General features: G+C 53.4%; 7 protein-coding genes, 2 long non-coding RNA genes and 1 pseudogene across 11 annotated transcripts; 7 read left to right on the top strand and 3 right to left on the bottom strand.

Annotated features, from left to right (window-relative positions):
* Positions 1 to 2,183: 2,183 nt before the first annotated feature.
* On the bottom strand, positions 2,184 to 25,081 carry TTC38 (tetratricopeptide repeat domain 38). Of its 2 annotated transcripts, XM_028115606.2 has the most exons (14): positions 24,993 to 25,081; positions 23,975 to 24,052; positions 21,658 to 21,739; positions 20,178 to 20,349; positions 19,125 to 19,298; positions 16,418 to 16,493; positions 13,608 to 13,727; positions 11,320 to 11,379; positions 10,451 to 10,489; positions 8,970 to 9,051; positions 7,032 to 7,197; positions 5,549 to 5,708; positions 5,259 to 5,332; positions 2,184 to 3,299 (listed from the first exon to the last, which is right to left on the bottom strand). In XM_028115606.2, exons 1-14 carry the CDS (start codon positions 25,023 to 25,025, stop codon positions 3,206 to 3,208), a joined length of 1,410 nt encoding a protein of 469 aa, XP_027971407.1. In that variant the 5' UTR covers positions 25,026 to 25,081; the 3' UTR covers positions 2,184 to 3,205. The 2 variants fall into 2 exon arrangements, with proteins under 2 accessions (XP_027971407.1, XP_027971409.1); XM_028115608.2 differs by lacking the exon at positions 5,259 to 5,332.
* A 2,673-nt stretch (positions 25,082 to 27,754) lies between these two features.
* Positions 27,755 to 35,331, top strand: LOC114203870 (polycystin family receptor for egg jelly-like). Its single transcript, XM_028097152.2, has one exon. It carries the CDS (start codon positions 27,755 to 27,757, stop codon positions 34,631 to 34,633), a length of 6,879 nt encoding a protein of 2,292 aa, XP_027952953.2. The 3' UTR covers positions 34,634 to 35,331.
* A 3,613-nt stretch (positions 35,332 to 38,944) lies between these two features.
* On the top strand, positions 38,945 to 46,521 carry LOC148163828 (polycystin family receptor for egg jelly-like). The gene has a single exon (XM_088025408.1). The coding sequence runs from the start codon at positions 38,945 to 38,947 to the stop codon at positions 45,821 to 45,823; it is 6,879 nt and encodes a 2,292-aa protein (XP_087881534.1). The 3' UTR covers positions 45,824 to 46,521.
* Positions 46,522 to 50,134: 3,613 nt separating this feature from the next.
* LOC148163827 (polycystin family receptor for egg jelly-like) lies at positions 50,135 to 57,714 on the top strand. Its single transcript, XM_088025407.1, has one exon. The coding sequence runs from the start codon at positions 50,135 to 50,137 to the stop codon at positions 57,014 to 57,016; it is 6,882 nt and encodes a 2,293-aa protein (XP_087881533.1). The 3' UTR covers positions 57,017 to 57,714.
* A 3,603-nt stretch (positions 57,715 to 61,317) lies between these two features.
* On the top strand, positions 61,318 to 69,120 carry LOC114203868 (polycystin family receptor for egg jelly-like). The gene has a single exon (XM_028097151.2). It carries the CDS (start codon positions 61,318 to 61,320, stop codon positions 68,197 to 68,199), a length of 6,882 nt encoding a protein of 2,293 aa, XP_027952952.2. The 3' UTR covers positions 68,200 to 69,120.
* Positions 69,121 to 71,367: 2,247 nt separating this feature from the next.
* On the top strand, positions 71,368 to 76,074 carry CDPF1 (cysteine rich DPF motif domain containing 1). Of its 2 annotated transcripts, none has more exons than XM_028115687.2 (3): positions 71,368 to 71,682; positions 72,799 to 72,910; positions 75,065 to 76,074. In XM_028115687.2, exons 1-3 carry the CDS (start codon positions 71,570 to 71,572, stop codon positions 75,209 to 75,211), a joined length of 372 nt encoding a protein of 123 aa, XP_027971488.1. In that variant the 5' UTR covers positions 71,368 to 71,569; the 3' UTR covers positions 75,212 to 76,074. The 2 variants fall into 2 exon arrangements, with proteins under 2 accessions (XP_027971488.1, XP_087881532.1); XM_088025406.1 differs by having other exon boundaries at positions 72,799 to 72,914.
* A 785-nt stretch (positions 76,075 to 76,859) lies between these two features.
* PPARA (peroxisome proliferator activated receptor alpha) lies at positions 76,860 to 144,864 on the bottom strand. Its single transcript, XM_028115368.2, has 8 exons — positions 144,769 to 144,864; positions 143,626 to 143,707; positions 103,736 to 103,982; positions 93,627 to 93,787; positions 92,438 to 92,576; positions 91,456 to 91,658; positions 85,850 to 86,297; positions 76,860 to 83,673 (listed from the first exon to the last, which is right to left on the bottom strand). Exons 3-8 carry the CDS (start codon positions 103,941 to 103,943, stop codon positions 83,426 to 83,428), a joined length of 1,407 nt encoding a protein of 468 aa, XP_027971169.1. The 5' UTR covers positions 103,944 to 103,982; positions 143,626 to 143,707; positions 144,769 to 144,864; the 3' UTR covers positions 76,860 to 83,425.
* A 1,298-nt stretch (positions 144,865 to 146,162) lies between these two features.
* LOC148163826 (uncharacterized) lies at positions 146,163 to 153,172 on the bottom strand. Its single transcript, XR_015768742.1, has 3 exons — positions 152,918 to 153,172; positions 152,441 to 152,548; positions 146,163 to 146,518 (listed from the first exon to the last, which is right to left on the bottom strand). It is a non-coding gene; the product is annotated as an uncharacterized LOC148163826 (long non-coding RNA).
* A 210-nt stretch (positions 153,173 to 153,382) lies between these two features.
* Positions 153,383 to 160,357, top strand: LOC114218337 (uncharacterized). Its single transcript, XR_003611185.2, has 7 exons — positions 153,383 to 153,560; positions 154,309 to 154,431; positions 156,480 to 156,626; positions 157,528 to 157,588; positions 158,046 to 158,215; positions 159,362 to 159,476; positions 160,161 to 160,357. It is a non-coding gene; the product is annotated as an uncharacterized LOC114218337 (long non-coding RNA).
* A 75,794-nt stretch (positions 160,358 to 236,151) lies between these two features.
* LOC148163825 (uncharacterized) lies at positions 236,152 to 238,019 on the top strand (annotated as a pseudogene).
* Positions 238,020 to 243,793: the final 5,774 nt, after the last annotated feature.

The raw sequence follows: 243,793 nt of genomic DNA, 5'->3' as shown, positions 1-243,793 counted from the left end.
TGAGCGACACGGAGGACTGACTGGTGAATAGGTCAGTCAGCGGCAGCTTGAGATCGACCTCACTTGAGGCTTGGACTGTGAACCAGGTATAAATAATACCCACCTCATGGCCTGGAGTGTGAAATGAGGGGCTCCGTTCAGGACACAGTGTCATGAAGCCGTTGCCCTAGGTATCTGGGACCGGTGGCTGTAGGAGGATGTGGGAAGGAGGATGCCCCGTAGAGTCTGCTCCGGGAAGGTCAGAACTCCAGAGGGAGAGCACCATTTTCAGGGACAATAATGAGCTATTTATTTGGGGCAGGTTGGGTGGAGAGCTGTCCAGGGGGCAGCCATCCTGGGCCCAGGACCTATGCCAAGAAGCCTTCTATACAGGCTGGCATCTGGACTCCCATGTCTCTGGTTTCACACCATCCACACCAATCACCCCATGTTGTTGTGGTCCCTCTCCACTTATGCTCCTGAGTCCAGCTCCCTGTGAGACTGTGAGCCTCTAAAAGGCAGGGTGGGGTCTCCATTATGTGATGTCCCCTAGCCTCACACCGCCCAGGGATGGGCCCCAGACAAGAGCTGAGAGAGTGGGAGCTGGATATCCAGCTCACATAATGGAGACCCCACCCTGCCTGAGGGTCTGGCGGGGGGAATCTAAGCAGCTCGGAAAGAGCCCAGCCTCCCCCCTGCATCCCCTTTGTCTCCTGGCATCCCCAACGCCTCTTCTCTATCAAAGGGCTCCCTCTGTAGACTTTGGCTTTCCACTGTTCTCAAATGTGCTGGGTCCCTTGGACCCTGCCTTTCCCACCTAAGTCTCCGTACATGGGGTCCCTTCTGAATTCCATTGTCTTTGGGGCTTTTTTTTTAAGATTTATTTATTTGAGAGAGAGAGAGAGAGAGCACAAGCAGGAGGGAGAGAATCTCAAGCAGACTCCACGCTGAGCACAGCCTGACATGGGGCTCCATCTCACAACCCTAAGATCACAACCCGCGCTGAAACCAAGAGTCAAACCCCTAACCAGCTGTGCCACCCAGGTGCCCCATGAGTTGTCTTTTGCTCAGGTTCCTGCTTAACTAGAGAAGGTGGTGCCAGGCAGACCCAGCAGCAGGTATCCGTCAAGAGCCTTTGTGTTGTAAGAAACAGAAAACCAGCTTCAGGCTGGCTTTAGAAAGAGAATTTACTGGCTCCAGGAACCAGGAAGTCCCTGAAAGAGGGGCTCAAAGGAGGGCACTGGGTTAGGTCACCTCCTAGCTGCCTCTCTCGGGTCCTGCTCACCCTTGATCAGGCTGGCTTTACTGGGCCTCCCAGCCCGGGAGCTCCAGGCTTCCCTCCACTTAGCAGGGCCTCCTGAAGACAGCAGCTGGTTTGGTGGTGCCCGTGCCCAGTCGATGGTCCAAAGGCCTACGCTTGCCTGACTTAATCACAGGGCAACTGCAACAGGAGCTGGGGGGAAGGGGCAGGTCTCGGCCCAGGTCCCCACAGCCCCGTGGATGTTGCTGGGGGTGAGGGTCCCCAACACCACTCCCAATGCTCCTCTCCCTCTATCCTGTCAGCACATAGGAGGTCAGTATCTGCATTGATTATGAATAGCTTGTTACTGTTAACTGAACAGTACCTTCATCCAGCTGTCCTATCATGGGCCTGCTCATCAGAGATTCATTTCTTCCTCCCCGCAATTTATGCCACCCTTCATGAGTTCATTCACTAACGTCCTCTGACAAGTCCTCAGTGCAGGCCGTGTGCCGGGTGATGTTGGGACCAGATGCCATTCCTGACCTGAGGTCACAGCAGGAGAGAAGGGGGCAATAGCAAACACAGGTGCCAAGGCCTGGGGGGCAGAGGGGGCACCCTCACCAGCCTGCAGTGGTCAACAGGAGGGCTTCGCAGAGGAGGCCACAGGGTTCCTGCTTCCGTGGCCAAGCTGTGTCTTCCTTGGAACCAGGAGAGGGAAGGGCAGATGGAGTGTGAGCAGGCAGCAGGAGGGGACAGCTCAGGATGGGTGGGCAAGCTCCCCTCCGGCATGTGTCCTTAGCTTCTGGGTAGAGACAACACCTCTCTTGAAATCCTATTGTAATTACCCATTTTCTTGACTCACTGCCCCGCCCCCACTCCCAAGTTCAAGGAGAAGCCTGTCTCCCCAGGACCCAGCCCAGGCCTGGCACGTGGGAGATGATGAAAAATGACACCAGCAACGGTCAAAGGAACCAATTAACTGATTTATTTTAATCTCAGAAATTTGTCTAATCAGTTTGGAGGCCTCCACTGCCCCCTGCCTGAGTCCCTACCTAATTTCAGCTACACTGACAGAACCTGAGAAACATCTAGGGGCTGAGATCGCCCCTCATGAGCGCGTGCCAGGGAAATCAGCAGCTTGCTCAGGACTGGCACTGGGGCCAGGTTAAGAAGATGGGGAAATAGAAAACTGGTGCAGATCTCGGTAAAGCTCCATGCCACAGTACTTTGGTTTTTGCCACAACAGGGCAACCCTGAGCTCAGTCCACACCCCCCCCCCCAGAAAGTGTGCCCGCTTAGTGCATGTGCACTTGTGTGATTAAAGTCAGTTGACAAAGGAAACCACATACCCGAGGTTCCCTTAATCGGCATCACCAAAGCCCCCCAGGGAAGCTTGCAGACCTCTCCAGAGACAGCAGAGGGCCACCCCATATGCCTGTGCTTCTTTGGGGGCGGTGGGTGCAGCAGCTGGGGGACCCAAGGTGAATCTCAGCGGGGCCTCTGCTAGCTGTGACCCTGGGCAAGTCACTTCCTTCCATGGGTGCTCTCACCCAAAAGATGGGACAACATATCTAGAATATGATGGGGAAGACAAAAGGAGAGGGTTTATCCCAGGGGCAGCCTCGGGGGGAGGACTCCCCGAGCCGAGCCGAGCCAGCCCCCAGCCAACCCTGCCTTCTAACTCTTGAACACCAGGAGGTGTAAGAGTCCCCTGGGAAAACAGTTTGCTAGGCAAGTGGTAACAGCACTGACCACATCGGTTCTAACGGCTTGCAACTGTACCTTGACCCTTAATGATTACAAGATTCTGAATCATGTCTAAAATTGATTTGTGTCCCTACTTCCTGTAATGCTGCGGGTTACAGGGCTTTCTGCTTAAAGCTGCAGACTACTCAACAGCCCTAACTAGCAGGCTCTTGCTGCTTCTAACCCTGGTAGTCAGGGGGCAGCTGATCCGACGCTGGGGAGGGGGCCAGGCCCAGCTTACTGCAGGAGGTGGACAGCAGCGGCCTTTCGGATGAGCCGCTGGGTCAGGGGGGAGTTGGGCTTCAAGGCGTCACGTTCCATCAGAAGGCTCCTGTGGAAACAGGGACAGGGTCTGCGGTGGAACTTCCTAGAAGGATGTGGGGCCCTGTGGTCCCTGAGCCCCAAGGTGGACAGGAAACTCGGGCTGGGGCTGAGATAGGCAGAGAGGGGACAGCATCACTGCAGAGACAGGAGGGGCAGAGCCCCACAGCAGGAAAGCGGGGCTCGGCAGGGGGGCCAGGGGGAAGGCAGAGCGCTGCAGGGGGGGGTGGGGGTGGGGGGTGGGGAGTGGTCAACGGGGGAAGGCAGGGACTCCAGTACGTCACCAGGATGTCCAGTGTTTGGAGAACATGTCGACACTGTCCCCAAGACACACAACTGGGTGAGCACATCACTGTGGCCTCATCTGTCCCGGGAAGCTGGGGGCCCACCCACCCACCACACAGGAGGGTAGAGCCTAAGGGGGTCAGGGGAAGCCACGCCTGAGGCCGTCTCGGAAGGTAAGTGGCAGGAGACAAGGTATGGAGAAACCCAAGTTTAAACCAAGCCAGTATTGTTTAAGGCAAAGACCCCAAACAATTGGCAACAGTGATTCTGTGGGGTGAGGGTGGGGTTAATGGGCTATAGGCCGCGCTTGGGGCAGGGACACCGTGGACAGTGGCGCAGGGTTTCCGCCTTGGAGGGGAGGGGAGGGGAGTGAACTGCCTGTCAGCCCCACAGCAGCAGGTTCCCCTCTGGGGTCAGCATCTGCTCCAGGCTGCCCGCAGGGCCTGTTGCCCGCCCCAGCACCCCCACGGGCAGACCGCCCAGCTCGGAAGGTAGCCCCCACCCCCCACGGCACGCCCCCACCCGCACCTGCCCCAGCTCCCCTGCCCCTGCTCTCAGCCAGCCTCCCTGTCCGAAGGGCCCCGCCTTCCCTGCCAGCCTGAGATGCCAACTCACACCCTCCCCGTGGCCTGGGGCTCTCTAAGTGATGCGACCACTAAAGAAAGGTGTGTCGCTTCTGCGTATGGCCATGGAGGGGTGAAGAGTGAGGGGGGTGTGTCCAAGATGCTTCAGAGTTTCAGCCAATTGTAGAGCATCCGGAGCACGCACAACTGTTTCATTCATGCTGACAACACCTGCACTGCTCGGTCTGGAGATGCTTTGGGGACAGCTGAGTCTCCTGTGGCGTGGGCCCCCTGAGCCTGCACTTAGACCCTGGGCCTTTCCACCTGACCTCCAGGGCTCAGCCAAGGGCCACCCCGGACTTCACTGGATCTCCCAACCCCTATTCTACCCACCAGGCACCCCGCAGCCCCTCCCTTCCCCTTTCCCCTTTGGTGTTCCATTGGGGAGCAGGGGACCCATGAGGAGGGGTCGTGTCTCAGCCCCAGAGCACAAGCCAGCACAGAACCCAGCCGCCCCACGCAGGGCAAGCTGAGCCGGGGTGTGGGAGCTCCCCGGCTGCTGGTGAGGCCTGGGCTTTTCAGAGCTTTCTATTTGAGGTGCCCCTCCCCCAACATCCCTTACCCCCCAGGTCCTCCTCCTAACGGACCACTGAGCCTGGTCAAATCTACTGGTTTTAGGCTTCCTCTCAACTGTCTCTTCTTTAGGGCACCCTCCCTCCCTGAATCCCAACCAGTTCAGCCTCCACCACAGCCTCCGGAGCAACGCGCCCTGCCCACCCCCACGGCAGGTTGGGGTGTGTGTGTGTGTGTGTGTGTGTGTGTGTGTGCCTGTTGGGTAACTATAGCTCAGCATGGCGAGACTGCGCGGAGGGCCGGGCTGGGGACCGGGGGACTGGCTTGGAGTGGGGTGGACCCCGGTGGTCAAGTCGAGATGCTAACAGGGAAAAACCAAGCACCCCATAGCCTCACGTCCTCACAACCTCAAAGGTGGGAAGCACCTCAGGCAGAGGGAGGTGGGAGCCTCGGGCAGGCTGGAAGCCCGTGGGGAGACCCCCGCCGGAGAGGGGCAGCTCTGCTAGAGATGTCCCCAAGCCCGGCGTGGGTGTGAGCGGGGAAGTCACCTTGCCACGTTCTTGTGGACACCTGACGTGCAGTTCAAGGCTGCATGGATCAGCAGCTGGTTGAAGACGTCTCTCTGGAAGGTGAGTAGAACAGGTTGGGCCCCTGTAACGTGTGATGAGGAGGGATGGGAGCCCCCATCCCGCTGCGGGCAGGCCTGTTCTCAGGGACAAACTTCCTGGGGGTGCGAAAGATGAGGACGCCCCCACACCTGGGCACCGGCCCCGAGAGAGACTGCCGGGCCCAGGCCTTCACGCTCCGGCCGCGCCATGGCCCAAGGCTGGGGGCCCACCTGCGCTTTGCTGCCTCCGATCTGGACGATCCGGTAGCGGATGGGCAGGAGCAGTTCCAGCACGCGGTCAGGGTTCCCGTTCTCGGCCTCCACCAGGGCCTGGCACAGGGGCAGCCCCACATCACGGGCCAGGAGGTGCTGGTGGTTCTCCCCGGGGGCCCTGCCAGCCGAGAAGACGTCTTCGGTCACCCGCAGGGCCCCTTACACTGCCTGAAGGCATACCTGCCTCCTTGGCAGGACTCGGACTTCCTGAGGGAACAGACTGCTCTTCCCCTGGCTTCCCCCTGGCGCCCCTGGCTCCGTGCCTGACACGGCAGGTGCTTTGGTCAGGTGAGCTGACAGGAGAGAAGCAGCCAGGAAAGGGAGAGAATAGGGTTCTCTCGACCCCTTCAACAGGGTTGAATGGTGCTGTTCCCCTGGCCTCAGGCAGGTCTCTCAACATCTGGTCCCTCAGTTTGCTCATCTGTAAAGGGTGGGTATCAGTGCCAACCTCACAGGGCTGTCAGGATTGCACACAGTGCAGGTAAAGGCCTGGCACTGGAGTTGACCCCCACACTGGGGCAAATGGTTGTCACCACCTGTGTCTGCCTGCTGGCCCGCGAGGGTGGCGGCTGAGCTGGGTCATGGGGACTGCGGGCAACAGCCTGCTCCAGGCCTGTCTTAAAAGAAGAATCAAATACTCAAGTGCTTGGCGGGCTCCCCAGGCCTTCCCTGTGCTGAAATGACCACCGCCGAACCGTGGACCCTTCACCTGAAGCTGCCTCCCCGGCCGAGGCCCACAGATCCTGCAGCACAGCTCTGGGAGGAACGGGCAGGCAGGTGGCTGGGGTGGTGGCCAGCTCAAGCAAGGCCCCCAGGACAGACCACCAGGGGTCATGGCTTCCACAGCTCCAGCCCTCCAGTGGGGAGACGAGGGGCGGCTGCCTCCCTGGTGGCCCATGCTGTGGAGGACCCTGCCTCTCCGGTCTCCCTCCGGCCTCTCCTGTGATTGAAACCGGCTCCCACCAATGCCAGGGAGCTGTGTGACCACGTCACCGCACGTCCCTCTCCTGCCAGCCTGCCTCGGCAGAGACTCTATCCCCAGTTGGCAGATGAGAAGGCTGAGGCTCAGAGCAGAGAAGCACTTTGTCCGGGATCTCAGATGGGAAGCAGCAGGGCTTTCTGGTTCCAGAGCCTCACCGTGCCCCCCGTGGGAGGCTGCACCCACAACACTGAGGCTCCCACCCCCAGCCGGGGGATGGGGAGGCGACTCTGTCTCTTAGGGGAACAACCGTGCCCTTGCAGGATATAACATGGGGGAGCACACCCCGGTGGGGCGCCTGTGTGGCAACAGTTCTCCATGGGTGTCCCCGGGGCTGCGCTCACCAGTGGGGCCTCCACTCCCAGCCTCCCTGGCGGGTCAGCGCAGGGACGGAGCAGACCTCGGCCCACCCCCGGCACCCCGTCGCGGCCCTCCCAGCAGGGCCCTGGCCCCTCCGCGTACTCGCTGGCGTCCTGCAGGGTGGTCAGGAGCTCCTGCGTGGTCTGGGGGTCCCGAGCTCCCAGGGACGCCATCAGGAAGTGTGCGTCGTTGAACAGCAGGATGTGGTCACGGCTGTGCTTCTGGGTCACGGGCAGGATGTTCTGCCACCGCTCACCCACAGACACCCCTGAGGACACGGGGAAGAAACCATAGGCCTGGCGTCCTGTGTGTACGTGTCCTGCACACGGGCCCCCTTAACCCCACGCCCCACAGAGGCCCCTGTGTTCCAGCTGAGGAGGCTGTGCAGGTGAGTGAGGCTGGCAGGTGGCCCCTGGCCTCATGCTGAGGCCTTTGAGCCCAGTTTATGTTAACTTTGTTTAATTATAAACGCAATAGATGCATACGGTAGAAAACAAATTAAAAAAAGAACTATCGAAGGGTATTGAAGTTTCTGGCCCCTTTGACGAACCCCAAAACCATTTTTAAAATTCTTCCCGGAATTACCACTGGCATGGCACCTGATACCTAACAGGTGCTGAATAAAACTCTGTGGAGTTAATAAATAACATTCTCTTACGTTTGTGTCCAGATTTCTCAGCGCTACACAGTCCCTACTTCCGTTCTGCTTCCCACGCCCCCCACCCGCTTCCTGTCCCTCCTGATCCCTCGAAGGAACTACCTTCTTCCTACTTCTCGGGGGCACCCCCTGCAGTAGAGACGTTGCCCTTGACCTCTGTCTCTCAGCGCATCAAATCAGACAGGTCTCTCGAGTCTCCACTCTGGATGGCGAGGGAGCGAGCAGCCTTTCCCTTCCCTCCATGTGCCCCTGGCACCACCACTGTGCCTCCCAGCTTCTGTCCCTCCAAGCCTCCTCCGACGTGCCCGGAGGCTCGAGGCTTCAGGGTCCCTGGAGAGTTCCAGGCAGCTTTACACTCTGCCTCTACAGGTGGAGGGCTCACTGGGTCTCAGGGTCAACAGGATTCCACCTTCCTTCCAGGCCCCTCAACAAACAGCCCGGCTTTCAGTTTTGCAGCCCCGCCCTTTGAACACCATGAGCTGGCCCAGAAAGCGTGGGCCTTGGCCTACCTGAGCTCAGCCCCACGTCTCAGAGGCAGATGGGAGCCTGCCCGGCCCTGCTCTAGGAGGCTCCCCGCAGACCCGGGGAAAAGCCAGACTCTTTACCTGCCTTTCTGGCACGTGGGCTCCAGCTGCCCACCTCTCATCCATCACCACAATGACCCTGTCTTTGGTCACTCGTCCTGTAACAGGCAGCTGGTTTCTGCATCCTGGGGGCACTGGCCAGGCTGCTCTCTGCACATCACATCCCTTCCCACCTCTGCCTGGCAAAACCCTACACATGCTTCCATGGCTCACATTTCACCACCACCACCATTGGGAAGCCTTTCTGGAAACAGCTTGTCCTGCCCAGGCCCTTATCCCTACACTGTCCCGCCGACCCAGGGCCTAGCGTGAATACAGGTTTGGCTCTGTTGGGCCTGAGGGAGGGGGGAGAACCATCTGGCACCTGGGCTGCTGGCCGGAAACACCAGAGCTGTGGTCAACCCTATGCAGGCTACCTGCAGAGCATGGGGTGACAATGTTGAGAAACCTCTCTCTCTGAAATCCCAGGGAGTTGAGAAACGGTCACCTGAGAAAGGAGGCAGCACCCAGAGCGAGGTGGCCAGGTGTCAGCCGTGCCCTGCAGGGCTGGTGGGCAGGTGGTGGGAATGGCACGGAGCCTAAGCTTACCCACCCGGAGATGATGAGAACTGGAAGAAAGGGGAGTGGAGGCTAGAGCCCCTTGGCTTCAGGCTGGCTGGAAGGCGGCTGCAGAGCCGGGACCCAAGGCCACACACAGGCAAGCCGCTCGGGTCTGCAGCAGGACAAAGAGCTCCTTCCCCTCATTCTGTGGGAGGACAGAGGGCAAAGGAGCCCGGGGGAGTGCACAGGTCAGGCTACCTTCCATCTGCAGCCGGTACAGCATGGAGCAGCTGTCCACCACATCCAGCATCGCTCCGCTGTCCTTCAAGCTGGGGAGGACCTGGAAGACAAGGGTGGGCGGGTGCCAGAGGGGCCTCAGGGAGGGGCCGTGTGGGGGGCCTGCACAGAGCCAGCCTCAGCCAGCAGGATCCACAGCCATCGCCCCTCCACCTCCACTTCCAGGACGGGCCCGTCACCCAGGGCTCTGGCCACACCAGACGCCAGACCCGAGGAAAAAGGCCCAGCCCTGAGCACAGGCCAGGCGCTGGCACCTGTCACTGCCCGCCCCCCCCGCCCCAACCGCGGCGTCAGACCACGCTGGGGGGAGGCCGTGGGGCCCGCTCCCGGTTCTGCATTCGGCTGGCCTATCCCTCATCGCACTGGGGAAGCAGTCCTTCTTTGTCACCCCACAATCCTGACATAATTCGAAGTGTTTTCCTGGGGTTTAGAGCCCAGGGCTCCAAGCATTTTTGTGACCCTCGGCCTTCTATTACAAAGCATGCCCGGGGGCTCCCAGGAGCTGTGAGTCAGGCTCCTTTTCTCTTAAAAAGCTGCCTGGGGGCTGGAGGAGGGGGAAAGGGAGTCGTGTTCAGTGGGTGTGGGGCTGTAGTCTGTTCCAGAGACAGACCGTGGGGATGGTGAGGGGCCTCAGTGCCACGGAACCCTCCACTCAAAAATGGTCACAGTGCAAATGTGTGTTTTACTAAAATAAAAAAAAAAATTCCTGTGGGCACATCAGTGGTTCTACCAAAGAAGAACCATCTAAAATGACTAGACAAAGGGCGCCTTTGTGGCTCAGTTGTTAAGCATCTGCCTTTGGCTCAGGTCATGATCCCGGGGTCCTAGGATCGAGCCCCGCATCGGGCTCCCTGCTCCGCGGGAAGCCGGCTTCTCCCTCTCCCACCCCTGCTGCTTGTGTTCCTTCTCTAGCTGTGTCTCTCTGTCAAATAAATAAATAAAATCTTTAAAAATAAATCAATAAATAAAATGACTAGACAAGGGGCGCCTGGGTGGCTCTGTCCTTAAGCGTCCGCCTTCAGCTCAGGTCATGATCCCAAGGCCTTGGGATCGAGCCCCGCGTCTGGCTCCAGGCTCCGCACGAAGCCTGCTTCTCCCTCTCCCTCTCCCCCCTGCTTGTGTTCCCTCTCTCTCTGTCAAATAAATAAATAAAATCGTTAAAAAATAAAATGACTAGACAAAAGTCGGGGATTTCAGAAAGGACCAACATAGATGTGTCATTCTACTAGCACCCACACTGAACAGTCACTGAGTGTCTTCACTCCGTCCCGGTTACACCACCACTTGGGGCAGGAAAGAACCCCTGAGGTCTTACGCAAGAAGGGAGTTCTTGCTCCAGGTGTTGTTTCTGGCTGCGATGATACTGACGGGCTCAGGTATGTGCTAGAGATTAAAAGGCCAACGTTTGCAATCAACCGAATTGGGTGCAAAAGTAGACTTACGTGGTTATCGTAAATGGTCAGGGCGGCCTCGTATTCACCCTGGAAGAATCAAGTTCCCGTGATCAGCATGTGGCAAAGGTCAAAGGTAACACTGAGAAATGAGCTGAAAAGCCAATCCCCAGCCCCAACTCCACCCCCAGCACCCTCCATAGGGGATAGGGAGTGCCACCTGGAGGGTCTGAGGATGGCCCAGCAGAAGCCCCTGTGCTCTGGGAGAGGCAGCGCCGGCCCCTGCTACCCAAGGGACAGTTTCTGTTGAGGCACGAATTTCCCCATCATGCTTGTCAAACAGTTACAAGCTTTCTCATGTATTTACTCTAGTCTTTCTTCCCTCTATTTTCCCTATGGTACATTCAGTGGGGACCACTGCTTCCCTCCAGACCCTGATCACAGTGGGCCCTCACCTTCCAAGCATCTCTCTTTGGACTTTTGGAGAGCTTCTAGATTTTCTCTACAATTAAGCACCATTGCAAGAAGCTCCCTTATAAATGGGACCCAGTGGCAGAATCACTGGGGGCAAGGGTGCGCCCCCCACCCTCGCTGCCACTGGGACAAAGCCTTCGGAGGGTCTCATGGCTCCTTCGGGTACAATCTGGGGGGTGCGGCCTTTCACTCCAGCAGCAGACGACGCTCAGTGTAACCTGTCTCCATAGATGGTATACAAGATATGTGATTTTCACATCCAGACGGTGAAAAATGCCTAATGTAGTTTAAGCCTGAAAAGCTATTTGAAAACATGAACGCTCCATTACATCCAGACACTATTTAAATGTGCAAACACAAAATATTATCCCCGGGATACAGCAAAAGGCAGAAAGAGATTTATTTCACTGGACATCTATACAGGATAAGACAGCAGGCCCTCTCACCTTTTCAATCAGATACAGAGCCCAGTGCCAGTAATTATGACAAGCAAGCATATCACAGTCCTGGGGAAAGAACGAGAGAATTAGAGAAAAATCGGACAACCTGTGGGACAAAACTTACTGACTATGGTTTTTGTGACAGGGCAGAGGCCCCCCCACTCCTCTCTGAGTGCAGGAGACATTGCCCGGGCCAGCTCTGAGGAACGGTGACTGGGGACTTGCCAGCCCTGCAGCTAGAGTGGGAGCAGCAGGGCCGACATCGAGGTCAGCCCCCTCCTCAAGCCTCAAGCCCTCCTTATGCATGGAGTAGAGAAAACGGGTGATAAATCCATCCCACAAATGGGTGCAGAGGCCCACTGGGTGTGCAAATCCCAAGAAAGCCGTGAGGGTCAATGAGCCCAGGGTTGGACTCCCCACAGCTACTGGGGAAGCCCACAAATAAGGGGGCAGGGTTGACATCTGGACAGTTACTACTGGCACCCTTCAGGCCCCATCGTGAATGCTAGCCCTTCCTTCTATGAGGTCACTGCAAATGCTCCCTCCTCTGCCTGGGCACTACCTTCCATTTCTTGGAAAGAGGAACTGACAGTACCTCCTCGCTGACCCATGTCCACCTTGCACCTGTGCTTAAGGACACCCCTCTTCCTCACAGGCCCCAGCAGGCCTTAGTGTCTTTGCTCAATCTGGTCCTTGGCTGGGATACCCTCCATCTCCCTACGCTTCACCCGGGAAACCCTTACCATCCTTCGATACTCAGCTCAGAGGTTGCCTCCTCCAGGAAGGCTTCCCTGACCACTTCCCCTCAAGTCCAGTGGGATTGAATGCCTCCTCGGAGTTTCCACATCCCTGAGAGTGCCCCTATCATGGTGTGGTTCATGGGCTACTGGGAAGCTGCTCACTCCTCTTGACCAGGCCTTTTGAGGACAGAGAAGTCTGGGCTGGACTCTCAGTGGGGTCCGTAGCGTGGGATCTTGACTGAACTTCAGTCTGGGGCAGGAGCAGGAGGAAAGGGAGCCCCAGGGCACACCGTCTACCCTAGGGCTGTCCTGTCAGGCCAGAGGCCGCCCGGAGCCATGGCAGGGGACAGATGCAAACATCAGGGGATTAGTGCCCTTTGGGAGATGAGCTGGCCAGCCTAGGCAGCCTCATTTTGTACATGTCTGGAACCAACACCAATGGGAACTCATTTGGGGCCAAGGACTTCACAGTTATTACAATAGCAGGTGTACCGATGAGGAAACGAGGCTCAGAGGAATCGCTTTCTAGCCCCAGGGTCCAGCCAGGCCTCCAACACCCAGTAAAATCACAGCATCTGGGGGGGGGGGGGACGTGAATGGAACACACTGGAAGGCCCTGGCCAGGCCTTCCTTGGCCTCCCTCGGGTCTGCCTGGGAAGCCCCCGGCCCTCAGCCGGAGGGCAGCCACATGGTTGTGCCCCCAACCCCAGACTCAGTGCTCTCACAAGAGCTGGCCCTGTTCTGCCTGGGGGAGCCCGAGGGCAGGGCTCCACCCCGAGCTCTGGCTCAGGCTGCCCCAGTCCCTCTCCCATCCCCAGTGTTTGTGGATCCTCAGAAAGATCTGGGTGTGAACCTCACGGGATCGCAGTTCTCAAACGCTGTCTCACACCTGTTCACCTGCTCTACCTCATTCCACTCCCACTTCCCACTGGGATGTGCTAGGCCAGGGGGCAGCTCGGAGGGACGCAGGGGCTGTACCATTCCCTGCCTGCTCCCTGCCGGATTCCGGGTCTCTTCATGGTTCCCTCGGGCACTGAGCATCTGCTGCTCAGTACCAGGCAGAGGCTCACCGCCTTGGCCAGCAGGACCTTGGGAAGCCCACCAGGGCACAGAGAAGGGCAGGGCAGCAGACCACACCTGGACGGGTGGCCAGGCTGGGTGCCGGAGATAAGCCTGGAGGCAAGTGATGCACACAGAGGAAGGAGAGCTCCCTGGTGCTGCTGTTCCCCAGGAGTCGGCTGAGCCGGTAGGCAGCTCAGGGCCCTCCAGGTCCTCACCGAGGCCAGGCTCTTGTGCCCCTGGTAATTTTCTGCTCCGTTCCTTTACACCAAATGCCCCAGCCCAAAACCTATTCTAGAATCACCTGCGAAACACTGGCAGGTTTGGGGGAGCCATGTGGCTCCCAGGGGACTCCTGGGCTTGACAGAAACTCCTCTAAGCAGAATTTTCCTTGAGCTAAGCTGCACCCTGGAACTGCTGTCTAAAAGCCTTGGCTTAACTCAAGGGGGATGCACGGGATTTTCCAGGCAGATGACCCGTGGACAAAAATCGTACCTTCCAGTGGGTTTCTGAGTGCTGCATGAACTCCAACCCATCCTTGATTTCTGCCTTCATCTCGTGAATATGGGCAATGGTGTGCACCGACCACGCGTCCGTGGGGTTAATAGATAAAGCCTACACGGGGAGAGAGTGGAAGACTATTGGCGATAATGTGGATTAGTCAGGCCGCCTGGTGGCGAGGCATCTTCAAGTGACGCAGGGACGCGGGGCCTGCGTTGGATGGGCGAGTGTGCGGCTGACACAAGTGTGAGCGTGTGAGCACTGGGACCTGCCTCAAAACAATAACGATCCCCAAGTCCAGCCCCACTGACCATCTACGCGCTGCTCCCAGGGAGGCTATCACTGCCCATTTCAAAGGTGAGGGAGTGAGCTCAGGGAGGCTGGATGACTGGCTCAAGACCACAGGTGGGTCTTTCCAAGGCCAGGACTCATCCTCAGGGCCCTGTGGGCTCCTGCACATGGCTGAGTCACCTGCCATATGCCAACCAGCCTCTCTGGTGAGCAGTAACCCCACCTGGTGAGAAGTAACGCCGCCCTCCTCCCGGGCCGCTGTGGAGGTGAAGTGGACTTGGAGTGTCTGAAGGCTAAGCCGACCGCCCCGGACTCCGCGGGCTCCTGGCAGCCCCTCCCGGATGACCACACGCCGGTGAATGGCCTTCTGGGCTCATTCTGATGTTCTTACTATTCATAAGAACAGGCCCTTACATGACCAGTGAGCTTGGCAGTGACCCCCAAGGCAGGCGGGACACAAGGTGGGAAGTTTTCTTCTTCTCCTGGGTTCAGCTCATGTGTCCTGGGCACCTCTCAAGTGCCAGGCACAGAGCAGTAGGCTGAGGCTCGAAGCGGCCCAGCGGACAATCCACAGGAGCCCAGGTCCCCCACACCAGCTCACGACACCCCCAGCCCCCCCCGCCCCCGCCCCCGCCGCTTGCAGGAGCCTACCCAGGCCACGTGGGGACGCTGTAAGAAAGGGGGCGTCCCGAGAAGGGACCCACTAAGTGTGCTGGTCTGGTGCAGGGCGGAGGCGAGGGGTGCAGCTCAGGGCAGGGAACAGGTGCAGCTAGCAAGACGAGGGCCCCACCTTCTGTGAGGGGCTCCGGACCAGCCTGCTCCCAAGTCTCCCGGGAGTCAGAGTCACGAGGCCCGGCACCACCGCCCAGCGGGTCCCCCAGCCTTTGCCCCCAGGGCCTGCCCCGCCCACCTCCGCCCTAAGCCTCAGCTTATCCAGTGTCTCCAAGCTTCCTGAGCGCGGAAGCGGGGCTAATCCCCGCCCGGGGCCCTTTGCTCTTCCTGCCCCTGGGGTTTGGCTTGCAGATGCTAGGCCCACCCCGCCCACTCCCTCCCCCGCCCCCCCCCCCCCCCCCCGCCCCACGCACCCATCACCACCGCCAAGCCTCTCCAGACTCCAGCGGGGCTGGGTGCAGCGCACCCTCACTCTCCTGGAGGCCTGGTGGTCACTGTCACTGTGGGGCCCTGCTCAGTAATCACCTCTGGTGTCCTGGCATCAGGGATAGAGCGTGGTGCCTGCAGGAGGGGGTGCAGCAGGAGAACGGGCATGGAGGGTGCAAAGAGGGGCTCCCCATGCACCACCTCCTGTTCCCAGTGGGGCGTAAGCCTGCACCCTTTGTCCGCCCTCCGGCTTCTCGAACCATCCTGCCAGCCCTCGGGTGCCCAGACCGACACCATCCAGAAAAAGGGTCCAGCTGCCATGGTCTCTGGGGCATCTTCCTGTGGCTGAGCCCCTGGACGATGTGGCCTGCTCACCGAGGCCATGGAGCCCAGACGCCATGAAGCATGGAACCATCACCCTGCACTCAAATCCGGGCTCCAACTCTATAACCAGAACAGATTTCAGAAACCTCATGGCCCTTGGGCCCCCAGAGGGTGCTGGCTGCCTCCAGGGGAGGGGTACTAGAGGCCAACTAGGGCAGTGTCTCAGGGGAGGAACACTGGCTGGGATGCTGGGAAGCCGGGTCTGGTCCAGGCAGCCTAAAGGATGGTGGTCCAGTCAGGTGGCCTGGCTGAGCACCAGCTCTGCCCTCCCTGAGCTGCGTGGACTTGAACAGGCTCCAGCCTTGGCCTCTCTCTGAGCCGTGACCACCTCATTGGGACAACGACAAGATTAGTGCTCGTGGTAGAGGGAATGAGCAGATCAGAGTGGGTATATATCAAGTGCTGGCACCCGGCCAGGCACAGGAGTGCGTGACAACCCCTCCCCCGGCCTCAGTTTCCACTCCCATGAGGACACCCCATGCCCAAGTCCACCGCCGTGGCCTGCTGCTTGGTCCTGGGCCCCTGGTGAGGGGCGCCCACCATGCACCCGGGTACCAGCCCGCCCACCAGGCGAGCATGGCTGGACGGCCCTGGGCTGACAGGAAGCACTTAGCGAAACCACACTGCTCGGCGGCACCCTTCACCGGGGTTCCCTCCCTCTGGAAGGAGGCAGAGGTCCAGGGAAGGGCTGGCTGGCAGGAGCCCAGCCCCCAGGTAGGGCGCTCCCGGAAGCAGCCTTTGTTTGCAATCATGGGGCAGCTCCCTGAAGCTCTGGACTGAGACAGACAGAGCTGGGGGAACCTGGAGCTGCCTCCCGTGGGGCCCGGAGGGAGAGGTGAACATAGCCTCCCTGGGTCTCATTCACCTTCCCAGCCCGCGGAGGCAGTTTGCGGAGGGAGCCCTGCAGATTGCGGGAGGGGAGGCTGCTTTCGCTGCTAATGCCGGACAGGGAGAGCAGTGGGGGGCCGTGTGCTCTGGCCCCACCCGACGCCCCTCCCTAGGGGTCGGCCCCTGGGCAAGGGCCCTCTCACCTCTTTGGCCAGCTTCTCTGCCTTATCGTAGAAGTTGGTTTCCATCAATCCAAAAGAATAGATGCCTTTCACATAGCTGAAAACAGAGGAAACAAGTCTTCAGGAAAAGTGGGCTGTTCAACCCTCGGTACGGACAAACTGTGTCCCCCCAAATGATGCTTGCACATATGCCCTAATTTGAAATTAGGGTGTTTGCAGATGATGCAGTCCAGATGAAGTCCTACGGGGTGAGGGCGGGCCCGCAATCCAATGACCGGTGTCCTTACAAGAGAAAGGGGAGGTGGGCTTGGACACACACGCACACGCGCGGGCACACGTGCACGCGCGGGCATACACACACACACACACAGGATGGAGCCACATGAACACAGGCAGACGCTAGGGTGGTGCAGCTCCAGGCCAAGGAGCGCCAAGGACTGCCAGCTACCGCCAGGAAGCTAAGGAGAGGCGAGGGAGTGTTCTCCCCTAGAGCTCTCGGGGGGGAGCACAGCCCTGCTGATGCCTTCATTTCTGCCTTGTGGCCTCCAGAACTCTGAGAGTATGAATAGCCATTGTTTGAAGCTGCCCAGTTTGCGGCAGGGTTACAGCAGGTCCGGGAGACTGACCCCCTCCCCCTCACCAGCCGGTGGTGGCCCTGTGCCGGGCACCCCCCCCGAGCACCATGCTTCCTAGCAGCTGGATGCTCGGGCTGGTGAGGAGCACTGTGACCTTCATCGTCGGCACAATCGTCTGACCCCCAAACCCTGTCTCTAGAGTGGGCCCCTCTGTGATTCACACCCTACCCCCATCAACACACGGCCTCCCCTAAGGATGCCGGGGCCCTCTCTCTCCTGTCCGGCTGGGGGCACCCACCTAGAGACACAGCCCAGAACACACCTCCCTAGGAAGCACCAGGGAGTGCAGGCTGGCGGGGCCTTCTCTGCGTGGCAGCCCTGTGCCCACCCCCGGCCCAGCCTGACCTGCACCCCCTGGACAGTTCCTCCCCAGACCCCAGCTCCTAGAGTCCAGGACCCCGTCTGCCCAGCTCCCTCTTAGCCCAGGCCCAGCCCTGGATGAGCCTGAAGACACTTCACTGAATAAATGCACCCTACGATTTCTCGCTGGCATGGAGTACCGGGCTGAAAGAGGCATCCTTTCCTGCGGTTTTGTGGGATTATGGGAAAACATGATAAAGCGATGGAGTTCCTATTTGTGACTCAGATGTTATCTTTACTACCATGCATACAGACAAAGTCTAGCTCTCATTATTCATAGAATCCCTGTCCTAACACACTGGCTTCCAGACTTTTCTTTCAAATATTTATTTCTTTCAAATATTTCTCTTAAATATTCAAATATTTCTCTTGAATATTTAAATGTTTCTTTTAAATATTTATTGAGGTCATTTAACCTTCAACTTTACACATATATGGTTTACCTAGTACCGTTAGGCTCTTGTGATGATATAATCTTACGTACCAACGTGGCTGGGCTATGGTACCCGGTTGTTCGGTCAGACACTATCTAGATGCTTTCGTGAAGGTATTTTTCAGATGCGATTAACATTTAAATTTATAGACTCTGAGTAAAGTACATTACCCTCCGTAATATGGGTGGGCCTCATCCAATCCGTTGAAGACGTAAGAGAAAGGAGTGAGGTCCCCAGAAGAAGGAATTCTGCCTCCAGATTGCAACACAGAAACACTGCCTGACTCCCCAGACTGCTGGCCCGGCCTGTGGATTTCAGACTTCCTTGCCAATCCCTGTAACTTCATGAGCCAATTCCTTAAAATCAATTATCTCCCCCCATATATATCGGTAAATAATACAGCCATAGATTTTCATACTCTCTTGGTTCTGTTTCTACAAAGAACCCTGACTAACACAGCTTTCCAATCCATGAGTCCGTCTGACCTTCACAACCATCCTGTGATTTTTTTTTAAAGATTTTATTTATTTACTTGAGAGAGAGAGAGAGAGATCAGTGGGGAGAGAAGCAGTGGGGAGGGCAGAAGGAGAAGCAGGCTCCCCGCTGAGCAGGGAGCCTGATGCAAGACTCCATCCCAGGACCCTGGGACCATGACCTGCCTGAGCCAAAGGCGGACACTTCACCGACTGAGCCACCCAGGCGCCCCCATCCTGTGATTAGACATGATGGAGGCCATTCTGTGTAGTGGTCATTAGGGCCACTCAGTACTCCAGGCCTCCCTCTCCTCCCAAGCACAGAGCAGAGATGCACTTCCTGGCCTCCCGTGGGTGGGGGACCAGCTCCAACCGATGGCTTGGAAGTGGTAGAGCGTGTCCCTTCCTCTCTGAGTCCTGCCACTGTGAGTCCCCCAGGGGTGCTCTCTTCTCTTCCTCAGTGACCTGCTAGATCCTCTGGGTCCCTGATGTGGGATGGAGACAATAAGAGGGGTGCAGAGCCCTCAGCCCTCCCTTAACAGGTGTGTAGTGTGTGTGAGAAATGAGCCTTTGGAGAATCAGATCTAGAGGATGTTTGTTACCGTGGCAAAAACTACCCTGGGCTGACCGATACACATGGTACCGCCTCACTCACAGGATGGGATGGGATGAAGAGCAAACGGAGAGATCTTTTCACTTGCAAGGACGAGGAGAATAGCCACAGCAGACTCAGTATTTTTAGGGCAGGGCCAGGACAGGTGCCATGTTTTCAGGGCAGAGGAGAGAGAAGAAGAAAGAAACGATGTGATCTCCAACTGGCACCTACCTGCTCAGGGGGATGCTGGGTGTCCAGAAGGGGTAAATTCGAGCCACAGAATCTCGCATCTGTTCCTGGTAGCCCAGGTAAAAATAGGCATCGTGGGAAAATTTTAGGGCTAACATGTCTGTTGGGTGGTCGCAGAGAATCTGTTCCCATAGTTCACAGGCTCTGGAAAAGTTCCTGAAAGCCAAAGAGAGATTTCTCAACCACTGAACATGTAGTTCAACCACATGAGGCATGCCAAAGGCCTCGCTTCTTGCCAGAGTCGGAACTGGTTCAATAGAAATATATATATAATATATAAAGAGGGGAGGGGAGAGGGAGGGAGGGAGAGAACTTATTTTATACACACCCCCACACAAAAGTTTCTGTGTTAGGTTGTGGCTCAGAAAATTGAAAAACCAGGGGGATGCTTTACTCTGGAATTCAAACAAACCAAAAAACTGGTTTAACAGGTTGCCAAAGGCAATTTCCCTGAGCTGGTGAACCCGGCCATGTGAAGTCTGTAGTGGGGGAAGCTCACCCCGGCCTGACCCCGGGCACCGACCCAGCAGGAAGGACCTGGCACAACTCGGTTACTGCGCCATCCGCTCAGGTCACCTAGCCGTGCAGGGGATCTCCCCTGCCTGAGCAGATGTAGGGGCTGTCCCCGAGAGGGGCTCCAGGACCACGACACACTCGGGGGGGCAGCTGTGGGGACCACCTGGAAGGCTATGAGCAGATGCTCACGAGGGTGTGTTAGGGCAACGAGCATCGGGTGAGTGCTTTCTTCTTTTCTTTTATGTATTTCTGTAACGTGGTCCTATTATTTCTGTAACAAACATAATAACTGATTCAGTTAAAGAAATAAAGTAAGTTGCTTTGAACGCTAGACTGGAAATCCTGGCCGACTGTTTCCCAATTTCTGCAGCCAGGTGGAGACAAAGCAGCAGGCAGGGAGACGGCCCTGGGAGGCAGGGCGAGAAGCACCCCGAGTCCCCCTTCCCAAGGGTGTTGGGCAGCCCATGGCACCACCCCGCGTGCTCTCAGGGTGCCAGCCCCAGCCAGGGAGGCCCTCACCCCTTGGCAAAGGTCTCCACTGCAGACACGTGCAGCCGCTCCCGCTGCGTCAGGGGCTGTGTTTGGGAAACCTCCACCATAGTCTTCACGGCCAAGTCCAGCTCTCGGTCCAGCCTCACAGAGCTCCCAGTGCCGATCAGCACGAGGCCATTCGAGATGGCGTGACCCAGCGCTGGTGAAAGGTTGGAGAGCAACTGGTGATTCCGACGGCCCCGCCCAGCCAGCCCAGCCAGAGTGTGAAATAAATGCCCCGCTCCCCCCAACCCCGCGCCAGGAGGGCCAAGCCAGCCGGCTGGTGCGCTGTGCGCTGGGCCCCCGAGGCAGTCCAGGGCTCAGTTGGGACCCCCACCATGCACGTGAAGGAGCAGCAGTCCCCAAAGCATTCTGCACCTCCGCCAATGTTTTTCTAACAAGGACCCTGTGGTGAGTGCCAGTGTCTGGAGCATGTTCCCCCCCACACTGGTTGAACTGTTTAGGGCTTGCCTGTGGGCTCCCATGGCCCTCCACCCCTATTTTCCCTCGTCAGCTGACACTCACTACCACCCACACAGAGACTCCAGGGAAGAGCTCAGCAGATGAGCCAGTGCGGGGGGCTGGTCTCTGGAGCACGGCGGGTCTGAGCCACTCTCCTGCACGGACAGCTTGCGGTGGGGGGGGGAGATGGGAGGGTATGCCTGGGGCCCTTGTAGCAACCTTGCTCGCAGGTCTGCGGAACCCCCAGGCCCTACTTAAGCTTCCTAGCCCCCAGCCTGACAGCGGTAAGGTGTCTGCTGGCATTTAGAGCTCTGTCACTGGCCCAGGCCCGAGACCGAGGACCCAGCTGTAGTGTAGTTTTGGGACCACCCATGTGGCCCCTGCTTCTATCGTGGGGCCTGAGGTCTGCTCAGCGCACCTGAACGCACTCCTGGCTCCTGGTCCCCTATAGGCTGGGCTCAGCTTCCTTCTTCCCCCATTCTGTGCACCCTGTCCTCAGCAGGTTCCAGAATGCACTGGGCTGACCTCCCTATGCCTCCGTGGCTTCTCTGTGACGCCGGCCTGTCACTAGGCCTCTGTGGCTAAGGCCTCACCAGTGTCCTGAAAGGCTGCGGTAGCCACCTCTTGGGTTCCAGAGGCAGGTCCGGGATACAGAAAGCCTTATGTGATCCCAGCCACCCAACTACCGGCTGGGTGATTTTGGATGCATTTCTCATTCCCTCTCCTCCTCTGAGAAATGAGATCAGTGTCTTCCATGCAGAACTGACAAACAATTGAGGGAAAAAATTAGGAAGATGCCTTCTGTGGAACCCAGCATCTCTATGAAAGCAGCTGTTACTCCAAGCCCAACAGCAGCTGTTGCCTTCCCGCCCTCCCTCTGCACAAAGGCCAGCCCGGTCACTGCCACCAGTCTGCCCTCCCCGTACCAGCCTAGTCTCGAAGTCAGGGAACCAGAGAGGTGCTGGACACACAAGATGGGGCTCAACTCAGGGACAGCATCACTCACCGAAGGTTGGATCTGCAGCTTTGAGCTTTGACAGGCAGGACTCAATGCCACCAAGATTTTTGTCGTTGGTCCATTTTACATACTGAAATAGAAAAGGCAAAACAAAGTTGTCCCCAGGGAGTCCTAAGTTTGTGTTGAGGAAGGCGTGTGTCTCAATCTGGATTTTCTCTCTAGAGAATTCAGTATTTCAGTCTGAACTCTGAGGGATCACACCTAGGTTGGTCTCCTGTGAAGAGACTGAACACTCATAACTGAAGGCACGTTTTCTTTTTTTTTTTTTTAATATTTTATTTATTTATTTGACAGAGAGAGACACAGCGAGAGAGGGAACACAAGCAGGGGGCGTGGGAGAGGGAGAAGCAGGCCTCCCACTGAGCCATTGAGCCCGATGCGGGGCTCAATCCCAGGACCCCGGGATCATGGCCTGAGCCGAAGGCAGACGCTTAACGACTGAGCCACCCAGGCGCCCCTGAAGGCACGTTTTCTAGAGCTGATCAGGTCACCATTTTCAGAAAAGAAACATCTAAAGGAAGCTTCTTTCTGACAGATGACCTTCCCAGAACATCGGCTTCTTTAGCCATAAGATGGGCCTTGAAATCAGGCACCACAGTGGGAACCTTCCTACTTTTTATTCATTCCTTCCAAAAAAGAACTTTGCTAAACATTTTTGACAAAAAGTTAGGAGGAGACATGAAAGCCCAATGATCAAACTCTATCTCACCCCATTGCCATTTTTGACAATTTGGTAGATCTGTTTCTAATCCTTTTTTCAAAAATGCTTATTTTGGGGGACACCTGGGTAGCTCAGTCGGTGAAGCATCTGACCTTTGATCTCAGCTCAGGTGTTGATCTTAGGGTCATGAGTTCAGGCCCCGTGTTCAACAATAGAAAATAAATAAAATAAAAATAAATAAAAATGCTCATTTAAAAAAAATCCTAAAACCATAATAATGCACTGGATTTTAAAATGTGTCTTATCAGATGTCTAACCTACATCTACAAAGAACTAGCGGAGTGTGTTTTACTAAGACAGAGGGGAGGCGGTACAGAGATTCAGAGGTCCCACGCTCTAACACAGAGCAGCACAGAGACGCTGATCCATGGGATAGGCCGCGCAGGGGTGGGGGTGGACCATGCTACATTGAGGAACTGGGCTGTGTAAAAAATCAAGGGCTCTACCAAGGCCAAAATGTGCAGGAAGAGCACGAACAGAGCTCACGTGCACACAGTGGAGTCCTTTGGCAAGCTAACAGAATTTCACTGGCTGTTTCTTCTACTTAGGTTTCTAGAAGCCTTTTTGGTCCTTACGTTGTGTGGATGGAGTTAGCCAGCAATGTTCTCATTGCTCATGATAAAGAACAGCTCTAGGGTTTTCCATCGGCATATACAGACCCAGGTGCATCCTGCTCCTGCTCTACCTGAGTGCATGAGCCAGCTCAGCTCCCTGGGCCTCAGTTTCCCCACCTGTCAAACAGAGTTGTTGGACTCCACCTCTGAGACCCTCCTAGTTCTAAAACTATAGGCTCCTTCAGTGGTGTTAGAAATTGCTGGTAACATGGTGGAGGGTCGTGGAACAGCCAAGGTGAGAGCAATATATTCAAAGATTAGCTCCAGCACAGGGCCTCAGGCCCGCAGTGGAGGGGGCCCATATCAAACCCTCAGCAGGCCACAGGGGGATGCCTAGGGAGGAGGGTCAGCATCCTCATAAACATCCCATGGCTGTCGGCCGGCCACTGGGGGCGCCTCTCAGCTGTGCCATGGGTTGGCAAAAATGCTTCCAACACCAGGGCCCAGAGTACATAAATCCCACTGTAACCGGTTGCTAAATTCATCGTGAAATTGAAAACAGCATCCACCACTTTCCAAGCTGTTGGCTGTGGGGCTTCAAAACATGATGAAGCATGTTTGTGTCCCCAAGATGCCCTACTGTACCCAAGTCGACCAGGAGATTTGGTAGCCACAGGGCTGATGGGCTTCACTGCTTATAAAACCGGAGTGCTGATAAAGGTGTAAAGCTTTAGAAGCTTCAAGTATTGTGCCTGCTTGTGGTCATCATTCAGCAACTTTGCGTGGAGAGTACGTCAGATGATACATGCGTCTGGCTAGAAATGGAAGCCAGCCGTGTTAGATGGGAGTTCGGAGCACAGCTGCATGCTTGCATAAGTACTGTTTATTTTGTGGCATAAATAAATGTAGCTGCTGGATAGGCCGGAATATTTAAACATGAAAAATATATTACCTAAAAGCCTTCAGTAATTTTAAACACCGCACCATGGGCCTTCAGATCAGAGACCACCACATTGCTCGGTAGGCGTACCTGGGTCAGGGTAGCATCAAACAGCTTGCAGGCCTCATTGCTTGTGGTTGAGAGTGGGAGCCCTGCATCCTTCCAGGCCTACACACAGCGAGAAAAGAAGATTCATGTAATCCTCCAAATGTAAACATAAACCCCAACCCCGGAAGATCTCCAAATGCGGATTATCACCCGGTTTGGGTTTCCATAAGCCCCAGCCTTGAGGGCATGGACTCTCAGATTTCATAGATCCGTGAGATCGGTGCAGAGCACATGAAGCTGAGCCCTGGGTGGGAGAGCCTCATGTAAATCCCAGGGGTCTCTAAGTAGCTGTGTGCCTCCCGGCAACATCCTCCATCAGACCCTTAGCTGGCCCCACATGGGGCTCCAGAGGATGTATGGGGCAACTGTGAAGTGTCTGCCAGGGGAGCAAACACACAGTACTCGAAGTCCCTGAGAAGGCTTAACAGAGGTCTGGGAGGGCAGAAAAGGGGTATAGCGTTAGCACTCATGGTGGGCAAGGTGGTGTTTCCATCTAGCTGGCAAGGCTATCTGCCAACCACCAAAACAACTCCTCTCCTCTCTCAGCTTCATCAGACGACTCAGACCTGTTAACCCTTAGGGCTGCCTTTGGTGTCCTACCAGGGCCTGTGACTCCCCTGGGAGGGGAAATGTCCTCTACTCCCCCAGCACCAATTGCCTATTGCATGACTGGGGGGCAAGTCCCCTGAACTCCAACTTCCTCATCTGCAAAATGGGTTCGGGCTTCCCACCCTGGCGGGTCCCAAGCAAGCAGACGTCCCCGCTGTGCCATGCCAGGGCTAATGCTTTTTAGGTCCCGGGGTCTCCGCGGGGCCGAGAAACGCGGCCGGGGTCCCACGGGAGGGTGCTCTGGTCCCTTCCTGCACCCAGGACGCACGCCAGGACCTCACGGCCGGTTCCCCGGCTGACCTCGGGTCCCGCGCAGGTCGGTCCTTGCCCCGCCGCGGGCGCCAGGCCATCCCGGGGCCGTGGGGGCCGGCCGGCTTCTGCCTCCACGTACCTGACAGTCGCGCAGCGGAGCGGGAGCGGCCATGGTGCCTTGAGGATGGCGGGGCGGGTATGGGGTCCGGGCACCTCCCCAGCCTTCCCGTGTGGGGGCGGGGGACGGACACCGCGGGGCGGAGCGGCCGCGCTTCCCCGCTCGCTCACTGGTCAGCCGCGCCGGCCCCGCCCCGGGGCGCTCCGAGGGGGTCTGCGCCTGCCGTGCCCGGGTTGGGATGGAAGGGGTACGCCGCGGTGGGAGCTTTGGGGGGCGCACCTGCCTCCCCCATCAGACACGGATGCTGGGCGACAGGGCCGGAGGGCGGTCCGGGATTCGCTGACCGTCACAACTCCTTCCCCACCCCCGCCAGGGGCTCTTCCCTGCTGGGGACTCTGTTGGGGACACAACTGCAGAGTCCCTTGGGAGGCAGGGGACCCCTAGGGCAGCGGTCACTTTCAAGCTCTTCGGAGTCCCATATTAAGCCTTGCGCGGGCGCATGCCTAGAGGTCATTTTTTGAATAGAATCAAACCGAAAGGTGCTCACAACTACAGTCTGTAAAGAAAATCTGAAATATGATCCCATTTGATAACATTTAGTAATATACAAAACAACGTGTTGCTAACGGTCTGGTTCCTATGTAAACGCTAAAAGAAAACGAAATAATAGCAAAACTGAATTCAGATCCATGGGTGCCACCAGTGGTGCTGAGGATTCTCTCTTGAAGGGTACACTGAGGCGTTGGACTGCATAGGATGGTTCTACATCCGTAGTAGGGATGTGGGCACATGGTGGATCTTTGTTATTTTTTCTGTCTTTTCACAGATCTTAGATCTTTTATAATACTCCCATTCCCCTCTGCTTACCGTCCCACTTCCCTATTCTACCATGTCTGCAAAACTTGCCCAGAGTTTTCTGTGGTTGTCCACACCAGACACCAAAGACCCTGACCTTATCAAGAACAGTAAAGGTCTTCCTCCTCCAAACCCAGCAGCTACCTTGGCGACCTCTAGCACCTCCTCTTCCTGATCTTGAGCCGCTCTGACCCAGCAGGCCACGCTGCTCCTTTCTTGAATCCCCTCTTCCCCTGGCTTCCAGGACAGCACATCCTCCTGGTTTCCCTCCTGCCACCACCACTTCTCCGACTCTCTGTCCGCCTCACCTCTAAATACTGGAGGGGACCAGAGTCTGTCTCCTTCTCCACCTGTGCCTCCTCCCTACATGCCTCCGATGACCCCAATCTGAGTTTTCAGCCCTGACCCTTCTTGTTGTCTTGGTCAGCTCAGACTGCTAGAACAAAATGCCATAGATCCGGGTGGAGTAGGGGTGGTGTCTGGCCGGCAAGCATTTATTTCTCACAGCTCTGGAGCCCAAAGTCCAGGGTCAGGGCGCCAGCACGATCCGGTTTTCGGTAAGGGCCATCTCCCTTGTTTGCAGATGCCTGCCTTCTTCTGTCCTTACACGGCCTGTCCTTGGTGTGTGGGGCACTCAGAGAGAAGGAGAGAGAGAGTGGAGAAGAAAATAAAATCCTATTAAATGTTGCCTACGAAAGACCACTTTAAACATAAAGACATAAATAAGTTGAAAAGAAGTGAATGAAGACAAAAGATATGCCATAGAGACAGTGAGCATAAGAAGGCTCGTATGGCTATTTTATTTCCCAGTTTTATTGAGATACAATCAACATATCATCCAGCATTGGAATATCAGGTAAAATAGACTTCACAACAAAGATCATTACTAGAGATAAACAGAGACATTTCATCATGAGAAAAGGACCAGTTCATGTGGACATAACCACAAATGTGTATCCATCTAACAGAGCCTCAAAATACATGAAGCTAAAATGGACAGAATTAAAGGGGAAAAGAGACAATTTCCCAGTCACCATAGGAGAGATTAACAGCCTCTCTCAGCAGTGACAGAAAAACTAGAGAAAAATCCGGAAAAGACACGGAAGAAGGGACGGGTGGGTACCAACTATCTTGATGGAGTCGGCATTTGTAGGACGACCCACCCAACGACGATAGGATACCCGTAGTCTTCAAGTGCACGACTTGTACTGTGCACGACATGTGTTGTGCAGGACAATGCACAATACAAGGCAGACCACACTGCCGTGTGAGCTTTCAAACAGTCTCAATCAATGTAAAGAGTTCAAAATCATACCGAATGTATTCTCTGATCGCGACAGACTTAAGTTCGAAATCACTATACCCGGTAAGATTTCACACAAACTCCAAATACCTGGAAATTAAACAACGCATTTCAATGGATGGGTCAAAACCCAAACAGGGGAAAGTAGAACTATTTTTAATTGAATAACAACACTACCACAAATATGCAGGAGGCAGTTAAGCAGTGTTGGGTGGGACGTTTACAGCATTAAATGCTTCAATGAGAAACGAAGAAAGATCTAAAAGCAAGGACTCGGGGTTTCAACCTAAGAAAGTAGGAAAAGCAAAGCAAAGAACGAAACCCAGAGTCAGACGTCCCTGGGCTCTCAGGGAGCTCACAGTCCCTCTGGTTTTTGCCCAGGGGAGGGGGATTCCAGCTAAGGGGCCTTTGCAGGCTCTTGGGAACCTGGGCCGCCTTAATTCCATTAGCAGTCCTGGTCGGGGGCTACAAGGGCGTGGGACCCCGGAAGCCCACCCCATTCGCCGCATCAGGGTCGTGACCCCGCGGCCCGCGCCCTCCCCCCGCTTCCGCGCCCCCCCGCGGCGGTTGGCTGGAGCCCCGCGGCCTGCGGCAGCAGCTCCCAGGTTCCCGGGCAGGCGGCGCCATGGGGCCCGGGCCCGCGCTCCTCCTCTTCCTGAGTCTGGGCCCGGGCCTGGGCCTGGGCCCGGGCCTGGGCCTGGATCGCGGCCTCCTCCCGCAGCCGCCGGCCCCTCGCAGGGCCCGGGCTGCCGTCCTCGTCTCCTGGGCGCCCGGCGCGCCCGCGTCCGGACCCCGCAGCTCGGATCTCGCCTCGGCCCGCCGCCCCCCGCCTGCCGCCCGGCCCGGGGGCCCGGCGCAGGGAGACGCGGCCGCGCCGCGCGGCTGGAGGGGCGGCCCGGGCGTCGGGGAGCCGGCCGGCAGCGCCCGCCTCCAACTGCGGCCCCGCGCGGCCCCTGGCGGCGGCGTGGTCCTGCGCGGCGGCGGCCGCCTCTGCCTGCCCCGCGGCCCCGCGCGCCCGTTCTGCGTCCTGCTGCGCGTCGTGCTGCGCGCCCGCCTGGCCGCCGCGCCCACGCCCGTGGACCTGCGGCTGTCCGCGCGCCACGGCCGCCTGTCCCTGCTGTGGCGCACCCCGCTGCAGCGCGCGCTCGGGCGCCCGGAGTGGACCTTCCGGCTCGTGCGGGTCCCGCCCGCCAACCTGCGGCGCCCCCGCCGCGCCGCCTCCGACCTGCCCGCGGATGGCCCTCGCCCCTACGCGGGCTTCGTGGCCCAAACCAAGTGTCCCACGGACGGGCCCACGCCTGTGGTTTTGGAAGCTGTCAACTCGGACGGTCCTCAAGCCATCGAGTCTTCGGTGTCCTGCCAAGTATCCGATGAGGCGACCTGTGAGGTGACCATGGTAAAGATCAATAGGAACAAAGATGGTGTTCCCGTGGTGTTGACCAGGAAGATGGAGGATACCTTCAATGCAACATTTAACCACGAATGTCCGCACTCCACGTTAATTGTTCCACAGTGGCAAGTCTTTTCCGTGCCCTCCGTAAATGATGTGCCAAAGTGGTATAGACCTTTGGATGTACCAACCATCAAATCAGGGCATATTCCAACTATTTTACATATTCCCCCAAATTCTCTATCTTGGGGGGTGTATGTGTTTAGATTCACAGTCAACATCTACACTAAACGAAATTGGCCTCGGGTCTCAAAGTCGGATTTCATCTACGTCACCATCGTTAGAGGTGACCTAAAGGCAGTTATTCCTGGGGGTCCCAACATAACAGTTAATTTCACAAGTAGGCTGGTTCTGGATGGAACGAATTCCTCGGATCCAGAGTCAGACAACCCTTCAGAGGGACTCCTTTTCTCCTGGTACTGTACCACAGATCCAAAAAACTACCAGGGAGCTAAGATTACAGTGATGAGCAACAGCGTCTGTCACCCGAAGCAAACTGATCTGAGCTGGAGATGGGCCCCTGGCCCTGTCCTAACACTTTCACCAGGAATACTTAAAGGTGGAGGTGTGTATTTTTTCAGAATGGTGATCCGGAAGGGAGGTAGGACAGCATATATTGATAAAATGGTACACGTGCTCAAAGGACCACCCCCCGCAGCAAACATTTCCTGTATTGAAAATTGTGGTGCCGTTTTGGTCATTTCAGACAGATTTTCTTTGTTTCTAAATTGCACAAACTGTTCAGCGAGGCAGGATGTCTATAAATGGTCGATTCTGTCCTCTTCAGGTGATGAGATAACATTTGATTGGGTGAAACACACCACAACAGGGAGGAATGGTGCTTCTTTGTCTATAAAAGCTTTTGCTTTTAAGGATTTTCCTGAAGCTGAGTTTTGGATGTCTGTGCATCTAGCAACTTGGAGTGGGGAGACCTTGGACTTGAGGCACCCCTTGATTATTAACTATGTCCCTCAAAGCGGAGAGTGCACCATTAATCCAGATAAGGGAGTTGCATTTTTTACCAGGTTTGTCATCCGGTGTAATAATTTTAAGGACAAGAACATCCCTCTTACATACAAAATGGTAGTCTCTGATTTGTATGGTTTTGGTCAGATCAGTTCTGTAAAAGAGAACGCCTTGGGGGCCATCCTGTATTTGGGGAGTGAGTCCACATCGCCCCCTTCCTTTCTCCCTGTCGGCGTGTTGGCCAGTCGTTACGCCGTGAAGATCCACGTTCAGGTGTATGACGCTCTAGGCACTTTTTCTCAGGTGACTTTGTACGCGACTGTACATGCTCCAACGGACAAAATCTCAGGGAAGGATGTGCTCGATCGCTTATTCAACTTCACCATGGGACCAAATTCATCGCTCTCTACTTTGCTTGACAACCAGGAATTTCTACCTGCAGGTTATTTAATATATATAGCAGCTTCTGTTTTGAATAACATGAAACCTGAATTAACTTTGCACGCTGAGAGAACCAGACTCCGGGAATACCTTGTCAACCAGACTTTCGTTCTTCCCAATAGCACTTTGGTGGAAGTCAGCCAGGTAGTCATGAGTGTTACTAAATTAACCCAGACGACCTCTGGATTCACTCGAATGGCTCAGAAACTCGCCACAGTGAGGATCTGGCAAGCAAATCGAGCCCTCCAACAGTCTCGACAGAAAGATCCACAGTTTTACTCTGAACAAATAGAAATCGTGAGCACTGGGATATTAACAACTTTGTCTAATATCTTTAAACTGACCGTTAGCTACGAAGTGGTTGATGAGCCTTTCTACGAGTTGGAATTACTAGCAGACACAATACTGGAGGGTAAAGTGCCAGGGAATGAGACCACTGCAATGACATCCTCCAGCTTTAACGTGTACGTCAGGAAAGCTGAAAAGTGGGACGTGACTGACGTCTTCAGCAATGAGAAAAGCAGTCGAAATTATTTTCGTCTGACGCTAAACGTGAGCAGTGTTCCAAGTTTGCCCCCGAATGCCCCGATTTCCACCATGTTTTGTGAATTTGCAGATGATCCCTTTCCTTGGATGAATGATCAGGAAAGCTGTTCTGCAGAGGTGGTTGGATTCAGAATGACAGGAAGCACACCTAACGGCGATGTGATCGAGATCCTGCCTGATGTAGCCGAAGTGTACATCGCCAGAAAAAACTTGAGCTTTGCGGCTTTTAATCTCACAGTGGGACCCGAGAATGAGCCCGAGGGAGCTGAGGAGTCTTTCTCAATGACGACAGGGGAGTTTAGGTTTGAGGTGGACAGCAGTGTAGTGAAGGAGTTGCTGGTCCACATTGTGACCGAAGTGACCGTGTTGTTCACGGTTTTGGTATACGCCGGCAGTGAAATGACCCCCACTGCTCTGGTCGCCACCTTCCTCGTGCCCCATGACATCCCTCCCATGGCCAACCAGAGTGACCTGTTTGACTCGGCCTGTACAGTTAGGGAGGCCCGCGTGGTTTGCCTTCCAGCATCCCTGCTGCAAGTCATAGCTCAGCGAAGTGGCTCGTCTGAGTGCACCTTGATCATAGTTCTGCAGGCACCCCATTTTGTCAAGAAAGCCAGTGAAAAGCTGGTGAGAATAGCTCTTTTCAGCGCTCACTGCCTAGACATGTATGGGATCCAGAGCGATTGGAGAGAAGATACCTGTGTTCTCGGAGAGAAGACCACCTGGCGTAGAGTGCACTGTATCTGCGCAAACACGAGGAGGGCCCGGCGGCAGCTGGACCTAATAAAACAAGCCAGCACCCACCTGCAAACCCATTTTCTGACGGCCAAGGTGATTGTGGTCCCTAATCCTGTAGATCTACGGTTGGAGGTCATCAAGAACGTTACCCAAAACCCTGTGACGCTCTTCACCGTACTTTTCATTATGCTCACGTACATAATCCTAGCTTTCTGGGCCTTGCTGAGAGATGACGTGGATCAGTATCTTCGGCTACATGTGGTAATTCTACTTGATAACGATCCTTATGATAAGGTGTGTTACCTCGTCACTATTTTTACAGGAAGCCGTGGTGGGGCTGGGACCAGGGCCGATGTCTTCATCCAACTTAGGGGGACAGACGGTGCCAGTGATGTGCATTGTCTGAGCCATCCTTATTTTAAAACCCTCTACCGGGGAAGCATCTACACTTTTCTCCTAACGACGAAAAGTGACTTGGGGGACATCCATTCCATTCGTGTGTGGCACAACAATGAGGGCAAAGCCCCCAGTTGGTATTTAAGCAGAATCAAAGTGGAAAATCTGTTCAGCAGACGCATCTGGCTGTTTTTATGCCGGGAATGGCTTTCTATTGACACTTCTTTGGACAGAACGTTTCATGTTACGGACCCAGACAAGCCTATAAACAGAAGGGACTTTTTCCTGACAGAATCGAGTTACAAGATGGGGAGAGATCACACGTGGTTTTCTATTTTCTCCAGCGTTAATTCTAGTTCATTCACTAGGCTTCAGAGACTGTCCTGCTGTTTGGCAATGCTGATGGCCTCCCTTCTGTGTAATATTATGTTCTTTAATCTCGACAGACCAGAAGAAACAGAGTCAGAAGAGGGGAGGTACATCAGGTTAATGATGATAGGACTGGAAAGTGTCTTATTTACACTCCCTCTGCAACTATTGATCACTTTTCTGTTCACCTACTCCCAGAGGGAGCCTCGTGTAACTCTAGAAAAGGTATCTCCCCGGAAGGATTCCTTGGAGCTAGAAAATATATACTGGGAAGAATTTCTGAAAAAGTGGCATGCTCATGAAACTGTGCATGCACCCACCAAGGAGCCTTCGAATCTTCCATCTGGGAAAGGTCCTAGACTTCAAAAGACAGCCAAGGTGCTCTCTGTGACTCCGCGCCAGCGAAAGAAAGGAGAGAACAAGGTCTCACGCACCCAGGGAAAAAATATAAATGCCAGTAAAGCAAAGACAAATAACAATCAAGATGTTGCTTCTGGAGAGCTGCCTTCCCAAACGGGTCCTGTAGAACTCAAGGAGAAGAGCAGTATCACTCTGTCCTCATGTTGCATTTATATAGCGTGGTTCTTGGTTTTCGCCATTTCCATTATATCTTCGTTCTTCATCATATTTTACGGGCTGACCTATGGCTATGAAAAGTCAATGGAATGGCTCATTGCATCGTTTTGTTCATTCTGTCTGTCCATTTTTCTGGTGCAGACATGTAAAATTATACTCCTGTCATGCTTCAGAACAAGTAGGCCCAAGTTTTGTAAAAACCTTCCATGGGCAAGCGGGTACCAGTATACCGAGATCGAGCTGCGAAGCAAATTGAGCCCAGAAGAAATGCAAGAGCGACACGAGCTGATCGTGCAGCTCCGAAGATCGAGGATGTACCAGCCCCTCACCGAAGATGAAATCCTAATATTCAAAAGAAAGAAGACAATCAAGAGAAGGGCTTTGCTGTTCCTGTGTTACATTCTGACCCACTTCATCTTTCTAGCCCTCCTGTTGAGCCTCGTCGCCCTCCTGCGCCACACGGACAGCTTTTACTATAATCAGTTTATTCGCAGTCAGTTCTCTGTGGATCTCGGCTCGGTGACCAAGCTGGCGGACATCTACAGGTGGCTGAACAGTGTGCTGGTGCCTCTGCTCCACAATGACCCGAATCCAACGTTTCTTCCCGACAGCTCCTCTAAAATCCTGGGTCTTCCCCTGCTGAGGCAGGTGAGGGCAAAACCTGGCGATAAAGCCTGCCTGCCTGCCAACAACTTTGCGCAAACTGGCATGGAAGGAGAAGTCCGTTGTCATCCCAACTATGGCACTGACCCGGAAGACACGAGAAACTACTCTAGCCTTTGGACCAAACTTGCGAAGAGGTCCGAGGACAAGCATGCCAACGGGTTTACTTACAAGCCTCCGGAGAAGACATGGGGCTATTTCTCCCACGGACTCTTACACACCTACGGGTCAGGAGGCTATGCATTCTATTTTTTCCCAGAACAGCAGCAGTTTAATTCCACCGTGAGGCTCAGGGAACTCCAGAGCAGCGGCTGGCTTGACGAGAAGACGTGGGCCGTGATTCTGGAGCTGACCACCTTCAATCCAGACGTCAGTCTGTTCTGTAGCGTTTCTGTCATTTTCGAGGCGTCTCAGTTGGGAGTTGTGAACACGAGTATATCTGTGCACTCCTTCTCGGTTGCTGATTTCGACAGGGAAACTTCAGCGGAAGTCTACTTGTATGTGGCCATTCTCATTTTTGTTTTAGCCTACATCGTCGATGAGGGCTATATCATCACGCAAGAAAGGGCCTCCTACGTGAGAAGTGTGTATAATCTGCTCAACTTTGCTTTAAAATGCATATTTACTGTGCTGATTGTGCTCTTCTTCAGGAGGCACTTCTTGGCCACGGGCATAATTCGGTTTTACCTGTCGAACCCTGCAGATTTCATTCCCTTTCACGCAGTTTCTCAAGTAGATCACGTCATGAGGATCATTTTGGGTTTCCTGTTATTTCTGACCATTTTGAAGACGCTCAGGTATTCCAGATTCTTTTATGATGTGCGCCTGGCTCAGAGGGCCATTCAGGCCGCCCTTCCCGGCATCTGCCACATGGCGCTGGTGGTGTCCGTGTACTTCTTTGTGTACGTGGCCTTCGGCTACCTGGTGTTCGGTCAACACGAGTGGAACTATAGTAACCTGATTCACGCCACGCAGACGATATTCTCCTATTGCGTTTCAGCCTTTCAGAACACCGAGTTCTCCAACAACAGGGTTCTGGGGGTCCTATTCCTCTCATCGTTCATGCTGGTGATGATCTGCATATTGATCAACTTATTTCAGGCAGTGATTTTGTCTGCCTATGAGGAAATGAAGCAGCCCGTGTATGAGGAACCATCAGAGGAAGCGGAAGCAGTGACCTATCTGTGTCGCAAGCTAAGAGCTATGTTTAGGTTTCTGACCTTCCAACCCAGGGACAAAGATGAACCAGAGTTCTTTGTCAACATGCTGTATGGGCAGCCGGAGAAGAACAGCCGCCGGTATCTGGGGCTGAAGACCAGAAACGTCAATGGGAAGAAGATGGTTTATCTTGTTGTGTGATCAGTAACAGGGTCAAGAACCATAGGCAAGAGTCCCCCCAGATGCTCATTCTGTGGGTATAAGGAATGTTCAATGGCTCAGTAGTGCTCTCTACCCGTGTCCTGGAACACGCACACCCCACATTCGGAGGTATCTCCACCTTTGGCCTCTACTCTTGAGTGTTGGGGTAAAGGGCAGGTCTGCAGAATGGAACCCAGGGCTGATTTCCCTCTAGAGGGAACTTAGTGTCTTTGGAGCCCACAGCAGTTTAGAGACCCAGATTTGGGGGAGAGAGAGCTAAAGAGCCCCCACTCCACCTCTGCAGGGCAGAGCATTCTCCTGTTGGGACTGTGTCCCTGGGGCTGGGAGCCAAGAGCCTGTGGCTCCCTCAGTCCCTCTGAGAGTTCCCTTTGCAGACCAGGGCTGGGGCACACCCCTAGCCGCCCCCTCCCCAGCCCCAGACCCCACAATCCAGCTGGGCCAGGGCTTGTAGGGACAGTGGTGAGTTTGGGATCTGTCCTCCTGCTTTTGAATTCAGGGATGGGACCTGAGGGTCAGAAGTCTGAGCTTCCCATCTACTCCTTTGGGCTACTGCCAGTTAAAGTTAAATGTGAAATTTAATAACATTTTCCGGCCATTAGACATGAATTTTGTTCAACAACAAAAAGGTGTGTGTGTGTGTGTGTGTGTGTGTGTGTGTGTGTGTGTGTATGTTTTAGGGGGGGAGTGGATTCACACTGAAAGATAGTGAATGTTCTATATATTGACTGTAACAATATATCCATCCAGGGCTTGGGCTTTGGGTTATTCACAGCATGGTGGATTATTTGTAATAATAAAGAAAATGTGGTTTATTGTTAAAGAGCCATATGGGCTCGTAACTCTTATAGTTCTGCTCAGAAGCATGTTCATTTACGTAGATGCCACTTTAAGCTTTATCAGAATTAAATGTGAGATTTCTCCTGCGAGACCTGCTGTTATTTCTGGGCGAGGGGCATATATACAGACGGCTCCTGCCTTCCACATCGAGAGCCAGTGAAGGGGGACAACGCAATCCGGTGGGTGACAAAGTTGTCCCAAGGCCTTGCTACTCACTCGGTGCCCCTGTGGTCCTGACTGTGCTGAAATGGCTTACACGCACACACACGGGAGTTCCGTGCCGCTCACCCAATAGCGTCTGAAGGTCCGATTTGGATTTTCTTTTTTTTTCTTTTTTAAAATTTTATTGATTTATTTGAAAAAGAGATAGAGAGGAGGGCAGAGGGCCAAGCCAACTCTCCGCTGAGCAGGGAGCAGGGAGCAGGAAGCGGGACTGGATTGCAGGATCCTGAGTTCATGACCTGAGGGGATCATAGAAGCTCACTGATTGAGCCACCCAGGCGTCCCTCTCTTTTTACCTGTAAATATGTGGTTTCTTTTGGGAAAAATATTTTCTTTTATTTATTTTTTTTTAAAGATTTTTATTTATTCATTTGCGGGAGAGACAGAGAGAGAAGAAGCAGGGGGAAAGGCAGAGGGAGAGGGAGAAGCAGACTCCCCGCTTAACAAGGAGCCCGATGTGGGACTCGATCCCAGGACCCCGGGATCATGACCTGAGTCGAAGGCAGACGCTTAACCATCGAGCCACCCAGGCACCCGTTGGGAAAAATATTTTAAAAAATATTTGAGATATTGTTAATCCTTTTGGATTTTTTCTTATATTTTCTTATATTCTCAACTGTGGACAGCTCAAATTCAAAATTAACTCTATTTTCTGACAACACCATGTTTGCTCTTTGAAGATTTCCCTTAGCTCTTCTAGTCCATCTCCTAACTTGTCTATCCTGTCGAACAGCTTTAACACTATTCAAGAGCCAAGGTCATATATCTGGGTGGTTATAGGTCATATATGAAATGCTTCATCCAGATGGCCCAGTTTTGGCCAGACCCAGAAGAAAAAGTCAAAACAGTATATAATCCTGGCATTGATCCAAAGGATGCCTTTGCTGGAAGCACCCAGAGGTCCTAGCCGCTAGGAAGAAAGTCAGAGCACTTGTTCAACTCCCCGGAGTCCAGGTCCAGGAGTAGTTGCTATTGCCAGGATTACTAAAATGCCTTGTATATTCCTTCTTTCTCAGTTTCCCAAAGGAAAAAGGCCCAGGCCCCAGGCCTGCTGGCTTCAGGGGCAGCACAGTGCTTGGCTTACGTAGGTGCAGAGGGGCCTGGAGAGGGGCAAGGTGGGGAGGCAAGAGGGAAGAGCAGGTCTGAGACAGGGGACCCGGCACCCCGCGGGCCAGAGGGCTCTCTGGAAGCTGGAGCAGGGCAGGCTCGGGGCAGGACGGTGGGACTCGGATCCCAAAGGGCGTCGCAGGCCACGTTGCGAGCAGCACAGCGACGTGTCCGGAGTGCACAGCGCTTTATAAAGGCCTTGGGGAAGGACAGGGCTCCATTGGAACCCATCTTGTCTGCTGCCTAGGTTGGACACAGCCACTCCGGCCTGCGTCGCTGGCCCAGGCCCAAAGGATTCATGTCCCAAAAGGGTGACGGGGGGAGACAGGGAGTCAGCAAGCTAGGACCAGGGCGCCCCAGCTTCCTCCTCATCTTGAGCTGCTCTGACCCAGCAGGCCACACTGCCCCTTTCTTGAATCCCCTCTTCCCCTGGCTTCCAGGACAGCACACCCTCCTGGTTTCCCTCCTGCCACCACCACTTCTCCGACTCTCTGTCCGCCTCACCTCTAAATACTGGAGGGGACCAGAGTCTGTCTCCTTCTCCACCTGTGCCTCCTCCCTACATGCCTCCGATGACCCCAATCTGAGTTTTCAGCCCTGACCCTTCTTGTTGTCTTGGTCAGCTCAGACTGCTAGAACAAAATGCCATAGATCCGGGTGGAGTAGGGGTGGTGTCTGGCCGGCAAGCATTTATTTCTCACAGCTCTGGAGCCCAAAGTCCAGGGTCAGGGCGCCAGCACGATCCGGTTTTCGGTAAGGGCCATCTCCCTTGTTTGCAGATGCCTGCCTTCTTCTGTCCTTACACGGCCTGTCCTTGGTGTGTGGGGCACTCAGAGAGAAGGAGAGAGAGAGTGGAGAAGAAAATAAAATCCTATTAAATGTTGCCTACGAAAGACCACTTTAAACATAAAGACATAAATAAGTTGAAAAGAAGTGAATGAAGACAAAAGATATGCCATAGAGACAGTGAGCATAAGAAGGCTCGTATGGCTATTTTATTTCCCAGTTTTATTGAGATACAATCAACATATCATCCAGCATTGGAATATCAGGTAAAATAGACTTCACAACAAAGATCATTACTAGAGATAAACAGAGACATTTCATCATGAGAAAAGGACCAGTTCATGTGGACATAACCACAAATGTGTATCCATCTAACAGAGCCTCAAAATACATGAAGCTAAAATGGACAGAATTAAAGGGGAAAAGAGACAATTTCCCAGTCACCATAGGAGAGATTAACAGCCTCTCTCAGCAGTGACAGAAAAACTAGAGAAAAATCCGGAAAAGACACGGAAGAAGGGACGGGTGGGTACCAACTATCTTGATGGAGTCGGCATTTGTAGGACGACCCACCCAACGACGATAGGATACCCGTAGTCTTCAAGTGCACGACTTGTACTGTGCACGACATGTGTTGTGCAGGACAATGCACAATACAAGGCAGACCACACTGCCGTGTGAGCTTTCAAACAGTCTCAATCAATGTAAAGAGTTCAAAATCATACCGAATGTATTCTCTGATCGCGACAGACTTAAGTTCGAAATCACTATACCCGGTAAGATTTCACACAAACTCCAAATACCTGGAAATTAAACAACGCATTTCAATGGATGGGTCAAAACCCAAACAGGGGAAAGTAGAACTATTTTTAATTGAATAACAACACTACCACAAATATGCAGGAGGCAGTTAAGCAGTGTTGGGTGGGACGTTTACAGCATTAAATGCTTCAATGAGAAACGAAGAAAGATCTAAAAGCAAGGACTCGGGGTTTCAACCTAAGAAAGTAGGAAAAGCAAAGCAAAGAACGAAACCCAGAGTCAGACGTCCCTGGGCTCTCAGGGAGCTCACAGTCCCTCTGGTTTTTGCCCAGGGGAGGGGGATTCCAGCTAAGGGGCCTTTGCAGGCTCTTGGGAACCTGGGCCGCCTTAATTCCATTAGCAGTCCTGGTCGGGGGCTACAAGGGCGTGGGACCCCGGAAGCCCACCCCATTCGCCGCATCAGGGTCGTGACCCCGCGGCCCGCGCCCTCCCCCCGCTTCCGCGCCCCCCCGCGGCGGTTGGCTGGAGCCCCGCGGCCTGCGGCAGCAGCTCCCAGGTTCCCGGGCAGGCGGCGCCATGGGGCCCGGGCCCGCGCTCCTCCTCTTCCTGAGTCTGGGCCCGGGCCTGGGCCTGGGCCCGGGCCTGGGCCTGGATCGCGGCCTCCTCCCGCAGCCGCCGGCCCCTCGCAGGGCCCGGGCTGCCGTCCTCGTCTCCTGGGCGCCCGGCGCGCCCGCGTCCGGACCCCGCAGCTCGGATCTCGCCTCGGCCCGCCGCCCCCCGCCTGCCGCCCGGCCCGGGGGCCCGGCGCAGGGAGACGCGGCCGCGCCGCGCGGCTGGAGGGGCGGCCCGGGCGTCGGGGAGCCGGCCGGCAGCGCCCGCCTCCAACTGCGGCCCCGCGCGGCCCCTGGCGGCGGCGTGGTCCTGCGCGGCGGCGGCCGCCTCTGCCTGCCCCGCGGCCCCGCGCGCCCGTTCTGCGTCCTGCTGCGCGTCGTGCTGCGCGCCCGCCTGGCCGCCGCGCCCACGCCCGTGGACCTGCGGCTGTCCGCGCGCCACGGCCGCCTGTCCCTGCTGTGGCGCACCCCGCTGCAGCGCGCGCTCGGGCGCCCGGAGTGGACCTTCCGGCTCGTGCGGGTCCCGCCCGCCAACCTGCGGCGCCCCCGCCGCGCCGCCTCCGACCTGCCCGCGGATGGCCCTCGCCCCTACGCGGGCTTCGTGGCCCAAACCAAGTGTCCCACGGACGGGCCCACGCCTGTGGTTTTGGAAGCTGTCAACTCGGACGGTCCTCAAGCCATCGAGTCTTCGGTGTCCTGCCAAGTATCCGATGAGGCGACCTGTGAGGTGACCATGGTAAAGATCAATAGGAACAAAGATGGTGTTCCCGTGGTGTTGACCAGGAAGATGGAGGATACCTTCAATGCAACATTTAACCACGAATGTCCGCACTCCACGTTAATTGTTCCACAGTGGCAAGTCTTTTCCGTGCCCTCCGTAAATGATGTGCCAAAGTGGTATAGACCTTTGGATGTACCAACCATCAAATCAGGGCATATTCCAACTATTTTACATATTCCCCCAAATTCTCTATCTTGGGGGGTGTATGTGTTTAGATTCACAGTCAACATCTACACTAAACGAAATTGGCCTCGGGTCTCAAAGTCGGATTTCATCTACGTCACCATCGTTAGAGGTGACCTAAAGGCAGTTATTCCTGGGGGTCCCAACATAACAGTTAATTTCACAAGTAGGCTGGTTCTGGATGGAACGAATTCCTCGGATCCAGAGTCAGACAACCCTTCAGAGGGACTCCTTTTCTCCTGGTACTGTACCACAGATCCAAAAAACTACCAGGGAGCTAAGATTACAGTGATGAGCAACAGCGTCTGTCACCCGAAGCAAACTGATCTGAGCTGGAGATGGGCCCCTGGCCCTGTCCTAACACTTTCACCAGGAATACTTAAAGGTGGAGGTGTGTATTTTTTCAGAATGGTGATCCGGAAGGGAGGTAGGACAGCATATATTGATAAAATGGTACACGTGCTCAAAGGACCACCCCCCGCAGCAAACATTTCCTGTATTGAAAATTGTGGTGCCGTTTTGGTCATTTCAGACAGATTTTCTTTGTTTCTAAATTGCACAAACTGTTCAGCGAGGCAGGATGTCTATAAATGGTCGATTCTGTCCTCTTCAGGTGATGAGATAACATTTGATTGGGTGAAACACACCACAACAGGGAGGAATGGTGCTTCTTTGTCTATAAAAGCTTTTGCTTTTAAGGATTTTCCTGAAGCTGAGTTTTGGATGTCTGTGCATCTAGCAACTTGGAGTGGGGAGACCTTGGACTTGAGGCACCCCTTGATTATTAACTATGTCCCTCAAAGCGGAGAGTGCACCATTAATCCAGATAAGGGAGTTGCATTTTTTACCAGGTTTGTCATCCGGTGTAATAATTTTAAGGACAAGAACATCCCTCTTACATACAAAATGGTAGTCTCTGATTTGTATGGTTTTGGTCAGATCAGTTCTGTAAAAGAGAACGCCTTGGGGGCCATCCTGTATTTGGGGAGTGAGTCCACATCGCCCCCTTCCTTTCTCCCTGTCGGCGTGTTGGCCAGTCGTTACGCCGTGAAGATCCACGTTCAGGTGTATGACGCTCTAGGCACTTTTTCTCAGGTGACTTTGTACGCGACTGTACATGCTCCAACGGACAAAATCTCAGGGAAGGATGTGCTCGATCGCTTATTCAACTTCACCATGGGACCAAATTCATCGCTCTCTACTTTGCTTGACAACCAGGAATTTCTACCTGCAGGTTATTTAATATATATAGCAGCTTCTGTTTTGAATAACATGAAACCTGAATTAACTTTGCACGCTGAGAGAACCAGACTCCGGGAATACCTTGTCAACCAGACTTTCGTTCTTCCCAATAGCACTTTGGTGGAAGTCAGCCAGGTAGTCATGAGTGTTACTAAATTAACCCAGACGACCTCTGGATTCACTCGAATGGCTCAGAAACTCGCCACAGTGAGGATCTGGCAAGCAAATCGAGCCCTCCAACAGTCTCGACAGAAAGATCCACAGTTTTACTCTGAACAAATAGAAATCGTGAGCACTGGGATATTAACAACTTTGTCTAATATCTTTAAACTGACCGTTAGCTACGAAGTGGTTGATGAGCCTTTCTACGAGTTGGAATTACTAGCAGACACAATACTGGAGGGTAAAGTGCCAGGGAATGAGACCACTGCAATGACATCCTCCAGCTTTAACGTGTACGTCAGGAAAGCTGAAAAGTGGGACGTGACTGACGTCTTCAGCAATGAGAAAAGCAGTCGAAATTATTTTCGTCTGACGCTAAACGTGAGCAGTGTTCCAAGTTTGCCCCCGAATGCCCCGATTTCCACCATGTTTTGTGAATTTGCAGATGATCCCTTTCCTTGGATGAATGATCAGGAAAGCTGTTCTGCAGAGGTGGTTGGATTCAGAATGACAGGAAGCACACCTAACGGCGATGTGATCGAGATCCTGCCTGATGTAGCCGAAGTGTACATCGCCAGAAAAAACTTGAGCTTTGCGGCTTTTAATCTCACAGTGGGACCCGAGAATGAGCCCGAGGGAGCTGAGGAGTCTTTCTCAATGACGACAGGGGAGTTTAGGTTTGAGGTGGACAGCAGTGTAGTGAAGGAGTTGCTGGTCCACATTGTGACCGAAGTGACCGTGTTGTTCACGGTTTTGGTATACGCCGGCAGTGAAATGACCCCCACTGCTCTGGTCGCCACCTTCCTCGTGCCCCATGACATCCCTCCCATGGCCAACCAGAGTGACCTGTTTGACTCGGCCTGTACAGTTAGGGAGGCCCGCGTGGTTTGCCTTCCAGCATCCCTGCTGCAAGTCATAGCTCAGCGAAGTGGCTCGTCTGAGTGCACCTTGATCATAGTTCTGCAGGCACCCCATTTTGTCAAGAAAGCCAGTGAAAAGCTGGTGAGAATAGCTCTTTTCAGCGCTCACTGCCTAGACATGTATGGGATCCAGAGCGATTGGAGAGAAGATACCTGTGTTCTCGGAGAGAAGACCACCTGGCGTAGAGTGCACTGTATCTGCGCAAACACGAGGAGGGCCCGGCGGCAGCTGGACCTAATAAAACAAGCCAGCACCCACCTGCAAACCCATTTTCTGACGGCCAAGGTGATTGTGGTCCCTAATCCTGTAGATCTACGGTTGGAGGTCATCAAGAACGTTACCCAAAACCCTGTGACGCTCTTCACCGTACTTTTCATTATGCTCACGTACATAATCCTAGCTTTCTGGGCCTTGCTGAGAGATGACGTGGATCAGTATCTTCGGCTACATGTGGTAATTCTACTTGATAACGATCCTTATGATAAGGTGTGTTACCTCGTCACTATTTTTACAGGAAGCCGTGGTGGGGCTGGGACCAGGGCCGATGTCTTCATCCAACTTAGGGGGACAGACGGTGCCAGTGATGTGCATTGTCTGAGCCATCCTTATTTTAAAACCCTCTACCGGGGAAGCATCTACACTTTTCTCCTAACGACGAAAAGTGACTTGGGGGACATCCATTCCATTCGTGTGTGGCACAACAATGAGGGCAAAGCCCCCAGTTGGTATTTAAGCAGAATCAAAGTGGAAAATCTGTTCAGCAGACGCATCTGGCTGTTTTTATGCCGGGAATGGCTTTCTATTGACACTTCTTTGGACAGAACGTTTCATGTTACGGACCCAGACAAGCCTATAAACAGAAGGGACTTTTTCCTGACAGAATCGAGTTACAAGATGGGGAGAGATCACACGTGGTTTTCTATTTTCTCCAGCGTTAATTCTAGTTCATTCACTAGGCTTCAGAGACTGTCCTGCTGTTTGGCAATGCTGATGGCCTCCCTTCTGTGTAATATTATGTTCTTTAATCTCGACAGACCAGAAGAAACAGAGTCAGAAGAGGGGAGGTACATCAGGTTAATGATGATAGGACTGGAAAGTGTCTTATTTACACTCCCTCTGCAACTATTGATCACTTTTCTGTTCACCTACTCCCAGAGGGAGCCTCGTGTAACTCTAGAAAAGGTATCTCCCCGGAAGGATTCCTTGGAGCTAGAAAATATATACTGGGAAGAATTTCTGAAAAAGTGGCATGCTCATGAAACTGTGCATGCACCCACCAAGGAGCCTTCGAATCTTCCATCTGGGAAAGGTCCTAGACTTCAAAAGACAGCCAAGGTGCTCTCTGTGACTCCGCGCCAGCGAAAGAAAGGAGAGAACAAGGTCTCACGCACCCAGGGAAAAAATATAAATGCCAGTAAAGCAAAGACAAATAACAATCAAGATGTTGCTTCTGGAGAGCTGCCTTCCCAAACGGGTCCTGTAGAACTCAAGGAGAAGAGCAGTATCACTCTGTCCTCATGTTGCATTTATATAGCGTGGTTCTTGGTTTTCGCCATTTCCATTATATCTTCGTTCTTCATCATATTTTACGGGCTGACCTATGGCTATGAAAAGTCAATGGAATGGCTCATTGCATCGTTTTGTTCATTCTGTCTGTCCATTTTTCTGGTGCAGACATGTAAAATTATACTCCTGTCATGCTTCAGAACAAGTAGGCCCAAGTTTTGTAAAAACCTTCCATGGGCAAGCGGGTACCAGTATACCGAGATCGAGCTGCGAAGCAAATTGAGCCCAGAAGAAATGCAAGAGCGACACGAGCTGATCGTGCAGCTCCGAAGATCGAGGATGTACCAGCCCCTCACCGAAGATGAAATCCTAATATTCAAAAGAAAGAAGACAATCAAGAGAAGGGCTTTGCTGTTCCTGTGTTACATTCTGACCCACTTCATCTTTCTAGCCCTCCTGTTGAGCCTCGTCGCCCTCCTGCGCCACACGGACAGCTTTTACTATAATCAGTTTATTCGCAGTCAGTTCTCTGTGGATCTCGGCTCGGTGACCAAGCTGGCGGACATCTACAGGTGGCTGAACAGTGTGCTGGTGCCTCTGCTCCACAATGACCCGAATCCAACGTTTCTTCCCGACAGCTCCTCTAAAATCCTGGGTCTTCCCCTGCTGAGGCAGGTGAGGGCAAAACCTGGCGATAAAGCCTGCCTGCCTGCCAACAACTTTGCGCAAACTGGCATGGAAGGAGAAGTCCGTTGTCATCCCAACTATGGCACTGACCCGGAAGACACGAGAAACTACTCTAGCCTTTGGACCAAACTTGCGAAGAGGTCCGAGGACAAGCATGCCAACGGGTTTACTTACAAGCCTCCGGAGAAGACATGGGGCTATTTCTCCCACGGACTCTTACACACCTACGGGTCAGGAGGCTATGCATTCTATTTTTTCCCAGAACAGCAGCAGTTTAATTCCACCGTGAGGCTCAGGGAACTCCAGAGCAGCGGCTGGCTTGACGAGAAGACGTGGGCCGTGATTCTGGAGCTGACCACCTTCAATCCAGACGTCAGTCTGTTCTGTAGCGTTTCTGTCATTTTCGAGGCGTCTCAGTTGGGAGTTGTGAACACGAGTATATCTGTGCACTCCTTCTCGGTTGCTGATTTCGACAGGGAAACTTCAGCGGAAGTCTACTTGTATGTGGCCATTCTCATTTTTGTTTTAGCCTACATCGTCGATGAGGGCTATATCATCACGCAAGAAAGGGCCTCCTACGTGAGAAGTGTGTATAATCTGCTCAACTTTGCTTTAAAATGCATATTTACTGTGCTGATTGTGCTCTTCTTCAGGAGGCACTTCTTGGCCACGGGCATAATTCGGTTTTACCTGTCGAACCCTGCAGATTTCATTCCCTTTCACGCAGTTTCTCAAGTAGATCACGTCATGAGGATCATTTTGGGTTTCCTGTTATTTCTGACCATTTTGAAGACGCTCAGGTATTCCAGATTCTTTTATGATGTGCGCCTGGCTCAGAGGGCCATTCAGGCCGCCCTTCCCGGCATCTGCCACATGGCGCTGGTGGTGTCCGTGTACTTCTTTGTGTACGTGGCCTTCGGCTACCTGGTGTTCGGTCAACACGAGTGGAACTATAGTAACCTGATTCACGCCACGCAGACGATATTCTCCTATTGCGTTTCAGCCTTTCAGAACACCGAGTTCTCCAACAACAGGGTTCTGGGGGTCCTATTCCTCTCATCGTTCATGCTGGTGATGATCTGCATATTGATCAACTTATTTCAGGCAGTGATTTTGTCTGCCTATGAGGAAATGAAGCAGCCCGTGTATGAGGAACCATCAGAGGAAGCGGAAGCAGTGACCTATCTGTGTCGCAAGCTAAGAGCTATGTTTAGGTTTCTGACCTTCCAACCCAGGGACAAAGATGAACCAGAGTTCTTTGTCAACATGCTGTATGGGCAGCCGGAGAAGAACAGCCGCCGGTATCTGGGGCTGAAGACCAGAAACGTCAATGGGAAGAAGATGGTTTATCTTGTTGTGTGATCAGTAACAGGGTCAAGAACCATAGGCAAGAGTCCCCCCAGATGCTCATTCTGTGGGTATAAGGAATGTTCAATGGCTCAGTAGTGCTCTCTACCCGTGTCCTGGAACACGCACACCCCACATTCGGAGGTATCTCCACCTTTGGCCTCTACTCTTGAGTGTTGGGGTAAAGGGCAGGTCTGCAGAATGGAACCCAGGGCTGATTTCCCTCTAGAGGGAACTTAGTGTCTTTGGAGCCCACAGCAGTTTAGAGACCCAGATTTGGGGGAGAGAGAGCTAAAGAGCCCCCACTCCACCTCTGCAGGGCAGAGCATTCTCCTGTTGGGACTGTGTCCCTGGGGCTGGGAGCCAAGAGCCTGTGGCTCCCTCAGTCCCTCTGAGAGTTCCCTTTGCAGACCAGGGCTGGGGCACACCCCTAGCCGCCCCCTCCCCAGCCCCAGACCCCACAATCCAGCTGGGCCAGGGCTTGTAGGGACAGTGGTGAGTTTGGGATCTGTCCTCCTGCTTTTGAATTCAGGGATGGGACCTGAGGGTCAGAAGTCTGAGCTTCCCATCTACTCCTTTGGGCTACTGCCAGTTAAAGTTAAATGTGAAATTTAATAACATTTTCCGGCCATTAGACATGAATTTTGTTCAACAACAAAAAGGTGTGTGTGTGTGTGTGTGTGTGTGTGTGTGTGTGTGTGTGTATGTTTTAGGGGGGGAGTGGATTCACACTGAAAGATAGTGAATGTTCTATATATTGACTGTAACAATATATCCATCCAGGGCTTGGGCTTTGGGTTATTCACAGCATGGTGGATTATTTGTAATAATAAAGAAAATGTGGTTTATTGTTAAAGAGCCATATGGGCTCGTAACTCTTATAGTTCTGCTCAGAAGCATGTTCATTTACGTAGATGCCACTTTAAGCTTTATCAGAATTAAATGTGAGATTTCTCCTGCGAGACCTGCTGTTATTTCTGGGCGAGGGGCATATATACAGACGGCTCCTGCCTTCCACATCGAGAGCCAGTGAAGGGGGACAACGCAATCCGGTGGGTGACAAAGTTGTCCCAAGGCCTTGCTACTCACTCGGTGCCCCTGTGGTCCTGACTGTGCTGAAATGGCTTACACGCACACACACGGGAGTTCCGTGCCGCTCACCCAATAGCGTCTGAAGGTCCGATTTGGATTTTCTTTTTTTTTCTTTTTTAAAATTTTATTGATTTATTTGAAAAAGAGATAGAGAGGAGGGCAGAGGGCCAAGCCAACTCTCCGCTGAGCAGGGAGCAGGGAGCAGGAAGCGGGACTGGATTGCAGGATCCTGAGTTCATGACCTGAGGGGATCATAGAAGCTCACTGATTGAGCCACCCAGGCGTCCCTCTCTTTTTACCTGTAAATATGTGGTTTCTTTTGGGAAAAATATTTTCTTTTATTTATTTTTTTTTAAAGATTTTTATTTATTCATTTGCGGGAGAGACAGAGAGAGAAGAAGCAGGGGGAAAGGCAGAGGGAGAGGGAGAAGCAGACTCCCCGCTTAACAAGGAGCCCGATGTGGGACTCGATCCCAGGACCCCGGGATCATGACCTGAGTCGAAGGCAGACGCTTAACCATCGAGCCACCCAGGCACCCGTTGGGAAAAATATTTTAAAAAATATTTGAGATATTGTTAATCCTTTTGGATTTTTTCTTATATTTTCTTATATTCTCAACTGTGGACAGCTCAAATTCAAAATTAACTCTATTTTCTGACAACACCATGTTTGCTCTTTGAAGATTTCCCTTAGCTCTTCTAGTCCATCTCCTAACTTGTCTATCCTGTCGAACAGCTTTAACACTATTCAAGAGCCAAGGTCATATATCTGGGTGGTTATAGGTCATATATGAAATGCTTCATCCAGATGGCCCAGTTTTGGCCAGACCCAGAAGAAAAAGTCAAAACAGTATATAATCCTGGCATTGATCCAAAGGATGCCTTTGCTGGAAGCACCCAGAGGTCCTAGCCGCTAGGAAGAAAGTCAGAGCACTTGTTCAACTCCCCGGAGTCCAGGTCCAGGAGTAGTTGCTATTGCCAGGATTACTAAAATGCCTTGTATATTCCTTCTTTCTCAGTTTCCCAAAGGAAAAAGGCCCAGGCCCCAGGCCTGCTGGCTTCAGGGGCAGCACAGTGCTTGGCTTACGTAGGTGCAGAGGGGCCTGGAGAGGGGCAAGGTGGGGAGGCAAGAGGGAAGAGCAGGTCTGAGACAGGGGACCCGGCACCCCGCGGGCCAGAGGGCTCTCTGGAAGCTGGAGCAGGGCAGGCTCGGGGCAGGACGGTGGGACTCGGATCCCAAAGGGCGTCGCAGGCCACGTTGCGAGCAGCACAGCGACGTGTCCGGAGTGCACAGCGCTTTATAAAGGCCTTGGGGAAGGACAGGGCTCCATTGGAACCCATCTTGTCTGCTGCCTAGGTTGGACACAGCCACTCCGGCCTGCGTCGCTGGCCCAGGCCCAAAGGATTCATGTCCCAAAAGGGTGACGGGGGGAGACAGGGAGTCAGCAAGCTAGGACCAGGGCGCCCCAGCTTCCTCCTCATCTTGAGCTGCTCTGACCCAGCAGGCCACACTGCCCCTTTCTTGAATCCCCTCTTCCCCTGGCTTCCAGGACAGCACACCCTCCTGGTTTCCCTCCTGCCACCACCACTTCTCCGACTCTCTGTCCGCCTCACCTCTAAATACTGGAGGGGACCAGAGTCTGTCTCCTTCTCCACCTGTGCCTCCTCCCTACATGCCTCCGATGACCCCAATCTGAGTTTTCAGCCCTGACCCTTCTTGTTGTCTTGGTCAGCTCAGACTGCTAGAACAAAATGCCATAGATCCGGGTGGAGTAGGGGTGGTGTCTGGCCGGCAAGCATTTATTTCTCACAGCTCTGGAGCCCAAAGTCCAGGGTCAGGGCGCCAGCACGATCCGGTTTTCGGTAAGGGCCATCTCCCTTGTTTGCAGATGCCTGCCTTCTTCTGTCCTTACACGGCCTGTCCTTGGTGTGTGGGGCACTCAGAGAGAAGGAGAGAGAGAGTGGAGAAGAAAATAAAATCCTATTAAATGTTGCCTACGAAAGACCACTTTAAACATAAAGACATAAATAAGTTGAAAAGAAGTGAATGAAGACAAAAGATATGCCATAGAGACAGTGAGCATAAGAAGGCTCGTATGGCTATTTTATTTCCCAGTTTTATTGAGATACAATCAACATATCATCCAGCATTGGAATATCAGGTAAAATAGACTTCACAACAAAGATCATTACTAGAGATAAACAGAGACATTTCATCATGAGAAAAGGACCAGTTCATGTGGACATAACCACAAATGTGTATCCATCTAACAGAGCCTCAAAATACATGAAGCTAAAATGGACAGAATTAAAGGGGAAAAGAGACAATTTCCCAGTCACCATAGGAGAGATTAACAGCCTCTCTCAGCAGTGACAGAAAAACTAGAGAAAAATCCGGAAAAGACACGGAAGAAGGGACGGGTGGGTACCAACTATCTTGATGGAGTCGGCATTTGTAGGACGACCCACCCAACGACGATAGGATACCCGTAGTCTTCAAGTGCACGACTTGTACTGTGCACGACATGTGTTGTGCAGGACAATGCACAATACAAGGCAGACCACACTGCCGTGTGAGCTTTCAAACAGTCTCAATCAATGTAAAGAGTTCAAAATCATACCGAATGTATTCTCTGATCGCGACAGACTTAAGTTCGAAATCACTATACCCGGTAAGATTTCACACAAACTCCAAATACCTGGAAATTAAACAACGCATTTCAATGGATGGGTCAAAACCCAAACAGGGGAAAGTAGAACTATTTTTAATTGAATAACAACACTACCACAAATATGCAGGAGGCAGTTAAGCAGTGTTGGGTGGGACGTTTACAGCATTAAATGCTTCAATGAGAAACGAAGAAAGATCTAAAAGCAAGGACTCGGGGTTTCAACCTAAGAAAGTAGGAAAAGCAAAGCAAAGAACGAAACCCAGAGTCAGACGTCCCTGGGCTCTCAGGGAGCTCACAGTCCCTCTGGTTTTTGCCCAGGGGAGGGGGATTCCAGCTAAGGGGCCTTTGCAGGCTCTTGGGAACCTGGGCCGCCTTAATTCCATTAGCAGTCCTGGTCGGGGGCTACAAGGGCGTGGGACCCCGGAAGCCCACCCCATTCGCCGCATCAGGGTCGTGACCCCGCGGCCCGCGCCCTCCCCCCGCTTCCGCGCCCCCCCGCGGCGGTTGGCTGGAGCCCCGCGGCCTGCGGCAGCAGCTCCCAGGTTCCCGGGCAGGCGGCGCCATGGGGCCCGGGCCCGCGCTCCTCCTCTTCCTGAGTCTGGGCCCGGGCCTGGGCCTGGGCCCGGGCCTGGGCCTGGATCGCGGCCTCCTCCCGCAGCCGCCGGCCCCTCGCAGGGCCCGGGCTGCCGTCCTCGTCTCCTGGGCGCCCGGCGCGCCCGCGTCCGGACCCCGCAGCTCGGATCTCGCCTCGGCCCGCCGCCCCCCGCCTGCCGCCCGGCCCGGGGGCCCGGCGCAGGGAGACGCGGCCGCGCCGCGCGGCTGGAGGGGCGGCCCGGGCGTCGGGGAGCCGGCCGGCAGCGCCCGCCTCCAACTGCGGCCCCGCGCGGCCCCTGGCGGCGGCGTGGTCCTGCGCGGCGGCGGCCGCCTCTGCCTGCCCCGCGGCCCCGCGCGCCCGTTCTGCGTCCTGCTGCGCGTCGTGCTGCGCGCCCGCCTGGCCGCCGCGCCCACGCCCGTGGACCTGCGGCTGTCCGCGCGCCACGGCCGCCTGTCCCTGCTGTGGCGCACCCCGCTGCAGCGCGCGCTCGGGCGCCCGGAGTGGACCTTCCGGCTCGTGCGGGTCCCGCCCGCCAACCTGCGGCGCCCCCGCCGCGCCGCCTCCGACCTGCCCGCGGATGGCCCTCGCCCCTACGCGGGCTTCGTGGCCCAAACCAAGTGTCCCACGGACGGGCCCACGCCTGTGGTTTTGGAAGCTGTCAACTCGGACGGTCCTCAAGCCATCGAGTCTTCGGTGTCCTGCCAGGTATCCGAAGATGTGCCCTGTGTCTTAAACACGGTAAAGATCAATAGGAACAAAGATGGTGTTCCCGTGGTGTTGACCAGGAAGATGGAGGATACCTTCAATGCAAGCTTTTCGTTTAACTGCGAGAACGCATCCTTAGTTGTTCCACAGTGGCAAGTCTTTTCCGTGCCCTCCATAAATGCTGTGCCGGACTGGAATGCACCTTTGGATAGACCAAATGTCCATTTAGGGGAAACTCCAGCAATTGTGTATATCCCCCCAAATTCTTTATCTTGGGGCGTGTATGTGTTCAGATTTACAGTCAAAATCTTCAAAGGAAAAAAAAAGACACTTAAGGCACGAGGCTCAGATGTCATCTACGTCACCATCGTTAGAAGTGACCTAAAGGCAGTTATTCCTGGGGGTCCCAACATAACAGTTAATTTCACAGGTAGGCTGGTTCTGGATGGAACGAATTCCTCGGATCCAGAGTCAGACAACCCTTCAGAGGGACTCCTTTTCTCCTGGTACTGTACCACAGATCCAAAAAACTACCAGGGAGCTAAGATTACAGTGATGAGCAACAGCGTCTGTCACCCGAAGCAAACTGATCTGAGCTGGAGATGGGCCCCTGGCCCTGTCCTAACACTTTCACCAGGAATACTTAAAGGTGGAGGTGTGTATTTTTTCAGAATGGTGATCCGGAAGGGAGGTAGGACAGCATATATTGATAAAATGGTACACGTGCTCAGAGGACCACCCCCCGCAGCAAACATTTCCTGTATTGAAAATTGTGGTGCCGTTTTGGTCATTTCAGACAGATTTTCTTTGTTTCTAAATTGCACAAACTGTTCAGCGAGGCAGGATGTCTATAAATGGTCGATTCTGTCCTCTTCAGGTGATGAGATAACATTTGATTGGGTGAAACACACCACAACAGGGAGGAATGGTGCTTCTTTGTCTATAAAAGCTTTTGCTTTTAAGGATTTTCCTGAAGCTGAGTTTTGGATGTCTGTGCATCTAGCAACTTGGAGTGGGGAGACCTTGGACTTGAGGCACCCCTTGATTATTAACTATGTCCCTCAAAGCGGAGAGTGCACCATTAATCCAGATAAGGGAGTTGCATTTTTTACCAGGTTTGTCATCCGGTGTAATAATTTTAAGGACAAGAACATCCCTCTTACATACAAAATGGTAGTCTCTGATTTGTATGGTTTTGGTCAGATCAGTTCTGTAAAAGAGAACGCCTTGGGGGCCATCCTGTATTTGGGGAGTGAGTCCACATCGCCCCCTTCCTTTCTCCCTGTCGGCGTGTTGGCCAATCGTTACGCCGTGAAGATCCACGTTCAGGTGTATGACGCTTTAGGCGCTTTTTCTCAGTTGACTTTGCACGCGACTGTACATGCTCCAACGGACAAAATCTCAGGGAAGGATGTGCTCGATCGCTTATTCAACTTCACCATGGGACCAAATTCATCGCTCTCTACTTTGCTTGACAACCAGGAATTTCTACCTGCAGGTTATTTAATATATATAGCAGCTTCTGTTCTGAATATCATGAAACCTGAATTAACTTTGCACGCTGAGAGAACCAGACTCCGGGAATACCTTGTCAACCAGACTTTCGTTCTTCCCAACAGCACTTTGGTGGAAGTCAGCCAGGTAGTCATGAGTGTTACTAAATTAACCCAGACGACCTCTGGATTCACTCGAATGGCTCAGAAACTCGCCACAGTGAGGATCTGGCAAGCAAATCGAGCCCTCCAACAGTCTCGACAGAAAGATCCACAGTTTTACTCTGAACAAATAGAAATCGTGAGCACTGGGATATTAACAACTTTGTCTAATATCTTTAAACTGACCGTTAGCTACGAAGTGGTTGATGAGCCTTTCTACGAGTTGGAATTACTAGCAGACACAATACTGGAGGGTAAAGTGCCAGGGAATGAGACCACTGCAATGACATCCTCCAGCTTTAACGTGTACGTCAGGAAAGCTGAAAAGTGGGACGTGACTGACGTCTTCAGCAATGAGAAAAGCAGTCGAAATTATTTTCGTCTGACGCTAAACGTGAGCAGTGTTCCAAGTTTGCCCCCGAATGCCCCGATTTCCACCATGTTTTGTGAATTTGCAGATGATCCCTTTCCTTGGATGAATGATCAGGAAAGCTGTTCTGCAGAGGTGGTTGGATTCAGAATGACAGGAAGCACACCTAACGGCGATGTGATCGAGATCCTGCCTGATGTAGCCGAAGTGTACATCGCCAGAAAAAACTTGAGCTTTGCGGCTTTTAATCTCACAGTGGGACCCGAGAATGAGCCCGAGGGAGCTGAGGAGTCTTTCTCAATGACGACAGGGGAGTTTAGGTTTGAGGTGGACAGCAGTGTAGTGAAGGAGTTGCTGGTCCACATTGTGACCGAAGTGACCGTGTTGTTCACGGTTTTGGTATACGCCGGCAGTGAAATGACCCCCACTGCTCTGGTCGCCACCTTCCTCGTGCCCCATGACATCCCTCCCATGGCCAACCAGAGTGACCTGTTTGACTCGGCCTGTACAGTTAGGGAGGCCCGCGTGGTTTGCCTTCCAGCATCCCTGCTGCAAGTCATAGCTCAGCGAAGTGGCTCGTCTGAGTGCACCTTGATCATAGTTCTGCAGGCACCCCGTTTTGTCAAGAAAGCCAGTGAAAAGCTGGTGAGAATAGCTCTTTTCAGCGCTCACTGCCTAGACATGTATGGGATCCAGAGCGATTGGAGAGAAGATACCTGTGTTCTCGGAGAGAAGACCACCTGGCGTAGAGTGCACTGTATCTGCGCAAACACGAGGAGGGCCCGGCGGCAGCTGGACCTAATAAAACAAGCCAGCACCCACCTGCAAACCCATTTTCTGACGGCCAAGGTGATTGTGGTCCCTAATCCTGTAGATCTACGGTTGGAGGTCATCAAGAACGTTACCCAAAACCCTGTGACGCTCTTCACCGTACTTTTCATTATGCTCACGTACATAATCCTAGCTTTCTGGGCCTTGCTGAGAGATGACGTGGATCAGTATCTTCGGCTACATGTGGTAATTCTACTTGATAACGATCCTTATGATAAGGTGTGTTACCTCGTCACTATTTTTACAGGAAGCCGTGGTGGGGCTGGGACCAGGGCCGATGTCTTCATCCAACTTAGGGGGACAGACGGTGCCAGTGATGTGCATTGTCTGAGCCATCCTTATTTTAAAACCCTCTACCGGGGAAGCATCTACACTTTTCTCCTAACGGCGAAAAGTGTCTTGGGGGACATCCATTCCATTCGTGTGTGGCACAACAATGAGGGCAAAGCCCCCAGTTGGTATTTAAGCAGAATCAAAGTGGAAAATCTGTTCAGCAGACACATCTGGCTGTTTTTATGCCGGAAATGGCTTTCTGTTGGCACCTCTTTGGACAGAACATTTCATGTTACGGACCCAGACAAGCCTATAAACAGAATGGACTATTTCCTGATAGATTCGACTTACAAGCTGGGGAGAAATCACATGTGGTTCTCTATTTTCTCCGGTGTCATTGGTAGGCCCTTCAATAGGCTTCAGAGACTGTCCTGCTGTTTGGCAATGCTGATGGCCTCCCTTCTGTGTAATATTATGTTCCTTAATCTCGACAGACCAGACGAAACAGAGTCAGAAGAGAGAAGGTACATCAGGTCAATGATGATAGGACTGGAAAGTGTCTTAATTACAATCCCTGTGCAATTATTGATCACTTTTCTGTTCACCTACTCCCAGAAGGAACCTCGTGTGACTCTAGAAAAGGTATCTCCCCAGAAGCATTCCTTGGTGCCAGAAAATGGACACTGGGAGGAATATGTTGAAAAGTGGCATGCTCGTGAAACTGTGCATGCATCCACCAAGAAGGCTTCGAAGCTTCCATCTGTGAAAAGCACTAGACTTCACAAGGCTTCTGCCAAGATACCCTCCATGGCACAGCCTATGCGGAAGAAAGGAGAGCGCAAGCTCTCACACACCCAGGGAAAAAATATAAATGCCAGTAACACAAACACAAATAACAATCAAGATGTTGCTTCTAGAGAGCCACCTTCCCAAGTGGCTCCTGTAGAACTCAAGAAGAGCAGGATCGTTTTGCCTTCATGTTGCATTTATATAGCGTGGTTCTTGGTTTTCGTCACGTCCAGTATATCTTCATTCTTCATTGTATTTTACGGGCTGACCTATGGTTATGAAAAGTCACTAGAATGGCTCTTTGCTTCATTTTGTTCGTTCTGTCTGTCCATTTTTCTGGTGCAGCCATCTAAAATTATACTCCTGTCAGGCCTCAGAACAAGTAGGCCCAAATATTGTAAAAACCTTTCATGGGCAGGCAGGTACTGCTATACCGAGATCGAGCTGCGAAGCAAGTTGAGCCCAGAAGAAATGCAAGAGCGACACGAGCAGATCCTGCAGCTCCGAAGATCGAGGATGTACCAGCCCCTCACTGAAGATGAAATCCTAATATTCAAAAGAAAGAAGACAATCAAGAGAAGGGCTTTGCTGTTCCTGTGTTACATTCTGACCCACTTCATCTTTCTAGCCCTCCTGTTGAGCCTCGTCGCCCTCCTGCGCCACACGGACAGCTTTTACTATAATCAGTTTATTCGCAGTCAGTTCTCTGTGGATCTCGGCTCGGTGACCAAGCTGGCGGACATCTACAGGTGGCTGAACAGCGTGCTGGTGCCTCTGCTCCACAATGACCCGAATCCAACGTTTCTTCCCGACAGCTCCTCTAAAATCCTGGGTCTTCCCCTGCTGAGGCAGGTGAGGGCAAAACCTGGCGATAAAGCCTGCCTGCCTGCCAACAACTTTGCGCAAACCGGCATGGAAGGAGAAGTCCGTTGTCATCCCAACTATGGCACTGACCCGGAAGACACGAGAAACTACTCTAGCCTTTGGACCAAACTTGCGAAGAGGTCCGAGGACAAGCATGCCAACGGGTTTACTTACAAGCCTCCGGAGAAGACATGGGGCTATTTCTCCCACGGACTCTTACACACCTACGGGTCAGGAGGCTATGCATTCTATTTTTTCCCAGAACAGCAGCAGTTTAATTCCACCGTGAGGCTCAGGGAACTCCAGAGCAGCGGCTGGCTTGACGAGAAGACGTGGGCCGTGATTCTGGAGCTGACCACCTTCAATCCAGACGTCAGTCTGTTCTGTAGCGTTTCTGTCATTTTCGAGGCGTCTCAGTTGGGAGTTGTGAACACGAGTATATCTGTGCACTCCTTCTCGGTTGCTGATTTCGACAGGGAAACTTCAGCGGAAGTCTACTTGTATGTGGCCATTCTCATTTTTGTTTTAGCCTACATCGTCGATGAGGGCTATATCATCACGCAAGAAAGGGCCTCCTACGTGAGAAGTGTGTATAATCTGCTCAACTTTGCTTTAAAATGCATATTTACTGTGCTGATTGTGCTCTTCTTCAGGAGGCACTTCTTGGCCACGGGCATAATTCGGTTTTACCTGTCGAACCCTGCAGATTTCATTCCCTTTCACGCAGTTTCTCAAGTAGATCACGTCATGAGGATCATTTTGGGTTTCCTGTTATTTCTGACCATTTTGAAGACGCTCAGGTATTCCAGATTCTTTTATGATGTGCGCCTGGCTCAGAGGGCCATTCAGGCCGCCCTTCCCGGCATCTGCCACATGGCGCTGGTGGTGTCCGTGTACTTCTTTGTGTACGTGGCCTTCGGCTACCTGGTGTTCGGTCAACACGAGTGGAACTATAGTAACCTGATTCACGCCACGCAGACGATATTCTCCTATTGCGTTTCAGCCTTTCAGAACACCGAGTTCTCCAACAACAGGGTTCTGGGGGTCCTATTCCTCTCATCGTTCATGCTGGTGATGATCTGCATATTGATCAACTTATTTCAGGCAGTGATTTTGTCTGCCTATGAGGAAATGAAGCAGCCCGTGTATGAGGAACCATCAGAGGAAGCGGAAGCAGTGACCTATCTGTGTCGCAAGCTAAGAGCTATGTTTAGGTTTCTGACCTTCCAACCCAGGGACAAAGATGAACCAGAGTTCTTTGTCAACATGCTGTATGGGCAGCCGGAGAAGAACAGCCGCCGGTATCTGGGGCTGAAGACCAGAAACGTCAATGGGAAGAAGATGGTTTATCTTGTTGTGTGATCAGTAACAGGGTCAAGAACCATAGGCAAGAGTCCCCCCAGATGCTCATTCTGTGGGTATAAGGAATGTTCAATGGCTCAGTAGTGCTCTCTACCCGTGTCCTGGAACACGCACACCCCACATTCGGAGGTATCTCCACCTTTGGCCTCTACTCTTGAGTGTTGGGGTAAAGGGCAGGTCTGCAGAATGGAACCCAGGGCTGATTTCCCTCTAGAGGGAACTTAGTGTCTTTGGAGCCCACAGCAGTTTAGAGACCCAGATTTGGGGGAGAGAGAGCTAAAGAGCCCCCACTCCACCTCTGCAGGGCAGAGCATTCTCCTGTTGGGACTGTGTCCCTGGGGCTGGGAGCCAAGAGCCTGTGGCTCCCTCAGTCCCTCTGAGAGTTCCCTTTGCAGACCAGGGCTGGGGCACACCCCTAGCCGCCCCCTCCCCAGCCCCAGACCCCACAATCCAGCTGGGCCAGGGCTTGTAGGGACAGTGGTGAGTTTGGGATCTGTCCTCCTGCTTTTGAATTCAGGGATGGGACCTGAGGGTCAGAAGTCTGAGCTTCCCATCTACTCCTTTGGGCTACTGCCAGTTAAAGTTAAATGTGAAATTTAATAACATTTTCCGGCCATTAGACATGAATTTTGTTCAACAACAAAAAGGTGTGTGTGTGTGTGTGTGTGTGTGTGTGTGTGTGTGTGTGTATGTTTTAGGGGGGGAGTGGATTCACACTGAAAGATAGTGAATGTTCTATATATTGACTGTAACAATATATCCATCCAGGGCTTGGGCTTTGGGTTATTCACAGCATGGTGGATTATTTGTAATAATAAAGAAAATGTGGTTTATTGTTAAAGAGCCATATGGGCTCGTAACTCTTATAGTTCTGCTCAGAAGCATGTTCATTTACGTAGATGCCACTTTAAGCTTTATCAGAATTAAATGTGAGATTTCTCCTGCGAGACCTGCTGTTATTTCTGGGCGAGGGGCATATATACAGACGGCTCCTGCCTTCCACATCGAGAGCCAGTGAAGGGGGACAACGCAATCCGGTGGGTGACAAAGTTGTCCCAAGGCCTTGCTACTCACTCGGTGCCCCTGTGGTCCTGACTGTGCTGAAATGGCTTACACGCACACACACGGGAGTTCCGTGCCGCTCACCCAATAGCGTCTGAAGGTCCGATTTGGATTTTCTTTTTTAAAATTTTATTGATTTATTTGAAAAAGAGATAGAGAGGAGGGCAGAGGGCCAAGCCAACTCTCCGCTGAGCAGGGAGCAGGGAGCAGGAAGCGGGACTGGATTGCAGGATCCTGAGTTCATGACCTGAGGGGATCATAGAAGCTCACTGATTGAGCCACCCAGGCGTCCCTCTCTTTTTACCTGTAAATATGTGGTTTCTTTTGGGAAAAATATTTTCTTTTATTTATTTTTTTTTAAAGATTTTTATTTATTCATTTGCGGGAGAGACAGAGAGAGAAGAAGCAGGGGGAAAGGCAGAGGGAGAGGGAGAAGCAGACTCCCCGCTTAACAAGGAGCCCGATGTGGGACTCGATCCCAGGACCCCGGGATCATGACCTGAGTCGAAGGCAGACGCTTAACCATCGAGCCACCCAGGCACCCGTTGGGAAAAATATTTTAAAAAATATTTGAGATATTGTTAATCCTTTTGGATTTTTTCTTATATTTTCTTATATTCTCAACTGTGGACAGCTCAAATTCAAAATTAACTCTATTTTCTGACAACACCATGTTTGCTCTTTGAAGATTTCCCTTAGCTCTTCTAGTCCATCTCCTAACTTGTCTATCCTGTCGAACAGCTTTAACACTATTCAAGAGCCAAGGTCATATATCTGGGTGGTTATAGGTCATATATGAAATGCTTCATCCAGATGGCCCAGTTTTGGCCAGACCCAGAAGAAAAAGTCAAAACAGTATATAATCCTGGCATTGATCCAAAGGATGCCTTTGCTGGAAGCACCCAGAGGTCCTAGCCGCTAGGAAGAAAGTCAGAGCACTTGTTCAACTCCCCGGAGTCCAGGTCCAGGAGTAGTTGCTATTGCCAGGATTACTAAAATGCCTTGTATATTCCTTCTTTCTCAGTTTCCCAAAGGAAAAAGGCCCAGGCCCCAGGCCTGCTGGCTTCAGGGGCAGCACAGTGCTTGGCTTACGTAGGTGCAGAGGGGCCTGGAGAGGGGCAAGGTGGGGAGGCAAGAGGGAAGAGCAGGTCTGAGACAGGGGACCCGGCACCCCGCGGGCCAGAGGGCTCTCTGGAAGCTGGAGCAGGGCAGGCTCGGGGCAGGACGGTGGGACTCGGATCCCAAAGGGCGTCGCAGGCCACGTTGCGAGCAGCACAGCGACGTGTCCGGAGTGCACAGCGCTTTATAAAGGCCTTGGGGAAGGACAGGGCTCCATTGGAACCCATCTTGTCTGCTGCCTAGGTTGGACACAGCCACTCCGGCCTGCGTCGCTGGCCCAGGCCCAAAGGATTCATGTCCCAAAAGGGTGACGGGGGGAGACAGGGAGTCAGCAAGCTAGGACCAGGGCGCCCCAGCTTCCTCCTCATCTTGAGCTGCTCTGACCCAGCAGGCCACACTGCCCCTTTCTTGAATCCCCTCTTCCCCTGGCTTCCAGGACAGCACACCCTCCTGGTTTCCCTCCTGCCACCACCACTTCTCCGACTCTCTGTCCGCCTCACCTCTAAATACTGGAGGGGACCAGAGTCTGTCTCCTTCTCCACCTGTGCCTCCTCCCTACATGCCTCCGATGACCCCAATCTGAGTTTTCAGCCCTGACCCTTCTTGTTGTCTTGGTCAGCTCAGACTGCTAGAACAAAATGCCATAGATCCGGGTGGAGTAGGGGTGGTGTCTGGCCGGCAAGCATTTATTTCTCACAGCTCTGGAGCCCAAAGTCCAGGGTCAGGGCGCCAGCACGATCCGGTTTTCGGTAAGGGCCATCTCCCTTGTTTGCAGATGCCTGCCTTCTTCTGTCCTTACACGGCCTGTCCTTGGTGTGTGGGGCACTCAGAGAGAAGGAGAGAGAGAGTGGAGAAGAAAATAAAATCCTATTAAATGTTGCCTACGAAAGACCACTTTAAACATAAAGACATAAATAAGTTGAAAAGAAGTGAATGAAGACAAAAGATATGCCATAGAGACAGTGAGCATAAGAAGGCTCGTATGGCTATTTTATTTCCCAGTTTTATTGAGATACAATCAACATATCATCCAGCATTGGAATATCAGGTAAAATAGACTTCACAACAAAGATCATTACTAGAGATAAACAGAGACATTTCATCATGAGAAAAGGACCAGTTCATGTGGACATAACCACAAATGTGTATCCATCTAACAGAGCCTCAAAATACATGAAGCTAAAATGGACAGAATTAAAGGGGAAAAGAGACAATTTCCCAGTCACCATAGGAGAGATTAACAGCCTCTCTCAGCAGTGACAGAAAAACTAGAGAAAAATCCGGAAAAGACACGGAAGAAGGGACGGGTGGGTACCAACTATCTTGATGGAGTCGGCATTTGTAGGACGACCCACCCAACGACGATAGGATACCCGTAGTCTTCAAGTGCACGACTTGTACTGTGCACGACATGTGTTGTGCAGGACAATGCACAATACAAGGCAGACCACACTGCCGTGTGAGCTTTCAAACAGTCTCAATCAATGTAAAGAGTTCAAAATCATACCGAATGTATTCTCTGATCGCGACAGACTTAAGTTCGAAATCACTATACCCGGTAAGATTTCACACAAACTCCAAATACCTGGAAATTAAACAACGCATTTCAATGGATGGGTCAAAACCCAAACAGGGGAAAGTAGAACTATTTTTAATTGAATAACAACACTACCACAAATATGCAGGAGGCAGTTAAGCAGTGTTGGGTGGGACGTTTACAGCATTAAATGCTTCAATGAGAAACGAAGAAAGATCTAAAAGCAAGGACTCGGGGTTTCAACCTAAGAAAGTAGGAAAAGCAAAGCAAAGAACGAAACCCAGAGTCAGACGTCCCTGGGCTCTCAGGGAGCTCACAGTCCCTCTGGTTTTTGCCCAGGGGAGGGGGATTCCAGCTAAGGGGCCTTTGCAGGCTCTTGGGAACCTGGGCCGCCTTAATTCCATTAGCAGTCCTGGTCGGGGGCTACAAGGGCGTGGGACCCCGGAAGCCCACCCCATTCGCCGCATCAGGGTCGTGACCCCGCGGCCCGCGCCCTCCCCCCGCTTCCGCGCCCCCCCGCGGCGGTTGGCTGGAGCCCCGCGGCCTGCGGCAGCAGCTCCCAGGTTCCCGGGCAGGCGGCGCCATGGGGCCCGGGCCCGCGCTCCTCCTCTTCCTGAGTCTGGGCCCGGGCCTGGGCCTGGGCCCGGGCCTGGGCCTGGATCGCGGCCTCCTCCCGCAGCCGCCGGCCCCTCGCAGGGCCCGGGCTGCCGTCCTCGTCTCCTGGGCGCCCGGCGCGCCCGCGTCCGGACCCCGCAGCTCGGATCTCGCCTCGGCCCGCCGCCCCCCGCCTGCCGCCCGGCCCGGGGGCCCGGCGCAGGGAGACGCGGCCGCGCCGCGCGGCTGGAGGGGCGGCCCGGGCGTCGGGGAGCCGGCCGGCAGCGCCCGCCTCCAACTGCGGCCCCGCGCGGCCCCTGGCGGCGGCGTGGTCCTGCGCGGCGGCGGCCGCCTCTGCCTGCCCCGCGGCCCCGCGCGCCCGTTCTGCGTCCTGCTGCGCGTCGTGCTGCGCGCCCGCCTGGCCGCCGCGCCCACGCCCGTGGACCTGCGGCTGTCCGCGCGCCACGGCCGCCTGTCCCTGCTGTGGCGCACCCCGCTGCAGCGCGCGCTCGGGCGCCCGGAGTGGACCTTCCGGCTCGTGCGGGTCCCGCCCGCCAACCTGCGGCGCCCCCGCCGCGCCGCCTCCGACCTGCCCGCGGATGGCCCTCGCCCCTACGCGGGCTTCGTGGCCCAAACCAAGTGTCCCACGGACGGGCCCACGCCTGTGGTTTTGGAAGCTGTCAACTCGGACGGTCCTCAAGCCATCGAGTCTTCGGTGTCCTGCCAGGTATCCGAAGATGTGCCCTGTGTCTTAAACACGGTAAAGATCAATAGGAACAAAGATGGTGTTCCCGTGGTGTTGACCAGGAAGATGGAGGATACCTTCAATGCAAGCTTTTCGTTTAACTGCGAGAACGCATCCTTAGTTGTTCCACAGTGGCAAGTCTTTTCCGTGCCCTCCATAAATGCTGTGCCGGACTGGAATGCACCTTTGGATAGACCAAATGTCCATTTAGGGGAAACTCCAGCAATTGTGTATATCCCCCCAAATTCTTTATCTTGGGGCGTGTATGTGTTCAGATTTACAGTCAAAATCTTCAAAGGAAAAAAAAAGACACTTAAGGCACGAGGCTCAGATGTCATCTACGTCACCATCGTTAGAAGTGACCTAAAGGCAGTTATTCCTGGGGGTCCCAACATAACAGTTAATTTCACAGGTAGGCTGGTTCTGGATGGAACGAATTCCTCGGATCCAGAGTCAGACAACCCTTCAGAGGGACTCCTTTTCTCCTGGTACTGTACCACAGATCCAAAAAACTACCAGGGAGCTAAGATTACAGTGATGAGCAACAGCGTCTGTCACCCGAAGCAAACTGATCTGAGCTGGAGATGGGCCCCTGGCCCTCTCCTAACACTTTCACCAGGAATACTTAAAGGTGGAGGTGTGTATTTTTTCAGAATGGTGATCCGGAAGGGAGGTAGGACAGCATATATTGATAAAATGGTACACGTGCTCAGAGGACCACCCCCCGCAGCAAACATTTCCTGTATTGAAAATTGTGGTGCCGTTTTGGTCATTTCAGACAGATTTTCTTTGTTTCTAAATTGCACAAACTGTTCAGCGAGGCAGGATGTCTATAAATGGTCGATTCTGTCCTCTTCAGGTGATGAGATAACATTTGATTGGGTGAAACACACCACAACAGGGAGGAATGGTGCTTCTTTGTCTATAAAAGCTTTTGCTTTTAAGGATTTTCCTGAAGCTGAGTTTTGGATGTCTGTGCATCTAGCAACTTGGAGTGGGGAGACCTTGGACTTGAGGCACCCCTTGATTATTAACTATGTCCCTCAAAGCGGAGAGTGCACCATTAATCCAGATAAGGGAGTTGCATTTTTTACCAGGTTTGTCATCCGGTGTAATAATTTTAAGGACAAGAACATCCCTCTTACATACAAAATGGTAGTCTCTGATTTGTATGGTTTTGGTCAGATCAGTTCTGTAAAAGAGAACGCCTTGGGGGCCATCCTGTATTTGGGGAGTGAGTCCACATCGCCCCCTTCCTTTCTCCCTGTCGGCGTGTTGGCCAATCGTTACGCCGTGAAGATCCACGTTCAGGTGTATGACGCTTTAGGCGCTTTTTCTCAGTTGACTTTGCACGCGACTGTACATGCTCCAACGGACAAAATCTCAGGGAAGGATGTGCTCGATCGCTTATTCAACTTCACCATGGGACCAAATTCATCGCTCTCTACTTTGCTTGACAACCAGGAATTTCTACCTGCAGGTTATTTAATATATATAGCAGCTTCTGTTCTGAATATCATGAAACCTGAATTAACTTTGCACGCTGAGAGAACCAGACTCCGGGAATACCTTGTCAACCAGACTTTCGTTCTTCCCAACAGCACTTTGGTGGAAGTCAGCCAGGTAGTCATGAGTGTTACTAAATTAACCCAGACGACCTCTGGATTCACTCGAATGGCTCAGAAACTCGCCACAGTGAGGATCTGGCAAGCAAATCGAGCCCTCCAACAGTCTCGACAGAAAGATCCACAGTTTTACTCTGAACAAATAGAAATCGTGAGCACTGGGATATTAACAACTTTGTCTAATATCTTTAAACTGACCGTTAGCTACGAAGTGGTTGATGAGCCTTTCTACGAGTTGGAATTACTAGCAGACACAATACTGGAGGGTAAAGTGCCAGGGAATGAGACCACTGCAATGACATCCTCCAGCTTTAACGTGTACGTCAGGAAAGCTGAAAAGTGGGACGTGACTGACGTCTTCAGCAATGAGAAAAGCAGTCGAAATTATTTTCGTCTGACGCTAAACGTGAGCAGTGTTCCAAGTTTGCCCCCGAATGCCCCGATTTCCACCATGTTTTGTGAATTTGCAGATGATCCCTTTCCTTGGATGAATGATCAGGAAAGCTGTTCTGCAGAGGTGGTTGGATTCAGAATGACAGGAAGCACACCTAACGGCGATGTGATCGAGATCCTGCCTGATGTAGCCGAAGTGTACATCGCCAGAAAAAACTTGAGCTTTGCGGCTTTTAATCTCACAGTGGGACCCGAGAATGAGCCCGAGGGAGCTGAGGAGTCTTTCTCAATGACGACAGGGGAGTTTAGGTTTGAGGTGGACAGCAGTGTAGTGAAGGAGTTGCTGGTCCACATTGTGACCGAAGTGACCGTGTTGTTCACGGTTTTGGTATACGCCGGCAGTGAAATGACCCCCACTGCTCTGGTCGCCACCTTCCTCGTGCCCCATGACATCCCTCCCATGGCCAACCAGAGTGACCTGTTTGACTCGGCCTGTACAGTTAGGGAGGCCCGCGTGGTTTGCCTTCCAGCATCCCTGCTGCAAGTCATAGCTCAGCGAAGTGGCTCGTCTGAGTGCACCTTGATCATAGTTCTGCAGGCACCCCGTTTTGTCAAGAAAGCCAGTGAAAAGCTGGTGAGAATAGCTCTTTTCAGCGCTCACTGCCTAGACATGTATGGGATCCAGAGCGATTGGAGAGAAGATACCTGTGTTCTCGGAGAGAAGACCACCTGGCGTAGAGTGCACTGTATCTGCGCAAACACGAGGAGGGCCCGGCGGCAGCTGGACCTAATAAAACAAGCCAGCACCCACCTGCAAACCCATTTTCTGACGGCCAAGGTGATTGTGGTCCCTAATCCTGTAGATCTACGGTTGGAGGTCATCAAGAACGTTACCCAAAACCCTGTGACGCTCTTCACCGTACTTTTCATTATGCTCACGTACATAATCCTAGCTTTCTGGGCCTTGCTGAGAGATGACGTGGATCAGTATCTTCGGCTACATGTGGTAATTCTACTTGATAACGATCCTTATGATAAGGTGTGTTACCTCGTCACTATTTTTACAGGAAGCCGTGGTGGGGCTGGGACCAGGGCCGATGTCTTCATCCAACTTAGGGGGACAGACGGTGCCAGTGATGTGCATTGTCTGAGCCATCCTTATTTTAAAACCCTCTACCGGGGAAGCATCTACACTTTTCTCCTAACGGCGAAAAGTGTCTTGGGGGACATCCATTCCATTCGTGTGTGGCACAACAATGAGGGCAAAGCCCCCAGTTGGTATTTAAGCAGAATCAAAGTGGAAAATCTGTTCAGCAGACACATCTGGCTGTTTTTATGCCGGAAATGGCTTTCTGTTGGCACCTCTTTGGACAGAACATTTCATGTTACGGACCCAGACAAGCCTATAAACAGAATGGACTATTTCCTGATAGATTCGACTTACAAGCTGGGGAGAAATCACATGTGGTTCTCTATTTTCTCCGGTGTCATTGGTAGGCCCTTCAATAGGCTTCAGAGACTGTCCTGCTGTTTGGCAATGCTGATGGCCTCCCTTCTGTGTAATATTATGTTCCTTAATCTCGACAGACCAGACGAAACAGAGTCAGAAGAGAGAAGGTACATCAGGTCAATGATGATAGGACTGGAAAGTGTCTTAATTACAATCCCTGTGCAATTATTGATCACTTTTCTGTTCACCTACTCCCAGAAGGAACCTCGTGTGACTCTAGAAAAGGTATCTCCCCAGAAGCATTCCTTGGTGCCAGAAAATGGACACTGGGAGGAATATGTTGAAAAGTGGCATGCTCGTGAAACTGTGCATGCATCCACCAAGAAGGCTTCGAAGCTTCCATCTGTGAAAAGCACTAGACTTCACAAGGCTTCTGCCAAGATACCCTCCATGGCACAGCCTATGCGGAAGAAAGGAGAGCGCAAGCTCTCACACACCCAGGGAAAAAATATAAATGCCAGTAACACAAACACAAATAACAATCAAGATGTTGCTTCTAGAGAGCCACCTTCCCAAGTGGCTCCTGTAGAACTCAAGAAGAGCAGGATCGTTTTGCCTTCATGTTGCATTTATATAGCGTGGTTCTTGGTTTTCGTCACGTCCAGTATATCTTCATTCTTCATTGTATTTTACGGGCTGACCTATGGTTATGAAAAGTCACTAGAATGGCTCTTTGCTTCATTTTGTTCGTTCTGTCTGTCCATTTTTCTGGTGCAGCCATCTAAAATTATACTCCTGTCAGGCCTCAGAACAAGTAGGCCCAAATATTGTAAAAACCTTTCATGGGCAGGCAGGTACTGCTATACCGAGATCGAGCTGCGAAGCAAGTTGAGCCCAGAAGAAATGCAAGAGCGACACGAGCAGATCCTGCAGCTCCGAAGATCGAGGATGTACCAGCCCCTCACTGAAGATGAAATCCTAATATTCAAAAGAAAGAAGACAATCAAGAGAAGGGCTTTGCTGTTCCTGTGTTACATTCTGACCCACTTCATCTTTCTAGCCCTCCTGTTGAGCCTCGTCGCCCTCCTGCGCCACACGGACAGCTTTTACTATAATCAGTTTATTCGCAGTCAGTTCTCTGTGGATCTCGGCTCGGTGACCAAGCTGGCGGACATCTACAGGTGGCTGAACAGCGTGCTGGTGCCTCTGCTCCACAATGACCCGAATCCAACGTTTCTTCCCGACAGCTCCTCTAAAATCCTGGGTCTTCCCCTGCTGAGGCAGGTGAGGGCAAAACCTGGCGATAAAGCCTGCCTGCCTGCCAACAACTTTGCGCAAACCGGCATGGAAGGAGAAGTCCGTTGTCATCCCAACTATGGCACTGACCCGGAAGACACGAGAAACTACTCTAGCCTTTGGACCAAACTTGCGAAGAGGTCCGAGGACAAGCATGCCAACGGGTTTACTTACAAGCCTCCGGAGAAGACATGGGGCTATTTCTCCCACGGACTCTTACACACCTACGGGTCAGGAGGCTATGCATTCTATTTTTTCCCAGAACAGCAGCAGTTTAATTCCACCGTGAGGCTCAGGGAACTCCAGAGCAGCGGCTGGCTTGACGAGAAGACGTGGGCCGTGATTCTGGAGCTGACCACCTTCAATCCAGACGTCAGTCTGTTCTGTAGCGTTTCTGTCATTTTCGAGGCGTCTCAGTTGGGAGTTGTGAACACGAGTATATCTGTGCACTCCTTCTCGGTTGCTGATTTCGACAGGGAAACTTCAGCGGAAGTCTACTTGTATGTGGCCATTCTCATTTTTGTTTTAGCCTACATCGTCGATGAGGGCTATATCATCACGCAAGAAAGGGCCTCCTACGTGAGAAGTGTGTATAATCTGCTCAACTTTGCTTTAAAATGCATATTTACCGTGCTGATTGTGCTCTTCTTCAGGAGGCACTTCTTGGCCACGGGCATAATTCGGTTTTACCTGTCGAACCCTGCAGATTTCATTCCCTTTCACGCAGTTTCTCAAGTAGATCACGTCATGAGGATCATTTTGGGTTTCCTGTTATTTCTGACCATTTTGAAGACGCTCAGGTATTCCAGATTCTTTTATGATGTGCGCCTGGCTCAGAGGGCCATTCAGGCCGCCCTTCCCGGCATCTGCCACATGGCGCTGGTGGTGTCCGTGTACTTCTTTGTGTACGTGGCCTTCGGCTACCTGGTGTTCAGTCAACACGAGTGGAACTATAGTAACCTGATTCACGCCACGCAGACGATATTCTCCTATTGCATTTCAGCCTTTCAGAACACCGAGTTCTCCAACAACAGGGTTCTGGGGGTCCTATTCCTCTCATCGTTCATGCTGGTGATGATCTGCATATTGATCAACTTATTTCAGGCAGTGATTTTGTCTGCCTATGAGGAAATGAAGCAGCCCGTGTATGAGGAACCATCAGAGGAAGCGGAAGCAGTGACCTATCTGTGTCGCAAGCTAAGAGCTATGTTTAGGTTTCTGACCTTCCAACCCAGGGACAAAGATGAACCAGAGTTCTTTGTCAACATGCTGTATGGGCAGCCGGAGAAGAACAGCCGCCGGTATCTGGGGCTGAAGACCAGAAACATCAATGGGAAGAAGATGGTTTATCTTGTTGTGTGATCAGTAACAGGGTCAAGAACCATAGGCAAGAGTCCCCCCAGATGCTCATTCTGTGGGTACAAGGAATGTTCAATGGCTCAGTAGTGCTCTCTACCCGTGTCCTGGAACACGCACACCCCATATTCGGAGGTATCTCCACCTTTGGCCTCTACTCTTTAGTGTTGGGTTAAAGGGAGGTCTGCAGCATGGGAACCCAGGGCTGATTTCCCTCTAGAGGGAACTTAGTGTCTTTGAAGCCCACAGCTGTTTAGAGTGTTAGAGACCCAGATTTGGTGGAGAGAGAGCTAAAGAGCCCCCACTCCACCTCTGCAGGGCAGAGCATTCTCCTGTTGGGACTGTGTCCCTGGGGCTGGGAGCCAGGAGCCTATGACTCCCTCAGTCCCTCTGGGAGTTCCCTTTGCAGACCAGGGCTGGGGCACACCCCTAGCCGCCCCCTCCCCAGCCCCAGACCCCACAATCCAGCTGGGCCAGGGTTGTAGGGACCTTGTGGTGAGTTTGGGATCTGTCCTCCTGCTTTTGAATTCAGGGATGGGACCTGAGGGTCAGAAGTCTGAGCTTCCCATCTACTCCTTTGGGCTACTGCCAGTTAAAGATATGAAATTTAATAACACTTTCCGGCCATTAGACATGAATTTTATTCAACAACCAAAAGGTGTGTGTGTGTGTTTATGTTTGGGGGGGAGTGGGTTCACACTGAAAGATAGTGAATGTTCTATATATTGACTGTAACAATATATCCATCCAGGACTTGGGCTTTGGGTTATTCACAGCATGGTGGATTATTTGTAATAATAAAGAAAATGTGGTTTATTGTTAAAGAGCAGTATGAGCTCGTAACTCTTATAGTTCTGCTCAGAAGCATGTTCATTTACGTAGATGCCACTTTAAGCTTTATCAGAATTAAATGTGAGATTTCTCCTGCGAGACTTGCTGTGATTTCTGGGCGAGGGGCATATATACAGACGGCTCCTGCCTTCCACATCGAGAGCCAGTGAAGGGGGACAACGCAATCCGGTGGGTGACAAAGTTGTCCCAAGGCCTTGCTACTCACTCGGTGCCCCTGTGGTCCTGACTGTGCTGAAATGGCTTACACGCACACACACGGGAGTTCCGTGCCGCTCACCCAATAGCGTCTGAAGGTCCGATTTGGATTTTCTTTTTTAAAATTTTATTGATTTATTTGAAAAAGAGATAGAGAGGAGGGCAGAGGTCGAAGCCAACTCTCCGCTGAGCAGGGAGCAGGGAGCGGGAAGCGGGACTGGATCGCAGGATCCTGGGTTCATGACCTGAGGGGAATGTAGAAGCTCACTGATTGAGCCACCCAGGCGTCCCTCTCTTTTTACCTGTAAATATGTGGTTTCTTTTGGGAAAAATATTTTAAAAAATATTTGAGATATTGTTAATCCTTTTGGATTTTTTTCTTATATTTTCTTATATTATCAACTGTGGACAGCTCAAATTCAAAATTAACTCTATTTTCTGACAACACCATGTTTGCTCTTTGAAGATTTCCCTTAGCTCTTCTAGTCCATCTCCTAACTTGTCTATCCTGTCGAACAGCTTTAACACTAATCAGGAGCCAAGGTCATATATCTGGGTGGTTATAGGTCATATATGAAATGCTTCATCCAGATGGCCCAGTTTTGGCCAGACCCAGAAGAAAAAGTCAAAACAGTATATAATCCTGGCATTGATCCAAAGGATGCCTTTGCTGGAAGCACCCAGAGGTCCTAGCCGCTAGGAAGAAAGTCAGAGCACTTGTTCAACTCCCCGGAGTCCAGGTCCAGGAGTAGTTGCTATTGCCAGGATTACTAAAATGCCTTGTATATTCCTTCTTTCTCAGTTTCCCAAAGGAAAAAGGCCCAGGCCCCAGGCCTGCTGGCTTCAGGGGCAGCACAGTGCTTGGCTTACGTAGGTGCAGAGGGGCCTGGAGAGGGGCAAGGTGGGGAGGCAAGAGGGAAGAGCAGGTCTGAGACAGGGGACCCGGCACCCCGCGGGCCAGAGGGCTCTCTGGAAGCTGGAGCAGGGCAGGCTCGGGGCAGGACGGTGGGGCTCAGATCCCAAAGGGCGTCGCAGGCCACGTTGCGGGCAGCACAGCGACATGTCCGGAGTGCACAGCGCTTTATAAAGGCCTCGGGGAAGGACAGGGCTCCTTTGGAACCCATCTCGTCTGCCGCCTAGGTCGGACACAGCCGCTCCTGCGTGCGTCGCTGGCCCAGGCCAGGGGACTCGCGTTTCAGGTGGGGCGGGGGGGAGCGGGGCTTTGGGTGGAGGGTGTCAGCGACTCAGGACCGTGACGCTCCAGCCCAGGCGCGCTGAGAGCGAGGCGATGCGGGACGGCGCCACAGCCGCCTGGACTCTGCGAAGCCCGGTGGAAAACCAAGAAATCAACGGCGAGGTTTGGAGTAGCCATTACAGAAGGCCCAGCGGGACTGCTCTGCCCGAGGAAGGCCCGCTCTTCCCCTTCCGCTGCCGGGCCCCAAAGGCGGAAGTGCACCGTGCAGTCTTGCCCAGGGCTTCCGGTGTGGGGCCAGGGCCGGTCCGGGACCACGGCGGGTCCGCGCACGCGCCGCGGTTCGTCGCTGCAGGGAGGCGGGCCCGCGCACGCGCTCCGGTTTGTTGTTGTCGGGAGGCGGGGTCGCGCACGCGTCGCGGGCTGCGGGCCGTGAGGAGGCGAGTGGCGCACCCTGGCGGCGTGGCGGTTCCCTGCTGCCCGCGGCTTTGGCGGCAGGCGCCTGAGGGGCTGGAGCGGCGAAGTCGGGGCGGGGGCGTGGGGGGCAGGCCCGCAGGTGCGCGGCCCTCCAGGGAACTGAGGCCGTCCGGCGTAGGGGCGCGGGTAGAACAGCGGCGGAAGAAGCCTGTCGGGCGCGCGTCCGTCGGCTGTCACCCGGGACCGGAGCGCAAGGGGAGGGAGAAGGAAGCCCAGCCGGAGTCTGCGGCCGGCACCGGCAGGCCAGCGTGGGGGTCGCGCGGGCTCGCGGCCGGAACCCCCGCAGCTCGGGGGAGAGGGCCCGAGAGCTGTCTGAAGTGGTGCCGGTCGGGAATTGTTCGGAGTCAGTGGAAGGCGCCAGACCACAGGTCCAGGGCTTTGGTTAAGGAAGGCCAGGCCGGTGACAGAGAAAGGGAAACCTGTGGTTGGGTAGGTGGGTGGGTGGGTGGGTGGGTACAGTAGATCCTCCGACTCCTGAGAGCCCCACGTAAGGGAGAACCGTGGAGGCAGCCGGCGGGACGCTCCGGAAGTGGCGCCTGGGGAACGCAGCGGGGGCCACGCCAGGCGGCGCGCGGCCAGGCAGCGTGTGCGATGGGGCCTTGGAGACGTGCGTGGTTCTTGGTGCTGAAGGTGCCGTGCCGCGTCTCTTGAGCTTTGCAGATGGAGGGGGCGGCAGAGCGCCGTCCCCTGGGTGTGTTTACGTGCCAGCTCTGTGCCCTGACAGCGCCATACAGCTATGTGGGACAGAAGCCCCCTGACACCCACGCTGTCATGTGAGTACCCCGCACTTTTTGGGCTCCTGGCCCAAGAGGCCGCTGGCTGAGCTGCTTGGCTCGTGCCAAGCCTGAGTCTGACATGGGGCCTGGGCGTCGTCTTTTAGGCCCATCCCTCCCCAGGCTCTGGACGCTGCAGGAGTGACCTGCGGAGGCACAGGGCAAGGCTCAAGGGCCTTCTGGCTCCTCCAGGACCTCCAAGCCCCTTCCTCCCCACTCAACCCAGAGACCAACACCTGCTCCAGCTGTGAGGCAGAAGCCCTGTGGCTGTGGCTGGAGCAGCTCAACATCTGGAAATAAAAGGCCCCGTGGCAGCCTCCTCATTTGGGGCTGCGCCTTGTTGCCGTTCCTCCTGGTTCCTGTGGATGTACTTTCTTAGTGGGAAGCCTGCCTGCCCTCTTGCGCTGAGGGAAGTGGGTCCTAAGGACCGACTGCTCATGAATCTGCCCGGAACCGACCTTGAGTAGAGCCAGTGGGTTCTGGAGCTTGACTCTTGACCTTTAACTTGTTCTCCGTTGAATGCCATATCGTGGGGAACCTGACCAGTACATTGCTCACCCAGCATGTTACTCACATGGGATATAGGTGGCAGGGGCCAGGGCTTTCTCGTGGTTGGGTTCCTCTGCTGACCAGGAACACCATCATCACGGACCCCTGTTGGTCTCCTTTGATGTGCAGGGTGAGGCCAGCACCTTACGCAGGGTGTAAGGCGCCCTGGTTCTCCCTGCATGGTGGGAGCACGGCTTGGGAGTGGGTGTCACCGTGCTAGGACTGTAGGGAAGGGCTTGGAGAGCGCGGACGAACCTTGTGCTCCCTGCCCCCATCCCAGCGGGGCAGGTGGTGGTCTGGGGCCTTGCATCGCAGCAGTTGGGGAGGAGTGGTTCTCCCCACCACGCTGTTAGAGCTGAGAGCAGCTCTGATTTCAGTTCCAGCCTCTCCCCGATTGCTTGCCTTTCTGTTACTACTCGGTGGCACAAGGAGGACCAGCCCCTCCTCCCATGAACCCACCCAGGTGTGCGGGAGGGCCCGGGGGAGGTCCTTTCCATGCAGCTTCCGGACTTCCGTTAGTAGAAGTTCAGGCCGTTCTGACCTCTGGTGTCACTTACTGTCCTGCAGCCTCCTGGAGGAGAGTTACGTCATGAAGGATCCGTTCACCTCACACAAGGACAGATTCCTGGTCCTCGGCTCAAAGTGCAGTTTATGCAGCCGGCTGGTGTGCGTGGGCCCGGTGGGTAAGCTGCGTGGGCTGGGGCCGCCTCCCCGCCCTCTCTCCCTCCCTCCCTGTGGCTGGGACCCCACACATGATCGTGGGAAAGGTGACCTGTGAGCCTTCCCCGAGGATGGCATGAGCGTCAGCCTCTCTTTGTGGCAGTGATCCTAGGAGCCCTCTCAGTCACATGGTGGGGGGCCCGGGGATTCTTGGAGGCCAGCTGGTCCACCTCATTATGGATGGGTGGGCCAGCCAACAGAGGTGAGCAGACAGGCAGAGGGGCGAGCTGGGGTCAGTTAGAGGGTCTCAGTGTTGGCTGCGGAGTGGGTGCTGACAGTTCTCCCCCTCCCAGCCATGCCGATGGCCATTGTGCTTCTCTCCATGGGACGGTGACCTTCTTCCTGTTGTTCTTGGAGGGACCTTCCGGAGGAAGGAACTGTGCTTTCTTGAGCATTAGCTGTGGGTCAGGCCCTGTGCTCGGGGCCTGTTTTCCCAGTGTAGTTTCCTTCAATCCTGCCCCAAGCCTCGCTGTGCAAAGCAGTATTGCCCCCATCTGATAGGTGAGGACACAGGGTTGAGGAGGCTGAGCGGGTCCAGGCCACCAGGTTAGTGAGCCTCTTGTTGGACAGCCCAGGGGTGAGTGGAGGTGGGGCTGCGTGGCTGAAGCGCGGCCCCTGTAACCCGAGCCCTGCAGCAGGACAGTGGTCCCTGGGCATTCTGCTCGGGGGCAGAGTACAGGCCAGAGTGCTGCATCACAGACTGGGTTTAAACGTCAGCCTCTGTCCCTGAACGGTCAGGGTGATGAGATTTGACGGGGTGTGACGAAGCCTTAGCAAGGCAGAGGCCTGCGTGTTCGAGGACATGGGACGGCTGGTGAGGACTCAGCAGGAGAGAAGCAGTTGGGAAATGAAGACTGGAAAGGGGGGTTGGGCACGGGGGAGGGGAGAAGCCTTAAATGCCACACGTACACATTTGGGCTGCACTTGGTGAGCAGGGGAGAGGGTGCTCCATATGGTATCCGAGAGCTCCAGTGTTCTTGGAGGAAGTGCTCGGTTGGTGGCGAGTCCCCTCTCTTACACGGGAACAGATCCCTTCCGACAGCTGCAGGAAGGACAGCCTTGTCTTAGCTGAGGCACACTCTGAGCTGCTGGAACAGAGACCCCCTAAATACAGTGGCCTGATCACGACAGTCTTCACTTACTTTTTGTATGTGTAAAGAGTCCAGAGCAGGTGGTGCCACTGCCATTCTCAAAACACAGCATCCCCTGGGTCCGCAGTAGCTGCCTCAGCTCCCACCACCATACCTACGCTCCTGTCCGCCGGAAGAGACAGGGAGCACATGCCTGTTCCTTCAAAGGGCACAACCAGGAGGCGGCACAGAGCTGCCGGTGACACAGACCCAGTCCTGTGGCCACACCCAGTTGCAGCAGGGGCTGGGAAAGTAGTCTTTGGACAGGCCCCTGGGCAGCGAGTCTCAGGAGTTGAGTGGCAAAGGATGGGCACAGGGGAGAATGGCCGCGGTTGGACAGATCTGACCTCCCACGCAGACCGGCCACTCACCAGTGGCCTTTTTGGTCTGTGGGGCTGTGCCCAGCACCGGTGGTCACCAAGCCCCTGTCACACTGCTGTGATAACCAGCAGGGGGAGGGATCTAGAATCTCTGACAGTTGAGGTGTGGCCCCGGCTCTAGCTTTTCATTGTTTCCATGTCCCCCGTGATGGAGCATGGCAGTCCCCGGAGTCTTTCCACGCCATCCGGGCTCTCTCACCCGGGTTGACCCAGGCCTGCATTGCCTTGTTCTCTCTGACACCTTCGCCAATCTCACGGGGTGATTCCCACATGCTCAGAATCCCCCGATACCCCACTGCCTGCAGGGGCTGACACGGGTCTCTTGCCTACCTGCTCTCTCCTCCCTGGCGGCCCTCCATTGTGTCTTTTTCTCTTAGGTGATGACCGCATTCTTGGAGGTGGCTGGCCAGCCCTGGGCCCTGCCCTCCCTCGTGCTGTTCTGGCCCTGGCCAGCCCCTGCCAACACGACCGCCCAGCTGCCTCTGCCTAGCACCCTCCCCTCCCCACTGCCGCCCCGTACGGGGTGAAGGACTGGCCTCTGGGAGAAGCTGCACCCCCCGCTCTGTGGTACTTAGCCCCCATCTTTCCCCCATTCTCTTTCAGGAATGCAGTTTATTCTACTCCAAGAGGTTTTGCCTCCCCTGTGTCCAGGAAAACATGGATGCCTTCCCTCAGGAAATCCGGCAAGACTTGGAGAAAAGGAAAGCTCCATCAAAGAGGCCAGCCAGCCAGCCTGGCTCTCGGACATGAGTGCGGCCAGGCGCCAGGTTGGCATCAGCACCTAGCACAGAGCTTCTGGGCTGGCAGAGCGCCTGCAGCCTGGGTCAGGGATGGGGCTGAGCTGGGACCTGTCGTGCCCTGCCTTGTTCCGGGGCAGGTGGGAGCAGCGTGTGCAGCTGGAACGGGCTGGGGCCCAGCCTGCAGCAGGAAGGTGATAGGGAGTCAGGCAGAGAAAGCACTCAAAAGGCAGACCTCGGACCAGATATCCTGCAGACGTAACCCTGTCCAGAGCCTCCTTGATGCTGAAACTGCAGGGCAGGAACTGAGAAATGGCTCAGAACTGGCACAAAGGGAAGCTGAGGCTGGGCCTGCGGGCCCTTTTGCTCTACTCCTGGACCTGGGGCTCTAGGCCTTCCTGCAGGGTCATCCCCTGGCTCCTGCTTACACACGGCCAGACGTGGAAGGCTCTTTGTGCCCTTTGCACGATTCATCGGATCCAGGAATTGCCTCCAGGTGACATGCTACTCTGCCTGGCCCTGAGGACACAGGAGTGAAGGGACAAAGCCCACTGTCCTGGTCTAGTGTGAGGAGGCCCTCTGGTCACGCTGGGGGGTCATGCTGTCCGTGCTTATGCGGAGGCAGGACGGCTAGGGTGGGGACTCCTGTCTTCCCCGTCCTAGGGAGTGAGTGCTCATGTGGTGAAGATGTCACTTGTTGGGACGGTTCATAGGGAGGTGACCTGTGGGAACGTGCCTGAGGTGTGTGGGGAGCTGCAGGCGTGATTGGGGGGCCTGGGGGCAGTGGAATTTTACTTCACATCCTTGTGCTTGGAAAATGTTTTAAATCTTGACCATGTGTTAGATCCATAATTAAATACCCAAAGAACCAGTTAATTTTTTGAAAAGTAATCCTTCCTGGAAACATTTGCGAGGCAGATGTTCTCCTTGGCATCCTGGATCTGGCTTGGGTTGGGGGCTGGGGTGTTGCCACGTGCAGCCTCTTCCATCCTATCCGGCCTGCGGACTCCAGCTCTGGCCGCTATAGGCCTGGTCCCATTCCAAGGTAGAGCAGTGCCCTTCCCATGCCTTCCCTCTCCTCACGCAGGGGCCCACAGCTTGAGGTGCTGTCTTGCCCCTCTCCACGGGGGACCCCGCACCAGCCCTGCAGGCTACTGTAGGCGGCCCTGGGGCACTCCTCCCCCACGGACACCCCTCCCGCGGGCTCCCCTGCCCCCATGGCCCCCACCTTCGCCGTGGGGGACACACTGAACGGCTCGTTGGCCTCTGTCTGCTGGCTCTCAGGGCCGGAGCGGCTCTGTCTTCACCTGTAACTACTGGGAGGCCAGCTGACGCTGCCCCCGGGGCCGGGGCTGGGGTCGGCGGGGGGGGGGGGGGGCAGACATGCATTTGAGGAAAGAATGAAGAAAGAGCTTTTATTGGCTGATGGGCGCACTGGGTTTTATTTTCAGATGCTTCCCCTGCATCACATTACTTTAGACGAAGGGCTGTCATCTGGGGGCCACATTGTCCTAGGTCCATTCGAACCGAAGGACAGAAGGACCAGAGGTGAAGACCCCTGGGGAGTGGGGCGGGGGCTGCCCTGGGCTGAGGGCAGACGCTCTAGCCGGGGATTTTCAAGCCAAAAGTTCATCTCACGGCATCACTCAGAACTCACCAACCAATTTTAAAAAATAGTTTTATTTTTTAAAACCATTAAGGCAACACTGTACCCTGAAATTAACTCCTGACATTCATCAGTCTTACAGTAGGACATTCCAAACCTGTACATTCCCATAAATTCAGAATATTAAAATATGTGATCAATTCAATCTCCTAGCAGGAAACAGAATAAGACCGAAGATTTTTTTTTAAAAATTAAAGTTATAGTCATTTTTTAATTGCTTGGAACCACTATCGGTTAATGTGACTCGGAAGATTCCATTTGCTCTTCTGTGCACACCCCTGCTCCCTGAGGCCCTGGATGGATGCCCCCTCCCAGACCCAGAGAGAGAACCCCAGAACCTGCTTGCTCTAAAAGATCTGCTTTGGAACTGCTCCTGTTTAGTATGAAGACCAGGGGTCTGTCAGCCCCTGAATACTTGGAGAGTATAAGGCACCAGAGTGGTAACAAACACACCAAGAAACCAAGCTCAGTCTTGCTTTGGAAATCTGCATCCATCTGATGTTCTGACATGTGTCAGTCAGACACTCTCAGTGCCATGGCCCTGTGGACATCAAGAAGTTCTGAGATACTGCGAACGACCCACGGGAGCCTCACGGGGTCTGTGGTTCCTGTTGTATGCTTCGGGCTGGGCCATCTGGGGGCTGCCAGAGAACCACCGGTGCAAAATATGCCACCCGAAGATTTTGGATTGCCTGAGTGCTTTGGTAATAACCCACAGGTAATAACTCCGTGAAGAACAGACTGTGACCCACAACCCAGGAATAGTTCAGGTCTTCAGCAGGTCACTGCTGGGAGCAGTTAGTGACTCCGGACCTGGGTCTCTGGCCCCCTTGCCAGAAGAAAGGGTGAAGACAGACTTGCTTGTGCTCGCATGTGACTCATGACGAAGGTAACAAAAAGCTGTGTGTGTGTGCACATGTATGTGCAACTGTACGTCACTTATATTCCAGCATCCTTTGTGTTTCCAGTAGGTTCCATGAGCCAGGCTACTAAGAGTATATGTCAACTAATACTGATTTCAAAAGATTCCAAATCTTTGTTATTAGATGCACGATTGTAAGTTAGTAAAATACACTAAAATTTTTCTTAAACTTGAATCACAGTATTTAAAATATAGATATTAACATAGTTCATTTTACCATACAGTGTAGGAAAAATGACAAACACAATGACTGTGACCTTACTGGAAAGGGTACTGAGTGGTATTCATCTATTGTGAGGTACTCTTTTTTTTTTCCTTTGTTTTTTTTTAGGCCTGAAAAAAGGAACAGATATCTGTGCTTTTAAAAAGAAAAGATAGTTTCCAAAAGTGAATGATTTTACTTTGGAAAGATTGGTCACTCACTTGTCTTCAGGGCCCGAACCTTGACCTTCCTGCCCTGAGGAGGCCATGCTGAGGCCGGAGGACCCCCTGGGGCCAAGAGCCCTCACCTCGGGGCTCATGGTGGAGGGCGGGTCCCTGCACTGGTCTCCACGGTGCCCCAGTTTGTAGGATTAGCAAAGTTTATATGTTGGGTGTGGGGAGAAGGGTTAGGGAGGAGGAGCCTGGTATATTCCCTTCTCCGGAGAAGCACTGGGGGAAGTACTTCACATTTGACCCAAACTAGCAAACATATTTTAAATAAAAAAAAAAACCTGATCCAGGTGTTAACCCTATCTCTGATGTTAAAAAAAAAAAAGTTTCTTAGTTTTTTTGTTTTGTTTTGTTTTGGCAAATAATGAACAGCTTGGGGGGGCCACAGGAGTCCTTGACGTTCTCCATTGCTTCAATCAAGATGTGACATTGAACATGGGTGCAGTTTGGTCTGTTCTGTTTGGCAAGGAATTCCAAAAGGATGTGGCTGTATGTATTTCAGCTGGGCCACGTTATATGGTCCCCGTCCCCCCCACCCCCGTTTTCCCGAGGTGGGGCAGTACACGGTGACACTTGTCTTTGTCTCAGAGTGAAATGTCCAGAAGCAAATGGTCTGCTGAGAGCCCCATGCTAGACCTGAGAAGGTGTCCCAGGCCTCAGGCTGCTAGCCTCTCAGTTGCTGTCTGGATATGTGGGCCACACCCACAGCCTTTATGAGTCTCACTCCACAAAAACAGCATAATGGAAAGAATTCTGCAGTTCTTTAAACTAATGCATGAGGATTCATTGTCTTTTCCACTTTCAATATCACCTCTAATTTGCATTGTGGTTTCCAGAGAAATGTAATGGATCTCCTCTATCCTGAGTCAGAGGAAGGTTCACTGCCTTTATTCTTAACTCTGGTGTGTGTCACAGGCTGGGGGTCAATGACCATTTTCCTGAATTCTATTAAAATGGCATATATATATCCCAGCAAAAAATGTAGACTCAACCTTTGGAGCCTGGCAAGAATCCTTAATCCCAGGGGGAACCCTATAAATCAGCTTGGACCAAGAGTTAAGAGAAGCTGGGCCACTTTTTTTTAAAAGGAGAAGAACAAGTACAGAGAGCCTGGCTTTGGAGTCACCCGGTGCCAGGCTGTGCCAGTGCTATAAAGACTGGGTACGTGGGAAAAAAATTCCACGGACACTTGTTAATAAGCCGTAAGCCCTCGGTGGCTGGCACCGATCGTAGTTGGTGACTTCCACAGAGTGGGATGTCCTCGCTGTCCTGAATGGACACACTGCTGTGGACTTAAAAGACAGGCTTTAAGTGACACCCCAAGGAACACCTGCAGTGCAGGTTGGTCAAAACAGTGTACCCCTCTTGAAACAGGCATTTGTAAGACATTCCAGAGATGGGTGTGGACACTGGGTCGAGACAAAAACAACCAAACAAAAGACCACCCTCCATCATGTATGCAGTGGCTAGGTATCAAATGTGCTTGGTGCTGCTGTGGCTTGAAGAAGGAAGTGCGAGGAAGGAAGTGCCCAGAGGCAGCAAGGAGGCCCAGATGCGCCCCGCTAAGTCGGCCTGGAGGCATCTGCTTCCAGCTTCATCTGGCAGGGTCTCTCCCTGAGCAGGCTGCCTCGGCCAGCAGGTGCAGCGGAGGAGCAGGGGAGGCCCTCCACAGGGCGGGTCACCGGGGCCGGTGACTGTTCCCACTTCCAGACCTGGGTCATGCTCCAACTCACCCAAACTGGGGGCAGCAACTTCTGCACATGTGTGTCTTGGAGGCTCAACCAAAGTGCCTTTAAGAAGTCACATGACCTTCTGCCTCTCAGTGTGCAAAGGTGTTTTAACTTCTGAATCTTATTCATAAATGATCTGACTATAGATGCTCCAAAAGGACCCCTAGTGTTTCGTGTACCTTAATTTTAACTGTGCCTTTTGATGTATCATATTGAGGTAGCTGTTATGCTGTAGATTTGGGGAAACAGTAGTTGCTAAATTAATAGTTTACTTATCGCACATTAAACAAAGGATTTTACTTGTGCCTTGAGCTTCTGCTCAGATCTTAGGATGCTGCCCTGTCTCTGGAACCCCCACATGATCCTTGAGGTTGTTCGTTCCCTTAGAGTTTCAGATGGCCCAGTGTAAGAAATGCATCCAAAATGCAGAAGGATACATGCTTGCTCTTAAAAAATGAAGAGTCCCTTTAAAACAAGGATAGCTCTCACAAGCATTCCTGAATGCACCATGCACCAAGGTTCTTCTCCTGGACTTCACATTCTTATTGACATATGTACACCTACTCTTCAGGGAGATGCTTGGAGTGCATCTCATCCGAGAGTTATAGGAAGGCCACGGAAACTCGAGAGCAAGGCGGGAAGAAAGGAGCGGCTCACTGGCGCTTTGATGATTCCCAAACTGTCCCTGCCTCTCACTCGTGCTGATGCAGTTGCCAGCATACTGGTTTTGATGATGCTGGGCTTCCCCAAGATGGCCACTGGTGTGTGCAGCCCTCAAGGTGGCAGGGGCAGGATTCTGCGTGTGGGACACCCAGCTGGAAATGCCCGGGAGGACGAAGGGGAGGGACCCTGTGGGACTGGGGAGAGAGGGCCAGGCTGGCCCCTGAGCTGGAGCTGCCTGCTGGGTTCAGGACTCGTTCCTTGTCAGTCCTGCAGACAAAGGCTGTTTGTAATTTTGTGGTCTCTGAGGCATTTGGGACTTGTGGCTACAAACAGTGACTTGCTGAAGGGCATCAAGGTGGTGGTGAGGGGAGCTGCACCACCTGCCGAGTTCCCCAGCAGAGGAGGGGCTCCGTGCTCTGGTCTGAGGCTTCTCGAACCTGTTCTGTCATACCTACCCCACTTCATGCTGACGTCTGCTGAAGTGCAGCAGGCAATAAATGCGCTTTAACAAGCCTCTACTGGAAACGCGACAGTATTCTGAACTGGTGAATAATCTGTCCGTATCTGACTATCGGTGGTCTGAGAAATCTTTGATTAGATGGCCCAAACATTCTGCTTGGCAATCAGTGACTGTTACTTAAAATGAACGGGAATCTGTGATTTTCTTCCCATCCGTACCAGTGAACGAATTCGAGTGACTTTCGAGCTGTGCTCTCTGCAGCCTCCTTCGTGGCCTCACCGGGAACGTCGCTGGGAGTCTAGCCGGGCCCCAAGAGAGCCAAAGGCTAACGCTAGCACTACAGAACCCGTGACTTTGGTGGCAGAATGCATGAAACAAGGAGCTTTTAAAAATAAGTTTTATGAAAACAGAACCAGAGTGAGCGACTTTTCTGAAAGCCTGGGTCTTGAGGGTCCCTTTCTGAGGCCACATCCACGAATGGCATCTGCCTGGGACACCTGAGAAGAGAGGCCAGTGGTTGCCAGCGGCAGCAAAGACGTGGCAGCGGCCCGAGGGGGCCTTGTCTTAGGGAAGAACGCCACGTGGACGTGCGTGCCCTCTGACTCTGGACGACCTCTGGACTGGTATCATTCATACGTGGAAATACTTTTATTTGCTTCCAACAGAGCCTTTGATTGGATCTCTCAACAAAATAAAAATGAAAACTACCACTAAGGTCTGATTTTGAGGAGGATGTGCCCGTTTTCACGTTCGCCTTCTCTAGTTGAAGCCTCACAGTTTTATCGTTCTCTCTCCTGTCGAATTTCCATGATGCTGACCTTGGGAACTTTACCAATTTCAATCCTGATCATTCTTCCAGAGCAAGTAGTAGCGACCTTCTAGAGCCCTGTTTTCTAGAGATGGGGGCGGGGCGCCAAAGGCACAGCCAGGTGCTACGAGCTGCCATGAGGCAGGGGGTCAGGCAGGGGCACATGGCCAGCGACCGCCCTGCGGAGGTGTCAGCTCTGGCAGGCTCAGGCCGGGGTGGCCTTGAGGGCGGGGCTGCTGTAAATCCCCTGATGGGACATTTACGTACCACGGTGGACAGACAGAGAGAATCTTTCCAGGTCCATATGCTCTGGACGAAAACCACTATCAACACCGCTTTCATAACCAGACCGGGGTTGAGAAATGATCTTTGAGGCTGAAACAAATATATCAGATGTTGGGAAAGCCGCCTTCCCTATGTAATTGGAAAACTGCCCCACGAAGGACTCTGTGCCTGTCCCGCTCATTCTCTACGTGGTCCCCTTGGGGCCCATGCTCCAAAGTCCTGTTCGCCTCACCTTCTACACCCTTGGGAGCAGCTACTACCACCGATAGTTAAAAAAATAAAGCTGCGTATTTTAAAAAGCAACACAGGAAAAGGCCAGGGAGCTGCCTTGACACATGGGGCCCAGAGGAACACTGACAAACAACTTGTCAGTTTGCCCCCGAAAACGCTATCATGGCCCCCAAACAATCTGACTCGGTTGGTTCCGATTTGATAGGAAACAGGTCAGAGGGATGGACAGCTGACATACATTCCGTTTGTCTTGCTCCTGCTGACTCCAGATGCCAGCTCGAAACAGGCAGAGCATCGAGTCCAGGGGGAGTCTTGAGATGCGGCTTTCTGGGATCTTCTACACAAACCTGGAAACAGGCCCTTCCGCCCTATTAAGTCACAACCACGAACACAATGAAAACCAACCGACTGCTGCGTTCGGATAGCTTATCAAAGAATCCTCTGAAATTTTAAATCCTATGATTAAGAAACAGCATGTTGTCTGTCTTCAAATTCAAGAAACAGAATTAGAGTCTTCCCAATAAATATTTTGCTGCTTTTTAAAATACCTAACCTTTGGATTCATCTAGATTTACAGGATTATAAAAGTTAAAAAGTGCTGATTAGTTTTTAAAACGATAAGGGAGCGCAACAGTCAAAAGGCAGCAAAAGGCAAAGACAGACCACGTATTTCGAGGTCACCAGTTAATTCAGCGCTATGTTACTCGTGTGATATCAAGAAATCTGCATTGATTAACATCAGGTGAGTTAAAATCAGACCGCTGGGCATCATTCCCCTTAATTTTCTAAGAACTGCCTATCAGCTACCTGTCACCAGCATTTTAATACTTCGCACGTTCTCAGAAGTACTGGTGTGAAAAAGAAGGAAATGTGGTCTAGGGTTCCGGTTACCTAGGGCTCATCCGTCCCATTCTCTGAGGTGAAAATGGTGGAATTTGTGCAAAGCCGACGTTGCTCCCGTTTCCCATCTGTAGTGCTGTTGACTTTAGAAGTCCTTGGCACGTGGCTTGTGTGTCTCACTTTCAAGCCCTCAGTACATGTCCCTGTAGATTTCTTGCAGCAGCGGGTGCAGGGCGGCGTCAGACTCCGTCTTTTTGATGACCTGCACGAGCTGCGCGTGCTCTGTGACGAGCTGCCGGAGGTCTGCCATTTTTTGAAGGAGTTTTGGGAAGAGGAAGGTGTTGTCTGGGTGGTTGGTCTGCAAGTGAAGTTTGAGCACGTGCACAATGCCCTCCTGCATTTTTTCAATGTGTCCCACGTTTAGAAGGCCGGGACGATCTATTCTCAAAAGAAAGAAGAGATGTTTGTGATAATCACTCCACTGACGCCTCGTAACTGTTTATCGGTTGGGGAAACCAAACATTCTTATTTTATGTGGCCTTTCTTTCTTATTCCGCCTTTGACTCGGCTGGAAGACAGAACTCCATTCTTCCAAAGTCACTGGGCCTACTGGGCAGACAGGACAAATACTCGGTCCTAAATATTTGTGTACTACCTTAAATCGACCAGCTGCCCTGCCTGCAGCATGGCCCTTTCATTTTGGGTTTATCTGATTACCACCGGTCAGGGGAAAAACCCCAAAACATTAGGAGTAACCATATATTCCAATGATGATTCAAACAACCAGTTTTGCATGATATGAAATGAAATACTTCTTCTTGAGTGAAAACCAGATATTTGGTTTCAAGTTTTCCATCACCATGTGAAGGAGTGTGATTGTGTTAGACTTGGTTTTGTGGTATAAAGCGCTGTGAGGGGTAGGAATGCTACAGTCTTCTGATACGAGCCGGCTGCATAGACTGGGGAACGGGACGTGCGTGGCAGGTGCTAGCTGCACAGGGTGCTGCCGAGCCCTAGGGAGGCCTGAGACCTGGTGCCGGCAGGTCAGCGAGCACACCACATGCCCTCCCTGGGGTAGCTCATCCGCAGGCACCGGCCCTCCCAGGACAGCCTGAGACCACGTGTCCTGCCTTGGGTCCAGAACACACCCTGTCCCTGTCCCTGTCCAATAGGCAGTGCTCTCTTTTAAGCCCCGTCCTTACTAGGATTGTTAAAAGTGTTGCTAAGGGTGTGGATTTTTTCATTGCTTTTTTTGGTTGTAAAATGAATATAATTACTCACTTTTTAAACAGATTAAAAAAAAACAGAAAGTGAATCCCCCTCATGAGGTTTAATGTGTATCACACCAGACCCTTTTCTATATATAGGATTGATACATGATTTTTTTTGAGAGAGAGAAAGAGCCAGCATGGGGGGGGAGGGGCAGAGGGAGAGAGAGAGAATCTGAAGCAGCTCCCCACTCGGTGTGGGGCCTGATACTGGGCTCGATCTCACAACCCTGAGTTCATGACCCGAGCCAACACCAAGAGTCAGAGGCTTAACTGACTGAGCCACCCAGGTGCCCCAGGATTGATATATGATTATAATTTCTTTTAGAAAACTGTGCTCCTACCACTCATAAGGGTGGTGCAATTGCTTTTTACCCACAACACTACATCTTGAGCATACAAAGGACAAGGGTGGCTTACGTACAACTGTTCTGCATTCTACATTTTTTGCCAGAGCATAAGGACTCCCTCCACCTGACCGTGCGCAGCTGGATAGTTACAGGCACAGGCCTTGTGGGCCTTCCGGAGTCTGGGCGGCTGTGGCCAGCCTCAGCTCCACAAGTCAGCCAACTGTGGGGCATAGCACAGCTTCTAGCAGTTTGTGGTGGCGGTCGGTGGTCGCCCCATCGGTCTCCCCCAGGCTGGGTAAGGTCAGCTGAGTTTACAGTATACGGATGACCTTCTTCTACCAGGACAGGGTTATTTAAAGGAACAGGACACTGAGCCAAAATTCTGGGAGCTGCAGAGCCAGCTTCCCTGCAGAGAGGCCCAGATTTTCCTTCACTGGGATCCATTTCCTTTGGCAAAGCGAACTGCAAACACTGCCAGTTAGCTACTGATATTTTTCATTATGAAATAGAATAAATATACCAATAGTGAGATAAACTCTACTAACATCTGTATGGCATTTCATAGAATACTGTCTATGATATGGATATAATACTATAATAATAGAATTATATAACAATAATAATACACACCATATATTATGATTCTAATATGTATTAGATATTAGATATGCTAGATAAAATTATATTACCATTGCACCTAAAATATTTGATAGTTATACTTAGAAATAGAATATTATGTATGTAACATAATTATGAATGGAACATTTATATAATGTACAAACGTGTATTTATATATAATAACGTATGCTATACTATGATACAATATGATATAATTCTCACTTAATTCCCAGTGGTGGTGACGCAGGGGCTCAGACGCCCTCCCGCCTGCCAGTGTGCACTCCACTGTGCACCACTCACGCACAGACCAGATTTACTGCTGTCCTGCGGGATAGGAGGCTGCAGGTGACGTGGCACCAGATTCGGCCAATGACTTACCTCCACAGCAAATTATAGCAGCCACAAAAAGGGAGATATCACTGTCGTCCAGCTCTAGCGCGTTGAACTTCATTGCAAAATCAAACTTAGGTTCCATGATATCACAAAATGGTTTCCTTAGGCTCTTTAGGAATTCACGAGTTATAAAACCATTTCCATATGCTACCAGCATCCCGTCTTTATTCATCACAGAAGACAGCATGGCAAATATGGCCTCATAAACTCCATATTTCAGCAAAGTGACCTGATCATTCAAGTCCAAGTTGGCGAAGCCAGGGATGGACTTGGCGAACTCAGTGAGCTCAGTGACGGTCTCCACGGACGTGCACTGGCAGCAGTGGAAGATGCGGACTTCTGCCTCCTTGTTCTGGATGCCATTGGCCACCAACTTGGCCACCAGAGTCTTCTCAGCCATACACAATGTCTCCATGTCGTGTATGACAAAGGGCTGCAAAGAAAGACATGGAAATGAGCCAGGTCACTGGTGACAGGCTGTCCTCTTAATTATCAATGAACTGATGAGCAGCCACTGTCTGTAGGTCACCTGCGGAGAAGTGCAACATGAACAAAATGCAGTCTTCGTCCTTAAATAACCTCAGAATTGGTTGGGGACACAAAGACATTCATAGGGAACTAGCAATACAAATCAGTAAGATAATAATCATCAGTGCCTGACACTGGGTGGGGATTTCATTGTTACGAAAGGTAAGTCCTGATTTCGGCAATAAAGCTAACAAGAGAATATTCGCAAAGCACTTTTAATACTTTATGACATTCTCTGAACTCCTAAATACCTCTGCAATGGCCCTAACTACAATAACTTTGACATTTTTATCACTGAAGAACAGTTGACACACAATGTTACATGAGTTTCAGGGGCACAGCATAGCGTGACTCGTGATTCGACACGTCTGCACATTAGGCGGTGCCCGCCCCTCGAGCGGAGTCGTGACAACGTAACTACAACATTACTGACCGTAGTCCTCCTTTTCATCCTCAGGGCTTATTAATTTTATAACTAAAAATGTGTGCCTTCACCTCTTTCCCTCATCCCTACAGTAATTCTTAATTTTACCATTTTATGAACTTTGGAGATAACCATTGTTACCTGACACTGCCGCATGAGTAAATTTGGCACGTAAATAGAACTTGGAAAGTTGGTGTTCATGTTTGCGTAGCAATAAGCAAACAAGCATTGTTAAGCCCTTGCTCTCTGGGGGTAACCTGGGCAAATCTTGAAGGACCCTCACCTCCTTGAGTGTAGGACTGAGATCTGCACTTCGGTGCTCTGTGTTCTGGAACAAGTGCAAACCCGTGGACCAGCAGCCTACATGTGGCCATATACCATTTGCTTCTAAGCCCACGGGTCCTGCCATTTTCTAAGTACCTAGTGGAGGAAAGAAGAGACGGTTGGCCCTATTATTTGAAGCCAGCATGGCCAGAAGGGATCATATATCTGGTGGGGCACAGGGGAACAACATGAATGTTTTGTGCTGCTGGCCAAAATGTACACCGGATCTGTGCGTGGAGCAGAAGAAATGACAGTCTCTCGGCTATCTCTCTGATTTATAATGTGTTCTATAGATCAGTAATGAGGTGGGCCGAAGCATTATTTTCAACTCCTACCAGGATACACAAAATGTAGAATGCCTAAGCAGCTCATGATTTTAAGACTCACTCTGCCAATGGGCAAAACATGTCACTGACACTCTATCTGGCCCCACGGCACGATGTGTCCCCTATTCCTGGGCTCCCAAGAGCACCTAGAGGAACCACAGCAAAAAAACATCTTCAGGGCACCTGGAGGGTGTCCTTGTCTCAGAAGCAAGGCAAGCGTGTTGGAACAATGCAAGGGATTGTCTTAGAAATGTTTAAGCAAAATCAGAATTTGCAATGCAGCGTTGGACAAAAAAAAAATAATTTGATTCTAAGTCTGAAGAAAGGGGATACTCGAAAAATTACCTGTGCGTGAGTGAAAACAATCTGAATACAAAATTCAAAGCCAAAGTCCTGACTATCTCAAGTCTGGTTAAGGAAGACTAAAACCATCTCCTTCCAAACACTGTAAAAGCAGGCCGGATTACTGTTGTTTGGGGAAAGTTTGGGGGCAGTTCTGTTTTCTGGGAAGTTGCTCACATTGAAGGAATTAACATTCTAGGGATACGCAGCAGTATCCCTTCAATTCCAGAAAATACACTAGTAGGCCACCTTGGCTGTATCCCTGGCTTTGTAACCTTCGGCAGAAACAAAGGCATTAAAAACAAAAGTTGTGTGGCCCAAAGAAATTTGGGAAACGCTGAGTTAAATGATGTTAGCGCCTTCCAGACTCTCTACCGCAGCAGGTGTGTGCTGGGGAAGCTTCAGGAACAGGGACAGGCTGGGCATGGGTTCCCCAAATGTGTGATCCCAGAGCACTTGCGTCCTTTGCTGAAGATTCTCATGACCGGCGCGGGACCGGCCATGGAATTTGCAGGGCTTGGGGCAAAATGAAAACGTGGGCCCCCTTGTTCAAAAATGATGAAGAATTTCAAGACAGCAACAGCAGGGAATGAAATCCCAATGCGGGGCCCTTCCAGGCAAAGGGCCTTGTGAAACAGGACACACGCCCGTGAAACCCGCCTGGGACTAGTTTTATGTGAAACATATTCTCGTAAATGGGGATGTATCTGGTACAAATACTTCATTTCATTTTTATAAAATTATCACTTGGATTTTAAGAAGGCAGGCCCTCATTAACAGACAAAATTAGAAACCATCTCAATTCAAAACCAGTGCTAACATTTAGAAACCAATGTTTATGGAAACTCAAGAGAAAATGCATATACTAACACGCTTGATAAACACTGTTGATAGGACTATTTAAAAAAATCCATGCTGCTTATATTTAATTATGGAATGCGCCTTTTATACTTAAGTTTGAATATGAATGTATCTGACATCACAGGTGGTCATTTCAGATAAATAAAGCATGTTGTCAGGAGTTTAAATAGCACGAGGCAGAAAGCTGCCCAGCCCCCACCCCCAAATCACTCCCCACCAAGACCAGAAGGTTCTCCTAACTGACATCTATCACTCGTGCTCACGCCTGATGGTGTTCTGTGTGTGTTAATGATGCTACTGACAAGAACTCATCTTTACATACATCTAAATAGCATTTTCTACATAAAATCAGGCAGCACCATCTTTTAGGAAAAAATTGTGATTTATTGGTAGAATTGCTTTGGATGAAACCATTTAATAAGCTTTTGGTTAGATTTTACTACACATTTCAAGAAACGGTATAAAATATTAAGTATGTTTTTTAATCTTAAGGCAACTTAAGTTGTCGGTGTAATATTTCAGCATAACACCGCGGGCAAAACCCCACCACGTGGTGCATCATCCCCCCAAAGCCATTTCAGGATGGTGCCCAGGGGGCCCCTTGTCCCAAAGATCTTGAAACGCTGAGAATAATGTTGAAGGCCCTTCCAAAACGCATGTTAGAATCTATTCTCGGCCACGTGCCAAAATCTCATCCCCTTGCTTCATTCATTCTTCTCAGACAAGACACTTGACTGTTAACTGACTGGCTACAAAGCACTCATGATTTTGTCTAAAATTCAATTATCTTCTTAGAGGACACAGATTCTCCATGACTGAAGACATTCAAAGACTCTAAAGATGATTCCCGACGATTTTGAGCAACATGGGAACCTTTGAGATAAACATGTGCCGTCCCCTTCATTTGAATGAAGGAAGTTATGACGGTCTGTGACATTACAGAATGAGAGTACTCGTGCATTCTTGCATTCCCGTGGACTTCAGCGCTCCTCACCCTCTCACTGCGTGTGGCCTCCTGGAGAGGCTTCTTGTATTTTTAACACCTCAAGCGTCAACACACCAACTTCTTAAGATGCTGTTGAAAAGCACGTCTTTTGGAAGCCAAGTTCAGATGGGACCGATGTACCCCCGTGCCTCCGCTCTGCTTCTGTTTCTGCTACCCTCAAGTCACAGGGCAGCCGGGGCCCTGACGAGCTCCGACCGGGTCACTAAGGGCCCTGGTGGTTGTCTGGCCTCCGGTTCTGAAATCTCCGCAGCTCAGACCGGCCCCAGGCCCAGACAGAAACGTTCAGTACCTCTCCCACCACCCTCAGCCCTCAGCTAACACCCATCTTTTCCCAAAACAATGGGATCTACAGGCTTCCGGCAGCTTCCTTCCTCCTCCCAAGACCCTCTGTCCACCGTCTCCCGGCCACCTTCCCACAGCATCCCCCTTCTGGCCCACCCAGCCCCTAACCGGTTCTAGGTGAGCTGTAGGTCTTCGTGTTATATGATCTACAGGCCACGGAAAAGAGAAAAGCAGAGGCTGTGTCCCACACTGTGAGCTCCGAGCTTGGGCCAAGGGGGACAGGGCTCCTTCCAAGAGTGTGCAGATCTCAGTGGGGTATGCAGAAGGGTACTCCGTGGGAATGAGACTGATACTAAACAAGAGTGTTTGGTTACGAGTAAAGTTGACTTTTAAGTTTCCTTTAAATTCTAAAACCCCAAGAGAGAAATGGAAGGAAGATCTCTCCTAACCATTTCCAGGAGAGAAACTCAAAATTAAAAGGTTACTTTGCTTTCACCCTTATGATCCAGAAAGGGTCTAATTTATAAAAGCCCCTGGGGCCTCCCAGCATGGGTGTGGTTTTACCAATTTAATAGAGTTTGCTTGAGCCCTTCTGAAATGTCTCAGCCTATTTAATTGGAGAATTTTACTGAAGAATTAAAGACTCAGTAAAAGAGGTTTGGTTTGTTCATGAAAGTAAATAGCTTGTGAAATACTTCATTTTCCTGTGACTAAAAATTCCAGCTTGTAATTCCCAATCAGGATCGCTTTAAGCTACTCATTAGTACGAATTAAACCTGTTTTGCCATGCTCGTAGGAAAAAGGTAAAAATATCTTCATTAGCCAACCCTGGGCTGGCCCCTCTTTGAAGTAGCTCTGAGATCAGTTCTGCAATGAACACAGGGACTGAGCCGACCGCGGGGCTGGGGGCGGGTGGCAGAGTGCACTACAGAAAAGGCCCAGAACGGTCCAGAAAAGACAACAGAGTTTCTGTGAACAAACAGCCCTTTCTAAACCCAGAGATGTCCTTGCCTTTTCACTGAAGAAACAGGGGTGGGATGGGTGGGGGGCTGCAGGGCAGGGGGGTTGGAGAGGACGGAGGAGATTTAGGGGAAGGAGCCGGAACACTGTTGAGGGAAAGAAAATGCTTTCATTTTCTGGCATTAAAATAGAAATTTAAGAAAAAAAATAGAGGTGTTTAAAAAATGCACTTAAGAGATGACCCTAAGCTATTAACCAGATTTTTTTCTTTTCTTTTCTTTCTTTCTTTCTTTCTTTTTTTTTTTTTTTTGGTTTATTAATTACACAGTCATTGTAATGACCTCGTTGCTAGGAGCTCTGAGGTGGAGGAACCTGAAGATCGGGGTTGCTGATAAGCTGCCTCGGCCTGCTGCCTCGGGGCCCACAAAGCCGTCCTGCCTTCCTGCCTTCCCGCCATCCAACGGCTGTTTCCTTAGCCCCTCCCTGCGGCCAGGGGGGCACCTCAGGCAGGAGCCCAAGCAGCAGCGAGGTCACCTACCGGGTTATTGCTGGCCTTCCCCGCGAGGATGACCCGGGCCTTGACCTTGTTCATGTTGAAGTTCTTGAGGTAGGCCTCATAAATTCTCTTGGCGAGGGACTTCAGATCTGCCGTTTCTGCATCTTCTGGGTCATGTTCACAGGTGAGAATTTCCGCTTTCAGTTTTGCTTTTTCAGATCTTGGCATTCGTCCAAAGCGAATTGCTGGGGGCGGGGAGGGGGGGACATGGGAGAGAATGGGAAGGGGGCAGAGGTGAGCACTGGGGCGCATGGCAGGGGACCGGCCGCTGGGCGGAGAGTGCGCACCGAGAACTCGACCACCAGCGAGCGCAAAGCTGCCCCTCGGGACTAGTCAACGTTCTATTCCGGAGAGAGGAAAATAAAACTCAACCCTCCATCAATTTTGGACTCTTTCAAAAGGTTAAAAGGAAAGGCAATCCCTCATTTCGTCAACAGGATCGGTTGAAGGTTGTTTACTGTCATGAGGTCCCAAATTGACCCTTAGTTCAAGGAGATGGCAGTTTCCCCCAGGGCGAGTTCATGTGACACCTTTTTCTTTGTCCAGAAGGTGGACATGCAACTGCTAGGAATTAGTCATTTTAGATTTACCCTCGCGTCATCATTGGCACGTTCTAAAAGGACAGTAGGTTTCAGAATAATGACATTCGCCATGTGGGATGGTGTTTGCAATGGCACATGCTTCGTGCAGACTCTGGGACCATTCTGGCGTCCTGGGGGCGTTTCCAATCGGGCTGAAAAGCTTCCATCAAAGTCTTACCGTGAGAAGTGTCTAAGTGGAATTCCAGGAGCTCTGCTGCGTCTCAGCTATGTGACACTGCTCCCTTTCTGGGCTATTCTGGTTGCAAAATGATCTGGGCACTAAGTGTTGCCACACATTCATTCAAAACACAGTCTGTGGCGGCCAGACAAGGGAGGTAAGCTGAGGCACGGGCTGGGGAAGTACACTAGACAACCTTACCTACCGTTATGGGACATCCCGACCGAAAGGCACTTGTGGAAACGACAGTATTGGCACTTATTCCGGTTCTTTTTCTGAATCTTGCAGCTGCGGTCACATTTGTCATAGGCCAGCTTCAGCCGGATGGTCCTCCGGAAGAAACCCTGTGGGACGGACGCACGGTTGGGGAGGGGCTGCGGTGGGCCGCTAAGTCAGCATCGCGGCTTTACTCACATTTCTGGTCGTTCACTTACTGTACTTCCCAAGTGGACTGAAATTAGCGAAATCGTTCTAAGAAGTCTTACTTAATTGGGACAAATTGAAAAATTTAAATTTCATTACGTGTAAGATGAAAAACTAACAAAATGAGGCAAAATTCAAAGTCGTTTCAAGACGTCCTCATCTGGCTTGGGAAGACCCGGTTATGGTCTCCCAGAGTCACTCAGTCCTGTCCCCATTCATACAAGTGTCACTTTCCCTCCCCAACTCACGTCCAGATTTGTGACTACACAAATCTCTACGTAAGAGAATACTAACTCCCTGAAAGACAAAAATTATAATAAACCAATAAAAGGAAGCCACCTGTTTGTAAACAACGCTCGTGCTTTACAAAAGCACTAAACTCTACCCAGTAAGAAACTTCAGGACTTAGTCCATGAGAAACAAAATGTAACAACAGGAACTCAGGCACAGCCAGGTAGGAAAGGCTACTTTACAGGTTCATGGTCAGAAGGCTTGTGAAGGCGTCTGTATTTGCTCTGGTTCTTTTTCTGTTTGCTTCCCACTCATTCCTGCATATTTCAGATGGGCAGGTCCGGTGGGCCTGCGGGAGCGGGGACAGCAATTTCTTGGGGCCCTGGCCTCCAAGGCCAGCCCGGGCTCAGGCGCGGCATTGCTGTGTCAAGGACGCGGGTCGTGCCTGCACCAGGAGAGGCTGTGGTATCTTCCAAAAGTCAGTAAACTGTCTCAGCACGCACAGGGGAAGGAGATTTCTGATTTTAACCGAACACTGAGATAATGCGATTCCCCCACATATCAGGTACATGAAGTACCAGAGCTGGAGAGTGTACACAAAGTCCTAAAAGCATGATGTGGGGGCCTGACACCTCTGATGGCCAGATCTTTTTAGTGATGATGAAAATCTGTGTTTAAAATAAAAGGAAGCACCCGTCGTCCCGAGCAGGGACTCTCCTCCCTGCCGGGGTCCACCGTACCTTGCAGCCTTCACACGCATGAACGCCGTAATGGTAGCCTGAGGCTTTGTCCCCACAGATTCTGCATTCAATGTTCAAGGCTATGCTGGAAGGTTCATCAGCACTACCGGGAGCCACTGGGTAAGTGACCGACGAGGGACTTGAAGCTGGTGAGAGGGTGTCTGAGAACAGAGGAGAAAGACTGATGAGCATTCCAGACACCATCATCGATTCTATACCAGGTTTACGAGGACATGATTGCGTTGTGGGGAGGCGCCGGCTAGTGGGCAGAGTTCCCAGCCTGGGCTGGCCCCTGTCCTGGGCTGTCCCACCCCTGCCTGGGTGCCTCCAGTTACCATCGTGGCATCCCCAAACCTGCCGCTGGGCCGCCCCCGGGTTCTGGACCCACACACCCAGCTGTCTCCCCTCCCCCACCCCGGCTCGGCCTACACACAATTTGTACTCTGCTTCCCTCCAGCTCTTCTGCAAATGTTAACTCAGTAAATCACACCAGAACACAGGATAAAAATCCGTGTGGGCAACACTAAAGGCAACAATCCATGAAAGATTACCAAAAAAATTAGGTTGGACTTTCTTAAAATTAAAAAACTTCTTTCTGCTCTGCAAAAGACACTGCCAAGAGAATGAAAAAGACAAGCCACAGGCAGGGAGGAAATATTCGCAAAACACACATCTCATAAGAGACTTGTATCCAAAATACACAGAGAGGTCTTAAAACTCAACGATAAAACAAACAACTCAATTAAAAAATGGGCAGAAGATCTGAACAGATACCTCACTGAAGAATGGTAGCAAATCAGTATCACTTGTCATTAGGAAATTGTGACTTAAAACGAGACATCACTAGGCACCTATTAGACTGGCTAAAACAAACATGAGCGCCTGGGTGGCTCAGTCGGTTAAGCGTCTGCCTTCGGCTCAGGTCATGATCCCGGGGTCCTGGGATCGAGCCCCGCATGGGGCTCCCTGCTCCACGGGAACCCTGCTTCTCCTCTGCCTCTGCCCTTCTCCCTGCTTGTGCATGCCCTCTCTCTCCTGTCTCTCTCTCAAATAAATAAATAAATAAATAAATAAATAAATAAATAAATAAAATCTTTAAAAAAAATTAAAGAGACCCCTGACGACACTGCATGCTGGCGAGAATGTGCAGCGACAGGAATGCTCGCTCGTGGCTCCTGGGACGGTAGAATGGTGCAGCCGCGTTGGACGACAGTTTGGCAAAACAGTCTTAAAGGGATTGCACTCCTAGGTATTTACCCAAGTGATCTGAGGACTGAGTTCACACAAAAACCTACACACGGATGTCTATACAAGCTTTAGTGTTAATCTCCCCAAATCAGAAGTAACCAAGACGCCCTTCGATAGGTGGAGGGATAAAAAGAAAGGCCGGCCTGAAAAGGCAACTTTAAACTATACAATTTAAATACCTGACGTTTTGGGGAGGCTGAATTATAGGTTTGGTACAAAGGTGAGTTGCTGGGGGCAGGGTGGGAGGGATGCTGAACAGGTGAAACAGAGGTTTTTTTTGGAGATGGTGAAACAATTCATATGAGAACGTAATGGTGAAGACACAACATGATGCGTTTGTCAAAACCCACAGAACTTTACAGCACAGAGCGAGGCTTCAATGTGTGCAAACAAAAATCATTTAGGAGGTTGGGGGTCCCCCGGGGGAGTACAGAGTATGACGAAGCAAGCTCACCGTGTCACACAGGTATGGAACGGCCTCCCTGAAGGAGGCGTGGAGAAGACGCCACCCGAGGAAACTTGGAAACGAGTGGCCTCTGTGGGACCAAAGGCGTGTCAGCATGGGGTGTCTGCGGATAAAGCGGCCCCCACAGGGATACGGGTTAGCCACCCTGACGCCACCATTGTGTGGACCGGAGACAGACCATGAATGGAAGGAATGGTGGCGTGGGAGCTTGCAGATCAGCTGGGAGAGGTGAGAATGGCCCACGTGGTGGCCGGTTGGCACCGCAGGCATCGGGGCAACAGACAGAGATACCGAGGGCTACATACAGAAATATTCATGGACCTGTGTATGTACGTGGATTAGTACAGGCCCGTATCTTTTTGATCCATCAGCTAAAAGAGCCTAAAAGAAAAGACACTGCAGCAGCGGCCAGGACTCTGACAAGGCTGGACAGAGCTCTGGGACCACCACTCACAGTGAAAGCCTCGGAATCCACCAGCCGTCAGGTAAAGGGACTCAAAAGGGTTTTGCCTCAGTACTGGGGCACACTTAAACTGTAGGATCAACACTGTTATGGTTCCATCTAACACAAGACCTGAAAGGTCAAACATTTTCCAAGTAACTTCACTGTGTCTCAGGACAAAACTCAGAAGTATTTATGGGAATACAAAAATATCCATCATGAACAAAGTTCATAATGCATGGCATCCAATAAAAAAAATTACAGGGGCGCCTGGGTGGCTCAGTCGGTTAAGCGTCTGACTCTTGATTTCGGCTCAGGTCATGATCTCAGGGTCAGGCTGCACCTGAACTAACACAGATGATTAAAGTTATGACTGTATCCTAAGTGTTCAAGGATCTGGATGAAAGACTGGAGACTGGGCGGAAAAGAACCGTGTCACACTTCTAGTGAGTTAGACTACACCACCTGGTGTGAGAAGTACACTGGATGGGATCAGAGCCAGCTTAGACACTGCAGAAGAAAAGATTAGTAGACTTGAAGACACAGCAAAAAAACTATCCAAAATGAAACACTGAGAGAAATAAGATGGAAAAAAATAGCTTCATAAGTGAAATCTACCAACCAGTTAAGGAAGAAACAGTATCAATTCCACAGAAATACTTACAGAAAACTGAAGAAGAGGGCGCACTTCCTAACTCATTCCATGAGGCCAGCATTAATCTGATACCAAAACCAGATAAAGATTTTACAGGGAAACTAGAACCAATACTCTTCACGAACACAGACTCAAAAATTCTTTTTTTTTTTTTAAGACTTTATTTATTCATTTGACAGAGAGAGACACAGCGAGAGAGGGAACACAAGCAGGGGGAGTGGAAGAGGAACAAGCAGGCTTCCCGCCGAGCAGGGAGCCTGATGCGGGGCTCGATCCCAGGACCCTGGGATCATGACCTGAACCGAAGGCAGACGCTTAATGCCTGAGCCACCCAGGCGCTCCCAGACACAAAAATTCTTTTTTCTTTTTTTTAAGATTTTATTTATTTATTTGACAGAGAGAGACACAGCGAGAGCGGGAACGCAAGCAGGGGGAGTGGGAGAGGGAGAAGCAGGCTTCCCGCCGAGCAGGGAGCCCGATGCGGGGCTCGATCCCAGGACCCCGGGATCATGACCTGAGCTGAAGGCAGACGCTTAACGCCTGAGCCACCCAGGTGCCTCCAGATGCAAAAATTCTTAACAAAATTTTAACAAGTCCACCATGTACAAAAAGGACAACACATTACGACAAAGTAGGATTTATTCTGGGAATGAAAAGTTGACTTAATCTTTGAAAATCAAATAGTGTAATTTGCTGTATCAACCAACTAAAAAAGAAAAGCCATTTGATCATCCTACTGGATGAGGGAATAGTATTTGACAAAATCCAACATCACTTTCTGATAAAAACTCACAGAAAACTTAGGATTAGGAGGAGAACTTCCTCAACCTAGGAAAGGGAATCTATGAAAAACAGTTATTGTCATACTTAGAGGTGAAAGACTGAGGTCAGGAATAAGGCAAGGGTGTCTCCCCTTATTCAACACTGTGCTGGAGGTTCTAACCAGTGTAATAAGGCAAGAAAAAGAAATAAAGGCATCCAGCTTAAAAAGGAAGAAGTAAAACTGTCTTTATGGACAGATGACATAATCCTCTGTGTAGAAAATGCTAAAAATCTATAAAATATGAAACACTCAGCAATAAACCTGACCAAAATATATGAAATATCTGTACATTAAAAACTGGAAAACATTGCAGAGAGAAAATTTTTAAGATTTTATTTATTTGAGAGAGTGAGCAAGAGAGAGAGCACACAAGCTGGTGGGGGGCAGAGGCAGAGGGAGAAGCAGACTCCCCGCTGAGCAGGGAGCCCGACGCGGGGCCCCACCCCAGGACCCTGGGTCAGGACCCAAGCTTCAGGCAAACACTTAGCTGACTGGGCCACCCGGGCGCCCCTGCAGAGAGAAATTAACGAAGAGCTATCTAACAGGGGAACTAAGTTCACGGCTCGGAAGGCTCAGTGTTGGCAAGATGTCAGTTCTCCCCACGTTGACCTTTTGATTTAAGGCAAATCCCGGTCAGAATCTTAGCAGGCTTTTTTGGTGGAAATTAAAAAACCGATTCTAAAACTAATCGAATACCCAAAACATCTTCAGAAAAGAAGAATAAAGTAGGAGAATTTAATGCTACGTGACTTCAGGCGTTATTATAAAGCTACAGTACACAGAAATTAGTGGCATTGGTGTCAAATGAGACAGGCAAATGGAACCAATACAGGCCCAGGCAGGCAAAGCCAATTGATTTTTGACAAAAATACAAAGGCCGTATAGTGGAGATAGCAGTCTTTTTAATAAAGTATGTGAGAACAGTTACAAATGCAAAAGAGAGAGCGAGAAAAGAAATAAGTTTTGATCCATTTATGAAAACCAATTCAATAGATCTGGGACAAAAATGTAAAACCTAAAAAATGTAAAACTTATTGAATAAAGTGACTTCGGGTCAGGCAAATATTTCTTAAATATAACACAGAAAAAGCAGGATCCACGAAAGAAAAACACTGACAAATTGCACTTCCTCAAAATTAAGGACTTCTGTGTTTTGAGAAACACTGCTAAGGGAAAGAAAAGACAAGCCACAGATTAGGAGAAGCTACCAGAAATCACACATCTGATGAAATACTTGTATCCAGAATATATGAATCCCTCTCAACAGTCAAGAGCAAGGAAACCACTCACTTTAAAATGGGCAAAAGGTTTGAACAGAAATGTCACCCAAGAAGATGTGTACATATGAGGTACAAGCTTGGAGTTATCACATAAGCAAGTCATGCGGAAGACACATACAGCATTGGAGGTATAGTCTGAACTATCATAGTAACATTGTGCGGCGACAGATGGTGACAGCGTATAGTGGTGAGCGCTGGGTCATGCACGGAATTGGGAAGTCACCGTGTTGTACACCTGAAGCTAATGTAACACTGTGTGTCAACTATACTTCATTAAAAACATTTTAAAAAAGAAGATATCTGGCAAAAGAGCCTCAGCATCATCAGGCCTTGGGTAAATGCAAATGAAAACCACCACCGTGACATCCCATTACACACCTGTTAGGGTGGCTACAACCCAGAAGACTGACCGTATCTGATGTTGATAGAGGGTGTGCATGAGCTGGAGCTCTCACACTCACTGGTGGGAACCTAAAATGATATAAAGCTCAGGGGCGTCTAGGTGGCTCGGTCGGCTCAGGTCATGATCCTGGGGTCCTGGAATCGAGCCCTGCATTGGGTTCCCTGCTCAGCGGGGAGCCTGCTTCTCCTTCTCCCCCTCCTGCTGCCCCTCGCTTGTGCTCTCTCTCTCTCTCTCTGTCAAGTAAATAAATAAAATCTTTTAAAAAAGTGATATACCACTCTGGAAAAGATTTTGGCAGTTTCTTAAAAGTCAAACATACATCTACCTTAGGTCCCAGCCATTTGCTCCTAGGTATTTAGCGGAGAGAAGCTAAAGCACATGTCCACACAGAGACTTGTACGTGAATGTTGCCAGCAGCATTATTTGTAACAGCTGATACCTGGAAGCAACTCAAATGTTCTTCGACAGGTGTATGGGTAAATAAACAGTGGCGTATCCATACGACACATAAAAAAACCTGAGCTATTGATATGTGCTTCGATGCAAATGAATCTCAAAAGAATTTTGCTGAGTGAAAGAAGTCAGCTGAAAAAAATACCTACTGCATTATTCTTTCTATATAAAATTCTAGGAGCTACAGACAGATCTATAATGATAGAAAGATCGGTGTTGCTCAAGAGGGAGAGGGAGACCCAGGGGTGGGGAAGAGGGTTTATAAAAGGGCAAGTGGGGCGCCTGGGTGGCTCAGTCGTTAAACGTCTGCCTTCGGCTCAGGTCATGGTCCCAGGGTCCTGGAATCGAGCCCCGCATTGGGCTCCCTGCTCGGCGGGAAGCCTGCTTCTCCCTCTCCCACTCCCCCTGATTGTGTTCCCTCTCTCGCTGTCTCTCTCTCTGTCAAATAAATAAATGAAAGCTTTATTTAAAAAAAAAAAAAGGGCACAAGTAAATTTGGAGGTGACGAGTTCGGTCACTATTTTCATTGTGGTGATGGTTACATACTCAAAATGTGTGTGTACACATCAAATTGTACACTTTAGCTATGTGCAGTTTACTGTATGCCAATAAAGTCGCTAAGAAAAATCAGGGGCGAAAGAGATTGGCCGTGCAAGCAGCCTCGCCCATCTGTTCTCCTGGGTGTAAAGTTTAAAGTGAATACATTTTATAGACGGCCCTTCCATAGGAGCCATTTACATAATGCAGAAATACCCCCTGAAGGATGGAAAATCTAATTTACAAATAAGCGATAATCTTATCTCAAATTAGCTAGTCACACGAGCACTGGAGAACCTGGAAAGGAAACAAAGCAAGATTTTAAGAAGCAAGAGATGATGCCAAATGACCCAAAGGATCAACAACAACAGTGAGGAGAAGCTGGAGAAGCTATGGACAGCTGACCGCATGCCCAGGGCCCGGAAGGCCAGGGGCCCAGAGTCGGGGGTGTGCGTCGAGTGCATTTCAATGTGATCACGTTTTGTAAGTTCCCCCTCTTTTGTTTTTGCCACGAAGTCCCTTTGAAGGAACAAGAACTACTCTTGTGAAGACCAGGGTGGTACTCTCTCCCCCAAAACCCTTGCCCTTACTTTATTTAGATGCGAAGCACATGGCAGCCCGTGGACTTGGGTCCAGTGTGGCTTTTGATGAAGCATATGGACCATGAGGCTAGTTTATATGACATTTCCAAGTCTTATGTGTCAGAGCTTTCAGATGGCTTAGGAATACATTTTAGATCATAGTTCTTGGCAATGACCTAAAAGACAACCTTGAGACAAACTGGAAGAACGTAATTTCGGATTCCTCCTGTTTGAGGGTGAGGACTTGGGAGAAAGAAAATCCAGGCAGAGTGGCCACTGTGGACTCTACCTTCCTGGAGAAAGTGGGTGTCTGAACACTATTCCTGTCCATGGCTAGAACAGAACGTTCCAGAGGTTTTACAACTGAACGCCCACCCTGCTCACGCAAGTTCCTTATTTGAGAACGACCTCGAGAGTGTGTGTGACCTGTAGGAAAAGTGTATCCTTGAATCTTTCATCATAAAATGAACAATATGTTTTCCAAAGAAGGGTGGGGGGGGGAACTGCCTTCTTTAAAAAAAAAAAAAAGAAAGAAATGGACAGAGATAAATCTTCTCAAATCCAGAAGAAAAGAAATTTCTGGTAGTCAGTATGACCACAAATAGTACATGAAAACAACTGGACAGCATGTGGTGTGTCTGCAATGTGCTGAATCAAAGACCCATGTGGAGGGGTTGAGAGCTGGGTTTGACCCTGGGTTTTCTCCTACTCTGAGCTTGTCATCTCCAGCATGTCCCAGCTGTCTGTCTCCCTACCTCTTAACTCAAAGAAACAGAATAACGAGCTCAAACGTTGCTCTTGGGGTTCAGGGAGACAAGGCGTGCGCAGTGGCTACCATGGTGCCCAGCAGCCTGGGCTGTCACTGTCCCGGACAGTAGCACAGGTCAGCCAAGAGGCGACCTACCGAGGCTCTGCAAGGTGATCCCACACCCCAGAGGCTTTTCCTCGTCTCCCCTTCCTCGCTGTTTCTGGAAGCTCCCATCACCCTGGACGTCTGCTCCTTTCCCTCAAAGCTCACTCCCTCAAAAACACATCATGAGAAAGGCAGTCAAAACGCAAACCACTGGGGCGCCTGGGTGGCTCAGATGGTTAAGCATCTGCCTTCAGCTCAGGTCGTGATCTCCAGGTCCCGGGATCAAGCCCCACGTTGGGTTCCCAGCTCAGCTGGGGAGTCTGCTTCTCCCTCTCCTTCTGCTTGTGCTCTCTCTGTCTCTCTCTGTCTCTCTCTCTCAAATAAATAAATAAATAAATAAATAAATCATTTTAAAAAATCTTAAAACAAAAACCGCAAACCATTTATAAAGGTCTGTTCGGGTCACTACAAAGGCTGTTCAGACAGGAAGGCCACAGAGTCCATTAACTCGTCATCTCAGGGTCTCGCTTGGATCGTGCAATGCCTGATTTTCTGGGTCAAGGACACTGCTGCCAAAACGGATGTTCGTACGAAGAACATGGCTTCAGAGCCAGCTGAGGGGCATGGGCTCAGGTCTTGGCACGGTCTCTTTCTAGCTGTGTGACCAGGCCACGTTACCTGATATCTGTGAGTTTATTTCCACTTGTAAAACGACAACAGTCTTCTCACTGAGTTTTTACAAGGATTATGTGAGGCTTTGCGCAAGATGCTCTTTCCTTCTGCCAGGAATGCTCCTTTCTGCTGCTTTTATTTTTCTTTAAAGTATCTCAAACATACAGAAAAATATACAGTAGGACCCCTGCCGCCCAGATTTACAAAGGTAATGTTTTATCACATTGCCTCATGCCTTCTGTCTAAAGTGCAACCTACGGGAGCTAAGGTCCGGGTGGGACCCTCTGCCCAATCCCACCTTCCGCTCTGCAGGGGACCAGCATCATAAAACTGGCACGAGCTTTCCCAGATGTGTGCCCATACCCACCGACCACATTCAGCGCTGTCTGGTGTTGGAGATCTTACACGAATGGAATCATACAGAATGTATTGTCAAGCTTGTTTATTTTCATTCATTGTTGCTTCTTACGTGGATTCAAGTTGATACAGGTGGAGCAAATTCTTTCTCTTAAGTTATGATAAAGAACTCTGCTGCAGGAAGCTTTCTCAATCTATCTGCTTCCCTTGCTTCTCATTCGTCCCCAACGTGAAGGTCACCATGGCGCACGGCAACAACATATGTCACGCACCGCATGCACAATCCCAAATACGGCTGCCATGTGTCTCCTTTTAAAACGATGTCTGTCCCCAGCGGGCCTGCTGGGTTGAGAGTGCATGCACCTTCCACTACTCTTGCTACAGAGGTTTCGTCAGCGTACAGTGGTTTCGTCAGCGTACACCGTTCCCAGCAGAGCGTGAACCTCCCCTTTCCCACTGTCACTAAAGTCAGCGCTCCATCATGAGAATCATCTTCCTGGAGCAGGAATAAGCGAGGAGATGGTGGGCGGAAATGTGCTCCAGGGTAAGGACTTGCCACACAGGGAGCCTTGTCCAATTGAGGGCACAGTTGACACCCCATTATCCCGGGCTAGCTTCAGTGTTGCCTGGAAGGATTGTGCGTTCTGCCGTTTCTCCTCAGTGATAGCAGAGGTTACCTGAGTGGACCCCATGTTTTATTTCTTTGCATCCGCCCTGCTGATACTTGTTGCAGTTCTTTTTTTTTTTTTTAAGATTTTATTTATTTATTTTAGAGAGAGTGCGCATGAGCAGAGGGAGGAGCAGAGGGAGAGAGAATCTTTAGCAGACTCCGCACTGAGCACGGAGCCCAACATGGGACTCACTCTCAGGACCCTGATATCATGACCTGAGCCGAAACCAAGAGTCGGATGCTTAACCGACTGAGCCACCCAGGCGCCCCTTTCCTGCAGTTCTTAATGCAGTGTAGAAAATAGGGAGGTTTCCAGATTTAAAAAAAAAATCGTCCTTTTTATTATACTAGGAGCCTCTGCTTTAAAGAAATAGAAACTCAGAATTTTTTTTTAGAAATGGAGCTGACTGCCTTAACTGAATTTCAAGCATTATTTGATTTGTGTATAGCTTTTAAAAGGGGGCATACTGTGTATCTCACAATGTCTCCTGAAAGCCCTCCAGGCCCAGTGGACTGGGTGTTATGCTTTATCATGTCTAAAGAGTTTATTGCACAAAGATGTGACTTCTTTGTCAGCTAAAGAGAACAGTTTTCTCTGCAGGAAAAAACAAAACAAAACAACACAAGAACTTTTCTAAATACAGCTTTTTGGGATAACAGCACACTTACCTGTAATAACAGATCCATCAGATCCTGGGCCGCTTCCTAAATACTGGTATTCTGTGAAACTAAAGCTTCCAGAACTGTCCTCACCAATGGATTGAGAAATCTCTTGGATGTTTCCCATTTCTTGTAGAAATTCTTCAGATAATGGGCTTTCCAGATCATCAGCCTCGAGTGGGGAGAGGGGGCAAATCGGACTTTCTGTGTCTACCATCTTGACTAGATGGTTCTGGAAATGTAGCTGAGCCCCAACCTAGGAGGAGAGAGCAGTAACCAGTGAGACAAACACAGAAGAACACTTTTCCTTCAGTGAAAACATCCTTTACCCATGACAACCCACTGAATTCATAATCTAAGAAGGAACAGTGTTGACCACCTTTTCTCAGCATGCCTCTTGATAAGCATGCTCAGAAAATGAAAATCTTTCAACACAAGCTGTTTAAGGAGACAAAGCCGATCCTGTGAGAATCATTCACCTGCTACTGAGTGCACAGGGTGTGTTCAGCTCAACCCAGCGGATCTGAGCTGGAGAGAAACAGCAGTGGGACACAAAGTCCCCGCTTGCTTAGAACACCTGTTTCGGTGGGGACATAGACAGTTAGCAAGTAAACAAACACACGTGTGGACTGAATGGTGATCCGACGGCACAGTAGGAGCAGATGGAGAGCGGACACTGCCTTACAGGGGGACACTGCCCGGCCGATCCGGGGACAGCAGGCCCTGAGAGGGTGAGCTGCGCAGAGGTCTCTGGGGAGAATGTTCCAGCAAACGAATAGCGAGCACAAAAGCCCCACAATGAAAGCCTTCTAGGAAAAAGCAGGCCAGTGTGGCTCAGCAGAGGGGCACAGAGAGAGCAGGAGGAACAAGTCATCAGCATATACCCTGGTGCGATATTCTAGGTTCTCCTTGTACCCCAGGGGTAACTCACGCAGGTTTTCCTTAAAAAATGATTGCGCACTTGCAGATACATCATAGAGTTTAAAAAACCCAACTAGGTGAGTCCTTGACAAAGCTAGACTGTTTCAGCCAGCAAACAACAGAATACTCCCTGGGTGGGTACTGTTATGAGCTGAACTGTATCCTGCCAACATTCCTGTGTTGGAATCCTGACCCTCCAGACCTCAGAATGTGGCTATATTTGGAGAGAGGGTCTTGAAAAGGCACTTATGTTAAGATGCGGTCTTTTAAAGCGGGCCCTGATCCGATCTGATTGGTGGCCTTATAAGAAGGGGAACCTGGGACACATAAAAAGAGACACCAGGGGCGTGCGTGCACAGGTGCGTGGCAGGTCCAGTTGCCTGAACTGCCCTCCCATCTCTGCCCTCCTGAGGTCCTGCCTCAGGTCCATCCCTGGGCCTGGCGGTCATGCATCGCTCAGTGACATTTAGCTTTTGGGAACTGCTTTCCCATCTGAAGTGGTCCCAGTGAAGCCCACGGCTAGTGGCCCCAAGAGGCCCTGAGAAAGTGCATGCCATCAACAGCCAGGGCTGACCGCGAGGGGCTGACTGCGAAGCGCTGCCCTCACATGGTGACCACAGGACGCCAGGCTCGCCCGGCCGAGTGAGAACACTATTCCAAGGCAAATCCGCGGAACATACTCTTCTAAAACATTTTCACAGTGCAGCCCTGCTTCAAGTAAATATCTTTAAGTGCAAAGATGAAGGGATGTTTTGACTTCCTTTAGGAATGAAAAATGGGTACAATTCACACATTTTTGTGAAAGTCACATCTCATGCTTAGAATTCGGAGAATAAGTTCTCATGGTTGACAATAACACACAGGAAAAATAAAAGAGAACCATCAGCCTTTCATAAGATTTAAAGGACTTTCTATGTAATCTGTATTTTTAATCAGGCTGTGAATCTGTGCATTTTTTTCTATCATATTTCATTCTGCATTATATCTGAAGGCAGGTTTCTTCAAAAGGCAAGCAAGACAGTGGGGTATTACTTAAAATATTTTTCACCATGAACAAAAGATTAAAAACTGCATTCACTAGAGTACAATATTAACCATAAAGTTGAGCCCAGTACGTATCAGCTAGCCGGGCAGAAGCCGTGCGGTCAGTGGGGCTATGACCACCTCCTCATCAGACCCCCAGTGCTGCAAGGGAACCCGTGTGTAGACAGCAGCCTTTTTCCCCCTGCAAATATTCTGTCTTCCAACCAGGAGTGTCAAAGCTGGAAGAACTGATCTTTGATTTTAAAATGATGTTCGTTTCCTTGTCATTACACTCAGGGAGTTAGAACACTCTTAGCGTTTTACTATTTAGTTGCTTTTAAAGCATACCTGAGACTTACTTAGGGGAACGTCGGTCTTGCTGTTAATGAAGAGCTAACAAGATAAAATCCCTCTGCAGAGTGAGGCAACACTGTCCTGAACTCTGGCCAGAGGACTGGTGTTTGCACAGATCACTGAACACACTGGCCCTTTCTTGCTTCTGGCTGGAGCAGATAAGGCAGGGCTCCCTTTGACGGCATCCCCAGGTTGAGAGCCCAGGCAGCTGGGGACACACCCCAGCCCACCTGCCCTGTGGCTCCCGGCGTGCCCCGGCTCCGGGCCCTACCCCCATCACTGTGGGTTCTGCTCAAGCAGCAGAAATATCACAGGAAGTCTGGCTCTAAAGTCCACATGGCACGGCCACTGCCCAGTTCCTCGAGGAGAGCAAACCAGATGCCAGTTATGGTGTCCTCCACCCCGGGTGCTCTGGAGGGACAGACAGGCACATCAGGTGATCTCTTTTCTCAGCCGCTCCCAGGCTGGCCAAGGAGGTGAGACAAACGGCTGGAGGAAAAGCCGAGAAGGCCAGCAGAACTCCAGTGGGTCTTCGGTTTCCTCACGCAGAGAGGCTTCCACGGGGGGCCGAGAGTCTGGGGAAAGGATGGCGGAGCTCCCCGCCCGGCTCCCACCAAGATGCATGTTCCGTGTAATCCTGACAGTCCTTCCCGAACCCGAGGCCTACCGGCGCGCTCTCTCAACACATCTTTTCTTTCTCACCCAACTTAAGTGTTAGAGCTGCATCTTGTTATTTCAGAAACTCGAATGTAAACTGCTGAAATTCTCCTTTTAGGTCTCAGTAGAGCATTTACCAATCAGAATATTCCTTTGAGCAGAGTATGCAAAAATTATAGAACATTAAAAAAAAAAAAAGAAAGAAAGAAATGACAAGAAAGAAGGAAAGAAGGGAAAGAGAGGCAGCAAGAAGGAGACGTAGAAACTATTACCATTTTGTGTCACTGAGGGCAGGTGAAGCACTGGAAGGATTTCAACAGTGACCCACAACCTTCACCATATAGTACTTTCAAATCACCAACTCTTAGATGGCATGACTTTTTAAAAGATTAGGCTAAAATGAGTTGCTAATGGCATGATGAGCTCTTACTCTGTGAAGCCAAGCAGGGCCCAATATACCCTCCTCTGGGTTCCCGCAGCACCTGGGCTGGATTCTGACAGAGCCCCAATTATATGTAGCATGAGAACGTTTCACATCTGCCTTGAGGGCAGAGAATGTATTTTGCTAATCCCTGTATCCATAGTTCTTGCACAATCCTTATGGTGCAGGAGGTGTCCAGTTTCTGTTTCCAGCGCTTAGCTAAGGTGGGCATAGCATGTGCCCCCGCAGGTTACCCCAGCAGTAACTCGGTGAAAGTCTGTGAAGACTCCCCGGGCTCTGTGTTAGCAAGTGCGGCCTGCCATCACCCAGATGGCACAGACGAACCCAGCGTGTCCAAAGACAACAGCACGTAAGGATATCTAGATCAGAAGTCGGCATGGTTCTGCGTTGGGAAAGTGATCAAAAATTTGCACATCGGAACTTAAATACAAAGCATATAAGAGGGAAACGTAAGTCTAAGCCCCATAGTGAACAACAAAGTTCCAAGTCGGCAGGAAAGAGCTTGTGTCAAACAGGGATGGAGGGAGCGGGGCTGCCAGCCGTCAGCCCCTTTACCCCGAGGGAGAGGCCTTGGGGTTAGGGCATGAATGGATGATCAACTGACTTTCCACCTTAGAAGCAACAGAGAACGTGGGAGCAGTTCTGTGCTGACATAAAGTAGGGTGCTTTGACTTTCACTTCATCAAATGCTTGGAATCAAAGGCCAAGGAAGAATCACGTCCTTGTCGGCTCCTGGGGCTGTGACAGGGTCTGACCCATCTCTGCACCCCTACATTACTAATGGAGTTTCTTGGACCTGCCAGGCCCTTCGTAAGTATTTTCTGAAATTAAATACTAAATAACAGCTCGATATTGGCCCAACTGTCAAAATAGTTTTACATGCTGTGGTATCAGATACTCAAGAGAAAGAGCAGATGGAGCTGGGCTTGAATTTCCCCGACCCAGCGCTTGTATTTGACACAAAAGTGTCCGAATACCTAATACCAAACCTAGGACTTCTACTTTGCTACTACCTCTCTTTCTGTAAGCAACCCTAACTTATTACACTGTAAAACCCCCTCGAATTATACTTAATGTGCTTACTGATGCCACCTTATAGAAACCTATTTACATTTTCTGTTGGCGAAATTGTCTGATAAGACTTCACTTAGTGGTCCTAAGGCAAAGGATGGGATTTTTGTCAGAGCAGTACCATTTCCATGAGCTATCAGGCAAGGAATTTTTCCATTTTCCACCAACTGTAATTCAACACCTTGTCAGATTCTTTATACTTCTCTGTATACCTTTTAGATCTTTAATATTTAGAGCTTTCAGCTGAATTTGTTGGGCTAGCATTTAAAATAACATTTCAAAATAAACAGAGAAGCACTACAAAGCCCTCTGTACCTTCACCCAGCACCAAAAGTTCATAGACATTGATTAACCACTGCCACCTGCCTAATGATTAACGCGCTTCCAAAACCAGTGCAGAAAATGCCTCCGATAGAATCTGAAGCAGAGCACCGGAGTGTGGCAGTGGGTGTTTTAATGAGTTAAGCCAAAGGCGGGGTAATTAGGAGTAGTTTGCACACCACACAGATTTATCTGGGGACATCTAAGATCTTCCCCAACGACACCTAATGCATCAGCATTTTGTAATCAAAAGAATTTGGTGTGTGAAAATGGCTATGAGTCTCTGCACCTTCACCTTTAAAGGTCCAAGAAGAGGGGCGCCTGGGTGGATGGGCCTGAGCGTCTGGCTCTTGGTGTTGGCTCAGGCCATCATCTCGGGGTTGTGGGATCGAGCCCCGCGTCAGGCTCCCTGCTCAGCACAGAGTCTGCCTGAGATTCCCTCTCCCTCTGCCCCTCCCGCTCATGCTCTCTCTCTCTCCCCCTAAAATAAATAAATAAATCTTTAAACAAAGAAAAAGGTGCAAGAAGAATGTTCCCAAACACTTTCAAGGAAACTGCCAGTTTCCCACAAAGCTCACACTGGATGATAGTATCTACCTTCACTTCAAACCCAGCAAACTTCCCATTTTCCTGAAACCGGGGCTCTTGTTTTTAAATCTCATCTTACTTTTGGTGGTGGTGAAATTAAAATAATTACCGGGAAAGCTGTAACTTCACACACATCGTGTGCCTGTTGCAAAATGAAATCTGAGCTGAAAAGCTTGTCGAAAGAATTGGTAGTCACTGGAGATGAGACTCGTGTTTGCCACACAAAAGCTCTGCTCTGATGCAGACAGAAGCCCAGCACTGATGCATGTACCCAGCAGGGGGCAGAGAAGCGAGAGGACCCTGGGCCTCCCCTGGGACAACACCAAATGATGACATTTGGGAACAAGGGAGGCCCTGCCTGGTGAGGGCAGAACGACATCAGACATCCAACAGCCGACTCTGTGAGGCTGAGCCTTCATTTTTTGGGCTCAACCGATGCTGGTCACCTTTGGGTGGGGAGACCATGTTTTATGAACTTCCGGAAACACGTGAGGGTCCACCTGAGCTGGTGACTGGCTTAACCCTGGACAAGACACTGGAAGAGGCAGTCTCAGCCCAGGAGGGACCCCCAGCCCCAGGGCAGAGAGGGAGCCGGAAGCACTGGCTGAGCATCGCCCCAGTAACAGCCAGATGTGCTGTGCTAAGTTCCCCAGGACCCGGGCAGGGCAGGTGGTATCCGCCCCATTTCCAGAAGAGAAACCCAGCAGTTCAGAGAGGTAAAGAACTCATCCCGCTCACAGGGGAGGAGACACGAACAAACACGCCTGCAGAGGCTGAAATGTGGGGAATCCTGGGGGGGCAGGGCGAAGGGGGGTCCAGAAAGGCTCCTTGAAGGAGGGGATGCCCGCGTTGAATCCTGAAAGATGACGAGAAAGCAATGCAGAAAACAGTGACAGGAACGAGGCTAAGGGAGCAGCCATGTGCACGGTGACCTAAAGCATCATCAGTAAACAGCTGAGAAGGGCCACACCATCCGCTCTGAGACTTGTCAGTTCCATGCTGCTGCGTAACAAACAACCTGCAACATAGTGGCTTGAAACACAACCAGTACACGTGCTTCCCAAGTTTGCGGGTCAGCATTTTGGGCCCCGTCTTCAGAGTCTTCAGATGCGCAGTACTCCACGGTGAGTGTGGGGACTGCATAACCACACGTGTAAGCCCTGCAGTGTTACTTCTGTGTCACTTCTGCCACGTGCTGTGGCTCAGGGCACGTCACAAGGCAAGCTCGGATCCCAGTGACGGGGGAATGCATCCTACCCCTGAGGCAGGGGGACACAGAGATTTTGTGACCGTTGCCGATGCAGCACAGGGGGATGTGGCGAGGGATGATCAGCAGAAGCAGGAGAGGCGGGTGGTGGCGGTGCATCACAGCTCATCGCGGGCAGGGATGTGGTCCTCGGCCTCTGAGCCGTGGGAGTCAGGGCAGGGTGCTGAGCAGCCGTGGGGCATGGCAACACCTGCATTACAACGTCCTGGCCACAGGGTGGTACCTGCTTTTAAGGGGGACGGGACGAGAAGCAGCCAGAGTCCTTACGAGACCAACCATCCCCAGGAGGGGTGTTGGGAGGGAGGACCGGCAGAACACATGGGGCTAACATGGTGGCTCCCCGCAGCTGGATGCGGGACAGAGTCAACGATAAACCTATGCTCTGGCTCAGGCACCTGGGAGCATGAGGTCACATCCATGGAATCCAGGACAGCAGGAGGAGGGTAGGTTTCCCAAGCGGAGGGAGCTGTGACCGGTGGAAAGACAGAGAGGGCCATGGTAAAGCAGCCGCAGGGTTTCTGAGGGACACCCAGGCTCGACCCCTCTAGTCTCCCTGCCACCTCTGGGAAGTCACCAGGCAGCCAGCAGCGTTCTCCTCTACGGTTCTTGGCAGCGGCTAGGGAGGATGCAAGTCCCACCCTCAGGGGACAGGGCAGTACAGTGTGTGACCTGGGATACATGACCACACTTCTTAGAGTCACGGTTTCAGTACCCGTGGTCAGCGTCAATTCTATCTGTGCAGCAGGTTGTTCTGAATGTTTGCAGAATGACGGGCACGTGGCCCTCCCCCAAACAATACCATCCCCAGGGGCAAGACCAGGCCTCATTCAAGTGTATGCACAGAACACACCCTTGAATGCACTGAGCTGAACACAAAAGTAAGGGGGGAAATCCCTACCAGTACCTAAAAACAGAGGCCTGAGACCCACAAGGATTCACGTCCATCACTTAAACCAATGACTCAGACTGGAGCAGATCACACAGGGTGACCAGCAGCGTCCAGCCTACGGATGTATTTCTGTCCTGCCAACCCTGTAGCCTCTAGAGTCTCAGCCAGACATGCAAGACTAGCTTTAAAGAAAAAAGCCCTTTTATCTTTAACTCCTAGGGGACAACTCAATGGAAGTCCAATTCGCTCAAGATCAAGAGTAACTGAGTAGAAAGACAATTACTTCTGGGGTAGTGCTATGTCCTGGAGGTTAACTTTGGTTTTATGATTTCAGGAAGTTGATAAAAAAAGATGTGCCCATTTTTAAACCTTTCTCCTTGGACTTCCTCCTTCAGTTTTCAGATTAAGGCCATGGTGTTGTGTTTTGCCAGAGCAGACAAGTTCTGTATGCATTTCCACTTCTTCCAAGTCTGGCAAAAAGCAGCTTGGGAAGAGGAGAACGGGGTCAACAGTAGAGTTCTGAACTAAGGGAACTCCAAGGAAAAACACTTCTCACTCTATTTATAAAGTTACAGGAAATGGTCAATGCCAGGAGTCTCTGATGAGGGCATAGCCTCTGCAGCAATGCTCTGAGCACCCAGCACCCACTCGCCCGTGGAACCATTTCCAACATCCCTGGAAAGAAGAATGACTTTTCCAATATGGGTCAACTTTCTGCCAGGTGAGAACTGCTTTCATGACAACTTTGTAAATAACGCTACGTAACAAAGACAGTAAATGTGTCTTCAGAGTTTTCTGCTTTCAGCTTTTTTTTTTAAAAAAAGATTTTATTTATGTATTTGAGAAAGAGAACGAGAGAGAGAGAGAGCATGAGAGGGGGGAGGGCCAGAGGGAGAAGCAGACTCCCCGCCGAGCAGGGAGCCCGATGTGGGGCTCGGTCCCGGGACTCCAGGATCATGACCCGAGCCGAAGGCAGTCGCCTAATCAGCTGAGCCACCCAGGCGCCCTGCTTTCAGCTTTTCTGACTAAACTGAACGACGGGTGTCTGCTCGTTCTCATTCTGTGTTCCGCTCTATGGCAAAGTAGACCAAAGTAAGAAAAAAGCCCCAATATGGGGTAGTTCATATAATGTTTTCGCTGGTTTCATCCTTCTCCATAAGCATAGAGGGAAAGGAAACACTTCCTCTCTGCACTGGTTCTATTTACATAATAGACATATGATACTAGAATTGTATTTCTTCTGACACCAAGATGTTGTGTCTCTCTGCTTTATCAGTCTGTGCGTGGCCTGTAATGGGCATTTAAGACACAGCTGACGAGGACGTCGCTCTTACACTTGAGAAGTTCCTCGTAACTGGGGAGGGGTAGAAGGGGCAGCCGGACCACAGCCCCGCCCCCATTCTGCTGGGCGCCTCCCACCCTCCACCTGCCCCCATGGCGGGGGCCTGAAACATCTCACCTGGGAAGGTCTTCCCTTAAGGGGGAACGCCTGCAGACGCCAGCCATGGGCACAGCGGGGGCTGTCCCCTCCCAGGCTGACCTCTGCAGCAAGCTGGCTGTGACCCTCCCTACCCTCTGCCCACGACCCCAGCCAACTTTTAAGCTCCTCACTTTCACATGGAGGTAGACAAGCCCAAAATACCAGACTTTTTCCGAGGAAGGCCTCAGACAGGAAAGCAAGAGCCAACCAACCAACAAATCCGGAAAGATCGACTTGGAGAAACAGAATACAGGAGGAAGAAAAGAACAAAACCAGGGGAACTGGTATTAATATCCCTGGAAAGATAAGACACCGCCTTCGTGGGAAGAGAAGAATATGCCATAAAAAGGAACAGTCAGAGAACTGAAAGCTCTCCTGGGAATTAAAGAAGCACCATCACAAACTTAATCAAGAGTGCTCAGATGGAGGCTTCTGAGATGAGGGAGAAAGCCAGGGGGCAGCCAGCAGGCCAGGCGAACAGCAGGAGGCCCGGGTGAGGGAGGTGAGCACAGGAAAGCAGTGGCAGATGAGCTCAAGAACGTTTCTCAGAAATGAAGGCAGTGGGAGAGTCCACCAGGTCCACCACAGCGTGAGTGAACACAGACCCACCCCAAGCTCATCGCAGAGGGCTCCAGCACACACTGGCGACAAAGAGAAGCTCCTACAAGATCCCACAGGCTTTCCAAAGAGGGAAGACATGTCTCGTGCAAAAGATCAAATACCAGATGCTTTTGGGTTTCTCAAGAGTGCTAGAGACGAAAGAACAGGTCAAACCTTCTAGAATGCCGAAGGAAAATTGCTTCCAACTCATTACTAAATCTTCAGATAAGCCATCCATCAGGTGGGCGGGTAGAAAAGATCCTATGCATTCTTTTCATGTGGTGGCTGTGTCTCTGGGACTCTGGACTCTCTCCCTCCGTAATGCTTGGCACTTGCCTTGTTCTGGGGGGAATTCTTGGTGGACATGGTTTTTTGTACAGGTCTGGAGTTCAACTCTGGAATGACACATTTTCCAGCCGTCTAACTTGTCGAGCAGCAAATGTTGCTTGTACGCTTCAGGTCAGCATAGTTTTACAGACCCCTTTGGGCCAGCTTTAGGACCTGGTCATCGTTGGCCATTATCCGGACACAACACCACTATCCAGTAGAGATTCTGATGACGTTGACGATGGCAGGAGCACTTCTGGGACCCTTATTGCGTGCCGAGACTGTATGAACGCACTTCAGTCTCCAAACAACCCCATAAGGTGGACACTCCTAATATGCTTACTCTACTGACAAGAAAACTGCAGGACAGAGTGGTGACAATAACATGCCCAGGGTCACATAACCAGTGAAGCTGCGGTTCGAACCCAGACAGGCTGCCTTGGTTTCTGCTCCAAAGCACCATGCAACTGTCCTCTGCGTTACGTGTCCCAGAGCTAATGTTTGTGGCTTCAGATCCTACTACCAGTGATTTCGAGATGTGATAATCTGGTTCCTGACTACCTGCAAGGGCTCCCCTTCCCAGTTCACCTATGCTGAGCGCACGCTCCACTGTGCCAATGTAATCCTTTGCTAGAGTCCTTGTAAAGTTTAGAGGTGAGAAAAAAACAAGCCAGCATTGCTCTAATTTGTTTTTAAAATAAAGACTGGAGGAGTCCCTGAGTGGCTCAGTTGGTTGAAGCGTCTGACTCTTGATTTTGGCTCAGGTCATGATCTCAGAGTCCTGGGACTGAGCCCCATGAAGGGCTTCGTGCTCAGCGTGGAGTCTGCTTGGGATTCTCTCTCTCTCTCCCTCTGCCCCTCCCCCTCCTCTCTCACTCTCTAAAATAAATAAATCTTTAAAACATAAAATAAAGAGTAGAGGTTTCAACTGAAGGCAAAATGAAATGTGGGGCTTACTGGAATCCCCAGTACTTAGGCTGCTAAATGTTTGCATAACTAGTGGAGAACCATCCTGTCAGCCAGCAGATGGAGTCTCGTCTGTAAGTATCTTCATGTGGGGCCACTTGAGGCTCAAAGGAAGACCTCAGAACTGACGCTTCAGGGCTAGTGCTGACCAGGAGCCAGTTGCTTTGTTCTGTTTCTAAAATCAGCTTTATGAATGTCATGTAAGGGGCATACAACAACCTGTACATATTTAAAGTATTCAGTTCGGTAAGTTTTGACATATGTATTACACCTGTGAAACCACCACCATCTTCCAGATAATGAACGTATCCATTACCCCAAACGTTTCCTTGTGCCCTTCGGTCATGCCTCCCTTTTGTCCTCCATACTCTGGTCCCCACTGACCTGCTTTCTGTCACTGCATCTTCCTGAGTTTTATATAAATAGAATCATACAGTATATGCCCATTTTGCCTGGCTTCTTTCACTCAGCATAATTATTTTGAGATTCATCCACGTCGTCATGCATTATCAATTGCTCATTTTTCTTTATTGCAAAATAATATTCCAATATACAGCTAGCCACAGTTTGATCACCCATTTACCAGTGATGGATGTTTGAATCGTTTCCAAGTTTGGGCTGTTATAAATAAAGCAGCTATAAACACCCACACACAGTCTCTGGGTGGACATATGCTTTCTTTCCATTGGCTAAATATCTGGTCATGGAATTGTTGCATCATACAGCAGGTGTTTGTTTCATCTTTTAAGAAACTGCCAACGTCTTTTCCAAAGTGTGTGTGTCATTTTACATTCCCACCAGCAGTGTTCGAGAGCTTCAGTCCCTCCACACCATAGCCAACAGTTGACGGTCTTTCTCTCTGAGTCGTTCTAATGGGTAGATCGTGGTATTATACCATCACCGTGAAAGTCGTAAACGAATGATGTGGAGCATTTTCACACTGCTATCCATACACCTTCTTTGGTGAAGTGTCTGTTCCAATCTCTTCTCCATTTAAAAAACTGGGTTGTTTATTTTCTTGTAGGTGAATTTTCAGAGGTTGTTTCCCCCCCCCCCCCCCCCCGTATTCTGGATATAAGTCCCTTATCAGGTTTATGCTTTACAAAGATTTTTTTTCTCAGTCTATAATTTGTGTTTTCATTCTCCTAAAACTGTCCTCTGAAGAGCAAAAGGTTCATTCCAATGAAGTCCAATTTATCAATTTTTCTTTTACAGATTGTGTTATTGGTGTCATATTTACAAAATCTTTGCCTAACCCACGGTTATGAAGGTTTTCTCCTGTGCTTATTTTAGAAATTTTAGAGTTTTAGATTTTACATTTAGAACTATAATCTACTTTGGGTTCATATACAAAAATGGTATGGATCAAAGTTCATTTGGGTCATATGGATAGCCAATTATGCTGGCACAATTTGTTGAAAAGATAGTCTCAACATAAGATTTCTTGACAGTATTGCCTTTGTACCTTTGTAAAAAAAATCAGTTGTTTTATTAGTAACAATTGTGGAATTTTATCAAATATGTTTTCTGCATCTATTAAATAATTATACAGTTTTTTTTCATTCTGTTAAAATGGTGAATTACATGTTGTTGTTGTTGTTTTTTTTTTTTTACTGTCAAACCATCCTTGCATTCCTGGGCTGAACCCCACTTGGCTATCATATAACATTCTTTTATATATCATTGAATTCACTGTCCTAAAATTTTGTTTGGAACTTTTGCATCTATGTTCATAAGGGATATTAGGCTTTAGTTTTCTTTACTTGAAATGCCTTTGTCTGGTTTTGGTATCAGATAATGCTGGCCTCCTAGAATGAGCTGCACAGTACTTCCACCTCTTTGATTTTCTGGAATATTTTTGTGTAGAATTTGTATTATTTATTCCCTAGATATTTGGTCGAATCTACCAGTGAAGCCATCTGAGCCCAGAGTTTCTTCGGGGGAGGGTTTTTAAGTACAAATTATATTTATTTACTAGATGTAGGGCTTGTCAGGTGATCTATTTCTTCTTGAGTTCAGTTTTGGAAGTAATTTGTCCTTTTCATCAGAGTTGTCAAATGTACTGGCATAAAGTTGTTTATAATATTCTCTTGTTATCCTTTTGATATCTGTAGAATCTGTGGTGATGTTGCCTCCCTTGGTCCAGATATTGGTCCGTGACTTTTCTTCCTGTTCTGGATCAGCCAGGCTAGAGGTTTATCAATTTTATCAATTTTATTTATCTTCTCAAAGAACCAGTTTTGTGTTTCATTGATTTTCTCCATTGTGTTTTGGTTTTCTATTCATCAAATTCCACTTGGATCTTTATTATTCCCTTTTGTCTGCTTACATTGGATTTAATTTTCTTTTCCTAGTTTCTTAAGGTCATTGTTTGAGTCCTTCCTTCTTTTCTAATATAGGTGTTTAGTGTTATAAATTTCCACTTAAGTACTGCTACAGCAGGATCCCACAAATTTCCATATGTTGCTTTTATTTTCATTCAGTCCAAAGTACTTTCTAATTTCTTTTTTGATTTCTTTATCGACCCATGGATTATTGGGAAGTGTGTCAGTTCCCAAATATTTCTTGATTTCCCAATCATGTTTATGTTATTGATTTCTAACTTAATTCCATTACAGCCAGAGAGTCTACTTTGTATGACTTGAATTTATTTAAATTTATTGAAACTTGTGTTATGGCCCAGAATATGATGTATCTTGGTAAATGTTCTACATGTGTTTGAAAATCGTGTCTATTCTGCTGTTGTTGGGTGGAATGTCTTATAGATAAATGTCAGTTAGATCCAGTTGGTATTGCTCAAATCTTGTGTATCTTTGCTGATATCCTCTATATTTGTTCTATGAATGATCTCTGACTATACCTGCATATTTGTCTATTTCTCCTTGCAGTTCCATCAGTTTTTGCTTCATGTATTTTAAGGAGCTGTTATTAGATGCATAAACTTCTAGGATTGTTAAATCATTCCAATGAATTGACCCCATTGTTTTTCAAATATTTTTTCTGTCCCCCACTTTTTTCCAGGGTCTCCAATTATACATATATTAAGCTGCTGTTCTACTGTTCATTGATGGTGTTTTCATCTTTTTAAATTATTTTTTCTGTGTGTGTGTCATTTTATTTTCTATTGCTATGCCTTCAAGTTCATGAATTTTTTCTTTTGCAATGTCTCCTCTGCATCTAATCCTACTTGGTGTTATTTTTAATCTCAGATACTGTAGTTTTCAGTGTAGAAGTTCAATTTATATCTTTTGTTATATCTACTTAACTTTTTGAATACCTAAAATACAGTCATAATAACCATTTTAATGTACTTCTTGGTAAATCTAATATCTTTTTCAGTTCTGGATAGATTTCAATTCATTGATATTTTTCCCCTGATTATGGGTCCTCCTTTCCAGTTTCTTTGGATATCTAGTAATCTTTGATTAGATGTCAGGTATTTTTTTTTTTTAAGATTTTATTTATTTGACAGAGACACAGAGAGAGGGGGAACACAAGCAGGGGGAGGGGGAGAGGGAGAAGCAGGCTTCCCGCTGCGCAGGGAGCCCGATGCGGGGTTTGATCCCAGGACCCTGGGATCATGACCCAAGCTGAAGGCAGACGCTTAACGACTGAGCCACCCAGGTGCCCCGATGTCAGGCGTTTTGATTTTAGTTAGTTCAGTGCTGCACAGTTTATATTCCTATAAATATCCTTGAGCTTTATTCTAAGATGCCATTAAGTTACTTGGACAAAGCCTGATACTTTTGTATCTGATTTTTGAGGCTTGTTAGGCAGACCCACAGCAGTATGTACTCTAGTGTAATTGTTCCCCACTACCGAGGCAAGATCCTTCTGAGTACCCTATCCAATTCCCTTTGAAGTATGAGGTTTTCCAGACTGGCAGGTGAAACAGGCTCTGTTCCTGGCCCCATGTGAGCACTAGGCACTATTCCTGGCTCAGTGTGAGTGCTAGGCACTGTTCGCTCTCATCCTCTCAGATGGTTCTTTCCCTGGCCTCCAGCAGTTCTGCTCACATGCATGCACCGATCCTCACCTCAGCAGATCGATGGAGTTCTCTTGACGTACAGCTTTCTCCTCTGGTACCTTGCCCTGGGAGCTCTAGACATTTCAGTCTCTCTGGACTCTCAGCTTCACCTCCTCACCTAAGGAATGTTCCTCCTCCCTTGTCATTGCCTGTCAGCTCTTGAGTCACACCTCCCACCTTGGCTGTTTTCCACTCATATCAGTACCATTCATTGCCTGATTCCATGTCTTGAAAAACACTGCTTCATATGATTTGTCTGGATCTTTGGTTGTCTCGGGCAGGAGGGTAAACCAGTCTCTGTTATTCCACTTTGGGCAATGGAGCCGATCATTTTTACCCCCATAGAATGAGTTGGTATTACGGCCACAGCCAGTATTTCTCCATTTAAAAAAATCCATGTCCCCTTCTGATACATAGAAATATCTCATATCCTCTTTTAATAAATTGTTTTAAGTTTTTAAGTAAATTATTAGACTATAATTTTACAATCCACCCCCTCCTCAGAGATCCTGCTAAGCCTCCTTGGGTCTATGCCTGAGATTCTGCTATACCTCCTTGGGTATATACCCATGATTCTGACATATCTCCTGGATATACTTGAGGTCCTGATATAGCTCTCAAGACTCTGGAACATCTCCTTCTCCTCACACATACTCAAATCCCTGCTTAGACTCAACACTGAGCTCTACCTAAAAATACTATTTCTCAAGAATACTTAAGATTGGGGCACCTGGGTGGCTCAGTCATTAAGCGTCTGCCTTCGGCTCGGGTCATGATCCCAGGGTCCTGGGATCGAGTCCCGCGTCGGGCTCCCTGCTCGTTGGGAAGCCTGCTTCTCCCTCTCCCACTCCCCCTGCTTGTGTTCCCTCTCTCGCTGTGTCTCTCTCTGTCAAATAAATAAATAAAATATTTAAAAAAAGAGAATACTTAAGATTGTTCAGAAGTCATTTTGAATCTTGCAGAGCATAGTATTTTCAAAATTTCACATACAATATTGTTGTCACTTCTGACACAATGTTAAGATCAACAAATGCTGAATAAATAGGGAAGGCAGAACACTAACAGGCTATTAAACAGATTTTTAAAAAATGTACTAAAGGGACCACGAAACGATAAAATGATTCATCCACGAGGAAGTTACGACAATCCTAAATATGTATGTACCAAACAGGCAAACCTTAAAATACGTGAAGCAAAAACTTGTAGGGCTGGCAGGAGAAACAGATGCCTCCACCATTACAGCAGGGACTCCAATCTCCCTCTTAGCAACTAATAGGACTGCTAGAGAGAAAGCCAGCAAGGTTATAGATCTGAAGAACACAATTGACCAGTAGGCTCTAACTGACATAAATATAACACTCCATCCAACAACAGCAGAATACAATTTTTTTTTAAGCATCCACAGAACACTCACCAAGACAGATCATATCCTGGACTATTAAACAAACTTCAACAAATTCAAAAGAACTGAAAGCTTATGGTGTGTATTTTCTAATCACCATGGAGTCAAAGTAGAAGTTAATAACAAAGACAATATGAAAATCTCTAAATATGTGAAAATTAATCAATATACTTCTGAGTAATCTATGGGTCAAGAGAAAGTCAAAAAGGAAACTTAAAAATACATAGAACTGAATGAGAAAGTAAAATATCAAAATACATAAGATGAAGTGAAAGCAGTGTTGTGAGGGCAATTTATAACATTAAATGCTTACAATAGAGAAGCTGAAAGGCCTAAAATCAATAATCTAAGTTTGTACCTCAAGAAACTAGAAAAAATAATAGCAAAATAAATGCAAAGCAAGCAGAAGGAAGAACATAATAAAGGTAAGAGCAGCAGTCAAAGAGATTGAAATCAGGGAAACCACAGAGAAAAGCAATGAAACAAAAGGCTGATTCTTTGAAAAAAAAATCAATAAAATCGATAAACCCCTAGAAAGACTGACAAAAATCAAAAGACCAGATACAATCACTGATATCAGAAATTAAACAGGATATCATTACAGACCCTGCAACAAGTAAAAGGTTAATAAGAAACTACTATAAATGACGTTAGGCTCATAAAACCGACAACTTGGAAGAAATGGATGCATTCCTTGAAAACTACAAACTACCAAAACTTAACCAAAATGAAATAGACAATCTCGATAGCTCTATAACCATTTTAAAATTGAATTTGTGATTTGAAAAAAACCCTGAAAAAGAAATTTCCAGGCCCAGCTGGTTTTACTAGAAAATTCTGTCAAACATTTTTTTTTAAAAAAGCTTTTATCGGGCACCTGGGTGGCTCAGTTGGTTAAGCGACTGCCTTCGGCTCAGGTCATGATCCTGGAGTCCCGGGATCGAGTCCCACATCGGGCTCTCTGCTCAGCGGGGGGGTCTGCTTCTCCCTCTGACCCTCTTCCCTCTCGTGATCTCTGACTCTCATTCTCTCTCTCTCAAATAAATAAATAAAATCTTTAAAAAAAAAGAGATTTTATTTTTGGGACATTTGGGTGGCCCAGTTGGTTAAGTGTCCAGCTCTTGGTTTCAGCTCAGGTCATGATCTCAGGGTCCTGGGATTAGGCCCCAAGCTGGGCTCTGTGCTCATTGTGGAGTCTGCTTGAGGATTCTCTCCCTCTCCCTCTGTCCTTCCCCTCACTCGTTCTCTCTCTCTCTCTCTCTCTCAAATAAATAAATCTTAAAAAAAAAAAAAAAGGATTTTAAGTAACCTTCACACCCAATGTTGGGCTTGAACTTAGAACCCCAAGGTCAAGAGTTGCATGCTCTACTGACTGAGCCAGCCACCTCTGTCTACTTAGTCTACTAAGCCAGCCACTAAGCACCCCTCTGTCAACCATTTTAAAAAGAATTAACACCACACCAATTTCCTACAATCTCTTCCAAAAAATAGAGGAGAAAATTCATTTTCATGAAGCAAGTATTACTCTGATACCAAAATAAGCAAAATCAGTACAACAGCAACAGACAAAAAACTATAGACCAATACTGTCTGTGATCTTGGACATAAAAATTATCAATAAAATAGTAGCAAACCAAATCCCAAAATATATAAAAAGAATTGTACACAATGATCAAGTGAGATTTATTCCAGGTATGCAAGGCTGGTTTAAGATTTGAAAATCACTCATTGTAATCCACCTGATATCAGCAGACTAAAGAAGAAAAATCATATGATCATATTAACTAGTGCAGAAAACATATTTTATAAAATCTAACCCCCATTCATAAAAAATTCTCAGTAAGTTCGGAATAGAGAAGACCTATTTCAACTTGATAAAGAATATCTACAAAAGTCCAACATCTTACTTAATGATGGAAGCTAAATGCTTTTCCCCTAAGACTAGGAACAAAGCAAGAATGTCCACTCTCACTACACTTGTTCAACATAGTGCTGGAGGTTCCAGCCACTGTAATAAGGCAAGAAAAGGAAATAAAAGGCATACGAGATGAAAAGAAGAAATAGAACAGTTCTTGGGCGCCTGGGTGGCTCAGTTGGTTAAGCGACTGCCTTCGGCTCAGGTCATGATCCTGGAGTCCCGGGATCGAGTCCCGCATTGGGCTCCCTGCTCAGCAGGGAGTCTGCTTCTCCCTCTGACCCAACCCCCTCTCATGCTCTCTCTCTCGCTCTCTCTCATTCTCTCTCTCAAATAAATAAATAAAATCTAAAAAAAAAAAAAAAGAAATAGAACAGTTCTTATCTGCTGATGACATAATTGTCTAGGCAGAAAATCCCCCAGGAACCTATGAAAAACCTCTTGGAACTTTAAAGTGAGTTCTTCAAGGTTGCAAGATCAACATATAAAAATAAGTTATATTTCTATCTAGTAACAATAAACATGCAGAAGTGAAAATTAAAAACAATGCCACTTATAGTCACTCCAAAGAAAATAAAACAGGCATAAGCTTAACAAAACATAGAATCTGTATACTGAAAATTACAAAATGCTGATGGAAAACATCAAAGAAGACCTAAATAAAGAAGAAACATGCCATATTCATGAACTGGGAGACTCAACACAATAAAGATGTTAATGCTCCCCAAATTATGGGTTTAATATAATTCTATCAAAATCCCAGCAAAATATTTTGTAGACAGAGACAGGTTTACTCTTAAATTTAGATGGAAAGGCACATGCCCTAGGTAAGCCTAGGATAATCATGAACAAAGAAGTATAAGGTGTGAGACATGACTCTACTTAATATTAAGTAATCAAGTCAGTAGTCAAGACAGCGCGGTACTGGTGGAGGGGTAGACACATAGACTGAGGGAACAGACTAGAAAACCCGGAAATAGACCCACACAAATATACCCCCCAATTGATTTCTGACAAACAAAAACCAAAAACAAAAAACAATTCAAGAGAGGAATGACAGCCTTTTAACAAATGGTGCTGGAGCAAGTAGACATCTGTGAAAAAAAAGAAAAGAAAAAGAATTTCAACCTAAGTCTCACAACCTAAGTCTCCCACAAGAATTAACTCAAAGTGAATCATGGACTTAAATGTAGCATATAAAATCATAAAACTTTTGGAAAAAACACAGCAGAAAATTTTCTGGATCTATGGCTGACTAAAAAGCTCGATACCAGAAGCATGATTCCTAAAGCAATTGATAAATTGGTCCTCATAAAAATGGAAAATGTTTGGTCTGTAAAAGACTCGATGGAGAGCCTAGAAGACAAGTACATTCTGAAAATATTTGCAAACCACATATCTGGCAAAGAAGTATCCTGAATATATAAAGAACTTTCAAAACTGAACAATAAAAAGCCAAAAATCCAACTAGAAAATGGGTAAAAGACAGGAAAAGACATTTTACCAAAGAGGATGTAGAGATGACAAAACAAGCATATAAAAAGATGCTTCGCATCATTAGCCACTAGGGATATGCAGATGAAAACCACAATGCGATATCAAGGCACACCTATCAGAATGGCTAAAATAAAAAATGGCACCAACACCAAATGCTGGTAAGGATGCAGACAAACAGGATCACTCAGACTTTGCTGGTGGGAACATATAAGGGTAAAACCACTTTGGAAAACAACTGGCCAATTTCTTTTTTTAAAGATTATCTATCTATCTATCTATCTATCTATCTATCTATCTATCTATCTATCTATTTGACAGAGAGAGACACAGCGAGAGCAGGAACACAAGCGGAGTGGGGGGGAGAGGGAGAAGCAGGCTCCCCGTGGAGCAGGGAGCCCGATGCGGGGCTGGATACCAGGACCCTGGGATCATGACCTGAGCCGAAGGCAGACGCTTAAAACGACTGAGCCACCCAGGCGCCCCTGGCTAATTTCTTACTAAACTAAACATACAACTACCATATGACCCAGCAATTGCACTCCTGGGCACTTATCCCAGTGAAACAAAAACTTTCGTCACACAAAAACCAAAAGTACAAGTGGCAAAAGAAAAAAAAAAATCAGCTTGATATCAAGACTTGAAATGTTTGTGCTATAAACACTACCAGTAAGAACATGAAGACAACTCACCAAATGGGAAAACAGATTTGTAAATCATATATCTGATAAGACACTTGTATCCAGAACATACAAAGAACTCTTGCAACTCAACAATAAAAAGATAAATATCCCAACTTAAAAATGGGCAAAGGATCTGAATAGACATTTCTCCAAAGAAGATATGCAAATGGCCAGTAGACCCATGAAAAGATGCTTAACGTCATTGATTATTAGGGAAACGCAAATCAAAACAATAGTGAGAGAGTGCTCTGGGCACCCGCTAGGGCTGCTATAATTAACAAGACAATCAGAAGTCTTGGTGAGGAACAGAGAAGTCGGAATTCTCGTACATGACTAGTAAGACTGTAAAATGATGTGACTGCTTGGAAAACACTTTGGCAGTTCCTCAAGGAAGTTAAACACAGAGTTACATGTGACCCAGCAATTTCACTTCTAGGAAAATGAAGACCTACATGTACACAAAAACTTCTATCTAAGACAGCTTGACAGCATCATTCATCACAGTGCACAAGTGAAAACTATCCAAATGTCCACCAACTGATTGTTGGATAAACAAAAGGTACTGTATACAATGTACTACATAGCTATATAGTACTTTTGGCAATAAAAAGCAATGAGGTATGACTGATGGTATTATATGAATGACCCTTGAAAATACTATGCTACATGGAAAAAGCCAGTCATAAAGGACCATATTATAGGATTCTTTTTCTGTGAAATGCCTAGGATATGCAAAGTATGGACAGAAAGTGGATCTGTAGTTGCCCAGGGCTGGAAGGGGCATGGATGGAGGAGACAGGGAATGACTGCTGATGGGGATGTGGTTCCTCTCGGGGTGATGAAAATGTTCTAAAATTAGATTGTGGTAAGTGGTTGTAGAACCCTTTAAGTAGAACAAAAACCATGTATTTTTTGGTACACTCAAGCCGGTGTTGTATGCATCTCAACAGAGCTATTCCAAACGAAAAGAGAAGCCCTGAACACGAAAGGTCACAGCAGCTTTATGCATAATAACTCACAACTGCGAACTGCCCAGATGTCCTTCTGTGGGTGGAGGGTTCCACAAACTGTGGTACCACCATTCCCTGGAACATGCCATAGCAATGAAAAGGACTGAAACCCAACGACGTGGATGAATCTCATGGGAACTGTGCTGAGTGAAAAAGCCAGCCCCTGAAGGTTACATACCCCAGGATGCACTGCATACATTCTTGAAATGACAAAGTGATAGAAATGGAGAAGAGATTGCCAGAGACACAGGAGGGGCGGGGGTAGGCGGGATCCGTGTGGCTATATCATCGTGAGGGATCACTGGGTGACGAAGGCATCCTTTATCTTGTCTGTATGGATGCTGATATCCCCACTGATATCCTGATTGGCCCATTGCACTATTGTTTTGCAAGAGGTAACTGGGTAAAGGGTACCGAGGTTCTCTTTTATTTCGTACAACTGTATGTGAATCTACGATTATCTCAGAAGTTGGTTTGTTTGTTTTTCATTTTAAGAAAGTACTAAAAGGGAGGTAAATTAAGACTGATTAAGAAGATGTGAGCTAGAGCTCATATTTTCTGATCTGTAGCTCTCAGAATCCAAATGTGGCAGTAAATGCAGCTGAGATACATAACGTGGAAACCATGTTTTGTGTTTGTGTGCTTTTTAACTTCGTACTTGGAAGTAACTGCACTTGCAGAAAAGTTGCACCTACACAAACAAAACAAAACAAAACAAAAACCAGCCCGAAGAACACTGTACGCCCTTCACCTGTATCCCCTTATGATGATCACTCTACCCAACTGCTCTGCCCTTCGCCTTGTCTCTACGCGTAGGGAGCCCCAGAGCGTGTGTGCGCACGCGGGTCCGCAGGTGTGTGAGGCGTGGCCCGTCTCCCTCAATACTGGATGAAGGATGCGTTCGGAAGAATACGGATATTCTCTTGTACCGCAGTACACTTATCAACTGCGGTAAATTCAAGAGATACGATACTTTAATCTATGATTCATGGTCCAATTTTGTCACTTGGCCCGATAACGCCCTGGAGAGCGTTTTTCCCTCCGGTACAGGATCCGGCCTGCAGTCGGGTACAGCACTTTGTGGTCGTTTTGTTTTAATCTGAAACCGCTCCGCAGATTTTTGTAGTGTCATAAAAATACACGTCCCTCTCTCCTCCTGTTTTCAAACAGAAGGTAGAAATGGCGTGAATACCCGCGTGTAGTACTAAATACCTACTCTCGGTAGGTCTCCATGGGGGAGCCGCTCGCGGGAGGAACCGCGAACCCAGGCGTCCGCGGGCCCCTCCTGAAGCTGGGACCTTCCGCAGGCTCCGAGCCTCTCTGGCAGCTTCCACGCCTTCAGTTTTGTCAGGGTGCCGGCTGGAAGGGCTTGCAAGGCTTTCTTACTTGGAACTAGAGGTTCCCTGAGCTACACAGTCACCATAACACAGAAAGCCGAAAACATAATTATTCTGTATATTCCCAAGTAAGAAGGGAGTGAAAGGAACACAAACGGAATCCACCTCACGCTGATGGGAAACAGCTGGACGTAATTCAAACATTTAGCGAACCTTTGTAACCGTAAACCGAGGGCCTTCTTCAGCGTAGAGCGGACGCGTTCCTAAAGGAACGAGGAGAATACAACTCAGCGAGCGAGACGAGAATGCTAAGGGCACAGGAGCAATCTGTTTAAGGCGGGGGGGGGGGGGGGGGGGGCGGGGGATGGAATTTTCTGCTCTAAAGTAAAGCTCTGCATGAAAATAAGAGAAAGGGGAGACCTAAAGGGTTGACTCATAAGTCCCAGCGCTGGGGACCTGAAGCGGGGGACCGTCCTGTTTCTGGGGTAACTGATTTCTGCGCTTGCGCCGGGCGGAGGAACCTGTCAGAGCAACGATGCTTTATATGCAGAAGGCTCGGCACGGCCACCCTGCCAGCAAGAGGGCACATCTGAGGCCAGGGACAGCTGTCACCGTGCCTTGTACCCAGCACACCCTGATGTAACCTTGGTCTTCTACGTCTGCACAAAATTCCGGCTTAGGGTCCTTTGGCCTGTCTGCTCTGTTTGTTTGTTTGTTTGTTGTTTTGAAAGACTGTGTCCTTCTTAAGTCACTTGCACCCAATCACCAGCCCAGCGCAGGGCACCACTCCCTCCGCCGGGACTCCTGCAACAGCCTCCCAAAGGGCCCCCTCGCCACTTGTCTCTCTCTCGCAGGATCTCACTGCCAAGCGCGACCTCGAGGACAGCCCTGATCATACCACCCCCAGTTCCAAATAACTGCTTTTTTAGTAAGGACACAGCCCAAGGATAAGCATCGTCCAAGGGCACATGGCTACTCAGAGGCCGGGCTAGACCTAAAGTTGGGGTTTCCCTGCCCCGCGAGAGGTGCAGGTCTCTCCTCCATGCCACCTTGCTAGCCCCAGCCGCATGCCTCCAGGCCCTCCGGAAGCCCTGTCAGCCTCAGGACCCGCCTGCAGCTTCTGTCCCTGGTCCCTGGTGACAGCAAGAGGGAGCCTCTAACAGCTAAATCAAAGTGTACCACACCCCCACTCAGCGGTCCCCTCCCCTGTGGCTGTTTTCACATAGAGTATATAACCTTATCATACTCCCAAGGTCTCCACGGTGACCTGCTGCCACCTCTGGTCTGGGACCTCACGTCCTCCTCCTCCTGTGACATTCCTCCACAGTCACACCTCCTCGTGCCCCTCCCCCCACTCTGCCAGGACATTCCCATTCTGGTGTCTGCCCAGCCACCCTCACCGTCCAGTCCTTCCTCAAACGCCACCTTCTTGCCAGGACGCCCCTGGCCACCCTCCCTGGTGCTCCTGACCCACTCACCTACTCCACACGTGTTTCCCCCTACACTTAGCATCCTCTAGCACACCAAGCCACATACTCGGTCACAATGCTTATCACCTGTCTGTCCCTGCCGGAGGGCCAGCTCTAGGAGCAAGGGGATTTTGTGGGTGTTTGGTTGCTCATGTATCCCCAGCACTTAAACCCATGCCTGACACGAAGAAGGAGCTGGGTAAATATTTGATTTTTTTTTTTAAGATTTTATTTATTTGTCAGAGAGAGAGAGAGAGAGAGAGCATAAGCAGAGGGAGAAGCAGGCTCCCCGCTGAGCAAGGAACCCGATGCGGGACTCGGTCCCAGGACCCGGGGATCATGAGCTGAGCTGAAGGCAGACCCTTAACCGACTGAGCCACCCAGGCATCCCAAATATTTGATCTTGAGGAATCAATCTTGTCTTCACTTCCCTCTGCAAACCCTGTATTCTGGCCAAAATAAACTGCTCATCATTTGCCAGACTCAACTCGTGTTGACCAGCTTCTATACTTTATCCTATTTCTTTGCCTGGAATGCCTCCCATTCCCACACATTTTAAGGGAAGCTCCAATACCAATTCTTCCCCAAAGCCTTCCCAGACCCACCCTCTGCACCCCCACAGCTCACATCCCAGGGTCTGACTAGTGCCTTCCTGCCCAAATGATCTGTAACCTAAGGCAGAGTTCATGTCTGCCACCGCCCTCTGCTATACAAGCAAGTGTTCAATAAATATTGACTGAATGAATCTAACATTGGCACTAAATTATGAATACTGTTCCCTTGCTTACCAAACAAAACAAAACCCTCAGATCATTTTAAGTAACAAGCCTATGAAAGGAACACCACCAGTATCTACAGGGCAAAGGCTTTGTGTGGAGCTTTTCTAAATAAAACAAGGAGACTGCAACTCCTGGTGACAAGAATGCTAAGGGAACAAGATTGATCCGTTTAAGAAAAAAAATGGAAGTTTCTGCTGTAAAGTTCCTGAAGTGCACCCTAAGACATCCTGGGAGGGGGTGCATTTGGGGGCCTCAGGGCCATTCAAACTGTCTGTGACCAGTTCTGAGAGTCCACACTGTTCAGCTGATACCTGCAAGATGCACGCACATGCTTGGTTTCAGATAGTGGTACCCCTGCGTGGCACACGAAGCCTCTCCAAAGAGAACCTATGCCTTTCCAATACTGCACGTCTCCTCCATGAACATGGTATAACCACTTACTCATTCGGGCTATGTCTAATTTTTAATGTCATTGGTTTTTTGAGTGAGAGGTCTTGCATACCTTTTTCAGATTTATTCTTAGGTATACGATATATACATTTGAAATTTAACCTTCAATTAATAGACTTTATTATTTAGAGTGGTTTTGGGTTGACATAAAAATTGAGTGGAAAGTACAAAGAGTTTCTGTAATACCCGCCAACACATACACACCCTAAATAGTTTTCCTGTTAGTAACATCCTGGTACTTTGTTACCATTGCCGAGCCAGGATCAATATACTATTGTTAACTAAAGTCAATGGTTTACATTAGGGTTCACTTTCGTTATTGTACATTCTATGCATTTTGACGAATGTACAATGACATGTATCACTATTAGAGTATCGAACCGAGTAGTTTCATTGCCTAAAAATCCTCTATACTTTGCCTATTCATCCCTCCCTCCCCCCAGCCCCTGGCAACCACTGATCCTTTTATGCCTCCATAGTTTTGCCTTTTTCAGAATGTCATATGGTTGGGATCATACAGTATGGAGTCTTTTGATGTGACTTCTTTCAGGTTTATGATTTTTTTTTCTTTTTTTCTTTCTTTCTTTCTTTTTTTTTTTTTAGGGAGGGATTGAGGTGTCGAGGGGGAGAAGGCGAGAGAGAGAATCTTAGGCAGACTCCGTGCCCAGGCTCATGACCCTGAGCTGAAATCAAGAGTCAGACGCTCAACCAACTGAGACCCCCAGGTGCCTCTCAGGTATATGACATTTTTGATAATAACGTCAGTGATATCAGTTGGAAAAACGTCTTCCAAAGTGGCTGCACCATTTTACATTCCTGTCATCAGCGAAGGAGAGTCCCTGTTGGTCCACATCTTCAGCCACACTTGGTCAGTCTTCTAAATTTTAATTTCAGTCATTCTAGTTGGTGTGTGGTGATATCTCTCCGCTTCTGACAGTGACATCTACTGCTAGCAATCTCCATTTCCCTAATGATAACGATGCTGAACATCTTCTCATGTGCTTACTTGCCATCTGATGCCCTTTGTTGAAGAGACTGTTCAAATCTTTTGCCCATTTTTGCTTTAATTCTTAATTGGGTTGTCTTCTTATTGAATTATAAGAACTTATGGGGCACCTGAGCGGCTCAGTCGTTAAGCGTCTGCCTTCGGCTCAGGTCGTGGTCCCGGGGTCCGGGGATGGAGCCCCGCATCGGGCTCCCTGCTCGGCGGGAGGCCTGCTTCTCCCTCTCCCACTCCCCTTGCTTGCGTTCCCTCTCTCGCTGTGTCTCTCTCTGTCAAATAAATAAATAAAATCTTTAAAAAAATTATAAGAACTCTTTATATATTCCAGATGTAAGTCCTTTGTCTGCTGTATGTTTTGCAAATATTTTCTCCAAGTCTGTGGCATGCCTTTTCATTTTCTTGTGTTGTTTGATGATCAGAAGTTTGTAATTTTGGTGAAATCCAACTTATTCAATTTATTATTAATTTGTGATGAAATTTTTTTCATAGTTCATGCTTTTTGAATCATATATAAAAAAATCTTCGCCAAACCCCAAATCACTAAGATTTCTTCTTTATTTTCTTTTTGGAGTTGTATAGTTTTCACTCTTACAATTGGATCTAAGACCCATTTCAAGTTCCTCTTCACTCTCCACCTCCTCCTCCTCTTCTTTAATATGGTGTTTGATGAGAGTCAAGATTTGTTCTTTTGCATATTGCTATCCAATTGTTCCAGCACTATCTGTTGAAAAGATGATTTTTTTCCCATTGAAATGACTTGGCACTTTGTTGAAAACCCATTGTCCATACATGTGAAGGTCTGTTTGTGGACTTGCTATTCTTTGCATTATCTATTTGTCTGTTTTCATATCAATACCACACTGTCTTGATTACCGTAGCTCTGTAATAATTCATGAAATCAGGTAGTCTAAGTTTTCCGACTGGGTTCTCTTTCAAAGTTGTTTTAGCTGCTCTAGGTCCTTTACATTCCCATATAATTTTAGAATCAAGTTGTCAAATCCTACAAAAAGGCATGCTAGGATTCGATTTTGATCACTCTGAATGTGTAGATCATTTTAGGCAGAATTGCCATCTTAACAATACTGAGTCTTCTGATTCAGGAGCATGGTATAACTTGCCATTTATTTAGGTCTAGGTCTTTTAAAATTTCTCTCAGCCATGTTTTGTAGATTTCTTTGCACACACCCCATGCATTTTAGCCCCAAGCATTTCATAGTTTTCTGATGCTTGATTACTTTTTAAATGTTAAACTCACCTTGTATTCGTGGGGAGGGGAACCAACTTTCAGCACGCTGAAGACGTCTTTTCATTGTCTTCTGGCTGAGAAAATTATCTGTTTTTGGTTGAGAAATCTGAGAATTTGGTTGAGAAATGATCTCTGGCTTGTTATTCCTTTGAAGTAATGTCTTTTTTGGTTGTTTTTAACCTCTACCTTCTTTTAAGATGGTCTCTTTGTCTTTGTTTTTTAGCCATTGCACTACAGTGTGTCTAGATAGGGATTTTATTTGTTTTGCCTTTAATTTTGCCTGTAGCTCTGCAGGATTCTTGAATTTGTGACTTGATGTCTTTCATCGGTGTTAGAGAAACGTCAGTCCCTATCACTGCAAATATTGCTTCTGCTCCATTCTCTCTTTCTTGTCCTCCTAGGATCCCAATTATACGTACAACAGAATACTCAATATATTTGTATTTTGTCCTTTTGTCTCTTTGTGCTTCGTTTCAGGTATTATTTTCTGACCTGTCTTTAATTCCACCTTTCTCCCAACAGTTGTGTCTACTCTGCTGTTATAACTATCCACAATGTACATCATTTCAGTTTTTGTATATTTTACTTTTATAATTTCTACTTGGGTATTTTTCAAATCAATGTCCTTTCTAAATATATAATTTCTAGTGTCTACCAAAATTCCCATCCTTGTTGTTTATCTTCTTGAATAGGATAAGCAGGCTATTTTATTTTTTAAAGATTTTATTTATTCATTTGACAGAGAGAGAGACAGCGAGAGAGGGAACACAAGCAGGGGGAGTGGGAGAGGGAGAAGCTGGCTTCCCGCCGAGCAGGGAGCCCGATGCGGGGCTCGATCCCAGGACCCTGGGATCGTGACCTGAGCCGAAGGCAGACTCTTAATGACTGAGCCACCCAGGGGCCCCTTCTCTCTCTTTAAAAAAAAAAAAAAAAAAAAAGGATTTATTTATTTACTTTAAAGAGAGAGGAAGCGTGCCACAGGGAGGGGCAGAGAAAGTCTTCAGCAGATTCTGCTCTCTGAGCGTGGAGCCCGATGCGGGGCTTGATCCCAGGACGCTGGGATCATGACCTGAGCCGAAGTCAGATGCTGACGATTGAGCCACCCAGGCGCCCCAGCAGGCTATTTTAAAGTTTATATCTCATAAGCCTAATATTTAGCGTCTCGTGGGTCTGTTTCTATCATCTATCATTTCTTTAGTTCATGAGGTCTTCTCATATGCTTGGTTGGTTTTGTTGTGTGCCATTCTGTGCAAACAATCGTGCCTGACCAGGAAAAGGATCATATGGGCAGAAATTGTGCGAAGTGATTTTACCAATCACTGGTGAAAATTACCATGCCCTTTAAAAGTTTTCGGCAAAACATTAAAAACTCTCTTATTATCACTTATAAATGAACAGGGGAACAAAAAAATATATATAGTGAAACTAATATGCATTTAGTACACTGTAACTTAAAACATTAGAAACACCGAAATCCCAGTGTTTCACTTCCTTGTAAAAAACTTACCACAAGCAGCGTCAACCGCGCTTGCCTTCCTCTTACTGTATAACTCACGATTTGGAGAGAGCATCTTTTCTGGGCTTTCGTACATTGTCAAACTCCTAAGTTTGGAGTGTCTTCCAGCATTTATTTCACGTTCAGTGTCGTGAAGTATCTTGGAGACCTCCTCCAATGTGAAATGTTCCACTAGGATCACCTCGTCTGTGACCTCTTCATCTTTCCGTCACCACCAGGGTCCTCGTTTATGCGGTTAAGTCAGTTTTGCCACATGCCTCTGGCTGCCCATCCAGAGTCTCCGGTTGGCAGCAACCCCACTGCCGGCTGTTTTCCCTGTAACTCCATGTATGTTCGATTCTAATCTCACTGCGGTGTTACCACCTTTCATTTATTTGCTGTACCTTTTTCTCTGTTGCACCTATCTGGTGCTAGAAGAACATTGTCAAGTGGGTTTGCGGCTGGGAGGCAAGGGGGCGGGCTGTGCGTGACCCGAATGACAGCCGCGCAGGGCCAATCACAGACCGACTTTGAAAGGAGAGATGGGATTGGCCACTGATTCTTATATACATCTGTTATCTGTATAGTGATTTGCGGACTTCTCGCACCCACTTAGTTCCGGTACCTGGTCGTGTTGTTTACACGTGTTGCTTACAACACACCTGAGTTGTGTTGTAAGGAGGCTGGTGGTATTTAACTGTGATCATTGGGATTCCTGCATATGGAACCGCACAGTGAGCCCTGACTATGTTTGAGAACTTGTTCCTAGAAATAGAGGCCGAGGATGATGCTCTCTTCCTGCAGGTGTCTGCCAGGGTCCTGGCAATCTGGGACCACCTCCATCCAGCTTCCAGGACTGAGATTAGTTAGAACCGGGCTCGGTTCATGAGCAAGCTCATCGATTTCCAGGTCACCTGTTTTCCTAGAGGGCAGCTTTTTGGGTCCCAACCCAAAGTTTGGGCTGTTTCCCAGGATCTTCCCTTCTTATAGGTTTTATATCCCAAGTTTTTACTCTCAGCCGTAGAGATGTGCTATTTAGCTTTTTTATTGCTTCATCCATAAATTGGCCAACACACCAGGGACAAAAATGACCTGAAGGTCAAGTGCCCATCCTCTTCAGTCCTCAGCCTGACAACTGTTCACCGGCTGGCGAGTTCTCCAATGTCATGGAACACGTTTAAAGATTTCATCCACCTTTTTGAGTCAGCTTTCAAACTACTAAGCCATTATCAAAAGTGGAGCCCCCATCTCAACATTTTCAGACCACTTAATAGTTGTGAATATCAGCTCCACAGTTTGAAATCGCTGTTTTTCTCTTTATTTTTTATTTCCAGAGCTCCAGAGTACTTCTGTACCCTTAAATAAACTCCGCAGACTGGCATATGACTACATTTCCTTAAGGTTTTCCTCATATTCAGGCAATCTTACTCACATAACATCTTTCTAGTAAAATGCCAATAAAAGTTTAGAACAGAAAAACTCATCTTTTAAACAAGCACGAGGGCATAGATTATTAAGTAGAGAGGGAAGCTTTGTTCATCCCACAGATATTTTTAGGAGCCTTCTATGCTGGGCCATGTTCTAGCCACTGAGGGTACAGAAGTGAAGAAGAGAGACAGACACCCCTGCCCCCGTGGGGATCTCCATGGCAGGGTGGCTCCCCAGCAGCTGCAGCTCCCCGTTCGAGGGACAGGAGGTGGATGCGAAATCAAGGAAGCGTGTCCTCTGTTGGACGGCAGCAAGGCGGGCAGGAGCAGCTACAGCTACACACATGGGGTCAGAGAAGACCGCCCCGTATGGGGAAGAAGCACAGTCAGGATGTCCTTCCGTCCTGTAAACAGGGACATGGAACTGGGAGAGTCCCGTGGGACCAGGACCTGCAGATTCTCCAGCACCCTCCACGGCTCACACCCTCTGGAGCTTTGCCCCTGGCCTCAGGCTGATGGAGGGAAAGAAGGAAGTCACCATGCTCTGCCACGCTAGCGCTGTGCTGTTACACGCGTCCCTCTCCGACTCTCCCCGCTTGTGTCTACGCGACCTCCCCTACCCTGACTGCCTCGTGCACCTGCAACTCTGGGCCCAGCTTTTTGTCTTTGATATTCTAGATGTCTTTCATCAACGGAGCTGGACACTAAGCAGGTCACTCACATTTGAGTATGAACAGGAGAGACAGTGAATCCCACGAATATGGGGTCATGGTGTGGTGCCAAATAATGTCCCCCAAAGATGTCCGTGCCCCAATCTTGGAGCCTAGGTGATCTTGCACGGCAGAGGGGGTTCTGCAGATGTGATTGAGGGTACTGCAATGGGTTGACTTGTGTCCCCCCTGCCAAAAGATATGTCCATGTCCTACCTCAGTACATCAGAATGTGACCTTATTGGAAAAGGGGTCTGTGCAGCTGTAGTTATGATGAGGTCATATGGGAGTGGGGTGGGCCCTTAATCCAATACAAATGGTGTCCTTATAAAAAAAAGGGGGGGACATCTGGACACAGACACACACACATGGAGACCACCATGTGATGACAGAGGCAGACACTGCACTGATGTGTCTACAAGCCAGAGAATGCCAGGCTTGACAGCCATTGCCACAAGGTAAGCAAAGGAAGGATGGGTTCCACTCAGAGTCTCCGGGGGGGGGGGGGCGCAGCCCTGCCCACACATTAATGTCAGACTTCTGGCCCCCAGAACTGGGGGGAAACACACGGCTGTTGATCATGCTGCTTTGTTACAGCCACTGGAGGAGATGGACACAGGCCCAGACCCTGGCAGAGGATTAGCCTGGGTCATCCAGCTGGGCCCGATGGAGTCTCCTGAGCCCTTACAAGCAGAGGGAATGCTCTCTGGCTACAGGGAGGCAGAAGGGGAGGTCTGAGAGATTCAGAGTGTGAGGATGACTCAACCCATGGTTCTGACTTTGAAAATGAAGGGGCCACGAGCGAAGGCATGGGGGCTGCCTCTCGAAGCCAAGAACCACCTCCGGCTGACTGCCAGCGAGGGAACAGGGACCATAGATGGCTTGTCCATCTGAACTGGTGAATTGTACGGTATGTAATATACCGTATACCTCGGTAAACCAGACTTGAGAAAAAAAACCCCGACCTCAAACCCATCTGTGTCACCTGATTTGTAGGGAGCCTAACAGAAAGAGGGACGTCTGGTAAAATGGGTTCTGGAAGCCAGCCCAATACATCATCACGCCCATGGAGGAAGGCGGCCAGGATGATCTCCCAGGCACTCCTGGGAGCCAGCCCTGCTCCCACCTGCCCTTGACGGCCCCGGGCAGGAGGTAGCTGCCTCCATCTCCACCACCACAGCCACAGAACCAGAAACCTCCCAGTCCTCGAAGGCCTCAACATCACACATCACCTATAATCCGAGCAAAGGGGCCTGCATTTGCCTATGGAATAATATGCCTCATTCACTGCTATCAAGCCAAATGGTGTCAAGCTAACGGCACAGAATCCAGCTCCTGTCCCATCAAGTTTGCCTTTTGGGGAGCAATTACCACGCTTACATGATTAAGACAGGCTCGCTGCTCGGGGGGCTTGTCTGCTTTTAATGCTGGAAGTGTCGGTGACAAAGAGAAGGCAGACCCCGTAACTAAGGGAACAGTGCTTCCTGCACTTAGGTCATTAGATGCACAGTTAGATTTAATATTCACCTAAGATTTAAATTCTGCTGAACTAAGTGGGTCAAAAGGATTTCAACTGAGCACTTAATGCCTTCAAGATAATAATCAGAAGAACTAAAATGGGTTCTGAAATCTCTCGGATAATTTTTGTTCACTCTTGCCTCCTTCCTGACTTATTTCCTTTTAGTGAAAGGAAGTTCTGAATTTTAAAGACAAATATTTATTGAGCCACCCATTCAGATCACTGTTAAAACTCTGACATCATTTGCTTTGGGACCTGCGTCCCTTCTTTGCCTGGGAGCCCTACTCGTCATGCAACCCAGTGCTTTGTGACGGCAGGTAACCATGCCCGTTGCCTTTCCATGGCTTCCCCAGCACCTAGAACACTGCTTGGCACAAAGTAGCACTCAGTAAATATTTGGTGAATAAATGCACGAGCTCGGAGATAAACGATGGAGGCATTTGGCAAACGGCTGTGGTGCAGGCGGAATACGTTGAATCAGAGAACCTTGCAACTGCCTGAGGGACAAAATCTTGCATCCGGTCTGGGGGACGGTCCTGGAAGGCGTGATGGAGGAGGGGGCACTTGACTGAGCCTTGAGGGACTCTCCACGGGAGGGTGGCCCCACAGCAGCTGCAGCTCATGACCCGGTCGCATGGCCTGAGGCTGAGCCGATGGTGAGCAAGGCTGCTCTGGCTCCGGGCTTCTGGGGTCCACGTCTCACGGGGACAGCAACCTTCATCAGGAAAAGCACCCAGGCGTCGTAAGAGCTTGCGTCAGGGAGGTCCAGGTGGGGCAGGGAATTCAGAGAGGCTCCCCTAAGAGGGTAGCTTCAAGCCCGGGGCTGCAGGGTAGAGGCTCTGGGGGCGAGGTAGGGGCTGGGGTGGGGGTAATGGAGTGTCCCAGGCAGGAGGGAGGGAGCTGGGCGCGTGAAATGAACTGGTGGTGCAGGAAGAATGTCGGCTCCCGAGAGGAGGGCCGGGCCTTCCTGCTCACAGGGAAGCTGATGAAGAAGGCTGGATGAGTCAGTATGAAGCCCGACGGAGAAAATAAGCCAAGAAACATCTACAGAGTTCTCACTATCTGGCAGGTACGACCACCCTTGGAAAGCACTGGTATCCGCCCCACATGTCGACAAGACCGAGGTGCAGGCCAGAAGGGCCCATGTGAGGCCCAGAGCTGCGGGGCAGGACCCACGCTGGTCCTGCATCCAGAGCCCCAGCCGGAGGCCACGACCTGGGCCGGGAGGGAGGGCTGGCCACTCTCAGCGGGAGTCTCCGGGTGGGTCAGGGTGAGGTCAGGAGGCCGGTGGGCGTCAGGCCTGAGGTCACGCAAGCCGGCTGGACCCGGAGAACGGCGGGAGAGGGGCGCCGAGGGCCCCAGACCGGAAAGTGGGGGTCTGTGTCCCTGGTCCCTTGGCAACGCAGCTGCGGGGGTGCACAGGTGACAGCCGAAGCGGTCTTCCGGCGACAGGCAGAGGGCGTGCCAACACCTCCGGCTGGGACGTCACTTTTCATCTCTGAAAAGCAATCCCTTCACTGAGCCCTAAGTTTGGATTCTTGCTCTTGTCCTTCAGAGCTCTCGTTCTCGGAGACCGTGCCAGTCCTGATGTCATAACTGGCCGGGCGTCTTTCCCAAATACCTTCTAGAAGAGGACTCACGTGGCTCGGAAGGCCCACCTGCGAATGCACGGTCAGTACGGGCCTCTGTGCTTCCGTCTTCGGGGTCGGGCCGTGAATGAGCCACAGACGTGTCTGCCTTCCTGGCTATCGTTTTCCTTCCAGAATCTTGTTTCTTTATTGTCTTGTGCCCGGTGAGTTCTAAAGATTAGCGGCTGTCCTTGAATGTGGTTAAATATTCACCTCCATCTAGCCTTCTGACCTCGACGCTAAAAGCCAACTTTGTTAGATCATCTAAGTCAAGAGAACGGAGCAGAAGAAGGTCGACCATTTTCAGTCTCCGGGGTGAAATCAAAAGACCACCTTTTCCTCTTCTTATATTGACATCCTGCTACGTACTCTGTCCCCGTCTTCCCACACGGAGCCCGGAGCTTTGAGAGAATGACTACTGTCCTTCACAGAAAGTGTCCCGCTGGAACCTTCCCCTGTCACCCCAGCCAGGAACTGTGACCTTCCTTCTCTGGCGTGGCCTTTACAGGCTCTCCCCGACCCCTGCCCCTTCTCCACGCGCTGTCCCCGCATCTAGAGCCTCCTTTCTCTGCACCTGACTGATGCTCCGGGCACCAGGGCACCAGCATTTCCACCGGCCCCAGCACACAAGCTCCTTTAACCCCGTGTATGCTGGTCTTTTCCTCTTAAGGAACACCAGCTTCAAATGCTTCTGAACGCTCGATATCTTTCTCCTCACGCCTCTCATTGTCCAAAGCCTTCTCCTTGGGGTGTTGCTCCCCACGAAGCCTGGGCTGGCAGCATCCTTGCCCAGCTCAACTTGTTCCTTAGCTCTCGGGACTCCTGGCTGAGTAGACCGGATTAGGTTTACCTTCCAGATTTGAAAACTGCAACAACAGAATGTCTTCCTTTCTGGAAAACTCTCTCCACACGTGGGTGCTTCTTAGGAGAAGAGGGAAGTAGGTGTTTCCCTGAGCCTGTGTGCACTTGGGACTGGGGAACCCTGCAGGCGCGGGAGGGAGGCCCGTGCCCAGACCGCGACACTGACAGAGGTGGGGACGTCTTCTAAGTGGAGAAAGGGGGCAATCATCACGGGCCAGCAGAGTCTTCCCCCTGCAGATCCGGACATCTGAGGACGGCACGAGCCATTCAAATGCTCCGGTTTCAACCAGATCTCACACTTCTCTGAACAATTTTCCTTTTAAACGTCTTTCACATCATTCCCACCCCTGATATGCAGAGAAAAAACCAGAAATGGAAAGTTGAGTGCACAGCAAACGGATAAGACTCTGGCCCAGTTATCAAGCTGTCCCATAAAATGAGCCAAAAGGAGACTGTCGAATTTATCAGATATCCTCCTGATCCTAGAAAGAGGGAATGTGCTCTGCATGTTGGCAGCCTAGTCAACCTGTCCGATAATGAAAGCTGCCAGAGAGGCTTTTTAAAAATTCTTCTGGCCAAAACATATCCCATTTAACACCCAGGTAATAGGAGAAACAGGCTTGCAGACAATCAAGATTTGATTGCAGATTCATCCAGTCTTTTACAAGCCATGTTGCTTAATTATAAATTATATATAAAAAGTCATATAAAAATATATAAAAAGTCACGTCAGGCTGACAACTAACTTCTAAGAATATTTCAGAAAGGACATATCCACATGTCAGCCTCTACATAACTGGGTCCCTTTTACTGGAGCTTGGCAATTTGTCACCTTAGTGTGGTTATCACATAACCGCAGACTCGTTCAGTTATAAATGGCTGTAAGAAAGCTTGGGGCCTCACTCACTCGTAAAAATGGAAAAAATAAAAAAAAGGAACCACAATATACTGTTCAGTTAACTGTATTATAATTTCAAACCATTCATACGAAGCTTCATAATCTTTGAGGTGATTTGTCATTCTGCATTTGCCTTCCGAGCTTTGACTATGCAAAGTGATGCTTTCCTAAAGGTTTACTTGTGGTCTCTAAGCTAAAAGTGTAAAGCGAGGACATCGGACTAGAAACCCTCACTCCTCTTTATTTACAAATCTCTTAAAATAGAGCAAAGCCGGAGCAGTCAGGTGAGGGCAGCTTCCTGCAATAGAGAGACACGTAGCCGGCACTTTCTCCAACTGCCCCTGCGCCTATCTCACCCCCACACCTGGAGTGTCTGCTGGACCCCTGCCCTCGCAGAGATAAGCGCTCCCGAACTCACACCGGGGTAAAGATACCCCTTTCCTGAGGAGCCAGTTGTTTGGAATCTGAATCCATGATCTTGCAGAAAGAAAGAGCATTCTATTTAATTAGATTCTCAAGCCAGCTCATAAAAAGTACGTCTGACACATAACATGCCCCAAACCTAGTGACGATCATGGTCGGAATCATTTTGACTACAACTATGGCCTTTATGATATGGATGCCATGGGCACTGCGCAATGGGTCCCGCCCGGATGCAGCAACTCCCCTGTCTCGTGGCAGGAGCGCCGTCTCACCATCCCAGGTGGGAGGGAAGCCACAACATGCCAAGGGGGTGTGATGGGCCGGCCTGCTGTCTGCACTGCTAAGCCAGCTCCCACCCACATTGGTGGCAGGTAGAAAACAGAGGCCCACCAATCAATCCTTGCCAGATTGAATTCTGCTAATTGCTTTGTTCAATGACCATTTGCAAGGACCTACTCAGGATGTAAGACCAGCAGGGCAGACATGAATGGACACACACTGCTCTTAGCAAGTCAGACCCCCGGGGGGAAAGTCAGGCCAATGAGAAACCGTGACGCAGGGCAGCGCCTAGGTGCCGCCCAGCAAAGCCCGGCCTAAGTCCGGGAGGCCTTCACCCTCCAGGGATGAGGGACAGCCTCCCCAGGCTCTAGTAGAGTGGAATAAGGGCCAACGCACAATATACGAGCACCACAACGGGAGGGGCACGTCCGCATTCAGAGAAAGCACGAAACACTCGTGACAGGTGTAGGTCTCTTGTTTATGTATTCAAAATCAGGGGACAAAATTTGTAGTTATGTGGGGGTGTTGCTTTCTGAGAGCCTTTGAAAATTCATAAAATGGCCAGAGCAAAAATAATGTAGGGATCAGCTGTGGCCCACTGAGAAGCCGAGGCCAGGGTGAGGCTGCTTCCTTCTAAGACACCCCTTGGGCTATGCGCACATTTTCATATTGTACAGGAGTCTTCATGTAAGCCGCCACTTTTGAGCTTCCCAAGCCCTCAGAGAAGTGAAACAGGATTTTCCGATGAGAAGAGAGTGGTAGAGCCATCTAGAGAGGAAGACCCCGGGCCTGGCGGGCCGCAGCCAACGAACAAGAAACCAAATCTTCAGCTTAATGACCCAATGCATTTCCACCGTAGCGAGCTGCTTCCAACGCAAACCGACATGTCCGACTGTTTTTTCTTATACTACGCGCTGACCTCAAAACACAGGCAGCTCAACCACAAAAATAATTCTAACAGAGCTGACCCAGCAGGGACTAAATTCTTCACTTTTCGGAGTGCAGAAACTCTTCCAGACACCACACTATCCGGACGACGAGATGCTATGTAATTTAATACTCCAGAGGCAAGGAACAAACACACCTCCCAATCACGGCAACTGTCAGACTAGGTCACATCTGATTATCCACAGAACCAGTCGGAAAATCACATGCATGTGCCCCTTTCCATTAGAAGCTCACGGCATGTCAGCGTTAGGAATCCTTGGAAGAAGAAACAAGGTCTTTCACATACAGTCCACTGGGGCTTCTAGGGCTTTTCCTCCTTGGTTCTTACTTTAAAACTATCTTCACACCAACGTGGAAATTAAAGTTCACTGCCTCATTCTCCCTACCCACATGACCTGGCCTTGGAGGTGAGCTCGCTTATTCTGTGTCCCTAATAAGGCTGAAGTGACAGATACAGCAAACGTCTGCCCCACACACAGAAACTATGCCTTTCTTTGGAATATCCACGGAACATGGGAAAGACTGACTGACTCAATATCAAGCCACCAAAACCAGAGATAAAAACAGGGGTCCTTAAATTCAAAACCAGCAGAAATCATATAGGTCACATCCTCTCTCAGAGCAGTGCAACAAAATTAGTACAAATGTTCAACAGGAACACCAGCCACTTGGAAGGTGAGACACTCATGCTATTTTCCTTTAAGAATACATGCAGGGATGCAGGAGGGGAAAAGGAGAAAAGAGAATTGGGGGTGTTTAAAATCTGTTTACACTAAGCTGAGAAACATTTGATTTTTTTTTTTAAAGATTACTTAAAGAATATTTGTCATACAAACACAGATGCTCATAGGCACGCAAGAAAAAGAGTGTTGGCTATCAATCGAGAAACAGCAAGATGTTTTGGCAAAAACAGTTTCCCTCTCTGTACTCCAGTTCCACCTTTTAGGATGAGGAGGACAGTATTCTGGTACAAAAATCAGCTTCACAAGCAGATCCATAGTTGTCTTGCTCCATACTGAGGACCTTAGCATTTAGCAGCTACTCAGCAAATAGTTGCAGAATGAATGAAATTATATATATATATAATACACAATTATATAGATACATCTATGTGAGCTCACACACACAAACACACATTAAGGGATTGGCTAAATGATGACTTTACCTAGACACAATGGAATATTACACAGACATTCAAAACAAAGCAGAAACACATTTATTTCACACGGCAAGATTTTTCACTACCCAATAGTCAACGAAGCAGAAGCAGATTACACAGTGACTTCTATGGAAGAAACATGCCTTTTCTCTGCTCTCTCTCATTCTCTCTCTTACACACACAATGCTTAAAAATCAGTTTGCAAGTCTGACAGACATGAGCTAGTACAAACTATTTCGTGATTATGGGATGCCTCTCGTTATATGTCTAAGATCTGAGAAAAGAGAGAAAACACATTTTTCTCTACTGTCGGTTAATTTACTTTTGTCTCAAAGTTGTCCAGAAGTGTCTCGTCCCCCCATCTGGCCCCTGGGTGACAGGGACCTCTCCCGTCCAGCCACACCTCCAGACTGTCCCTGTCCTGGGTAATGACAGTTCCAGACCTGACCTACTACCCCAGCAAGCTATCTGCTTGATATTCAAATCAGCATGGAAACAGCAAGAAGAATCTTCATTCAGGCCGCTCTGCACTTGCTCCTGCAACTTCAGTGTCTGTCAAAGAATAACATCTCTCACAGTTCAGCTGTCCAGATTTATACTCCATGGAACCGAGCCCCTATAAAGCAATGAATCTCTCAGCGAAACCCAGACAAGAACCCGCCACTTAGCAGTATCCACGTTCATCTGACTTTCAAAGCACTGAACATACACCTAACTTTGCACCACAAAGTAATTAACTCACCCCAAATGCCTAGTTTGTACGGCAACAGAAGTAAACACTTAAAAAATATTTCGGTCTGGAAACAGGAGCGAATCAAACCTTCTATTTACCTGTGATGGCAACGTCTTACTTCCTTCCGAGCGGGTCTCACCACCAACGGTTCCTCGCGGAGGCAGGGCCCTTCCCTGCAGCCTTGGCAGTAAGAAGGTAAAGGAGGAAATGATTACGATATGTCCTCTGGATTCTCCCCAACTCTCCACCACCTTGGAAGAGGAAAGTCACCGTGACCCTGCTTCAGCAGGAATGGAAAACCCGGTGCCCCCCTGCCCTGCCGGGCTCCCCGCTCCGCTCCCGCCCAACGCACCCTTTCCCAAGCGGCCCCGAGAGAGGAGGGGGCTCCCTGGTTTGAGGAGGGGCTGCCGGGGTGGGGGTGGCCGCGCAGACCCTAAGGGCCCAGAGCAACCCGCAAAATCCGACACATGACACAGCCGCGGACTTTTCTTAGAAAGACGTTTGACACTGACATTTGGGGCACGCCATCCCTCCTTTAAACTTAAAAAGGCGAGGAAAGCACAGGCATGCAGAACTGTCAGTCTGGGGTGGGCGTGAGGGCAGAACCCGGCTTCCGGAGCGCCGCCGGCACCGCCCTGTGCCCCCCGGGCCCGCGCGGCCGGGACGCGGGGAGACCCGGGCGCGGAAGCGGCGCGCGGGACCCGCAGAGCCGGGCTGGGGAGAAGCGTGGCGCCGCTGCCCTGGGCTCGGCCGGGTGGCCGACTGCGCTCGGGCGCAAAGTGCGGCAGTTCCTCAAAGCTGCTCCGCGGGCGAGTTTCTCTCGTCCGACCGCGGCCGCCGGGCGCGCAGCCTCGGGGGTCCGTCTGTCCGGGCCTCCGGCTACCCAGCCTCGGGGATCCCCAGTGGTCTCGGGAAACGCCCCCCCCCCCCGTCGGTGACGCCCCAAATCGACCGGGCCGAGGGAAGGGTGAGCCCCAGGCCCCAGCCCCCGGGCCTTCCCTCCCGCGGGACAACCTGTGGACCCAGCGTCTCCGAGGCCCCCGGCGCTCGGAAGGAGGCCGAGCAGGGGGCGGCCCCCTGGGCCCGGGGATCCCCCGCACCAGACCCAGCGCGCTCGGCCCGCGCCCCCGGATCCCGCGCATGCGCCGCCCGGCCCCTCCCCTGGCCGCCGCCGCTCCGCGTCCCGAGAAGTGGAGGCCCGGTTCTCGGACCCCCGCGAGCGCCCGCCCGCCCCTGGGCACCTGGAGCCGGTCCGCCGCCTGCGGGTCCGCCGGACGAGCGCGCCGAGGGAGGCAGCGCCGGGCAGGGCGCTAGCTGCGGCCGCCTCCGCCCCTGCCGCCCGCTGCCCCCGCCGTGGGGCCGCCGCGTCCCCTGCCCATGCCCGGCGCCGCCTCCCCGCGCCGGTGCCAGCCGCGCCCCCCGCGGCACGCGCCGCCCCTCTGTCCCCCGCCCCGGCCCGGCTGCGCGGGCGGCTGGCGCGGATGGCCGCCGGAAGCCCCGCCCCGCCCCGGGCCCCTGGCCTGGCCCCGGGCGGGACACACCCCCCTGGCGGCGGCGCCCGATTGGCTGCCCGCGGGGCCGGGGGCGGGGCCGCGGCCCCGGAGGCTCCCATCTCGTGCCCGGCTGCTGCTGCACCAAGGGGGAAACTGAGGCCGGAGGGGCGGAGGGACTGCGGAGGTGACCGGGCTGGCGGGTAGAGAGCCACGGTGGGACAGCGCGTGCAGCTGGGCGTCGGCGCGCGTCCAGCCCCGCGCACCAGGAGGGGCTGCAGTCGGGGCGGGGGCGGGCGCGAGGCCGCGGGACCCTGGGGGTTCCCGTCGGGCGCCCAGGCCACGCTGGCAAGGCCCCTCCTCCCTGGGGAGCCCTGCTCAGCTGGCCTAGGGCGAGCTGGTCTCTACCCGGGCCGAGGTGCGAGTGCCCTCGTAGTCGCGGGGTGCGCGGGGTGGGGGGCGGTCGGGGCAGAACCAGTCCCAAGCACCCCAGCATCCAAAAGAAGGAGAAAGAGAACACTAGCTGAGAGGACGCGTCAACAGGTGGCCGAGGTGCCCGGGCGGGCGCTGCGGGCGGGGACCCAGAAGGGTGAAGGGCAGCGGGGACAGCGTGGGCACCCGCTGCCAATTCCGACCACCCGCCCCACACCCACATCCCTACCCCGGCTGCGGGCGAGCCGTGCCCCCTCCCGCCGTGCGTCAGGGGTGAGGGGCTGACTTTGTGCCTGGCCAAGGCGCTGGGCCGCTGCCAGCGCAGGGGGAGGTCGCGGCCCGGCAGCCAATGACAGGAGGAGGGGAGAGAGCTGCAAAGCTGCTCTGTTTGCCCGGCGACGAACGGAATGCACAAAGCCCCCGGTGCCAGTGCATCGGGACACCCCTCCCTTGGGAACGAAATGTGTGCTATGCCAGCCTTCCTCCCTGCCCTCCCGCTGCTCCTGCCACTGTTCTATTTGTAGCAGCGAGCGCCCAGGAGGACCTGCTCAGAGCAGGAAGCGCAGCTCCAAACAAATCCCCGTATTTTGCAGAGACTCTGGAGCCCGAGGGCCGTACCTGGCCCTTTCACCCTTGTGGATTGGCCCCTACCTATGGTGAACTTTGCCCTTCCCTGCAGACACCCACAGAACCTTCCCACTCGCACACCGACAAGCCCAACTTTTATTGCACATCCTAGCAATAACCAATATTTGTATTATGTTCCAGTTTTCAAGGTGATCCATGCACATTATATCCTGGATATGGCATAGGCTGGGCAGGCTGAAAGTATGCCTTACTCACGCAGCTAGGAGCCATATACTGTGCTGGGTGTCACGGATATAGCAGCGGAGGAAGTACAGAGCTTATGTCCTCATGAGGACATCCAGGTTCAAAGATGTCATCTGACATACTCCAGATCCCGGGCTGTGAAGAACCAGGAGTCCAAATGCAGGGGTGTTGGCTTCTTTTCCTGTATCCGCTGTGATGGTCTGCCATAAACCCAGTTCAACCAGGCGGTTGGAAAGACCTGGTAAAAATTGTTTCGAATGAGGACAAAGGAAGCCGCATAGGGTTCCACAGAGTAGTGTAGACTCTACCTAGCAGACAGAGAGAAATTATATTCTTGGATTCTTGGGGCTCGCAAGGTTTTAGGGAGAGAAAATTTATTTTCCATGCATGTGTCCGAAGTTGTCACTTTTGAACAAATGCTTTCAGCCAGCTGAACCCTCCTGCCCCCATCCAGGTAGTGAGGAGGAAGATGCTCGGGACACCCGGGAGTATCCAGGAGACAGCACCACGCATGCTGCCCTTGTGGGGGGGGGGAGGGGGTTCCTGTTTGCCGTGAAGAACCTGTCACAAAGAACACCCCCCACCCCAGCTCCTGGAAGTCTCTCCCTCGCTCTCTCCTTACCTGCAGCACTGATGGAATGTGGGCAATGCCACAGAACAGAGACAGCCTCCTGTGCAGGGCTGAGCAGGATCTATAACGTCGGGGACAAATTAATGCTCTTGACAATGTGTCTGACCACCTGGATCATTCTGGAGCCTTAATAAATACTAGGAGCCTTTGGGAGTACGTGTATCTTAGTCCATATCTTCCATCTATTTGGGGCTGATGCTGTTTCAGCGTTTCTAACCATGTTTTCTAATCTTGAAGATGTTCGGAGACATCGTTATTATGGTGCCCACGTTACAATCGAAACCGAGGCACAGAGAGGCCGCTTGCGGCACCAGGTCACAGAGGCCGGTTGCAGAGCCCAGGCTAGGAGGGGGGTCTGTGGCACCCACACGTGCTGAGCCGCTCCTGGATGCACCAACTCGCCCAGTGTCACCGGAGCTACCGAGGCTCTGCCCTCGGCCTCTGGGGGAGAATCAGGATGCTGGGATGTTCAGAGAGGAGGGGGTAGCTGGAGGGTCTCCTGCCACTAGGCACCAGGCTATGGGTTAGACAATGAACTTGTAAGAAGGTGATGTCCGCCATCTGTGTTCAGAAAGAAGGTGAGACCTGACCGCCCGGCCCGGGCCCTGCGGGGGAGGGAGCAGGTCCCACGGGGCTGGGGGGCCAGGCCAGAGTCTGTCTGTTTGCCCTACGGCTTAGGTAAGCCATTTTCCAGGAACCAGTGCCTCTACAGGTCACTTCTTTGCCCTTTGCTGGTCTGCAAAGCCTCTGATGAGATGGATTTTGTGCTCCCAGGGTGTCATCAGCCAGGGCAGTGGCCTCTGATCTCCTGGAAGCCTGCCCTCAGGTCAGGTGGTAGAAATCGATGGGGGCAGGGAGTACAGGCTGAGCAATGGAGAGTTGGCTGTTGGCAAGGACAGAGCCGCCCTGTGGCCCATGGCTGGCCCTCAGTGGGAGCTGATGGAGGGCATGTGCGTGGCTGCCATCCTAGTAACGACAGCAGAACCTCCTGGGTCCAGATAACAAAGTCTTGTCACATTAGGGCATGGAGCTCACAACAATCCTGCAAGGCAGCTGGGTTCATCCCCATTTTACAGATGAGGAAACTGAGGGCCAGAAATGACATCATTCGGCTGAGACCTCCGAGAGGGAGCAAGAACCAGGCTGTCAGAGTCCAGATCCATTTCGCCACCTGCACCAGCCCCAGGGTACCCCCAGAGGTCTGGTCCAGAAGCCGGTGCTCCCCTGGCCTGCTAACCCGGTGGTGTCTGGCAGGCACAGGAACACGGTGTCAAGGATCAGTCTTGGCCCCAGCACTGTGGGTTGACAGCAGCACGTGCAGAAGCCTGTGGCAGGAGCGAAGGGCCACGTTCAAAGGGAGAGATGGAAATGGTGCAAGGTGGGCAGAGGTGGCCGAGTGGGGAATTTGGCTTGATTCCATCAGATTGGTAAAAAATAAGAAATGATGCATGCTAACTGATTGTTATTACTGAAGCAGAGGTGGTGGTGGTGGTGGTGGGTAAAGCTAGGCACTCACATGAGGCCTGCAGGTTCTGGAACCTTCTGTAGGCCCAGCCACTCCTGCTGCCCTAGACATTCTACCTCTTTGATAATTAACCTGAGATAACCAACCGTGCCTGAGAAGCCCACGACAGCCCACCTGTAGCAAGGCTGGCCATCTTCTCCCTTCCCAAGAGTAAGATACCCTCCCCACCAGTACACGCTATTCCATCCCCGGGGGCCTTAAGCTCCTTAGGACAGGGGCTGCATCACTGACGTGTTTTGTCCAGTTTAGGGCATGGGCTTGGAGCTTCAGGACCCATGTGACCCAGTAGGTGAGAGCCTCACCGTAAAGCATGATGTAGAGATGCATTTGGTCGATAAGGATAGTCCACTCTGCTGAAGATGGGATTCGCAATTCTCTGACCCGGGTAGGGATCCCAACTGTGAAGTGTACTCTTGCTGGGGGGCAAGGTCAGGGGGAGTGTAGACAGAAGACACAGCATGTTCACCCACAAATGCATAGGAAATACAGATATATAGGCCCATCACTGTCTCTGCCTGGGACACCCCCAATGTCCCTCATGAAACTAGGAGGCAGAACCTGGGATTAGGAATCAAGCAGACGTAGAGTCAAAACCTGGCTCTACCTTTGACTCATACTATATAGAACCTTGGACAAATGACCTTTTGACTGAATTTCCTCATCTATAAAATGGGGCAGCGGTGCTTATCTCCATGGGCCCTGGGGAGAGAATTAGCAGGGAGCATGTAGGAAGTGCAGGGAGAGGACCTGATAGGTAGGTCATAGTCGAGATTTGGTGACCACCTGCCCGAGGGCTCTGCCAAGGGTCACCTCCTCTAGGAAGCCTGCTTGGCATCCATCCCACCGGCAAAGCCGCCCTCCTTCTTGGGTTGCCACCTTCTCCCATGTAGCATTTGTCTAGTTGAGCACTGTCTTAAAAGGTGCCTCTCCCCTGCCTGCCTCAGCACTCAGATGAGCCGGCCTCCATTGAGGCCTCAAACCTCTCTGACACCAGGCAAAGTGCTTATTTGTTGCTCACTCATGCGACCCTCAGGTCTACCCTGGCTTCTGCCTTTTACGGATGAGTCCTTCCAGCTCATCGAGGCAGCATGAACTTGAGCCCGAGTAGTCTGCAGGCCCTCGGCCCTGGCTGTGAGCCTCCGGAGAGAGCTCCTTGGAACAGGGCCGGCCTCCCCCAGCTCGTCATTCCCGGGTGCCCAGCACAGGAGCCAGAACCCACGAGGCTCCATAAATGTGCAAGGTATGGGCCGGGACGTTCTATCGGCACCTCTAGGCCCTGGCTTTAGGCCCTGGCTTTCACTAAAATGAGGGAGTGGACTGTGGTCCCCACTCCCCTGCAGGGACAGGCCATGCATGCCAAATGTCCCTGTCCCAAAAAGCAGGGATTTTGAGCGTGTCCCTTAGGAGCGGTGCTGGTCCAGAGCAAAGCAGCTCGCTGCCGATCTTCCCCGGGCAGAGGGTCTACAGCAAGATGGGGAAGAGAAGCAAGGACCTTGTGTTTCCTGTAAAGGGTCAACTGGTCAATTTGAAGAAACATCCTTTTTCTCCCTGAGAGTATGTCCTTTACCTTCTTGGGTTATTATTGAAAATGCCTTTTCTTAATAAAAATGTCTTAGGTGAGGGGCGCCTGGGTGGCTCAGACGGTTCAGCGTCTGCCTTCGGCTCAGGTCATGATCCCAGGGTCCCGGGATCGAGTCCCGCATCCGGCTCCCTGCTCCGCGAGGAGCCTGCTTCTCCCTCTCCCTCTGCCTGCTGCTCCCCCTGCTTGTGCTCTCTCTCTCTCTCTCGGTGTCAAAAATAAATAAAATCTTAAAAAAAAAATGTCTTAGGTGAAGTGCTGATAATGGTTGATAGGGACTGGTGTGTTTTGACTCGGCGGCCCCCAGGTCCATCCCCAAAGGTGTTGAACATGTTGTCGGTTTGGAAAGCCCAAAGTCCGGGACCTCCTGGCCCCCACAAGCTCTGTTTACTGATAAACACACAGCACGTTGCGAAGGCCTCCTGACATTTTTCCAGTCTTTTTGTACCCGGCCAGCTCTCTCCTCCAGATTTACTTGTGATATTTATTTGCAAGTCAACATTCCGGTTTGTGTTGAGACTTGCAGCATGGAATATACAATCCTCCGCCAGGGCCCGATTTTGATCTTTGACAAATCGACAGAGCAGGGTGTGGGTGACTGCCTTGGGAGCCTGCAGGAGTTACACCCACATGGGGGCCGGCTCCCATGCCATCGGGCATCCTGGGGGTAGGGGAGCCCAGCCTGGGGGCGGGGGGGGGGGAGTTCCCTCTGCCTGGGAGCCTGGGGGGTGCAGGGGAAGGAGATGGCTGGGGGCAGAAAGAGAGCTGAATTCCACACATATGTGAAGGCAGTCACTGGAACGATCCCTAGAAGGGGATGGTGGTGTGGGGCAGGACACCAGACCAGCAGCCGGGCGGGCGGTCTTCTTAGATGGCTGGTGGGAAAGACAGACGGGGGTGGGGGGGGTGGGGGGGACTGTAAACCCATCGCTTCTTTTCTCCAGGTGGAAGCAAGTGTTAGTGCTGAGTTTAATTTTACAACCACCCTCCCTCACCTGGAAAACACACTCTAGTGATGGCTAGGTAGGTGCCGAGGACTGAGCTGGCCCTTTGCAAACATGACTCCTGTTTTACCAGCTAGCGACCCTGGCGCTGATCTCCTCCTCCAACCCCTGCAGAGTTGCCAGAAAGTTCCCCCACGCCTCCTTTTTCCCGAGTCCCTGGTGTGTGGCCTTTGGGCCTCCAGCCTCACACGAGGGGGAGTCTCCCATTAGAAACCTGGTACCTTGACTTCTATCCTCACATGCCCCTCCCCGTCAAGGTCAAGGCCCAAACTCTCCAAATTGGCCAAGGGCCTCAGGGCAAAAGTGGCCGACCCACCCAAGCTTGGCCTGGAGGTTCTCCACTATTTTGGCCACTTGTAGAGGTTTTTATCATCATTTGAAAGGGATTTTTAAAAATACAAAACGTTTTACTTATTTCAAGAGAGAGAGAGAGAGACCTGCTCCTAATACCCTGGTCTGAGCTTAGACACAGAAGCTTAAATTGTTACTTCAGGTCATCGGTGATCCTGGTCTGTCTTCTGGTTCTGACGTTAAGCACGGGGACTTGGCCGTCCCTGATGCTGGTGTGTCCCCACCTTGCCTGGCACAGGGGCAGTGGTCCCTCACTAAGCAGGGATTTTGAGCGTGCTTAGGAGCGGTGCTGGTCCAGAGCAAAGCAGCTCGCTGCCGATCTTCCCGGGCAGAGAGAGGGTCAGGCGCCTATCTCCCTCCCTGTTTGGCCACCTAGAGAGGTCGGGGATGACGTGCCCGCCGTGCACAGAGCACTCTGCGCTCAGCACTGCTCAGCCTCAAGTAGGCAGCTTGCCTCTCCCCGGCTCCCGGTTGCGGAAACTGAGGTTGGAGGGGCTGAGCCATCACCCCGAGACGCAAACCCGGGAGCCCCAGGCCCCACCCGGGTGCCCAAAGGGCCGGCTCACGTGTCCTTGCTTTTTCCACTGTGCCCCCGACTCCCCTCCTGGGCGCCGTGACCTTGGACAGCCACGACCGCCCTGCGTCCCTTCCCAACTGTAAACTGAGAGTCTGGGCTGGCTGGTCTCAAACGTGCACTGCCAGCCGGGGACTCTGAGTTGTGCTTGGGGGTGTGACTGGGACATGTCCCAGGAGCCAGCTGCCAGAGCCCACGAGGGAGGCATTTTTTCCTGCCTCGCTGGGGGAAAGTAGACACATGACTCTCTGGGCTGAGCACTTGCGGTGAATTATGCTCAGCGGGGCTCGTGCTCTGGGCTTTGGGAATGTGTTCAGGACCAACCTCCAGGACTGGTATCAGCAGAGCTCAGGGCCTGGGGGGAACCAGCTCCCCTTCTCAGCCGGAACATCCCAGGCCGAGGCAGAAAGCCGCCCACCTCTGCCTTCTGCAAACAGGGAGTAGAAGGGTGGCTCCGTGTCCCGTCCCCACCACCTCCCAGGGAGGGGACACTCACCGTGGCCTCCCACCCTCCAGCTTGCTTCCAGTGGCTCTCCCAGTCACTTGCTGCTTTGGTCTAGAAGTGGGCTCTGGCTTCTTGTTGGCACCAGCGAGGTGATAGATCCTGCATCAGGTGAAGAGGTTACTGGATGGGGCACGCTTTGGCAGACGGACAGAACGGCGGGCACCGGGGCCTGGCTGTCTCACGTGTCCTCACTCATGCACCATGATGTTAGGAAACCAGGCGCCCCGTTCCCACCCAGACCTGGGCCTCCTTGCCCAGTCGCTTCTGACCCCTTTGGAAGGGAACCTGAGAGGTCGGCCGGTGGCGGGGCAGGGAGGGAGAGGCTCTTGGCAGGACCTGAGGTCCAGTTGGAACTTTCTGGACTGGGGGAAAGGGCAGGACCCCATGAGATCCTCACTGGGCCCCCGGGGCCGGGCACGCGCTCTGAAAGGAAGACTCAAACAGCTGGGTGGGTGACGCAGGGCTCACCGCGAGAGGCTCCCTGTCCCCATCACCCTTTTTTTCAGGGCAGTAAAGTTGTGCTGAGAGTCTGAGCTCCAGTCCCGGCTCTGCAGGGGGCGTCTGGCTCATCCCCTCAGCCCTCAGCTCCCCCGTTTCCTTGTGCGGAGTACTGAGGCTGCCCCGGATGGTCACTGACAAGAGTCAGAGGTAATGAAGATCTACAGGAACCAGTCAAGAGGCTGCCGGGCCCTGACCCCTCCCCCACCGGCCTGCACAGTCTTTTCACACGGGGCCTCCAGTCTCACTTCCCTTATCCACCAGCCACCAGGCTCTGTCCCACCCTCTCCCCACCCCCCTGAGGTCGGCCAGGGTCACACCCCCCTCTCTCTGTCAGCCTCTCCACTTGCAATCTGATGTGTCACACTAGCTTTCCCTCGTGCGGGATACCGCCTCTTCCGGGAAGTCCTCTCTGATCTCCCCTGTCCGGGCACTCGTCCTCTTCCGTGCTCCATCAGCCCCGGCACCTCTGCTGATCTTCCTGGGTCATACGTGTCTGTTTACTAGTCTATCTCCACCAGACTGGAAGCTTCCTGGGAATTAGGATCTTATCTGAGGTTATAAATACAAATAACAACAGAAACGATGGCATTAAAAAATTACCCTTTTTTGGGTATGTTACCTCCTACATGTTTGGATTTAACAATGCCCAGCTATTTTGTGCATAAAGCTCTCTAGTGATTGTGTTTATTCATACTGCAATATTATTTTATAGTGAAATGTATCACATATGTGCTCTGTAATTTTGCTTGTTTTTATTATGATGCATATGCTACTATGTTTGAATACACTTTTAATTTATTTTTTACATTGTAATTTTTTTGTTGTTGTGGTAAAATAAACATAACAGCAAATTTCCCATTTCTAAGTGTATGGTTTGCTGTGAGACCATTACCATGGTCTGTCTCCTTTGCTCTTTCCCAGCAGAAACTCTGTACCCCTGAACACTAACTCCCCAATTCCCCTTCAGGATTTTCAGGTGCTGTAAGAGATTTTGGAACATTTGGTGGAATCAGAATGAGATCTGTAGCCTAGGGTCCCCTTGGTGTTAACTTCCATCGAGTGGTGGTTGTGTAGGATGACCGTTCTCAAAGATGTTGGTTTCATGACTCCTTTCTACTCTTAAAAGCTATTGAGAACCCCAATATATTTTGCTCCTGTGGGCTATACTTGTCGATATTTCCGGTATTAGAATTAAAATTGAAAAAAAGCTTTAAATATTTATGAATTCATATAAAAATAAGAAGCCCTGTATTTGGGAACGTATACAACACTTTTACGAAGTGATTAAATTTTTCAAAGCCCCCTCCAATTTTTAAAAACATTTTTGCAAGGCTCTTGAACGTCTGGTTTAATGGCAGGTGGCTGGCTCCTCGTCTGCTTCTGCATCTGCATCTGATCTGCTGCAAACGTGTGTGAAGAAAACCTAGCCTCCCACCGGAAGGGGGAGAGAGAAAGCATTTAATAGCGGCTTCAGGTTAATCGTGAGTATTCTTTGACATTGCACCAAAATTCTGCAAATGAGTGTTTCTTTTCTTTTTTTAATATAACAGCTTTAGGGCAGTATATTCACGTGCCATAAAATTCATGCTCTTAAATTCTAGGGTTTTTAGAGTCTTCATCGAGTTGCAGCCCTCACCACCTCCTAATCCTTCCTGGGGTCTGGGGGCGGGTGTTTGAAGGGAGTGTGCTCAGACCAGGGTAAAATTGGGTCCCCCTCCCCACCTGATAGGAAGACACCATGGAAGGGGAGATGCCAGGCAGGCAGGGGTCCCGTTAGGAAAATCCTCAAGCCTTGCAGACAGGTGGATGCTGAGAGACCTCTCCCCCTTCCCCTCCTCCTGAGGGCTCATGGGAGGAGGAGCTTGGGTAAGAAAGCCTAGTCCCATTGACTGCCCTACACGGTAGTGCTCATTTTGTATCCACGGAGATGGGGGGGACAAAGCCCCTGGAGAAACACGGAAAGGAGTTCAAGAACCCAGTAATTGTATGAGTGTCCTGTGGCCGCAGTAACAAATGACCACATTTTGTGGCTAAAAACAACCCAGACTTAATGTTCCAGTGCTGAGGTCAGAGTCTGATGTGGGTCCCGTGGGGTTGGCAGGGCTGAGCTCCCTTTGGTGTGTCCTGACCTTCCCCAGCTCCTAGAAGCTGCCTGCATTCCTGGGCTCACGGCCCCTTCCGCCACCTCCCAAGCCGGCAGCCTGACCCCATCCAGTCTCTGACTCTGGCCCCCTTCTTCTTCTCATGACCCTGGCAACGACACTGGACACCGTGAGGAAATCCACCATCCTATCCCCATCTCAAGATTTTTGACTTAATCACATCTGCGACGTTCCTTTTGCCACACAAAGTAACTTCTTCACGTTCTGGGTCTCAGGACGTGGACATCTTGGGTGGGGGGCTTGTTTTGTGTCATCACAGTGGTCGAGATCACGGCCACGGGAGCAGACTTCCTCTGCCATTTGAGGGGCCATGGGCCAATCATGTCACCTCTCCGTGCCTCAGTCTCCCCATCTGTAAAGAGGGGATAATGATAGTACTGCCTCGTCAGGCTGCTGGAAGGGTCAGTGAGGTAACATCTGAAAGTTCCTCGGGGTGGGGCTTTGAGAAGTGCTGGGGGGAGGCTTACATCTGGGAGGTTCTCCCAATTCCCAGGGGGTCAGGCTTTCCTGGCCACGGGCCTGGAGGCAGGCCCTTCACAGGCCCTTCGCAGCCCAGCAACCCCGGCCTGACAAGTCACCAGGCAGCCTCACGCCACCCTGCCTGGGGCTGCTTTGCTGGGGCTCCTTATGGTCCATATGCTGCCCCGGAGGGGAGGCCAGTCTGTACCCCAGAGCCCCTGCACCCAGCCTGCCGGGAGGAACTTCCCGGGACCCCACAGGCTCCTGCAGCACCAGGCCCCAGGGAGATGGCCTGGGTCAACACCCCCTGCCCCTTTATGTAGGTGAGGAGACGGAAGCCCAGAGGGGGACCAGCCAGCTGGGTGGCCTCGAAGCTGCTGGGGCCCCGCCTCCTGGCTCACTGCTCACTGTTGCCACGATACCTCCTGGCCAATGCTGGGTGATGTGGGTCGTGGCAATGTTTCTGGAACCTCCTGTGCAGCTGAGGAGGGTGTCAATGGGCAGGACGCCCTCCACCCGTCCATCACCCTTTCCAGAGCGCAGTGTGTGTTGCACACGCAGAGGGCACCCAGGGGCAGCCCGGCGGTGGGGGATGGGAGGGCAGGGGGGTGGGGCTCTCCCACCATGCTACCACCGGGCTTTGCCGTGGATTTCACTGCTTTACAGGAAAGAGACTTGAGTTTTCTTTAGGGTCATGTCCTCCCCGATCCTGGGAAGACAGAGATGCTGAAATGTGCACTTGTTGGATAGTGAGTCATCCACTGGTCGACTAGGTGGACTAGAGATAGAATCAGAATTTCTCCCCACCGGCTGTCTCAAAGCCTCCATTTGTCTCTGTCAACATAGAATGGAAGGGGTATTTCTTTCTTTTTTTATTTTTGTTTAAAGATTTTATTTATTTATTTGAGAGAGAGCGTGCACAGAAGAATGAGAGGGAGAAGCAGATTCCCTGCCGAGCAGAGAAGCTGACACAAGGCTCGATCCCAGGACCTGGAGATCATGACCTGAGCCGACGGCAGACACCCAACCGACTGAGCCACCCAGGCGCCCCAGAGGTATTTATTTCAAAACAACAAGAACATTGGCTTCAGCAGGCCATGTGACCTTGAGCCACCTCTCCCCAGCTGCCGGGGTGGGCATAGTGAGCCCCCCGCGGCGGGAGGGAGATGCCCTTGGAAGCCAGGCACTGCACCTGAGTGAGCTCATCCTGCTGGGGTGAGCTGGGAGCTCCCCAACACCCTGGCTTACTGCTTCCTCCAGCAGAGGCGAAAGAAGGCTGGGAGGGCGCTATGGGACTCAGCATATGGGACAGGCCCCTGGTAGAGCAGGGAGCAGAGACCACACACCCTCTCTGCTCAGGGCTCCGCCTGCCACCGTGTGCATATGTGTGTGTGCGCATGCTTGTGACCGTGCATATACGTGTGTGTGCGCGCGCCACCCCGGTGACTGTGTGTGGTGCACTTCCGAGTGCAAACATGCACGTATGTGAGTGCATGTGTGTGCTCGCATGTGTGCATCAGCATGCACAAAAGCCTGTATGCATGAGCACGCACACACGTGTGTGCACGTGTGTTTGCTTCTGTGTGTGCATCTGCCTATAGTCGTGTGTGGAGCACGTTCACGTCTGCATGTGTGAGCCCATTTGTGTGTGTTCATGTCCCTGCGTGTGCACGCATGTGAGTTTTCACGTCCTCTCTCGGGCAACGCTGTGGAGAGTCGAGGTAGTGGTGGAGGTGGAGGCAAATTCAGGCCCGGGGAGAACTGCTGGCTTGGGCCGGGTCCTGCCTTCTGCTCACCCATGGTCTGCTCAGATCAGAAGACCTTGGGTGCAAAGCCAAGGTCAGCAGGGCAGGAGGCTTCCCAGGACAAGGCTGCCAGCACCTTTGACCGTCTCTGTTGCTCATTTCCCAACTTCTCCCCCTTGAGGGCATCTTGCCTGTGTTTCTTGGTTTCTAGCCCATTCTGAGAGCCTGCTGCCATGCTGTCCTTGGGGGAGCTCCATCTTCCAGTTTCCCAGGTAAGTGTCCCCACCCCAGCGAGGGTGCCTGTTCCAGGCCAGCCTCTGAGGGATGCCCTCCCCTGGTGACCCGCCCCCCCCCCCCCCGTTTGGCCACCGAACTCACAGCTGGCGCCCTTCCCCCACCCCCCAGTTCTGGGGGGTTCCTTTTTAAGGCTCCCCCATAATGCGAACAGAACAGCCATGAGTCTCTCTACCATTTGCTTCCCCGGAAACAAAGCCAGAATTGTAAGCGCTCGTGGGAAAGGGCAACAGTTGGTGCGGCACAAAGAATTTATTTTTTCCTTCCCTGATCTGAGCCCTATCACCAGGCCCAGGCCTGCTGGGAATTCGGAAGCTCCCTCTGGGAGAAGGCTGGGGCAGGTGGTGCGGGTGGCCAGCCGGCCGGCGCGGGTCACCGCCCCTTGCTGTCCCCACTCTGCCTCTGTCCTGTGACTGCCCCAGTCCCCTCCCGCAGGCGTGTCTGGGACACCCTTGGCTTCTCCTTCCTCACTCCGGACACCGGCCTCTCCAGACCTCCTTCTCCAGGCTCCTCGCTGGGTCCTGGGCCCCCGCTCTGGCCTTCAACACTGGCCCCTGTTGCTCCAGCTGAATTTGGTCATCTTCTCCATCTTGGAGGAGATCCAGGTTCGTGCCCAGACTGCAAGAATTTGGGAATTCTCACAGCTTTCTCTGGGAGGAGGTCACCGAGAGGAAGTGTCCACCGGTTGACTCTCCAGGTAGAGGTGGGAGACGGGAGGCTCCCTCCTGTGCCCTTGGAATGTACACTCTGCCTGCTGTTCCCACAGTGGGAGCTGTTTTAAAAGACACAGCCTTGAGGGGCGCCTGGGTGGCTCAGTCAGTTAAGCGTCTGCCTTCGGCTCAGGTCGTGATCTCAGGGTCCTGGGATCGAGTCCCGCATGGGGCTCCTGGGGCTCCCTGCTCAGTGGGGAGCCTGCTTCTCCCTCTCCCCCTGCTGCTCCCCCTGCTTGTGTGTGCGCTCCACTCTCTCCCCCTCTCTTTCTCTCTCTCTTTTTTTTTTAAGATTTTATTATTTATTTATTCATGAGAGACAGAGAGAGAGAGAGAGAGAGAGAAGCAGAGGGAGAAGCAGGCTCCCAAGGAGCAGGGAGCCTGATGCGGGACTCGATCCCAGGACCCTGGGACCATGACCCGAGCCGAAGGCAGACGCTGAACCATCTGAGCCACCCAGGCGCCCTCCCCCGTCTCTCTTTCTCTCTCTTTCTCTGACAAATAAATAAATAAAATCTTAAAAAAAAACAACAAAAAGGCACAGCCCCGAGAGAGTAAGGTCCTCAGGCTCACGCTACCTCCTAGCCACTCCACACCCTGGCCCCCACTCCCACAGCTAACACAGCCTGGGGCTGGCTTCCCCATAACAGTAGAAAACCACAACCTCATACTGGCCCAGTCCTGAATGCTGTGGCCTCCTGCCGGGAAGGGGGCTCAGCATGGCATAAGAGCCCTGGCTTCTAGCCCCGGCCGGCCCTGACCTTGACCTGGCCTTTGGACTCTTGTGGCCATGTCACACGGACATTGAGTGGGGCCCTCAGCCCAGTGGCTCCAGGGAGGGCTGTTCCCGTAACAGTCTGTCCGCATCACCTCCCGACCCCGCTGCTCCCCTGACCCTGAGCGTCTCCAGTCCCCCCCAGCCAGGCCCTGGCCGGTAGCCAGCCCTTGGGCAAACAGCTTCACCATGAGGCCAGGTCAGTGGTGTGTGCCCCCAGGGCTGTGTGAGGCCCAGCTCCTTCTGACAAACCCCTGGACCTCCAGCCTCCCCAGGTGCCAGGACCCCACCGGCTGCGGTCAGAGAGACGGCTACTGCTCACAGCTCCAGCCAGCGCAGACCAGGCCCATGGAGAAAGTCAACTACAAGATGAAATCCCAGGTTGGGTCTGGTTGGACATCAACAGACCAAGGTTGAGCCCCTCTGAAGGGTGGGGAACACCGGGTCCCTCCCTGCGTGCAGCCTCACAGGTGATCTGGACCCAGACGCCAGAGCTGAGGGTGTGCAAATCTCCTGTCCTGTGGGGGGGTTGGCTGTGGACCCCGAGGCCGCCCAGGAGTCTGGATCCTGCTGCTGGACCCGAGGCCTCAGGTGCCAGACACACACAGCCTAGATTCCAAAGCCCCCCCCGCCCGACTCAGGGGCCTGGACTTACCTTCCCGGCCTGCCTGGGGCTGGGCATGGATGTGAAAGCAGGATCCAGAAGCCAGACGAAGATGCTTCTGGCACGGGCCCTCTCCTGGCCACCCTGGCCACTGGGGCCACTCACACTACCTTCTGAATTTGGGACCTGGCCCCGGCCCTGGCCCCCAAAACCACACTCATGCTGGACAACTCCTTCTAGAAGCATCAATGTCCCCAAACCACGTACCCCCACTTCTCCTCATCTGCTTTTCCCTGAACGTAGGGATTTCCTTGCAATGCTCCCTGGTGTCACTCAGCACCACAGTCCCTGAAATGGGCCTGCAGGGCCACAGGGAGAGCTCAGGGGATGTCTCGTGATGACAGGTGTGGCTCTGGATTACTCTTCCCCATTTGACCCACCACGACTTCTGTGCCCTGCAGGTATCAACCCCGTCTTCTCAGCTGCTCATGGACCCTCGACGCACCTCCTCCCCTCCCTGCCTAGAGTTCCTTCCCTCCCTCCATGATCTATACTGACTGCAAAGCTCTCTCTCTGAAGCCGAGCTCCCCAGGGGCTTGCCTGCCCTGGCGGGCTCTATGCCGCTGCCATCACCCCACGATGTAGTGTCTTCCAGATAAAGCTGTACACTCCTGGTTCAGGCCAGACAGAGACACCCGCTTGCTCTGGGGGTGGGGGTGGACTATGGAGGCCCACATCCAAAGGCGGGGTACGCGGGCAGGAAGTGCTGGCTTTGAGTCCATGACCCGGCGCTCTTCCTGATCAGCGCTGACCTCCGGAACTGCTTCTTCCCGGGCTTCAGCTTCCTCCCCTGTGAAATGGGGAGCCATCTCCCCACACAGGGGCATCGGGTGTCAAGAGGAGAATGCAGGCTGGGGCCACAGATGCTTCCAACCCCAGCTCTGTCACTCACCGCCGTGTGACCTTGGGTTGATCTTGCCTAGCCTCTGTCTCCTGGCCCTGAAAACACCCAGAGGCTGAGACTAAGGGGGGTGATTCGGGGCAGTAGCGCCCAGCCCACTGGGTCAAGTAGCTGGCACAAGGTGGGTCCCGGGGGACGGGGGGGGGCGACTGGTCAGGAGCCAACAGGCATGCTTCTGGCCCTTGTCTGACCGGCTGCCCTGGGAAGGTCATCGGCCCCCTGAGCTGACTGCCCCTCGGAGGCCCTACTGCGGGGCCAGGTCCCGCGTCTGTCCCCAGGCCTGGGTCCCGGCCTAGCGGCCCAGCTGTGCCTGGGAAGCTGGCTGCTGCCGAACACGGTGCTTCTGCGTGGGCTGGCCAGGAGCCCCGGATCTCCCTTGCCCCATGAGGTGGAGGGGCAGCTCCCACTCACTCTGGGGCTGCCACCGAGTAAACGGCAGGGGGCTGGGAGGCTCGCTGCCGCGGGCTCACGGCCTTCCGGGCCCGTGGTCAGAGAGACAGGACAGCACGGAGAGCCACAGGTGGGCATGGGTGGACCCTCTGCTGCTGGGTGCCCAGCCTCCCAACCCCCGCTTTGGGCCTGCCCCACGCCTGTTCTCGGGGAACTGCCCAGAGACAGCCGTGCCACAGCTGGAAGTTAAGTGCTTGGGAGTGGGGGCAGGGCATGGTGGCCACTGGCCCGGCCGTGAGGGGCGGCCTACATGGGGACGAGCTGGAGGGGTGGGCCAGCTGGCCGGGGCTCTCCTGGCAGGGGATGTGGGCCAAAGGCAGGGAGCCTCAAAGGGTCTGCTGTGGCCAGGGGGCACAAGATGGAATGGTGACACAGGCAGGGGACCTGACACAGGGCATCAGTGACTGGGCAGCCAGGCTCCCCCTCCCCATGGGGGACGTGGGAGGGGGTGACCCAGCTTTCTCCTTGGCAAGTCTCCTGCAGCCCTAGCCAGGGGAGAGGCTAGAGCCCAGGGGATCGGGGGAGGGCTGCTGGGGCACTCGAGGTGGGGGGGGTGCTCTTCCAGGGGCCTGTGGGCCGGGGAGGGGGAGGGCAGGGGGAGGGGAGGGGGCAGCACCGGGGGCCGCCTGGCTGTGTCACTCACCGGGGTCTTCCAGGGTCAGACCAGCGCTGGTCCCTGCACGGGCATCCAGCCTGAAGGAGCTGTGTGTCATATTCTCGGGGTTGGCCTCCAGTTTGGGGCAGAGTAGGGTCGGGGAGTGGGATGGAGGTGTGGCCTTCTCCGCCTTGTCAGTGGGAGCCGGCCTGAAAGGGCTGGCACAGGGAAGAAAGCAGGCAGCAGAAATGGGGGAGGCAGAGTCCTGAAGACACCCTTTGATCCAGCCATACTGGATGCCGGTCCAGCTCCTGGAGTTTTGGTTGTCAAAGGCTATAAAACCCCCTGGGCCTAAGCTGGTTTGGCTTCAGTTTCTGTCACCTGCAACAACAGCTTCCTGATTAATTCTGAGACTGACTCTAGGAATGACCTGCCTTATTGGGTATGAGTGGTCCCCGGTGCCCACAGAGGGTCCCTCACTCTTCCACCACATCAGCAAACCACATAGCGACCCCCCAGAGGCCCCCACAACAAACACGTATAATCACAGAGTGTGAGGGCGGGGCTCCTCATTCCTTTTCCTACTCTGTAGCTAGCAGACTCCTACTCATCCTACAAAACCCAACTCAGGACTTACCTGTCCCAGGAAGCAATCTGTGAACTCTCCTCCATCCCACCCCTGCTGTTTCTTTTGTGCCTCCAAAACCCCAGGCAGCCCCCCGCCAACCCTACTGTGTAGCTGCTGCCCGTTCCAGCTCTGTCTCCCAGCTGAAGGACCTTTGGAAGGCAGCACCCCCCCAAGGCAATCCCTCAAGTGATAAACATCCTGTTCTGGAGAGTCTGCATTCGAGGCTGCCCTGGGCCATGAACCGACGCCCTCCAGTCCCAGCCATCTGTGGAGCCCAGGACCAGGACTTAGGAATGTCTGGGTGCAGGTGTGAGGCCGAGAGGAAAGATTGCTTCCAGGAAGGCTCCCTGGAGGTGGAGCGGCTGGACCCTGGCCTCCAGGGCAGCTGGTGGAGGCAAAGCCAGGCCTGCTCGTGTTTGTGCAAGTGTGCCTGGAACCCCAGGCAGGATGTGCGTCTGCCAGGCTGTGGGACCTTGGGCAGATTTCTTCTCATTACGATGGGGGAGGGGAGAACACCCACCAAAGGGTCGGAAGACATCGGCAGTGTCAGGCGTGTGTTACCAGAAGCTGGGGGTGGCGGCTGTGATGGAAGCCTCGGGTGACGGTGACGGGGAAAGGGGGCAGCAGGAGGGGTGTCCTAAGCAGAGGGCCCGCCGTGAACAGAGGCCGGGTGCCATGTGCTCTGGGGTGGCGGACACCTCCCGTGGCTGGAGGGAGAGGCTCCCCCCTGCTGCAAATGAGCTCCCAGGAGCTAGAGATCAAGCCGAGGCTGCAAACCAGGTGGGTGAGGACTAGGTGACGTCTGGCCCCTCCAGGCCCCACAGTTGCTCCCTCTGGGAGGCGGGCCCTGCGCCGGGCAGGACGGGAGTCTGGATTTGGCCTCCTCAGGACCGCCTTGCCCAGGCCCAGTGAGGCCGCACAGCCCATGGCCTCCCAGACAAGGCTGACCCGCTAAGCACCACCTTGGCTGTCGGGGTCTCGGAGAAACGGAGCCCACCGGGCTCGGCCTGACTCCCATTCTGCTTCCCCCACACCCACCAGGTTGCCTCAGGGTCAGGCCAGCCGCTGCCCCTCACTGGGACAAGGGTCAGCCCGGCTGGAAGGGCCCGCGGTACCCAGCTCCTGTCAGTGGCCAGGGGTGACACTTGCCCGACCGCCCACGGCCATACCCACGCTCCCTGCCCCCTCTGCCACCAGCCTGTCCTTGTGAGTCTAGAACTTTGGGGGTGGGCCTCTGGGGGGGCCGAGGGATACCTCCAGGATTCCCTCGGGACGGGCCTCCCCGAGGCTCTAGGAGGCTGCTGATCACCCAGGGGCGCCAAGCAGTGACCGAGCTGGTGACAACAATCGGTGTTTACTGCTCACTGCCTCCATGCTGGGCTCAAGGTATACGGAGGGGAGAGGGAGACCCCTGTCCCCAGGAGACACTGCTCTATGACCCTGGACGTGATGCTGACCTCTCTGGGTGTCAGTGTCCCCGCCCCAGGCACGGGGATGGGCAATCTGATTCAACCCCCATTGTGGGATCAGACGAGACCCAGGCCTCTGGCCATCTGGCAAGTGGTGGATGACGGGGACTTTTGCCCTGGACCCTCCCCTGCCATCTCAGGTGCTGCTGACTGTGACCTCGGGCCAAACAAGCCACCAGCGTGGAAGGCATGGCCAGCCTCACCCACCCAGGGTTAGCTTCTGGCCTACAGAGGGGAAAACTGAGGCTCAGAGAGACACAGGTAATGTGGCCCAATGCCACGAGGTGGGGGTGGGGTGAGTCCCGACAGACATGGGGTTGGACGTCAGCCCAGAAGTCAGGCCCCCCGCGACCGCCCGCACAGCACATGGGAGGGGCAGTGGCTGGCGGTCCTTCCGGTGGCTGGAAGGTGGGCTGTCCCATGTCCCCCTCCTCCCCCCCCCTCCCCTGCCTGCCACTGGAGCACTGGACCCACCCAGGGGGTGTGGTGAGGGAAGAAGGGGCCTGCCTCCCGCGGGGGTGGCCTGGCTGATACTGAATCCGCCCCCCGTCCACCCCCCTCCCCCGCTGGTGATCCCACAGCCTAGTGGGCCCTGGGACTGGGGGGGACATGGCCTCCCAGAGGCCCCGCGCGGCCGTCCGCCAACAGAGGCTGAGCGCCGCCCTCCCCAGCCCACGCTGCCTTCTTACCGGGTGCCGGGTGCCACCTGGTGGTCACCCCAGACCTCACAGCGGAGGTTGGACCAGAGTGGTCCCGGGACCCTAAAGCTCAGGTCCTCCTCGTCGTGTAAATGGGGAAACTGAGGTTCACAGAGCGGTCAGGGAGAGACAGAGGCCAGGGCTCCTGAGGTCGTCAGTGTCTGCTTTCTTTCTGGGTGAGCTCAGGACCCCTGGCTGGGGGGCTGCTGGGTCAAAGCGGCTTAAGGCACATGGGGACCCCGGCCCCACCCTGCAGGGATTCAAGTCACAGCTGGGCTTGTGCAGACCCCTGCCGGTGGGCCTGGTCTGCGTGCTCCGGCCAAGCCCAGGCCCTGCCCCACTGTCGCCAGCAGCGTCTCAGAGCCCGCTGAGTGACCATGCGTGAATGGGAGCAGGTCTGGGCGGTGCACCAAGACCAGCCTCCGCCCAGTCCCGAGGCCCACCTTGCATGGCTGCCCACCTTGGACCTCACAGTCTGCCTCAGCAAGAGAGAAGTGGCGGCTTTGCCTCTGCCGGGATCAAGGCCTTGCCTAAGATCAGAAGCACCAGGAACTGTGTCTCTGTTCCCGTCCTTGGGTGGCGGCGGGGGGGGCGGAGGGGTGTGTGTCCCGGCCCTGGGCCTGCCTCAGGGCCCCTCAGAACACTATGGTTCACCGTCTGGCTCTAAGCCCCATCCTAGCCCCCGCCGGGCCTGGATTCTTGGGGACCCTGCTGCCGTTCGCAAGCCGGGCCTGATTCCCGTGGGAGCAGGGTGTGAGGCGTGCTTCCCGACCCTGAGGGCCTAGGACCAGCGGGTGAGGAAGTCTGAGGTGTCTCTTGGATGCCCCTCAGGCAGGACGGACAGGGAGCGAGGTGCACAGTACCGATGTCTGGCTTCCTGCAGGGCAGGCCCAGGTGGCCCCCAAGGTCAGTCCCCGGAGTTCCTCACATGTGTCCTAAACCTCAGCTGCTGCGGACCTGTCCCCAGCCTGACTCCTGTGTCTCAGTGACTGTCCAGCTGTCCACTGGAGAGGCCTGGGCCACCCAGTCAGCCCCCAGTCCATCCCATGGTCAGTGTCACCTCCCAGTGATTCGCAAACCCACACAGTTCAAGGTGCTCCTTGGTCACCACAATGGTCCAGGCATATCTGTGTTGGTCTGAGCCTGGTGGCCGCCAGCTCTTGGGGCCCTTCCCCCTCTTGGTGGCCAGAAGAAACGCAGAGTTGCCAGGCCAGGCTGGGCTAGAGCTCCCTGGCTGACTCCTGCTCTGGGGGGCGGCCACTGGCGTGACTTGACCAGCTTGGCGGGTGTGGTCAGGCCTATCTGAGAAACTGTGGGTTAAACCAAGTCTAAGAGGTCTGTGTCCTCCATGCGGGCCTTTGTCAGAGCCTTCAGAAGGCTCACCAGTTCCAAGAGAGGACACTCAAGGCAGCTGCTCTGGATGTATTTGTCCAGGGAGCCCTCTGAGTCCAAGAGCATCTCAAGGCCTTTTTAGGGGACAGTACCCAGGGTCCCCAGGTGCTGCTTCCTGCCACCCACTTGCCCGACTGCCTCTCCTACCCGTTTCCCTCCCAATGCTGGGCTCCACGCCAGCGGACCATGTGCTCACTCTAATTCATTTCTTCAGTCACTGGGTGTTTCTTGAGCACCAACAGTGTGCCAGGCGCTGGGCTAGGTGCTGGGGGTACTGCAGGAAGAAGATACCACAGGAGCCCCAGCCTCGTGGGGGTGGGGGCCGGGAGGCCATAGACCGTGGGGGTGGGGAGCGCTGAGAAGGTGGACCAGCCCGGCGGCCGGGAGCCAGCTGGGACATCATCTGGGCCTGGTTGTCCTCCCAGGAACCCAAAGAGCTTCACAGAACACCAACACTGGACGGGGCCGCTCTGGGACCCCGACGGGTCAGGACAAAAGTGAGATCCCCAGAAATCACAGAACGTGGGTGACAGCGTGAACCCCCTTCAGGCCACAGAACGGCCCTGTCCCCTGCTGGCCCGTCTCAGCCCCCCAGCTGTCCAGGACCCGATACGGGCAAGCTGGCTGCTCCCACCCGCTCTGCTCTGAGAGAGAGAGCGAGGCTGAGCACGGCACCTTCGCCCAGTTGCCATGGGGACTCCCCAGGCTCCCCCCCGCCCCCCGCCCAGGCTCCCGGTCCACTCTGGCCCTTCAGACCCTGCCCGCTCCGGGAAGCAACAACATCAAGGAGATTCATCTCTGCTTGGGACACTGGGTGGGCATGAGGCTTCTGCCAGGGGGCCACGGGCATGACAGCAAGACGCAGGCCTGCCTCACCCCCGAGAACGCGTCCTCTTCAGCCACCGAAGCCCCAGCTTTCCCTTCAGGCTCCTCTTGCCGGGGGCCACCCCCACCTCCAGGCCTCCAAACAAGCCAGTGTCCCCAACCTCTCGCGCCGGGGGGACCTCGCCCTTCCTGCAGGGAGCCTGGGCTCAGGCAGCAGGCAGTGCCTGGGGACAGCTGTGGCCTGAGTCCCCGCAGCACCCTCGGATCCCCGCATGTGGAGGGTGCCTGCGCCCCTCGCAGGTCTGCTCTGGGTGTGGCTGTGCCAGTGGGGGGGGCAGTGATGCCGAGGCTTCAGTGTCGGTGGACAGGACGCCACCAGCTGTGTCACCTGGGTCTCGGCGCCCTCTGTGAGTGGGGCCACGGCAGGGGTGACAGGTGCCCCCAGGGCACGGAGGGCCTGGAGGGGGCTACGGGGTACACGCTGCCTCCGCACGCACCGGAGGGGCAGAAGCGGCCCCCTCCCCTGGGTTGACCTTGAACCTGAGGCATCTAGCCCAAGAGCGGTGGGGACCCCTTCCACAACCTCCGGGCCCACGGCCGCCACTGCCTCGTGCTGCCACACGGTGTCGCTGTCGGCAAACGCAGGGCCGGCGGGGCCGACCGAGGCTCTGGCTGCCGGGGCCGGGGAGGGGGGCACTGCCGGGGCGACAGCGACGGCGGGCGGGACAGAAGGGGCGCCCACCCTCTGGGCGGGGCAGTGCAGAGGCCACACTGGCAGGCGGACCCGCCAGCGCCGTGGGCCGGGGCACGTGCCCTTCCTGGGTCCTTCCTTCGTAAAACAGATCACAGAACGCCCTGCCTGACTGGGGGGTACGAAGGGAATACACCCCAGGACGGGCTCATTATCGCAGAGGCCGTGCGTTGAATGCCGTGCACGATTGGAGGATTCACTATACAGTGTGTGTGCATACAACGTTTTCAGGAGTTCATGGTTGGCCATTTGGCTTTTACAAAAGACCTACATTAGTACCTGTTTTTGCTAACTGAAAACAAATCCAAACAGGACTTCTGTTTTTATGGGAAAGTAGGAGGGGAAAGGGAAAACCGCATTCGGCGGAGCCGGTGCAGACGCAGTGCGCGCCCCGAGCAGCGGGACGGCGAGCGGCCCCGCCCAGCCCCTTCCCCGGGACCCCTCAGCATCCAGCCGCCACAGCTCTGAGCCGTGTCTGCGAGCATCTGTGCTTTATCTCAAGTTATTTTGTGCAGCCGTTAGCAGGACGTGTCCTAAGAGTATCAGAAATGCCTAAGAGAAGTGATTTATTAGGTCTGGGAACACTGAGACATTTTTTTTTTCCCATATAAATTAATGGTAACTGCTTCTTTGCTTTATGCCATTTCGGTTTAGGGAAGTTTTCCTAGGGAACGTTGTACTTTTGGGTAGTGGGGGAAATCTGTATTCATTTTTCCTTCGGATTTTAAAGGAAACTGAAATGAAACCTCTTTGTGGGCTCCCAGCAGTATGTGCCCGCCAGGGAGATGGACAGGCCAGCCCTGCCCCATGACCCCGAGAGTGAGGCTCCTGAGATGCTGCGCCTCTGCCACCTCACGTTGTCCCGGCCTTGGGGTACCGCCCTGTCCCTCAGTGCCATGTGGCCCTGGCTCCACTCTCAGCACAGTCCCCGGCCTGCTCCCCTGCCCCGGGGAGCTCACCTGCTGGCCCGCCCCAGGCCAGAGTCCCGCCGGGAGCCCGGATCAGGCGGATCAGGCAGTAGGTGGCGCCAGACGCCCAGCCGCAGTCGGGGACTCGGGTCCTCCCGCCCGGCCCCACCCTTCTGGCGTGGCACACCCCCCCGCCCCCCCCGCCCCCCCCCCGCCCCGGCCCGTGCGCCCCCTCCAGCCGCAGCTGAGTTCTCTGAGCTGCTGTCTCCTGACATCAGTAGGTGGGATGGGGAAACCGAGGCTTGAGGAGAAGAGCTACCATCCCGGGCCTGTGTCCCCAAAGGTGGGGCCCTTTCCGCCGCCTGGCGGGGCATTCCAGCCCTGGGCGAGGGGACAGAATGAACTAGCTGCTCTGACCAGGCTGAGGACACCATATGGCGTGTTTCAGGACCGAACTGCTTCCATATACCGCTGATGGCCACGCGATGGGGAACCACCCTGCCCCAAGCCTCCCCCTCTCCCTGAGACGCTCAGGCTCACATTCTGGTGGGTTCTGACGCCCTCGTCTCTAGGGATAGCCAGGTGGGCAGAGCAGGGACTGGAAGTTGGTTGGCTGGAATGTGAGGAGGGACCCTGGGTAAACCACCTCCTCTAGGAAGCCGTCCCTGACTACAGGGCTGGGTCCAGGGCTCCTTGGGGCTCTCCCAGCCCCCGAGCCGCCCCCAACCACAGAGCTGACTACAAGGAGCGGCTGCTGCATGTCCCTGGCTGCTCCCCACCGGGCTGTGAGCTCCCACTGCAGGGGCTGGGCACAGTGGAGGTGCCGGGAGGAAAGGCTGGACTCAGGACATCCGCTTTGACACAGACCAGTGCGGTCAGAGGTGGCGCCCGAGCTGCGGACATGCTCGGGAGGGGGCTGTGCGTTCAGAGCCCCCAGGAGCCAGACGGAGCAGCAGGGGTCCAGGTGAGAGCATGTGCAGGTGTGAGCACGGGGCTGTGCACAGGAGGCCACGTGTCTGGAGAAAGGGGTTAGGACCCGCACGAAGCTCCGAGGGCAGAGGGAGTGGGGGTGCAGAGAGGGCAGGGACAGAAATGACGGTCAGGGGACGCAAGTGGCCAGACTCCGCCACTGCCTGACCATGGGTGAGGAGGGGGGAGTCAGTGCCCAAGTTTGCCACCCACCCGGCTGCCGGAGGACAATGGGAGAAGGGATGATGGGCACTCCACCGGGACGGCCTCTTCTCTGTCTCCAGTCGCAAACTCCTACACAGCCATCAAGACCCAGCTCGGATGGCCACTGGTGTTGGAGGACTTCTGCTCTGGGCTCCCACCGTCCCCGACCCAGGGTGTAGCAGAAGCTCCTCGGAGCAGGCAGGCCGCAGACGGGTGTCGAGCTGGAGAACCCCAGCAGGAGGCTGGGGCCAAGACGGTAGCTTGGGGACAGTCAAGGTGGGAGGGCCCAGGGCACAAGGAGGAAGGTCCTGCCAGGGTCTCAGGCTGCTGCACACACGACCGAGCAGTGCCCGTCTTAGCCGGCTTCTCTGGGGCCCCTGGCTTGGTCAGGAGCTGCCTCTGGTCCCTGATCCCAGATCACTGAGGCCCGTCCACATTTTGTCCGTTGTCGGGCTGGCGCACTGGAGGATTGTGCTGATGTCCACTTCGGCGTACCCTGTGCTGTCGGCAGGAGCCAGCCGGGAGCTGCCTCTCACGGGGGGGCCGTGGGCAGACTCGGGGGGCTGGCGCCAGCTGGGGAAGGTGCTCTCTCCTCGGGTCTGCGCCAGGCACCACGGCACAAGGGCAGGGCGTGGACTCAGCCAGGCCAGCGCCTGCCTCCCTGAGGGGAGCGCTCAGTGCTCCGCCGCATCTCTATGCGGCGGCCGTCGACGTGAGGCTCGAGAGGCCTCTGGGAGCAATGTGAGTGAACTCTTAGGAAGGCAGCTGGCCCGTGGATGGACACCAGAAATGAGGGCTACCCCACAAACCGTCCTGAGGGGGCGCAGGAGATGGGAACCTCCAGGCTCAGACTGAGCACCCGGTGCTGAGGTGGCTGTGGAGGCCCCGGCCTGGGCCTGGAGCTGCTGACTGGGGGCCACGCCACCTGCAAGGAGTTCTATGGGGGGTGTCTCCACAGGATGGGGGCTGAGTGACACGTCTGGGGCCTGGGGTCCAGGACTGCACCCACGGGAAGGGCCCATGGGCCTCTACGCCTGGGCAAGTGTGGTGACCCCCAGAGCCCGGACACGGCTCCCCAGCCATGCCCCACACCCCGCCACGGCAGATGCGCCCCACCACCACCGCCCATATGCGCACACCCTCCGTCACCTAGTTCCCGGGGCTTTTGGAATGAACAAGGCAAGACTCCAGATACACGTCAGAACAGCTTTTATTGAAGTCGAGGTGTGCGTGCTGCAGCCTCCCACCCCTCCGGCCCGTGGCTCGGGGCCCCCGGAGTCGCCTGCTGGGCGTGGGGGCGGGCCCTCCCGTGGGGATGTGTCGCTGGGCTCCTCAGGGAAGGCAGTAGGTTGTATAGTTATCTTCCGAGGGGGCAACATCACTGCCCTGAAACCACACAACCTACTACCTCACCCCGCCGGTGCCCGGGGGTGCGGGAGGGTCCGCTGTCCCGCCACTGCCCCACGCCCAGGCCCGGCCCCTGCCCGGAGGTCGGTGGCCACCAGAGCCGAGCTGGAAGGCCGGGCAGGCGCGGGGCAGGAGGGACAATGCAGACAGCACAGACGGTGCAGCCCACCCCGTCCACCTGCACGTCGTGGTGGCGGGGGGGAGTGGAGGGGGCTCGTGTCCCCGAGGGGCCACAGAGTGCTCAGAGAACCCCCTCTCACTTCCCGCCTGGAATGGTGAGCGGCGAGGGATGGGGCAGCCTCAGCCCCCCTCTCCAGTGGAGGGGCCATCACTGACCAGAGGCCTGACGCTGAGCTGGGCAGGCCGGTGAGGATGCCGGGGGGGCATGCTGAGGTTTCCCAGGGGTCTCCCTGGGGGCCTGCCCTGCCGCCCCAGCCTCGTCCTCTGGGTCCACGGCCGCTCCCGCTGGTGCCCACTGCCGGCCACAGGGATGGAGCTGCGGACACAGTCCAGACGCAGGGGGCGGGAGGGCGGGGAAGGGAGGCAGGCGGCAGAAACTGCCCCACCGGTCCCCCGGCTCTCCGTGCAGTGTAGGGGGACGGAAGGGTCAACTGTGAGCCGTCCCCTGCTCTGGACGCTTCACACAGTATCGTCTTCAACCCTCATTTGTCCCCATTTCACAGATGAGGAAAATGAAGCCCAGAGAGGTCAAAGCACCTGCCCAAGATCACACACCAAGTGGAAGGTAGGCCTGCAGACCTACTGCATGGCAGCCCCCGCCCCACCCCAGCAAGGCTGCTGCCCGTCCCCAGCCTGCCCCTGTCCCCTCCCCAGCCAGGGTCCTGGACGCTGTCCATCGGCGATATTACAGCCACTTCAGGAAAGACAGTAGATTGTATAGTTACCCATAGCAGGGCAGAGCCCCAAACTATACAACCTACTACCTCACCCCAAAGGGCCGTCAGTCGTGGCGCAGGGACGGACTCCGTGGCTTCCAGAGGCACCTCCTGGAGGCGGGCCGGGGCGCTGCGGGGAATGGGGGCCGGCAGGCGGGGGGACGGGCCGGCCGGGTGCTAAGGGCTCGGGGATCCCGGCAGACAGGTGGGCAGGGCCCCTGGGAGTACAGACGCCCCAGAGCAGCCACGCAGAGGGGGCCACACAGGAGAAAACCACCAACCCGAGGGAAAGAGAGAGGGGAGAGAGACGGAGGGACGGAGGAGACAGGCATCGCAGTCTGGCTTTCGGGGTACTGCTCCCGTGACTGGATCACTCCCATCGGGACAGGAGTGGCCATAATGTTCCCAAGGGACATCTGCACTGGTGACACCCGGCGGAAGGCCATCATTTGTTGGAACGCGTGTCACATGGGTGCTGTAAGTGACCCCCCCGGCCACCCACCCTCCCCCTCTCTGCTGCCCCAAGACACCTGCTCCCTCTGCCCACTGGACAGGCGGGGACGTCCTCCCCATGGGCTCTGGTCAGTCTCGTCTTGCCGTGCAGGGTGACCTGAGCTGTCCCCACCTCGGGAGAGGCCCCAGGATGCTGTTCTTCCTTTCAGACAAGGAAGCTGGCTCCCCTGAGGAGGGCAGCTGGGGCAGAGCTGGAGACCCTGGAGGGCTCTGTGCTCCGTGCCCGAGGGCACAGTCAGCCTGGATCAGTGTCACCACGGCCACCACCTTCCTGGGGGCCCCTGAGGCGAGTGCTACTGTCAATCCATCTTAGAGGTGAGCACACCGGGGCACGAAGAGGTAACATCGCCTTTGCAGGGTCACACAGCCGACAGGTGGCAGGGCGGAGGTTAGAACATTCTGCTTTCCGCCTGGGGAATCAATCGTAGAGCGCTCTGAGCTCTCCAACCCCCAGACCGCCTTCTACACAGTCCCCTCCCCCAGGCAGGCCGCCTCCTCTGGGCAGGCCCCAGGCTAGGCTGGGCCGGGCTGTGCAGTCCTCACATTCCTCGTGAAACTGGGCACACTGACCCCGCTCCACAGTGAGGAAACAGGCTGAGATTACTGGGCTGGGGGGGGGGGTCCCTGGCCCCCTGCCGGGTTGGGGGGGGTTTGCTCTTGCGCTCTGCTGGGCTTGGCCTTGCCCTGGCCTGCCGAAGGAGGTCTCACGCGCAACCCCATATGCAGGGGCAGCTACCACTCCCCGGATGGGGTGTGGGCGTCCTGGAGGCCACCCGACCCTGTGGGGTGACTGGCTGCCGTGGGCCTCATGTTGCTGGGGAGAAAAGAGCTAAGGACCTGGCTCCCGGGCCAGGGCCCCCCTTGAATGTCTCAGAGGACTCTGGGGGAGGGGCCCTAAGCACGGCCCCTGGGCTTTAGACTTAGCCGCTGAGACCCCAATGCCCTCAGGCTGTAGGGACCCCCTGACAGTGACTGCTGGCCCTCTACAGGCCGAGGGCGACACGAGGCAGGGGAGCCCAGCAGGCGGAGCTGGCTGCAAAACCAGGCTGGTCTCCTTGCTTGCGTCCCTGGGCACATCTTATGCCCTTGGGGGCCTGGACGTCCTCATGGAGATGTGGGGTCAGTGCTGGAGCTGCCCCTCGGGGCGTCTGGGTAGCACCAGGCCTCCCTTAGCCGGAGTTGGAATCCACGTGTGCGGGGCTATGCAGACTCCGACAGCCCCTGCCGTCCCCTAGGCCTGGGCTTTAGCTCCTGCGCTTGCAGGGCCAACCCCAGGAGGGCCCCAGCCCCAGCTGGGAGGCAGAGACCGCACACCGGGCCAGCCCATGCGCTGGGACCCCTGAGGCAGGGCGACAAAGGGAGACACACACCCTGGTCCACCCTAGCTGTCCCCACAAGCACCCCCTCCCGCGGCCTCCAGCCTGGCCTGGGAGATTTGGCCTTTGTTCCTGCTCAGGCTGGACCCACCTTGTGGCATCTCGGGGTGATGACAGGTGGCCTGGGTGCGTTAGGGCTGAGCTTGAGGGCTGGTTCCCGGCTGGGCAGAGAGAAGGGGCTAGCTCCAGGATTGCTGGCCCCAAAGGGCCCTCGAGGCAAGGCGAGCCCAAGGGCAGCAGGTGCACCAGGCGAAGAGCCCCAAGGACAGGCGAGTCCTCGAGGTGCTGAGCGGGACTGGGCTGAGCACTCCTCTTCCATCCAGACTCCCTGCAACAGACCACGGCTCCTTCAGGCCACGTCCGGTCACGGGGTGGGGAGGCCAGAGAGAACTGTGAAAGGTGACCGGGGTCACAAGCGCAGCCAGGGCGCCGTGGGCCTCAGCTGAGGGAGCGTGCTGCGGAGCCGCAGGAAGCGGAGAGGTGTGGCTGCGGGTGGAGGGTACTCCTTGGGCAAAGGTTTGGCAGCGGGACCACTAGATCCCCATCTAAGGGCCCCCACGCCTGATGGCAGGACCTGGAGGTGCACGGGAGGGACACAGCTCTGACCACGTCCCTCCTCGAGCGAGGACAGCAGGGGAGGGGAGCAGGGGTGCCAGAGGCTATCCTGCGAGGCACCCAGGTGCGCACCCAGATGGAGGCTGGGGCGGCAGGCCTGTGTCCTACAGGATGACAGAGCGAGACCTCACGTGGGCTCAGGCTGGGCTGGCCAGCGCGGGGCGAGTGGAGGGGGGCCCTGCAGGGTGCAGCCCGCTTGGACCCAGAGTCCTGCCCTAACGTGCACATGCTGTGAGGAAGGCCCACCACGGACAAAAGCTTCTTGACCTGTTCGGGATTTAGGAAAAGAGTAACAGGCGTCAGGTTTGGGAGAGAGGCAGCCACGCCAGAGCTCGGACCACTGCTCCGGGCCTCCTCCCCGGACGCCCCCTGCCAACCCGCACATCCGCATCCCTGAGCACCTCTCGCCAGGGACGCACTCCCTGCAAGGGCCCGGAGAGGGGCCTCTGTGGCCACCCTGAGCTGGACAATTCTGGCTCAAAGACCACTAAGACCCAGGGTTTATCTCTGAATGGTCAGGGCTACTGACATTCCCGGGCTGGGCGGCGAGCACCATGCCAGGCTCGCACAGACGCCCTGGGTCCTGGAGCCGGTGGGACCCAAGAGGGAGGAGCTGAGGTCCCCACTTTACAGAGGAGGCTCTGGCCAGGCTGAGGCTCCTGCCCCATGGCAGGCGAGGCCTGGGATCTTCCCGAGAGCAGAAACCCTGAGGAAGGGGCTCCCGAGACCCGCCCTGAGGCCTCAGCCAGGGCTTGCTTGATGGCTCACCATCCCACCTGGCTCTGGCCCATTCCAGCCGGATGACCGGCCAGGACTGGCATGAAGGAGGGGAGCCAGCCACACACGTCCTCCAAGGAAAGGACACAGATATGAAACAAGCACACGGCCGGACCGCCGACCACCTGGAAGGCACGGAAGCGGAGCCCGAGAGGCTGCCCTTGGAGCCAGACACCCCCCCCCCCCCAGGCCCGTACCTCTGCTTCTTCCCACCCAGGCCCTGCCCAGCCCCGGCTCCCCTACGCCAGCCTCCCGGAGCAGAAAAATGCCCAGTGCAGGCTGCCTCCGACCCTCCCCGGCCCATCTGTCTTTGTCCTCTGCCGGGGCGCCCGCCCCCAGCTGTTCTAGCTGCATGCCCACGAGGGCCCTGTCTCCTGTCTGTGTGGGCCTCTCCGGAAGCTGAGAGAGGCCCCCCCAGGGGAATCCCAGCTCTGCCCCAGCTCTGGGGCCAGCTGTCCTCTCGGGGGCCCCAGGCCTCCTGTCTGGAAGAGCCAGCCCTGTGGCAGGTGGCGGGGCAGAGGGGAGAGGTGCCCGGCGGCCGTGATGGCATTCTTCTCTCCCGAGATCTGCTGGGCCTCCCTGCCCCACAGTCCCAGGGGTCACCACGGGCCTCGGCCTGGGGGGAAGGCAGGCCTCCTGAGACAGACCAGAGGGACCCTTCCCAGTTGGCCCGGATGAGGCCTGGCAGCGGGGGGCTGGCAACGCACCATCAAAGGGACTCCCTGAGCAGGGCTGCCGGGCAGTGAGCAATCGGCGGTCACCCCACCAGCCGCCGGCTGCCAGCACCAGCCCGCCCGGTTCCGCGGCGTCTGCCTGTGGGCAGGGTGCTGGGCAGGGCCGGGTGGGAGGAGCCAGGCCAGCCAGGGACAGGTGTGTGGGAGGCCTTCGTGGGCAGGTGGCCCTTTCAGGGCTGGGCGGATGTCTGGAGCGAGTGAGGCAGACAGACAGTGTCACCCCGCAGTCACCTCGGGCTTGGCTCGGGGCCACCGAGAGCCGGGAACCCCCCCCATGGCCACCCGCCCCCCCCCGCCGCCCCGATTAGGTTTCTCCCCATAAAGCGGCCAGTGTTTCTGCTCGGCAAGCCGTGCCAACAATGGAGTCTGGGAAAAAGACGCGGGGGTGGCATCCGGGGGCCTGGGCGGGGGGTGGGTCTCCCTGCAAACATGGCCCATCGAGTTAAGGAGATGGCAGTCTGATCGACCTGGGCCGGGGCAGGGGGCCGTGTGCCCACCATGGCCGGGAACTAGGGAGGCCGGCCAGACCCGCACCTCGGGCACGCCAGTTCTGGGGCACCAAAACTCAGCATTCAAGACAAATATTTTAAAGTAAAATTCTTAAAAATGAATGCAAAATTGTCCATGATATAAAAACACCAACCTACAGACAGAACGGACACAGCTTACTGACTTCTCCTTTTGCCTCAGGCTCGGGCAGCCCAGGGAGTACACGGCCCAGGCGCCTCACCGCCCCCAACAGCACACCCTGGAGACGGAGCGGCAAAACCGGATCTGGAATCCAAATTTCCCTGATGCGAGGCTCTTTCCACAGCCCTGCGTCCCTCTGGGTGGCACAAGCCACGCAGGTGGGGAAGTGGCACCTCCAGATAGGAGCCGCTGCCCCAGCCCCATGGGTCTGCACAGACCCCAGCCCTCCTTCTGTCTCCGGGCCCCGGCGCGTTCTCTGTTCACACCCTCCCTGTCCGGCTGCCACCCCGCCTCCCATGACGGACACCTCGGAAGCCTGTGTCCTGCTCCAGCTCCCTGCTTCCCATGCCCAGAGACCTGCAGGCGGACACGGTGCAGGCAGCCGGGCACTCAGCGGAGGCTGGACTCTCAACGCCACGGATGTGGGAGTGTGGAAGCCCACAGAAGTTAACACTTGGCAGCCCTTGGGAAGCCAGGTGCAGGCGCTGGGCTGGGGAGGCTGGCCGGCTCTGCAGACACACCTGCATCCACAGGGGCCACCGACATGGGAAGGAGGGGACAGCGGGCTCTGAGGTCCACCAGGTCATGGTTCTGAGCCTGCTCTGTCTCCAGGCAGTGATGAGCCTTGGGCAAGTCAGCACCTCTGGCCTCAGCGGCCCGCTCTGTCTAGTGGGACAAGGGTGCCAGGGCCTTCAGGAGGAAGGCCAAGGGGCCTCTGTGCCCGGAGAGGGTGTCAGCGGGGAGAGTGGGTCTTCACCACTCCAGGCTTTGCTTGGACTCCAAAGGCAGAAGCAAGGACGCGGAGCCCTCTCTGACCCTGTGGGTGTCTCCATGCGGTGTTAGTCGTTAGGCAATGGTGTTAACCTCAAAGGCACGCGTTTGTCTGAAAGGTTCTCCGTTCAAGCTATGGTCTGGGTCACAAGGCGAGGAGCAAGGGTAAGGGAGAGGACCGGATGCACACCTATCATTAAAAATGCCCATCACGAAAGCCCACCCCGCGGCAGCCCCCGCTGGGACAGTCCCCTCCGAGACAGTCATTCTGCTGTGGCGCTCTGTGTTCCCCCAAGAGGTGCTGGGTCTGGCCTGGCATGGGGCCACCATCCTGTCCCACAGGCTTTCCCCACAGGGAGCCTGGGCGTGAGTAAACCTCACTTCACGGTGACGGAATGTTCTCTCTGGGAACCGCAAGGAGAGAGCGTCTGGGAAGGGCCTGGGGCAGTGTCCAGCAAGCCTCCCACCCTGGAGGGCTTGGCTGGGCCACAGGTGTCTGGGGAAGGCCTCACGCAGCTCCCGAGACCCTACCCTGCCACACATGCGCTGTATCTGGGTGTCTGTCCCTTGACAGTGCGGGACTGACCCTCAGCCGTGCAGAGAACACAGGTCGGGCCGGGCCCCCAGGTTGGCCTGACATTACTCCACGCTGTCTGAGAAACAGCATCAGCCCCTTTGAAATGCACACACCTCAAATGCCATGCCCTGCTTCTGTACAAGGACATTTTCATGAAGTTCCTCTAGGAGGTACGCTGCCCTTTGAGGACCTCATGGCTGGACATTGCGGGCAGGTGCTGATGGCTGGCAGGCTGGCTGCTCCCGTCCACCTGCCAAGGCAGGTGTGGCACGGTGGCCCACAGCGAACGGCCCGGCGCTGGCTCCAGAGACATTGGAGTCTCCTCCATGTGGCTCCTCAGGCCCCGCGGCCGAGACTCCCTGGATGCCGGGCAGCCTGCTTTTGCGCGACCGTGTCCCCTCCGTACCATGCTACCCCTGATCCACTGGGCACTGTCCGAGCCGTGGGCTTGTTAACGCTGAGCACAGAGCAAGAGGCACAGAAGGAGGCCCCTGACGCCCAGCTGCTCCCAGCTCCGGAAAAATCTCTTCAGGGTAGCCAAGATCTAGGGGATGTGGGTTCCACAGAAGACAGGACCATGTAGGGCAGTGGGCTGGGCCGGAACGGGCTCAGCCCAGCTTTGTTCGATGAAGAATCTCAGCTGGCTCAGGCGCCAGGGGAAGCCCAGCTGCAGAGCGGCACCCTAGTCTTTTGGCACGGAGCTCACCTCCTCCAGGAAGCCCCCGTCCCAGCTTCCTGAGGACAGGCAGGACCTGCGTCCAGACCGGAAACCTGACCGACCATCGGGAGCCAGGGGCCCAGCCCAAGGCCCAGCCAGGGAACCCGGAGGCTCCCCAGGCAGGTGAGGGTGTGGGGTGGCAAGTGGAGAGCTGAGCGTGCTGCTCCTCTCCCCAGCGTGGCCTAGAAAAGACCCGGCCCTGTCATGGTCTGGGGAGCCCACCCCCACCCACTCGGGTGAGCGTCATTTCTAGAACCGTCCATGCCGGCCCTGTGGCTGCCAAGGACTCCCTCCAGAAGCATGGCTTTAATTATAGCTCTTCTGGGCTCTGCTTCGCAGCATCTCCGTCTGCTCGTCAGGGAAGTCTGGGGGGCGGCGAGGGGGCTGGCCAGGCTGGGTGAAGGGCCGGGGTTCCCGGACGGCCTTGCCAAGACGTGTGCTGGTGCCAAGCCCAGGGCAGCCGCGGCCAAGGCCGGGCTGGGGCGGGGGCTGGTGCTGGGCTCTGTCCAGGCCACTCGGGGCAGGCGGGCGGGCAGTGGTCTCCCTCCCTCCTCCCCTGCCGGGCCACCCGCTCGCCTGCCTGCCTCACACACAAAATGGCGGAGGGCTGCAGCGGCCATTTTGTGCAGCCCCAGAAAGACAAAGGCAGCCGGCCGCCAGGGGCAGGAAGGAGGAATGTCCACTCTGGAAGTGTGGCCGCCTGTCCTGTGCAGAGGCCCAGGAGGGCCTGGCCAGAAAGACGGGGGCAGGCGGTGCCCTCTCTGGAACCTTCTTCCTCCTACCCAGGCCCCCGGCCACCCTGAGCTGCCAGAGGCGCCCTCACCCCTTCGAGGGGCTCTGGGTGGTCGTGGGGATGGGCCCTTGCCCGGAGCAGTGGCACGGATGCCCTCCCGCCTTACAGAGGGGGCGGCCCAGCTCGAGGCAGTGACACTGAGAGGCAGGGGTGAACATATAGGCTCCTGGCCTCCCAGGCCCAGGCTCCTTCTGGATGAAAATCCTCCTCTGCCCCAGACCCTCCAAGGCTGGTCTTCGCTTGCCCGGCGTGGGGCGGCCTCTGTCCAGATGGCCCGAGGGCTGCCCTGCATTCCAGGGACATCCCAGCCCATCCCACCCGGGGTCCAGGCTGGCAGCTTCACACTGCCTGCTGTTGGCGGGTACAGGGATGGGCCATGCCAGGACAGCGCCAGGGCGACACCAGCAAGACCAGCTCTGCGGATGCCTGGCCGCGTCCCCCCAACACCGAGCTCCTGCAGCACCTGCCTCATGGGGGCCCCAAGCCGGACACAGCCCACACCCCGAGGCTCCTGAGCTGCGTCTGTCCGGTGACAGCCCACCCCCTTGTTTGTGGCCCTCCGGGGGCACACGGAGCTGCCCCGGCAGATACCTGCTGGACCATGAGGCTCTCCGGAGCAGAGCCTGTTAGGCAGTGGGTACACCCCAAGAGCTCGCATCTTTCTGACTCTGCCCTGCCCGTGGGGTCTCCCTGTCTTTACCAGATCTCACTCAGAACCCCAAATGTATCGCAGAGACAACAAGACTACTCTGGGGGCCACGGCGCCAACCCCAGGCCCCCCTCCCCGTCGGTGCCGAGTGAAAACCTAAGACCAGCAGACCGAGGCCCAGGGGGTTGCCGTGCCGTGGCTCTGGCTGAGGCCAGCAGTGGGGGGCCCTCAAAGGGCACTGGGGCGGGGAGACGCAGCTGACGCAGCGGGGCAGAGCCCAGGCCCTGTGCTCTGATGGGGATGGGCTGATCCAGAGCCAGGGGCCGGGCCTGTGTCAGGAAACAGGGGAGTGGGATTGGGAGGGAAGCCCCCTGCCTCTCCTATAGGGTGGGTGCTGCCATGGTGGCGGTGTGGCGGGCAGGTGCCACAGTCCCCGTTGCTCGTGTGACCACAGTTGTCCTGACAACTTGCCGAGCGTGAACAAGGTGCTGTCTTCACGGAGGACACGGAGGACCTCTCCCAAGAGCCCCCGTTCAAATCCCCATTTGCCCAATGTTGCCGCCAACGTGTGTGCCACTACCCGGGCACATGCGCCCCGTCGGAAACGGGGCAAACGCCAACACCCCACACCGGCCACACGCCAGGCACCAACCTGAGCCCGTCGCAGCGAGTGCCCCCATCCGCCCCCATTACAGCCTGATCCACAGAGGAGGAAGGAGCACAGAGAGGCTAAGTTACTCCCCCACACTCACACAGCCAAGACAGGCGTCCCCCCCCCTCCCGTGTTTTAGGCACGAGTGAACAGAAACCCACAGACGTCTCCATTTTCCAAGCCAGGTCACGCCACTGCTCAGGAGGACCAGACCCCTCTGTACTAGGTGACCCCAGGAAGCCCCATGTCTGAGACACTCACTTTCTCTTCCTCCAGGTGACAGCAGGGGTGTTCGGGCTTCCCAGGCCTCCAAGGCTGGCCAGGCTCGGTGGGTATGGTGTTCTTGGAGAAGAGCAGCTCAGACGCAGCCGTGCTGGGGCAGGGACCTGTGGCTGCGGAGCAGCGTGCGAGCCTGTGCTTTCCCACCAGAGCTGGCCTGTTGGCCTTCGAGCTCCGTAACGACTGGGCAACAAGGCCTCCAACCAGGAAGATGTCTGAGGCCAAGCACCCCACCGAGCCCAGACCAGGGAGCCCGGACAGCAGCCCCGGGCATTCCCAGCCGCACTGGGTCTGGGTGCCGCTTGCTTTTACTCCAGCGGGAAGAACCCTCTAGCCTACCCTGTGCACCACTGCACAGAGGGCCTGAGCTGGAGGCCCTGTCCCCAGCCTCCTGCCCGCAACCCGGGGAGACTGTCTCTTAGGATCCCGTAGCCTGACCCCTCAGCGAGGCCACACGGCCCTGGAATCCAGAAGCGGTTCTACGTCTGAGCCGGCTGGGGCCAGGCCCCTGCTCTGCTGCTGCTGGTTGGCTTGGTGGTCTCTGGGGCTGGCCCCTGGACCTCCCCGAGCCTCTGCCCCCACAAGGCATCCACCCAGCAGGGCTGTCAGCAACAGCGATGGCTCTTATGGGAGGGGCGTCCAGCTCAGGGCCTGGCACAGAAACGGGACCCGAATCGAAAGTGACTTTGTCCGATGCAGCTCACAGGGCAGGCTCTCCTTGCAACCCATCCCCAGAGGGTTTTCTCGTCACATCTCTCCTCACGTTTTTCAGGGTTAACCATCCCTAGCCAGAGCGCTGCTCAGAACCGAGAAGTAAGCACTGAATGAAGCTCGTCCTTCTGCATTTTGTCAATATTTGTACTGGGACCAGAAGATCAAACGCAAGGTATTTTTAAGGCCTTAATTTCTACCTGGGTAAACAAAGGCTATCTGGACGTTTAGCATTAGACTAAATTTCTGTGCCTCCTCGGCTGTGGGCACCAGACACGGGCCGGCCCTGGAGCAGGCAGACGTGGTTCCTCAGCACGGTTCTGTCGTGCGGTGCCAGGCCTGTGCACACCAACTTCTGAAGAACAGGGCAGCCCGTCTGTCCGCAGGAACCCAAGGTGCTGGGGCAGAGCAGGGCCAAGTCCCTTCAGGGAACAAGCCACCGCTGGGTGCTGAGCAGATGGGGGAGGCACCAGGGGCTCAGTGCAGGGGAAGGCACTAGAGACGGAGGGAGCCTCCCGTGCCCAGACTTCTCCCCATCCTGGGCCAAGTCTGGGCAGACTTCAGGGAGGACAACACTGAGTCAGTTCAAGAACAAATCCCACCAACCAAGTCACTGCCCCCCATAAACCTTTGGCACCTCCCAGCCCAGCATCCTAAAGGGGACTCTTGGACCACAGGTGAGGCAGGAGTTGAGCTATTCCCAGCCCCCAGCCTCCGTTTCTGGCAGAACAGAATGGAAATGATGAGCCGCACCTTGCTGGTAGTCCTGGGGTTGCAGGAGGGCATGTGTGCACGCAAGAGGGGTGGCCCTCCCCTCTGGCCCTGAGCACGTCCTCACCCCTGCAGCGACGGCTGTATGGTCATCCTGCTGACTACTCAGGCTCAGGATGAGCACAGACTAAGCACCGACTGCGTGCATTCCGTCCAGTGCACAGTAGGGGGGATATGGGTCCTGCCGAGAGAGCCCACTCCCCCAGGCCTGTCCTCTCCACGCACGTCACTCCCCACATGTCCTGGGTCCCAGCTGCTGTGCACGGGCCCCGCCGCCCTGGCCCAGGAGCCCCTCTGGCCTCCCAGGTGGGCTGGCCCTGCCTCCTTGGACCTCCACCTGTGTTCCTGGGGACCCACCCTCGTGGCTCCCTGCATGTGTATGTCAGGGCTTGGGGTCCCAGGACCCAGGTGCACGTTCCGGTGCCCGAGCCCGCAGGAGGAACGTACCTCCGAGGGCGTGGGTTTCACGGGGACGCCGGAGGCTACCACAGCTGCCAGCGGGATGCTGCGGGATTTCACAGTGCGTGCCCAGGAAAGCACCTGGGCTAGATGGCCTTGGGCAGAGCCCAGCAGGCCCTGGGGACATCGGGGACCAGCTGCACCCTCAGGCCCCGTTTCCCCAGCGACAGCTCCCGTCACTCTGCTCTGGGTCTCCTCTCTCCCCGTGCCCTGCCCTGCTTTCTCTCTGCCTCCCCTCTGTTCGATCCCTTCCTCTGTTATCCCCCCTCCAGGTCCCCCTTCCCCTCTGTCCCACGTCCTCTGGGGGCCTCCCCCTCTCCCCACCCATGTTCCACCCCCGCCACGGGCACCGGCTGGCGCACGCTCTGCGTGCAGACACAAAAGCCCTGGGGGCAGTGTCTGCAGAGTCTTGCGGGCAAGCTGGACCTGTAAACACACGGGCCCCAGATGGCAGAGGGTTCCTGAGCCCAGACACAACAGCCTGGGGTCCTCTCCACATGGACCTGGGAGGCAGGCCTGCCCCTGGCCATGGCAACAGCGGGGGAGGGGGGCGGCGCCCGTCTGGCCCACACGGCCCCGCGGACTCCCCAGGAGGCCAGACTCAGCCAAGTGGGCCCTACAGCCTGCCCTGTGGGCCGGCTCTCAGGCGAGGAGCAGGGTGTGGGTAGGGGGTGCTCTGGGCATGACCGGCTCCCGCCAGGGCCACAGCGTGGCTGGGCTAGGGAGCGGCGGGCCGAGGACCTTCTCACCCGCTGAGCCCCTGAGCTCTGCCCACTCCACAGACACTTCGGACCGTCCCCAGCAGCTGGCCCAAGCCCTCCCACCATGGACCCCCGAGACAGATGGCTCCTTGCAGAAGGAGCTTCACTCAACTTCTGTGCGGAAGGGAGCCAGAAAGATGGGCCCGAGTCCAGCTTCCTGGGGCAAGAGACCTGGGCAAGCCCCTGACTTCTGACAGACCTTGGTCCCTCGGGCACAGAAAGAGGCCGGTGGCAGGTCAGGGCTGAGGCCGGAGCAGGCCCAGCTGAGCCTGCCCGGCTCCTCAGTGCCCCCACAAGCCGTGTGTCTGCATGTGTGTGCGTGTCCCACTTCAGACAAGCCCAGACCAGGGTGGTACCTGGGGGGAGGGGAGAGCCCTGACTTTCAAGGTTCAAAACGCAGCACTGACCTGAGGGAGGCAGAGTTGCAGGGGTCCCCTGCAGAACGAGGAGGCAGGAAGAAGGCGTGAGTCCTGGAAGGAGAGAGATGCTGTGTAAGTCTCGGGAAGGAGAGCCCCGGTACGCAGGTGTGCAGGCCCCGTCCCACATCTGTACCTCCAGCCCAGGCCCACCTGCCCTGACAGCCTGGGAGGCCACCTCAAGGACCGCAAGGGCCTTGAAGCTGCCACATGGGTGTGCCTGTGTGTCCCAAACCCTGGGAATGACTCCCCGATCTTCTGGGGGCACCCGTCTCCCGGGGGGGCAGGTATAGCTGCAGGTACGTGGACCCGGGGCCCCTCACTGCCTCTCTCCACTGGGGTCTGAAGGGTTGGGGAGAATCCGATGACTCCGTGTGGGAAGGGTTCAGCAGGATGAGAGGAACACAGCTGTGCTGAGCGTGAGGGAGCGCCCACCCCCCACCCTCGCCCAGGGCTTCGGGACGTCCCGTCGGCACCAGGCAGCTCTCAGCTCTCTCTCTTGGCATCAGCGCTGCAGACGGTATGCCCCGAACACCACTTCCTGCAAGGGACGGTCTTCTCCTCTTTGCTTTTGGCTGCTAGGAAGCTCAGAGCTGAATTTACAGGTCATTACCAGCAACTAGAGACTTCTACATGATGTGGCTTCTTTCAGGCCTACCTTCGATTCTCCCTTTGCCCTAATTTCTTGTTTACTTTTATCTTTCTGCATCGTCTGTGTTCCTCTAAGCTTTAGTATCAATATAAACATATGTATTTTTTATGTTTACGTTTATCTATTTACACGGCAAGACGTATATGTAACATATAACACCTTAGTTCCCACTCTGCCCATATGATCAGTGGCAGCTGTGTGTGTAGGCTTCATCTTTGCAAGTAGTGGGTTAGGACTGATCCCAAGCCAGATACCGCTCCCGGCCCATTTCTTGGCCAGAAGAGGCTCCCTGTTCTGCTCTTATTGGTACCTGGGGAGGGGGGTGCGTAGGAAGAGGTCTGGACGCCCCTTTTGCAAATGAGAAACAGAATCCTAGGGAGAGGCCATGGCCTCCCCAAGACCACACAGCAGTGAAAGCCACATAGGTCTGGGACCCAGGAGGTTTGATCTGGGTCTTGTGGCTTAGTCCCCTGCCATGGTGTGGCCATTCCCATGAGCCCTCAGAGTAGTGGCTGCCCCCAGGCCAACACTGGGTATGGAGTGCTGCCCCGGGACACTGACAGAGAGCCTCGGGGTCTGGAATATAACCAGGCCAGACCCCTGGCAGGCCCCCCACAGCACCTGCCCTGGGCAGGTAGGCTCCCTGTCCTGCGGTTGTGCAAACAGACCCATGACCACCACACAGAGCTGCTCGGATCTGGAGGTCGGGGTGGAAACCTCTCTCCACTTGGCTGTCTCCCCAAGGCTGTGAAACTAACCCATGGGCAGAGCAGGCCTGGGTTCCTGGGGTGCGGAGGCCCTCCTGTCTGCCTCAGAGATGCTGCAGACAAGGTCCCTGGCCACCCCAGGCCCCACTCTGCCTCGACCTACTGTCTCGTCTCGCATATTAGCACCAGCACACATAAAACCCGAAATAACGGGTGTAGGGAACTAGACCCTGCTGAGCTCCAGCGAGGACAGCAGCCAGAAGAGTGCCAGGGTGGCCCAAACACCTGGAGAGCTGTCTGCTCTCCAGTGAAGCATAAAGGACTGTGCTTCTTGGGGACCCACTGTGTGCAAAGACTTGTGTCCCGTCCCCTGGGCCTCTCACGGAAGCCATATGTGCTCTGGGATTCACGGTGCATCCCCAACACTCCACCAGGAGCCACTCCGGCCCCAGCCTCCTGGATGAGGAGACCGAGGCTCTGAAGAAGCATGTCCAGGAGAGTGGCTCGCAGCTGGGGGGCTGGGCGTGCCCATCACTTGGCACCGTGTAGGTGGCTGTGACTCGGAGCTCGCTCAGGAGAGTCTCTGTGCCAACAACTCAGCCCTCCCTGATCCCATCTGCTTCGAGGAGGCGATCAGAGTCTTTAGGCCACAGGGCAGGCGGACGACTCAGGGAGAGGCAAAGGCCCACGGCAGGCCAAGTAATCCTTGCCCTGCACCTCACTCCTGGTCCTGGAGTGGGACCTCAGCTGCCTGCCAGGGACCAGGCCGAATCCCTCAGGAAGGGTGGGCCTGGCTGCCGGCTGGGGCCTGAGGGGCTGGTGCTGGGCTCTTCTGAAAGACGGGCTCACGTTCCCTTCCTGGCCAGGCTGCCCACCTCCCGGGCTGCCTCCCTGCCCTGGCCCAGGGCAAAGACCATCTACCTGGGCTCTGCAGTCCTGGAATGTCTCCCGAAGGCCACGGTAGGTCCCGCTTCCTTGGGGGTGCTCTGGGATGAGTCATGTTCTGAAAGACGAAAGGTGACCAAGGAATCAGCTGGGCAGACCTGGTGGCACGTGACCCTGAGAACGGGAGTGGGCTTGATGTGACCCTCCCCCGCCTCTCATTTACCCCACACAACCACCGCAGATGGGCGGCCCACCACTCACAGCAGGCAAGGTGCCCAAGTGCCCAGAGGTTACAGACTGCAAGGGAAGCCTTGTCTGACCGCCTGACTCCCAGCCCTGGTCTGGACTCCCACCCCAAACCAAACCCCAACCACCGGCTTCCTTGTCGCCCAGCCACACGTATCTTCCACTCTTGCAGGGATGCCGCCTGAGTCAGAGTCTCCCCAGCTCTGGTAGGAGGCTGGGGGTCCCCTGAAATCAGCTCACAGATTCTGACACTGCCCACCCACGCCCCCAGCGCTGGCAGGTCTGTGGCAGAGAACAGGTCCTATGCAGCTGGGTGCACCCTGGCCCAGCACAGCGCCCGGGATGACGGGGAAGTGTCCCCCGCTCTTGGAACCATGTCTCTATCTGGGACCCGTAAGTGTAGACCTGACTCTGGTCTTTTCCCAATGAGCACATCAGAAGACACCCCAGGACCAACTGAGCAGGAACACTAGGACCTGGGGGGGCCCTGAGAGCACTTGGCGCAGGGTGACTCAGACGGAGGCCAGGCTCTTGCCCCTGCCCCGCCTCCAGCTCAGGCTTGCATCCGGGGTCCAGGCTCCCCCAAAGCAGGGCTGACTCCCTGTCCGTGAGGACGGAACAGCAGACCCAGGCCCAACGCACTGCAGAGAGGAGCCGGGCTGCGCCTTAGCCGGACCCACTCGGCCTCTGCCCCAGGCCGTGTGTGAGTGGGTGGGCGGGACAGCAGGGTTCCAGCTTCCACACACTCCTCCCCTGCCCTTTCTGAGTACCCCCAGCTTCCGGAACATGCCCACACAAGCTGGGAGGCTCCCACAGGCCCCCCAGTGCGAGAATGAGGCTGCTCTGTCCCCCCAGGAGTGCAACCTTCCCCGGACCCCATCACTGAGAAGGTCCCACCCAGAGCAGGAGCCACTGGGGCCAAGAGCGACCATTTGCCACTAACTGGCTTGTAGTCCTTCCCCCTCAGGCACAGGCCCCTGACAGTGGGGCTCAGGGGACTCAGAAGGCCCTCAGAGGCCGGAGGGGACCTGCTGGTGGGCTCCGAAGGATGTGCTCAGACTCCCAGCCCCAAAATGTTGGCTGGAACCCCAACACCACCCCTGAAGCTGGGGACCTACAGGAATTTGTGAGCCCGATGCACTCTGTACGCAGCATGGACTCAGGACCACGAGTCACCCAGCTCTGGGTTCTAATCCTGTTCCCCTAGCTCTCTTGGCCTAGAGCCTCTCTTAGCCTTGGTTTCCCTAGCTGCGGGATGGGGCTTCTGGGCCGGAGCACCTCACTGCCCTGTTTTATAGGACGGGAGCACCCCCGAGATGGGACTGCCCTGAGGCAGCACAGCCCTTGCCTCGCCAGCCAGGATGCCCCCCCTGCCTCTCCTCCCAACAGGATGGAGCCCCGGCGTGCACTGATGTTTAAAGACCCCGGGCCCGTCTGCCTGCGCCTGTAAGATGGGCAGGTTAGGAAGTCCCTCAAGCTGGGGTATCTCTGATACCCCAACCTGGAGCTGATGAGACAGCGCCCTGGGGCTCGCCCAGGAAAGGAGAACCCCAAAACAGCCCAGGGGAGCCAATGGAGCATGCACCCACTCCTCCCTCTGGACCAAGAGCACAGCCTGGTTGGGGCTCAAAGAGGACCACTTCCATGGGCAGCACACTGTGGTGCCCACAGGCCCAGCAGCCGAGGCCCCCTTTGTGCACAAACAGCCCTATTCAATATAACCAGTTGATGTCAGCAGCAGAGATCAGGCTTCCAGGGAGCTGGAGGAGGTGAAAACAGGACAAGGCCACCCCGTGCCTACTCTGGACACAAAGGGTGTGGAAATTCTGTCCTGACAGGTGAGCAGAGCTCCAGCTGTGGGAGCAGGCTTGGCACTGGGATCCCGGCCCAATCCCTGTACGACACAGGAGCCACACGGAGCCGTGGCTGAAAACTCACAAGGACGGCTGCCCGGGGCGGGTGATGTGAAGCCTGGGTGCCCCTCCAACTTCAGAGCAGCACTGACAGCGTGCTCTCCCCCGGGACACTCTGTTCCTCCCAAATCCTTGCACCCACTCTCCTGGTGACAGCACAGAACAGCCAGGTTAAGTGTCCCCTGGGCACTGGCGCACAGAGGCACTCCCTCGGCCTGCCCACATTCACTCTCTGCCTGTTTCCAGTCGCTGCACGCTGAGCCAGACTACCGTCACGTGGCCTGCCCTCAGAGCCCTTACAAATCTTGTGAGTGCGTTGTCCCCGGTTGGGGCTGCCTGAGCCTCCTGCAGCTGTCCTCCCTCAAGAGGCCAGCCCACGTGGTGTGGGGATGGGAAGGAAGGCCGGGGCCCCTGTCTCAGGGTCACTAATGAACTTGGGCCCCTGAGTCCCAGAGGTCACAAGGCAGGCTGGGGGAAACACGGGAAGCTGGCCAGACCCATGGCCTCGGCTTGCTGTGCGGCTCCAGGCACAAGATCGCCCTCTCCTGCCTTCCCTCCTGTGATGTGCATTTCAGGTGTGGCTGGCCTCCCAGAGCTGTGGCGGGCGCTACCGGTGACAAAAGTCCACGTCCCAAGCGCAGGGCTGGCTCACGATGATGCCTACCACTGCTCTCAGTGCTGGGCCCCCGTTCCCTCTCAGAGCCTGTGCCGCACGGTGTGGTCACTTGGATGACAGGGTCAGCCGGGCCATCTTGGCAGCTTCCCCCCCACCCCCCTCCATGCAGTTCTGTCCTCTGGAAGGCTTTGGCACAATGAGGCTGGTGCTTCCATGGTCAGAACCAACCCTGGGCCCCGGCAGGATGTCTCAGAGCTCAATCCCCACCTTGCCCAGGCCCACGAGTAGCCTGGTCTCCGCAACATTCCTGTGTCTATCTGCAGGGTAGTCCAGGGGCCACTGAGGTCCCATTTCAGCTCTGAACAAGCCCCTCCACCTCTCTGGGCCTCAGGCTCCCAGTCTGTTACATAGGGACAGCGACACCTACCTCCTCAAATTTACACGCAAGATTAGAGATACCTGCTGCACACCCAGGCCGCATGAGGCTCACTGGACTGCACGCCCACTGCCGCCCCCCTGGGGTACTCCGAGGACGTGTAAGAACCCACCCTGGGCCTTTATCCTGGAGAAATTCCTCCTCTACCTCTTATCTTATGAGGGACTAAGTCTCCGGGGCCTGAGGCCTGAGTGGACATCGTGGGGCAGGAGCTCGGAGCCCTCAGCAGGAACCCTGATGCTGGCCAAGCTTCAGGACCCAGAGCCATGGGAGCACGGATCCCCAGAGCTCTCAGCCTGCTTTGTCTAGACTTCTCTTCGGCATTAAACTTGGTCTTCTCCGAGGTCACGTGTGGGAGAAACAGCCTACAAACTGGAAAGAGCCAGTTGCTAATGAATCATGCACAGAGCTCACCCTCAATTTATGTGCAGAAATGCCCTGCAGAGGACCGAGGCCTGGCCCTGGGGTCAGGCTGTGTCGGACACCCAAGGCCTCAGGTACCCAAGAAGCGTCGGGAGGCGTCAGAAGTAGGCCGTGAGCTTGTGGGCAGGCACGTCCTCCAGTCAGAGTGCCAGACGCACACCCAGGGGTGCATCCCCAGCTCGGCTGCTTCATCTGGGTCAACGCGGCCCCAGCAGGGACTCAGGGAGCCGGGACTTGGGGAGCAGCTGGCATGGTAGGGCACAGGCCAGTTCAAATCCCCAAGGACACGGCATCCAGTGGCAGGGCCACCAGCCCCGGGCCGGAGCCTGGGCTACAGACCCCAACAGGCTGAAGAGAATCTCCTGGGTTGCGTGGCCTTTAGACCCTGGCCTCTCTGAGCCCATTTTGTATCTTAAGAAGCAGCCATTCACACCTACTGGACAAAGCTGACATCGTAAACACGACAATGAACACACTCCCACCAGCTCGGCACTGCACACACAGTAGGCGCTCTCGCCAGACAGGGGCCGACGCCACGCAAGTTACCAACTCAGGGCCAGAAAAGCGAGTCACCGGGGGCCAGAGGCGCGTCCGTTCACACACCCGCCTTGAGCTCTACCAGGTCGGGGGGCGTCACAAGGGACATCCATACCCGTAACAGCAAAGGAACAGGCCCCAGCGCCAGCCTGACAACAGGGGTCCAGGTCTCCACAGATGGACGTCACCTCTAGACATCAGACTCCAAACACTTGGGACGTGAATGGAGACATCAGGGTGGGCCCCGCCCCAAAGTGGCAGCATCACCCCACCATCGGCCTGGAGGGGCCTCAACATGCTCCCCACCCTCAGGGGTTCCCTTTGCCCCCCACATCTCCTCTGCTCCTTTTAAAGGGCCCAGATGCGCCCTGGTGACGGTGTGGCCCTCATGGCAACACCCTGTGCCTTCTGTCAACAGCTCTTCTTTTGGGGGGAGAACGTGCAGTGAAGATTCGGGTGGGTCAGGGTCACTCTGGCTGGGTGGTTAGTTTTGTGATTTAAAGGAGTTTTTCCTCATTCAACAAGATCTGGACAACCGAGAAAAGGAGAAAAAGGCAGCCAACAGTCCTCCTCTGCTGAGCCCAGCCCGCGGCGGACTCCCCTCCAAGGAGGGGCTCCCACAAGCACCATGGTGGCTGGCCACAGCCTTCCGTGGCCCCCACCGGCCATGTCTGCTGAGCGGCCATGCAATATCCCGTCAGACAGCTTTGTCACAAGTATCTGACCCAGACACCGCACCCCAGACAGCGGCCGGCTGCTTCGTTTCTCTCCTCCGGAGAGACATTAGGACGCACACTTCTGGCTTTATGCATAGATCTTTCCCCTTTCCCAGGGGAGACCCCGCTCAAAGCCCAGGAGCACTTTCACACGCCTGAGGCAGCCGCCCCAAGCCGGTCCCTCGGAACCTTCCAGAGACCCACCAAATGGAGGTGGTGGGGAAACGGAGGCTCAGAGTTGGGGAGGGAGTGGGCCGAGATCAGACAGCAGGGCAACGGCAGAGCCGGGGAGGGACTGGAGGCCCCTGCCCGCTGGTCAGGCGTGATTGCCCCGAGGCACACTTTTCAAAAGGCCTCAGTGGAAGCTGCCTCAGGCCTGTCCAGGGCCCTCAGAAGGGTCCGGGCACCAACGCCCTCGCATACCACAAACCCGTGAAGATGAACGACGGGAGAGAAGAGGGGTGTGGTGGGTGCTACAGAGGGGCTGGGCAGCCCACTGCCAGGGATATGAGGCAAGAGGGCTTTGGAGTTTGTGAGGACTTCCTGGAGGAGGAGGACCCCCATAAGCCACAACATGGCAGCAGGGCCGTGCAGGAAATTCGTGAACGGGAAATGTTTGACCTACATTAACAGAATGTGCCACTACTCACCAATGACATTGGATGGGCCGAGAGAGTCCACCTTTCACACCCACTGAGCTGAGGGGAAAAGGCCCCAGAGCCTTCCAGGGTACCTCTCATAGCTGGTCTTCCCAACCGAAACCCGGCCCCAAAGCAGCAGCCGTGGTTTTCCCGTGGCCTGGAGTTACCGGGCGTCCTCTGTCCGTGGGCCGCAGATGCTCAGGGCTCAGGCCTGTCCATCGGGCACTGCCACGCTGTCCCCGATGAGGTGGGCTCACAAGCCCCTCGGGTTAGTCCTAAAAGGGAACATATTGGTGGAGGTAATGAAGTAAGCTCTGTCCCCTTGTTTCTCCGAGCGTCGTGGCCAGGTGACGTGGCCAGCATGGTGGCTCGTGCTGCCGCACCGAGTGCAAGGTTCACAGCCTTCCCTTCTTCTCTTTCAGCCTTGGGATTCTGTTTCATTCATTCATGAAACGTCCCCCCAAGAGCCCGCCCTGGGCCAGGCTGGTGATTCTGGCTGGTCCTTCTGGAGATGCTCAGTCTTCCAGGGCAGACACGTGCCGTGAACTGAGCAATGGGCAGGCGGGGAGCAGGGAGGGCCTTCAGGAGGAGGTGATGCTGGGCTGCAGTCTAGAGAAGTGGGAGGATGGCAACATGGAGGGGGTAAAGCAGGCTGCTGGGAGCCTCTCGAGCCCCAGGAAGGGGAGACTGGACTTCCGCCTAGAGCTGGAGAGGAGCCCCACAGGGTGGAGGTCAGGGCAGAGGTTTGCGTGGTGATCACACGTCCCTGGATGGGCAAGACTCAGACATGCTGAGCAGCAGCAGAGCTAGCAGGACTTGGGCACAGACTGGGTGCGGCAGGGAGGGGGGCCAGCGATGACCCAGGTCAGCAGCTGGGGGACAGCCCCCAGGAATTATAGGGGGGCTGGAGGGGACAGCTGTGGTCATAACGGAGGAAATCCCCTAGCAGGGGCTGCCCACAGTCGGGCCCCAAACGGCGCAGTGTCCAGGCGGCCCACCGCGGCCAGCCACGGCCTCTCTTGCACCCTGGCCAACGTGGTGAGCTGCGTCCTCATTTCGTTTTAGAGCGCACCCCAATCCCAAGCCAGAGAAATGCGCCTCCTTACTTCTGCCTGACGCCATGGCCCTGCCCCCCCTCCCGTGGCACCAAGAATGAGAGGTGCTGCCTCCACCCTGACCATCACCGTTCTAATGGGCCGGCCGGTCTGGCTGGGGCTCGTCCTTGAAGAATCTGTGCGGGGGGCTCAGCCTCCCCGACCTCAGCTTCCCGGCTGACAGCCTGTCAGTGTCCCGCGAGGCTGCCCCAGATAGCAGACGTGAGGGCTCGGCACACAGAGGGGCTCTGTCCCCAGGACACAAAGCAGAGCTTGGGTGCTGGGCGGCGCCCGCTGGCCTCACAGCCTCCCCCACCAGCAGGTCTCTGGGGACACAGGGGACCAAGACGGGAGGGGCGGTGGAGACCGGAGGAGCCGGCCTGCCCGCCATAAATCACCACGCCAGGCTTTATAATTATCTGGGCACTTAAGCTCCTCTTTCTTCTCTTCCCCCTTTCCCTGGGGAAATTTCCTTCATTTCCTACATTACCCTGGTCTCCCCGCATGTCTAAATCAACCTGGGCCACGTCACCACCTACTCGTCTGAGCCAGCTCCCTCGGCCTACTTTCACTGGGGAGGGCGGGCTGGAAGGCAAGAAGGAGCCATTGCTCAAACCCAAGTTCCCTCCTTGCCCAGGGCAGAAAGCTGAAAATGCCACCACGCCCCGTCCCTCGAGCTGGGGTGGCGAGCATGTCCCTGTTGTCTGCTGTCTGTTGGCTGCTGCTTCCCACCCCCAGGGATCTGTCGGCAAACCTGGGGGGGGGGGGGGCGTGGAGGAGGGCGGTGGGCTTCCCCGGGGATGCAGGGGGAGGTTGAGTGGGGTCCCAGACGAAGAGGAAATGTCACTGCACCAGCTACCTTGGGCTTTTCAGCAGCCATTCCAGGTGACCTTGACAAACAGCCTTCCCTGGGGCCAGGCTGGGCCAGTGTCACCCCGCCAGAGTCTGGGGCAATCTGGAAGGTGCAGCCTGCTTCTGCCGTGGGAGCGGTTCTGACGCCACCATCTACCGTTTGTCCAAATCTCACCTAATTCCCATGTGCCTGCAGGCCTGTGTTACTCTCCCCATTTCACAGATGAGAACACTGAGGCCCAAGGAGGAAAGCAATCTGCCCGAAGGCCTGCCACTCCCGAGGTTCTGCTCCTTGCATGTAAGCTGGAAAGGGTCCCCATAGGGCAATGGCAGGGCCCAGCAGAAGGCAGGTCGGGCACGAGCCCTCAAAGGGCCGCTCGTCATCTCCAGTAAAACTCCCACCTCCTGAGAGGTGGAGGGAAGGCAGCACCTCTGCCAGGGCATCAGGCTGGGGCCAGGGGCCGCTGCTGTAGACCAGCCCTGGGCAAGCATTTCAAAGTCAACAAGCCGCAAGGCTCTCCCAGGCCTCCCTCCCAGGAGGATGAGCCAGCCGGGTTTTTTTAAATCTGGATCTCATTTTCTGCCCACATTTCTGACCTCCGGAAGCCTCTTGGGTAGTTTTCCAGAGCCCTCTGGATTCTGTCACGGGCACGTTTCATGCCTTTGCTCACTGCATTCACAGCCAGGGCACTGGGCACCCCACAGATGCCAGGTGGAGCCTGCGGGCACAGCTGCCCGGGCCTTCCCAAGCCCTGGGTCCACGGGCTCCAACTGGCTCTCCAACAGCCATCTCCGGTCAAATTCCATGACTCCTTCCCTTAAAAAAAAAAAAAAAAAAAATCCCTCTTTGAAAACAAACAAAAATCCCAGCACTGTGAACCCGAGAGATTTGGCTTTGCCTCAGCTGCATTTTCTGTTTTGTTCCGTCCTGTTTGGCACGGCAAGCACCTGGAGAAGCCGTGCATCCCTCATTCTGCAGATGGGTAAACTGAGGCCCAGACAGAGGAAGGGGCTTACTGAAAGCCCCCCCGCCGATGAGTCCATGGCCCAGCCGGGATGGAGCTGGGGGGAGGGGGGCCCTCAGCAGCTGCTGGTTCTGGGCAGGAAAGGACAGGGTCTGAGCCCACAGCAGGGTTAAGGTAAGGGCAGTCATGGCCCTGGGCCGGCCCCTGGGCACGGGGCAACGCAGGCCCCTCAGGCCCTCGCTCCACTCAGGTGCTCCCAGTCCCGTGGCCCAGAAGGCTGGTGCTCGGTACATGTGAAAGAAACCTTGGGGCGGGGGGAGCCTTGAACTTCGGGGACAGAGCTCAAGGAAAGCAGGCTGGCTCTAATGGAAACCAGTCAGCGGGCCAAATGCAGCAGGAATCCCCCCCACCCCCAGCAGTTTCCATGGGGACGGAGCCCGGGAGGTGGAGCTCTGGCGCGGGCTGCAGCAGCAGATGTGGCCTGTGCAGGGCTGGCGTGGGGTGGCGGGAGGGGCGGTGCCGCGCCTGGCAGCACGGCCCTGAGACGTGGCAGGCCCCGGGCTGGAGGTAAGAACGAGCCCAGGGCTATGGGTCCGCCGCCTCCGGAAGGCTTCCTGGATCCCTCAGGCGGGCAATGGGTGCTCCTGGCTAACTTTCTGCTCCCTAGCCAGCACCACCAGGCCTGGGGCCGGGCCTCCTAGAGGGCGCCCGTGTTCGCTAAGTGAGGTCCCCGGGCCTGTGAGTGGGGGACAGACACGGCCACCTGTCACGGCTCTAGCCCTCTAGCAGAGGACCCGGTACTCAACAAGGTCCGCCTGGTCCAGTCACCGGATGGTGCTGTCGGTCTCCCCCTGGCCCCCGAGCCAGGCCCATAGCAGGCTCCCCAGCCCTTCCGAGGGGCATGCTCGAGGATCAAATGAGCTGAGCAACGCTGGGACCCGAGCGCCAGAGAGGGAACCCCATGGACGGACAAGGCACGGTTTCTCGAACATGACACGGCCCTGCTCACCTGCAAAGAGCTGCTCTCACATGCAGTTACCCTGGCCTCTACATGGCCCCCCAGCACCTCTGTCCTGCCCTGAGCTGAGGGATCCCGCCTCCAGCTGAGACACTTGCCTCGGAGCAGACCTCACAGGGGCCGTCCGATCCACCTCGTGCACCTTAGCACAAGGTATGCATATCTCCACGAGAAAGGGGTCCAGGCCCATCAGCTACAACCAGCCCCCACGAGGAGAACCTGCAAAAAACCGCAGCTCGTCATCTGCTGCAGGCTCCCGGCACCATGGAAGGGTATCAGTTGGGCACAGAGCAGAAAGGGCCATTTGAGAACATCAAAGGCTGCAAAATGGTCTTGCCTGTTCCAGGTTTTTACAGTGTCCCCCAAAGGCCGTTATTCCCAGTGTCTGAGTGATAAACTCTGTAGATCACCTGGGCCTTGTGTGTTTCCCTGCCGTGGGCCAGAAGAACAGCGAGAGCAGGGATGACACCCTGGCCTGCGGCCACACTGCACACCATCTGGCTCCAGCCGGCACCTTGAGCCCTAGCAGCCTGAAGCCCTCACCCCAGCAGGGCACTGGAGGCTTTGCGGGTCCAACTGCCAGGCCCCGGATGCTGGGATCATGGCAACCCAGGCAGAGACGGGTCCTTGGGGGCCCCGGAACCAGCACGACATGGCCCCTGGGGGGAAGGGATGGAGGCCATCCTGGCTCTCCCTGGGGGCGGCAGACCTCCAGCGCAAAGGACAGGGCCCTCCTGGCACTGCGTGTCTGGGAAGAACCCACCAAGGTCAGCATCCATGACAGGGAAACGATAAAAAGGTATCTTGTATCCAGCCATTTCCACAGAGCATGGGGACAGCGCGGGGAGAGCGCAGGTCCTGTGGTCAGAGACCTGGTTTGGGCGCAGGCTCTGTTACTCCCTCGCTGTGTCTCTGGGAACGCTCCTTGGCCTCTCTGAGCCTTGGTTTTCTCACACAGAAAACTGCTAACACCTTCCACACAGACAGGGCCTGCAGCCATCCTGTCTGCACCACGCTCCAGCACCCGAGCAGCGCCGGCACACGCTGGCTCTGATGGGATGTTAGAATGAAGCAGAATGGGCCGACTGCATTTTCAAATGGATGTTTAAAAAAAGGGAGGGGGGCGCCTGGGTGGCTCAGTCGGTTAAGCGTCTGCCTTCGCTCAGGTCATGATCCCAGGGTCCTGGGAGAGAGCCCCGCATCGGGCTCCCTGCTGGGCAGGGAGTCTGCTTCTCCCTCTACCTCTGCCTCTCCCCCTGCTTGTGCTCCGTCTTTCAAATAAATAAACAAAATCTTTAAAATAAATAAATAAATAGCATCAAAGTAGCCGGCCCTGAGGCTGGCGCTTAGTAGGTCAACAAAGGGTTGCTCCCCCCAGCTGCAAGGAACTGAGTCCTGTGCGCAGCATCTGACATGTGCTGACCCTCCCTTGGGGGAGCCAAGTGTGGCCCCCAATTCTCCACTGGGCCAAGGCAGGGGTTTCTGCTTCTCTAGGTCCCTTCACTGGTCCTGCCTGAGCCTGTCTTGCTCACTCGTCCCCGGCAGTGGGATGCTTGCGGTGGCAGCCATGCCTCTCCGCGGTGGCATCCGCTAAGGCTGTGGTGGCCGGCCACACCGCCCGGCCCGGGAGTGCCCACCTGGAAGCTACTTCCCAGAGCCGCGATCGGCACCCGCACGTTCACACAAGCCATCTGAGCGTGACCGCATCTTGCGGGGCAAGGCTCACCTCTGGAGCTAGAGCACCCAGGACTGAGGCCTGAGACCCTCGAGGCCCACGCATCCGGGGCTGAGAGCCTCCACAGGTCCTGGCATCAGGCGACGTGCTCTTCGGGTGATCGTAACCACAAAGGCTCGAGCCGGAGGGCACCTTCTCTACCGCGGTCAGCCCCCGCGATGCTGCTGCAGGCCGCCCCGCCGTGTCACCTGGGCCCGGGCATGGCCAGCAGGCGGGGGTGGGGGGGCCACCCCCCTGGACCCCGCATGCCACGCTCAGGTGGGGGTCCTCATCCCATCGAGCCAAAAGAAGCTGCACAACCAGGAGGCTCTGGCGGGTGGGGAACTTCGCTTGCCTCGAGGACCCTGCCGCCCACGCCTGGGCCGGAAGTGCAGACCCACCCACTGCAGGAATCCTGGGGCAGGGCTGGGCTCCCAGGAAACTGGGCCAGAGGTTCCCCAGCACATGCTGGAGCAGCCCGGCCCCCACCGTCCCCACCCTTCTGTGGGTCTGCGGGCCTGGCCTCTCCCTCCCTCCTCGTCCCTCAAGAAACTCAGAAGCCAGAGTCCTGGGGACCCGAGGCTGGGGACACTTTTCCAGGGCCCACCCACAACTGCTCCCCATTAAGGGGGATGAGTGGGGAGTGACCTCATCACCAGGGAGGCTACAAGAAATCTGTGGGTAGGATTGATCCCCTTGCTTTATGGATAGGGAAACTGAGGCTGGGATGGGCAGGCAGCTCGCTTGAGAGTCCAGGCCTCCGGTCTCTACCTAAGAGGCCCCAATGAGGGGACACACAAACCACCCGGGGCCTCCCAGACAGGCTCCCATCTGCCATGTCGGACCGTTTCCCGAGTCTCGTGCTGTTGTAAACGCTTTAAAGACACAGAACCCAGGCCCATTGTAAAGATTCTCATCAAGGCTCTTTTTTTGTCCAAAGGCGCGCTGGGCGTTCACAGGACCTCATCAAATCCCCGGTCCCCACCACGTTACTGATGAGCTAGCTGGGCCGCTAAAGCTGTTCAGTGGCCGCTCAGGGGCCCGAGCCCCGCACGTAGGTGCACGCACGCAGACCTGCCCAGGAAGACTAGCCCCGCTGGCTGCTTCTCGAAGGACGGGCCGCCAGCGCACCAACCGGCCCACCCTGGGCTTTCCGGCCGCTCCCCTCCCTCGGCCGCCTTCCCGGATCCTGTTCTGGGCCTGCCCGTGCCGCCATTTCCTCTCCCAGGCCTAGAGGCTCACTTCCACTCCTCAGCGTTTGCAAATGGCCGGTGCCTGGAACAGCCTGCCCCTCCGGGGAGACCGCACCACGCCTGGCCAGGTCCCAGCGTGTAGCCAGCCCAGCCAAAGGGCCTTCCTTCACCTCCCAGGGGCCTGGCAGCTGGGTGCCCTGTCCAGCCTGCTCTGGCTGGCCCTGGGCTGAGGAAGACGACCCATCACACTGGGGCAGCTGAGTGCTTGGCAAGTGTCCCCAGGGGTGGCCCATGGGCTCCATGGCTCACTGAGAAGCCATGAAGAGCACCTGCCCCAAGCCGGCACAGTGCCTCCAAATGCCCATCTACCTCTGGAAATCACCGACGTACCAGGCAAAGCACAGGACACTGTGCGTGCCTGCACACGCCCTGGCGCTCATGCACGGGCAAAGGTGCGCCGTCCACACCTGACCACCGTGTGGACATGCAGAATGAACGTGGGCTTTTGAGGACGGCAGGCCCAGGTCTGAATCCCAACCCTGATCTTCATCAGCTGGTTGAATCTGGGGACTCAGCTTCAGGCTCAGTGCCTCCTCTGGCCAAATGGAGCCGGTGTTAACCCCCGCCTGGCAGGCATTTCCGAGACTCAGAAATCAACCAAGGATTAACAGCGGGTATGGGGTGCTCTCTGGGAACTGAGCGCTGTGCTAAGGGCATTCCGTGTGTGACTATGAGGTGGGGACACCTACTGGCCCCATTTCACAGATGAGCAAACAGGGACACGGAGAGGTGAGATGACCTGCCTTTGATCAACAGGGCCAGGAACTAACACCGACTCAATCTGAACCCCCGCCTCAGTCCCGGAGCTCCCGCTCTTCTGCACTCTGCTTGGCCGACCGAGCAAGGCGCCGGGCTCTGGCTCTGAGGGTGGTGGCCGCTCTGCCTTGCCCACTCTTTCAGAGCACCCAGCCCAGCGCCATGTTCTCGGGGCTGCTAGTAAATACAGGTCTGATGCCAAGACCAGGGTCAATAGGCTGAAAGACCAAATGGGAAAGGAGGAAGTGGTTAAAAAAAAAAAAAATGCAAGAGCGGGACCGCCAGGGAAAGCGGCTCCCCAGGAGCTCCGGCAAATTTCATCTTTTTGCCCTTCCTGATATTCCCAAACATCTCCACCAACAGGTATGCGCCTTCAGATAAACAAGCCACAACAAAGCACTTCCATTAACAGATGGAAGGAGACTTGGGAGGCTGCAGGAGACAGCAGAGGGAAGCATCCCTGTCTCGTTCAGGGTCGGCCACAAGCCCCGGGTGTGAGCTCCGGGCCACAGCGAGGGAAGGCGGCCTCAGAGGCTGGGAAGGGCAGAGCCGGGGTCCAGAATTCGGGGAAAAGCAGGAGCGATCACTTAAAAATGGGGGGGGGGCACGGGGGGAGTGCGGAAGAACCCCCAGAAGGGATGACGTCATCAGGTGAACAAATTCACAAAATAAACAGTTATCGCGTGCAAATTGATTTGTGCTTGTAAAACTTCTCTGTCCTCATGTGTGATGACGGCCAATAAATTCTGCACCTTGTTATCTCGGTGAGATAATTTTTTTTTTTAAGTTTATAGCTACTCTTTCTAGTTTACCTGTTGATATATATATATATACACACACACACACACATATATATATTTTGCGGCGGGGAAGAGGGAGGGATTTAAATGTACCTTTAAACCACACAAAATATTTGTCATCTGATTTTTCATAAACATCTCAAAATAATTTCATGTAAGCCTATACAGAACAGCTAGAGATTTAATGAAGATCTCAAAATCTTAAGTCCCAAACCCCATAATTTTGAATTTAAATCTAGCGTTAACGCTGTTCATGCTGCCAAACAACATAAAAATTGGTCATTAATTAAAACATTTACGGTCCTTTAACGTAGGGCATTTGGAGTCTTAAAAGGCAAAGACAAAGACCAACATTTAAATTCTAATCTAATGAAGGTGATGGTGGTTCTTCTGCCAAATTGTTCAAGGGATGAGAAGATCATAGGACTGTTTTTATACACAAATGCAACTTGTTTATTTTGACCTCAGTTCTTCGAAATTGTCGACTCCACAATTGAAATATGCTGTGTGTTCCAACAAGGACCCAGCAGTCGTAATGACAGACCAGCCCATCTGTGCTGTGAGAATGTATAATTTCAGTCTATAGTGGAATTTATATAGAAGCAATGATGTGAAAACTGCTATGCGTGGTACTTTCTTAAAAAAAAAAAAAAAAAACCTGCCGAGAAGTATTGGGTGCCATGGAGAACACGGATATTTTCCCTGATTCAGAACACAAAAGATTCCATGGCATTTTCCTGATTTGGGGGGAGGCAGAACGTCATTGCCCAAGTTAAAAAACAAACATGGTAATTGGTCACATAATAACCATCCCAGCTCTAGAAGGTGTATGCTGGAAAATGTGTTATCCGTAGACATTACACCCATTAGGTGAACATAATCTCGGTGGAAAATACTAATTTAGAATGAAAATGCTCATTTATGGAAATTAATTGATTTTATGCTACTTGCCCTTACCTCCAAAAAGAAGAGGAAGTCATGCTCCGGGAATGTGACTATCACTCCAGGATTTAGGATTAAAGGCCTATTTACCTACACTAATTATACCAAAAAATAAAATTTTTGGAGATGAGGCATGGGCAGCTACTAAAAGCATAATTTCTTTAAATAAAAACTCCTTTCCTCCTACCCACCTCTCTACACTCTGGACTCTTTTGCTTTAGAATTTATGGCACTCTGTTTTTTTCCTATTACTTCTTTTTTGTCACCAGTGTTTTATTTGGTGCTTGCTAAATATTTGGGTAGAATGATCCTCCAGCTTGCGGCAGCAGAATGTGGCTGTCACAATCATGAAAATGTTTTAATTATCTCTGCTATATACGCCTGTCTCTGCAGCCCCAAACCCCCAGTATCGACTGCTGTCTAATCTAAGAACAAAAGCAGCCGTGATAGTCCTTGTGTGAGCTGAGCTCACTTTTATGTTTGGTGGTATCTGCCCAGGCCGGCTGCTCAGACCCACACAAACAGGGCCCAGCGCCTCCAAATCAGGAAAACAAAGATGTATTTACGTGGGAATTTTCCTCTCCGTTGCAATTTAGAACTTTCTGGGCCTGATTTTCCATTTTCCATAAATCAAGACCCCAGCTACCCTCCAACATGGGGAAAAACCAGGCCGCATCTGTGGGCGTTTTTGTCAGCCTGCCAGGGGACGGAGGTAAGTCGGAGCTGAACTCTGCAAAGCCCACCTTTTATATGAAAAGGTTCAGCCCTTCTGAAGGGTCAGGGACCATCACAGGAACTCGGGCAGCCGTGTAGGGTAGCTTTTGGGCTGCAGCAGCAGCGCGGCCTGGAGATGCAAAGGTCTTCGAGGGACTCCCACCCCCGTTGGCCACGGTTCAGGCCCAGGACGGTCAAATGTCTCGGCCCACAGTTCTGCAGATGGGAAACCAGGACGGGACCCAGCACAGGCCGGCCGTGGACAACTCAGGCCCCCAGAGGGCCCGTCCGGTGGACGCACCCACGTGGACCCCACGCACCGTCTGTGGGCAGCGCAGTTACGAGCTGGACACGGCACCGTTGGGCGGAATCCCCGGGCTTAAATAAGTGTTTAAAAAACAAAGCACAAAACAACCAAAAAGATTTTCCCTATACTGAGCTGAAAGCCGAAAAGAGCCTTTTTTTTTCCCAACACCCCCCCCCCCACACACACACACACCCGAAATAAAATAAAACGAAAGGGAGAAAAGAACTGGATCCCTAAACTGTGGACATGGCAGCATTAAAGATGCCGGATAAAATAAAAGGGCCTCTGTTTCTCAACGCAGAACCCACCCTCCCGTGTGCCAGCCCAGCCCTGCCTGCTGAGGAGTTTGCTGGGAGGAGCATGGGCGCTTTGGTGTTTTTCCCTGTGCCACTCCTGGCACCACCAAAAATTAAAATAATGATGATGATGATGATGATGATGAGACCCCCACGACAAACCAGCACAACTGAGCAGAAACAAGTAGGCCGTGCCTATTAATACCTCCCGGAACATTCGTTCAAATTATAATTGAACACACAGCTACTGTGAAATAACAAACATTCATTTTTATTGTGATTCCCAAAGCCTATAGCTTTGGATCTTAAAAATAAATGGGCTTGGCTTCTGCGTTTTCCCTGCAGTTTTTGGAAAGGCTTACTTCACTGAAGGTGGGGGGGGGGGGTCGGAAATAGAATTTTGAATTTCGGATAACCAATTAGAGGGAAGGAAACGTAACAGGCATCGAGCACAAGATGGCAGAGCCCTCGGCTTGTCTCCAGCAAAAGAGAAGGGAAGAAGGTGACTTACCCAAGGTGCAGGAGGATGAGGAGCTTTCTCCAAAGCAAGGAAGTGAAAATGGTGCCCCCTGGCCCGGCCGGGCACAGTGGCAGGAGGAGGAGGGCAGGTCCCGCTGGCCAGCAGGCCGTCCCCAGGTGCCAGCCCCAGTCCGACGGGCCCTCAGGCGTCCTGCTCCGGCCACACTCGACCGTCGGTCCCCTCGGTCCTGGCTGGCGCGGCCTGGGCCTCGGCCACCCCGGCACCCAGAGGCAGGGCTGCCAGGAGCCAAGTGGTGCTGGGGGAGGCTCTGCTGCCAGCCCAGGAGGACGAGGAAAATGCTACTTTTGTCTCCTGCTCTCATCTGGCACTGGCTGCCCGGGGAGGGGGGGCCAGAGGCGGCCGCTGCGGCTCGGCCCCGCCCACCGGGAATTTTTGAAAGATGCTCCTGGGTGCCGGGAGGATGGCAGACGTGGCAGAGGCGGGTGGGCCGGACCCCCGAACCCACCACCAGGCGGGGGCGGGGGCGGCGGGGGGGGGGGGGCGGCCGAGTGGGAGAGGGAGGAGGCAGCAGGCGCGACTGGCCACTCAGCGGCTGGCCCGAGGAGGACGGGGGAGCCGGCCCGGCCCAGGCGCCAGCCCTCCCCGTGGCCAGGCGGCGCGGCCCTGGGCGCCATGTTGCTCCGGAGTCCAGGCGGCCCGGGCCCGCTCCCGGCATAGAGGCCGCATTGTTCCTGTGCCGGGCCCGAGGAGGATCAGGCGGCGGCGGCGGCCAGCACCCGGCGTGCTCCCCGGGGGGGGGGGGGGGGGGGAGCACGGGCGAGGCCCAGGGCCCCCACCCCGGCCGCTCCCTGGGCCCCGGCCTCGGAGCGAGCCCGTTCCAACGGATGCCCCCGAGAGGCCGTGCCGCCAGGGCTCGGGGTCGGCCTTGTGTCCGAGGGGCCACCCGACCCTGGGCCACAGCAGCTCTCTGGGCCTCAGTTTCCCCATCCAGAGAAGGAACGGGGATAACTGCTCCTACCACTCAGGGCTGCTGGATGACAGAATGAAAATGCACCCAGAGGGCTGAGCACCAGGCCGGGCACCCTGCTGGCCCTCTGGAGCCAGTCGCCTTGCCCAGAGGAGCTGCAAAGCAGCCGGGCCGCCATGAGGGCACCGACGTCCAGAGTCCAGGCATGTCACCACACCCTCTCAGACCATCACAGACTCTTCAACTCCACCAAAGCCAATCCTGGCTAAGGTGGAATGTGCCCGGGCTCCGGCCCTGGGACCCGGTCAGCAGGCCTGAGGGTTTATCGTGGAGCTTTTATTTGGAGATTTATCAGATTTGGCTGTCCTTTGCTGAAGGCATCCGGGCCACATTTGTGTGGCCACGCTATCTGCCCAAGTCCCTCCCTCGGCCCTTTATGTGGCCAGGCACTTGCTGTCCCTGTGCACGGTGAGCCACAGGGCTGTCAGTGTGAGCCAGGGGCTCCCCAGGCAGGCAGGGCCGGCTCTGTGCTGGAGTGGAGGGCACTGCATGGACTGAGCGTGGCTGGGCCTGCCGTCCGGCTAATGGGCCCTTCTGTCGGTAAGGACTGGGGGTAAGGGACCGTCTAGACACCTGAGCATCTGGGGACGGGAGCTCAGGCTCAAATACGGTCATGCCCATAAAGGAGGGGGTGGGAGATGGCAAGGCGACCGAGCAAGAAGGAAGCAGCCCTCTGGTCCTCGGGCTCTGGTCTCACGCACACCGCCACGTGACCAGCTCACCAGCTGATGCCAGAGACAAAGCAGGTAGGATTCCGATGCCATGCGCCTGACCAGGAACGCCAGGAATTCCATTCCAGGAACGGCTTGGTACACCTGCCAACAGCCCGGCCCCTGGGGAGGAGAGGGCTCCCCCCCCCCCCCGCCACGCTCCACAAGGAAAGCCACTGAAGACCAGGTGGCCATTTGGGGGCCAGCCCCTGACCAAGGAGAGGAGGCAGAACCTGGGTTATGGCTGCAGAGGTGGTGGGCGCCCCTTACCCCAACACACACGCACACAATATAGCCACAACCAGAAGTGGCCTCGGCTGGGCCAGCTGGCTGCCCAGGAGATATGGTCTCCGCCCCAGCGTGGGGCTCAGGACACAACACATCAGTCCGGTGGCAGAGCAGCCTGGCCCGAAACAGGTCCTTCTCGGTGGCAACCCTGGGCCATGAGCTTTGGCAGCATCGCCACTGTGTCTCTGGGCCAGAATCCCCAGAGACAAGCCCTTCTCCTCCTGGTCAGGCGGGGCGGGCTCCACAGGTGACACGCACAGAGCCTGCCATGCTCAGGACACATGTCTGTCCCTGCAGGCCAGAACCCGCATGTCTGGCGCCTCCTCGGAGCCCAGGCAGGTCTGGGTGACGTGATGTACACCCGAATGCAACTCACAGCTGCAGCCAAGACTGAAGCCCGGCACCATCGTTTTATTATAATTTAAAATGTAATTATAAAGGGCTGATTTGGATGTAAATATCGCCGTTAAACACATGAAAGGCGAATGGAGATTTAAGAGCCCCAAATCAGCAGGTAAATATTTCAGCTAAACGCTCTTCCTGCCATCTGAGATGCCAGAATTAAGGAAGGGCGGTTCACCGCCGAAAAAAACCCAGCCCCAGCTCTAGAAGCCAAAGGGATCAGGGACAACATTCCTTTTTTAATCTTAAGGGAAAATTCTATCACTCCCTAAAAAAAAAAAAAAAAAAAAAAAAAGACGAAGAAGAAGGCTGTTTCACTTTGTACATGCCATGCACACATTTCCAACCACAATAATAATCATTATCTCGGCTCCTCACATGTCTGCTCAGAGAACCAACCTCTCAGCCACCCATGGAGCAGCAGGCCTGGCCGGCGGCTCAAGGGCTGGATTACTGCAGCCACGCGGGTTTCTGACCCGTCCGGAATCCGGCGCCAACAAGTCCGCCATCCAGAGTCTCACAGCGAGACCCTAGGGCATTTACTTGTGGAGCTGCCCCAGCTGCCTGAATAAAAGCCCGTGTCAGAGGGTTTTCTGCCTCATGACACACCGATCCAGCCTTCTCCACTTCGATTTTACCAAATCTATACCCGTGGCCTCAGACGTTGTTTTGGTCACCCCCAAAAGAGAGCTCTCTTGATGGCATTTCTGGGGGGCAGTTTAGAGAGACCACAGCGAAGCAGTTCCAGGATCCAAAAAAAAAAAAAAAAAAAACCCAAAAACGACCCCAAACTGAAAAACCCCATGTAAAAGCAGTTTTAAAAAACGAAACCTCATTTTTAAAGCCAAATGTTATCATTTGCCAACAAAGACTTATGGGTGAAGGGGAAGCTTGTTGGGGAGGGGACTCTCATCCCTCACCCCCATCGGGGCCACTCCCTCCCTGGTCCTCACCCGCTTCGCAGGGGCGTCCAGACTGAGGACCCCCTTAGTTGGCAGGGATCCCAGGCCGATTCTCTGCCGCAGCCTTCCCCACGTCCCCCCAACGCCAGGGAGACGTTCTCAGTTCTGGCCCCAGGCGGCTCAGTTCCTCCGAGTCCCTAACGTGAGCCTGGGAGCCGGGCCCTGCTTCATAGGGCGCCTTCCTGGCTGCGTGGAGGCTGTGGGTTTAGCGAGAACGGGGCTGAGCACTATCCACCGCAGCAGAGCAGGGGAGACGGAGACGGCTGGTGCATAAGCCTCAGAGTGAAATTCTGTTCATTTCAGTAATTCAGAAGACATCCATCCAGTGCTAACTCTTGGGCCAGTTTGTCAGGAGTTACAAACACACCCTCTCCAGCCAGGAAGGGTATTTGAGGGTTGGCGTGTGGCTTCACCCCGGCAGGCCGGGCTCTCTGATAACCTGCACATCGCTCCCAAGCGCATCGCACAGTGGGCCTCGGGAGGAGCAAAGGGCCCCAGAGAATCACAAATTTGTCCGAAATCGCTCTTGATGGCCTCCCCTTCGGAGGACGGACCCTTCCTCTTAAGAGTCCGGGTTTTCTTCACTTCCATTCCACGACTACCTGCCCCCCTGCAACCGCCCAGCAGACAAAGGCCCATCGGGTCTGGCCCGTGGCAGGGCCCATCCAGCTCACCATCCGAAACCTGGAAACCTGGCTACCTTTCTGGTGCTTACGAAGGCGCCCCCGCAGCCTCGTGAAAGAGATCACAGAAGGAAAAAATTAAACTTGAGAAAGTTTAGCCTCCACTCAACAAAGAAAGCCAGACGTTCCCACTGAATTTCCCAAGAACCATGGGTCAGGGGACTTTCTTTTCTCCCTTTTTATAAATCTCTGTCCCTGACTGGGTTCTCAGGGCCCGTGACACCCAGAAACTCGAGCTCCGGCACCCCAGCCAACGGGACACTGGTCAGCCCTGAAAATAAGTATTTCATATAAAAGATCCATTGTCTTTGCTTGAAGACAGTTGTTGCATTTTTCCCCTCCTCTGCTCTGTAACATCAGCAAGCACAGCCGATGCCCAGGCTCCTTTCTCGTTCCGATAACTTGTTTTGAGAAAGGGCCATCTTGCTGGGTCCTCCTGAACCATCAGCTAAGAGAGAAAATCCTCAACGAAGTGTTGTGGGAAACGTATGCTTGTATGTGGCCAAAGAGCAATTAGCTCATCAGTGGTGAAACCCTCCCACCAAATCGCCCCCCGCGTTGCCAGCTCCAATGCTGGCAGCTGGTGTGGCCACTCTGGACCCCCAAGTGGTGATGGCCTGCCCTCATGCTTGCCCTGGACCCTGAAGAGGTGAGAGGCACAGGTCAGACCCCGGGGTCAGCACCCGAGTGAGCTCAAGTGCCATTCTGGGGGGAGGCTCCACTCCTTCCTCGGTGAACACGTCCCAGGACCTCACGGGGCCCTGCTCCCATCTAGTGTCCCCAGTGCCTCCGAGCCAAGTCCCCGTGACAAGGGAAGCCCGGCTCTGCAAGCTTCCTGGCATTCCACCTGAGAGAAAATATCAAAGTTCACCTTGCACCACCACCTGTGGGGGGTGGGGGGGAGGGGGTAAACTCGTAGGTGTCCTTTCGGATGAAACCAAAACTGGACTCTCTGTTTCTTAGAAACTCAAAAATATAATCATCACCAGCGGTAAACATGGTGATTATCATTTACAACACCAGCACGCTTTATGGCGTCCCTGCCACGTGCCAGGAATGGTGCTTTGTGGGGAGAGCGCTGTCTGGACCCTCCAAACGCCCCTCTGATGTTGCTGTCATTTCTCCTGTGCTAGGGCTCAGGGTACACGCCTGGGGCGGTAAGGTGCCTTGTCCAGGGTCACACAGTGAGCCAGGGGCAGGGGCCAGATGGGAGCTGTGCGATGGGAGCCAGGACACCCCCCGGCCCCCGTTGGTGGGGTTCCTGCAAGAGTATTCTCCCTTCTCCCCAAACATCCAAACATGCAAGTACACCCTCTAAGCCCGAGGAAAACCAAGCACGACGGTTGTGAGATGTTTTCCTGGCTGGCCTGCAAGGGCCTCCCTCCCTTCCCGGACACTGTCCCTCACTAGAAGCACACATTGGTTTCCCTGGACACCAGGGAGCACTTGCTCTGGCTGAGGGCCTGTCAGGGTGGCCAAAGCCCTCGGGCCCCTCTCTCAGCCCCAGGGACTGCCTTCCAGTCAGGCCTCATCCACATGGGGGCAAAACAGGCCCCAGCACCCTTCTGAGGATGGGAGCAGGCGAGACCGGTTCACAGACTGTCCCATCAGGTGCAAACCACACAGACCCAAAAAGTAACCCTGCCACAAAACTCCCCGCTGTGCCCCTGGAGCAAAGCACAGTGCCATCTGCACCTGTTCAGGTGGTGTGTGCAACCAGGCCCCAGTGGAGGCCTCATCACCATATACTGCCTGTGCCAAGCAGCCGGACCCCACCAGTACCCTGAACACCCCTCACCCAGGATCTGGGGCTTCAAGTGGCCAAAGGCTGGGCATGACTCAGCCCCAAGCGCAGGCAGGGAAAGACCTGGGGGCTGGCCCTGGTTTTAAACAAGAGCAGAAATACCAGGGCCATCCTCCCACGAGCCCACCTCAGTCCACGAGACCCTGTCCCCCTGCCTAGCACATTCTTTCTATTCAATCCAGAAGTGACAAAAAGCAGGCAGGCGCCAGTTCATTTTCAGAACCTCGACTTTGGTGTGGATATCCTCAAAACTAAATTTTGCCTGAATGGGATATCCCAACATGGTAAGAAGCACCCCCCCGGGGGGGGGGGCAAGTCTCCACTGGAACTGGGCTGGCTCCAAGGAACAAGGACAAAGGCAAGACCGGACGGCGTTGGTGCCGAGGCCGTGCCTCTGTGTGGGGGTGGGGGGGTGGGGGGCGCACTGTTTACTAGAGACTCTCAACCCCATCACCCTCTGTGTGCCAGGGGCACACTGGGGCCGGGGAGATGGGCCTCTGGAGCTTTGGCAAATAGCCAGCCCCCACTAAGTGGCTCTGGGGGTGCTTCCTTGGATGCCCAGGCCTTTCCCTGCTCCCATAGGCCCGTGGAGAAGCAGCAACGGATACCCCTTGTTTGGGGGTCAGCAGAATGCCACACCTTCCTGCCCATCATGAGATATGTCACAGGTCATCTGTGGACCCGGAGAGAGCATCTCCCGCATTTTGCAGGCGAGGGTCGGCTGGAACTTGAGCTTTTCCTGATTACGAAACCGGTCACTGCCAATGCCAAGCAACAGCTCCCGGCTGGAGAAGCAGGCCTTCGGCAGCGGCAACCCCGTTCCTGAGATCGCTCTTGAATGTCCCACCCGGGTTTCACGTCTGCTAACTGCCTCTGATAGACTCATAAATAAAAATTCAAACCGTGGGAGGTGAGGATGTGGTATGGGAGGTGGGGGACATAGCGGCTTAGCAGAAGAGACGCCCCCGGGTCTCGTCCGCAGCACCTAAGCAAACTTTCAGCCTCTGTGCCCGGGGGTTGGCCAGATCTCAGTGAAATGGTCTCCTTTTTCCTCTGGGCTCTTCCCAGGGCTCTAGGGAACCAGGCAGCCCGGGGCGAGGCTGTTGTCAGGCAGGCCTGGGCTACTTGGGCCTCTGTCCACGTTCCCGGAAACATCGCCTTCAGGTACCAGCTCACAACTCTGGGGCGTTAGGGAAACACGGCCCCCCTTGCCCATTATTTTGTGGTCAAAGCACCCATGAAGGTTCTCCAAACCACATCAGTAAGATGGGGAGAGCAGAGGGGAAATCGCACCTGTGATAGGATGGTATTAAAAAGCGGCCTTAATCCCGCCCCCCCCCCCAGGATGGGTTTCACTTTAACAGGATAGGTACCCGCGAGTACAAACATGCATTTTAAAACCCCAAATGGCTAGAACCAACGAACTAAAATAAAACGAAGACAGTGCTGGCCTGCAGAGACCGCCCTGGCTTCTGAAACCCAACTTTGAAGAAATTAATTTCAGCGTTACCTTACAACCCTGTAATTACGGCAAACGCGCATTCCTTCACCCATTTCTTGCTCCCCACAAACTCCCCAGGGCCGCCGGCTGGGCCTGTGTGTGAGCCACCTATAAAGGGGGATTTATTACGAAAAGTTATGAGTTGTTTTTCGTTTTATGCCACCATAAACAAGAGCCCCACACAAGGGCCTTTCACTCAACCGGCCCGGTGGCCGCCAATGCTTGACTGCGGGCCCCCTAAGTCAGCTCTCCATAAATGCTTGACCAGCAGGAAAAAAAAAAATAAGAGGCGCTTTGGTTGGTTTAGTAGAAGGGAATGAAAGATGTCAATTTTTCAAACAGGGATTGTAGCTTCCAGATAACCCTTCCGAACACATCACAGCTAGAAACAGATGCTTTCTCTCTTTTTTTTTCCTATTCTGCTGAAGATACCTGCTAGCGCTATTTTATGTGTCCAACAAGATTCTCTCTGGCAAATGGTCCACACACCATACAGATCAGAAACTGTATTTCACAAATCACAAGTTCCTGAATTTTAACGACGGCCGTGGAGTTCTTGCCAAGCTGGACGGGCTTCAGGCTCAAGAGCAACCTCCCTCCCGGGTCTGTGGAAGGCCGGCCTGCCCTACAGGCTCTTCTTAGAAATCTCTTCATTAATATTTAAATACTCACTACGTAGCGAAAGTGAGAAATGCACTTACCATCCTCAGGAGTCTCCCGGAACCCGATCGTGACCCGGGACACGCAGGTCGACTGCCCTGCCCTTGGCGGAGGAACGCGCCTGGACGCAGGCAGCGCTGCGCTGTCGTGCCCACACGCCACAGGCCCTGGGCCATGGGTCTGAGTCCTGGGTCCCGAACGCTTCCCTCCTTCACGCGTGTAAACCGCAGAGTGCAGCGCGGTGCCATCTCCCGCAACTCTTCGCCGGGCCGGACGGCCCCGGGACGGAGAGACAGCCGGGCGAAGCGCACCGCCAGGCCCCACTCTCCAGGTCCCGCACCGCGCCGCTCCTCCTCTCCTGACTCCAGCTCGCCCGTATGGAACCACCGGACCTCTCCGAGGAGCGGCCGGCCGAACCCGCTCTCCGCGTCCGCGACTAGCGCCTCGAGGGACCTTTGTCCGGGACGAAAACGAAAGCGCGCCTGGCCGGGGGCGTCCACGCCCTGCCGCGGAGGTCCGGGCCGGCGCACTCCGCGACTTTCTCCAAGTTCACGTGCTTCCCGGGCAGGCGGGAGGCGCGGGCCCCAACTTGCAGAGCCGGGCCGTCGGGCGCGCTGAGGGCTGCGGGCGGGCTCGGGGCGGCCCCGGGGCGGCCCGGCGGCGCGGGCCCGGCACAATGGGCGCCGCCGGGCGGGTGGGCGCGGGGACAGCGCGGGCCCGGCTGCCGCGCGGCCGCTCATCTGGCGCGGCCCGGGTGCCGAATGCGGCGGCGGCGGCTTGGCACAGACGCGCCGCGCGCCCGGTGCATGCTAATGGCCGGCGGCCGCGCCATGAATTATTCAGCAGCGGCGCGGAGAGGGCGAGCGCGGCGCGGAGGGCCGCCCGGCCCGCGCGTCCCCCGCCGCTGCGAAGCCGCGGCGGCGACTTCCCAAACTTTCCCCGGTCGGCACCGAGGATGCGGCCCCCGCGGCGCCTCCGTCCCCGCCCGAGCGCGCCGGCCGCGCTTCCCACGTTGCCGCCTATTTTATGTCTTTTGTCTCGGAGTTGGCACCTGTCCCAGAGAGCGCGTTTCCCTGCCCACCCCTTCGCCGCCGGATCGGGGCGGGGGAGGGGGTACGGGGGACCCGGAGAGGAGGGGACGGGGAGGTGGGGGGAAGCAAGGCGCCTATGGGCCCCGCAGCCAGGAGAGACCTCCCGGGGACAGCGGCCGTGCCCGCGCGCCCGGACGCCTCTGTTCCGCGGGGGAGGTCAAGGCTTCGGCTGTGCCCGGAATACCAACGAAGCCTCCGGGAGCCCCCCCGGCCGTGCCCGCTGCGGGCGAAGACGGGCCGCGGCCCCTCCCCGACTCCCCCCACCCCCTCCGCCGCGCACCCTCCTCCCAGGGTCGGCGCGCGGGCGGGGCGGGCGGCGCGAGCAGCGGATTCGCCGCCCGAACCCCGCGCCTCGCCCCGCAGCCCCGCGTGCGCGCCCCCGCGGGCACGCCACCCCCGGCGCTCCCCGCCGCGCGCCCCCGGCCCGCGGCCCCGCCCGCCTACTGGCGCGGTCAGGGGGCCCCGCGCCGCGAGGACCCCATCCGCCTCCAGCTTCGCGCCCTGGGGCGGCGCGGCTACGGGGGCGGACAGGCGCGAGCCCTGGCCCCTGCTCGCCCGGCCGCCCTGGCATCGAGGCGGCTGCCGGAGCGCGCTTGGCGGCTGCGTTCCGAGGCGCCGGCTGCCATGATTGCGGGCAGCGGGGCGCGCGCAGGCTCGGGCCCGGCTCGGGGGACCCCGGGCGGACCGACGGTCTCCGGCCTGCGCGCAGAGCCGTGCGCGCCGCGGACAGCGGCTAGGGTCGCCGGCTCGGCACTGCAGGGGCCAGCGTGTGCCCCGGAGCTCTAGACGAGGTCCTGGGACAGCGCTCGGGGTCGACGGCGGCGGCGGGCTTCCCTCAGGGCAGGGTGCGCGCCAGGGCGACCCCGCGGCGGCTTTGCGGACAGCGCTCGTCCGGCGGAGGGAAGGGCCCGGTGCCAGGTGTGGTGGGGGGCGGGATGCACGGGATCTGGTGAAGTGGAGAGGGGCAGCGCACTGAGCTCAGAGATGGAGGGGGTGCGCAAGGTGCCTGGCGGAGGGGGGCTGCCCTCAGGGTGCCGGGAAGGCGTGGGATGGCGGGGGCAACGTGCCCAGGGCCGCTGCCCAGCTCGGAGCTCGCTCTCTTCCTTCCCCGCAGAAACAACTTCCTGCTCCCCTGGCCCAGGGCGTAGGAGCTGCGGGGAGAAGTTCTAGGCCGCAGCTTGGCTCTCTCGGAGCTGACTACACTGCAACACCCCGGGGCCGCGCGATTCTTTCTCGCGCCCCCCCCCCGCCCCGCCCCGCCCCGCGGGGTCGCGACAGGCTGTGCTCCAGGGTCCCGACGCTGGTTATAATGATAAGAAGGCCGCAGCAGCTTTTCCTGCCGGCTCCGCAGGGGCGTCCAAGTGGTTTCCCCGCAGAGAGGTCGGCCTGGGCCTCTGGCGCTCGGGGACGACACCGGGGCCACTATGCTCGGACCCCCTCTCCCTGTCCAGGCATGAACCTCTCAGAGCCAGATGGACCTGGCTGTCCCCGGACGCCCGCGACGGGGGCCCAAGCGGAACAAGGCCTCCTGGGCCCCATCCCAATGTCTCTCTGTGCCTGTCTCCCCCCCACCCCCCAGCCGGCCTTGGCATTCTAACCAGTGTCCCTTGACGTCACATCTCGCCATTTCTGTCAACCAATTGAAACTTGCTCGTTGTCATAAAAATATATATACTTTTTATGCCATTGGTACATTCAAAAGTTCCTCGTGTGCCCTGCTTCCCAGGAAACTCCATTCCATATTGGATTGGACTGCCCAGAAAGAGGGAACTGGCTGTGCGAGGCAGGGCTGGGCTGGGGGCAGCTGGAGCAGCCCTGCCAGGGCCTGGGCTGCCCACCAACCCAGTTTGGAAGTTCTCTAGACCCCTATGACCTTGGCCTTGAATTGTGGCTGGACAACCCCCATGACAAACATGGTTTTGTGGGGAGGGGAAAGGCCCAGGACATACTAAGGAATCTTCCGAAATGGTTTTCCTGGGTGTTAGGCTCTGACTGTGGCCTCTTTCTAGGGACAGCTTTTCTTACTCCTATGAGAAAATGGGAGTTTTATAAAATGGAGTAGAAATGTTTTCCGGTTAATCTTTTCACCGAATCGCTGACCAACTTTCACTTTTCACAGCTGCTGACAACAGGCGGAGCAGAGATAGCCCAAGCCGGGGTGACTTCACAATGGGGTGGGTTTCACTCTTTCCCGGAGGAAGGTCCAGGGTGGCCCTCCCAGACTCAAGGGCTGTGGGGTGCGGAGCTGGAAGCCCAGGAATTCTGGGTTCCTCCTTCCTCAGAAAAGGACGCCCTTGTAGCGGCTTGAGTCGGGGGAATGCTGTGCCCATGTTACAGCAACACGGCAGAAGGACAATCTCTCCTGTCTAGCAGAATCCTTGATAATTTTCTTCCCTATTACAATTCCCGGCCCTGACCTGGGCTGTGGGGTAAGAGAACAGGTTCCTACAACTGAGTACGTGCAGGGCAGTCCCAAAATGCCGCCCAGAGCCTTCTATCACCTCCCTCTTGCTCTGGCCACACCGAGGAAGAACCCAAGCACCAACTGCTATTACACACCACCCTTCTTGTCTCCCCATCTCTACTGTATGGTTCAACTGCTTTAAAAAACACATTAGACATTCTGTGACTTAGCAACTTTGGGGACTCCAGAACAACAAAATGTTTTTAGAGACTGGCTGAATGCAGACATCTAAACACACTATGTCTCGGGCCCTTTTAATACCAAATCTTGTTTTTCCAAAATAATGAGCAAGCTCGGTTAATGATCGAACAGGGATTTTGAAAATAAATATATGGTTACTATTTTCACACAAAACCGTTCTCAAGTGTAAACCCTGGAGATGTGCATACCTTTGTGATAACGTTCACATACACGCACACACACTGCATCCAACAACTATGCTCTAATCTATTTATAATCACTCCCTAAGCAGTATAAATATTATAACTAAAGTGATATATGTTTCGTGATTAAATTGGTGGATTAAAACATTGAATTTAAAAAGCCACAAATAAAAAGAGATGATCTTACATTACGACACTTACAACTTTTGTTCCTTTGGCACAAATACAAATTTGACAACTATATCATTACTGAAGGCGATGAGCAAATGCTAGCATATTAACTTTGTAATTTTCACCTGAAATCATTGTATAATCATACCAACTTGCTAACCTTTTTATTAGCTGATTTTTTTCTTGCTCTCACACACAGTAATAAGTTAATGCCATTTTCCTCCTCTCAATTTTTATTTGGTAAAACAAGTAATTGGATGAATCAGAACAATATTTGAGAACACACAATTTTTTTTATCCCCTCTATACTTGGCAAGGATTTACATATAATTTGGTTGCAAATTCAGAAATCAAATTCTGCTTTATTCAGGGAAAATAATAGCACTCAGGTAATTCCATTGGGCATTATTCAGGTTGGTTTTTTTAAAGTCTTTTTCCAATTTGCTATAAAATTACATTCTTCAAAGTAATTAATATTAAAAAGTGTGCCCATATTATCGAAAAAGAAACCTAGACGATTTACTTTGTTGGTGAGTGCTAACGATGCACAGTTTTCCTTGAAGAAGAACGTGGTCTGTGCCTGTGGGCCACACCAAGCCTAAGGTCAGATGCTCGAAAAAATAAGTCCTAGGAAGGCTCTCGATATACCAGGATGTTTATAGTATCAGCCTTATACAGTTATTTTTTCCTGATTTCTCCCCAGATCAGCCTAATGGGAATGCAGCTGGTGACTTCCTGCTCTGCCCCTGAGCCCCTGTGTCCCTGACTCAGCCTCAGGCCTCAGACCAGCCTAGGAAGGCCGCGGGCACTCCAGTTTACTCTCTCTTTTCTCAACGCAGTGACTTTTCAATAGTTAAAAAAAGTCATTATCCAAGGCATTCCAAGGACTTAGTAAACAGATGCATTTAATCTAATTAAAGCAAGCGGGATGCGTGTGAGTGAAAACTTACATTTTCACTTGGGTTTTGAACATTCAACTTGCACACTCAAGAATAATGATGTTTTCAAAGCTGAGATTGTCAGAGCGTGGCGGCTCCTGGGTAAGATGCCCCTTCTTCAGTCATCCCAGACAATGTGCCCTTTCGAGGAGCTACTAGGAGGCTCTGGGTGCTGCCTGTAAAGGCAAACCAGGCTTATGATTTTTTTCTTTTCTTTTTCTTTCTTTCTTTCTTTCTTTCTTTCTTTTTTTTTTTTTTTGTTGTTGTTGTTGCTTTTGTCTCAAAGTAGTCTGCCAGTTTGGGATTCCATTTCTATCTGCCTATTTTGTAATAATGGGTATACCATCTCTACGCAGGCTTTATTTGTACCCTCTGATTTGCGCACAAACCCACTGGCATCAATTTACCTTGGGTAAGCATTTTTTTTTTCTTACGAAGATAGTTGAGGAAGGGGCGAGGGGAAAGAAGCCTGCTAGTGTACCTACAGGTAAACCAAGGGAAAGATCATTGAGTGAGGGTCTTGGGCTGGGTAAGGAAATGTGAGCAAGCACCACAGAAAGGATTCCTTCCTTGCAAACATAATGAAGCATTTTCAAAATCTTTTGCTTTCGTTCACCCCATTTCATGTCAACCTTGGCGTTAGTTCACTAGCAACCAAAATAAAACTCTAGCTATAGGACAAGCATGTTTGAGAAAGAAAACAGAGGGCAGAACTCTATACTAGCAGGCTCCCCCCCCCAAAAAAAGACCCCAGCATGCTGGCAGAGCATTTCTGTATCTTCTTTCCTAAAATATATATATATATATTATATATATATAAATACCCACATATATGTGGAACAGACTTAGTGTGTCGGCCCCGACGATGATCAATAGCATGCCCCATGCTCTCCTGACTGATGGGTAGTAACTCCCTACCCATGTATTCACATGTCTGTTTAGAAACATATGAGCAGCTGTTTTGCAATATTTAACACACTTTAGAAGTCCACAAATACACCTTTCATGATGTGTTACCTGTGTATGTATATTAAAAAAAAAAAGTCTAACAATGCTGAAAGCACTCTTAAGAGGTTTTTTGTTTTCAAATAAAAGGAGACCATAAAACAACCAGAAGCCTGCAATAAATATGTGTTCGATCACACATTCATATATATATATATGTGGGTATACTGTATATAATACATACATGCTGGTATCAAAAATTTCCCCTTACAGATGAAGAATCACAATGAATCTTTTTCATTCCCAAGTAGTAACAACACAAATCAGAAAAAATGAATTAAGGATGACAGGCCAATACCCCTGGTGATACATGCATACACCAAATGCCAAAGTGAGGTCCTCAGCATTATATAAGGAATGAGAGAGAAAAAGCAGAGAACAAACTAAAGTTTTTAAAAATCAAAATTAACTCTCAAAGAGAAGTGGGCACTGAATTTATTTCAGTTGTTCAATTCTGCAATCTCTAAAATGGAATCATCACCAATTGGGAAATTGACACTTTCCTAAAGTATTTAGCGTGCCACATATAGCAAATTTGTATTACCAATTAAAGACAGATTGGAATTTGGAATTTAACAGTTTCCAGTAGACAGAATTACCTGTTTCCATGAAAATGAAAAACCATCAGAAAATCTGAATAGAATTTCTCTCCCCAAATATCCAAGGAATGCCTTCGTTTCAGTTGAAAAGCCTTGATTTATTTGAAATATTTTTGCATCTTATCAGTCCTTCATATGGAGCCTGAAATAGTCATTATTTCAATAACTACATAGTCTTTTTGAATCACATCTAAGCAGACTTCAGCTATTAAAGATTTAAAGCAATTTTAAGCTTTAAAAACTGTCACGTGTTTATTTTTAATTTTTTTTTAAATACTGCTGAAAGTCAGTTTAATTTTTTTCTTTCCCCCAGATGAAAGAAGAACTTTAGTATCATTTCTTAGCCATACAGTTCGTCAGTGAGCTAGGTAAATTATAAGCCCTTAGAATAAAGAAGAAGAAAAGAAAGGAAATAAATCCTGATTTAGAACTCAAAAGGCTCATTGTTAAATTGCAAGGGACAGCAGGAACGTGTTTTAAAATCAAGATTTCACAGACCCGTTCTTTAAAATGATTGCGAAGAACCCAAGCTGCCTGCACAGTGATCACATGCAGAATGAGGGATTTTTGAGAGGACAATTTCAAGTTGTTTCAAATTTGACCATGGTGGTCTTACTGAAAGACTCCCATTTTATTTTCTTAAAATCTAATATGATTTCACACCACACAGGCAAGTAATTTTCTTTATATATAACGACAGTTTCATTTTCCTGAATGTGTCTAAATATCACAGCTTTTAGGTCTGGTTAACACAAAGACAAGGTTAAAGCTGAATTTTTCATATATGCCCTTTCTACAAAAAGTCAAGAAATGTTTTAGCTAAATTTATCACTGCAGGACAAGATAATATTTAATGGCTGCAAAGAAAAAATACTCAAAAAGAAAGCCGATGCTTTTGTTCTGTTTTGTTTCTTGCTATTTATAGAGCAACTTTTGGTGTAATTCCTAATATTAAAAGGACACGAAGTTCATTTCTCTTAACCAAAAGAAACTGGTAATGTAAGCAATCAGGTAAGGGGTGGCATGGATCTTGAAAATATGAGTCAACATAATTTTTACACGAGGAACCTGTATTTTAAGAATCTATTTCAAAATAAGGAGAGATGTGCACAGGCTTGGTTCTCCACAAGGCTCCCAGGGCTCGTGCTATGAAAAGATACTTCGCTAGTATCTTTCCGTTAACCAGTTTGTCAACTCTGTATTCTAAATTTGCTATGCGATCCAAGGTGGCCCCTTTTGCATCTTCTTGTCTGGGGGGAGTGACTATCGCCACCTTCCCGCACACTGACAACCCGAAATTGACAGTCTCTCACACGTAGAACACTGGAAACTTCTAGGAGGGCTCCAGGGCTCACTGGGAAACTTCTCTCGCTGCAAAAAAAAAAAAAAAACTTCTCACCGCACACCTGGATCTACAGATTCGGAAAAACTAACCAGCTGTGGCCAAAAACCAAAACACTCAACCACCCGAACATGGTCTGCAAGAAACACAGAGCCCTTTGACGCCACGCGAAGACTTGTAAATAAAATAGCTCCAAGGCAGACAGGCTGAATGAGCCTCTTAAGACAGCCAGTTGGTGCCTCAAAATTTAAAATTAGAACATTAAATGTTAACAACACGAGGATATCCTGGGATACGTGTGTGCGCGCACATGTGCACGCAATTGCCTCCGTGTGTGTGTCTGTGTACACGCGTGTGTATATGTGTATGTAGGAATACAAGTTTTGCCACCCTACAGCTTGGAGCTGATTTGAGGTCCTGCTGGAGAGCCCCTAAACCAGGCAACGGGCCAGCCGTCCCCGCATTCACTTTGGGCCACTTCCTTTTTCATTACACATGTGCAAAAACCCAAAGCCAGTGAAAACATAACCTGCTGTAGATAACAAGGACCGATCTCAGATACAGTAAAGTCTTTGCCTGGAATAAATTGTGATTTGTGGATGGCAATCCAAGTTGACCTCATTCTTTGTCATTCGGACAAAAGCGGCAAGGCCGGCACTGGGGAGTGAGGCAAAGGGCTGGGGTTGAGGTGTGCTCTCTGCACCGGCAGCTCTGGGAGCCACGGGGGGGGGGGGGGGGAGGGCGGATCCCTCTGAGAGAAGGTCACGTTTCGTGGGCTGGGCTGCGGTTTAGGCCCCGCAGACCCTCACCCTAGCCAGGCTGGGCACGGCTGCAGGCGGAGTCTGGGCTTGAACTTTGGGATCAACACTCAGGGCTCTCGGGCGCCCGTGTCAGAAGGAGGAGGGTCTCCAGACTGTCAAATCCAATCCCCCAAATTGGGGGCCATCTTGGTGTCTTGTCCAGAGGCCTTGAGGGGACGGGGACGTTCTTTATCTTGCTCAATTTCTCACCATGCTTGGCCCACACGTCCTTCTTAGGGCTAATGCAGAGGGTTTCGATATCGTTCAGGTCAACAGAAACAGCCGGAGCCTGAAGTCCGGGCCAGGCACCACAGGAGTTGCTAGGAATTTCAATCACGAAAGAGCTAGGTATATAGCTAGCTACTATAAGTAGAGGGCTTTTCCTACGCTAATAAGGATAGCACCTCGGGTGTGTACAGCAAGCGCTTCATAATTTACACAGTGTTCTCCCCTGTCTCTGTCTCATGAAATCCTTGCAACCCAAGAGGAAGACAAAACAAAAATTATCATACCTCCCTATAGGTCAGGGAACCTGAGGCCCAAGCGGGTGGAACAGTGACTTGGCCTGATACCGCACAGATCTGGGACCCTAAGGCACACCTGCCACTTTGTTATTTTGACTTTCTTTCTTTTTTCTTAAACATCACCACCCACCTCTTCCTACTCATACACACATAGGCTTATTTTATAGGTAAGAACAGTTCCCAGGAAAAACAGAGCCCCATTGAAATCTGGGTCCCAGAACTGCCTTAAGCTGGCCAGCTTTGGTGATCCCCCACCCCTGCAGCCAGATTCGGTCATCTGAGGCGTCCACCCTTCCCAGCCAGGTGCATCCTGATCTCCCCCTCAAATCTGGGCTGGGATGAGTCTACCTCTGGTGTAAAATCGCAGATGCAAGGTTTGCCGCTGGGCCTGCCAGAGTTCTTGTAACAAAGTAGCCTCACCTGAGCTCAGGGGTTGTGATGCTCTCTGCCCACCACCCTTTCTGCTGGCGGGGGGGGGCAGAGGGGGGCAGCATCCTGACAGCAGGGTCTCCCCAGCCATGCAGCCAGGGTGGCTCGGAGCCCCACTGAGCCTTCCCCTTGCTTTCTGCCCTCTGTGAACCTGGCAGGCCCATGCCAGTCGTTTTGATATAAAAGGCCAAGCAGGTGACCAGGAAAATCTCCAAGTCTCACATCAGCAAGGAGCACTGATGCCTGGCTGCCTGCAGAGAGGCTCACTGTGGCAATTCTCTCCAGGAGTGGTGGCCAGGGGCCCGGGCCTAGACATCAGTATTCTGCAGGGGCACACATACACTGTTCAGATGAACTTATTGCTCCTGAGAACAGAGAAAGGACAGGTGCGTGCTGCAGTGGTGGGGGACCGACAAGGAGGAAGGGGATAAAGAGGAAACTGGGTTCTTTAGGAAATAGTACTAGGGAAGGTGGGCCTAGCAGGGCATGTCTCCAGGGGGCTTCCCTTTCCGGCAGAGACCTGCCCACATATAGAAACGTACTTAGCCCCTGCCTCGCTCCCAGTCCCAGCTCACATGCATGCAGGGCACCCACGTCAGCTGCGTCCTCACAACAGCAAGGCATGGCCCCACCCCACGTCAGCTGCATCCTCACAACAGCAAGGCATGGCCCGCAACTCTAGGACACCAAATCTTCCTGAAGACAAATTCCAAGTTAGAACGTTCCACCCCACAAACAAAAAGCTCAGAAACAAGCGTAATATTTTAAAGAGTCTCCCTAGCAAAGCCAAGCAAATGCAACTATGAGATGAATGAGGAGTGGGCCTCATTCATCATAAGCAAGAACTAGAGGCCACTCTGCTCCTCTTCAAAGGCAGAGCCTCCCAAGACGCCTTCCTCTTTCCTTTCTGCACCTCACTACAGGAGAAAGTGCTTTAAAAAAAAAAAAACGACGACAAAAATCTCAAAAAAAAAAAGTTACAAGGAACTACGTCTCAAAATCTTTGGGGGATAAAAAGTACAACTTTGTCTAGAATTTGAGGGAAAAACAAAGAACAGAGAAGACATGGAATGGCTAAGGCCCGACTTCAGCATCAACTGCCTTACTAACACCCCCGCACCCCCAGCCTTACCTAGAGCTACCCGCAGTCTCCACCGAGGCTGTGAGGCCTGGTGGGGGACAGAGCCCACCAGCCAGAGAAGGGTCTGGAGGTTCCTATTTTCCCTCACATGGAACTCGGAATTCTGCTTCCCTGGATCTTCTTTTCTTTCCCATCTGCCGGATTCCCAGCAGAAATAAAGAGCAAGAAAGAAAAACAAGGCACAGTAAACCTTTCCTCTCTGCACCTCCACCTAGCCTAAAGGGCCCTGCCTAGAGGTGTCTCGTGTTGGGGTGCTGAGGCCCTTCCCGCGGGGCCGTGGTGGCCGCCTAGGGTCTGTCCGCGGACCAGGCTCATCAGCCACCCGGGGCTAGTCTCATGCAGCCCCGGGAGCCAGAGTCCGGGCTGGGCACGGGGACACGACGGTGCCCGCACCAACTCTGGTGGTGGCTTGGAGAGGCCCGCGAGCGCCTCCACCAGGCAGCCCCCGGGCTCGCAGCTCAGGACGGCGGGCCCGGTCCGCACGGGCATGGGCGGGCCCGGGCGGCAGCGGTCTGCGGCCTGGGGCCTGGGGCCCGCATCCCGCGCGGAGCGGAGCCTCAAGTCTGAGGCTGCGGCCGGGTCGACCTGGGGTCCGCAGCGCGGCAGGGCGGGGTCCGGGGTCCGAACTGAGTCCTGGAGTCTGAGTCGGAGGCCGCGGCCGGGGCTGCGGAGGGCAGAGATACGAGTCCAAGCCGGGGGTCCCGGGTCCGAGTCCGAGTCCTGAGCCGACCTGGGGTCCGGGGTCAGGGTCTCAGTCCGCGTCCGGGTCTGGGTCCGAGTTCCAGGCCAAGCCAGGGTCCGGGGTCTGAGTCCGCGCGCCGGGGACCCGGGGTCTGGGGTCCTCCTCCGGGGCGGCGTCTGGGTCTGGGTCCAGGTCCCAGCCAGGGGCCGTGGTCTGGGGTCCACCTCCGCCTCCGGGTCCGAGCCAGGGGCCCGGGGTCCGCGGCGGCGGCGGCGGCGGCGGCGGCGGCGGCACGCGCCCCAATTAGCCGCGGCGGGCGGTGGGGCGGCCCCACTGAGGGCGAACAAAGGGCGCGACCCCGGGGTCAGGGAGTCGCGGGCCGGGCGGCCGCCGCTTTGTTCGCCCGCCCTGTTTACTTTGCCGAAGTAAAGCGCACAATATATTGACTAAAGCGGATTAGAGGGTCGCGCCCCAGAGGCCGGCGGGACCTCCCAGCCGGGCGCCTCCCGGGCCGGCCGGGCCTACCGCGCGCAGACCCCTTCCCGCCGGCGTCCCCACCCGCAGAGGCAGCCGGGGAAACTGAGGCTGCGCCCGCCAGGCCCTGACGGGGGGCGGGGGCCAGGAAAGCGGGCGGAGGGCGGGCCCGGGGCCTGGAGGGGGACTCTGGGGAAGGCTGGCGGGTCCTCGGGTCTTCGCGGTCCCTGCAGGTCTAGGTTCACCTGCGCCACGTGGCAGCGGGAGCAGAGTAGCCGAGTCCCTCTGAGCGCGCCCCACGGGACCTTTTAAGCCGACGGGGGGGGGGGGGGCGGGGTGGGCATTGCGTTACTTTCCAGACCCCTGCGTTTTAAAGATTCTACCCTTCCCAGCACTGCTGGTCCTGAGAATTCATTTTACGGGGGAAAATGACACTTGCTTGAAGGCTAAGGTATTTTAAATGGAAACGTGGACTGATTTTTCCACATCACAAAATCCTGTAGCATTGTGGTTAAAAAAGAAAATCCTCCCCTGGTGTCTTGACACAAGAGATGCTCCCCTGTCTCTCCAGCTGCCAATCAGCAGGTGTCTTAAGATTGCAGAATAATATTTTGAGATATGGAAGTCCTGCAAAGTACAGCCGGGGAAAGAAAAGTGTTTTCTTTCTTTTTTCAAAGGCAAACAATGAGTATAAATAAACCAAGATTTCCACGCAAAGACCGCAGTTTATCATCTGGCGTTATGAATCCAAAATCTATATGCTTCTCCAGATAGGAACTTGAAGAAACTTTTAAATTGCCAAGCAGTAGAAGCAGAAAGCACAACCCCCCAATCAAGCACAGGGTCTAAGCATAGGTGGTTAGACCAAGTGTCGGACCAAGTATCTAAGAAGAACAAGAATGCCTTTTTTCCCTTCCTGATGCTTTTGCTACGGGGGCAAAAATATTTCTCCGTAAGTTCACACAAAATCTGAATTGAGATTTTTATGCCCTGGTTGTGCAAGTATACATGTTTGGTTAGCAAACGCATGTAGTGTTTGATTAATAAGCTATCAAGGTATAAATCTTTTATAAGAAACGAATAGTATTTACTTACTATACGTATTTGTTGGTCTAACGAATATTTCTGCTACATGCCATCTATTCACAACTACTGAAGGAAAATATGCCATTTGTCTATATTTCTACTCACAAGCCTTTAAAAATTATTTATTTTCTGCTTATAAAAATACTGTGTGTTTAGAGAAGGGACAGCAAGGTCTAAAGCCTGAGTAATTTAAAGATAGATATTTAAGATAGAGATCATTTAAGTAGTAAGCATAAAATATAAATAATTCAAGTATAAAATACATGGAAAAAGGAAAAAGGAAAATTCACTGACATGCCATTATTCAGAAAGAATATTCTATTGTACTTTCTTCCCAACAGTAAACATGTACATACAATTACATCATTTACATACATATTTACTGTTTGCAAAATGTTGTATCCATTCGTCCCCATGCCTTACAAGCTCTTTGTCAACAGCATTTTAACAGGGACACACTATTGCCTTATTTTGTTACGTGATAATTTACGCCACCGTTCCCTATTACTCCAAATTTCATTTCTTGCTAATATTTCTCTGTTGTAACTAACACGACCACCAGTGGCCATGCCCGCGAAGTCTGTCTGCAAGGTCGGTTATGAATAAATCTCTAATGCTCTGCTGTTAGGGTGTTGAAGGGTGCCTTCTTCTAAGGGGGGTTAAGGCCGACCCCGTAGACTCCACTTATCCTATCAGAAATGAACTTGGAAAGCCTAGAATTCCCTCCGGATCACAGTTACCCCAGAAAGCAATATGGGAATCAGTTTGTTCCCTCTCCGGAGGCCTGATGGATTTGCGGGACCAGCCGAGGCACATAACTGATTGCGACACGGCGTTTGGCAATGGTGCCCTTGCACTAAAGTGCTGGCCTATTTCTGCCTACCCAGCTCCTTGGCACGAACCCCCCACCGCGTGGTGGGTTTAAGTCAGGACCATAAAGCTGAACACCTTGGAAACATTATCTCAATAGTTTTGACGAAACTTTGCGCGTCTAAGGAGTGATTTGGCTCCAGCGGCTTTCTTTGCCGAGAATCCAGGACTCAGGCCTGCTCTTTCACCCGTTCCCCCTGGTTGCTGCTTTCCTTCCGCCCCCCTGCCCTGTCCTGCACGGGGAACGGCCTAGCCCAGCTCTCCCCCATCTCTGCGGCCTGGGCCTTGCAAGGGGCCGCGTCTTAGGCCACTCGCCCCTTTCCGCCGACACCCTGAGTCAGCCGCGGCTCTGCCATGGGGGCCGTATTGGCCGTCTGTCTGGCCTGCCCTGACTTGGCTCCCAGAACAGTGGGGGAGGAACGCTGGGGGCCATGGAGCCTGAGGTCTTCTCTCTGAACACCGGGGTCTGCACGGGGGCCTGCCTGAAGGAGGCAGCCCGTAGGCCAGGGAAGAGTTGCCCCTGAAGAACAGCAGCATAAAGGGGACTCGAGGCCACAGCAGAGAAGTCACCGAGTTATTCCGAAAATAGGTGCCTACAAGAATTGACACGGCAGCAGCGAAGAAAGCCTGGAAGGAAATCCTGGAAATGTGACCGAGCTTCAGTGGGGACAAGGATGAACAATTTTTCCCTTACGTGCCTTTTTCTGTATTTTCCAAGTTTTCTGTGATGAGTGTATGTTGCTTGCATACGCAGAAGAGGATCGTATTACTGATAACACTGTATTTGTTACAAGTCAAGTAGATCTAATTCGTTACCAGAATGAAACGAATTACTCTTAAATAGGTATGAGTTTAACATAAACAGTAATAATCCTTCATTGCCAGAGAAGTTACTAAGATGATAACAGCCATTCACGGGGCTCCAGCCCTTTACCCTTTAGAAAAACACTTTGAAACAGAAAATGAAACTGGGCAGGTTTGCCGTGCAAATATTCGCTGCTGTTATAATAGTTCTGCAACAGCCCTTGACCGTGGGCTCGGACGGACACTATTCTTCTCCTTTTAAGTCTGGGAAACAGGCTTGAAGACGTGATGAGCCCCAGGACGGGAACAGAGGCTTGGAGTCTCCCATGTGCCCACAGCACTTGCCACACCTCGTTCCGGTACCTTTCTGCGCGGGACACATTCTCCCCGGGGGATCGGCTGTGTTTCCCGTTATTCCAAAAAAAATTTTTTTTCCGTTACTGGAGGTGGTGCCAGTGGCCAGGGCGGAACTGCAATTAGTGAAGATTTTCTTGGGTTTGTGTTAAAATACTGGTATTTGCACAGAGTCTGTTTATCACTTGAGAGGGATGGGCTGCACTGGGACGTGGCCGGCGGAGGTGCGCGGGTGCCTCCGCCGGGCACGGACTGTCTTTGTCAAAGGGAGATGTTAGAGCCGAATGCCACACTCCCCCTGGGAAGGGAAAACACATGCGTAGGATGATGACTCACGTACATGTCTGTGGAACCTCTGGGGCTGGAGTCCACCCCAGAAGAGCTCATGATGCCCTGGGTGGGAACACGCCTTTTCCTATCTTATTTTTTAAAAGGGGGCCATTTCCAGCCCCTTGATAACAACAGATGGGAACAAGTCTACAAATCCAATGTATTTGATCTTAAGTCTCATTCTTTCACAGCGAGTTAAAAGGCGAACCAACATGCTGTCTTCTACTCTAAAAGGCAATTGCTAAATTTGGATTTTGGGGGAAAAAAAAATTTGTACTCCAGCTTGAAAATCCAATGGCTCTCGGAAAGCAAGTAAGATATACCACTCTTTGTGCTAAAATCATCTTAACTGGTTTAAAATAAATCAGAACAAAATGATGTGAGCTGAACATATGTCTTCCATCACTTGTTTTCAGAAGGCAGCGGTGGGATGAGCCACAGCGCATGGACCCGTGTGCCATCCGGAGAGTGGACTGGACCCGGATTGGGCATTGGGTGATTTTTAACACAGAGGTGTCAACAGACCTAGGCTTTTTACGTTCCCAAGACACCTCCAGCTTCAGACAAGGATTAAATTATTTAAAACAAATAATTATAAAACATAATCAACAGGTAAGAGGAATAAATCGGAGACCTTTATTTCCTCCAAGGAAAACGTCTGGCACTTGGAATTTTTAAGCTGTAAGTAGATGGGCACATTTTCAAAAGACCCTTTCTTTCACTTCTCCTCACACAGGGCACAGCAAACCATCCCTGCCTTCTAAAATAAAAACACATGCCGCTTTAATTTAGCAAAGAAAATCCAACAGGCAGAATCTCTGCACAGATAATTTTTAATTAAAAAGAGAGAGACTGTTTGCCGTGCTCTCTACCTTTTGGAGGGCAGTTACCTTCTCCACGTGTTAATAATTTAACTGTCAAATCACAACAAACAGCTAATTCCATCTTGGAGCCGTGAAGATTGCAACCTAGGAGTGAGATTTCGGTTATAACCACCAAGGCACAAAGGCTGACAGAAGTCCTGCTTCCCGAGGGTCCCCCAGACAGGGCTGGGACATGACTAATTTATTTTATCTTATCCATCATCTATGCACAGGATTAAAATATTTATATCAGTCTGTTCACTTTAAGATGTACGGTGCAGGCGCCCGCTTCCGGGCCACTCCTTAATTTTTCACAGTTTTGGCTTTTCATTGTTTCCAGCGATGCACAGCCCTTGCATGGGAAATACTCTCAAATGCTGACTGTATCTTTAGGTGGGGAGCCGGCACACACATACGGCTATCCAGCTTGGACGACAACCTCTCCTGAAATGCTGCGGAACCACAGTGACGGAGCTGTTCCGACACCTCTCTCCCAAGAGATGCCAATGAAATCATGCAGGCCCAAGCTCTGCTTCTAGAAGGAGCTTGCCTCTGGCCAGGCTGGCTGATGGAAACCAGAGCTTAGTCAGGATGCCCCAGCTGGGCGGCCAGGTAGGCAACGGGTAGCAGGGGGTTAATCGGGGAGTCGGGAGGGGTGCAAACAAAAGGCCACGGGCAGAGCTGGGAAACCAGCAGGGGAAACCGGGCTGCAGGGCCCAGCCGGGCCAGGCGCAGACACAGGGAGCTCTGTGTGCCTGCCCGCTGCCCGGCACTGTGACTAACCGCCCCACTATTGTACCCTGAAGCCAGCCCTTTGTACCGTCCCCCTGGCGTCTGGGAGCACGGCCGAAGAAACCCTTTCCAGCAGTCCCCCCTCATCCTGGAAGCTTGCAGCCCCAACACCCATTCTTTCAGCTCTAGGGGATGCTGGGGGCCTGACTCACCACTGCAAGCGTCCTTGACCCTGGCCAAGAAGGGCCACCCGCAAAAAAAAAGAAGCAGAAAAACCAGTCTCCCCAACTCTGGGGTGAGGGGGCATGGGGACCTGCTAAACCTGCGTTGGCCAATATAGCACATCGTAAGGCCACGTGTAGCTACTAAGCCTTTGAAACTCAGGGAGTCCGTCCAAACTGAGATGAATGTGAAAAATACACTCTGGATTTCAAAGACATATCAGTATATATATATAAAAAAAGAAAAAAACCTCATTAATAATTTCATATTAATTCAACACTGAAATATACTACTTCGGATATATATTCGATAAAATACATTTTCTTTTTTTAGAGTGAATTTCACCTGCTTGTTTCCACTTTTTAAAAAATGTGGCTGCTCAAACATGTCAAATTACAGATGTAGCTCCGTTTGCAGCTCACGTTACGTGTCTACTGCGCAGGGCTGGGCTAGGCTGGGAATGGGCCTCGTAGAAGCCTGCTCCCTCCCAGGAAAACAATGGCTGAGAGATACCACTGTGGCTCCCGGCCCAGTGACCACCCCTAACCCAAGCGTTGGACGTACCAGGCTCTCATGACCACACCTGACCTCAGTCTTGTGTTCACCTGTCTCCAGAAGTGAGTCTCACACACTCATGTGCCTGAGAATCCTTTATAGAACACACACGTGTGCAGAGGAACACACACACACGCGCACACACACACGCACACACGAAGGGCCTGGATCCTCTTCACAGCTGGCTGCGTCAACCCGGTGCCTGATTCACAAGGCACCCCAATGGCCCCCAAAGGCCTCCCTGGAGCCAGACATTTGACCCTTTGTCCCGGGACAGACTGGACCAACCTAGGGCCCCATTATGACTTTCATGGCCCCTGACATCTTTGCTTTCATGGCCCCTTCCTCCGTACTTAATAAACATGATATTTTATGACTGCTTTGGTATAAAGATGAATATAATCCAGACTGAATTCATCACTATATATTCATTATTATTAGAGTCATTGTTGTCTTCTGATTTTAAAAGACGTTACAATTAAAACATATTCATGGGTCCTAGGCAGGCACTGTGCCTCCTGGGACCACCAGCCCACCACGCTCCTGCGACTGTTCCCCACATAGCGTCCTCACCCTGAGGTGCATGGGCCTCTCCTTCTGCACTGGGAGCTAGCCTGCTGTTCCTCCAAGGACCAGACCACCTCCCTCACTCTAGAATTCGTTCCTTAAGTCCCGCCCTCAACTGACGGTGGGTGAAGCCCCCACCAGACACCAGAAAACTTTCCGTATTATTTTTTAAACACAAAAATTGGTCATGAGGAAGGTCCAGGATCCCAGAATGGCAGAAGGCCCCAAGTCAGGGAGGACCAAGGCATGATGCCCCAGCGATGTGCGCGGGCACCCTGCTCAACACCAAGAGACAAAGCCACCAAGCACAGATGACGTTGGCACCCCAGGCCGCCGTGCCTGCCCACGCGGCCCACCACGTGCCCCATGACCTCCAGTCCTCACGCCCGCACACCGGGCCCAGCTTCTGGCCGGGGATGCCCAGGGGGCCTGGCTTTCCTGCATCTCCCAGAAAAAGGCATCTGGCGCCCTCACATTCCACCCTCCCTCAATGCCCCGGTGCCAGGCCTGGACCTGGACGCTGCTGAGGAAGGCCTGGGTGCAGGAGATGGTTAAAAGTCTGCATCCTTTTTGCATCCGCCTCCAGAGGAAGCGCTGCTTTTTTTTTCCCCTCCCAAGCAGGAGGAGGAAAAAAAAAAAAAAAAAAGCTGAGAGCAGCAATTTGCAGGCCTTGGGATGTTTTTCTCCTTGACAGCCCCGGGCCCCGCCTCGCTCCCGCGGCCTTCCTCCAGCCACGGCCACGGCCTGCCCGGGCCCCATGCACGCGCGGCCTCCCCGCGGAGCCCGGCCCCGGAGGGAGGGAGGGAGGCCGGGGCGGCGGCGGTGGTGGCGGCGGCGGCGCCTGGCACTGCCCGGCTTTGTGCCCCCGCCTCCCCGCCACCCCCACCCCCTGCCGCTCTCCACCCCACCCCACCCCACCCCACCCCCTCCTCCGGCCCACTCGGACCCGCCGCCCCGCCTGCCGCCGCCCAGTGCCCACCCTGCGCCCACCCGGGGTGCCCTCACCTTCCGGGCCTCGGTCCGGCTCGCGCCCGGGGCGCCCGGCCACGTCCTCGGCGCCGCCTCCGCTCGCCCCACCCCGCTGCCCGCGCTCGGCGGCGAGCCTGGCACGGTGCCAGCTGCCTGGGAGCCCGGCCCGGGCAGGGGAACTTTCCGGCGAGGGTGTGTGCGGGGAGGGGTGCGGGCTCTGGCGGTGCCCGGGGAGGGAGAGGCCCAGATGCCCGGCGGCCGCACCCCCCGCCCCCGGCCCCTCTCCTGAGTCCCATAAAGGCACAGACAACACGGGCGGTTTAGTCAAAACAGTCATGTGCAGGAGCCGGCGAACAAACAAAAGCCCTTATTTATTTATTTAGTTCACACACTCAGATAAGGAGACGCCTTTTGTGCACATAATTTCACACACACCAGAAAGGAGGCGATGCCGCGATGCTCCCCACGGCCCGGGGCCGGACAGCCGGCCTGGCCTCAGGAATAATTGCATCGCTGGGGCCTGGGCATTTCCATATTTAAATTGGGCAGCAGCGTATGATTAATTAAGAAGGAAAAAGGCAAAAAGGAAGAAAAGCTGTGGGGGTGGGGAGCCGGACATTCTGGGCAGCTCTGTGTGCCAAGGTGCCCGCGGCAGCTTAACTCCTGCCATGCCAGGCCCAGGCCCGGGCGGGATGGGCTGCAGCAGATGGCCTGGAGGGAACGCCACCCGTGCCCTCTGCACAGTCCCAGCCTTGGGGGGCGCACCCTGCCTGCCTTTGTGTATCGAGTGCCACCCCAGCTTCAGACACTGCCCCAGGAACATTCTCTTCCTCATGGCCTTCCTCAGAGCAAGTTTGCGTTGCTTGGGTCAACGCCTTGTGCTGGTGCGAGGGAAAGCGACGTCCCCAAGGCCCTCGGTGGGACCAGGAAGAGCTGCAGCCCTTCCGGCCGGGACAGACAGACCTGTCCTTGGCCATCCACACCTTGACCCTACCAACACACAAGCTGCAATGAGGCCCTGCCGCCCGGGAGGTTCCTAGATCCCTCCACACTCACACAACCCCCCTGCCAAGGGCTGCCCTGCGGCCTTTCTGTCCCCAAGAGCAGCCTGCCTGTTCTGGGAAAGGGACAAGAAGGCCCGCCACCCTTCTGGAAAGAATCAAGGGCTGTGGTTAAGTGAGAACCCTCTGGAAGTCTGTATTCCTAGAGGCAGGGGGCAGCCACCGTGAAGCCCTGGATTCAGGGTCTGGCCATTACCCAGGGTCAGCCCTGCCCCTTGCCAGCTGTATGGCCTTAAGCAAGTTGTACAGCCTCTCTGGGTCTCAGTTTGCCCACCTGTAAAATAGGGATAATGGTGCCCACTCTGCCTGCTCTATGGGGTTGGGTGAGGAAAAGCAGCTCCAGGTTGAGCAGAGAACCTGCCTGAGCTCCCAGAACCTCTGTCCTTACGGTAGGCAAAGGGTGGGGCCAGCAGGGCCTCCGACAGGAATTTGCTCAGCCCAGCAACAAACCCAGAACTGTCCAAATCCACATTGCAGGTGGATGAAGTTAAGGGCCTAGGGCTGGGACAGCATCCTGGATTATCCACTTAGGTCCAATCTAATGATGTAAGCCTTTAAAAATGGAGACCCTGGCCCAGCTGTGGTCAGAGAAAGAGAGATGTAATGTCTCTCTTTGAAGATGGAGGAAGGGGCCACAAGCCAAGGAATGTGCCTCTAAGAAGCTGGAAAAGGCCAAGAAAAGGATTCTCCCCAGGAGTCTCCAGGAGGAACCAGTCCTGCCAACACCTTGACTTTAGCCCCGTGAGTCATTTCAGACTCCCAGCCTCCACCACTGCAGGATCCTGAACTCGCACCATGTGAGCCACTAAATCAGGGAACTTTCCTATGGCAGCAGTAAACCAATACACGCACCCCCCCCCCACATGTCCAGATGCCTCTGAAGGAGACCGGGGGTGCAGCCTGCCTACATAGTCCCTCCACACACGTTGCCCATCGGCGGTGGGGAGTGCTGGGCTGGGGTAGGTACACCTCCTCGCCACTCTCAGGAGGCTTCAGTCAGGTGCCCTGCAGAGCCCTCTTGTCCTAAGGGGGCTCTAACCTCACCTCCTGACTGCTCTTCTTCCTCCCCATCCCCAACCCCCTCCTCCTGTTCTTCCTGCTTCTCCATTTCTTGAGCGTTGCCCAAGAGCAGGTACCATGCTAAGCATATTATTCCATCCCCAGCCTTTGTGACTAAGACAGCCCAGATCCTGAGATCCTGAGATCCTGTCCACAGTTCGGTGGGAGGAGGGACCATCTTCTGCTTCGTTATCATCAACGTGTCCTTCTCACAACACATCAGGCAGGAAGTCCTTGGGCCAGTGCCTCTGTTCGCCGGGCCCAGGGTCCTCATCTGTGAAGGGGGCTGTGAAGGCGATCAGTTGGCGCTGCACGTGCAGTGGGGGCTCAGTGCTGCCGAGGCAAGTTGGCTGCGGGAGGGGACTGGGTTTTCTCTGAAAAGAACAACTAAGATGCCAGGCAGGGCTAGCCCCTCAGGACTGCGGGGGAGGGGGGGCAGGGGGCTCAGGCCCTGGCCGAGGTGGCATTTCAGAGAGACCCCAAGAGCCTTCTGGAACCTAAGTCTTCACTCCCCTCGGAAGGGTGCAGAATTGTGCACGCGGGCGTTCCTCGAAGTGCTGTTTGTAACAGAGAGAGCCGGGAATTACCTGTGTCCGATAACAAGGGTTGTTAAAGAGCTGTGTCCAGTGGAATAGTAGCCATTAAAAATCAACTGGCAGAATAGTATCTTCTGACTTAGGAAGGTGGGGTGATAAAATATTTAGTGAAACAAACAGAAGATAAAATGATACATACTCTAATAAGAAGCTCAGATGCTGATTTTGTTTCAAAACATCAAAGTTGGAAGATGGGTAAAGTGCTCCCACCAGCTATTTCTGAGTGTGGTTTCACAGGTGATTGAAAATATTTTTCTTCTTTTGTGAGGATCCAAAGTGTTCTAAAATTAGCACGTACCATCAGTGATGGAAAAGCGAATCAATGCGGGAGAGGAGTCATGCTCCTTCGAGGGAGCTGCCTGTGGTCCCCCCGCACCTCGGCACGCAGCTTAAGCACTGGCCAGGAGCTCGGCCAGCCTCGTGCGTTTGTGACCTACCTGCGGCGAAGGGCCGGCGCTCGGGAAGGCCCTGTGCCCAGAGGCGCCCACACTTAGCTTAATGCTATGTGGTCACCATGTTGAAATTCTCAATCATTTTGAATAAGGGCCCCACGTTTTAATTCTGCACCGTGCTCTACGAATTATGCAGCCAGTCCCGGCAAAGAAACCCGAGGCCTCTGGATGCCTCGACTTTGCTCTCCAGTTTCCTGAGTGAGGCGGCCAGCCTTCTGTACAATGTTTGTCTAATTTCCCACGCAGTGACTCCTTCTCTTCGCCTTCTCCTTGCTACCTAGGCTGTTGGCAGAAGTGGGAGACACGCGTTCATCCCTTCTTCTGGAGACTAAAATTAGCACCTCACCAATCTTTTTAGGACCTTCTTACCAGGTGTGTATTTTCCCCGGTAAAACCAGGTACCTTGGACCCAGAGCCACTGCCATAGGCCTGTCCTCCATCTGGTCCTAACGGTAAAGTTCAGGGATACCTACAAGAAACACCACCAGAGAGGTGGTGAGCTGCTCATCTCTGGAGGCATTCAACAAAGACTGCATGGCCGCCAGCAGGAGCACTGTGCAGGAAACATCTTCTCTGGATGGGGAGTTAGCCCAGAGAACCTCACCCTGGTGTTAAAATTGCACAGGGCAGCCGGCAGCTTCTCAAATTACGGCCTGTGTCAGACCCACCTCTTGATCCCCAGGGCTCAGCACAGGGCTGTAGGCACAGGGAAGGAAGCTGAATATAGGGGAGACTAGGTCAGTCTCCCAGCGCCTCCACGCACCACAAGGCAGTGCTGGGGTTTGGGCGCAGGCCTGGCTTTCTGCAGCCGGCCCTTCTGGGCAGCAACAGACCCAGGTTTTCATACCTGGAGGTGGCTCTACCGCCTGAGACAGGAAGAAAGTTCAAGTTCAAGTTCGCCTTCTGCGTGCTTCCGCAGGTTTGCTGCACACCGAACTTTGTGGGCACAGCCTGAGTGGGCACGGAGGCTCCTCAGAGGATCTGGGGACGGCGCAATTCTGTTACCTGGTTTACAGGGAGATTTTAACTTCAAACCAGCTCAATTAAGCAGATCTGATCTGAAAGAGGCAAGCCAGCCCCCGTCGCCTGGAGCACTCAGCATGTGGAGGCCTGGACTTCCCTGAGATGTGGGGTAAATGGGGTGCAAACTGCCTCTCCTCCCTGTTCTCCAGATGTCTCATCAGAGATTGGGCTGGGGCTGGGGTCACTAGGATTCCTGCCTCCTTTTAACGCTAAGTAGCTCATGTGTTCAAGGGGTTGCAAAGTGGGGGGTCTACAGGCTGGGTTCAGCCCATGATATTTTCAAATTCTGGACATCCCATGCACAAATATGGATTTCCTTCTCCTAAAGAGTCTGAAGCTCTGGAACCCTAAGCCTTTACCCTCTTGGCAGCGAACGGCAGGCCTGGGGTCTCTGTTCCATCAGTCCCTGAAAATTCCCCACGGTGCCCCACGTGGCCTGCCTGAACCCTGCAGGCTGCCCATTCGAGGCCGCTGCTGGAATGTCCCGGGTACTGAGGGTGGTGACCTGCCCAATCCCCAGCTGGCCCAGGCCTTCTCACTCCTGCATGAGCGCTCTACCCACTGCCCCTGCAGCCTCTCACGGAGTACTTTGGGCTCCGGGAGCCCTGGGCATGGAGGTGAGGTTAGCGATGGTCTCTAGAAGGTTGGGGACCTGGCCACTGCCTAGAGCAAGGCCACGCACGCAGTCCCTGCTATGGCTGGGGAGCACTGAGTCAAACTCCAGGCCCAGACCCAGGGGAGAACTCTGAAATTTTCAAGGCTCTAATTCCCTACCCTGCAGGTGGCCCCCAGGGGTCAGGACACTCACAGGCCCGTCTGTCGCAAAAGGACAGGTGTGGAGGAATGGGCTGGAGGGGCTGCTGGACCTGGGCTTGTGGGCAAAGGCAAGGGGGTGGAGGAGACACCAGTGTCCCCCCCCTCCCCAGGGACAAGGTCCCACAGGGCCCAGACTCCCTCTCTTCCACAGGCCCTGACCACAGCTGCCATGTTGTGTACCCAGGACCCGCCACGGTGGCTTGGCACTTCGGCTACCCTGGCACAGCCTCCCCAGGCAGAGCGGATCGGGAGGTTGTGGCTGGGGGTCCTGCTCAGGACGGTCACCCAGGATGGGGGCAGGGCAGCTGCTCAGGCAAGTGGGGTGGATCAGGAGCAGTGTCCACCTGGACCCCCAGGACCCACTCCTGTTGCAGGGGCTGCCTCTCCCTGAAATGCTGGGGGTCCCTCTCCTTGGCAGGCCCTAATCTGAGCGTGGAGCCCCCGGGCAGGCCCCCGCCTGAGGGAGTTAACACCTGAGAGGTGGAGTGGACCCCCCCCCCCCCGCCCTTCTTCCCTCAGCCAAAGGGGGAGCATGCAAGAACGCAGAGGAGAGAAGAAAGCCAGAGTGGTCTTCTTTCCCCTTTAAGAGCCCGGATGGCCGCCGCCCAGACCCAGCAGCCCCGGGGGAGGGAACATGTCGGGAAGGATTCCCTTCCGAACTTCCCGAGGCTTTGTTCGGGAGGAGGCCGGGGAGGGCACACTTCGTGGGGCGTGGGAGGGCCGTGGCTCAGCGGTGCCTCCTATGGCGGCCACGGCGGCGGCGCCCCCTCCGGGACGGAGACTCGGGCCCCGCTCCCCCCACCCCCCGGGCCCCTAGACCCACCCACGGCCGCGGACCCTGAACCCCTCGGCCGCGCTCTCGGACCCCGCCGGCCGCGGAGCCCCTGGGGGGCGGGGGCAGGAGAGCGGGCGCGCTTACCAGGTCCTCCCGGGGAGCCCCCGCGGTCAAGTTCACGTCCGGCCCTTGGACTGTCCGAGGTCCCGGCGCGGCCAGGAGGAACGAGGCCGCGAAGGCGGCGCCCCGGGTCACCGCCGCGCCCGGCCTTTGGGGCGCCGTTGTCACCCCGGCCTTGCGACCCCAACTTTCCGCCTAGTCGGGGAGCTGGAAGTTTCCGGGCTTCGCGGGCGCTGGGCTCGGTTTCAGCAGCGACGTCTGAGCTTGGCAACAAAGAGGGAAAGCAGGCCCGGAGAGGGGAGGAAAGAAAGAAATACGGTGGAGAGGGGGCTGGCTACTTAGAAATCCCACAATCTGAAATTCCACCCAGAAGCTGTTTTGGGTTGTTTTTTCTTAAGGGGTAAACAAGCCCCCCTCAGCTCTGGAGGGGGCTCTGTACCCTTGCTCTGGTCCCGTTGCTTAGGCACCCTGCTCTGGCACCTGTGTGTTCTATAACCCACTCCAAAGTGCCTTGGGCAAATCTGGGGAGAGGCAAGCACATGGAGAGACAGGCCCAGTATGCTTCCTGAAAGGGAGTGACACTGATTCTGGGTGCCCAGGACAGCAGCAGCCCCCTCCCCAGGCTCTGTCTCGTCTTGTCCCCTCAGCAAAGGGCTTGGGTCAGCCACTGTGGGCAGCCACCATGTGTTGCTGTCCTGAGAATGGAGGGACAGCTGGGACCCGTGGTGTCCAGGAGAGGACCTGGGAGAGGCCCACCTGCTCCCAGTCCACATCTGCAGCAGATGCAGGACCCTGTTCCTGCCCTTCAGGCCGAAGTTTCGTGTGCAAGGCCTTGACATGACCTGGAAGCTCTACCTGCTTTTCGCAGGAGCTTCTTGGCTGCCTCCCTCCATTTTCTGCCCTCTTGCTCTGCATGGCTTGGAACCGTCCCAGGGCAGGGTCTTGGGGACATATCTGGACTGGGGTAAGCAGCCGAGTGGCCCCAGGCCTGGGAACCTGTGCGCTGGCCAAGCCCACTCCCTTCGAGAGCCCTGTGAGCACTGGGACAGGAGCTGAGGGGCACAGAGCAGCCAGCTGCCTACCAGCCTTGGGATGCCCCTGCACCTGCCCCATTTACCCGTTGGTCTGTCCAGCCCTCCTTGCAAGACATGCTTATGGAGAAAATATTCTGTCCCAGGCCTGCTCCTCCAGAGTGGCTAAGAAAAACTGAAAGAAGTGGGGTGGATTTTTTGTAAAGAAAAATGAGCAAGGGGGCTGTAGATAGCAGGGTCGGGGGGAGGAGTATGTTGTCTGTGGTCCTGCGAAAGCGAATGGGGCCTCACCGGGCCGGAGCCTCTCTGTTCAGTGGGTATCTGCCCTTCAGATGACTTCTCCACCGTGCTCCTTGCCGTGGTTGGTCGTGCATTTCCACACACTGTTCATGGAAGGGGCTTCAGCCACCAGGGCACCCAGTGCTGCTGTCTATCCATCTGAAAACTGCCAGAACTTGACACGGGGCTGAGGATACAGGGGTGGTGGAGGAGGGCACACTGTGCGCGGGGCTGGCTGCAGGGGGATCGTGGAGCCGGTCTTCCGAGCTGCAGATCGTCCTCGACTTACACGCGTAGGCTGCCAGTTTGTCCCCAGCACCCCCAGTCCTCCTCTGGGGGTGAGGGGAAATCCACCTGCCCTGAAGCCCGAGATCCTTTCCCAAAGTAGGTGCAATGGAGTTTCTCATCGCGTCTTCACTGGAGCAAGCATGAGCACTGGCTTTTGGCTTTTCCTCATTTCTCTCCAAGACCTAGGCTGGCCAGCTACGCCCACTCCAGCAAAGCCATGGAAATTCTATCAAGGCTCGGTCGGGGAGGGGGGCAGGAAGGTGTGACATTTCGCAAGAACATGCGGTAGGTGTCCTTTGCTCTACCTGAAAGCTCCTTGTGCAAGGGCCCAGCCCTTCCCTGTGGGGGGTGAGGGGGGGTTTTCTCCGGAGTCCTCCCTGATGACTCCTCTCCTCACTTTGTATTTCTAGGACTGGAAAATGTATCAGGAACTATGTATATTCCTGAAGCTCGAAGTCATTTGTCTGGTGCTCACTTTGTCCCCAGAGCAGATATCACTGTAACTCCACCGAAATCTGTCCAGACCTTGTCGGGGGCAGGCTTCAGGGGCCTGTGGCCGGGGCACCTGCTCTAGGCCCGATGCTCTGTAGTCCCCATCGTAAAATTCGGAATCCTTTTTGAACAAGGGGGCCCGAGCGTCCTGGGCTCTGACGTGATGGAGCTGATCCTTAGTTTGGCTGCTTGTGGACAGTGTCATAAAGTAAACAAAATGAATACAGAAACAAAAACAAAACTAAATGACTTTTATATTTCTTTTACTAAATTCTGTTTGCAGAAATCATTCCCGATTCTATGTAAACAAGATAAAGATGTTCTCATCAAAGACCATTGTATTTAGGAAAAATGTTCACCTTGAAGAGGCAGGAAGCTATTAGGGAAAGAGTACAAATCTGAGAACCAGAATCATCCCTGTTCAGCCCCCAGCTCTGCCACAGGGCCTCGACTCCCTGGGCTGGTGGGGGACAGCTCCCACCCGCGGGCAGTTCTGAGGAGCCAGGATGATGGGAGACGTTAGCAGAAGATCTGGCATGTAGCAGGTACTCAAGCAAAAGTGCCCTTGATCGTCATGGTTATCATTTGATGTGAAGGCTCAGGGGCAGTCTGACTGCATTTAATATAATCGTATTCTACCTCTTTTTAATATAACTTTATTTCTTCTCATTATAAAAGTAATACAACTGTAGGGGCACCTGGCTGGCTCAGTCGGTGGAGCGTGAGACCCTTGATCTCGGAATTGTGAGTTCGAGACCCACGTCCGGTGTAGAGATTAGCTAAAAAAAAAAAACTTAAAAAAATACAACTGTTATAGAAAGTTTGAAGAACATACAGGGAAGGAAGGAAAGGAAGGAAGGAAGAGAGGGAGGGAGGGAAGGCAAGAAGGCGGGAAGGAGGGAAGGAAGAAGGAAGGAAAGGGAGAAAATTTCCTTCCTTCCTGGTCCTTTTACTCTAAAGCATTTGGCCACTCGCTTTACAGTTAATTTCTTTACAGTTCTATAAATAAACATACAAATACCTTACATTTGTTAAACTTTTTTTCTTTTACCTCATTAACTGATTTTTACATGGAAACCCTGAAGGAGAATCAGAGCAGGACCGATGCCCCCGCGCTGTGAACTAATGCTAAGCGGCAGCTTCACAGGCAGGTGTAAACCGTCTGCACTGGCTCCCGTTCACAAGGACCATCCACTGTGACATTTACAGCCGGGAAAGTGCCGAGTGATAAAAACGCTACATCACAAAATGTCCTTAACCTGCTGTTGCCTCGTCTTTCCCATTTGTGACTTGGTTAAAAAAAATTTTTTTTTAACAGTTTCAGGCTCTTATTTTTAATTTCCACAGTCTGTTATAGAATCTGCTCACCGAGGAAGGAAAAAGAAACCGAATCGATCATGCCTCCTCCTCGGAACCTTTGTGAGGCCAGCTGGCTAGAGGGAAGGGGTCTTCCATCGGGGGTGGGGGCGGTAGCACTGGGCTCCCAGCAGCTCTGCGTGCAGGCGGAGCCCTGCTCTCAGAGAAGCTCACGTTTAAGTGCTGAGCCCAGCTGACTGGTCCACTGACTATGCAGAAGATTATAAATCGCACAGGAACACAGAGCAGACAACAGGCACAGGAGAAATACAGCCCCTGACCCCCAAACCCACACTGCATTCATGAGCTATCTGGGGTCCAGAAGCTCCTGGGAAAAGAAGCTTGAATCCAGTGAGAATCCAGACCTGGGGTCAAGTCTGAGCTCCACCAGCTACCGGCTGGGTGATGTCAGGCAATCACTTCTCTCAGTTTCCCCAAATTTGGGGAGTGTGGTGGTGGTAAACGATAGCCCCAACCTCCTAGAGCTGGCGGGGGGAGGGGAATGGCAAGGGTCTCCCACCCTGTCACCCTGACCAGTCCCTTCAGCTCTCACCGAGAAGGACTTCTTCCAGCAGGGAAAGTGGCCCCGGGGTGGGGGTAGGGGCAAAGAGACTAGAACTCCCACCCCACCCCTTGCTCAGGGCAACACAGGAGACTAGCACATTCGGAAGAGGAGCCGTAGGGCCCCTGGCACCCCAAATGGGAGGGGCTGACTTCTAGGCCACCTCAGCCAATGCAAGGATAACACTCTTCCCTACATCAGCGGTGCCAGTGGGCACGGCAGCCCTGGAGAATGACCCAGCACAGAAACTGGGCCAAAGGACTGGGGAAGGGGGCCCCACCCCTCCCACCCCCATCGTCTGCTACCACCTCCCAGGGAGTTCCCCTTCGCCCAACAGGCGCGTCCTTACCATCTGTCCTGGGGCCCAGGACCATATTCCTGGGCTGCTCTAGCTGGAAAAAGGGAAAAGAGATATGTTTGTTCTTATTTAATTTGTTTATGAAAAGGAAAGCGTTTGTTACAGAAAATTTGGAAATACAGAAAAGCACAAAATAGAAAACAGAAATTACCCATGAGATAATTACTAGGTACATTTTGTTGAAAGTCCTTCTGGAATAGTCTCCAAGCTGGCTACATATATGTGCTGATATATGTGTGTGCGATTATGCTATAGGTCATTTCAGAAATCTTTTTGTTTAATATGTTGTGAGCATTTCATGTCATTAAATATTAATCTCCCTAGGAATCGGAAAATAAATACCAATCATTTTAATATTAACTTTATTGGGGTACAAGTTCCATTCAGTGAGATCCCTTTCAACTTGTACAGTTCGACGAGCTTTGATAAATGTATACACCCATGGCCCCAGCATCCCAATCAAGAGAAAAAACACTGTCACCACGCAATGTCCCCTAGTCCCAACTTATAGGCAGCCCTGCCTCTTAGGCCCCAGGTCACCACTGATCTGATTCATATCACTATAGATTCATTTTACCTTCATTGAATTTAATACAAATGGGATCACAGAGTATGAGCTTTTTTTTAAAAGAGATTTTATTTAATTTATTCTAAATTTGGGGGGGGAAGGGCAGAGGAAGAGCGAGAGAAAGAATCCCAAGCAGGCTCCACACCCAGCGTAGAGCCCCATGTGGGGCTTGATCTTACAACCCTGAGACCATGACCTGAGTCGAAATCAAGAATCTGTTAAGCATCTGCCTTCAGCTCAGGTATGATCCCAGGGTCCTGAGATGGAGCCCCCTGCTGGGCTCCCTGCTCAGTGGGGAGCCTGCTTCTCCCTCTTTCTCTGCCCCTCCCCCCACTTGTGCTCTCTTTCGCCTCTCTCTCAAATGAATAAATAAAATCTTTAAGAAAAAAAAAAAGATTGGGTGGCTCAGTCGGTTACGCGTCTGCCTTCGGCTCAAGTCATGATCCCAGGGTCCTGGGATCCAGTCCCATGTCGGGCTCCCTGCTCAGCGGGGAGTCTGCTTCTCCCTCTCCCTCATGCTCTCTATCTCTCTCTCTTTCAAATAAATAAATAAAATCTTTAAAAAAATTATCTTTAAGTAAGCTCTATACCCAACCTGGGTCTTGAACTCACAGCCCTGAAATCAAGAGCCCCATGCTCTACCAACTGAGCCAGCCAGGCGCCCCGTAGAGTATGAACTCCAGCCAGGCGCCCCGTAGAGTATGAACTCCTGCTCAGCATAACTGACCTTCATCTATGTCACTGAGTCCATCAATAGCTCATGCTCGCTTTTCCTGTTTTATGGTATCCCATCATATGCCTATCACAGTTTCTTTACCCATTCAGCTGGTGGTGGACAACTGGGTTGTTTCTGTTGTTTTGGCAATTGTGAATAGAGCTTTATGAATGCTGATTTATTTATGTTTTTAAATTTTTAATGGGCTGTGTCACTAGCACTATGTGGGCATGGCCTGTGTATCTCCTGCCTGGAGCACCTCTGAGAGCCGTGGAGTAGTCCATTTTGCCCCTATTGTCAGACATATAGTCTCTTTAAAGTTTTTGCTATTATCAATAACACTGCTGGGAACATCTTTACACGGACATTTTAATGTATGGCTGTGCTGATTTCCCTGAGGATAAATTCCCAGAAGTGGAAGTGTTAGGTCAAAGGGTGTCCATGTTTTTAAGGCCCAGGACACACGAGGCCAGGATTTCTAGGCACGTTCACATCCATTTCTTTCCCACTTGCTTCCCATATTAAGGCTGGGCATCATGATCCCCATTGTCAGATGGGACAACAGAGGGCTGCAGAGATGAAATGAGCAGCCAGAGGCCACACAGCCGGTTAGGGACAGAACTGGGAGGGAACCCCAACTTCTAAGTCCTGTATGCTTCCATTCGCCTGTATCAGGAACGCTTGGAATTTTCCCACAACGATTTCCATGAATATCGAACTGTGGGCTGAGGTGAAAGGCAGCCTCGTGTTAATTAGTCTGGCTTTGATTTGGCTCATCCACAGAGCTTGGGTGTGCGTGTCTATCTCTGTTTTCTCACACTCATGCTCACTGGTGGTCTACACCCACCAGTGTCAGTGGTGGTCAGTCCAGATGATCCAATCCAGATTCTCCTTCCAAACTGCCTTCAGAACCTGGAGCCACAGGGGCTCCTGACTTTACAGCCAAGGCACATTGTGGCCCCAAACAGGGCTTGGCTTCCATGCATCTACTCCACCGACTTGGCCCAAAGGACATCTGCTTATTGCCCCAAATCAAATCTCCCCTTGAGGACAAAGATCAGGCTTCTGGGGGGATTCAAAGGGATGATCTATTCTGACACGGCTGCTTCCAAAGAGGTGGCATAGCCGGTCTGCAGGGGGCTGAGCCCTGGCGCTCAGCCAGTGCCCAGCAGAGGACGAGGGAAGTGGAAGTGCTCCTAGGAGTACAGGCATCCTAGATATTTGTGGAGGGCTCTGGGGCTACTCTCGGGGCATGGAAATAGCTCTGCATTGAAACTGATACCAAGTTTGATTTTGTTCACTTATTAATTGGCTGCTATGTGTCGGACAGGGCCATACCCATTATCTAATTTAATCCTTAACAAGCAAATACTGTTATCCCCATCTTACAGATGTGAAAGCTAAGGCTCAGAGAGGTTAAAAAACTTGCCCAAGATCACACAGCAGCAGGCACTCAAGTCGCAGCATGCCTACTCTTGGCAGACTTAAGGGCCTGGCCTCTCTTCGAAGTTAAGAGAGGTCTCCGCCCCTGTGTGTGGCTAGCAGGCCCCAAGGTATGCATGTTCATCCAAAGCTAGCGCAAGTAGAACCCAAGATGATTCTCAAGTGTTTGAAGAATATAAATGATCCAGATCCTCCCTCTTCCTACCTAAAACCTGTTCAGGTCCTTCCTTTCTGGGACCACACCCCAGGCCCACCCCACTGCTGGGTAGACCTACTAACACCCCACTCC

The sequence above is a fragment of the Eumetopias jubatus genome, unplaced genomic scaffold (assembly GCF_037043125.1).
Source record: "Eumetopias jubatus isolate StellerSeaLion01/CBP00866 unplaced genomic scaffold, mEumJub1_p1.0 scaffold_8, whole genome shotgun sequence".
Lineage (NCBI taxonomy): Eukaryota > Metazoa > Chordata > Mammalia > Carnivora > Otariidae > Eumetopias > Eumetopias jubatus.
The sequence above is the reverse complement of the archived record's forward strand: the minus strand, read 5'-3'. Positions and strand labels throughout refer to the sequence as shown.

Bases quoted from the DNA above. Each gene is read 5' to 3' on its own strand.
- TTC38 (XM_028115606.2), bottom strand. From the start codon at position 25,025: ATGGCCGCTCCCGCTCCGCTGCGCGACTGTCAG. The intron at 21,740-23,974 runs GTACGCCTACCG...TTTCTATTTCAG, and splicing joins TTGATGCTACCCTGACCCAG to TATGTAAAATGGACCAACGA. The intron at 16,494-19,124 runs GTAGGTGCCAGT...CTCTGTTTTCAG, and splicing joins CCCAGCATCCCCCTGAGCAG to CTATGTGAAAGGCATCTATT.
- LOC114203870 (XM_028097152.2), top strand. From the start codon at position 27,755: ATGGGGCCCGGGCCCGCGCTCCTCCTCTTCCTGAGTCTGGGCCCGGGC.
- LOC148163828 (XM_088025408.1), top strand. From the start codon at position 38,945: ATGGGGCCCGGGCCCGCGCTCCTCCTCTTCCTGAGTCTGGGCCCGGGC.
- LOC148163827 (XM_088025407.1), top strand. From the start codon at position 50,135: ATGGGGCCCGGGCCCGCGCTCCTCCTCTTCCTGAGTCTGGGCCCGGGC.
- LOC114203868 (XM_028097151.2), top strand. From the start codon at position 61,318: ATGGGGCCCGGGCCCGCGCTCCTCCTCTTCCTGAGTCTGGGCCCGGGC.
- CDPF1 (XM_088025406.1), top strand. From the start codon at position 71,570: ATGGAGGGGGCGGCAGAGCGCCGTCCCCTGGGTGTGTTTACGTGCCAG. The intron at 71,683-72,798 runs GTGAGTACCCCG...ACTGTCCTGCAG, and splicing joins CCTGACACCCACGCTGTCAT to CCTCCTGGAGGAGAGTTACG. The intron at 72,915-75,064 runs GTAAGCTGCGTG...ATTCTCTTTCAG, and splicing joins GGTGTGCGTGGGCCCGGTGG to GAATGCAGTTTATTCTACTC.
- PPARA (XM_028115368.2), bottom strand. From the start codon at position 103,943: ATGGTAGACACAGAAAGTCCGATTTGCCCCCTCTCCCCACTCGAGGCT. The intron at 86,298-91,455 runs GTAGGTGACCTC...CTTTCTTTGCAG, and splicing joins GGAAGGCCAGCAATAACCCG to CCCTTTGTCATACACGACAT. The intron at 83,674-85,849 runs GTAAGTCATTGG...TTTTGAGAATAG, and splicing joins TGCTATAATTTGCTGTGGAG to ATCGTCCCGGCCTTCTAAAC.